At 48.0% G+C, this 282,442-nt stretch overlaps 7 protein-coding genes across 11 annotated transcripts; 5 read left to right on the top strand and 2 right to left on the bottom strand.

The window, feature by feature from the left end:
• Window positions 1-8,257: 8,257 nt before the first annotated feature.
• GATA5 (GATA binding protein 5) lies at window positions 8,258-19,993 on the top strand. The gene is made up of 6 exons (XM_088175214.1): window positions 8,258-8,777; window positions 10,908-11,074; window positions 16,460-16,585; window positions 17,496-17,583; window positions 18,079-18,203; window positions 19,183-19,993. Exons 1-6 carry the CDS (start codon window positions 8,258-8,260, stop codon window positions 19,336-19,338), a joined length of 1,182 nt encoding a protein of 393 aa, XP_088031340.1. The 3' UTR covers window positions 19,339-19,993.
• Window positions 19,994-71,656: 51,663 nt separating this feature from the next.
• Window positions 71,657-84,796, top strand: RBBP8NL (RBBP8 N-terminal like). Its single transcript, XM_088175218.1, has 14 exons — window positions 71,657-71,723; window positions 73,011-73,053; window positions 73,456-73,551; window positions 73,887-73,999; window positions 74,994-75,066; window positions 76,098-76,202; window positions 76,362-76,528; window positions 77,000-77,088; window positions 78,016-78,179; window positions 79,215-79,992; window positions 80,461-80,569; window positions 82,530-82,591; window positions 82,911-83,031; window positions 84,194-84,796. The coding sequence occupies exons 1-14, from the start codon at window positions 71,657-71,659 to the stop codon at window positions 84,310-84,312; spliced, it is 2,106 nt and encodes a 701-aa protein (XP_088031344.1). The 3' UTR covers window positions 84,313-84,796.
• An 8,180-nt stretch (window positions 84,797-92,976) lies between these two features.
• CABLES2 (Cdk5 and Abl enzyme substrate 2) lies at window positions 92,977-115,580 on the top strand. The gene is made up of 10 exons (XM_088174781.1): window positions 92,977-93,608; window positions 105,246-105,317; window positions 105,512-105,604; window positions 106,320-106,397; window positions 107,842-107,950; window positions 108,500-108,665; window positions 109,383-109,486; window positions 109,875-109,981; window positions 111,885-112,089; window positions 112,497-115,580. Exons 1-10 carry the CDS (start codon window positions 92,977-92,979, stop codon window positions 112,635-112,637), a joined length of 1,707 nt encoding a protein of 568 aa, XP_088030907.1. The 3' UTR covers window positions 112,638-115,580.
• A 780-nt stretch (window positions 115,581-116,360) lies between these two features.
• On the top strand, window positions 116,361-119,962 carry RPS21 (ribosomal protein S21). Its single transcript, XM_014873889.2, is given in 7 exon segments — window positions 116,361-116,439; window positions 117,130-117,217; window positions 117,812-117,875; window positions 118,893-118,964; window positions 119,667-119,703; window positions 119,706-119,722; window positions 119,903-119,962. Coding segments are annotated over 6 exon segments (279 nt in total). The 5' UTR covers window positions 116,361-116,439; window positions 117,130-117,167; the 3' UTR covers window positions 119,942-119,962.
• A 31,297-nt stretch (window positions 119,963-151,259) lies between these two features.
• LAMA5 (laminin subunit alpha 5) lies at window positions 151,260-236,736 on the top strand. 2 transcript variants are annotated; one of them, XM_088174763.1, is made up of 80 exons: window positions 151,260-151,595; window positions 157,217-157,369; window positions 187,973-188,090; window positions 191,466-191,584; window positions 191,943-192,113; window positions 192,546-192,643; window positions 197,446-197,561; window positions 198,401-198,519; window positions 199,281-199,371; window positions 199,509-199,643; window positions 200,070-200,132; window positions 201,258-201,398; window positions 201,767-201,904; window positions 202,141-202,275; window positions 202,723-202,857; window positions 204,261-204,398; window positions 204,545-204,597; window positions 204,767-204,866; window positions 205,367-205,419; window positions 205,817-205,922; window positions 206,673-206,772; window positions 206,928-207,084; window positions 208,704-208,842; window positions 211,590-211,732; window positions 211,828-211,934; window positions 212,621-212,774; window positions 213,060-213,220; window positions 213,737-213,845; window positions 214,367-214,464; window positions 214,972-215,170; window positions 215,566-215,692; window positions 215,882-216,021; window positions 216,777-216,892; window positions 217,174-217,385; window positions 217,491-217,695; window positions 217,849-217,993; window positions 218,552-218,692; window positions 219,047-219,208; window positions 219,350-219,451; window positions 219,537-219,620; window positions 219,840-220,070; window positions 220,514-220,627; window positions 220,905-221,032; window positions 221,257-221,337; window positions 221,736-221,950; window positions 222,204-222,304; window positions 222,744-222,924; window positions 223,124-223,267; window positions 223,341-223,492; window positions 223,576-223,686; window positions 224,568-224,679; window positions 225,271-225,441; window positions 226,303-226,499; window positions 226,586-226,702; window positions 226,778-226,932; window positions 227,155-227,296; window positions 227,505-227,607; window positions 227,692-227,805; window positions 227,923-228,102; window positions 228,480-228,622; window positions 228,829-229,005; window positions 229,248-229,384; window positions 229,464-229,617; window positions 229,723-229,856; window positions 229,963-230,125; window positions 230,582-230,710; window positions 230,886-231,037; window positions 231,408-231,540; window positions 231,814-231,954; window positions 232,157-232,287; window positions 232,369-232,536; window positions 232,628-232,760; window positions 232,880-233,037; window positions 233,145-233,331; window positions 233,595-233,747; window positions 233,856-234,015; window positions 234,103-234,233; window positions 234,334-234,424; window positions 235,127-235,246; window positions 235,374-236,736. In XM_088174763.1, exons 1-80 carry the CDS (start codon window positions 151,296-151,298, stop codon window positions 235,550-235,552), a joined length of 11,106 nt encoding a protein of 3,701 aa, XP_088030889.1. In that variant the 5' UTR covers window positions 151,260-151,295; the 3' UTR covers window positions 235,553-236,736. The 2 variants fall into 2 exon arrangements, with proteins under 2 accessions (XP_088030889.1, XP_014729306.2); XM_014873820.2 differs by having other exon boundaries at window positions 214,969-215,170.
• Window positions 236,737-236,824: 88 nt separating this feature from the next.
• ADRM1 (ADRM1 26S proteasome ubiquitin receptor) lies at window positions 236,825-243,647 on the bottom strand. Of its 2 annotated transcripts, none has more exons than XM_014873821.2 (10): window positions 243,568-243,647; window positions 242,638-242,848; window positions 242,274-242,390; window positions 242,071-242,194; window positions 241,554-241,640; window positions 239,371-239,452; window positions 238,913-239,142; window positions 238,433-238,590; window positions 237,653-237,755; window positions 236,825-237,048 (listed from the first exon to the last, which is right to left on the bottom strand). In XM_014873821.2, the coding sequence occupies exons 2-10, from the start codon at window positions 242,845-242,847 to the stop codon at window positions 236,942-236,944; spliced, it is 1,218 nt and encodes a 405-aa protein (XP_014729307.1). In that variant the 5' UTR covers window position 242,848; window positions 243,568-243,647; the 3' UTR covers window positions 236,825-236,941. The 2 variants fall into 2 exon arrangements, with proteins under 2 accessions (XP_014729307.1, XP_088030890.1); XM_088174764.1 differs by lacking the exon at window positions 243,568-243,647 and adding an exon at window positions 243,446-243,547.
• A 1,028-nt stretch (window positions 243,648-244,675) lies between these two features.
• OSBPL2 (oxysterol binding protein like 2) lies at window positions 244,676-280,093 on the bottom strand. 3 transcript variants are annotated; one of them, XM_014873843.2, is made up of 15 exons: window positions 280,002-280,093; window positions 278,951-279,065; window positions 267,178-267,342; window positions 260,096-260,243; window positions 259,774-259,849; window positions 258,408-258,542; window positions 257,289-257,386; window positions 256,436-256,618; window positions 253,818-253,925; window positions 252,812-252,901; window positions 252,068-252,188; window positions 250,150-250,278; window positions 249,295-249,418; window positions 248,547-248,637; window positions 244,676-247,373 (listed from the first exon to the last, which is right to left on the bottom strand). In XM_014873843.2, the coding sequence occupies exons 3-15, from the start codon at window positions 267,212-267,214 to the stop codon at window positions 247,271-247,273; spliced, it is 1,443 nt and encodes a 480-aa protein (XP_014729329.2). In that variant the 5' UTR covers window positions 267,215-267,342; window positions 278,951-279,065; window positions 280,002-280,093; the 3' UTR covers window positions 244,676-247,270. The 3 variants fall into 3 exon arrangements, with proteins under 3 accessions (XP_014729329.2, XP_014729328.2, XP_088030888.1); XM_014873842.2 differs by having other exon boundaries at window positions 278,951-279,039; window positions 280,002-280,077; XM_088174762.1 differs by lacking the exons at window positions 267,178-267,342; window positions 278,951-279,065; window positions 280,002-280,093 and adding an exon at window positions 263,280-263,405.
• Between the last annotated feature and the right edge of the window lie 2,349 nt (window positions 280,094-282,442).

The following is a 282,442-nucleotide window of genomic DNA, read 5'->3' as shown; positions in this document are numbered from 1 at the left end:
GGCTTCCCACTCTGGCCAAGCCAGCTGCCTCTCCACCTCTTCCTATCCATACCACCTCTCCAACTAATTGGAGCCATGTTTTCATGCCAAAGCAGATGAAAAATGCAGCTAGTGAGGGCTGAGAAGGTGAAAAATGAAGCTGGGAGAGGTCAGGGATGCAGCCAAAGAGGCAGAGAGGAGTGGGAAAGGAAGTTCCATGAGGTAGAAGAGATTTGCTGATCCAAACCAAGGCAGTTCAGATGTGGCAGAGAAGCTGTGAAAGGACAGCACAGCCTGCAGTGAGTGAGGGCAGGAAGAATATTGGGCTTGGGGATATTCAAATGAAGCACAGCAAAGCAATGCGGGGAACATTAAATTTAGTTCTAATAGGTAGAAAAGGCTGCACCATTAATTTGTCACATCCTTTCGTTACCTTGTTTATGAGAAGTCACAGCACCATTTCTCCCTCATGAAAACTATTTTTAGACGAATAAAACACAAGAGGAGAGAGAAGTAAAATGAAAAGTAGCCCATAATGCAGATAGTGTCCCAAATTCATCCCTAGGGCACCTGTATCAATGCCAGTGGAAGTCTTCTAACAGAGGCTCATTCAGACCTGTATTTAGAAGTGCACATCTGTGTAATTCTGGGCTTTTTAGTCAGGAACTTCACACCAGCCTGAAATGTGGTGGGGGGGAAGAAAAAAAGAAAAAAAAAACGTGCTTCTAGTTATAAATACCAAATAAAGCAGAAAACAAGCATGAATAGCATAGGTGATTTAGGGAAGAAATTTTATAATATGTGAAATTCTGTCTCTGTTAATGCAGAGTTAAATAAAAGTCCAGTAAGTAAAATGAGGGAATCATGTTTTGGGACCATGCCGTACTCTGGGCCTTCAGAATCAAATCCATGCAGTCTCCTGATTAAAACAACAGACTTCTGCAAACCTTCAGACCTTGGAAGAAGAATCCACCTTCTATGTAGCCAGATTCTAAAGTGGCTGGATTTACTAAGAGCACAACTTCTCACTATTTATATTTTAAATCAAAAAATTCTTTCTTCCTTCTGTTTTGTACACACATGTAAGGATTAAAAAAGTGGAGATCTGGATTCAAAGCACATAAAACACACAATTGATTTATCCCACTCTGATACAAGGACTCTTGTTCTGAACTACATGTAGGAGTGGCCAGGTAGACTCACCTGCAAGTGACACCTTCCAGACCCTCCATAATCCTTCCCTGCATGCAAAAATGCTCAAAGAACCAGGAATTATTCCAGATGGGCAAGGGCTACAGAAGCCATGAGGAAGGTAACACAGGTACAGCCTTGCTGCAGGGACATTTCTGTAGGGCGTGAACACAATCAAAATCTGCACCTCTATTCTTTAGGTAGTTTTGGAAGGCAAATCTCCAAAAGAGACCCATATTCAGGAGCCACAGACCATCTAAAATCTATAAAGCAAATCTTAAGGTGAGTGAGTGCTGCCTCATTTTCAAGATACACAGTTTAATGTTGTATTGACAACTTGAAGTATTTCCACCATGAAGGCTGGTTGGAAGTGTATCCAACCAGAAATCAGGGCCACAGCACCAGTCAGACAACAACATCTCAGTCTCCCACTTTTCTCCAAAATAGATGAAATCAGCAATGCTTCCTCAAAATCATTGCTATTGTAAGGAATAATGAACTGAGAGTCTCCTTATTTGCCAGATAGATTTTTCTTTTTTAATCCTTGAGATGTTCCCATTTCCAGTTTCCTCTCAGCATCCCACATAGAGAGGGGCTCTGTTTATGAGAACACTGCTGTTGATATTAGAGCTCATTACTCCAGAGTCCAAAGCTTGAAGGAAAAACACCCAGTATCACGAGACTTGAGATGAAGCAAATGAGCTCATAACCCAGAGATGTCCAGCTGGGAGATTCCACTTTATGGAAACACTGTACAAATATCTCCAAATGACTCGGGCACCAACTTAGCACCTCCCAATGTTTAATAGTAACATAATGGTCCCAATTTCCTTCCCTGGCATGGGAAGAGGAAGATCCTTCGCACGTTTCTCCCAACCAAGCAACAACCAGGTTACATCATGACTTTGGTGGCCGAAGCTCCTCGCTTTCCTCCCTCCCCCACCCCAGGAACAATGGCTAACTGTTCTTTTTCCATCTATAAATTTGTCTGAGTTAACAGTTCCCAAGATCTGGCAGCAAGCTGGAGCTGGGAGTGAGCTGAGAGATAGGAGAGTGACAGTCTGAAATGAAACACAGAGCTGCTGGGCCTGCAGCCGTCAGACAGGAGCCTGGCTCCCTCCCTTAAAGATTAGCGAGACTCCTTCTCTGGAGCCCTCCGCATTCCCCAAAATCCTAGCAACAAAGTGCTGTCTCTCAGCCGACAATGAATCATGTGAATTTAACCTTTCACCTGGCCACAAGGAGGTTAATATACCAAAATAGCGCTTTTTTTTTTTTTTTCTTTCCCCCATTTATTGCCCATAATGGCAGTGGGGAGCACGGTGAAAACCCTGCATAGCTGGACAGGCTCTGGAAGTGGTTTGATATCAGACTTCTGCCAGAACTGGGCTGGCATGCCCAGCATCAGCCCACCAGGCTGGAGTTTGTACAGGGAAATAGTTTCCATTACACAGTACAGAAGGTTTTTGCCTCTCCTTGCCTGGTGCCTCTCTGTGCCCTCCGGCTCCAAGCCCACAAAGGTTTACCCAAGGCGTCCCCCAGCTGCCCACGTGGCTGGATCCTGAGTCACCCTCTGCTCCTGCCCATGGCAAAGCTCCTGCAGATCTCCCCAGGTGGGTTCAGACCTTCACCCCTTGCAAGATGCTGAGCCCTCCTAGGTCTATGTGTCCTCCTTGGGCTGGAAGTCCTTGTCCTTTGGGCTTGGGGCAAAGTTAGAGCCCTCAGAGCCCCCTGCATTAAACAAACGTGTTTGTTTAACACGTTTAGACCAGTGTGCCCATCTGCACGAAAATGATGTGGTCTATCCCTCACAGGGAATTCCTGTGCTCCCTGGGCCTGCCATGTCAGCCTGAGGATTTCCTGACTACTCTGCAACTTGGAGTTTCTGTCAAATCTGCCTGGAAGGGAAATGAATTTTAAACAATTTGGGTCCAAATCATGCAAGCAAAGGTCACTTTTAGGAGGCACATACTAAATTACCCATCTGAGGGGGGCACACATTGCAGCTGGCATTTTGTACCCTTTAAATATTGAAGGAGAAGGGGTAATTTGTGTAGCCATTTTTGGCTCGTGAGAGGCTGGAGGAATGGCTGAGACTGAAGCATCCCGGTATAAAGGGTCTGTAGGAGACAGCAAGCAACATCATCTCTACAGGACACCTTTTATTTCCCATGATAGTGAAATCCTTGTGGGCTAAGGAAGAAAACAGAGTCTCAGAGAGAGAGGGGGAAAAAAAATCAAATACTTTCCCCCACCTCTATCACAGCCCCTCTTCCTGAGAGCCACAGCCACATGCAGGAGATAAATATTTTTGGCAGACCCTGCTGTTTATTTAACCCTTTTAAGACACAACCTTCTGGCATCTCCTTGTTCTTCCAGGCACAAAACCCGTCGTCCCTGCCAGCCTCTCTCAGGACGGGGCCTCTCCCAGCCCTGGCTGTGTCCATCAGAGCACTGCCTTTGGAATCAGCCTGGCCTCGACTGCAGGAGGTACCTGAGCTTTGTCCCTGGGCAGGACCAGCCCATCCCCTGGAGAGTGGGTAGGAAGGGGCCAGGGGTAGGATGGAGGGATACAGACCCGGGAGTGTGGATTTGGGAATGTGTCGGCAACAGAGACTAGGGGATGCAGGAGATACAGGCCCTGCTGGTCCCCTCCTGTCCATCTCCCTCATTCACAGGCAGGAGAAGCAGTTCCCGGGAGCTTGCTGTGCCCTTGGGCAGTTTGTCCTTCTTTTGGGAGCTGGGAGCAGAGCCAGGAGCAGCCCGATGCCACCCATCGGGGCTGAAGGGCCGAAATGTGCCCTGGGTTTCCCTTTGCAGCGGCTGGCTCGGGACGGGGGGATCGGAGGGGGCCCGGTGCCAGCGGCGCCTGGGCTCGATGCTGAGATCGGAGCTCACCCTGCCCTGCATCCCCCAGGGCACGGGGCTGTGAAACGCCTCTGAGCCCCGGGAGGGGATGCTGCAGCCCGGGAGAGGCAGAGCAAGGAAAGGGGACATCATTAATTGTCACCTCCCAGTGCACAGAGGGGAAAGGTAACCGAAGTTTCCACGCTCGGGGTGAGCCTTGCTGCCCTACCCGGTGCAGCAGGAGCGGGAACATTTCTGCCCTTCTCTCTCCACTTGTCTTTTCTTTTTTTTTTTCCCCCTTGGCTTTTCCGTGAAGGAGGGGGGAGCTAAAAGCCCCCTCCGGGACGGCGCAGGACGCTCCCACGCGTCCGGCCCGCGCAGGACTCACAAATCAGCCGGAGCAGGATTAGGGCCGGGGGGCCGGGGCGCCGGGCAGTCTGTCCCGGCCCGGGGGAGCCTCACCTGGAGGGGTCAGGGCTCCCTCGGGGCCGTGTCGAGCCGCACCGGCCCCTCTGGAACTCAGCCGGAGCCAAGCTGTGCCTGCACGGTGCGGTGAGGGGGCGCGGGCAGTCTTTAGGAAGAGGTCGGTCCTTTTCCAGCCCCTTCAAAATAAGTGGTCGAATCTCGAGGGAAGAGCGGAGCCGGGTCCGACTCAGCCCATCAAATGGACCGTGAGCCCGGCAAGCACCGGGGTCAAAACTCCCGGAGGTACCAGGGTACCTCTCCCGAGAGGCCTCCCCGCCTGTCCCACCTCCAACGGGGATGGAAGAGAGAGATCGGGGATTCCGGGCATCACCCTCACCGGTGCTGTGTCGGGATTTTCATATCTAATCCTCTCCGTGGGCTTGGCAGTGGTGTGCGGCCGCCACGTCGGGGTGCCCTCGGTGAGGCAGCGAGCACCGGGAGAGCCGCGGGGTCCCCGTGTCCCCCACCCCGGTGTGATTCCCCGGCCCCAGTGCGAGGGCTGCGAACGGGGCATCGCCGCTGCCCCCGCCGCCACGCTGGCACCTTCCCTCCCGCTTCATACAAAGCATCGCCCATCGGGGCCTTCCTCACAGAGGAAGACCCCCGGGCCCCCCGCCTGTCCCCTTTACCCATAGCAGCCCAAAATCCTACAAACACCCCAAACCACGGGGCCTCCCACGCAGTCCTCACGCGTGGGTGACACCGAACCGGGCCGGTGCCCAGCGGGGACTGGAGCTGGGGCCGGTCCGGCGGCTGGTGCCGGAATTCTCGGTACGGGAGCACCTGCCCGGAGCTGCTGGCGCGGCTGCGGGAGGAGCCGCTCCTTGGACCCGGCAGCCCCGACACCAGCGGAGGGGAAAATGCGTTGAAAAACTAGTTCAAAACAAAAAATTAAACAGAAAAATCCAACAGCTGGATGGATCTGACCACAGACACGCCACAGATCCGCGGGCAGGTTTTCGCGCACGGTGGTTTCCACCGCCGTGAACATGCTCAGCGGGTACATCACTCCGGATTTAGCAGTGACTCGTTTATTTCTACGTTTTCACATCTATTCGAACGCCAGAAGCGATCGGAGAGGGCAGTTCGTACTTATTTTTTAAAAATTATGTCTAATAAATTACAGTTAGGTAGCATCTTGAAATTGTGAGAACTGGAAACCCACGCGAAACGAATGAAGGGAACTCCAGCGGAGGCTCAGCCACAGCAACGAAGGTTTTGAGGCTGGTTTTCCGTAGGTACGGTTTTATCCGTGCCGTCGCGGGACTGGGGCTACCCGGATTTTAATTTTATTTTTCAATAGCTTTTTCACATTAAAAAAAAAAAATATTGTGCCTTTTTGTCTTTTAATATAATTCCCCCCCCCCCCTCTTATTTTTGTCCCCTATTTGTTGGGGGTTTTTTATTTTGGTTTGGTTTGGTTTTTTCTTTGTTTGCTTGGGAGGAATTAGCTGTTTTGGTTTTGTTTTCTTCTTTTGCTCTGCGGGCACAGGGACACAGGGATACCCTGCGAGCCGTAAACGGCCGCTTTCGCGAGCAAATAAATACATCTCCAGCCAGTTGCGTTGCATTATTCCGAGGGAAATAGCTGGCATTCCTGCACCAGTTTATTTTGGAGCTGAAATTTCCCACCCTTCCCGCAGCGCTGCTCCCTGCGGAGGCGAGGCTGGACGGGCTCCCCCGGGCGCCGGGAGCGTACGGGCGGGCAGAGCCGCGCTGCGTTACCGGAGCGCTCCCGGGGCCGAGCGGGGCCCGATCCAGTCGGTAGACCCCTGAGGGTGACAAAATTCTGTCTGCCTTGGGATGGAGCGAGCAGCGGGCAAGATTCGCCGAGAGTTTTTCCCCGTTTCTCTGGGGAGGAGATAGAGGCGCAGCGACTTTATGTAAAAGCGCAATAATTCCGGGGAATAGATCCCGGTGACGATGGAATTATTTCCTCGCTGGCCGGTACTGGAGGAGAGTTAAATCGGCTGAATTACCCGGGGTAAGCGGGCTGCTGGAATTAAGAGCTCCTTCCCTTCTGAAGTCCCTTCCCGTCTTGCTCCGACGGGGAACAACTGGGAGAGGGGTTTTTTTTTGTCCCCGTCGCCAGGCCAGAGTGACTCGGGCTGCAGGGAGGAGGATCCTCCTCTCGGCTGCTTCCCCCGGCGAAGAGCAGAGCTCCGGGGCGCGGGGCAGCCCCGACGGGACGGTGAGGGGCCGGAGCTGCTCTCCGAGGGCGGCAAAACCGCGCTGAGCTGCGGGCAGGCTGCGAGCATCGCCGCATCCTCGGCGGGCCCGGGGCCGCTTGAGAAAGTCAGGGAGGGCCGGGGCCAGGCTGAAACGCCCCTTCCCCGTAAGGATGGGGTTTATGTCGAAACAGAACCGGAGCGCTCGGTCGGAGCAGAAAACCACCGGCTACCAGATCGCCGCCGGCAAGTTTTCGGTGTGCCCCCCAGCACCTCCGGCGGCCCGGGCCGGGGGGGGCATCACTTCCAGATGGGGGTATGGGAGCGAACCCTAAAAACTCAGCGAGGCCCGCAAAGGAGGGAGCCACCCCCCAGCCCTCCCCGGGGGCGGGCGGACACCTCCAGCCCCGCTGCGGGGGCGGCCGGCGGGCCCGGGCGGTGCGGGGCGCTCCGGGGGCCGCATCCTGCCCCCGCTCCGCCCGGCCCCGCGCCGGGGGCAGGCTGCGGGCGCGTCCCCCCCGCCGGGAGCGGAGCCGGCGGGACTTATCCCGTCCCCCCCCTGCCGGGAGGCGCCCAATCCCGGCCGGGACCGGGGCTGCCCCGCCGGCCGTCACGTGGGCGGCCCGCACCGGGGCCGCCGTAAAGAGCCAGAGCCAGAGCCAGAGCCGCCACTTCCCCGCCGGGCGCAGCCAGGGACGCACCCACGGGAGACGGGGAGGCGACAAGGGGGACACCGGGGGAGGGCAGCCCGTCTCTTCCAGGGCGTCCTGCTGGTTTGATTTTTTTTCCTCCCGCCTCCTCCGTGAACTTCATTGTATTTTTTTTTTAATTATTATTTTTATTTTCCTGGAATTTCCCTGGATGGTCTGAGCACAGCTCCATGCCCCCACGGCCATGCCCGGCTCCGCTCCCGGCAAGCTGCCATGTGAGTACCTGTGCGAGAGGAGCGGGCCAGGGCGGGATGCTCTTGCGGGGTTCGGTGGCTGCAGCCCTCCGTCCGCACGGAGAGGCCTGCCCGAGGGTTATTGAGCTTTTTAACAGGAAAGCGGCAGTGCTAGTGGCTGGGAGACACCCGGGATGCTCCCGATCCTGGATCTCTTCCCAGATCCGTCGGGACCCCACTCCCGCAGGGAACCCGACGGGCCGCAGCCGGCCACGTCCTCGCCAACAAGGCCCCGAGCCGCGCTCCAGGCTCTGGGTTTGGGGGGAAAAAAATAAAAAATAGGACGGGAAGGGAAATACCATTGGGAAAAAAAAAATTAATTGTTGGAGTGTTTTTCCGTCCCTTTGGAGGTGCCCAGGAGGACGGCGGGGAGGGGGAAGGTGCCGGAGCAGTCGCTGCCCGTTCCAAGGAGGTTAATTCCCGCCGCGGCTCAGAGAAAAGGAAAACAAAACAAAGGGGAAAAAAATTACAATTTTCAGCCCTTGCTTGAGGCAGGGAAGAGGCGTTTTCGGCGGGGGAAAGGCCGTCGGGTGCCCGGTGTGTGCGGGGTCTCAGCCCGCTGCTCTCGGTTCTCCCTCCAGGTTCCTCTGAGTGAGCCCCTCGGCACCGCCGGGCCGCAGCCGGCCGGGCCCTGAGCAGCCGCCGCCGCCGCCGAGGACGGAACATGTATCAGGGTCTGGCCCTCACCCCCAACCATGGCCAGTCGGCTTATTCCCACGACTCCAGCAACTTCCTCCACTCGTCGGCCGGCTCGCCCGTCTACGTGCCCACCACCCGGGTGCCCTCCGTCCTCCAGACGCTGCCCTACCTGCAAGGCTGCGAGCCGCACCAGAGCCACCTGGGCAACCCCCCGGGCTGGGGGCAGAGCGGCGGCGAGGCCGCGGCTTTCAACGCGGGCAGCCCCCACCCTCCGTCGGGCTTCTCGTACTCGCACAGCCCGCCGGGCAGCAGCCCCTCGGGCCGCGACGGCGCCTACCAGGGGCCCCTGCTGCTGGGCGGCGGGGGCCGGGAGCAGTACGGCAACGCCTTGGTGCGCTCCGTTAACGGGTCCTACTCCAGCCCCTACCCCGCCTACGTGACCCCCGAGATACCGCCTTCCTGGACGGCCGGACACTTTGAGAGCAGCGTGCTGCACAGCCTGCAGACGAGGCAGGCGGCCTTGCCCGGCCGCAGGTCCACTTTCGGTAGGTCGCCACAGCCCTTCAGCGACGTCTCGGGGCGCGCCGGGTGGGAGCCATCCCCATCCCAATCCCGTGCCCCATCCCAATCCCGTGCCCCATCCCAATCCTGTGCCCCATCCCAATCCCCTATCCCATCTCAATCCCCTATCCCATCCCCTCTGCGTGTCGGTGGCCCGGCCCCGGGATGAGCTGTCCCGCTGGCATCCCCGACGGGAGAGGAGAGGATGATTTTATGCAGGGATGGGGAGACGGTCCACGAACGGGCTATATGCGGCTGACCCTGAGGAGAGGTGGGATAAGGGAGGGGAGTGCGAGTGTGACAAAAAGGGCAACGACTACGTTTCAAAGCAGAGCAATTCCCGCGGAGGACGGAGAAGCAGAGGCCGTTCAACCCCTTCCCTCCCCATCCCACCACCACCACCCCCTCGGTATCTCCTTCCCACAATATCGACTTTGTGCCTGCGCTTCAATACTTACCCTTGTGTTTAAATTAGCGGGGCAGATTTATAGCTCCCTCCCTTTTAAGTAATTTATTGTGGTAAATTAGTTTATATTTGAACAGACTCTCGGTCTCCTCATTTGCCTTCGCCCAAACAGGTCCGCAGCTGCATTGCTCTGCGGCCTTTGGGGAGACACCGAAAGGCGCTCAGGCGTTGAACAATAAACTTCAGTTCCTTTGCACCCACTCCTAGAGTCCCTTTAAACCAAGCTCTGAGCAAATAAAGTTTTGGGCTTGATTTAACAGGACTCTTCGTGCGCGGGGTTTATAGCCCCGGGGGCACTCCACCAGCCTCCTCCGGCTGTGGTTTGCAAAGTCCTTTAAAAGCCACTTCAAGATCTCAGCCGCGTTATCATCTTTACTGCGGTGAACCGAATTATCTTATCTTCACCCCAAGAACAAAGTTGAAGCAGGGAAGCAGCCCCCTCCCCACCGAGCTCCCTCCCCGGCTCGGCTTTTCCTCCCACGCCGGAGATGCCGGGCAGCGTTTTTTTTCCAGGGTTTTCTCTTTGTGAAAATCCTTTGCATTGTGCGGGAAAGGATCGTCCTGCGAAGGGAGTTGATGCCTCAGAAATCTTTTCTGCACTTTGAATTCAGTGCTTTAGGATCCAGGATAGCGGCTGCAGTCCTCTCTGCCGTTTATTTTTGCTCTTGGATAGTGTAAACTCTCTCAAGTAGCCTAAACTATTCTTTTTTATTTTTTTTTCTTTTTCCTTTTTTTTTTTTTTTAATTCAGTAAATTACTACAATATTTTCTTTACCTCTTCTCTTTACATTTTATTTCTATTTCCCATTTCCCCCTTTTAGAGTTTTGCTTTCTTTCCTTCTTCATTCCGTTGCATCATTATTAATCCGATCGAAGAATTTAAAAAAATTAAAATATATTTTTCCTCGTAAGAAAAGAACAAGAAGAATAGGTTCTTTTTTAAAAAGAGGGAAAAAAGCAGTAGGAGGGAAAAGGCCGACTCTCGACTGAGAGGTGCCCCGGTTTGTCTCCAGGCTGCCCGTTTGCCGCTGAACCGCGCTCCGAGCAGGGAACGGACCGCGGACGGTGCTCCGCGGCTCTCGCCTGGAATTTTAATTTCTTTTTTTCGCGGGGAGAGAGAAAGTGAGGACTAGCCTCTCTACCAGGAATTGGGGCCGCGGGCGGCTGGTGATGCTCTCCTGGGGACCCCGGGATCCCCGCGGGTGCCAGCTCGGCATCTCTCGGCGGGCAGCTCAGAGCCTTCCCCGGCCAGAGCCTGGGTGTGTTTCGTAATGGAAATCAGGAAAATCGCCCCATTTTGCCCCTTCCTCATTGATTTTTGCACCGCGGGATAACATCGCGCTCTCCCGCTGATGACCCTGAGCCTCCCCATCCCAGGGAGATCCCAGCTACGTTCATCCCTTTGGCGTCTTTCGGGGATGGGCTGGGGGAATAGGAGGTCTTTGAACAAAATATTAAAAGATTCAGGTGTGGAGGAAATAAAGGGATTTGGGTCACACTTTTAGAGTGGAAGTAAACCCACTCCGGGCAGATATTTCTCCTAGGATTGGGGCACAGAGGATTGGAAACCCTCTCCCGCTGGGTCCCCGGGGACATCCCCGTGTGCTGGGGATGCCTCCTGACCCTCACACCGCGGTGTTTATTCCAGAGTACCTGGAGGAGTTCCCCGGGGACGGCCGGGAATGCGTCAACTGCGGAGCCATGTCCACCCCGCTCTGGAGGAAGGACGGCACCGGGCACTACCTGTGCAACGCCTGCGGGCTCTACCACAAAATGAACGGCATCAATCGGCCGCTCAAGCCGCAGAAGAGGCTGGTAAGAGACGGAAACCCCGCCGGGATGCCCTGCTCCACCCGGGGCTGGCAGGAGGGCACGGGCTGGGGGCTGCCACGGTGGCTGTTGGGGTCTCTGTACTTGTGTTAGGGTCTGTTTGACCTCTGTCCTCCCGCAGATAAAATGCCAGGACAGCCTTGTTGCAGCACAGAACCGGCTGGGGTCAGGGGGAACGGGATGAAGCCAGAGGGGTTTCTGTCCTGGTATCAATGGTGGGCAGTGGAGACAGGGCTGAAGGGACTGGAGGGGTCTCAGGGCCCCAAGCAGGAACAATCACTCTTGCTTGTGGTCGGGATCTGCGGGCTTCTCCTGGCTCTGTTCCCACACTGGGTGTTTTGTATTGTATTCTTCTACTACTACTACTACTACTACTATTATTGTTATTATTATTATTATTATTATTATTATTATTATTATTATTATTATTGCTGTTATTTCCGAGTTCTCCATGCAGACAGACACGGTCTAGGCAGAGCAGTTGAACAGGAGGCAGGGCTGGTCCTGAGCTGGGTTTGTGGCTGCTCACAATGAGAGCAGGATGGGGCCCAGCTCCCCGCTGCCTTCACCCTCCCGCCTAAGGGGAAAATTTGGGGTTTGGCAGTTCCTGCTTTCCCTGCTGGTTAAAGCATTAATTCCCTCTGTCAATGCAATATTGGGCTTCCTCCAATTGGGATCCCATGGTGAGAGAGGAAAGGCACATCTTTTTTCTTTTTGTGGAGTCACTTAGGGATGTTTAAATTTGGTGGTAACAGTTTTGGTTTTCGAGCTTGTCATCAGACGCTGTCATTACAAACAGGATGTTTGTTGGAGCCGTTCTGGGGAACAGCTGGGAGCTCCTTGGGCTTTCACTAGGGGTGTATTCCTGCAGTTAATATTCTGTATTGCAAAACAAATTATTAGCAATAACCCAAAAGTGACAAGTTCCTGTGTATGAAAACCAGTCAGGAAAAGAGAAAAAAAGCTGAGATTGAGCAAGATGTTCCATTCTGATTCTGACCCTTGGAAATGTAGCTCTGGATTTGCAAAATGAAATGAGTGGTAGCTCTGTGGAAAATCCCCCTGTTTTGTTCATCACATTAGAATCAAGGCATTTGTGTGAAACATTCAGCATTATCCAACAGGATTTGCCTGTTTCCAAAATCCTTCTGTCTCCTTATATGTGACGACATTAAATCTGAACCCCCAGTCGCTGCTGTGCCACAAATCTCAGAGTTACGCTGCTGATTTCTTCAGAGCAAACACAACCCGTGCATAGAGAGAGGTGCAAACCAGTTCAAATACAACCCTGCTTTTCAGACTGGCATCCAAATATGTCACTGGATTAATTTCTAGGGGATTTTTGAGTGGCTTTTCCCTGAGGGAATTGGAGACATCTTGCTGATATTCCGTATTTTATTTCAGCACATGGCAAGAGTCACAGGCATGCATAGCCTGCACCCTGCCTGAGCCTCATCTATAGCACCCATCAGGCATTTTTCAATAAACATTTCAACAAAGTTTTCTGAAGGAAAATGCTTGTTTGCAGAATTAAGACCATTTCCCAGGGATAAGCAAATATAGTTGGGAATTATCAAAGTACTTCCAAATATTTTATTATTTTGGCAGTAAATAGAACAATGATGAAGCTTAAATGAAAGAGCTAATTTTTGTCCAGGGGAAGAGTTTTGCTAAGGTTTAAATACTTTAGTGGATTTTCGTTTACGGATTAGAAAGGGGCTGCAATTTTGACTTTCCATTCTGACTTTGGAACGAAACATTTTGAAACCTTGGTTTTTCCCAAGGATGTGAAATGTGTTGTTGCAACAATTTCTGCCCTTTTGGAAGAAGAGGGATCTACTGATGATGGGCAAGAGGATGCCAGGGAGCAGAGCAGTGAATGCAGTGACTCTGTGGCTGTAGGAACAGTGAAATCACTTTTCACAGTGCAGTGAAATACAGACTCAGGAAAGGAAAATGGTTTCTTTCATCCTTTACGTTACGACCTTTGTTCTGTAGGTAGACATTGCGCTGGGAGTTATTCTGACCTCTGCTTTCACAAAGCAAAGTCCCCCAGAAGAGAACACAACACGGCCCAGGTAGCACTGGAGGAATGATGTCCTGCAGCTCAACCTGCTCCTGCACGGCAGAGGGAGAGCAGCAATAGTGTAGTTTCCACTTCAATTTTGGCTTCCCTTTTTTTTTTTTTTTTTTTTTTTTGAGATAAAGGCAATATCCTCAACGCAGCAGGGACAGGCACTCTGCTCCAGCCTGTGTCTGGATTCAAAAGCCTATGGCTCTCATCAGAAAGGGTTTGTGTTAGAGGAGGATAGAGGCAGGACTTTATTTTAGGCAGCACCTTTTCTAGCCAGAATTTCTTGATGTGTTTCACAAGATGATATCTTAGACCTAGTCTGAAAATCCAAATCACTTTTGAAACCAGGAGCAGCTGGTGAAGTTGAACAGCAGATGCAATTCCCCTGTTAGGAGGGGCTCTGCTCTGCCCACTGGAGCATGGGGGGCAGATGCAGTGGCCATTCCGTTCTCAGCAGCTCCCACACCACCCAGACCTGAAGGACTAACCTGGAGCTGAATTCTTCCAGCTTGGCTCAGAGAATATTTTTTCCACCTCAACTCAGGAGGAATTTTTTCAACCTGTCTTTTTTTACAGTTTGCAATGCGCCATGAGTTTGGTGACACTTTTGGGGAATGAATCACAGCCCTGGGATCTCTAATAGGATCCCAGAGCCATCTCATGCTGTGTGCCTTGGTTTTCTTCTGCCCCTCAGTTCTTACTGCTCCCTCATCCTCCAAGGTGCAGGACTGCCCAGAGCCGTAGGAACAAAGGCAAATCTCAGAGGACACTGCTGATCTGAGTTCCCCACTTTCAGGAGTTAAGCCCAGATATCTCAGCACACTTTGCTATAACTTCTTTCCTGTAAAGCACAGGTCCCCTCAAATCTGTTGGAAATGGAGACGTAGAAGCACTGATTAAATCTTGGGGTTCAGTGCCTTTTTTTTTCTGTGAAACCCGGTGGGTTTTTTTCCACATTTGAAAAAGAGTTAAAGCAAAATCTGACAGCTTGGTCTCTGTCAGAAGGATCTTCCCTGCTGGCTTTGAATTTTTTGAGCTCTCCAAGCAGCTCTCACACCCAGTTAATTCAATAGGCACCAACTCACCATTCCTTGAGCTTATCAGCAGCACTTGGCTGTCAAGACAGGTCTGTGAAGAGTTTTTGTTTGAGTGTATGGTGCATTTGTATAAATAAACACTGAGCACAATGTTGAAGTCAACAACTTCCTAGACAAGGTCAGAATGGTACAAAGAGAGTGGGGTGGAGGCAGGCAGAAATGCATTTTCTTTTCAGAGAATTGGTGGGAAACCAGCAATAATGTATTGTACCCTCGTCCTTCAGTGAGCAGTGGTAGCCTTGACTGTCTCTTTCTTGCTAAGCTGGCAGGTTGTGGTGCAGGGGCAGGTTCTCACGGGGTTTCTGAGATATAAATTGTAATATTGGTGATGCAGGATGGTTTCTTCTCTCCCTGGCTGTGTAAGGAGGAGCCAGCCTGCAGAGTGACATTCAGGATGCATAGAAAGCACTTGTCCCTGTCCCAACCAGGAGCAGGTTGTGATGCAGTGCTGGCAGGGTGGGCAGAGCTCTGGCAGGGCTGGCATGGCCCTTGGGCCACCAGAGCCACAGGTCTCATTGTCACCTCATCTGCAAGCTGTGGACAAAGCACCTTGTGAAACAGGGACAGTGTGTCCCTCCCCCACAGGACTCTGTGGTGGCCCAGAAAATTTGAGACTTTCCAAGGGGCTTTGCACTGGTCTTTCCCCATCTGCAGGCGAGGACAGATTGCAGCAGGCACAGTTATCCCAGGGCTGAGTGGCTCCAAATTCACCCACAGGAGAACCTCAGAATCCTTGCATCCTTCAGGTGCTCAGCACCTCCCTCTGCTCCCACCAGAGCCCAGGTCCCTCCTGGCTGCAGGGAAGGGCAGCACAGTCCTGGAAGCTGAAAGGCTCTAAAGGCCACTGTGTTACTGCCCCAGGATCTTGCTGTGACACCATGTCCCTTATCAGGGACAAAGATTGCTGTCTCATCCTCTGTGCCAGGCTTGTCAGCTCACGCTTTGGTGTATTATTATTTTTGCCTGGTTATTTCTTATAAGCTGAATAATTCCCAAAGTGATGCCATTATTCGCAAATAGTTGCTGAGACCTCTTTGCTGAGCAACAGTGAATCAAACATGTCATTTGTGCCTCTTGAAATTCAGATCTGATCTTTATTTGACTGTTAACCTTGTAAAAACATTTATTTTTTATTCCTCCTCTTCCCACCTCATTCGTTATATTGCTCAGTCAGGATATCAAGCAATAATGGAAAAATAAACAAACAGGAAGTTCTTTATTGCTTCCATCACATTTTGTCTGCCTTCGAGTGGATTTAAAGCAATTTTTCTGGTGCTGAAGAACGTATTTAGACACCTGAATGTGGAGAGCCTGAGGTATTACTTATGCCACAGGTATCTTATACGTAGTGAGGTCTTTTATTAAAATAGTTTCAATACCTGGTGTTAAAAAAATTCTCAAATGAAATGCCTGTTGAGCCGACAATTCTGTATAAAGAGAGATGTGAATTTTCCAGCAACTTGGAGGGAAGTTGTCAGAAATTAGGTTGCTGCTTCTGCCAGAATATTTTTCTTCTCCATTTGGAATTATTAATGTTTACGAGCCAGCAATCACTGCACTCACAAAATATGTCATTAATTAATGTCTGCAGGGTGTTTCTAGCCTGTAAGAGAACAGATTATCTGTGAGACTTGAAGAACAACCTCCCTGCTCTCATCATGGACCAGTTCACTTTGGTTCTGCTCAGCTCAGCCAGCTGATTCCAGTTGTCTTAACCCGAAGATTAATTGGGATGTTTCTAACTTTAGTGGTGGTTCTGAATGCAGGAAAACAGAAGAGTTCACTTAAAGCATGAGGTTTCTTCGTGCATTTAAAGCCCAGTTGGCGTTTTCCATCTCTTTCTCCATCTGAGTGGGTGTCCTGGAGGGAAGTTCTCTATGCTCTGAGTTCTGAACACTTCCAGCAGATTTGTTGGAAGTTTGTGAAATGAGTTGCAAGGATATTTTCCAGGTTTATCCATCTCAAAAAAAAACCCTCTCCAAACAAAAACAAACTTAAAAACCCCAAACCAAACAAACACTTGCAAATTAGAGTGATCTCATTTGAATGTCATTTCTTTGATCTGAGTTTGGCTCTTGCGCGCGTTTCCCATTTTCCGGGAATACGGTGTACTGGGGGATTTCGCTTTGATACGAAAGGAAACTTCCCAGATCATCACTGCTGCGTGTGCACTCATGTGTTTGTTTGCTTGTTTTGAAGTCCTCATCGAGACGTGCTGGCCTGTGTTGCACTAACTGCCACACCACCAACACCACCCTGTGGAGAAGGAACGCCGAGGGCGAGCCCGTCTGCAACGCCTGCGGCTTGTACATGAAGCTCCACGGGGTGAGCAGCATGGCCACACCACGAGGGACCCTCGGGGGTTTGGGATCACTGCCCAGCAGGTCTAGGAGAGCAGTTCTAGAAGGGCCAGCCTCTAGACTGGACCCAGAAGAGCTGTACCACAGTCCCATCTCCCTGAGCTCAGTCTACTGGGGTTCTCCAGGGTGAGGCTGGAATGCTGGAATATTCTCAGCTTGCCCAGAGATGTGGATGCTCCATCCCTGGAAGTGTCCCAGGCCAGGCTGGATGGGCCTTGGAGCAGCCTGGGATAGTGGAAGGTGCCCCTGCCCATGGCAGAGGAGCTGGAACTACGTGATCTTTAAGATCCCTTCCAACCCAAACCATCCTAGGATCCCATGAAATGAAAGCTTACCAGGCTCCAGTACTGGAGGCTGAAGCTCCCCAAACCCAGAAGGAGATAAGGAGCATGTTTCCTCTCTATGTCCTAGTTAAGAAAGGGTGAAGGAGGCTGAGGAGCCCACGTGGAAGCTGGCTGATAAACATTTACCCTCAGAGGATGGGAGCTGTTGGTGACACGTCCACCAGGCAAAGAGGAGACTCCATCCCTCCATGAAGGCTGAAGCTTCTTTACCCCATGCCCATTCCCTCTGAGCCCTCTAGGCTCTCAGTCTGTCAGTGTAATTTAATAGGGCCCTGCCACATAGGTCACTAATAAATCAGGAAAAGAAAAATAGGAAATAAAGGAAAAAAACAAAATTTGTGGGAAAGCCTTAGCTGTTAGCCTTATATATCTTCCAGCCAAGGCCTGATATAGAGAAAAATAGCTCTTAGTGAAGGACAAGGACTTTAGGTGCTTTGCATGAGCTACAACACAGAAATAGGAGAGCAACACGTGTGGGAAAGAGCTGAATAAAATACAATATTAATGATTCCAAACTTTATGGATGTCAAGGTACCACGACCTCTGGCCATGAAAAAAGAAAGCATCCAGACGAGGAAAAGGAAGCCTAAAAACATTACCAAAGGCAAAGCCTCAACAGGTACAGTGTTGTTATGGTCCATCCTGGGGTCTTGGAGCACACTTCACAATGTTTCCTCCTCTGCAGGAAATTATGATAGTTAAAAAATAATGAGACTTTTTCCTTGGTGATTGCTTTATATCTGGGGCCTGTATTTATGCATAGACCTTGTGTGATAGGAAAATGCTCAGTGGGAAATCTCAGTGCTGTCATATTCTTGTGAGTTCCTCTGGGCTGTGGGCATCTGGCTCCAGAGCAGCAGTGCTCATGTTTGAGATTTGGTCTAAATTGAGTAATGGGAAAAAAACAGTGTCACAGATTCTGAAAGGATTCCTCCTCCTCCATCAGCATCTTGACAGCCTAATACAAAATAAAGTGTTTTCTGACACAGATGTGGTAGACAGAAAGCAGCACAGTCATGCTGTGAGATGTCAAGGTTGCTGTTAAAATATAAATTTCTTTAAGAGCAGATTTGCACCTACACTGCTTCACTGCCCTCTACCAATTGTCTTCCAGGATCCACGACTTCGGCCACCAACTCCCCTTCTTCCATTACCAACTCAGACAGCACGGTCACTTTAAAGTCAGAGCCCAGCACAACCTCCCAGTACCCCGGACAAACCATCGTGTCAGTGTCCCAGGTAAGGGACAGGGCCAGAGCCATCTCCTGCTGGGCTGGAGGATGCACACACCTCCCCGGGCACATCCTGGGGGCCTTGATGAGGTGAAGCAATTAACTCATTGCACTGGATGGGCCCCCTCAGGCTGAGGAAAGCAGGGAGCATGAGCCAAGGTGCTGTGGAAGAGAAAAGTCTCCAGCCTGCTGGCTTCCCGTGGGATCTTTCATGCTGCAGTGGAGAACTGGGGTGTCCAAGCTCTGCTGTGGTTTCAGTGCAGAGCTGAGTTTAATTCCCCTCTCCTGCCATGAAAGCACAACACTTGAGTTGATGAGATCAGCCCAGGGTGGCTCCCAAGTAAAGGCTCCCCGGGCGTCCCTTTATCCCTGGATAAAGGTGTTATCTGCACCTTACAGCCCTGAGGTGCTCAGTGATCACAGAGCTGTGATGCTGTCACAGGCCACACTTGTGTGCCAAGCTTTTCTTAAGAGATGGTTGCTATTTCACCTTGATATAGGAAGAAAAAGGCTCTAAATCAACCCACACATCAACATTTTGTGGCCCAACACTGTCTTTATGCTGAGTCCAAATCCTCCCTGAGCTGGACGTGTGTGTATGGAGAGGAAGCTCAGCCCCAGCACCCAAGGACCTGGTGCAGTACTGGATACACCACATGGGATAAGGGTTTTTTGTTTGAAACCTAGAAATCTGGTTTGTGCTGTGCTTTGAAAAAATAGACACACACCTAAAGATCTCCAAACTGGACATAGTTAATAAATGAATAAATGCAGATCTTTCTGCATTTCATCAAAGGTGCCTCCTCTTTGTCTGGTCATTGTGCTTGCATGGCATGCAGCACATTTCCTGCCCAGCTCTGGACTGCTCTGAAGGGAACTGTAGCATCAGGGATAACCCACCCTGTTCCCAATCCATCCCAGTCCTACGTCTGCACCATGACAGTTAATGATGCTTCCTAACCCCCCTGTGCTTCCCTCCTGGGCAGGCACAGAGCCAGTCGGACGAGGCGCTGGCCAGCGGCCACGGCGACTTCAAGTTCGAGCCCGAGGATTACAGCTTCTCCCCCAGCAGCATGGCCCCACAGCCTGGGCTGAGCGTGCCCCTCCGGCAGGACTCCTGGTGTGCCCTGGCCCTCGCCTAGGAACCCGCAGCCTGCAGCAGAAAGCCTCGGGACCAATGGTTTTTGGCTGTCCAACAGGCAGCAGGACGAGCTGCCCCAGCGCCCCGGGACTGCGGGCACCGAGCCACAGCCACAGGACAGGTTTCTCTTGGAGGATGCCCATGGATAATGCCAGCTGGATGGGGCTGGGATGGCCCCGCTGTGGCACCAGCTCCCCAAAAAGCTCATCCTTCCCCAGAGCGACACAGGGCTGTCTCCCCAAGGCTGGAACCCCGGGGCCACCTCCGTTTTCTTGTGGAAAGCCTTCCTCTTCTGAGATGAAACCAACAAATAAATGCATCCCAGAATCTATGTTTATTCACAGTGATTTCTCCCTCCTATGACTCCACTGTGTGCAATTTATTCCACTTTCCAATAAAAGACTGTAATAACATGGCACCAAATAACTTAATTTTATTAAAATGTAAGCTACGTGGCGTGCCTTATGTTTTATTGGCCACAACAGGAAGAAAAAAAAAAAAAAAAAGAATGGTTGTTTTAAACATTTACTGTTTTATATTAAAAACGATCATCTCTATAGAGTGTTAGCTTCTGAAGCGTTTTGCATATCAACACTGAGCTGATGAGTCATACATGAAATAAACACGCTGCTCTTCCCTTTCCAGCTCCAAACAAAGAGGTTTTTATTGTTATTTTAGGCAAACGACATGACAAAAATGGTCAAAACCTCCCAATAATAAAAGAATACTAAAATGCTGGGTTTTTCTTTTGTATTTACTGATTGGTTTTGATGTTGCCAAGTGTGAGCATTAGAAAATCAGAAGTTAGTCCTCCAAAACGTAAAAGAAAGGCTTGAAGGACTGAAAAATAAGGGGTATGTTGGAGGTGTAATTGTTTGAATCCAGTTTTGGGGATGTTTTGAGTGGATGATTTCCAGCTTTCAGCCATGCAGAGCAGATTGCTCTTTAATTATTTTAATGAAGGCCAAGTAGAAAACAATTTCTTGGAGCTGAGATGTAACAAAAGATCTTCAGTGATGCAAAACCCGCACCACACTTCCAAAAGCTGGCAACAGCATGTTTCTGCAGCACTTCAGAAGTGGGAAATGGGGGTCCTGTAAGTTCCAAGGAAGCTGGGGATGAGGAGTAGACCCTACTGAAGGGTGGGAAATGAAGGGGGAGCAAGGTCATGAAGTTACTTATGGCCTACTTTATTTGTTATTTCTAAATAAAATCCCCAGCCTCGCTGTACAGCTATTTATGGCCAGGAAACTGTCAAGTAATAGTTCCTTAATATAGAAGTTGACCTGTCCAGGGCTTCCTGGAGCAACTCTTCCTCTTGTCAGAAGAGATGGATCGCTTGATTTTTATTATAAACAACAGGCTAAAGAGGATCAGGGAGAGTGAATCTGACATCAAGTCACAACTCAGCTGAGATGGAGGATGATGCCTACCACCATGCAACCCTTGCTGGAGGAAAGGAGATGCTCCAGGCACTGGGGAGCACAGGTCCCCTGCAGGGGCTGGTCAGTGCAGGCATGGTGGGGGTAAAAGCCACCCTTTTATCAAAGCCCGTGGATGAAAACTGTCTTTGGAGGAGTATTTCTTGTGCCTCCAGAGCTTCATTAGCAGCCTGCACGATGCCAGGCTCCAGTGCCAGGGCAAAGGCTGTCATGGAATGGCATTTTTCCAGTGCCAGGCCCGGCACTGGCACACTATGTTTGCAGGGCCAGGCTCTGACCATGCATCCACATCTCCACAGTTTGTTTTTCCACTCTCTGGCCAGCCAACATCCTCAGCAGACCCAGGCACAGCCAGGCAGCAGATAAGGCAGCAGCACGGGGCTGGTGGGGCACACCACCCCAAATCCAGCCCAAAGTGTCCCTCTGGGACTCAGGGGATGGGTGATGTGGCCAAGGTCAGGAGACTGCTGGCGCCCCAGGTGACGTGTCAAGGCACAGGCTGGCAAGAGGCAGCAGAGCCCTGGGTAATGAGCAGGGCTCCCAGGCTGCTCCTCAAACCCCAAACTTTGCAGGGCAGGAAAAAAAAGGCGGCGCAGCAGAAATCATGGCAAGATGATTCCTGTGGATGATGGCAGGGGGTCCTCGCTTTTTCATCTGCATGACCCCGAGGAGGAGAGTTATTTTAAAGGCAAACAAGGAGACCTAAACAATGCCAAGATGTTGACACCAGTGGCTCCAGAGGTTTTATTTATTGCCTGTTGGTAACCGTCGACCGAGCGTCAGGATGCTCCGGGGGCTGGTGACAGACGAAACGAGGCAGAGGGACAAGAAGTGAAACAACTGGGACATGTGTAATTTTTCCTTCCTGCCCACTCCCTGCCCTCACTGGGTGACATCATCCACAGTGTCATTTTTCACTTCTTGGGGGGTGTCTTCCAATCTTTCACTGCCACTCCCAAGCTCCTGCCATCCCTGCAGACTCGTGTCCTTTGGTCTCCTCATGGCAGAGGCAACGTGCCTGCCCAGCCCTGTGGGCCAGAAGAAACTCCTTCCTTCCAGGTCTTTGCACCCACAGAGGAGCCAGCACGCCCGTGCAGGTCCCAGGCTTGCAGATCCCCATCCAGGGGGATCCATGCAATATTTAGCCATTCCCTCCCCAGATGCCACTTTGGAGTCCTTCCCTAGAGAATCCATGTCCCTTTGTACCCCCTATTACATGGCAAAGAGTAGCATTTGCCCCAACAGGTGTAAACAAAAACCATGGGAAAGTTTGGATCTTCCCAGCTCATGCTGCATCCTCCATCCTGCTCCTACAGCCTCCTGCTTCTCCACACAGTTTGTTACAGGAATTTGAATGTTTGTGGTGGCAGGATTGGAGGACATCAGACACAGAACTGAGGTGTGGGACAGCCAGACCCTGCAGCTGACCAGGACATGGGCTCCCCCCACAGCAGGCACTGTCCCACCCCTCCTAGCTCCAGCCAGGTTGGACTCTGCCTATCTTCTGTGCCAACAGCAGCTCTGTCACCTTCAGAGAACAACCTTTACTTCTCTTTCCCAAACCTTTCCCAGCCCCCTTGGTGCTCCCTCCCCTTCCAAGGCATGGGGTATATTTGCTCTCCTTCAGGTCTGGTGACTTGTGGACAACTATTCTGTTTACTGCTGTTGTACAGCTGCCTCGGAGCTATCAATTGCCTTTGTTCAAAGGTTGCCTGCCCAGATGATTTTACAACATGGCTACAATGATTTGCTCCATTTTGCACTTTAAACTGATGCCACAGTGATTTCTACCAAGTCAGCGAGTGAGTATTGAAGCACTTGAGCCTATAAACACATGTTGTTCTTGTTTATGGTCATATTAATAGCACAATAAAATCATTGCTCACCCAAGCAGCTGCTTAAAAAAAAAAAAAAAAAGTTTGTTTGCTTTAGGTTTCTGCACGGAAAATAGAAAGTTGTGGTTTCATGTCTGCTGGACCCCCAAAGCCCCAGACTCTCTAATGGGGTGTCACTTATGCTGGAGCACAGAACCATCATTTTTCCTGTGCTGCACACAGAAATGTTCAGCACAACTTGTGTGGCAGCTCAGCTGCTGCCTGGGCTCTGCCTAAGCTGCAAATACCACCCAGCTGGCAGAGGGGTTGGAGTGATCCTTGCACAAGCCTTGGGGACACACAGCCCCCAGGAGAAGCTGTGCTCCAGGGCTGGCTGGTTTGTGCCAGCTGGGGAAAATGCCCACTCTGGTTACAAGGGATGGGAGTCCTTTCCTTTCCTTGGTCCTGTGGTTGGAAAATCTGTGAAGTATTGTGTGGATCCAAGAGATTTCTCCTGGAAAGAAGGTGGAAGGTACAGCAGTGCTCTAGGGGATAAAGGGTGTAGGGCTCTGTCGCTGGTTTTTAATCTCTCTGGAAGTGATTGGTGATACACAGAGGTAAATTCCATGCTCCTTCTCAGTCCCTGTCCACTGCTTCACTGCTCCTCTCCAGTGTTTTGGGGTTTTTTTTTGCCAAGTTGGTGTCATATACCAGCCAGGAAAACATTGCTTTCCAGGTCAATGTGCTGCAGTAATTAAATATCCAGGCTATTTACTCATGCAGCAGCTAAAGCAGAGCTGAATATTCAATCTCACCATTGTATGCATAGAAGAAGAAAACAAACTACATCAGTCCTTTCATCACATCAGGTGGTCCTTCCTGGAGAAAGCTTTGTGGCCAGGGTTGGTAGGAGGTGGTGTCTCCAAGAATTTCTTCTGTTCAGTATCAAATTTACATAGAATACACTTAATGAGGAGCAATAACACCTTCTGCAAAGTGATTTTGTTTCAAAGAAGTTCCTCCTCAAAGGGAATCTTGTTGAGCAGCACATTCCAGAAAGGCTCTTGTTAAAGGGAGTTTTTCCTCTCTGGCTGTCTTCTCTGAAAAACCCTGATCTCATATTCCAGTAAAACTTCTAGCCAAGAGCACCACCACAGGTGACATGTCAGGGATACAGCAGGTGTTAAGAAGAAGGATGCAGAAGAGTTTTGGGCAGTTTTTATGGTCAAACTTAGCAAAAAGCATCTTCCCCTAGAGTTTTCTAATGCCCTGGGACTGCTGGGGTTTACCAGCCTTTGCCCTCTTCCTGCAAGCTCTCCTTAACATCATTAGGAAATACATTCATATTGGAATTTCAGGAAAGATTTTACTGCAAGCGTTTCCACAGCAGTGCTAAATGTGGCCAACAGCAGACCTTGACCATTGTGCTGTTTGAAAATGTTGGAGGCTGAGCTGCCTCCAGGGCCAATTTCTCAGCTGGTGCCAGGTAATACTGCTCAGCAACTCTCCTTCAGAAGCAATTAACCTCATAAAGGGGATACTGTTTGCATTTCCTGATGACCTAGAAGAAAACAGGAGGAAGTAGGAAAATTTTATCATTCAAGTAGAAGATTCTCTCTTGGTTTGGGTGCAAAACTAGTTGTTTCATGACTGGGAAAGCTTTGGAAGCCCTGGTATTGGGAATGAGTGCAAACAAGCACACCTAGGGGAAAAGCTGGATAGAAAAGAGCAAAGTAAGATGCTTCTTATGATTTTTTTCCTCCTAACCAAGCAAATGGCTCCAAGGAAAGACTGGTAGAACCTTCCAGCCTTTGTTCCAGTTTCACCTGTGCTCACATTTCCCTTCCCTAAGGAAAGACACAGGACTGATCCTTCTGTGGGAGCATCTGAGAGATTGCTGGGAGAAAAAGAGAAGCTGGCACAGACAGGAGGTGGAGCAGGGCCCTTGTGTCACTGTTATTGCAGGTGTTGGTGTCATTCCTCCCATCTGTTCACTCCTTGCTTGCAATAAAGAGCAGCTCCAGCTCATTAAATGAATGGAAAGGATGGGCATTTAGCCCCAGGAGCCCACTGTGACACCTGACTGGGGGCTGCTAAAACTGCTTTTAGTGCTGTGGCCTCAGCCAGGGGGGTGGGAAACGCTGCTGGAGACCCCACCCGTCCTGCAGGAGCACGACTGAGGTGAGCACCAAGGTGGAATGGGTGTTAATCATTTACCCCTGGAGGCTGTAACAGACACCCTGTGTGTGTCTGTAGGGACCTGCAGCAGGAATGTTCAGTGGGGAAGCTGCTGCTGCTCAAAGGGCACCAGAAAGTGAGTGGCCTTTTGGGGAGGCACTGGATTCAGAGCCACCTTTGTTTGCTTTGTGGGAGCACGTTCCCCATGCTGTGGCTGCTCTGTCACTGGCAAGGCCACCACTGCATGGGGTGATTGCCACTCCTGAGCCTGACCTTGGCATCTTTCCTCCCTGACTAATAATGTCACAGCACCAAACAGGAGCAGGGAACTTACAGGGAAGGGGATACAGCTAACGGTGAGCCAGGAGTGATGGTGGTGTTAGAGCCTCGTTCCATGGCAATGGCTTTGGAAGCATTTTAAGCTGACTTTTCTGCTGTCCCAAAGCATTTTTAACATATTAGGTCATCGTGGATATAATATGTATATATTTCTTATTAAATAATGCAGATATAACAACAAGCCAGGATTTGGGATTGAGTTGGCACCCAGGTGTAGCTGAACATGTGGCCGTCACCTTTTGTCAGGAGGAAAAAGTGATAAATACAGGCTGTCATTCCTCCATCTCTATGTTCATCCCAGTCAACTGCAACCCAGAACTTCCTGTCTTCATCTTGGGTTTCTTCAGTTCATGCCCAAAACCAGGCTTTCCCCCAGAGAAAACCCTTCCTCTGTGCTGAAGGATCGTGGAGTTCCATGGGAGTCTGTGGAAAGCCATGATGAAAAACAAATGGTGGAGGGACATCATTCTTGAGTGTGTTTCTCAGGTAAATCATCCTTGAGTGTGTTTGTCTCTTGGTTCATTGCAGAGCCTTCTCCTAAACCCAACCTTGCATCCACAGGAAAGGGTCTGTGAGCACGAGCCTGCTGTGCCAGCTTTGTCCTGTGCTCTGCATTCAGGGTGAATGCAGTGTCTGTGGGTCACAGGACAGTCCCAACACATGAGAGATCCCTCACCTTCTGTGGAAGGAGGCTGAGGACCCAGCAAAGCTGTTCCAGAAGCTTCTCTCCCCGAAGGAAAGTTGGTCTCATCAGTATTCCTGCAGCAGGCTTTGCTACGTGCCCAGGAGTGATTGACAGTGGCTTGAGCTTTGCTTTTAAATCATGCAGCTTTGCCTCATATTAACACACGGCTAGAAAGGATTTAGCAATTTAAAATATTAATAATGGATAGCTCATTTCTGAGCAGACAGTTTTAACAACCATGCTCCTTCTCGGATGGGCTGTGCTCTGAGGGCATTGACTCTGACCTTGCTGCTTGCCCTCACCTCCTGACAAGGATGCAGAGCTGTGTCCTCGTGTTCCCCCCTTTCCCTGCTGGGTGGGGTGCCCTGGGCACTCCAATTCCAGGGACAATGATACCTGTGTGGTGTTAATGGCACCAAACCTGAGGAGAGAAGAGCCACAGCTGCCCCATCACCTCAAAGTGACAAAGCTGGGAGAGCAGAAGCACCCTGGGGTACCCATGGGGACAGGATGCTGGACCTGCCTTTGTCTCCTACCCCTGGAAATTTTAGACATATCTAAACCAGAGTGCAAACAGGACTTCTGTAAAGCATTGCTTTTACACCATTTTGGGACAGCCAGGGCAGGCTGGAGACACCACGAGGTGCCTTGGGATGTTGGCACCTTCTCCTCAGGAGCTCCAGGTTTCAGAAGGTCGCTGTGCTCACACAAAAAGTTTTCTTAAGCTTTTTGAAGCCTTTTGTTGCTCTGAAATGTAGGTGCCTCTTCACTTTTCTTGGCTTGCTTTGCCTTTGTGGCTTGGTTGGTGCCTCACCAATCGTTTTGGCCACAGTGGTGTCAGCGAGGCTTGGAACATCACCACAAAATCAGACACATCTGGAGAAAGCTGAGCCAGGTCACTGGAGAGGGAGTTGCTTTTGGTTTTTAGAGGCAGCCTGGATAAATGGCAACCAAACCCTCTTCCACTTGCAAGAGGCAAAAGCCAAAAATAAACCACAATAGCATCCACAATTTCTAAAATAGCTGGCTTCCTCTGCTGTAATTAAATTTAGTTTTGATTTTTCAAACAGCAGCTGGCTAAAGATCATTCCCTAATTCATGGCAAATTGGTTTGGATAAAATAGAAATCTACTTACCTCTTAATCAGAAAACAAATCCAAACAAAACCAGAATCTGATCTGAGGTTTATATGCTTTTTTAAACTCAGTATTTCAGTGCTTCTGAATGTCTCACTGAAACCCAAAACTAGGAGCACAAAAAATAATGCCAGGGAGAAATTGCTGTGATTTCTCAATCTTAGTCAGAAGCAGGAAATCTGGGGACTTCCTCAGAAGGTTTCTTGGGACATTGACATGCTTTCATTATCACTGATGCCTTTTATTGAAGTGCACAACTGGTCTGCAGAAAACACAAGGCACAGGTTTAGGTTATTTTTTCTCTTCTGAGTCGGGCTGCCTAAAGGGGGTAATTCATTAAACGTGTTCTGCTCCTGCTAATTGCCAGCTTAGGTCTAGGCTTCAGTGTGGAGTGTATCCTTGGAGTGGAGGCTTATCTCAGGAGCTTCCTGAGTCTGCAGAATTGAATGAAAGTCTCACCAGGAAAAGTGGTTTGTTTTGCTTTGAGTTTGTTTTGTAAGAAAGCTGAGAATTTCCCTTCCCAGCCAAGGCTGAATTGACTATAGGGAAGCTCAAAATTTCAGTGCTTTAGAATTAGGCATTCTGGACTCCAGAAGTGCTAAATTCCTCCTTATTTATAAATTTCTGAATTCTAAAAATGTATAATTGTGCATTTTTGCATTTTCAATCCTCCACTGAAATTACTAATTCTGTTCTAATTTAGAAAGAATATGCTGCCTTGTCAGTTATTTCCTTCCTTTCTCCAGAGAGATTTTTGGTCAAAGAGAAGTAAAATGTTTAAGCTCTGTCTGACTTTCAAGTTTGGCTGCCCCTTTTTAACCCTGTAGTTATGAGGGCACCTTCTGGTGTCATCTTCATGTCAGAAGTCATCTGTCACATCCACATTTCATCAGTGATTGGAGCTGGGATGTCATGAAGCAAAGTGACCTGAAAAAGGTCCAGCAGGGGGGCAGTGGCAGAAATGGCCCTGGTTTCTTGGCTCTGGATTTTGTTGTGGAATTGGGGTAAAACCAACCCATATAATAAAGTCTGGATTGTGTTTGGGAAGTGAAAACACTGCTAGGGGACAGTGGGCTTGTCCTGCTGAGGGACCTGAATCTACAAACCCATCCTAGAGAGGAGCAGAGCTGCTGTTGAGGAGCCCTGGCCACCCCTGCCAGCACCCAGCTAGAGTTTTCCAAAAACTGACAAAATCTTTCTAATAAGGGTCATTTCAGGGTGAAAAGCAACAAAGCTTCTCCATTTCAGTCCAAAAAGGGAATTTTTTGGGGGTGTGGGGGAATAAACTAAATTTGGAAAACACTTAACCAAGTTGCCTGAACTTAACAACAGCTTTTATTAGATTGCACTTGTCCAGTGAGATTAATGGACGTTTTCCTTTGAAACTCTGGGAGTCTTTCCTAGACACTGGGAATAAGTAGGTTCCTTCAAATGTTCTGCTTCCTACAGGATTTACTGGTGAAAGATTTAATACAATTCAGCACAAACATTTTAACCTTTCCATCTAAAATGCTGAATTCAACCGTTTCCTGAATGTGTATAATTTAAAGGCTCGTGTTTTCCTGTGTCATGCTCTCTGAAGCATTTTATGTCGCCTTGCTCCTATTGACTCTTTTAAGAAAACACTGCAGGAGTATACAGTCACTTTCAGATAACTCAGATTGTTTACTTTATGAATGAAGGAGGAAATTGAATACTCAAATAAAGTTATGCATCTAAGTGCCAGGAGCTAACTGCCCTCTTAAATTTGCTTGTCTCCTTGAAAGAGTCTTTAAATACAATTTATGACGTAAAGAGCCTTTCTGTAGTGCTGAGAGGGATCTCCACTGTCTCTGTTCTAAATGGATGTTCTCAGCAGCTGCTGCAGTCTGGGCCAGCCCATGCTGGGCTCTCAGGAGCCCTTGTGCATCCCACTGATTTGTGTGGGGTGCAAATAAGCAGGGGCTGCTGTTTTGATAGAATGATCTGGTATACACTGTGGAAAATAAAGGAAAATAAGGTTTTCTTAGCATCATCTATCCATGGTCACACTAAACTTTAATATTAGGTTTAGATCTCACCATTGGGTGAGTGTGGCTGCCTATGTGAGCAGTGCCATTTGTTGTCCTGTTTCTCCTGCCCCTGGTTTGGAATAACTTTAATCTGGTTTGTATTTAGGGATGTAACTCAGACCAGTCCCAGGTTATCCTTGTCTCCATGGTGTCTCAGTACCTGAGGTAATTGTTTTTTCCTTAAAATAGCTGCCAAACATGATTGAATTTGAACTGCATTAAAAAATAAAGCAATTCTCCAGGGAATTAACCTTGCAGACTCCTCAGTCTGTTTCTCCACCCCTTTTCTTCAAGAGAATTTCTCTCAGGATCTCATTCCTCTGGACTAATGAATCGCTACAGTAATGGGAATATGATTGACATGTTAAATTGTTAAATGTCCTTCCCTGAGCCAGAGTGATTAGAGTAAGATAAATATGAACAGGCACATGTGGCCAGTTTGGCTCTGACAGCTACAGGCAGGGTTTTGGGGAAGGTTTGGGGGATGCCAGGGTGCCAGAAGGACGAAGGTGCAGCCCTCCAAGTAGAGATTTAATGCTCATAAGACATCATTTGGCACAGGGCTTTTCCAGGTTCACATCCAAGTACAATGCTTTAACATATACATCCCTTTATTTCCAAAAAAAGGAAAGATTCAGAGTCCCTTTGGATCCAATTGGGATTTGATGGTAAGATGAGGGGAATTTCATGGATCCCAGTTGGATGTGGGAGTTTGATGGCCTTAAGCTCTGTTCTCCTCAGCAAAGCCTTGACATGCTCAGAGCAGAGGGTGACCATGGAAAGCTGCCTCCTGATGTCCAACATCCTTATCCAGAAACAGAACCAGGGGCCAAACTCTACTTCACACAATAACCTTTGAGCCAAGCATCACCTGCACTGTGGGCACGGAGTGCAGAGATTACCCTTGAATGGATTATTCAGGCGCCAAAAAGGTGAGGTCCTTGAAACCTGGAGTAATTGAGAAATTGTAAGATAAAGGGCAGGAACCCAAATGAGATTGTGGCCTGCAGAGTGGCCACATGTGGCTGCAGAGTGGGGGCAAGGGCCAGATTTGTTGGGTGGATTGATGGAGAGAGGCACTGATTTGCATCCAACCTCCTCTTCAGCCCCTGTGCATCTCCCCAGCATAGAGCTCTCCACATTTCCCACAGTCCTTCCTGATGTAAATTTGGGAAGCTTTTGGAGACTTGGAGAGATCCAATTATTCCCATGGCTTGTCCTTCTTGCAGAGCACTTTGTACAAGGGCAGTGACTGGGAAGGAAGGGTCCTAGACCTCCTTCTCCCCTCCCAAAATCACAAATCCCCTTGTCTGAGGGAAGTGCTGGGGGCTTAAGGCAGGTGAGCCTGCAGAGGTCACTCACAAGGTCCCACCAGCAGCACCTCTATCACACACTAATATTGGATTATGATCGTGAGACTCCACAATGTCACACTGATAAGGGCCAGGGTTTTTCCCTGTGTGAGCCTGTTTCATTTTAACACGTAGGTATGTCAAGTGAAGGGAATATTTTCCCTTCTGCATCAGACTCCAACTTTGCCGAGGTCAGTCATGAGAGAGAGAGTGCAAATGTCAGGGAGACATTTGTCTGGCAAGGAGAGCAGTTGTGGGGTGCAGAGTGCTTCAGAGCTGTGGAAAGGGAAGTGGCTGGGAATGGGATAATGTGGATCAAGACGTGGCGAGGATAAGCCTGATTTTCATGACTCATGCTGGCAGAGCTGCCTGGCTCTGCGTTTCAGAGGTTGCTGCAATGTTACAAAGGCAATTAAATCATTAATAGTTTCCAGTTTTCCCAAGCTTATCTTGTCTGGTAGACACCTTCACTCTTATTTTCTCAGGTTCTACTGAAACAAGCAGGAGCTTGCTACAGCTTGTGAGGGTCTCTCACATCTCCATTTACACCATCCATCAGTGGCTTCAAAATGTGCTTCAAAGGCAGAGAGGGACCAAGAGCTGATGTTGGAAACTGAATGAGAAAGCACTTTTTGCAATCCTAGATAAAAATTTTCACCGGAAAGTGATGATACAACAGAAATACTCTCGGGATTAAAAAACTTGATGCTGCTTCACTTGAACACAGCCTGCTTGCACAGTGCACCCCCAAACCAAGTAATGTTTGAGGAAAGAGAGGTGGGACTCATTTGAAGTGGAAAAATATGGTAGCAAAAAGCAGATATGGTAGCCAAAAGCAGATATTCATTTGTAATTGAGTTGTCTCCATTGTCTAGGGCTGCTCCCACCCAGGCAGTGTGATCACACCTCCTCTCTCCCTCCAAAACCAAGGGTCTCTGAGGGAGAAGATAAAGTGGTGCTTGAGGAAGTGCACCAGTTTCCCTTGGGTTGAGCTCTAATTAATGAATTAAAATGCAGAAATGCATCACAGTTTGTGTTCTCTGGTCACTTCCTACTGAACAATCCCTGCAGAACCTCTGCCAGCTCCATGAGCACCAAGTCAATATGTGCACCAAAATGTCAGAGGGGACAATAGCAACTAAAAATAGGCAAAGACAGGAATTTGCCTATAATATTTTTAACCTTGGAGGATGGCAAAGCTATATATAGCTAATACAGAAAAATGGGTTTTGTTGCTTAAATGAGGAAAACAAGGAGTGTGTCTGTTTAGTTGGGTCTAGTGTCCATTGAATTTCAAACCTAACAACATTTTTTGGCTCTGTACCTGTGTGCACTTCTCCCGGGGCTGCTGTGTGGGCTTCCTGGGGGAGCTGGGGAGAAGCATGGATCACATGAGGGAGTGTTAGTGAGGGGTTTTATCCCTTGCCCTGTTTGCTGCTCAGCCAAGTAGGGGCTGCAGAGACACTTTGGAACTGTGCTCGTGCAGTTGCTGCTGCTGTCTCTGGGCAGGGGACCAAGATGTAAGGTGGCTCCTGATATCATCTTTAGCTCCCAGTCCGTGCTGGAAATCTGCCATCCATGCTGATCCTTGGAGGCACAAGGAGACAGGAGCAAGCCAAGGCTGCTGCTCCATCTGCTGACTCTGGGTGCAGGCAGGAGGCAGGGCTGGAGCTCCAGGGCTGACACCCAGCAGTGCCTGTGCCCAGCCAGGGTGGGAGCCCCCTGCCAGAAGAGCTGCTTGGTAAATACTCTAAAGAGCAGTTTTGCCTCACAGCAGAAAGAGATGAACAAACAGGAAATAAGGGGTTGAGCAACCGTTCTTTTTTTTTATGTATGTCTATGACAAAGTATGACTTTTAGCAAAGAATATCTTGATGATAAAGCATTCAGGATCCAGCACCGAATCAAAGAAAACTTTGCCATTTAATTTAATGGGAACATGTTCAAATCTGTAATCTGCAACTAGAACTCTGCTTTTTTTCCTCTTGCAGATCCCTTTAATCCTTTAGCAATCGTGTATTTTCCAAAAGAGGTTTTCTGTATGTCCCGGGGGTATAAAATCACAGTGGGAAAGAAGTGCTGCTCATAACCTGTGAGCAACTACAATCTGCCTCCCACTCTGCTGGTAACACCCAGTGGATATTTGCTTCTCAGAGATTAGAGGAACAAAGCAAGAAGAGAGCAGCGTTCCATTATGGTGGAGCATATAATATTGTGATTATTACTCATGCCCTCTGTCTAATTAATCATTTTGTGTGTTATTTGAAGGCAAACAGGGCCTTTGGTTCATTATCGCTTATACATACACAGAGCTGGAGTCACTTCAGTGCTGTCAGACTTGGTTAATCCCTGCCTGGGTTTTGTACATGTCTGGGTATCTGAATCATGTACATGGCAAATGATCTACTAATATGTTTGCTCCACCAGTTTGTTCATATGGAGCCAAATATATGAAAGCATTCAAACTCCGGAAAGTGCAGATATGGTCCTAATGGATTTGACAAAGGCACCTAATGTTAAAGGTTATGAAAAAAGGGCTGCTGATGAAATGCTTTTTTTTTCTCCCTTTCTTTCTTTTCTTTTCAAGTATTTTGTTTGTGCTTCTTTTATTATTTATATTTTATCTCGCCTGGTGTGTTAAACTGGGAGGCAGGAAAGGGGATCAAGAAAACTCTGAATTCTTTGAAAACAGATTTAGGAGGTGAAACCATCAATTTAATCTGAAGCAAAGGGTGCTGAAGATGGGTATTTTGTGGTACCCAATACAGGAGCCATCCCCAGTTACCAGAGTTACTGGGATGCTGCAGTGATGGAATAAAGCACAATGGCAAAGGTTATCCAGGTACAGTTATCCTGCCTGCCCACCCCATTGGTGCAGTTGCTTCCATCCTGCATCACTGCATGGCAGCACTCAGAAAAGCTGGGCCATTAATTCTAAAATTTAAAAAAAATCTCTGTATCCTTTTTCCTCACTGCTCATTTGTACAAGAACAGAGACTCCTTTGAAGCTTTGCACTTGGAAGACTTCACATTAAGACTGTAACATTTTGATTACAAGTGATATAAAATGCAGTTCACTTTATTTCCTAATTAATGACAGTACATAAGGCAACAGTAAACTCAATTGCTTCCAACAGCTTTTTATATTCACTTGGAGGCATTTACAGAAATATGACTCGTGTACCCAGCAAAATCTTCCCTTGACCAGATGTAGAAGGAAAGCAGTTTTATTGGCTCCATGATAATATCACTAAAGAGGAAACAAGCTATAAAAATAATAAAAAAACACAAGCCACACTGAATTTGAGAGTTGCTAAACTGAAAGATACAGAAACAAATACAGAGGAGATAATAAGGCCTTTTACTGATAGTGCTGTCCTGTGTAAATAACGCAGACACTGAGTAAGTCCCTCTGCAGTGAGACTCATTAGAAACACGTACATCAGCCCAGAGCAATTACTTTGATGGTTCCCCAGCTGCTTTTCACAATAAATGTCCTCAGACCCACCAAGGTTGGAGTAACTCAGCTCACTGCACGTCCTTGCAGACATACAGCCGTGCTGAAAACAGGGAACTGCCACGGATTCCCCACTCAGGATCTTGGGCTGGCTGCTTTATAGACCAGATTTAGGAGAAGTGCTGGTCCAGGGGAGCTGATTAAACAAGACTGTTCAAACAGACAGAGAATGAAGCGCTCATTTCCATAAGGAATGAGCGTGGCCAATATAATTATATTTATCCATGGCTGTCCAACACATAGATCATGTCTTGGATTTGCACCTGAGGATTGAGATGCTCCTGAACTGCAATGAAATCCATGTGCATCTAGCCTTTCTAAACATCAAACCTGTTCACAGATTACTCTAATTAATACTTTTTTGCTTGAAATTAGAGATAATGGAGTTCTGCACATTGGCACTCCAAGAACTCAACAGTGCATTTTCAGAGACAGGACTGGCCTTGTAGAGGTATGGTACAAATACCCACACTGCCAACCATTTGTCTCCTGGGGGAGCTGCAAGAAGTCTAGAGAACTGTTTGGCTGAAAGTCAGCAATGAAAGCTAAATTTCCTAAGGTAAATTTTCTTTTTTCTCCCTTGGTTTTAAATATTTTGCCTGGGGAAGGTCCAGTGAAAGAACAAAATGCATGAACGTGGGAGACTACAGCCTTTGCAGCACCATAGAAGTGTAATGTAATAAAAAACATAAGCTGAAAGCCAGTCAAAATGAAAATATATACATTGAGGACAATTTTGCTTTTGTATTTGGTAGCTTGAAGATAAGGAGGTGAATAAATTATAAGAAACACCAAAGAAAGCAGAAACACTGAAGCTGACTCAGAGACATAAAATTTCATGGCTGCATGGGAAAAGGTGAATGGCGAGAGTCAACAATGACCAAATAAAATTATATTTATTTACTATCAAATAAATTTGTGTATCACTGTTCCTAAGTGACAATAAGCACTTTCTCTCCTCTTGCTGTCACAAACTATTTTCTTCTCTATACAAGTTTTACAGAGAGATGGGACAAGGCTAGCCCACTCTCTAGCAGGAGTGCAGTGGCTGAATGTCCAGCTTCTGAAGAAAATTCTTGCTCTGTCATGACCATCCTACTGTGACAGCAGAAAAAAGGACACCACCTTCAGCAAGGCAGGAAAATGGGAAAATGGGAAAGCATGAAAATATATATGGAGAAAATTAAAGGGAAAGCAAAGAGACATCTGGGATTTCCTTAAATCCCCTTCCCTGAGGGTGCAATCTTCATGAATCAGAACAGGTATTTGCTGCAAAGAGTTAATCTTTATTAACAGCCCCAGAAAGCCCTTCAGCTGGTGCACAGCCTGGTTCAAAGGTTTTCCAGAAAAACAACATACCATAAACCAAAGGGCAACACTAATTGGAAGCAGTGTAATTCTGAAAACAGCAATACCTTTTTGTGGGTTAATAACCGGAAATTAAATTTCATGTATGTTAGCAAAGCCAATCATAAAGCACCAGGTGAATGAAGGGCACAGGCAATAAGGGCAAGGGTTTGGAGCACAGTCACCATCCAGCAGCAACTCCTATTCCTTGGTCACAGCCAATATTCCCAAAAGATTAGTCCTCAGCCTTGAACCCCAGGCTGTAGGAAATGGTTTGCACAATGTGGCTGCTCCTTGCTGCTTTGGTGGTGCAATAAGGAGTGACATGAATTCAGCTGTTCCCAGAAGCAGAGTGGCTCTGCTCACATCCATGTGGAGTCAGAGCAGCAGCAAAGGGTTACTGTGGCTTTTCTCTCCAATTTGATGTTCCCCCTGTCCAGTGCTCAGGTTACTGGGGCTGTGCAGGACCTTGCCATCTGCACTGGATACACAAATGAAAGACTTGTCTGAACAATGGGGTTTCAATGTTAAAATGTTGTGCAGTGGAGAGCAGGTACAGGCGCATGCTGGGGTTGGGTTTGCTGCTGATGGCATTGCCTGAAATGGAAACTCAGCTAATATTTGGACTGCAGGGTGTGTGTCTCTTATAAGGAAATGGCTTAATCTGGAAAAGGAGGCAGAAACACAAGGTCAGATCCTCTCTCCTCTGCCCTCATTTCCTCTTCTGGCTTCACTGGCTTCCCCAGCTCGGCAGAGGATTCAAGAGATTGATGTCCTCAAGACCAGGCTGTCTCTCTCCAAGGATTCCTGCAGTGCAAGCTGTCACCCCAAGCCAGGGCTGTGAGGGGTGGGCGCTGGGCAGGGATGCCAGATCACCTTGAGTTCAGTGACATCTTGCAGATAGCACAGCTCTGAGGAGATGCACCCCATCCAGAAATTGTCCTGACACTGCCTGACATAATAAAGTCGTCTACTGGTCAAGCCAGGCTGATCACAATTACTTGGAGACACCCACGGACCATCTTCATTCCTGGGAGGCCATTTTTGGATAACCAGAGCTGTGGTCTCAGGCAGATGTTGTGTCTGTGGTGGCAGTTCCTCCACCTGGGCAGTCCCTCCACATCTGTGCTTCTTGGCACACTAGAGAAACATTTGCTGCTATTTGCTTTATTTCCAGCTCTTGGTGGTTAAGATGAAGAGTGGGGAAGCTTGAAAGCCAACATATACCTGGGCAAGAGAAAAAGCTCTCCAGCACACCATGGGCTGCAGAAAAGGATGGTGACTACCAAGTGTCCCTGAGGAGGGACAGCCTTTTGCAGCTCTGGAACACAAACTTTGCTTGTCACAAGCTGCTGCTGCTGCTCAGGGTCTATTTTACTTTTCCCTGTCGCTGTGTTTGTGACACATTTTGTCTGAAGGCCTCTCTCCCACTGAACCCATCCATCACCAGTGCTGACAGAGGTTCCTGCTGCCCGAAATGGCCAGGAAGACTCGGTGGAGCCAGAACCTCAGGGGTCAAGTCCAGGTTGTCATGTCTGAGCAAACGCTGCTCCGGATACACGTGGCCCAACGTCATGTTTGGAAGGCAGTGGAGGACCAAGAGGGAGGAGAAGGAAGGATAGGATGTAATCTTTCATCCTGAGAACAAGCATGTGGGATGGGAATATTTCATTTTGCTGCTGCTGATGGTCTGGCTCCAAGGGGGTGGAGGAAGGGAGTCCCCAGCCCAGGCAGGGAGCAGCCGTCCTGGCACCGCTCTCCTGCTCGCTGTTTTTGGCCGCAGGAAAAATACAAAGGCCGGGAATTCTGAGGACATCAAGTTGAACTCAGTGATGCTTCTTGTGTCATCAAAGAGGAGAGGGTCTAAGGGTATGAATGTCCCTTGGTCAGGGCCCAGATCACATGTGTGAGCAGAGATGGAGGGCTGTAGGCACAGCACTGAAGTGATGGGCACAGAATGACTCAGGGTATCCCAGCTGCCTCCCAGCTCACCTGATGGGTGCACTGGGCTTCCCTTCTCCCCAGGGTACCACCACCATCTTCCTTTCACTCCTGCCAGTACCTCCAGCAGCACCAGTAAATCAATAATTCCTGCAGCTGGTTTTACCCAGAGCTATTGCCCTGCAACACATCCCTCCATGCTCCTGCCAGTGTGACCCACAAAATACCACATCTGCTGTTGAGGCTGAGCTCTTATGGGCTATCTCAGCTCATGGGGACAGTGACATCCACAGCCTGCCTCAGCACCTCACTTTATATCAGACAAACCCCACAAAGTGATCCTTGTCCCACACTGTGGTCCCAGAGATGGGTGCCCACTGAATTTCCCTGGAGCAGGCACTGCAGATACAGGGTCATGACCCACTCCCAAATTGCACTTTTCTTGGTCCCATGTCCCTGGCAGAATGCTCTGCTCCCCACAGGGCAGCCTCCTGCCCTGGGAGCAGCCCCAGCCATGCACAGAGGAGCGAGCACCGAGTCACACTCACATTGTTTCAACACATTTGCTTAATTAGTTTATCAAGAAATGTGTTTGGCCTCGTCTGAGGAAAATGCTGTCTGTCATTCCCAGGCATCCTGCAGGGCCCCGGGGAGCTGACAGGTCCTGGCTCCTTCCTATCTCTCCTTAACTCCATTTGCTGGGCCTATTTCCCATTATTATTTTTTTTTCCATGTAGCACTCCCTCACCATTTTGGGATTAAAGTAATAGATAACAAAATTATGTCTAAAAGAAGATCATGACAGGTAGGGAAACAATGTAAGAACTAGGAAGATTATTTGGAAAAATGTTAAATCAATGGAAGTGTAGGAACTTGAAATTACTTTTTATCACTCCAGACAAATTTGCTGTAGATTGGACTCACTTAATAGAAGTGGCAATGAATGAAAAATTACTAATTATGCATAAAATATTAATTCTGTGCTTCCCTATGGGGAGCAAAGGATGCCCCATCAGTATTGTGTGGCCCAAATGAGAGGTGAGCAAGTGAGCAGGATATCCCCCAGCCCTGGGGAGGTTATTTGGGTGCTTGGGTGTTGCTGGAGCAGGGAGATGAAGGCACTGCTGATCCCAGGTGGGCTCAGGTAAGCAGCAGCCTTCAATGATGTGCTATTTACTCCATGTGAGCACTTGCTGCTCTCCTGGTGTGCAGTGTTTGAGGTTCAGAGTCCAAGCAAGCCCAGGACAAGGGAGAGAGTGAGAACCACAGACCTGCTCCTGCCTGGGGCCCCTGCAGTGTGTCAAATTTTGTGTTGTCTCAGGAATGCAGCTTGAGGTAACCTTGGCTTCTTCCAGAGGTGCTTCATTCATTGTTGGAGAAGCTTTAAATCTTCTCCCTTCCCTCGTGGTGATGGGGTCTGACCTCCCTGTTCCTGTTCCCAAACTGCTGATGAGGACAGGGCACTTCCAGGGTTTCTGGGCAGAGCTTTGGCAGGACAGGCCCAGGGAAGCTCAGCTGCTGAGCTGTACCTGCAGCTATTTATCTGTACCTGGGGTTACTGGGGTGATGCAGGCAGTCCTGGCTGCTTTAGTAGTTTTGTTGATAACAGCTGAGCACTTTTAAGCTATTATTCTTATTCTAATCCTTCCCATGGTTCCTGATGACAGTTTTGGATGTATCTGATCTTGTTTCCTGTTGCTTTATAGCCATCTTCTGTCAAATTAAATTAATAATGTGGGTTTTTCTTCGTGTGTAGAACATAATCCTAGGGCTCTTGCTGGTTCTCCTGTCACAGTTGTGGCAAGCTGAGTGCCTGTGTGACAATGGGGAAGTCAGCTCTGGTGGGTAGTAACCTACTGCAGCTGATCTTCTGGTCTCTGCCAGCCAGTTAATAACATTTGGAAAAGCCCCGTGGTGTCTTAACTAAGGTTTCATGGGCTTAATGCCCTTTTTCCAGCTTCCTTCATGTCTCAGATCAGTGAGCTGCTGCCAGCCCTGTGATCCTGGCACAGCAGCCAGCTCATTACCTGACATTGCCAACATCAGAGCAACACTACTGCTCTGGGCAGGGCTGGGGCAAGAGGGCTCTGAAGAGGGGGAGCTCAAAAACCAGTTCTTGTCTTGGTGAGCTTGATGTAGGTATGTTTGTTCTGAAATGATGAGATTTGTTTTTTGTAAGCTGCAAAAAAAAAAAAAAAACAGTACTATGGTTTTTGACTTCTGGTAGTCATCCTACTCTGTTAAACTAAACCAAAATAGTTCTGGTTAGGGGGAAAAGAAGGTTATTAATTTCAATGCTTGAAAGAGGAATTTAGGATGTGTTTTCAGACTAGTTCTCTCTTCCTGGGTATGCTGGCAGCCCAATGCCAATGTTAAATCCCTGCCCATCAGTAGTGGGGTGTAGAAAAACACTTCTGGTGTAGAAAAACGGCTTCTGTTAGAGTCTTGATTGCACTGATGGGTCTGCTGTGTGATGACTCAAGGTGCACTGGCAGCTCTGCTGCCTTTGTCCAACCACTCCTGCTCGTGTTCAAACCAGGGCCCTGTGGCTGTGCAGGGGACAGGTGGAACTGTGCTCTGAACCAAGTCAGACAGCAGACACTGGAACTCCTCCCTCTGCTCAGAGATGCCTTCCCCTTTGTCCCCGATGGATGCAGTAGCCCCTGTGCTGGTTGGGCCTGGGGGAGCTGCAGGTTCTGTTATCACCTGTGGGATGGAGCCAGAGCAGCAGTGTTGGGTGATCCTCGCCAGCTCCCCAGCTGGCACTGCCAAAGCACCCAGGGCTTCCCTCCAAATGCTTCCACCTCACAGAAACACCACTGCTGCTGCCAAGGGGACAGCAATGTCACCCAGCTCGGGGACAGCAGTGTGACAGCCACTTCAGCACTCAGTCCAGCAACGCTCTGTGAAAACAAAAGGTGTCTCCATGCCAGAAGGACTATCTTCACTCCCAGGGGAATACATCAGATGTCTGGCAATTCCTGGGAGCCTTCCTCAGTAAAAACATGAGGGAATGGGAGTGATGAGTTGCACAGCAGTGTCCTCTAAAGTTCAAGGCATGCTGGCTAAATATATGTCACATTCCTATAGCTCTTGCCAGGGCAAAAGCTGTGCAAGCTACATCCAAAGTCTGCTTTCCTTCTCCATCAAAGGCCCCTCTAGATCCAAAACTAGCTGAGCCACTTACACCCTGGATTTCTTTTGCCTTGATTTTTTTTTTTTAAGCAAATGAGTAACAGTGGATGCTTGCTTTTCAGGCAAATATAATACCACTTCTTTGATCTAATTCTGTGTGCTTCTTTCTCTATCACAATATCACTTAAACACCAAGGCATAAGACAAGGGAATCTTGTCTCCATTTTAGCAGTACAAAGCCTGTGTTTTCCTTGTCCAAAATAGCAGAACAAGCACACGGGGGTGGAGAAGCACTGAAGAAACACCAGTTCTCAGTCACAGATCTTTAGAAAAAAATAAATTATCAGTTGGAGCAAGCTGGCACTTTCACGGTCCAAAAAAGGGACAGAAAGTAACAAAATATCACTAAAATTTCCTGTAGATCTGACACCAATGTGTAGCTCTCTGAGTAACTGAATAGCTCTGAATAGAGCTCCTCTTTATGTACAGGAGCCCAGTTCGCACTAGAAAAAATTCAGTGGGCATAGCCCACAGCAGACTTCCTAGTTTAGTGAAATTTAGACTGGTTTAAGCACTATTTAGGCTCTTGCCTAAATTCAGGACATGGAGTAACTCCATTGCTGGCTCTGCTGTGGACAATGTTTGAAGGGTAAATGCTGGTGCCCTTCAGAAGGTGACCAGAGCTCTCTGCCTTTCTTACCAGTTTCTTACTGACTGGTCATGGTGCCCTGTCCTGGAGGGATGGCCTGCAGATATCTGAGCTCACTTCTCTTCTGGAGTGGTTGGTAACAAGTACAAGAAAGGCAGATAATTAAAACGCTTCAAAGAACCTACTAATCCAGACTGGGATTGAGAAAGGAGCATCAGTCTGCCACCACTGCTCTGCTGGAAGGGCTGTTTGTTTCCTTCTGTATTCCAGATTTCCCAGGGCTGTCATATTGTCAAACACTGCCGTGATCTGTGAGTCTTTATTCCCAGATAAAGATGTGAACTCCCGGCTCTTGTCACAGATAACGGCACAAAGCGTTACAGCGACAACACAAAGACTAAAAACTCAGCTTCAAACACCCAGCCATTTGTTACTGTCCTCAGCCTGGGCCAGCCTGCTGCAGGTTGTTCACAACTGGGAGAGCTGAGCTGGGAGAGCTCGTCTCGGGCTCCTTGGGGATTTTTATCCTTCTGTGTTGTCTGTCCCTGCCATCAGCTGCTGCAGGGCTGCTAAAGGCTGGTTACCAAGTGAGGACGTGCAGCCTTGGGGTCCTTAATGCCAAAATGCCAGAATTCCTCATCTGTGGCCCCACGGGCATCCTTCCTGGCAGCAGGGGTCTCGTCACTGCTGTCTGACTCTCTAAGTGCTGGTGCACATCTGGCCTGTGGCTTTCTCTCCTGTTGTACTGCAGGTCAAGAGCTGAGATCTCATTTTCCTCTTGCAAGTGTCAGACCCTCTCCACTGGCAACCTGTAAGTCTGGTTCATTCATTACATCATTGGAAAGTTCTCAAAAAAAAGAAAAACGAAAGTGACAGCTTTTATAAGAAAATCTGTTTTGAAATTGGTTGTTAGATGAAGACGTATCTGGAATCTTCTACTTAAAATGGCAATGAGTTTAGAGTAAAATTACATTATCTTTGGAGCAGTACACAGCAAGAACTACATCTTCTGAAGGCTGTGTCCTTTCAAGCAGCATTGCAGCAAGTCTGGGCTGATGTAGCTGATTTTGGGGGACTATTTGAATTTCCGATGATGTATTTCATTACCTGTTTAGAGCTAGAAAAGCTCCTTTTATCTGTTCCTGCTAGAAAACACTGTAAAAATAATTCTCTGCTCTACCAGGATGCAAGTAACCTTTTCCATGGAGGTGGAAGCTGGTGATGTCCAACATCCTCCCTTTGCTCAGCCCTCCCCAGTGCTGTGGCCAGGCAGGGCTGGAATTGGGATCCCCAGCTCCCATTGTTCCCGGCCTGCCAGACAAAGGGTTAAGTAAATGTTTGGAGAAGATAAGGTGCCCTGTTGACAAGCAGCAGGCTCCAGCGGTCTCAGCAGGATCTCTCCCAGCAGTGATAAATGGGGAGGTTTTCAAAGTGGGATCAGCAGACGCCACGGAGAGGGCGGGTGCTGATGCCGTGATTGGCAGTGGGGAAGGAATCTGAAGGTGTTTAATGATCCCACACTCTGCCGCAGCTTTTTTAAAGACTCTGTGTCTAGCCAGAGGAAAATCCTCTATCAGCCACAGAGGCTCACGTTCCCGGGTCTTTTTTGTTTTTGTTGCCTTTTTTTTTTTCCCACTAAAACATGGGAACATCCACTGAAAGGGATCCTGATAAGGGACCCTCTGCGATTCCTCATCCTCTCATATCGGTTTGTCTCTTTTAATTTTCTCTTTGAAGTGCCCTGTGTATAGTAGGTGGACTGTTTAGTTTGGCTAACTTTGGTCAGTGACTGTGCTTGGGGGAAATAGTGTCTATTAAACTCAAAATGTGGGTCTTTTCTTCTCTGCATAGATGTGTTATTCCAATTACTGACTTGTCATTCCTTTGCTCTAGTAAGTACATAATGAAATTACATCAAGGATAATACCCTTGGAAGGATTTGAATCTCTGTTGTGACATTATTTGGTATTCATACCATTAAAGGGTTTCCTTCTTTTTAAATAGATTCCAAAAGCCGTTTGAAGGGCTGACCACCAAACTTCTTTTTTACCAGATAGGTGAAATATTTTCTGTCCTCTTCTCTGTCTGAAAGCTGCCCCGGGCAGTAGGAAAAGCTGAAATGTTGGTTGGGAGATGGACTAGAGCAGCAGAGCCTGGGAGGATGAAGCTTTGCCATGGGAAACCAGGGAAACCAGGATTTTGGTCAGCTGTACTCCCTGTGGAGCAAGCAATGGATATAAAACTCTGCCTGATCCAATCTATACCTGATTTATGCCAGGAGAAGTGAGACAAGCAGGAACATTGATGGATAACCGGGACCCAGGCACAGGGAACGAGCTCATCCCTTGGGCCAACCTCATCCTAGAAAGACTGGGGTGGGTGGATAAGTCTTTTTTGGGGGGAGAAAGCAGTCTGGGCAGTGCTGGTGCTGCTGACCTGGCGGGCTGGAGAGAGCCAGGGCTGGGAGGCTGCTCCATGGGTGGAGATGAAAGGAGCTGGGTACCCCCCAGCAAAGGGCCAAATGAGTCGGGACATGAAAAGCAGCGGAAAGTATCTGAAGAATGTAAACACCAAGGTGGAAGAGGAATTATTTAGCATGTTACAGGCTTGGAACTAGGTGCCAGGGGATGGAGCAATGAGGAAACTCCCTCTTGCTAGCAGGGAAGCTTTGCTAGCAGCTGGAGGTGGAAAGGGAAGAAATGGTTTCAGCAGAGCAAGTCAAGCAGTCTTCTTGTCTGGAGGTTGCTGGGGCAGGGGGGCAAATTGGAGCCACTGGCTTGCAGTCATTCCCTCATTGCTGTGCATTCCCTCTTCCCCAGCCTGGGCTGGGAGCCAAGGGGGGTCACACTGAGAACAAATAGGATTTAGTGATCGTAAGAAGGGAATGTGAAATGCCCGGAGGAATTTTGATTGAAATTTTATAACTTTAAGAAAAATCTGTCACAGATAAATCAGGAGGTGGTTTAATAAACAATTTGAGAGATTAGTATTGAAACAAATCCCAGTTAAGTCTCAGCAGAGGAGCGGGTAAGGGAAGACCACTGCAGAGAAAGAACGTCAGGGGTATTACAGGCACTAAACAGAAGGCTTTCCAAATATATAAACAATCTGGGGAGGGGGCAGATTGGGAAACCTGTAAAAATAAGCAGAACCACATTAAAAGGCTAAGCAGTAGAGCACAATCAAATATTGAACATGGGATTGTGAGGGAGCTTTCATCTCTCAGCATTGGCCAGACCTTTCGTACCCGGACAGGAGCCAAGGTCAGGTCCCCAAGGGGGTGTGGGGCTTGAGGAGCACAGCCTGTGCCATGGTGAAACCCTGGTGAGATGTGGCAGAGTACAGCCAAAGTGACCAGCATCCTCCTCCAATGGTCACACATGAGATATCAGGGGAAATATCCCTTTAATGATTATCCTAAATGCTTTCGACACTAAGCAGATGTCTTCCATACAAGATTTCCTAAATAAAAGGGATTTGTATCTAAAAAGTTCATAGCAAAGCCCTGAAGATCTGCAGGACGTGCAGATCCAAGAATAGTTGGAGGTTCTGGCAGAGTGTGTGCAGGTGACTTACACAGAGTGAAAGCTGGGCCAGCAAAGTCTCTCTGTAAGCAACAAGCCCAGGAACAGCTCTGCAGGGGTCTCACCCACTGGGACAAACCCAATCCCATTTCTGCAGGGGTCTCACCCCCTGGGACAAACCCCAATCCCATTTCTGCAGGGATCTCACCCACTGGGACAAACCCAATCCCATTTCTGCAGGGGTCTCACCCCCTGGGACAAACCCCAATCCCATTTCTGCAGGGATCTCACCCACTTGGACAAACCCCAAACCCATTTCCACCACAGAAATCTCTGCCTTGGTCAATAATGTCCCTAAAAAAAGGGAATGGTGTGGAGGCAGGGATCTTTGACTTGGGAAATAATTTGAAGCCAGACCCTAAGATAAGCATGTAATACAACTCCAGCCCCACATCCCACTTTCTCCAGAGCACCTGTGGAAGAGCAGACACACTGCTCCTTGCACAGACTTTGTGTTTCTTGCCTGCCTGCAATGAAGAAACAGAGATTCCCAGGTGGACTCTCTAGGAACTCCAGATCCATCCATCAGGTACATCTGACTCCCTGGATACCTATTCCCAGCATCTCTGAGAGCAGTCCCTGCAATGAGGGTCTGTAAGAGCAGGACCCCTCAGCCAGAGCAGTGCAGGGAGCTGCACACTGATGCTGCAGGCACAGGCAGGTCCCCTTGGGTGGTGTCTGGCAGAGGAGCAAGGTGTCCTGGTGGAGCTGGTGGCACCCTCAGGTATCACTGTTACATCTGCCAGGACCCATCCATGTCCAGATGGATGATGAAGCAGTGTTGCTCCATCCAGCTCATCTTTACACTGTCAGATTTGCAACCTTGTCACCTGGGCTTGAGCAATCAGTGCCTGAAACACTCAGCCCACCCTCGGAAGGGAAGGGTCATGGCCTGTCCTTGGACAGTGTGACTCCTGCTGAGGGAAACACCGTGGGCAGGAGAGGACTGCAGGGTGTGCTGGAGCTGAGCCCAGGAGGAGCTGGTGCCTCCATCCTTGTTCTCTGGCTCCCCAGCAGCAGCACAGTGACAGACCCTGTGGATGTTCATGGAGGGCCTATTTTTAATCACCTTTCCACTGGGTTTTAGCAACGCCCCGTTCACACTTGCTCTGTGAAAAAGGATGTCAGAGCAGATTAACAGCTGGTTCCTGCCTGCTCCGACAGCTCTGACAATGCGTCCCTTCTTCTCAAGGTGACAGGAACATGCAGCTGCCTAATGGCTACAGAAGTGTCTATTCTTTCCCAGTGACATTTATTGTGAAATATCTGAGTGGGACTGAGAGACATGCAAGGCTTTCCCTCCCTTATCAGGCGACCCTGGTCAGTGTCCTGCTGTCAAGGACTAAAGTAATTTATGTCAGAGCTGCAAGTGTTTACTTATCTGCCCCAGCGCCCAGCTCGGCCGAGAGCAGCCAGACTGGCTCCAGTGGGGCTCACCAGCTTTTTCCTGCCGGTGGGAAAAGCTGGGTGCCTGCCCTATCCCAGCCAGCCAGGCCAGGAGGGGAGAAAATGGGCCAGAAAAACCTTCCTGTGGCTCTGATGTAGGGGACAGCGGCACCACAGATGTGAGAGTCACAGATATGTCAGCAAGAAGTGACACCCCAGAGCAGAAGGGACTAAAACAAAGCCTGAGCAACAGCACGAAGCATCTGCTTACAATGGCATGAGCTGAGGTGTGAATTTAGAGAGGGTTTTGTCCAGTGAACCAGAGCAGCATCCAGCCAGTGGAAGCTGCAGCAGCTCCCTGCGTGGTTTTCCTGAGGATCACACCTGGGAGGCCACAGAAAGCACTGGGGAAGGGTGGGAGAGCTGCTTGACAGCTTCATGCCTTCCTGTCTCCTCATCTTATGGACCTCTGGGGTTTTGCTGAGTGGAGGATTTGTGAGGGCAGAGGGGCTCCAGGAGGCAGAGCTGTTCAGGAACAAGGACAGCCCTTTATTGGGGATTGTTGGCTCTGCAGCAGCTTGGCAAGAGCATCCCCAATCCCTGTGAGCCTCACGGGCGGCTTTAAAGGGCTTGTCCAGTGCTTCTGTCTTGTGTCATGGCAGAAACCGGAGATTTCAGTGCATCTGGTCCTTAGACTGTACAACTTTCCCTCAGATTCGGTTCCAAAACTCTCCAGTTTTTGTAAAGCATCACAATTATCCCTCCCCCACGCTGGCCACCATCTGTCATCCCAAACAGGGGAGCAGCTTTCATCTCTCTGGAGCTGCACATCCTTCGTGGCACAGCAGAGATGAGCAGGGCTCTGCTGCCAGGGGTGCCTCCTCCTGATGGATGTGCCCAGAGATAAATATTAGGCTGTGCTGGTTTCCTCTCCGAAGCTCACAGGCTCTTATTGTTGGGCGGGAAACCTTTAGCCAGTAGGGATATTGAGAAAAATAGATTAAAGGAGACAGACTATCTTTTGCTAAATGAGCTGTTATCCGAAATCAGCTTCTTCTTTCCACCCCCCCCCCCCCCCAACCGAGGGCACTCCTCAGAAAAAATACCCCACTGACGTTATATTTCTCTTGACAAATATTTTTCTGCGCTGTCTCCCCTTCCCACCCATCAGGGCATGATCAAAGGGCTGGTCCTGCTCTGGGGAGGAGCTGTGAGTGCTCAGGGTGGCCGCACGGCCCTGCTTCTCTGCTGCCATCCCTGCCTGGTGGCACTGTCCCAAATGCTGAGGGACATGCTGTGGATGCTGCAGGAGTGCAAAATCCTCCAGAGATGCCCTTTGGGAAGTGAGCTTTGTGGCCATCAAAGTGCCATTGGTCATGCTCACCCCAGGAGTGATGCCAGAGGAGTGGCAGGGCCAGTGAGGCTCTGCAAGGTGCCTTTCACCTGTAAAAGAAAGTGTATCTGCACTTTCAGGAGCCTGGTGTCCTCTCAGCTTGTTTTCAAAACACCAGGAGATTTCTGAAGTGCAAGCTGATCCCATGAAGTGCAATCTCTCCTATTTTTTGCTGAAAACCCAAAGCACAGCAGTCAATAACACACAGCCCCAGCCCCTCCACACTCTTGACGAAAGCTCATAAGCAAAAGTACAAAAGCCTCACTTAAAAAAAAAAAAAAATTAGATATTTATTATGCCTTTGATGTTCCATAAGAACAGTTGTGGCTTCTGCTTAGTCTCCAACATCCGATTGACAATTGTTTATTAGTTTTAAAATAGCTGAAATTCATGTCAAACATTCCACATGTTAGAAAAATGTTTATGAAGTGTTATCATAGTTTATTTAACTGTGAATGTTTAGGAAACTGGCATAAAATATAATGGACCACACAAGGCTCTGAGCAGCCCAGCAATGAATGGTAGGCACGTTTTATGGACCATGGGGAAGAGGAGTGCCACCTTATCCTCATGGAGAATCCTCCTGGTCCTTGGCTGTGCTGTTGTGGCATCAGGAGTCCAAGAGAACAGGGCTTGGTTTATTTTAAAGATGTTTCTCCTCAAAGGTTTACAAGAGCAATGCTCACAGTTGTCATTTTTGCAGAACTGTGTTGAGCACAGGTTTTAAATGCCAGGAGGGAGGGATCTCTTCCTGTAGATCCATGAGGGTTTGCTGATGGACACTGAGTGCCCTGAGAAAGGTTTTGGATGCAGGGCACTGATATTCATCCATCATGAGCAGCCACAGTACCCAAGCACAAACTCTCCAAGACATTGCAAATTTGGCTTTATAGTTGACATAAAGATGCCTTTCTAAGATGTTTGGATGGAATTTGAGTCCTTCTTGCTCCATATCTGCCATTCCCAGGCTGGGGGTGTGCTGGCAGCCTGGCCATGCAGCCCAGCTCTCTTCACGTGGTCTTTACATTGTGTTTGGCTGGAGCAGGGCAGGCAGCATCCTCCAAACGTGAGACTCCAAATGCAATCTGAGCAAGCAATGCCCATCCTTTTCAGACCCTTCTGCTCTGCTTTGCAGCAAAATCTCTTCAGGTTTAAGGAATAAGAAGAGCTGCAGAAAAATATCATAGAATCCTCTAATGGCTTGGGTTCAAAGGGATTTAATTTCATTTCATTCCATCCCTCTGCCATGGGCAGGGACACCTTCCACTATCTCAGGCTGCTCCAAACCCCAATGTCCATCCTGGCCTTGGACACTTCCAGGGATCCAGGGGCAACCACAGCTTCTCTGGGCACCCTGTGCCAGGGCATCACCACCCTCACAGGGAAAAATATCTTCCTAATATCTCATCTAAACCTGCCCTCTTCCAGTTTAACTCTCTAAGAACACATATTAAAGCAGAAAATTATTGCAAGCCAGCTCAGGAGCATCCCAGTACCCTGATTCTGTTCAGAATCTTGTCAGTGAAATTCTCTTCAGAACCATCCCAACAAGGCAGTGGCCAACAGCAGCTGCTTGCCACTGATGGTTGCACACGGGACCAAATTTTTAGAAATTCCCCATTTTTGTGAGCTTTCCCTTGAAACCTGTGGATTTAGCTGCAGGACACAGGAAGGAAATGCCAGGTTATTCTTCCCAGAGGCTGACAGTGAAGTGGAACAATAGGAATGGATATTTTAGTCACTGGGTTAAACATGCTTTTTTTCTCCTGATAAAAATGAACTCGTGAGACTCTTTTTTTGTTCCAGAGCCCAGATGAACCCAGGAAGCAAAGATGCTCCAATGCTGTGAGCTTTTCTACGATATTTCTCTGAGCTCAGAATAAAAACAGAACAATCCATACCCAGATTAATTGAATTTTATCTCTAACATTTGAATTTTGCATCAAAACCTCATTTCTTTCATTGATTTTATTTTTGACCACTGGCACAAAAGCGGATCTGGTTTAAGCACCTTTGCTTGCCTGTTACTTTACAATCCAACATTATTTTGTGCCTGTATCTCTGATCTCTGGGGCCTGGCCATGCTCCCATTTAATAAAAAAACCCACTGGTTCCATGGCTGCAGAATGGGTGGAGGGAAGGGTTGGCCCACCAGGCTCAGCACAGCAGGGTCACCCCCCTTGGTCACTGCAGCACCACCAAAGGTGCCAGCGTTTTATTTCTGGGCTCTTGCTGCTCCCATCACCTTCATCTGCACATTTTTTCCCCTCCAATCATAAAATTTCCACTTTTGATATTTAAAAATCTTATTCCTCATAAAACTCCAAAGTATGAAAATTTCTTTTAAAGAAATATACCATTAATGTATCTTTATGATGTGCAGCTGATGTTCACAGCATGGGCTATGACTTTTTTATGTTCTCTACTTGTCCTTGAGACATTTTATTTTGACACCATATCCTTACATTCTAAATTAAAGCATATTTTTATTATCTGTTATATGCCAGCAGACAGCAGTGCCTCAAAGCTGTTGTACAGCTCCTCGTGTCCATCTCAGGCCACATTCCCCTCTTCCCCTCCACTTCCCCCATTGCTTCACCTCTCTAAAAAAGCAAGGATTGAGTTCTCCACGCTGACAGCAATTTACAGTGCCCATTAACAGTCATATAAATTCCAGTGGATCAAGGAAGCTTGGAGTATATGATATTCAGGCACAGCTAATAGCTCTGGGCTAATTGCCATCTCGTGTTTCTGCTCTCCAGCCCCACTGTTTATATCTCCAGCACAAGCAGGCAGTAAAACAAGTTTCCAGAGTCACCCAAGGAGGGCTGGGAGCTGCTGGCTCCAGTAGCAGACAGAGGGCTGGAGGTGGCAGTCACTTCCCATATTTAATGTGAGCTGCTCCTCCTGATCCTGGAGGAAATGAGGTCGCTCTGATGGAAATTCTGCAATAGTTGTATGGGAAACAACGGTGTCAGCTCGGTGTCATCATGGTTCTTATCATGGCTTGAGGGAACTGTGAGGGGTTGGTGGTTTTGGAGAAGTCTCTTAAATAATCTACATAAAATCTACACTTTTTGGGAATCAGGAACTTGAAAGGTTGATTAATAGGGATATTTATTGTGGAATCCTTGTTGGCTTGCAAAGCTGGGTGAATAGGGATATTTACTGTGAAATCTTCCAAGCCAAGGCACCTTTTTTTTTTTTTTTAGGAAATGAAAATTAATCCTCTCCAACATGCACACTTTAAATGAATTATTTGTGGGCTCATGCCTTTCGTGTTGGTGGGGTCTGTCAGTGGTGTTTGCTCTCAGTTGATTCATCCCACCCTGTGCCAGGGTAGGGGGAGGACGATTTGATTATGGCACAATTAAGTCTGACAGGGTTATCAGGCGATCCCTGGAACAATTGTAAAGCACTTTCCATCTTTTGCAAGATAGAGAGAGATAAATCTTGTGAGGCTGCTTAGGAGCAGGAGCTGGAAAATCCACCTGGGGTGGGACTGCTGTGGAAGTGGGGAGGTGTAAGGGGAAGGGCAGCAGTCCCACCTGCACCTGGGGTGGGTCATGTTCCTGTTGTCAGAGCACACGAAGGTGACACCATGCCCTCCACAGACATCCAGGCTGTCCCATGGGTTCCCAGCAAGGATGGAAGCAAACTGTGCTCAGCTTCCAAAAGTGCAGTGCAAAGGCTGGTGGGTGTCACTGGTCACAGCCTGGGGGTGTCACCACAATGGGATTGAAGTAAATTTGCCCATCCCCATGCCAGCACAGCCTGTACAAACCTTCCCTCTTGCACTGTTTCCTTGCCTTTCTGACCACATTTCAGCATGGAGAGTGGGCCAAAACTATTAATATCAGGTGGGAGTTTCACCCTCCCACCCCATCACACTCTCCTGCTCCTTTCCTTCCCAGAACTTGCTGCTATCCCCAGCTATTTGCTGACTCACTCAGTTCGGCAGCTTTCATCCTCCCATCGCTCCCCAAAACATTTGCTTTGACTATTTGTAGAGTCGAACCAGCCCTCCTTCAATATTTGGAGAAAAAAAATGGTTTTTCTGCTGCATTTTTTTCCCCCAGAAATCATCAGCAGGGCTGGAATTCTCTTTATATGAAATACTTGGATTGACTGAGAGCTGGGACTCTGGGAGGTGAATGTGTCAGACTGTGAAGGATTTGCAAAGTTTTGCCATCACAGCAGCACAGCCATGAGTGCCTTCTGGGCCACTGCTGAAGGACAGAAAGCCTGAAGATTTTTATCCAAACTCTGCATTGCTTTCCACTATTTCTGTTAAAACATGCATTGATTTTTTGCCTTAAATCTCTGGAAATTAAAATAGAAGAGTAGCTACATGGGAGCACTGGGCTGCACTGAATGATATCCACAGAAGTGTCACGGTGGGATGACATCTAAGCATCTACTTTTTCCTTTCTTTCTTCTTCTTATTTTATTATTTTGACCACTGCAATGACTAACACAATATCACAGTATTATTTTGCACATGCAGATTTGCACTTTGCAGCAGATAATCCATACATGAAGTCCACAGGAACGTTTTCCCTTCAGCAGCCCCTTTCTTCAGCCATATCCTGCACCCCCATCCCAAACTGCAGCTCCGGAGACAACCAAAACCCCTGCCAGAGGAAATCGGCTGTTTCCTTTTTTTTTTTTTTTCAGACTTTGTTCTTTCAGGTTGGACTCTTGGTCTCCTTGGAGAGGTGCAGTGAGAGGGGCTCAGGTGGGCAGCCAGGCAGGGAGGGAAGTGCTGGTGTCAGGGGAGGAGCCGTGGTGGGCAGGAGGAAGAGCTGGGATGTGCAGGACACATCTCTCCCACACATTGGAAGGGAGAAGCAACAAAACCCTGGACAACAAATGAATTCAGCTTTTCACTTTTGTGATTTTGCAGTAAACCCAAGATCAGTAAATTGATTTTTGTAGTAATAAAAGCTGAACACTCATAACCCCCAAAGCGATAAACATTTTACTGCTGTTTAGAATTTATATTTTTATTTCCAGTCTTTTCCTTGGAAATGCCCTGAGGGGGAGGATTTTATGTGCAGCTCTATAAATGAACTGAGTGCAAATATTTTTATTTTCTGCTAAACATCAAAATTTTGATGCATCCTCATGAGGCCAAATGCACTTCTTAAAAGTACAGTGAGCCAGCAGAGTAACTTGGCTGGAGGAAAAGCATAATCAGTAAAAAAGCTGGGCAGCGGGCACTGGGAAAAAAAGAATGGCCACAATAATTGCCAATTTCTGATTTTGACCCTTTTGTTTCTTGAATTTGAGTTAGAATTAATTATTTTCTATGTTTGTAAGTCCTTGTAATTCCCAGTCTGAGAACAGAGGAGAAGATAGTGAAGTGCCTCAAGAAGAATCATTCCTTTCCCTCAGGTTCTTGGGTCAGTGTTTCCTTGTCTAGATCTCATGGTCAAGTTTTCTGCTGCTGTACAATAGCAAGGCTTGATGGCTTGGGCTGGTGCTGGGCTGATTTACACCCATGAGAAACTGGTCCATCTTAATTGTGGTTAATTTCTAGGGGGGTGTGAAAAAAGTACATGCAATGCTCACTTGAAGCCTTGGGATGTCCCAGGATTTTGAAGCTTAAAATAACAGTGCAGTGATGGATGAGGAGACCATTACATTGCATTAATGCATTACATTACAGGTGCATTTTAGAGATTTCTGAAATGTTTGAGCTGTAACTCTTCTCTCTTCACAGTCCCGGGTGGCCAGAATTCATGGCAAAAATAATACACCTGGCTTTTTATGCAAAGGGATAAAAGAAGCAATACATATAAAGGAAATTAATGTTCTATAAAACACCCTGGAAATACTCCTTCTGTAAAATATATATATAGCACATATTGATGGCATCTCATAAGGTGAGCCAGGTGATTCAGCACTTGGCTGCACATGAGTGATGTGGTCATGGCTCTCCCCACGGCAGTAACCTCTTTGTGCCACGGAATGACATCCAGGAGAAGATGCACAGTGCTTTGTACAGGTACAATTGAAGGCTGGGGGACCCAGATGCCAGATTTTGGTGAGCTCTCTTAACCATGGCCATGTCTCAGATGTGGGCAGGAGCCTTTTTTGTGCATTTCTGCAGCCATTCTCAAGTGCCTCCACTCTTGCTTTGTGCCCCCAAACCTTCCCATTTACACCCTCCTTTTATTTCCACTTAAGTTTAAGATCCACTTCTATCCTTTACCAGCACAAGAAGGGGAGAATGGGAGATGGAGAAACTTCTGCTTGGCACCAGCTCCTAAATTGCCTTCTCATCCATGAATCCCCACCATGAGCCAAGCTTAATGAATCGAAATGTTAATTAACACATACATAAATTCAGCAGCCCTGGATGGATGATGCCTGGCCCCCTCTGCTACTCTGAATTCCTCCCCCTCATCATCATCACATCTTCTGGCTCACTCCTTCATTAGTTTTTATTTGGTGATTTAATACCACTGTTAGTCAAAAATTATCAGCTCTAGCGTGCATGCACAGCAAGCTGCAAGTCAGGGCTGTAAAACATGAGGCAATTTATGCTGCAAAGATGTCACACAACTGAAGAAATCTGTCCTTCATTTCCACTGAGGACTGAATGGACACAGAGATCCAAAATCCTGGGCAGTAGCCATGGATGGCACTTGGCTCTCATAAGAAGAAAAACATATAACCATCAGGTAAAATGAAATAAGAAGTACCTTCTTTGCAATGAAACTGGGTATCCTGGCCTGAAAGAAAAGCAAAAAATAATAGGAGTGGTATTTTAATGTGTTTTCTTCTCATGAGTGGACAGTTGCAGCAAGAAGGATGGGCTGCCCTGGTAGAAACAACTCCCAGCCATGGGCTGAGGAGCTCTGGGCTGGAAATAGAGCCCAGGGTTGATGTGTCCCCTCCAGGTGCCTTCTCCTGCCCATCAGCATTCACTCAACATGCTCCTATCAGTTTGAATTTTGGGGACCCAGCATCAATCACCATGGGGAGAAGTGTTTGACTCCGAAGCCTCTGGGTGGGCTCAGACCAGTTGCTTTTCTTTGGTAATTAAGGAAGATTACACAAATGATTAAGCCTTTATTTACCATGAATGACTGGAGTTTACTGAGCTGTGGCACTGACCTGTCAACCCCACAGGCTGGGGACTCATCCTGAGCACCAGGAGACACAGGAGCCCTTGAGCAAGCACAGAATTAGGGCTCAAAACGGGACTTTTGGAGAAAGATGAGTGCTTACAACGCTGGCTAAAGCCCTTGAGCTGCCAATGGTGCTGCTGCAGCCACTGCCTTTTCTGGGATTGCCTGGGATGCTGAGCAGCAGGGAAAATGTGAAGTGTCCCAGGCACTGACAGTAAACACACACACAGCCTGGATGGCTTGTGCACCAGATAAAGGAGAGAAAACACCTCCCTGAGAGAAAACACAGGATTTCTCCCTCTGCCATCCTTCATCTCTGTTGACTCCCGATTGCAATCTCCCAGCCCCCTGGGTGGGTGGCTCCCAGCTGCCATCCCTTGGTCACAGGGCTTCCAGAGACATTTTCTGCAGGGTAGAGCAGCCCTCCCTGCAAGCCATGTCCTCATCAAGGTTCCCTGTAGACTCTGTGGGTTTTGGGGGGGGAAACAGCTGGGTTTTGTTGAGTCCTAGTGGTGGCTCCAACAGGAGATGGTCCCGGGGATGTGGCATACCCTGGGCCACCCTTCATCCCTCATCCCTGCTCTCTCTAAATATCTCTCTAAACATCTTTCTGCACTATGCAGTGAAAAAAAAATTTGCAAATGCCTTTCCCTTGGCTTTGAGTGAGTGAAGTGTTTCTGGATCAAACCCAAATATTTCAAGTCTTGCTTTCTGATATCCAAAGAAATCCAGGGGGTTTTCTTTTGGGAGAAAGAAGAGAATTGAAAAGTGGTCTGACAGGTTAAAGAAAGATGAATGTGGGGGGTTAAGGAAGAAAACACCTTCAGAATTTAATTAGGTATTTAAGACTAAATGTACTGAATGATGTGCTGGAAAATTTTTGTCCATCAGACAAGGCTTTGAATCAATTTGTTCTGCCTTTGCACCACCATCGATTTCCACTCCTGGACCATTAGTGCTGCCAGGGCCCTGCCTGTGGGTGGGGGCTAGAAGCTCTGCTGGAAAATATCTCATCTGTCCTCTTCATGCAGGAAAAAAAACCTCAGAGCTGTGCAGCCCGTCAGAAACAAGTCCCTTTACCTGGCTCCTACATGTCACTGGCCACTGATGGGGCCCTGGGCAGATCCCCCCATCCTGAGCTGCAGGAAAACTGCTGAGCCTAAGTCAGAGATGGATTGGGTGAATAGGCACAAAATCTTCCATTAATGGCCAAATCCTGCTGCCAGCACAGACAGCTGGAGGGCTGCACATGTGCCAGCGTGGGCAGACTCACTTCCTAAAATAGCTTTGGGATTGATGCTTCCAGGGCTCAACATTTTCTGAGGTGTGGGGGCAATGCTTTGTTCTGACGTGCTGCCTTCCCCAATAACCATTGCAGGGACCAAACAAACTGCAGGGAAATTAATTGGAAAACTTTCTCAGTCCCCCCCAGCCTCTCAGCATACCCACAGTAATGTCACCAGCTGCCCACAGCGACAGCAGTGCAGAGCTCTCATAGAAAAGCAGAGATTTCAGAGATTTCCTTCACTCCTGCCCCAGGCAGGGCCAAGGCTCTCTGGAATTGTGTTAGTGGGAGTCATTTTCATTTGATCACAGTGTATGGAAGGATTTAAATTCAGGCTGCTTCCATCCTGTCTTTCTGATTTTATTTTTTAAATACAAATTTAAAAACCTGAAAAGGAATATTTGTACCCCACAGTCCTTGGATGTCAGGAATCTCTCCTAGAATTTTTATAATGCTGAAATATCATAGAATGAAAGAATGGCTAAGGTTGGAACAGGCCTTAAAGACCATCTCATTCCATTTCCCTGCCATGGCCATGGACACCTTCCACTATTCCAGGTTGCTCCAAGCCCCATCCAACCTGGCCTTGAACACTTCCAGGGATGGGGCAGTTGTGTTTTCTATGGGCAGCCTGTGACTCACCACCCTCACAGGAGAGAATTTCTAGTTAATCCCTAATCTAAACCTATGTAAATATGGCCCCTGCAATCCATCCTTTGGAACAGGGAGACATCACAGTCCTCATCCACTAACAGCAGAGGAAAAAGGGATCAACCACTTCCAAACCACTGGCACCAGCATCACCAATTAAGAGAGAATTACTTTTTGTTGTTTCTCCACAGCCTTGGGGTTTTTGTTAATCTTCAGGAGTGGGGTGAAGCTGCAGGGCAGGGTTTCTGTACCAACCCAGAGACAAAATCCTGCTGGGATTCACACCCATACCCAGGTCCTGTCAGAGCAACAAAGTGGTCAGCACACAGAGATGGGGGAAAAAGATTATGGAGAAAGGAAAGGGCTCCACTGCACCCAGATATAGATTAATAAGTGAACCATTCATCTGATAGGGACACGAGGGAAGTTTGCAGGTATTGAGCCCCACTACAATTCAGTAACACCACTTGGCTTTATCTCTTGCCCGAGTAACACAAACATTTATGGAATTACATTTTAAGGCTTTTAAAGGTGTATTTAGAACGTGTTTCCTTTGAAGTGTTATCTTTGCAAGCTCTCATACTCTGATAAAAGCCATGTTTAGCTGCCTCGCAAGGAGCGCTCGAAAACTGCCGGTGTGGAGATTTTTCCCTCTCTTTGGGCAGGACAGGGCAGCCTTCCCAGGGGCTGTGCTTTGCCTCATGCTGCTGGCATCTGCCACAGCCCTTTCCCAGCAGAGCCAGGGTGTTTGCAGGAAAGCAGCAGTGGGAGGGCTGTTGTGTTGGGAGCGATGGTGTGGGGCGATCTTTGGAGTTGGGTGACGTCCTCGGAGGCTGTGAAGCTTTAACACAACGAAACAAGGGTTTTGTCTGGGGTTTTGTCTGGGGTTTTGCAGACAACGCTGCCTGTGAGCTCCACTTCCCTCCCTGGGAACCTTCAGGAGAAGGGAAACAGCGTGGTGAAACAAATGACTTCATTCCAGGCTGGTTCCAGTTAGCATCCCCATCCCTCCTCCCTGCCCTGCCCAGAGATGAAGACATTGTTCAACAGCTCATCACTCACCGGCAGGCTCGGCGCAGGCAGCCAATGCACAGACCCCAAGCCTCAACCCGCAGGCACAAGGCTTGACCCAAAGCTCCTTGAGACCCATGGAAAGGCTCCAGTGGATTTCTATGGGTTTTGGATCTCAGCGAATGTTGGCAAACTCCGCCAGAGCTAATGGGAACGTTGCTGGCAGCACAGGCTGACGGGTCAAGCAAAGGGAGAAAATTAATTTATCAACCAAGAGGATTTGTCTTCCCTTGAAGTTTCCAAGGAGTTTCTTAACAGGATGCTCATTAACATACCTCTGAGGGAGGAGGGACGCCTCTCTACGTGCCATTTTAAATACCAGCAGCTCCAGATCGGCAGTGGCCACATGGCAAACAGCTCGAGAGGGTGGAAATAGCTCTCCCCGTTCCCCTTGACCCTTTTCTGGTCCTCCCCAGCTCCATGCAGACTGTCTTGCTCCTGACCTCCAGCCTCGACTGGAGCCGAAATCTTGGTGCTGGAGCTGGGCCATGATCACTCCAGCCCTGCTCAACTGGAGTTGCTTTCATTCATTTTTTTCACCCCAAGCACCCCCCCCACCTCCAAAATCACCATGCACAACTTGTCTGAACGTGTGCCGAACCCGATAAGCTTTTGGCAACCGCCAGAATAAATTGCTTTAATAAAAATGAAAACCATTTTGAGGGGGGAGCAGGGAGGGAAGGGAAGCAAAAGCAAATACAAAAATAATGTGCAGGCAAGGGCCCATGTGATCACCTGGCAGGAAGAGGCATTCTCAAATCAAAGCATAAATCATGGGGCTGGGAGCAGCCAGGCCAGCGTGGGGGCAGGCAGCCCTTCACTCCTGGGTTCACATTCATTGCTGCAAAGAGCACGGAGTGAGTGTTGCTTTCACCAGGTGATGGAGAGGAACGTGCCAAAATACTTCCCAAAAGGAGTTGTGTGAGGGGCAGGCTCCAGGAGTGTGTGGCTGCAGTGGTTTTACTGGGGTGGGTGTGCTCAGAGCCCTCCAGGCAGGATGGGCAGATGCAGGGGAGAGGGAAGGTTTGCAGGATCCATCCTCCAGCCACCCCTGCGTGCCAAGCTCCATCCCACCTCAAGGGAGCAAGGCAGGCAAGGGGAGCCTGCAATAACCCATGCCTGGAAAGTTCTGAATTGGACACAGCCCCTGTGGGGGAGAAGTTGGCCCAAATCTAGCACATTCCACAAAGGAGTTTTCACACTTGGAGAAGGATTTTGCAGAGGTTCTTTTAAATACTTGGGATGATGTTTTCTTTATCTGTGCTCAGGAGGAACGGACATAAATCCCAGACACGGCACAGTCGTGTACACCATGCTGACAGTGCCACACTTGGTGGACAGTTACTGCAGATTGCCTAAAAGTTGATCACCCACCCCTGCAAACCAAAGAATTAGGTTTTCTAGGGTTTTTTCTTCAAAAAAATTTTTAGTTAGAGATTGGTGAAAAAACAGTGATGGATTAGATGCTCTACAGCTGATTCAACATTTGCTTTTTCCACTTCAACTGGACTCAGGCAGATTATCTCATTCCTGCTTTTCATTGTGGCAGGAGCACTTTGCTGCTGGTTTTCCATCATGGGAAAGAAGAGATGGAAACAGAGAAAAAAAGCAACTTTGGCACATTCAGGGTTCCTCTGTTGGGTATTCAGGTGCCACTCTGGAGATAACACATCAGGGAGAGCCAAGGAGAGCTATGGAGCACCTTTCTTTCCAAGGATCTGTGCCAGAAATGAAGTTCAAAATAAGTTTGCTTGTCTTTAATACTGATATATTATTGATTAATTAATTACAGAGCGATAAATGACATAGTTGTGTGTTGTGAGTAAACCATTTAAAGCCTAAGAGCTGTCATCCTTCCCCAGCCTTTGAGAGCAGGAGCCTTTCCAGTGAAAAGCTTTGCTAACGAAGCAGTTGAGAAAAATATTTACTGCCAGAGTTTCTTCAATTGACATTTGCATCTTCTGTAATTTGCAAACTCCATGCAATTTGAGCCATTTTCATGGGACTATAATTTATGGGAAGGGTTTTGCCTTCACTTCCCAGTGTCTCTGTAAGAAAAACACAAAAGCATCTTTTGCTCTGAAATTCGCACTTAATTTTTTACTTCTTTTTGGCCAGGAGAGGAGGGAGGGGCAAGGGAAAATGGATATTGCAGGAGACAGAGCAGAGATGGAGGAGTAAGAGACAGGAAGGACTATTAAGTGCAGAGTTTCTCAAACTATGGGTCATGACCACTTAAAAGAGTGCCAGGACGTGTCAGAGGACAACAGGGTCCTCCTTGGTTTAGTCAAGTAGGAGCCAACTGAAAAAAGACCTGGCTCCCCTCTACCCATAGAAAAAAAAGATTAATTTTGGGCAATATTGGCATCCTGGTCCAGCCTGGATGGGAATGCAAGTTGGAAGAGGGGCTGCCTGGCTGTCCTCCATCCCTGGGCAGGGGGAGCCAGCTGTGAACTCCCCCTACATGTTTTCATGTTAGAGAGGAAATGGTTACAAAACCCTAATTGCATTAATCTCCTTCTTGCAAAAGGAGGAGAAGGCAGAGGTGAAGAGAAGAACCCCGACAATTCAACTAATTTGTGTTTCCCCAGCCTGGACTGAGGTGCTGCTGGCTGAGAGCTGGCATGGAGACAGATGAGTCAAAAAAAGAACATTTTTTTAAAGTTTAAAAGTGTTTGTTTCAACTTTTGACACAGCCCACCCAGCCTCCAGCATCCTCAGCAGGGAGCCAGGCACCCTGAGCTCTGCAAGCCACACCATCCACACAGACAGACCTTTTCTTTCAGGGTATAAAATGTTTAAACTTTTGTTTATTGGCAAAATGTGAGCAACAGGAACAGGTGAATTTAGGTGGGATCACAAAAACTTACAACGTGTTTTCTGAGTAGACAAGTTGTGGCAAAGCCTGGCATTGACAGCCACCTTCCCACCACCCCTTTGCACTTCATTGAGAACAGCTGCCCCCCAGTTTGGTGATGTCTTTGTACTCCCCTGCCTGCTCCCAACACCTTGGAAGGCAAGAGCTGCACACCCAGGGCGTTTGCAGCCCAGATGGTGTAGGTTGGAGAAGGTGAAGGTAAACTGAACCCAAGTGGAAAGGACTCATCTGCTTCTCCTTCCAGCTGAGAGAAAACCCTCATACCTGGCTGCCCTTTTCCCGGCTGATCTGGCTTTGTATCTTTTAGTAATGGAAATTCAAGGCAGCTTTTTCTGTGCATGTTTCTGAGAACTGTGCGTGACCTCCAGGGTTAAAGCATCTCTCGTTCACCTGCACCCTGTGTCACCCAGTGCCACCCCATGCAAATCCAGGGAGAAGTGGCACAACCACAACCCACAAAGGCTGCCTTTGTTATTTAGTGTAATTTAAATACTTATAACACCAGAAAACTACTGGTTTAGCTAAGCCTCTCCTTGTCTTACTTTTACAGAGCCTTTCCACCTTTTCAAGGTGAGAAAAGCAGCCAGCAGCCTCCTTGCCCTGGTCCTGCAGGTAATGATGCTCCATCCCTTGTGTCCAGCAGCCAGCGCTGCCCAGGGTGATGGGAGCCCTCCGAGCTTGTGGGCTCCCAAATCCTGTCCCGGGCGATGTCCCGGGGCTGTGTCCTGTGCAGGCAGCTGCAGGCACAGGAGGTGATTCGAAGCCATCGAGCAGCCTCTGGTGGAAGCTGCCTGCTATGTGTGTGCTGCATTCCGTGTGTGTGCTGCAGAACCCGCTCGGTATTCCTGGGAATGGGGCGGCTCATCGAGGGAATATTTCCTTCTCTCATTGCAGCACCCCGTTGGTAACATTGATCCACCTCCCCTTCATATTTTTGCCTTTGTTTCTGTGTCTGTTGGGGAGCAGGGCTACCCAGCGATGCTGTTCCCATGCGCTTGTTCTTGCTGCAGGAACTCTTTTGGGTTTGCTCCCATGGGATTTGATGAAAAGCCCAAGAGGATCAGGATGTGAAGTGCCCTCAGGCTGACATGTGACGAGTGACAGGACCAGGAGGAACGGCTTCAAACTGGCAGAGGACGGGGTTAGATTAAATATCAGGGCGAAATCCTTCGGCTGGCACACGTTGCTCAGAGAAGCTGTTTGCTTGATCCCTCGTTCCTGTGAGTTATTGCTAATAATGTGGGGATGCTTTTGTCAGCATCCTAAAGGGCTTTAACAGCATCATCATCGGGGGCCTCCTCCACATCCATGGCCCAGGAGTGCCCATTTCAGCCCAGCATGAGGCTGTCAGCTCCTGTCCCAAGGATGCTGCAGGATGCTGGTGTCCAGCTCTGGCCACATCACCATGAAATCACCTGGTGACTTGGGCTCTTGGATATACCAGCATTTGATCTCCAGCTCTGCTCTGTGCTCAGGTCCTGTAGCCCAGCCCATAGGGAACATCTCCTCTGGGTGTCCTTAGTGCCCTGTGGTGTCCCCTTCAATGGGAACAAATCGTGTGCTTTCTTTCCTGAAACAGGGGTATTTTCCATTCTGTTGGTCCTGTGGAGTGAAGGATAAGCTGCACCCATAATAGATGTTAATTTTGTTGACCAGCTTTTCCTGAAAGCCCAACTTGCTCTTATCCTTTGCTTTTGGGTGGGGGTCAGTATGCCTCAGCTCTGGGGGATGAGCTCTCTCACCACCAGAACAGTTTCCCCGTTACATATCCAGAAAGGAGTTGGAACCTATGGAAGTTCCTTCTTGTCTTGCTCAGTAAAGGTGCTCTGTCATCTCTCTGGCTTTCCAGTTGCAGCCACCTGTCTCAGTCCGGATCAAATATTTTCACATTGCATCAGTGGATTTGCGTTTCTTTTCTTATTTTATTGTTTTCCTTCTAGAAAATGAGCTTGAATTATTTTCAAGTCCCCTAGATGTAAAGAAATCTATTCCTGCCCAGATCTTTTAGCTCTTCAGCCAGGAAGCAGACAGCCTTTGGTTTCTTGAGCAATCTGTGTGATCATCAGTAGACACCTGCTAGACAAGAGGAGGTTACATGGAGATGATTCCCAGAAATGTCCATTCTGCCTTCTTGTGCACCAGCACAACACTTCCAGACAGCTGCTCTGTCTCAAGCCTCTCAGACCCACCAGCAGCTGCTCCCATTAACCCTTCTTTTGGTGTTTCTCTCCTTGATGCTCCAGACAGAGCTGCCACTGAACTGTTAGAGGCAGGTGTGGGATGGTGTCAGTGCCCCCATGGCTGGGTGCCCCAGGTCCCAGTGTCACTGCTCGGATATCTGGCTGCTGCAGGTGAACTCCCCAAGCCCCACACCTCCCAGTTACCCCACTGCCCCTCCCATGATGTCACCAGGCTGGTCTGAGCAAGGATCTCTCTTCCATGTGGTTGCCATTAATTCCACCACCGCAAGCATCAGCCTGAGGTCCCAGGCCATATCAAGCAGTCGATCTCTAATTGTCATATCCGACAATAAAACAAAGGGCTCAAAAGGAAAGAAGGAATATTAAGGCCAAGAGCTTCCCTCTGCCCATTGCAGGTGGCTCATAAGAAGGCTTGTATGGAAAACGCCCCCTTTATCTTGTGCTGTGTCCCTCTCGCAGAGGAATGAGTCAGGAATTTCATGCACGTAGAGCAATCGCCAAACTGTCCCTACAGGTCTGCCCAGGACCACGGCTTGCCGAGCAGCTGCTTGTTTACCTGCCACCATTTCCATAGCATGGGTGTGCAGCCACATTCCTGGGAGCCCCAGCTGCTCCCACCTGCCCGACCTGTCCGTGAGCGGGAGCGAAGCTCGCAGCCACCGTTTGAGAGATGCGATTGCCACAGGGAAACACTGCCAAGGATGCTCAGCGCTCTGCTGGGATGACTGAGGAGCCAGCTCAGCAGCTGGGGTGTAAGGCAGAGCTGTGGCATCACTGCTGGTGGATGGAGGGGCTTTACAGCAGCTTTACAGAGGGTCTGAGCTGCTGGCAGGGCACCGAGCTCTGGGATGACTCAGAGGAGGAGCAGCTCAGCTTCAGTGCTCCAAATCCCCTTCCACAGAACTCTCCCTGTCCGCTGGCCCTGGAAATGTCACAGGGAAACCACCCTGCTCAGGTTACGTGTCCTATTAAGCAAGAGGGACGCGTCCCTCCCGAGCCTCGGAGGTGGCTGTGCCAGCACAGCGGGGCCCGCTCGCAGGGCAGCTTTTGGCAAGGCAGGATGGGCTGCCTGGCTCCCAGATACGTGGGCAATAACTTCCTATTGCTTTTTACCAGCGCCGGGCTGATGGGGAGCAAGAGCATCTCCTGCTTTTTCCTGGAGCTGCTGCTGTCTGCAGCACTGCGGGGGAAGGCTGTCCCTGCCCAGCCTGGGCAGGGAAATCCGTGCCAGCATTTTCCTCAGGGGATGCTGAAGTAGCTGCACTTCAAAGGCTCCGGAAGTGTCCATTTTGCCTTGGGCTCCACCAGCCCACGGTTTAGGGTGAAAGCTGCTTGTGTCAGCAGCTGGAGCTGGGAGGAAACCCGGGCTAAGCTAGGGCTGCTGGCCAGGATCAGCCTCCGAGTCATCCAACCTTTCCTCACTGGTCCCTAATGCATCCCCAGCCACTGCGAATTGTCCCCAGAAGAAAATCCAGGATGATCATGGGCTTTCATCCTGCACTTGAAGCAGCCGTTTGTGTCAATTTGGGCACATCCCTTTCCCTCTCTCGAGTGTTTGGGCTGCGTGTTGTCGTGTGCCCTGGGCTGTGCCACTCTAGTTTAGTAGGATGCTGCTGCTACTGCTGCTGCTGTCACATTTCTTTTTCCTTTTTTTTCTCTTCTTCTTAAAAAGTGTCAAGTTGTATAAAACAAAAGCTTCCCATCTTAATCCTGGATGAATTATTTAAAAGGGTCTGTTTGCTAATGTGATTGACTTCAACCAACAGCGCAGGTTGAGCTGTAATTATGGGAAAACAATCAAATCTCTATCTGGGTTCACACCATACTGGTCTTGCCACTTTTTGTGTTACAGCAGAACCTGTTGGGCAGCTCTAGCTAAGCTGAGCCTCCTTTCTGCTGCTGGGGCAAAGAAAAGCAAACCAGTAGAACCAGTCAGGCTGCAAGGAAAAATTACGGCTTATTGTCTGTGCAAGTTCACCCACACTGCTCACTCCTGTCTCCAGATGACCGTCTCCTGATCACGACTTAAACTGAGCTCCAGGAGCAGAGGAAGAGACACAGGCGCGGTCCTCCGACGTGAGTATTGTGCTTGCACTGATTTTTATCTGTCCCCCAGCATCCCGGGCAGTGTTGTGTAGCTGGGAAGGGAGCTGGCGTGAGCCACGCATGGAGAGCTGCCCAAAATTCGCTCAGAAGAGTGCCGGGAGAGCTGTCACTTGGTGCTGGCAGACGGAGCCTGGTCCAGCTCCCATCTGATGGGCAGAGGTTGGTGTGTCACAGGTTTTCGTGCTTTTCTGTCCCCTCTCAGAGTTGGAGGAGGGAATCTGGATTTGTGTAGCAGCTGGGGAGCCGATGGTTTGTGGCAAAGGGGCAGCTCTGCGGGGTCGGTGGGGAGTGGACCTGAGCTCAGCCGGTCTGTGCAGAGCTGCCCAGCCACGACCCCGGGGCTCTGCTCTTAACAAAAACTTTTCCTCTGGCGTTTTCCACCTGAGCGAGAAAGGAAATGGGATATCCCCCTGCAATCCGAAATGCTGAGAAATGGCATCCAACTCCACTCAGACGGAGTGAAATAGCTGTGGAGGGTCAGAGCAATTTCTGGGTGTCAGGGTTTTTGTGAGTACCGGGGAGCTTAGTCGTGTTTGCATCCAGCGAGGGGGGGACTGGAGGCAGGAACAGAAAACTTCTCTGAGCAAACATTCAGCAGTGTGACAGCCATGGGTGAGCAGGGCTTTGGCCATGTGGGATGGACTGTGTGGGATCCAGGATGTCCCCATCCTGGGCAGGCAGCACCTGAGTGTTAGTGCTGGGTGCTGGGGGGCATCACCCCCTTGCACACCTGATCCACCTTCCTTGCAGCATCTCAGACAGCCCTGACCTGCACCAAGCCATGCACGTGCTGGGCAGTAAATAACTTTAAATGGAATTATGGGGCTCCCCTCCCACCTCATTTCACGCCTTGAACTCATCTCTGTTGCCAAAGCTAAGAACAAATTTCCTGCTTTTTCCCTCAGTGGCAGCTTGGAGCTGGGTTGTGATGACCCCTGCCAACCATCTGTCCCTGTTGTGTCCCTTGTGGGACATCCTGATAGTGCCCTCCTGGGCTGTCCAGATACGTTCCTTCAGGCAGCATAAATATTCAGAGAGGCTGAAGCCCGCTGGGCTTCCAGCAGCCCCAGGCACGAGGTGTAATGGTACCCAGGACTGGCATCCTCCTTCCCTCTTTTAAATGCAGGAGGAAGGAAGTGATGGTGGGATTGCTGCAGGGGAGAGGCTGTGCCCACACACACTGCTCCCTGCAGGGGAGTTTGTTGCTGTGGGTTGGACTGTCCCCACTGCCTGCTCCTTGTCCTTGGGACAGTGCCACTTGGGGAATGTCCTGAGAGCATTTACAGAGGAGATGATCACAAATCCTCCCCTGGAGGATACAGGACACTGATGCATTGATTCAAAACCCAGCCTAGGTAGCAATGTGTCCCCAACACCAATGTGTCACTAGCATTTGAGACATGCAGAGATGCCTCAGTCTATAAAAATGCACAACTCTGTCTGTCCCAGCTGCTGGACAGCACAACACGGGGGGCTGAGTTGGTAAGACTCATCCTTGGTGCTGCAGCAGGGCTAAACACCAAGGAGGGTTTAGCAGGGCTAAACACCAAGGAGGGTTTAGCAGGGCTAGGTCATCCTGGCACATTTCTCCTTTTTTAAATGGTGCTGAAGAGAAAAGTTGATCCTCTCCACGACTTCATCATCTGGGGATACCCAGGGATATCTCCATACCCAGGGAAGAGAAATTTGTTTTTTCCATTTGCATGGCCATTATCTTGACTCAGGAGCCCATGCACCTCTCACACAGCAGGAGCAAGATGCCAGTTTATGGAAGTGTGGTTGAGAGGAATCTTTTTGCCCATTCTCCCACACAAGACCTGCTTTCCCATGCAGGACCAGGAATGATGAACTCCCCATGTCAGGAGCAGTGTGGGCTCTGAGCTGTGCTGCTGGGGAGGTCTCCTGCCATGGAGGAGAAGACAGTGAGACTAAGATGCTCTCCAGGCGCCACGAGCAGCATAACGGGATCAGCAGCACAGTGTGGGGTGATCACCACCATCTATCAGAGATTCCCAGGGTATTTTCCTGCCAGTTTGCCCAGCCAGGGGCTCTGGAGCTGGGGGTGGCAGTGGAAGTGTTTTGGATGGGCAGTGACCACATGCCTCCAATCCCAACAGGGCCTTGAGCTATTCCTGAACCTCACCACTTCTCAATTAAATCACCCCAAAAACGTGATAATGCCTCATTACCCACTTCCCAGAGCATTTTGAGGTGTTAATTGAGTAATGTTTATAGAATCTGTGGTTACCCCGAGATGCACAGGCAGATAAGTGGATACTTTTCATCTTCTACATTTCAATCATCTTCTGGATCCTCATGTGGGCAGACAGGCTGCCCACAGATCTGCCCAAAGCCCACCACACTGGGGAGCCTCCTGGCCGAGCTGGTGGCTCCAAATGTCATTTGTCCTCAAGTGGGGAACGGAACAAATATTTACTGTTAAACCTCAGCAAACCAGCAGAAGTTGGGGAGGGGGAGGACAAAACGTCCCTGCCAGATGGGGCCAGTGCAAAGAGAAACCCCCAGACTGCTCACCCTGCTGTGTAACAGCCAGTCAGATTCCTGGGTATATTCAGGTATTGCAGAGGAACAACAGCTCTGGTTTTAGTGATCCTGCAAGCCCAGGGCAACCCAGACACTGTTGGGAGGAGGGATGTCCCTATTGCAAGGAGTAACAAGGACTCTTGAGGGGAATAAAGGCTCTTTAGCAGAAATGAGGTAACGGAAGAAAACTCAAATTGGTGATTGCCACAGCAGTTGGAAAAGCAGAAGCTGCCTCCACAGGGTCAGGGTGGTGGGAGAGAAATTGAGCTGCTGAGTTTGTGATCACCAGGGCTGTGCTGTATTATGGCAACAGAGACTTTATGGGGTAGAAGTAAATCAGTGTGCAAGTTGGGACTTGAGGCTGGAGCTGCATCTTGGAGGGTTTGCTCCAGCTCAGCTCTCCCTGCAGTGGGACACGTCTGTGCACACCTGAGCAGGGGCAGCATCTCCCTGCTGCTGCTGATCCTGTTGAGCTGCTTCAGGGGGCTGTGACCAGCACCAGTCCCCACAAAGCCAAAGGGCCACTGGGGCAGGTCACAGCTCCACATCACCCCAGTGGGACCCCCATGTAGCAGGGGCAACCCTGGGGCTTGCTGCAAACCGGCCCCTGGGCTGGTGGAGCAGCACGGAGCAGCTGCTCTGCTCCAGGGAGGATTTTCAGGTTGTGCGAGGTAGAGGAAAGCACCAAATCCTCCTCCCTGGAAAAGCAAGAGCCAAGGCTGCTCCTCCTGTCTCACTTGTTGGGAGGTAATTTTGCAATCTGGCAGCCCATGTACAGCACCCACAGCACAGTGGAGAGCAGGCACTGGGCTCCATTTTAGGGCAGTCTGTGCCATGTTAAGTCATGCAAATAAATAAATACCCAGCAAAAAAAAAATCTCTCAACGTACCAAAAAAGCCCTCTTCAAACTGCCAAGTGAAGTACATCAGCACAGAGCATTAGCTCCACACTGGCCTGTGAAATACTCCTGGCACTGCAGATTTTCTATGAGTGATCAGGCAGTTTTCCTGAGTACAAACTTGTTTTATAATTCTAAAATTAGACCGGGAACATAGGATGGTAGCCAAGGAAAGAAAGTTTGGCTGGTCAAAGCAGCTCTGCCCAGCAATTGCCCAGAGAAAGGTGTGTGACATCAAATCAGCCTGGAGCTGAGCAACTCCAGCACTGTTGATGGGGAAATATCTGGTGGTAAATCCATTAAGCTTCATTGATCTCACAATATCAGAATGTCACAGTCCTGCCTTTTTCTTTTCTGCCTTTTTATTTTTTTTAATGACTTAAGTTCGTTTAGCTAATGAGCTGCTTTATCCTCCTGAAAGGAGACATGGCTCAGGGTGGGGATGTGCTGTGGCTCACTGTGAGTGTGACAGGCAGTGCTGGGATGGTATTGAAGAGTCAGGAATTCCCTGGGTACCAAGGAATGGGGGTTGGCTGTGCTGTTAGATTCAGCTGTCCAAGTCCATCCCTTCCCCAGCCCCCTCAGATGGGGCAGAACATAACCTCCCTGCTGCTTTTCCCAGCCACAACAGGAGCATCCCACCCAAGGAGCGATGCCTTTGGTACCCAGGAGATGCTGGGAGCTGCCCCTGTGTCCCTAACTGGAGCCCTTGTCTCTGATCTGAGCATCGAGGGATGCAGAGAGCAGGTGAGCAAAGCCACAGCAGTTCACAACAGCTCACCCCAGGTCTTGGGCTTTCCAAACCCTCCAGATTTAGGGGCTGGATGAGGAGTTTGCCTTTAGTCCCCGACACTGGGGCTGTGCTTGCAGAGGGCCCCCATCACTTGGAAATACACCCGGCCCTGCCAGAATGCCAAAGGGCTGCTCCAGCCTCATCATGGGGCTGCATCCAGCACCACCGGCTCTGTATCCAGCACCACCGGCTCTGTATCCAGCACCACCGGCTCTGCATCACAGTGACAGCTCTGCAGAGGGCTGGAAATGAAATCCCTGTCTCAGGGCCTGAGCTCCACACTGAGGAGCTCCATGGTCTGGGCTTCAGCAATAAATCTCCCTCAATAAATCCTCCAGAGCAGGATAGAGGATCAGGGAGCTGCAGCTTCACACCTTCACAATCCACACCAGGTGAGAGGGAGCAAAGCTGAGCCCCTCAGGGAAACTGGGCTGTTTTGCTGCAGCAAAAGTCTGAATCCTGGGAAAAGACATATGGGGAGTGATGCTCATGAAGGATCTCTGTTACTGTGTGTGCTCAGACGAGACCCGGTGTCCTCGACATGTTTGCCACAGAGTGGCTGTTCCATCTGCTGGCAGAGATGGGTTCTGGCATCTCAAAAAGCACCAAAACTGGCAGCTTGTCCCTGCTGATTGGATCTGCAGCAGGGCACAGGTCCCCACTCACCTGAGGGCTCCGAGGAAAAGAAAATCAGGAGTAAACCCCAGCCCTGGTGGCACCACAGCCTCAGCTGTGCATGGAAGGCGATGCTGCTGCCCACACCCCAGCCCCAAATCCTGATCTGCCGAGCTCTGCCCGCAGCACTGAGTCACAGCTGCAGGGATCTGCATCCAGCACCGAGCACCTGGGCTGCCCCCACACCTCACACCTCCCATCACATGCCAGCCCAGCCCTGCCTCCCTGAGCAGCGGGCTGGCACCAGTCCCAGCCAGGATGTCACCTTCCCGTGATGGCTGAGCTGAATCCCTGTGTCTGGAAATGGTGGGTTCAGCCCTGGGAGACACCAGCCTTGGGGAAAGGGCTGTATCCTTTAGTTCAAGGTGGGCAGGACCCGATCCAGCAGCAGTGAGCACGGTAGGAGCTCATGGAGCCAGCAACTCCTCTGCTCCCAGCTGCAATCCCTTCCCAGATTACAGCACTGAGAATGCAATGGGAATTAGAGCCTGAGCGCTTCAGAGCCTTCCCAGCTGGCACTTGGGGTGTCAGTGCCGTGATGGCAGTGGTTGATCTCACAACCTCCCTTCAGCCCTGGGGAGGTGATTTGCCCAGGGCAAAGCCTAATTTAGGAATCAGTGATCCTGGGAAGTGCATCCCATTAACATCAGGAGGGGTTTTTTTCTGTGTTGAAGTAGAGCTGCACGTTATTTCCCTTGGCTGCTTTTTCAGCTGTGGCTCCTGGGGCTGAGATCAGTTCCCAACCCCATCCCACAGGGGCAGATCTCCAGCTGGACAAGCCATGCTTTAATTCGCTGGGTTAGATCACCCAGCCCTGGGAGCCCAACCCTGGTGGGTTATGCCCAGGGAAGAGGGAGTAATGAATATTTTTAATTGTTTCCCCAGAGAGTAAGATCTCTACTCTGTTTGCATCAGATTTGCTCAAAAGCCAAACGAAGTGGCTCCAGGATGGTTCATGTTGAGGCAGCTGCTGAGCCGAGCCGAGCGTGCCGAGCTCGCTGCTCGTGCTTGCTGGCGCGTGCCTCATTTCTTTTGAAAATCAGATGCTTTAGGGGAAACTTTCTTCTTCCAGCTCTGCGTGCCCACATCTTGCATATGCAGGCGATCTGGCACATCCCTGCTCCTCATGCAGATAAAGGCACGGGCGGGAGCAGGGCTGGGAGAGCGCTGGAGCCCAGCACAAACCTTGCCCGTGGGGCTACAAAGCCCAGGTCCCAGCCCACCCTTCACTTTCCAGCAACAGAGGGGAGGTTTGCTCCCTGGCCATCTCTTCGTGGTGGAAGGCTGAGTGTCCAGGAGCTTTGTTGGGATTGGAATTACTCACCATGACTCATTAACCCAGAATGATTTTGGGGGGAGAAGTTCCCAGGTAGAGATGCTAAACGTCTTCGTGTGGAAATTCCTCTTTCCCAGTGAGGTTTTGGTGGTGTCAGAGGACCCCAAGGGTGCTCTGCCCATGCCAGCTTCCTGCAACTCTTGGTTCTGGACACCATCTCCTCCTGGTTTCTCTGTAAAATTGGGTGAAAAAGCTCTGTTGGGTGTCTCCCAAGGGTTTAAAGAGGCCTGAGCCAGCGAGGCCATGCTGGAAACCTGGGCAATGACAGTGGGGTGGCCAAGCGCTGTCTGTTGCCTCTGTAAAAGCTGTGCATGGTGGCAGAGGGAGGAGGGGTGCAAGGGAGCATCCCAGAAGGAGATGAGTCCATCAGACTCAAGCAAAACTGAGTCTGTGAATTTTTCCATCATCAGTCCCCATGTGGTCCCAACAGGAGTTCTGCAGTCCCTTCTTTATGTTCAAGAAGATGCCCTGCCCTACCTCATCCCAGAGAAATGCAATTTAAACAGCTCAACAAGTAGAGGAAAAGCCTGCTTTTCCAGCTGGGCTTCACCTGGTATCTAAGACATGCCCTTTGCTCAGCACTGAGGCAGGGTGGACAAAAATGCATCCCATGGTTTAGCAAATTATTTCCCTTCCTAGCTTTGGGCTTTGTCCTTTCCAAAACACCACATGCACCACACACATCTCTTTTGTTGGGCTTTTTCTTTCTATTTTAGGCTGAAACCTGAATAATTTGAAGCAAAAGGACATCCTCACACTAGGCACGGCCTGGTGTGTGGCTCAGCCCTGAACATGACCACAGAGAGTTTTGCAGAGTTCCTGAACAAGCTCAAGGAAATCCATGAGAAAGAGGTCCAAGGTAGGGAAACAAAATTTTCTTATCAAAAGCTGGGCAAGATCCATTTCTTTGTAATACCACAATGATCCATTTGGTGTCAAATAACCTGGAGGGAGGAGGAGCAGGTGTGGATTAGGGAGATTTGGGGATTAGTGCTGAGCAAGCAGCACCCACGGGGATGGATTGGGACACGGGGTCACAGCCTGTCCCTCAGGGGAGAACACCCCTGCTGGCATACTTGTACCTCCTGAGAAAAAAGTCACTTTTTTAATGATGAGAAGGAGCAGAAGAGAGAGGACATTCCTGCACTCCATGCTGCTGGAAAGCAGGCCAGGGAGGTGCTCAGTCCCTGCAGGAATCCCACTTGCTCCAAGCATTAATCACGGGGGATTTGGCTCCTTTCCTGCCCCTGCTGTGGTGGTCTGGGATAAAGGTGAACTGGGAGGTTTGCAGGGGTGACACAGACACCTGCTGGGCATCTGCTCCAAGCAGTGAGGATTGGAGTGTATTTGGATACTGAGGGATCAAAGGGAAAGCAGAAAAATGCAATAATCTATAAGACAGAAGCAGCAGGAGATGAAGCTCCGTTAAAAAAAACGTTTGAGTCAGGTTGGATAGCTTATTCCTCTAGGGAATAAATTATTTCTTAGGCCATACATTATTAAAATAAAACCCATTAGGTTAAGCAACCAAGTGCCAAGTCCAATTGTTTTCCTATTAGAATAATTCCCAGTATCAATATTATGAACAAAACTTCAGCACTTTTGGATGATTCTGGCTTATGAATTCATTCTTCTCTTGTGTAATTGCAAGCTGTGTGAGAGTTAGAGGAAACTGTTGAGCAATTTAAACCACATGTTTACATCTACTTTGCATAAAATGGATTTGACAGGATACAATGTCTGCAGATCCATCAAGGAAAGCCGTTCAGCTGTAAATATTCTCCAAGATGCTTTCCAACCCTGAAAGCTATAAAATACTGCCCACCTGGGAAATGCAGGCTGTAGTGAGAAATAAGTAGAAACAAAACTAAACCAGACTTTTTGGATCTGTGAAGGAAATGTAGGCTCGTTAAATAGTGAGGATACAAAAGGAGTTCACATTTTGTACAACTTTCCCAGTTACACTAAACTGTTATTGAGTTTAACACATGCAATGTGTTATTCCTTATCGGAGATAAGGCTCGTGAATGGATGAGATTTCTGCAAAGCCACGCACCTTCCTGGAGTTCCATCAGTGCTGTTTGCTTCTGAGTGCTGGGGAATTGGCAATAAACACCCACGTGTCTGTGTCTGTTCATTATTCCAGGGCTGCACAGCAAGGTGACAGAGCTGACGACAGAGAAGTGCCGGTGAGCAATGCTGGGCACAGGGGGAGTTACAACGCTGGAATTTCAGACTTCCCGAGTTATTCTCCAATACTGCTGGATTAGACAGCACCATTTGCCTTCCTGGCACTGCCAAATTCAAGCCTTTTGGCTCCAGCCAGGGCTTGGGGTGATCCCAGCCCAACTCTAGTTTGCCTTCCCACTGGCAGGTGATGCTTGTGCCACCCTGTGCTTGCTCCCTTGGAAAACAATAAGTGGGAGGAATTAAGCTGCTAACTCCAGGGACGGTGTCACAGGGCAGCACCTAGGCTCCAATACATTTCTTTCCCCTCCTGACACACAAGAAAAAGGGCACTGTGGATGAAGGCATGGGTTTTGGGGAGAAATCTAATAACTCTCTTTTCTTTGTTCTGTTTCTTCAACTAGCGATGCTCAGAGAATTGAAGAGCTGTTTGCTAAAAATCACCAATTAAGAGAACAACAGAAGGTCCTTAAAGAGAATGTAAAGGTGTTAGAAAATAGGTAGGATTTGTTCTCAAGTAGGGTGCTGCTGAGTGGCAGCAACTGCAGGGTCCTAGGGGGAGGGTTTGGGATTTGCTGTCTTCCCAGGAGTGGGATGTTGCAAATGAACCTCTATTTTTCCTGTACTCAGCTGCTGGGAGAGTCTGGGCACATCCATGGGAGCTTTCCTAGCCTGGTGGTGGTGGGGCTGGATCTGGAGGGGAGCAAGGGCCAATGCTGGGTTGCAGGTTTCTAGATGATAGTCTGGGTGTTCACATTTACCAGTGGGGAGGGCAGGAACTTATTTCTCCCACAGAAATCGTGTGGTAATGAGCTGTGGGGTTTCCTTCCTCCAGGCTGCGAGCTGGTCTGTGTGACAGATGCATGGTCACCCAGGAGCTGGCCAAAAAGAAGCAGAATGAGTATGAGACCTCTCATTTCCAGAGCCTGCAGCACATCTTCATCCTCTGTACGTACTGACACCCACTGTGAGCTTGGCTTTGGCAGGCTGAGTCTTTGCTCAGTTAATCCCTCTCCCAGATATTTGCATGTGAGCCCTTGCAGTGAGCAGGAATCTGGGAAGGGTTTGGGGATGGGGAGAAGGGAGGGAGCAGGACTGTGGATGGCAGTTCACGTCCCCCCAAGCGGACATAACCCTTCACACAAATCATCAGGGCTGAGGGTTGCAGCCCTCCACACCTCCAGAAAAATGAGAGATTCCAGGCTGTGTCAGCTGCCTGGAAAAAGGATGCATTTGGCACAGCAGAAGCAACACTCTGGCAAAGACAGGGAAGTCACAGCAGCAGCTCAGCACGGGTAAATGAAATCAAGCAACACGTGTGATGGATCTTCTCCTGAGCTTTGGCAGAGCTCCCAGCACCGCTGAGGCACAGAGTGTTTTTCCCTGGGGATCTGACCGGCCCAGGGAGGGTCATGGGGGTAAAGGAGATAAGGCATTTAGGAGGGATGGAGAGGTGCCAATAGGCCTTGGTTTATCTCCCCTGCTATGCCACTGCTCCCTGAGTGCTGCACCATGCCTGGGAGCCCATCCATGCTCTCCGTAGCCTCCTTGCTGCAGCACCCAGTGCTGGGTGCTCTCATCTCCCTCTGGCCTCTGTTTGATCCCCCCTGAGACCCCCAGCCCTGCCCCTGACACAGCACCCAGCATCACCCTGCCCTGGTGTTCAGGGGCAGGATGTTCTCTGTGCCCAACCCACCACTGCCTCTCTGGGTTGTGCTCTTCCCCTGAGCCGAGCAACCTGCAAGCAGACTCAGGTGAAATCCAAGTCAGAAAGTTGCTCCCTTTTATCCCTTAGCCCCAGCATGTTTACAAAGAAAGAAGGAAATTCAGTATCCCTCCAAAACTCGTGCCATTCCCTCCTCCTCCTCCCCTGGGTATTCCAGAGAGCTGTGAGCAGTATCCTTGCAGCACTGAACTCACAGCACCACCTCTGTCCCTGCAGCAAACGAGACCAATCGCCTGAGGGAGGAGAATAAAACTCTCAAGGAAGAACTGAAGAGGCTCCGGAGCCTGGAGTAAGCACTTTCCTGGTTTCATTCTTTACAAGGAGCATTGGCAACAACCAGGGCATCCCCAGAGCTGGGCAGGGACACATCCAGACTGTGGCATCCTCAGGGGTATTTTAGCATCTCGTGGGTATTTAGTAAGGGGTATTTAACAAGTCTCGTGGGTTCCTGTATATGTAGGACATGGAAAAATCCCTAATGGTCTCAAAATCCTCGTTGACCTTTCCTCACTCCCCTTTTCACCATCATCCAACGATTCATTTTTGGGGAACAAAGATATTTAACCCCTTGGAAACAAAGCCCTGGGCAACTTGCATGGGCCTCAGCCTGGAATCCTATGGCTTTTCCCTGGCACCAGCTCCTCTCCTGCAGCAGCCAGAGAGTCTGCAGGAAGAAGGTGGTTTAGGTGGTTTTGGGGGAAGGAGAGTGACACACAAGGGACTGTGATGGGGTTAAAGATGAAGAAGTGATCTGCACCAACAGGTTCACAGCCCAGCAGAGCACTGTGCTGGAAGCCAAGTAACCTGCCAGGCTGGCCAATATATACAAATCAGCTCATTCCTCAAGGGTTTAAAGTCCAGAGGAATTAGCACTGAGGGATTAGTTTAGAAATGTGTTTTCTTTGGAACACAGGAGCACCATCCACTTAAAGAGAAACCCTGGCTTTTACTCCCCAGTGCTTCCCAAGAGCTGAGTAGCTCCAGAGCTGTAGGCTGGGCTGGGCTTGCTGAGCACTGAGTGATTCTTTGCTCTGCTCTCCTCTGAGATGCTGGATAGGAAGATTTCCAGCCAAACATCCATGTCTCAGCATCAGAGTCCATCCAGGACTCTGTGTGTGTCTCCAAGGCTCAGGCACTCCCTTGTGTCACTACGAGCATCAGCCTCTCCACATTGATTTGGTGGCAGGGGGCAGACACCACATCCCTGTGCTGAATCCACCCCTCCATCAGGCTGAAAGCCCAGACAGGGACAGGTTCCCACAGAGCTTTTGCAACAGCCACAGCTGGGTCCTGACTTACCCAACATTGTGGCTTCCTGAGACGTTACCCACAACCAAGTGGGGCAATCACACCTCGGGCTGTCGTGCTGGCTCTGTCCATGCCCCAGACTGCAGCTGGGCTACTGATAAGCTGCAATGGAAGGAGGTGAGTCTGAGGATCCAGTATATCCACATACACACACACACAAATATGTACATTTGTGTATCAGGCTTGGAGCTCTCTGTACAGTAGCTCCAAAACCTTCCTTCCCCTTCTCATTCTCCTGCCCCTTCTCATTCATTCATGTCCTTCTCCTTCCAACAGGGACAGGGCAAAGACCCCAGGAGTCTCCTCCAGAGAAAGCTGCTCCACACCAAGCTCCCCTTTGACTTTACTGTCCCCAGTGAGCAGGAATGTCAGCACAGAGAAAGCAGAGCACAAGGAAGCAGAAGAAGCCCACCAGGATGTGCCAGACCTCGAGCTCAGTGAAGGTGGGTGTTGCTGGCTCCTGCCACCCTTGAGGGAGCTGTGGATGTGAGGAGTGACTGAGCCATGGCGCAAAACTGCTCTGGAAAAGGATCTGGAGAGCAAAGACCAAGCTGTTGGCAGCTCAGCTGGACATTGCCATGGGCAGAAAAGCTGATGGGGGGAGAAATGCAGGTCAAGGGAGAAAGAGCCTGCTCTGCATTAGAGCAAAAGAGTGCTTGGGTGCCCTCACTGAAAGAAATTAATGCAGAGACCATGGCATTCCCTTCCTGCCACCCACACATGTAAAGAAGGGCACGTTCAGTCAGGTGCTGGCTTGAGCCAGAAGGTGATTTTGATTCAAAATCTTCACTGAGAGGTGGTTGGTACCAGCCAGTGGCATCCCTGGGAGGCTGCAGGGCTGCAGCCCACTGCAGGGCAGGGCTGCAGCAGCTCTGGGGGACCACTATGGCAGCTGGTTGTGTCTTTTTTTGCAGAAAAGCCTCCAGAGAAGCTCCAGAGAAGCTCTCCAAGCAGCAGGACTTCTCCGGGCACTGTTCTCCAAGAAGTCAGCCTTGCAGAAATTGTGAGTTTTCAGAGGTAGCCTGATGTCCTCAGGCCTTCTCCCCACTGCTGTGGTCATCTGAACCAGATCAAGACAAGCAGATTGGCATAGGGGAAGAGTAGGAAGCACCTGGGGGGTGGAACAATTAGCCATTTTTATTTGTCATTTTCGGAGGGCCTGACATTCAGTGGTTGCAAGGACAAACACAGAGAGGGTGTCTCCGAGGGCTGCTGAGTGATGTGGTGACACTGGGCACTGGGAGATGGGACTGCAGGACCCGGACCTTGTTCCTGGTCATGGGAACTCAAGCCCACGTACACACCCACACAGATTCTCCTGCTTTGGCACAGGTTTTGCTTACTCGACCTCCGCAAAAGACTTGAAAGAGCAGGTGAAAAGGGGTTTTGGTAAGGCTGCAGGCAGGCTGTGGGGATAATTAATAGGGATCTCAGGAAGGGTTGGTGACATCTCCAGGTGGGCAGGGGAAAGTCAAGTCAGAACATGTGGAGAGGCTTTCATGACAGCTGATGGAGACAACAATGTCCTGGCCCAGGCACTCCACCAGAAATACACCCACCGAAGCAGTGTGTGCCAGGAGCTTGCATGAATAAAGTCCTGCATGAGTAGAAAGGCCTGACCATGGGAAAAGGAATTTGCAGGGTTTTATCTTGATTAAGCCACTGAATCATGATTTAAGAGGAGATGCAAAACTTCCTGTGCTACAAATCTGTGCAGCCAGAAAATAGAGAGTACACGAAAGGAAAATTCCCCAGAAAAATGAATAAAAGCTTGATAGAGCTGTTGACCAGAACCATATCAAGCAGCACACTCAGGAGATGTCTGTGTTGTTCTCGCTGGTGAGGAGAGGTGTCCCAGTTCAGCCGGGCTCCCTGGAGGCTGGGGCACACTGCAGAATGGCTCACCTGGACTTTCTGTCCTCTGCCACAGGCGTCCCAGAGGATTTCCAACCAGCTGCATGGAACCATTGCCCTGGTGAGACCTGGCTCCAGACCCTGCCTCCTGGAGAAGAGTCCTTCAGGGGCAGCAGTGTCTCCACCAGCGAGGAAGACTCCTCTCCCTCCAGAGCGTGAGCACAGCCCCAGCCTCGAGGCGTGAGTACCAGCTCGGGAGTCGTGGTGTGGGTCTGACCCACAGCTCATTGCAGCTGTCCCTCAGTGGATGGATGGCCAGTATTCACTGTGCCTGTCCACCTTCCTCTCCAAACTTCTCCCACAGCCTTGGGAAGGGGGAGATATCCCAGTTTACAGCAGTAGAAGATGACTGGAATCCAGCCCAACAAGATCAGGCTCTCGTTATTCCAGCTCCTCAGACAGACCCACAAAGTGAACGGGGTGCCCTCACATCCAGGCAGAAGGACTGTCCCAGGCAGGCAGCAATTCCTGCTCCTCCTTATCTATTCTAATGGGCTTTCCTGCAGGGCTCAGCATTTCCCAGGCTTATCCCACTGATTTCAGGAGCACAGGCCAGCGAGTTCACCTGTAGAGACAGCGAGTTTCCAGGAGTGTGAGTAGCTCTGCTGAGCATTCCTGGGAACAGCTTGCACTCATGGCAGCGGCCAAATAACCAGCAGCAGCAGGGACTGGGTTTGCAAGGCAGGTTCCTGCACTGTACCAACCTTCCTAGGATGGCTGTAAAAGTTTCCCATTGAGTGAGATTAAGGGAAGGTGGGCTGTTCCTCTGTCCCGGGGGTCTTCAGGCACTGAGAAAGCCCAGGAGGGTAGTTAAGATGTTGCTGGCTGTAAAACATTATTTAAAAAGTGACTTCTCAGCAGCAGTGCTGATGTGAGAAGTCACTGCATCCTTACCCTCACTCAAGCTCCTGCCTTGAGCTGCCATGGCCTAGGGACAGGGGATTGCTGCTGGATGGTGGGATGGGAATGGCTTCCACTGTGTGGAGACCCACTGCTGACTGCCTGATACCCCTGGCCACCAGGACCCTCCTCCCCAGCAGAGAACCCAAAGACAAGCAGGATGTACCGGCCAAGAGCTGCAACAGGGCTTGGAAAGAGCAGGAGAGACCACACACATCCCTGCAGAGCTGGGAAACCATGGGGAAAACTCTAATGCGATTTTTTTTTTCCTGACACGATCTACCTAATGTAATTTTTTTTCCACGCTTTTTAAAGCTATTTAACAGCGAGCAAACTGGACTCCCCCAAGGTTGCTCCATCCTATGAAAATCTCAAACTGAGTGCCCGGAGAGAGCAGCTGTGCCTGCTGCACAAGCACCTTTCCCTGCAGCAGCTGGGGCTGGCGGGTCCCTGCGCCCCGGCGGAGCGGGACAGCCTCCCCAGCCCCCTGCTCCGCACCAAGGCTGCCGAGAGCAGGATGCGCTCCCGGGACAGCTGGGAAGAGCACGCAGCCTTGCTGAAGCTTCCTGCCACCATGGTGTACGTGAGGGACCAGCACCTGGAGGAGAAGCTGCAGCTCCTCAAGCACCGGGAGCGGCTGCAGCATCTCCTCCTGCAGCAGTGCCAGCCGGGCCAGCGGGCACACGGCGACACAAAGCCCCCGCCCGGCGAGCGGCCGCTGTCCCCGTGGCTGGGCATCGCGGCGGCGTGCAAGGAGGAGAGGTTCTTCCTGGAGGATGCTGCGGATGGCAAGGGAGAGAAGGAGCTTTGGCTGGGCAGGGAGCGCTGCGAGCTGCGAGCCAAGGTGAAGGAGGCGAGGGACGATGATGCGGACGCGCCCCTGGACCTGTCCGAGCCCGGCCGCGGCAGGGACACGGACCGGCACGGCCGGAGGGACAGCCCCGGGGACAGCCCGGCTGTGGCCGCAGCCCGCGGGGGACACCGGGCACAGCGGGACGACCTGCGCTGCCCCTACCACTGGCCCAGTGCCACCCGGCCACTGCCTGGGGCCGCCAAGGAAGAGGAGGAGGAGGAGGAGGAGGATGCAGCTGTGGTAAGTGCAGCTCTTGCTGGCGTGGACTGCAGCCCCTTCCCCACCCCAGGGTGTCCAGCACTGCTGCTGGGACCATTGTGACCAGCATTAATATCCTGTGGGAGGATGAGTTTGATATGTGTGAAGTCAATTTGCACAGAGCCAATTCCTGCTATGGTGTACTCCCTTTACCCACCGTTATTTCTGTTTAAACGTGATTTTTTGCCGCGAAGGCAGAGCACAGCCACCTCCCCTCCAGTGTCCACAGGGGTTCCATCCATGCCCAAGGGCAGGCAGTGCCTGTGCCCCCTCCCTCAGGCTGCTGCAGGGGCTGCTGGGCTCCCAGCAAGCTCACCACAGTGCACAGGAACATCTCTGTGATGCTTGTCCCTGTGGGTGTCACAGTCACCATATAAGGGCTGGGGACAATCCTCTCCTGCTGGTGACAGCAGCGTTCGTGATCCCTGTTTGTATCCCTGTGTCCCACAGCTCACGCTTTCACGGGCATATCTGACAAACAACTCCACACCCAGCGACCCAGAGGCACTTCCCGAGGCTGGGATCAGACGGGATGTCGGTGCACAGAAGGGAGAAGCAGGTAAGAAGCCCCAGGCAAATGTGACATTTGAGAAGGCAAGAGTGAAAGGTGCCTTTTGGTGAAGGCATTTCCCAGCCCAGAGCTCTCTGCCGGGCTCTGCACACACCTGCAAACCCACGTTCCAGGGACCAAGTGCTCCTGCCTCCCAACTCTTCTGGGCCTTTGGGGCAACTTCAGGTTTCTCAAGGACATTTCTGTCCTTGAGAGTTCGATTTTCTACCCTAGATATGTCCAAAATTCAAGCTCTGCATATATGGGGAGAAAGTAATCCCAGTTCTTCTGGAGAAAAGCCCAATGTGTCTGTCCAGCACAGACAGGAGCCACCCATGGCGTGTCCTTGCACACTCAGCAGATCACCCTGCACTCCATGCTGAGGGCATGGAATTCTCCAGGAGCTGAGGAGTCAGTGTAGCTCCAAACACTTGGGAAAACCCACTCTGCAATGAGCAGCAATGAGACAATATTTGCTGCTCCAGCATTTCCCACACCTCTCAGGGAAGAAGCAGCTCAGAATGTCCCAGCAGAGATGGGGGAAACACAAGAGGTTTGCAAGATTAGCACTGGAAAACCATCCCTGTCTGTCCCCTTGCTCCAAAGTGTGTCCTGTGATGACACAGCACATAGGGGTGCACAGAGCCAGGGATGCTGGTACCTACAGCAGGTAGGTCAGGATGGTTTCCTTCCTTTCCTTACTCCATCCCCCATAAAAGCCCTTCCAAGGCTTTCTCCCTGCCTGACCCCACAAGACACAGGTGCCAGGTTTGTCCAGGCAGGTGGGAGGCAGCAGCCATGGGGATCAGAGTGGGAAGCACGTCTGCTGGGAGCTGCTCAGTACCAGCCTTACTGGCTTGGCCAGAAAGTTGAGCTCGCCTGGATTAGTTGGTCTGGGCGTGTCGGAGTGGTTTGGGAACACTCTCTGGAGCAGGACTTTTCACGGTGGAAAAAAAAAAAAAAAAGGAGTCCTGTGATTTACATGCTAAGAAGATATCATCATGGCAGAAGAATTTCAGCTGATTACATTCTGGGTGTGGGAATACAAGACTTTCTTCAGTTCTCACCTTAAGGTTGACACAAAGCCCGGGAAACAATACACAAATACTTCTGCACTTTCTAGTGAACCTTAACCTGCAGAAGGATAAGGTGAGGATGGGATCAGGCTACAGGGAATCCAGGAGTGCCTGGAAGCAGCATCACCTGCTCTCCCACCTCTGCAGGGGCAGCAAGAGGGGGCTGCCCTGCTGAGCTCCATCCTGGCAAGTATTGAGTTTCTGGGGTGCCCCCGTCCCTCAGAAGAGGGCACAGCCCTGTGCCCAGCCCTTGCTGCCCACCGTGGCCAGTCGAGGTGTGCAGACAGGGTGATGTCACCACCAGCAAGGCTTGGCACCCAGCCCATAGAGACTCAGTGTGTGCAGAGGTCAGGTGTGTGCAGGTACATGTCTGGGGCCGTGTAGCCCCAGGGTCTGTGTACAGTGAAATGCTTTTACTGAGAAGGGAAATATCTGCCTTTCCTTCCTCTGCTCCTCAGCACACATTCCCTGCCAAGAGCCACTGACTGAACCATCAGCCAACGTGGGATTGTCCCTCTCGTCCTCTTCACCCCAACATGCTTCTTCCCACCTGGGGCTCAAACAGGAAGGTGCAGTCTGGGGCTTAAATATCCCCCAGTTTCCCACCTGTATGTAGCCACAGATGTTGGAACAGCTCTCGTGACCTTGGCATAGCAAAGTCCTGTGGATACAGCTTTTCTGGGAGCTGGTTTCCCAATAGAGTCCTGTTGGGTCACTCCAAAACATTCATTCTATGCCACGTAGCTTGTAGTGCCTCTGCTTCACAATAGCTTATTGCTGAAGCTGCTTTCTGCCTCAGTGGCTCTGCGAGCCTGGATCAGTGGCTCTGCATCTGCTCATGAGCCTGTCAAGCCTCCCACCAGCCTAAAACCCTTCTTTTTGTGTTTCTTTAGATGACAATGATGCCGAGTCCGGGAAGCAAGAATCCGATGAGCCAGACACGACGGACAGCGAGGTTTGTTTGTTTGTTCTTCTCAGCCATCAGCTTCGGCTGCTGGGTCCCAGAGGCATCAGACAGGTTGTCCCAGCTCAAGCTCCCTCCAGAAGGTGATGGCTCTTCCTGCTCCAGGTGCCAAACCTCATTCCCACCCTGTTGCACAACTTGCTGCTAAGGGGTAGAAATGCCACTCTTTCCAGACAAGTCAAGAATGTTTATGAACAATAGCATTTGTCATCACTCCATAGCAATGATCACAAAGGTCCCTGGCAATGCCACCAGCTCCCTGGGAAAGCCAGGGTAGTTTGTAAACTAACTGTTCTTCTCGTTGGTGTAGGAGAAGTATGAAGATGAGATCCTGCAAGAAGCTGAGGCTGACGGGAAATACTTTTGCACTAAAGACAAAGTTCATGTGCAGCAGAGGAAGAGAAAAAGAGGACAGGATCCCTGGATTAAAGGTAGGGAGGAGAAGTTCCTTGGGGGATCAGCTCAGGGCTACAACTTCTGCTGCTTCCAGAGAAACTCCTGTGAGAAATGCCCAAAGACAGGGGAGAGGAGAGTTCTCCTCTGTTCTCCTCTAAGCCATATTTTGGCAATACTGGTATCTCCAGCCAGAGGAGCCCCTGCTAATGGTTAGCCAGGACAGCCTGGGCAGGGTGACCAGAAGAGCACCCCAAGCACCTAAGCTAACAGAGTTTAGTCCCTTATGTTTGCTTATCTGGTCAGGGAGGCAGTGCCTGGGGGAGGCCAAATTCCCAGGGGTGAGTTATTGACATTGAGAGAAAGGTTTCTGCCAGTTCTGTTGATCTTTCAGTGTGGTTGTAGAGGTTTCCCTGCTGACAGAGGAATGTGTTGTACCCATGTTTCCTACAGGTGAATAAGCAGAAAACTGCTCCTGATAAGGAGCAAGGATAAGACAGTTTGTCTGTCAGGCCTTAAAAAATGCTCTGTCAGAAAAACACTGCTGCTCACCTGCTCTGTTCTGGTGCTAAAAACACAGAAGTGTTGGCCCAACCATAAATGTAGAGAGGGCTGTTGCTTAAGCTTGAAGGGAGCTTGTTTAAAAGTCCAGCCTTCAGAGGGCCCTGCTCATCCAGGGAACACCACCAGAGCTGGGTGACAAGAGGATTTGCTGTACAAAACCAGCCTCTTGGAGCAATGGGGTGGAAGCTGTCCTGTGTGACCAGGGCAGACACATCTAACCCTCCAGGACTGGATGGGGATGTCCCAAGCGAGGGGTGGGTGCAGCTGTGACAGGAATGGGGTGATGGAGGGGCATAGCATCTCTCTCAGCATGTGGTGTGGGCCATGAGCCACACTGGAATGGGAAGAAATCCATGGAATGCATCTTGCTGGTCTGGGTACCCTCTCATGGATGCTTCTGCATCCAGGTCAGTTCTCTGCCTGTTTCTGTTTCACATGTTGTTTTGTGTCCAGGATCACAACAGTCTCCCCTGGATACCCACACATCTCACATGTGAGGGGTTTCTTTTCATCTTTCCTTTGCAGAGCTTTGCTTCCTCCTGCACTGTCCCTACTTTGGGATGAGGCCATGCTGACTCCAGAAGTGTAAATCCATTTCTCTGTGGTTAACTCCTGCTGTCATCTGGCTGTTTACAGGATCTAAGAAGTCAATGAGAGGAAAAAAGAAAATCAAAGTGGAGCAATGCCCGGTGGGGATCACAAAGGAACTGGAGAATTGCTCTGCTTCCCACAGTGATCCCTCCAAGGAGAGTTAACAGCAGGGCAGGATGGAGCAACTGCAGACCAAAGGAGAGGGCTCAGAGACCTCAGAATCCCACCCATGCTGGGAGAGTGAATCCTCCTGTCATGCTGGGCCAGGCAGTGGGGAATTCATAAGGACTCATTTAGGAGTGAAGCACTCTGAAATTCCTCACTCAGTGCCACAGGAGAGGCTGGGCAAGGACGAGCCATGCAGGTGACACCTGGAGCAGCCAGGTCACTGCTGCTGGAGCCCCACAGTCAGTGACCCCAGCCCTGTGCCAGAGCAGACCCTCAGACTGGAGCTAGGAAGAGGAGATGTCTCTGTGTGACCCTCACCCTGCATCAGAACCATGTTCTTCCCTGGGATTCCACATTTGGAGAATGGACTACCAGACCCCTCTGCTCATGAAGGATGTCCCAGGGGCTGGCTGAGGGGTGGTGACCAAACCAAACACTGCAGAGCCCCATGCACAGACCTGCTTCAATTAAATCCCTACCCAGGTTTCATACACACGTGGATCTTGTCTGACCTGGGGAAAGTCTACAGTTTTCTTTTCTAGTTAAGTGAGAAGCAAGTACGTGGGCAGACAGGTGGGATGTGTCTCTGGGGTGGGCAGGGAGAAGAGCACGGGAAGGGAGAGTTTGGGTGCTCCCGCTCCCCAGAGTGTCCTGCATTGCCTGGAAAAGGTCGGTGTGTGAGACCCAGCTGTAGCTCACAGCAGAGCACCAGCTCAGCAGTTCACACTGACCTTGGCAGGTTTGCTGGGAGCTGTTTTTCCCGTAGATAAACTGTTTTTAGTAATTTTTTTCTAATGGGATGAGATGGGAAGGGCCTCACTGAGCATCCCTGCTCACAACATCGACCCAGGAGCCAGGATGGGTTGTTCCAAATGATGTCTTGGGTTTTAGATTTTTCCAGGCATCACTGGCACATAGGTGGAGAGCGGGGACTAAACAGAGACCAGCAGAGAAGTGCCGGAGCCAATTCCTGCTGTGATGTACTCCCACTTCCTTTACCTGCTGTAATTTCTATTTAAACGTGGTTTTTTTTCCCTGTTCACATGAACGAAGGCAAATCACAGCCAGCCGAGAGCAGCACCCTTTGCTCATAGCACCGCAACCCTAAAGTCCCATTCAGAGAGCCCCGTGGAGCCGGGGCGGGAGGGGCCAGCACTGCCCGGGGCAGCCCCGCACGCACCCAGCCGGGCGGGACCGGGACCGGAACCGGTGCGGGAGCGGGAGTGGTGTGGGCTGTGCGGTACCGGTGTGGAATGGGACGGGGGGTAATGCAGGACCGGGACCGGGAGCCGGAGCGGTGCAGAACCGAGACCAGGACCGGGAGCGGGAGCAGTGCGGAACCGGGACCGGGACCGGGAACGGTGCGGGTGGACTGTGCGGAACCGGGAGCGGTGCGGAACCAGGACCGGGAGCCGGAGCGGTGCAGAACCAGGACCAGGACCGGGAGCGGTGCGGGCGGTGCGGAACCAGGACCGGGACCGGGAGCTGTGCGGGCGGTGCAGAACCAGGACCGGGAGCCGGAGCGGTGCAGAACCAGGACCGGGACCGGGAACGGTGCGGGTGGACTGTGCGGAACCGGGAGCGGTGCGGAACCAGGACCGGAAGCCGGAGCGGTGCAGAACCAGGACCGGGAGCCGGAGCGGTGCGGAACCAGGACCGGGAGCCGGAGCGGTGCAGAACCAGGACCGGGAGCGGGGGCGGTGCGGGCGGTGCGGCGGGCGGGCAGTGCCGCCTGCTGGGCAGAGCCGGGCCGGGCCGGGCCGGGCCGGGCCGGGGCCGCTGCCCGAGCTCGGGGAATACGGGTCAGCCTCCCCAGGACACAGGCGGTGAGCCTCTGATGGCTGCGGGGCCACGGGAAACACCCGGCAGCTCCAGCAGCGGGGATGGAGCGGCAGGAATCCCGCGGGGCTGCTGCTGCTGTCACGGAATTTCACAGGAGCGAAACTTTCCCAGGCTGAAAAATTACTGGGACTGCCCTCATCTTCCTCCTGTCTTCACGGCTTGGATGATGAGGGAGGGTCTGGAGCAGGGATGTGCTGAGGGAAGTGCGGGGGCTCATCCTGGAGAAAAGGAGGCTCAGAGGGGACCTTTTCCCTCTCCCTGGAAGGAGGTTGTAGCCAGGTGAGGATTGTTCTCTTCTCCCAGGTAACAAGTGACAAGACCAGAGGAAAACGGCCTCAAGCTGAACCAAGGGAGGTTCGGATTGGATGTTAAGTAAAAATTTTTCACAGAATGTGTTATCAAGCACTGGAACAAGCTGCCCAGGGCAGTGCTGGGGTCACCAGGGTTGCAGGGCTGATCTATCCCAGCTCGAAGTGTTCATGGGATCATGGCCATGGGAAGTGGATCAGGATCACCACAGATGCTTTCCCTTCTAGTCCTGGGCAGACAGCACAACGTCTGTCCCTTCTTAGACTAGTTTGGAGGAGAGAGCAATAACCCACTGAACACAGCAGTGAATTGGATAAATGTGTCTTAAAAATACCCCAGCAAGGAAAAGGAAAAAAAAAGGAGAGAAGTTGAAATGCAATCCCATAAAGAGGCCCCTCAGACTGTAGGGAGGTTTCTTGGGATCAGGAGAAATGAAGGAGGGAGAGAACTTTTGTGGACTATGAAATAATCACCTCCCTATGACAGTCCCTTGATAAGCAAAATGTGCAGAAGTCCTGCCAAGAATAATTAAGTCCTCAATTCCTTTTCTTCCTGATTTTTTCCTGAAGACTTTTTTCCTTCATATTGCACGACAGCACCACAGAATCCACCTTAAATTATTGGGCTTTTAATACCATTTATGTTGCCTTTTTTGTGTTGTCATTAGACAATTTCACCCGTCTCTCATGCTGGGTGTGTTTGAGGGGCTGACAGGGACACATATTTCACAGTTAGGGCAATCCCATATCTGAAAAAATAAAAAATAGTTTTGTCAGCTCTGAGCAAAGTGTTCCTCTGAGCAAGTTGTTGAAGTAAATTAAATTTTATATGCTGCACTTGATCCAGCCCTGGAATTTCTCTGCTCCTACCATTCCCTTACTCGTACCTCCTCACCATGCTACAGAGAGACGGATAATTGCAGACGTCCATTAATTCTCAAAATTATGTTTGTCAGTCTTTTGTTCAAGTCATTCTTGACAGGTAAATGCATGTATTGATCTGGTGATATGCAGGCAGCCTCAGACTTGAATTATTCTGCTGTAAGGAAGAAATCTGAGCCCTGCAAGCAGCTCTGGATCTCTGCAGAGGTCTCCATGTGGAGGCTCAGCCCTGCCTGAGGTGCCGTGTTTGCAGGAACACACAGGGCAGCATTCAGCACAGCAGCGTTTTAATGATTCCACATGAGCTGGGTTAATGAGTCCAAATGGTATTTGTGTACCAGACCCAGCAGTCTCTGCTTTTTGCAGAATTAATCCCTTTTGTTGCCACAATTCCGTTCAGTACGAGACGGAGGTTTTACACAATAATCTTCAAAAATGCACTGAAATTACCCTTAGAGTGCATGAGTTACATCCCACACAGCAACAGAGCAGAAGGGAAGCTGTCCCAAGAGCAGGTCACTTCTTCTGGGAGGCTGGCAGCTCAGACTTGTTTTGTTCAGACAAATTACAGCTCTGATGTCACCAATGCTGTGATGTAGCTGGGACATCTGGGCCAGTGGTTTCCCAGAGGAAGGGGTTCAGAGCCCAGCTTGGGTTCACCCAGGTCAGGGGCTGGATGTGAAATTGTACAGAAATCTGGGAGAGAGGTGATGTCACCATTTCTTTTCACTTTTAGTCCATCAGAAACAGCAATGAGTGGTTCCCTTATTGCCTGTCAGACCAAACAATTCCCGTAACAGACCACTGCAACTCCTTTGCTTCCTGGTGCTTAAGAATCTGCACATGCTGAATCATCCTCACAGCACAGGGCACTGCTCTCAGCTCTCAGACCCTCCAGGCCTCCCTGAGCATCCACCTCCCACCAAACTCACTAGGAAAATTACATTTTCTGTTTCTCTCTAGGCTTAATTTGTAAAATTTTGTAAGAAGGAAATTTGTGCGAGTTGAGCCATGAGTGTAAATCTCCATCTCGGGGGGAAAATAATCTCCCACTGCACAAAGATTCCTCTGTTGCATGTGTAAGGGAGACAGGCAGGTAGGAAGTCCCACAAGCTCAAAGCAAGAGGGAACTGTGCTGGGAACTCAGCTGGCTGCAATGCAGGATCCAAAAGCTCCAGAAATAGAGATATGCACATCAGATTCTTCCCCCTCACAACCTTCTGCTGTGGCACTGCCTTCATGGCAATAGATAATTTGAAGGTGATTTAATCCATGTCCTTTCCATGAGCCTGAGCACCACCTTCTCTGCAGTGAAATGCTTTTAGCTGCAATCTGGTCTGAAAGCAGTGCCCATTTATAGTGCTGGCTTTGGAAACACAGCTTCACTCCTCAATCCACCACAGGAAAACTCATTCCAAGCATTACTGGAGTCTTGCTCCAATCCTGTTCTGGGGATTTAAGTGGGATGGACATTTTGTGTAGGTCCTTCCCAGAGTCAGATGTGCCCTGAATGGGTGAAAAAGGCAGAAAAAGAACGCTGGCAGTCTCACATCCATCTCTGCAGTTCACAGCCAGGAGCACAGAGGGAACGGGGACAGGGACAGCTTGGGTGTTCAGAACAGAGCATAGGGACAAGCCTTCACACTTTTGAAAGGAGGCTGTGAAGTTGTGGATAGATTTAGCAAATCCAGCAAGCAGTAGCGATTCTTGGAAGTGAGAGGTTTGGGGAGTTCCTTTGCTCCTTTATCTCAAGCAAAATTTACTGTAGGAATTTTTGAGCCAAAGTGCAAGTTCTTCTTGCATCCCTTGGCTATCACAGCTTTCTGCTCTGCCTTGAACATTTTCACCAACACTTCAGGAGTTCCCTAGGCTGTACTACATACCCTGCTCATATCAAACTTGCTGTTGGATGTGCTGAACTCCAGTGGGACCTCTCCAGAAAGCACATTTTCCAAGATTCTTCCATGAAAATTATTGATTTATTAATAACAGCATTTAGTGCGGCACCACATGCTTCAGGGAAGAGAGTTTGATCCATTCATTCACAAATCCTCCTGTAAACAGCATGCAACATTTTCCTGACCCGAGCACAGGGCCCTTCTGAGTGCAGAGATATGATTAAATCAATCAGCTCCATGTCTTTTAAATACTCTGTGCCATGCAGGGGACCCCGAGTCATTCTCCAAGGCACACAGGGCTGCTGGCAATGTCTGCCTCCTGAGGAGCAGCAGCTGATTTGCTGTAACTGTGAACATGCAGCAAGAGCAGAGGATTGTGTCACACACCAGGGCGAGCACATGGCAATCCAGGGAATTCTGCTACTCTGCTCCAGCAGCAGCTAAAAGAAACCAGGACTCCCAACTGGAACCCACTGGAGGCAGATTAAAACCATCGCAGGCTGCAGAGCTGGTGGCACTGACAGATTGAGTCAAACCTGTCTCACGGGTTTGGGATGCAGGAGGAGAGCACGGGGATGGATGTGCCAGCAGGGAGTAGGAGTGGTCCAACATGTGAATGTGGTTAGGAAGGGTTTCATCATTCCCTGCACATGTAACACAAGCAGGGAATGGCACCTGCGGGGGTTTTCTGTGACAGACCCAGGAGGAGGGAGAAGGTGAGCTTAGGAGGATGGGTACTCCCAAAAACTCAGTGGCTGGTCTTTATATGGATGTGGTGAGTATAAAGCTGAACTCCAGGTGTGCTGATTTCAGGAGAGAATTTAAAAGGGGTAATCTATGACAGGAAATTTGGGACAAGGATTAGAGCCTGTTAAGGAGAGAAGGGACAGTAAGTTCTGGATGCATGTTGCATTTCTGTGTCATCCTCCCAGATTTCCAGAGAACATCCTGGTCCCTGTAAGTTTCTTGGATCCCCATTCTCACCCTTCTTAGGCTGGGAAAATATGTACAGCAATTTCTGGTGCCTTATCTTAATACCAGTAGTTCCTCCAACTGGAAGCTGCATTTCTGGTTCCCAGCCTAAATATACTTATGACCTGTTTATCTTTGCTTGATTCGGGGCCATGATTTTGCAAAAAATATAACAGCCAGCCCACATAAGTACTTTAAAATGCTGTCTCATATCGGATGCTTACACCAGATCCTGCAGTTCTTGCACGGAGAAAAATCCTTGTGACCTTGGAGACTCTACTCCCCAGACAGTATTGGAATAAGGATTTGCAGGCTTGTCCTGTTTCACACCAGCTCCTTATTCCAGCAGTCCCTTACTGCTCAGATATATATCCAAACAACCCAGGGCTTCCTTTAAGGTAGAGCAGAAGCTCCAGGAGCAAAATGAGTGTGAGTTGAGTATTGGTGATGCAGAGCAACATGTTACATCTGTGCAATAATGTCGTTGTAAAGGCAAAACTGCCTGCCTTTCTCTTTGTCCAGGGATTTCGTGGTGGTTAAGGCTGGAAAAAGCTTCAGCCAGAACTTGAAGCTGCTGTGCAGCAGCAGGGTGGAGGGTCCAGCCTTTCTCCAAAACAGCATCCCTGTGTATGAATGAGAGAACATACCTGAACTTGGGCTTCCTTCATTCCCTGCTCCAGGGATTCCCTCATTGCAGAAGACAAGAAAAGGTTGTTCAGGGTTGTACCCAGCCGCTGCCTTTTGTGGGAGTGATGCTGATGTGCCACTCGTCTGTTTTAGCATCAGATTCTCTGAAACACAGCACTGTGCTCACTGTTCTCAAACACTCTGAGTTGTCAGACACAGATAAAAGCTCCCCAACATTAACAGCAGCAACATTCCAATCGCTAAATTCAGCTTTGAAGTTAGCAACCCACTAAGCCACGGAGGCTGCTCCTTTCTGCGCTGACTCAGTGGGACGATTTACATCCCACAGCTATTTTTACAGGGAAAGAATGAGAAAAAAGCCACACATTTATTTTTCAAAATCCAATCTTGGGTTCTAGAGAATTGTTTGCAACAAGCCTAGATAGGTTTCCATGCCTATTCATCCCCTGGCTTATTTGATGATCTTGCCAGCAGGAAGGATTTTAATTCCTTTTTATCCCAAACTATTTTTTCCACAGCTGTGATATGAAATGGTTCTGCCAAATAATTTAGGCTCAAAATCTGACCTATATTGAATAGTATAAGATGCTGAGCATGTTCTTGGGATTTGAAGGGCAGAGTTTGTATTTCACTGTAGGGTTTCTAATGGAAGCCTACAAGAAAACATCGTCTTACATCTCCTATCTTAATCCTATTATTATTATTATTATTATTATTATTATTATTATTATATGTTAATAATAGTATAAGACGTGTTGATGGCCCACTTGCAACAGCATATAAAAAAGGTTCTTATGAAACAGCCATATGAAAAGACACAGAACCTGTATGTGTTTTATAGGACAGTTTCAAAACCTATCTTTTACTCAGTGCCCACATTTCAGGCCATATCATCAGACATCAATTTGATTGCAAGCAATGTTAAGAGTTGCCATGTAGCTTCTTTAAGCCTATTTGGCAAAATCTTTCACCACTCTATGGGTCCAGTGTTGCAAATACAATAATTGCAACTTTTAATGGCAAACATCTCAAACGGCAAATTTGGTCTGTACTTTAAAATATGTACTGTGTGGGCAAAATCCTGCTTGGGAGCACAAGCTGCTTCAGGGCATGAGAGGTGGGAAGCAGGGAAAGGCTTCATTTCGGTTTCAGAGGAACACAGAGGCCACCAGCACCCACACACTGCTGTTCTCAGCTCCAAAGGCTTCACCATGCCCAGCACAGCTCCCAAACCTCCCCTTCCAGCCCTGACATTGTCAGTGCACATCAGTGTCCTCTGAAAAAAGAAAGGGCAGAGCTTTCTGCCTTGCCAGGAGGTCAGAGCATCATTCCGGGATGTGACAGACATGGGTTCAAGTGCTTCAGGGAAATGTTTATCCCGTGAAGTATAAACACACCACTCCGGGAAGCAATGTATTGCGCAGAGATGCCTTGAGTCGCTTCGTGGAGATAAATACTGAGTTTATGTCCTCCCAGCCCCGGGTCTGTCTTGCCCATATACGGCCCAGGATCAGCACTGCCTTGGCTTTGCTTCAGGAGGTGGAAGCGTGGGGATCCATCCCTCCGCACGGGCTCCGGGGCTGCTGGTGAGTCTCAGGGCTGTGCACGGGGGTCTGAGCCCTCGGGGCCAGCGGATTGGGGTCCCTGCAAGCCAGAGGCTCCGCTCCGAGGTGCTGGGATGGAGCAAGAGCATCAACGACCTTCATCCGCTTTTACAGGAGCGCTCTGACGTGCATCAGACGCCTGTGATGGGTTTAGCAGATGTGTCCTCCTGCCTCCAGGAAGGCCAGGACCTCTTGGGAACAGGCGGCCACCAGCGCTACTGATGGATTGGGTGGGGAGATGAGGGGAGGAGAAGTTTTTTTAAAAGTAACACAAAGGGACACGGTGGGTGGTCGCGCGGGGAGACGGAGAGGTGTTTGCACGGGGACACGGTGAGCTGGTGGCAGCGGCAGGGAAGCCGCCGAGGGACGACAGGACGAAGCCGGGGAGGGTCCGGGGGTGCCGCGGCCGCCCCGACCCCGCGGAGCTCCCGGAGCTGCCCCCGCCGGCGGCGCCAGGACCCGGCACGGCTCCGCGGCGCGGGGGCGGGGCCTCGCGCGGGCAGCCAATGGGCGCGGGGCCGCCGCGGGGCTCATTTGCATTGGAGCGCGACGCGGCCAATGGGCGCGCGAGCCGCCGGCCGCGCTGCGCTCCTGCCGCCCCGCCCGGGCGGCCGCGGCTCATTCGGAGAATGGCTGCGGCCACGGCGTGCGGCTCCCCGCCTCCCCGCCCGCCCCGCGAGCAGCCGCCGCCGCCGCGCAAGCGGGGCGACTCCCGGCGGCGGCAGGCCGCCCTCTTCTTCCTCAACAACATCTCCCTGGACGGGCGGCCGCCGTGCCCGCCCGCCGAGAAGCCGCCGCTACCCGCCGGCCCGGGCGACGGGGAGGAGGCGACGGCAGAGCCGGCCGGAGCCCCCTCGCGCCTGCTGCCCCCGCCGCCCGTATGCCAACCGCCTCCCGCCCTGCTGCTGCCCGGCGTGCCCGCGCTCGCCGCCGCCGGAGCCAAGGGGGATGTGGACCCCGCCCGCGGGAGCATCTTCCTGCCGCAGCTGCTGCTGGGCGGCCCGCTGTGCCCGCCGCCCCCGGCGCCGCCCGCCCTGCCGGGGATGCTGGCGGCCCCCAAGCCGGGCGCCCCGGGGTTGCTGAGCCCCACGCAGAGCGCGGCGGGCGGCGGCTTCGCTCTGGAGGCGCAGCGGCAGAGGTGAGTGAGGGGACGGGGCTCGCCGGGCCGGGCCAGCCCAGCCCACAACCCCACCCCCGCCGCGCTGACCCCGCGGGGCGTGGGAAGCGCCGGGACCCCCCGCGGGCCTGGGAAGAGCCGGACTTTCCCAGGGCCCTCGGCCGGCCGGCGGCTCCGGGAGGGGGGAGCGGGCCATGGGAAACCGGCGCCCCCGGGGGGAGCGGCCGTGGGAGGCGGCGCCGGCCCCGCGGTGGCCCCGGCAGGGAGCACCTGCCCCGGCGGCCCGGCCAGAGGTGCGCGGGGATCCGGCCGGGGAGCGCTGCTGGCCCCCGCTGCCGCCGCCTCGGCAGCGCCGCTCGGGCCCGCGGACGCGGAGGATGCCCCGGCCGGCGCAGCGGCGGATGAGGGGGATCTGCGGAGGGGATCTCTCGCTGAGGCTGTGTCTGCAGGTCTGCGGTACCCTGAACCCTGCCTTCTGCTTTTCCCTAGCCTGGTTTCTGCATTTTTCTGTTTCCAGATGAAGCTGTCAGGGTCGCTGCTAGGCAGGACGCTTCCTCCGTGCACCGGTGTCCTGTCTTCTGCTCTGTGCTGCTTGTCTCTGCAACTGTGTATTAATGAATGCTTGTGCACGGGGAACTTGGAGTCAGCCTCGGGGGAGGATGCTCTGGCCTTCAGAGCAGGATTACCATTGCATTTCCTAGAGACTTCTGTCTGGCTGAAAGTGTTGGTTTTCTAATCGAGTGGAAGGCAGGCTCTTGCTCAGATCTTGGGGATTTGAGCTCTGAAAGAACTCTTTTCAGGCCGTTTTCTGCATAAACAGCTCTGTAAAGTGAGCTGGCCCTCTGAGCCTGCAGATAGGCAGCGGTATCAAAGGCTTTAAGTCTCCGTGGTCTTTACAGTGGCTTCGAGAGCTTTGTTAGTGAGCTGAAATAGAGATGTTGTCAGTGCTTTAAAGCTGGGGAGTTTGCTAATGCAGTTGATGGGTATCTCCTTTCAATGTGCATCTCACAGTGGAGACGTCCAGTGTATTCCCCAGCTTGGGGGTTCAGGTGAATTTGAAGAGAATTTGTCAGTGATGTGTGTGGTGGGGGGGGTCTTCATATGTTGTCCCTCCTGGGGTGTTTCCCTCTTGAACCATTATTTATCACTCGTTGCTTTTCTTGTCATGGAAGAGACCTTTCCTTCCGTGTTTGTGGAGAAATTGAAGCTGTGGCTGCCAGCGGTGTGCCCTGTATTGTGCAGCTGTGTGCCCCTTGTTGAGCGGGAGAGCCTGGAGTGAGGGTGTTGCCGTGGAACAGTTCCTACCCAGCACTCCTGGTCCACAAAAGCCAGCGCAGGAGGTGCTGTGTGATTTAATTTCATTCCTTTAATATTGTAGCAAAGCTCTTGAGGGCAAGTTTTGCATTAAGGGTTTTAAAGTACAGTTCCCTTTGTGGATGTGGCTTTCGTTGTACCCGTGCGTATGGAGTTCTGGAGCGATGATCCTTCCCCTTCCCATGCCAAGTCAATAGAACACTAAGAAAATATTCCTAGGATCTTCTCATTTAATGTCCTCCCTGCCTCTTTCTTTGGCATCAGGTTTGAGCTGTTCCACTACAGTAATTCTAATCAATCTGGCTGAAAAGAATGATGAATCAGAAAATAAAAGGTAGAGAGAAATGCAAGAGGCGATCAAGGGAATCTAAAGGCTTCTGTCTGAGTAATGACAAAATAAACCATGGTTTTTTTGCTTGGAAGATTTGTCTGGAAGGGCATATTGTATTGATCAGTTTGCATACTATTTTTGAGGATGATTTGGAGTGAGAGTTCATCTTGTCTTCCTCTTGAAAGAAAAAGAGCATCTGCTGAAACCATCAGATAGAAGATCCACATCTTTACGTGGACACACACATCTTCTGACATAAGGACAGTTTTGTGCTGCATTTGGAGATGTGTTAGACCCAATGTACCTCATCCCAGTCAGGCTGGGCACAGGAGTGGGTGAAGTGGACCATCCCTCTGTAATGACAATTTCACTATCAACTTACAGGGTGAGGGACTTAGCATTTTGTGTTTCACTGGACAGTTTCATGCTTTGGTCTGTGACAGAATAGCTCTCCGTCCCCACTGAGTAGAGGCATTTCTTGTTGTTGTAAATACACAAGGAATGATTCAGGGAATCAAAGGAGGAATATCCTTCAGGACAGTGGTGCTTTTACTCCTTCCCCTTCTGTGTTGGGTGAGCTGCTTTGCAAACTAAGATTCCAAAGTCAGCAATCACAAAATGGATCTTCTTTTACTGGGACTTGGGAATCTGAGAATTGTTTTGCCATGCAGCAGTATTGCTGTTCTAGATCATGAACTGCCTGCATCCTGCAGAGGTGCAGGCGAGTGAAGTTGAAGGGAAGGGGGAGGTGGAATCTGCACTGCCATTCTGGACTTTTAATCCTTGGTGCCCACTTTAGGCAGCTGTTATCTTCAGAGTCCTTTTTAAGTCACTGTCAAGAGCTGCTTTGAATTTTCCTCAGATGCACGAGGATCACTGGCTGCAGGCTCTCCAGACTCAACTCTGTTTGTGTTCAGTGACCAGTCTTGTGCCATATCCAGGGATTTCATCCTGCTGGGGCTTGCCCTGATCAGTGGAGATCACTATCTGCTATCAGTATCTCTGTCTACTGACAGTATCGTTGGGCAGAGTTTTATTACAAAACTTGATCTTGTTTGACTTGACTGGGAGGTTGATACCGGCCAGCATGGCTCAGGGCAGGGTGTGACAGCACCTCTGCTGGAGCTGGGGGTTTAGTGGTTGGTAACAGGCAGGATCTGCATTTCAGCCCAGGGAACGAGAGGTCTGCTCACCTGATGTAACCTGGAGTTCCTCCATAGCTGTCAGGTCCTTTAGGATGGAAACTTAGCAGAGGAGGCACCATTCAAATCTGGATGCTCAGTTTCATTGTGCTACTGGTTGAGCGTTATAAACTTAATGACTGTAACCTTCCACTTTCATTTTCCTAAGGAATCTTCTGTTTACAGGATCTTAAATTACAATGCTGTGTTAGACCAGTTTGCCTGATCTGCTTGCCATCCCTCTTCCCTTCTCCTTTTCCATCTTGCTCTGTTCTTTTGTTCTTTCAAAGAACGAGCCTCACAGAAAGCAGTGGAGGGAGGCAGCAAACAGGGAACAAATCGGCATTCACAGATTTGTAATGAATTTCTGCAGCTGGGTCTGAAACTGGCAGAGCTTTCTGGGGAAACACTGATAGCACAGAGCCCTGGAAATAGCCAGGTTATGAAAGCATGAAAAATGGAAACCACAGCCCTGAATGTCACTGCTTGTTGTGCTTCTGAGGTTTCATTATAGTGTAATGCAAAAGCAGCTGGTTTTGCCATAATTTGCTGCGTTTTGCTGAGCCTAAGAATAAACACAGAGACTAAATTATTTGTGACTGATGCTTTAATGTCCTTGGAGTTCAGTGGTCAGGGAGCTGAACTGAGTGTTTGTGATAGCTCAGTCATTTCTGATTTATCAGCAAATTTAGGTCATTTTGAAAGTGGGAGTTTAAACAGTAGTTGATAGCAGCAACACTTTGGACCTACTCGGCTTTTGAGTGTTAATTGGATGCCAGATTGCTGACATAGGTGTGATCAGATTAGTTCCGTAGGTGGAACAGCAGAAATGCTTCGCCAGGATTTTATACTTAGGTGGTTAATGTGTTGTTTTGTCCTGCTGTCAGTTTAGCTGCTGTTGTCACTTCAAGAAATATAAATATTTTTATAAAAACTCCTCTGCTAATAAACAGATATTGTTGAGATGGATGAAATAAAAGTCTTAGTTTAAATTTTGATCCTAATTTAGAATAAACTGGGCACATGGTGCTTTTCAGAAAGCAGCAAGCTCTGTCAAAGATGGCAAGCTTTGACCTTTCAGAGGTGAACAGTAGACTGGGATGTGCTGCTTGAGGCTGAAAATGAGCATATTCTAAACTTGAGCTCCATTTAAAAGTCAGCTGAAGTGTTAAGGCTGCAGTCTCCTTCCCAGGTTGCTTCAGCAGATTTCTCTCATATTCTTGACTGCAGGTGAATTACATGTGTCCAGTATTAAGTGTTTTATAGCTGCCTGTAGACATTCCAAGCCAGGTATATTAAGCAGAAGAAGTAAGTAGTATGCCTGGCAGGAAACTTGGGAGATCAGAACATCCAAGTCCTTGTATCCTGTGCACTCCTGTGAATGGGTCTAGGTCAGGCAATCCGAGACACTTCCAACACCAAGGTTATTTGACCTCTTCAGTTTAGACAGTCCAGAGGCTTTAAAGTATCTTTGCTCTCCAGGCAGGAGTAGTCTGTGCACAATTAACTGTACTTGCAGCTGATTTTACCTGTGGATGGATTCTGCAGCTTTTCAGTGATGATGCAGGAGGCCTGGCAGCGGGTTTTGGGATGCTGCAGGTTTTGGCATTCCAGCTCAAAGCTCCTCTCTGCAGGAAGTGATGAGGGTGGTCAGAATGATGTTGTCTTGTTTCAAATCAAGGGCTCATCAGCCAAGAATGAAAGCACTACTAAATTAAACATGAAATACAGAATAACTTAATTTTGGGAATCCCATTTAGACCTCCAGTGAGCAAGTCCTGTAGGAGTGCTAGAGTATAGTATATTAAAAGTAATTATTTAGTTATATGTAGTATGTTACATATATAGTATATTAAATACTGTGTTCTCTTGTTTTCCATCTGCCAGCCAGTTAAAGCTTTGAGGCTGTCAGGCTGAGCAAGCTTGAAGATATTTTTGAGCCCTCTTTTGAAGGTTGTTCTGAAGGTGTCTGGCTCTGTAGTTGGAGTTTTAAACATGCACAATGAAATTTGGGCTCTTTAATGAGCACAAGGTATTGTTGATAGAGCAGGTGGCTGCAGATGGAGGGTGCTCAGCTAAAGCCACTCAGTCAACCCAGTTCTTCAGACAGAGCTCCAGACTCCTGACCTTTGGTTTACAGCTGTTGTGTATCTAACCTACTGTAATTGGAATTCACCTGGAATTACTGCAACAGGAATTTACCTATTCGCTGAAAAGCTGTTAAAGGAAGAACCTTCAGCTGGCCCTCTGTTTCACAAGACATACCAAGCCCTTAAAACTCAGAGCTTGCTGTCAGCTGACCCTGCTGAGCTGTGGTCCTGGGAGCTCTTCTCCAGGGAATGCTCCTCTTGTGCCAGCTCTTGCTCAGGTGGTGGTACCCGAGCTGCAGACCTGCCTCAGAGCTGGGTAGCTGCTTCATTTTGGAGTCCCTACGGCACGGGCTGAACTGCTGCTGGTCAGGGCTGCTTGCTCAACAGCAAGGACATATTTGTAATTGTTCTGTTGTGGTTGCTGCAGTTTAAGCATAAATTTTGCCCTGGTGAAGCTACAACCTCTTGACTGTGCATTGAAGGGGATGAATGAATGATGAATGGGAAAAAACAGGTGCCCATAAAACCGGTGGGACCTCTCTAAACTTGCTTTGTTTTGGTTTCCTTCAGTCACCAGTTTTAATTTCCTCCTTCTCAGTTAAGAGCTTCTCTCTTTCTTTCTTTTTTTCCTCCTTCCTTTATTTTTCAGCTTGGGAGTTTATTGTGCTGAAGGCTTTTATTTAGCAAGGCACATGATGAAATGACAGCATCATCTCACAGTGAAGTGCATGAATATTTCTAGCATAATGCCCACAGTGTCATCAAGGACACACTTTGCATTTCACGTGCCTGTTTTGGTCAGCAGTTCAGTGCTGAGTCAACAGAGCACAAAGGACAGGGGGCAACCAGGTTGGTGAGCTACAAACACCTCCAGAAACTGGGAGAAATCTGGATAAATGCTGGTGGTGTTCTGGCCAGCACATGCAGTCTGCTTTGTGAGAAGCAGCAGGGATTTTAGGAATAAGCTTTTGGAGAGGGCCGTGGGCACAGCAAACCTTGCATCTGGTTTGGTGGCTCTGTTGCAACAGCTGGGCTTTCACAATACTTACTGGAAGGCATTATTTTCTCCTTGCATTGTCTAAACACTGAGCACCAAAACAATGTGATTTATGAAACTCAATGAATATAAAGCTCATTCTCTATTAGGTCTTAATCATATGTGGTTGTGAATCAGCAATGAAGTAGCAGCTGCTGTGAAGATTATCTAATTTCTTTCCTTGTTAGTATTTAAAACTCTCTAGGCTTAGTGAGCTTCCCACTTACTCAGCCTCCACCTTCATTCAAATTATCCTTCATTTCTGTTCATTCTCATCTGTTCCACAGGCTGTGTGACACATTCTTCCCTTGCATGTGGCTTTACTGGTGTTGGAGGAGTGCAGGATTTTCTCCTGGTTTGGAGAAAGCCCCTGGTGCCCTTTCAGTTTTGCCAACAAGCCTTGAGTAGGAACACAAAGGTGAAGGAATTGGCCTTCATCCTGGGTTCTCACAGAGGGGCCTGCTCTATAGCCTAAAAGTACTTTTCATACTCATATGGCTGATTTCAACTTACCCTTTAAAATGAAGATTACTGGATGAATAAGTTAAACTAGTCCTGCTGTGAGACTTGAGTTTATTTTCTGGCAGGCTGGTACTTAAATGTCAGAAAGAGCTCCTGGGATGGTGGCCTACAATCCAGATGCACTTCTGTGGTGCCATAAAACAGCGAGTAGCTGACTTTGTGAAGAAGGAGCACTGAGCTGTACACTTGCTGTTGGTGATGCAAAGTGTCTTTCTTCTCTGCCACTGCCTCTCAAGGAACATCTGAGCTGAAATCATCCACCCATGAAAATGGCCTGCTCGGTGCTGGGCACTTCATGGCACGGATCCTTTGTGAAGTCATTTGTTTTACCCAAGACATGGTTTTGATGTGATTCAGTGTAAATGCAGTCTCAGGCTTCTTTTGGCTTTAATTACTGAGAACTTGTTGCTACCAGTGAGCTGTACTCAATCTGCTTTTGAGCAGGAAACTCATTAGTGCGAGCACCGAGGGTGGTGAGGCACAGGGCACTGATGGCAGAACAGGGATGCTCCCACTCACACACTCTGAGATGCAAGCCTCAACTCAGTCAGTGTCTCCTGGGCTGCAGAAGAAATGGCAGCTGTCTAAAAGTAACCTTAAATACGAGCACTAGCTTTCTTAATCCCTCCAATGCCTGTATTTTACCTAGTGAAGCCCAAGCACAGTTTGTATCTGTTTGTTGTCTTGCCCGTAAGGAATAAAAACAATACAGCTTAATCTTTGAAATCTGTCTTGGAAAAACAAAGCTGACAGGTATACCTTCCTGTTGTAAACAGGATTTGGGATCTGGATTTCTTGTGCAAATTACCTTTGACAGTTGTTTCTAAGCTAGTGCTTCCAAAAACGAATAAATTATTTTTTTGTCCTTGTTATATTAATAACTCAGCCTCTTGACAGATGGGATCATACTGAGGCCTGTAAAGGACATCACAAAGGGACATCATATTAAAATAAAACTCAAGTGAGAAACAGGAAACCAAATTCTATTAGGCCCTAATTTTACACAGTAATTAAAAATCCTTGGCCTCCCCCCATTTTACTCATCTATTAGCAGTACGGATGGCTAAAGAGCAGCAGAGGATATTGGCCTGCTGCTAATTTTAGCCCAGTGCCTGGGGTGTGTGCCTGTGTGTGCATGCAGCATCAGCAGGGCCACAGATGCAGCTCCATTGGAAACAAATCTGCACTGCTGGACCCCTTGGAGGGGGGCTCGGGTCCTGCCCAGCTTTGGCAGCATCTTTGAACACTCCTGTTGCAGGGCTTGGTGATCTGGAGGTGATGAGAACAGGAGATCACAGCATAAGATGAACTTGGGGTGCTGTGCTGGTTGAACTCTGGCTGTGTGGTGGGCTCAGAGAGCAGCCCTGTGCCTGAGAGGGATGGGGGAGAACCACTGTGAGATTTTAGAAACTTCCAGTTTCACCCTTCAGGAGGCCAGCTGGTCTGTTCACCTGCTGTGGCAGAAATGCAGGAGCCAGAAGGGCAGAGTGGAGAGCAGCTTTGAAGTGGCCAAATGGCAACTGCACACAGGCTTCAGAAAGACCACTGGCCACTGTCAGGCCCAGTATTGGGGGTTAAGGCCCAGCTTTAAGGGGTTAAAATGAGATTTGTGAGGGCTGTTTGTTGCAGAATCTGTGAGTGCAGAGTGGGGCATGGGTGCCCAACGGCACCCATTAGAGTGAGGACTTAGAGGACTGTTAGTGGCCCAGGAGCAGGAGTGGAAGAGGCTTTTCTGTGCCTGAAGCCACATCTGACAGCACAGGGCCAGCATCTCTTGTATTCAGTACCTACTAAAGAATAGTCAGCTTGCACACTTCCAACTGCAGGAACATCCCAAAGCTTTACCCTTGTCCTCCTGGGTGTCTGCAGGTAGCCCAGTGTGGGTGAGAAGAGGGAGAAAACTCCTGGCAAGCCAGCAGAAAGGTCAGTGTTCTCTAATCTGGAGCAGTGACTTAACAAGCTTTTCCTTTCCATTCATAAGACAGGACATGTAGGGATTACCATTGCTATACATAGATTGCTCTTAGCTGTGTCCTGTCCTGCTGGGAACACTTAAGAGCTGTGTCACCCTCGGGGCTGGGGATCCCCCTGCTGCTTATCCAGTGTCCAGCCTCTACAGAGAGTTCCAGTCAGACCCTGGCAGGACCAGAAGAGGACAACTCTGGAGCTGGAATCACTCAGACATTGGATTTCCTCAGTGGGAGATCCATCAGAAAGAATAAATGGTGTGGGCTAGCTACCACTTCTCTGAGCAGGAGTCAGAATGTAGCTCTGAAGATAATTTGTTGGGTGTTTTTCTGAACACGAGTTTTTTGTGGGCTTTTTTAAAGTGTGTGTTTAGCTGGTCAGGGATTTGGCAGCAGTGTTGGATTGTGTGAGCCCGTGTGTGCACATGGAGATAAGAGCCAAGGCGTAATCCAGAATTCCTCTACTTGATAGCCCCTTATCTCTGGGCATGTGCTCTGTGTGTTTTTGCTCTTGATGGGTCCCCTCCAGGTTCTGCCTCTGTAAACACAGTTGCTGTTTTAATTCTGTGGGAGTGTCCTGCTTTGGCCTTACTTGGCTCCTGAAATAAAAGGCTGGGAAGTACCCAAAAATGAGCTTCTGGCCAGGGACATACAAGCACCTAAATCCTCTATAGCTTGTCAGAGCAATGGCTGGTGCAGGCATGTTTGAACTTTCTGTTGGAATTACAGCCTGCTCCATGGAACCCATGAACATTTTAATGTTGGCTATTTCAATTTCTAATTGCCAGGTCACACATGGGTAAGGCTGCATAAAATAACTCAGCATATGTAGAGATGTTGGTATTCTTAGTATTTAGGTTGCTTTCAGCAACAAACTTTTTGTAAACCACTTAAAATCCTTCAAATTCCGTGGACCATAGCAAGAAGTGTTATCCTAGGTGAAGCTGCTTAGCACAGAGTAGGTGACTTGACTTTCTTTGGCATCAAAGTTAGCAGTCCCTGGAGTGACCCAGTGCACCCTGTTGTGCAAGTGTGACTTGGCTGCATGAGAAGAGCACTCAAACTAAAGCAAATATGTGTGTGTGCATATATATAAGTGCAGACTACTCACAAAGTGTCAAATTTTGCTTCATTCTCCAAGTACTGCACTAGTGACTCTCTCAGAACACGTTGAGGATGCTGTGTTGCTGTAAAGGGTTGGATTGGGCCTACAAACTGTTTCAGGTGCTCTGGATTAGTGAGAATTCTTTACATACGCCCCCTTTTGAGATTTGAGGGAGAGTGTCTTGCGCAGCATCAGGGATTCCTCCAAGGTGAGAGCTTCGCTGAGGGCAGAAATTATTTACAAGTGTAGCTAAAAATGAAGTTTCCTGTTGGCAGAGTGGGGATGAGTCATTGTGGTTCTGAGTCAAGGGGTGGGATCTTCCCTTCACTGCAGCAGGGTTTTACTTTCAGATCTGCCCTTGGTTCAGGTGTTTGTCACCCTTGTCCCTGTTTCTGAGAAAACAAGGGGGTATCCAGAAGGTGTAACACCCTGGATGAGTCTCCACCATGGAGTTAGGAGTGAGGATCTAGTCGTGGCTCTCCCAATCCATCTTGTTACTCACACCAAGCATCTTTTACAGAACTATGTGCTTTTTTTGTAGCAGTGCCCACTGGCATTAGCTGTGTTTTTCCTCTGCTTGCCATACACGGTGTCTTTCTGTCTCCAGCCAGCCAGGTCTCCCCTGGGAGCAGAGAAAGAACTGTGGATGTTACCAACTGCATTAGAATCAGGAGGTTTGCAGTTACTTCCTCATTTCACTAAGGGTTTTTTATTGAATTTTAGATGCCAGATTAGACTGGAGAACCACAGAAATGTGAAAGTGGTAAACATTCCTGTGCCATTCTTGCTGAAAAGCAGCAAACCTGTAATAATTTTAAAACCAAAGAGCTGGTGGAAGGTGTTGAAGCTGTGCCAGGAATGTTCTCCAGTTGCACCTTAATGGCTGTGGATTTGTAGGAGGCAGTCTCTAGCAATACTGAAAGTGTTAGTCCTGTGGGAGGGTTTGCCTCCCTTGTGTTTGCAGAAAGGGACACTTAATTTTTCATCCTCCTACCTGTTTGAGTTCTGAGCTTTACTTCCTTTTAAGAGTGCCTGAACAGTGGAGCTGAGAGTCTGCTCTGCTGCAGCTTGAGGTTTGATTTTGATTTTTTATTTTTTTTTTTTGCTAGAAGCTGGTCTTGTCAAACCAGACTCCTGCAACTTTGGTCTCATGTGCTTCTGCATTGGCTTCCATGGCAGCATTGCCCATTAGTTGAGCTTCTGTGTCACTTGGGAAGAAAACCTTGGACTTGAACACACGTGGCTTGTGCTAAAAGTGTGGCACAATGCATTAAACAAAGACAGAAAATATGGACTCTGATAGTTGTAGTGTCAGCATTTTGCTGGTGGAGTGCATTGTTCCTATGGAAATTGCAGTCAGAGTTGCACAATTCATTTGTAAATCTCTACCAACAAAGACTTGACTTGGACAATAGTAATGCATCTTACTTTGGCAAAGTCTATTTTTTTTTGCTTGAACGTAATATCCTATTACTGTTACACCAACTCACGTGAGCCCTACTATTATTATTCTTGCATCTTCCATTCTAGGACTTCACGTGGGTGCCAAGTACTTTTTGCTTCCTTTAATAACCCTCTCTATTGTTTCTCAGAGAGATCTGTCAGTTTTATTGAGCTGCAGTTGCAGACTCTCAGTCTGCAGGCTCCTGCAGCTGGAGACAGCTGTTCTGAATGGAGGATGCATACAGATGTTTGGTCATCATACAGATATACCTGCATCTGAACTGAAATTGATATAAAATGATTTATTCCCCTGCCTTGATGGGGGGGTCTTTTCTGACATTCTTGTCAGATTTTTCTCATTTTTTCTAAATGAGTATTTGGGAGCTTTTTAGATGTTTAACTTATAGGTAGGCATTCTTCTGTGTGGCAGATAATGAATGGTCTTGTTGATAAAGTTGGTATAAATATGTATTTCCAGGGTCCTAGAGGGGGAGACAAGTTCTTGGCCTTTTAAGGAATTTTAAACTCTTAGTTAAGCACTCTTGCAACAAAACAAAACTCCAGAAAGCCTGCCATGCGTCCTAAGAGCTCGTAGATCTGTTGCAGTTCATAAACTCAGAGGCCATGAACTAATCCTGTTCACTCTTCGTGGTGTTGTACATTTTGCAGAAGGCGTTTTATCTCCCAGCGCTGCTCTCTAGACTTTTTAGAAGACATAGTGGAATATGCCAGTGTACGAAGGTACTTTTTTTCAAAAGCAGCATTAACCTCAACTCGTTGCATGCAGTCCTCTCCTCCCTCCACCCTCTTCCACGCCAATATCTGAGGTCCTGCATGCTAGTGCTGCCATCTGATCATACAACTGGCATGAATTTTTCTCAGAACACTTAACAGATTTGGCTTTTTTTTGTTTGTTTTTCTTTTTATCATTGCAGAACCAAGCATATATCTGGGTCTCCAAGACACAAAAGTTTGAAGAAGATGCACTTCATCAAGAACATGAGGCAGTATGACACCAAGAACAGCAGGTAACATCAAGGTTCCCTTCTATTTGTGTACAATAGGAAGCAGCCTCCAGTTCCACACAGTAAGACATTTAATATCAGTGAGAATTAGAAGATGCCCCTAGGGCCTTGTTAGTTTTATCCAGATTTCTATCAAAGGTGGTAGGTGCTCATCTCTGCTACATTTGCAGCAGTACACTGATGATTCTGCCATCCTATTCTGAGGAGGTTAAATCATTCTCTCTTCTCTCACTTTTCTTATTTTTCTCACTTTCCTTATCTCTGGCATACAGAGAGGTCAGAGCTGAGGAGGATTTAAGGAGAATGGCTTGGTTTAGCCAAATTCTTTGCTCATGGTTGCTGAGCAGTAGAGAAAGGGAGGCTGCATTTATGTTTATTATTAATAGAAGTGTGAGGCTTCGTCTAAATGTAGAATGTTATCTACATCTTTTCACAAGGTTTATGTAAAAATTACATAAATATAGATATATATTTAAGGAGGAGCTGCCAAGGTGATGGCAGGTCCTAAACACTGAGGTTTGACAGAGAGCCCCAAGGACCTGCAGGGTCAGCGTGAAACCTCTGCTCTTCTGCTGCTTTCTGAAAACATTAAATCCATAGCAGTATCTATGACTTGCAGGGAAAGATAAGAAGAGCCTAGTGTTAATATCTCATAAAAAGCTGCTTTGTAACTTCAGATCTTAATTCATATCCTGATCTTTCCCCAATGTGCTCACAGGATAGTGTTAATCTGTGCTAAACGAACACTGTGTGTGGCGTTTTCTATCCTACCTTACGGGGAGGGCTTACGGATCAGGTGAGTCTCTTCAACTGCTTTGTGAAATGCCTGCTGTGTGTTGTTTCAAAAGATCTTCTGAAATGAGTGTGCTTGGTGTCAGTCTCCTGTTCTGAAGCAAGTGAACCTATTTAACCTGCCATTCATGTGTAAGGGCAAGAGCTTGCTGTCAAAGCAGTAAAACCAGACACTATCGTAGTGTCAAAGTGTTCATTCAAACTCCAAGAGAAAAAAACTGGAAAAGCTAGACTTTCCTTCCAGTGTTTATTCACATTTTAAAGTACTCCAGTCCTGTGAAATCTCTGAAATCAACTTTGAGCAGATAATGTGATTGGCTGCTGTGTAGGTTTTCTATAAAGTAGTCAGAAATCAACTGATTTTAGAGCTACGAACAATGGTGACAGCAAAAAAGCACAGGGAGTTTTAGGGAAGGGTGCTCTTGCCTTCAGTGGAAATCCTCAAAGTTTTATAGTAAATTTACACCTAATAAGTTAAATATGCTCTTCTGTTTCTCAGCTTTAAGCTGTGAATGTCGATATTTGAAAAGCAGAAACTTTGCAGTTTGGACTGATTCACACTGCTCTTAGTGTTTGGACTACATTTTTGTTTACATCTGTCAGTATGATCATATATGAGAAACAAAACCCACAAACTGGATTTCCCTGCATCTTTCTTCAGTTCCTTATGAAGTTTAAGTCCATTCTGTGAAGGTCTGTTATTTACAGCTCTACCATAGAAAACACTAATTCTGTTCTGGCAAAACAATTGTGTTGTCACTTCTGTCCTGTCTGTAACTTATGGACAAAGGAAACGGATGCTTAGTGGTGGGAATTGTATTGTATGCAAATACATGCCGTAAAAATAGTTGATGGGAAAATACTCTCCCACATAATAGAAAGGCAGCAAGGTCACTGGAGCTATTTCAGAGCAGTTCTGAGCACTGTGCTGTTCTCCTTGCAAGCTGGCAAGGCAGTTCTTCACTTGAAAACTGTTTTTTTGTAGTGGAATATTGGTGACAAAGCCACGTGCTGTCATTGCTGACACAGAGATCTGCAGCTCCATTCTTAACTTGAGCTTGTGTGCACAGGGGTTGCAAATTTGCACTTGAAAGGCAGGTTTCTAATCCTGGAAAACAAGTAATGTAAATTATATTTGCTGTTATGTGTTTGAGCATTAGAGGGTTGGGAATGGTGTGGTCTTGTGCAGAAAGATCATATTAAAAACAGTTTACTTTCAACAAGTAGATCAGTAGATTTGTGTTAAAGTGAAATGAAATCTGGTTCTTTGGTTAATGAACATCTCCACATTTTGAAAAGATTAGTTAAAAACTAATGCTCTCCTGGAGGTGGCATTGAGGGATTGGCTTGTTTCCATGCAGAACTCTGACTTTGTGGTGTTGGTTGGTGTTTAACGTGGGAAGCTGGGCTTGCATTTTGTGATGGTGCTCTTTGTTACCTGCATTTAGTGATCTGAAGATGGAAGGACAGAAACAGCGACATCCTTCTGGGGGAGTTTCAGTATCTACTGAGATGGTGCTTGGACTGGAAGGAGTAGAGCTGGGTGCTGATGGCAAGGTAAGGACATTTATTTTTTCACCCCAGGACCATTTCATGGTGGGACAAATCATTTTATGCAGTGCTTTGCTATCCATTATGGGAGAGCTGTGGCTTTTAGAGCAGTGGAAGTTTTAGACCTATAGTTTGAAATTGTGGCTTGTGATAATGCTTCTTCTGAGGAGTCTACTGAAGCTTGTGATCACTTCTGTCTCTGTTTCTGGAAAATTGAGTTGACTTTGCTATCTGAGGCAACATGTGAGTGAAGTTTTGATAGAAATATGGATGAAATTCATACTGCTTTAGTTAAATTTATAATGCCATATTTTTACTTGTGATTCTCACCTTTTCTTTGCCATCCCACCAAATCTTCTACAGCATTTCATTTTAAAGTTGTGGAAACAAGGCATGCCTCATCCAACTTTTCCCTTCCTCCTGTCTTACAGTTCCAAGGTCCCCACTCCCAAATCCAGACTCTAGGGAACTCTGATTTGGAAAATCCTAGATGTCTGGAAATAAGCTTTTCAGTAAATTTTCTCCCACAACCACTACAACTGTCTCTTCTTCCAGGTTGTGTCCTATGCAAAATTCTTGTACCCGACCAATGCTCTGGTTGTTCGCAAAGCCGACGCCTACGCTGCTCTTCCCCCCTGCCGAGCCAGTGCTCCCCGGAGTCTTCCTGGATCAAGATACAAACCTGTGACAGCAAAAACCATACCAGCAGGGACAGACATTGGTAAGGACAGCAGCCAGCTCTGCCATCACTCGTGCACACAGCAGAAAAGGCAGAGATTTGTCTGAGATATCCACAAGTGGTCAGTGTGTTATTGGGATGGAGGTGCTGCAGCTCATTAGTGCAGTGCAAATGATGAGCCTTAGGACTCAAGCTTCCACAAACTCCTTACATCCTCCATATATCTGGCCTAGTTCTGTTTATGCCTTTCAAGAGGCACGAAGCTTTTCCTTGGGAATGTAAGGTTTTATATTACTCACCAAGAAACATCTGGTGTACGTGGATCCAGGTGGTTCTCCTTGCCTTCTAGCACAGTAACAATGCATAAGCCAGAGTTTGTGCCAAGAATCCCTTCTCTTGTGTAAAAGAGCAAAGCTGACAATTCTGCTGTCTGTTAGACTACAGGAAAAAGAATACAGTCTTGGGCAGTTGTTTTCTGGGTATATTTGTAGATGTAAACTCAGTTTGCACTAAATCCGAAATGGTATGTCAGGCATGGTGTGTGTTTGGTGGAAGGAGAGTTTGTGTGGTTTATTTAATCGTTCTAATTTGTGACTGGTGCGTTTATGAAATGCAAACGTGTGCCTGTAGCTGAAATTTGCCTGAACTGTGAGATCTGCCAACACTTAACGTTTGCTATTTGAAAACTTTTTTGAGAAGGAAACAAGGAATTTAAAGCTCTTTATCTGATGACCTAATGTGCTTTCCTCATTCCCTCAGGAAGTGAAGCTGGAGAAGCCACAGAGTATGATCCAGATCTTCTGGATGATCCTCAGTGGCCCTGTGGAAAACATAAACGTGTTCTCATCTTTGCCTCTTACATGGTGAGTGACTGGCATACCTGAACAGAGGAGAGGCTCCCTAACAGATCCTCCTATAAAGAGGTTTTTTTGAGGAAGAAAAATTCCTCTAGGAAGAAAAAGTGGGTTTTCTCATAATTGATCAGGAAAAATACAAACAGTTGAGTTTGTACAGTGAGCTTGTCAAGGGCAAACCTGACACCTGTCTTCATGTTGTCATTTACTTCTTGTAACCATTTGCTTACTATTTTTTTAAGAATTTGTCTATAGTTGGGATTCAACTTTGGGACATTTCAGAAATGTTAAATTGTGAATAATAAAACTCAAGTTTGCATTAGTGTTTTTGGAAGAGTTGTTTGGCTGTCAGTCCTGTTCACAAGACAAATGATAAATTTTGCTTCTTGCATTTCAGACTACAGTCATAGAGTATGTGAAACCCTCAGACCTTAAAAAGGATATGAATGAAACCTTTAGAGAGAAGTTTCCTCATATCAAGTTGACACTGAGCAAAATTAGGAGGTAAGAAATAAGCCTTGAATAACAAGAACATCATCCACACTGTCTGAGGCTGCACTTGTATGGAGCAAATACTAAATCTATTAATAGCATATATGATTAAACACTAATCTCCTGTTGTCAGTTGAGCTGACTGTAGGATGACAGCCCTGTACTGGAATGTTTAGGATGCTGAGAAAGGGTAACAGTTGGTTTTCAAAGTTCCACTTAAAGGGTTTTGTTTCACCAACTGTGGTGTACTAACACTAGGAGCCAATTAACAGTGGAGTAGCATTAGCCTTGAAACAAACACTTGTAACCTGATTGCTTGGCTGCAGTGCAATCCCACTCCAGCTGGATTGGCTTTCTGAGCCCTCTGGCTATTTTTGCCTTTCAATTACCAGACTCACTGATGACCATAAACTCTAAGAAGATTGTAGGATAAAGAGTGTTAGATCTGGGGAGACTTGGTAAAGAAAAGCTTTTTGTGAAGTCAACACAGAATTTCTCATCCTTGAGTAAATGATCTGGTCACTCCTCACCAAGATGCACTGTTGCACCTTCAGAGAGCTGTAATCTTGCTGGTGTTACAGGGAGATTAATGCAATCAGAGTCTGTTGAAATAGCCATCTTAAATATGATTCTGCTGAGTCACCAGGGCCATGTGTAGCTCAGCTCCAGGGAAGGTTTGCTTGGGCAGTCTGTTCTGCCTGAGTCCTGCATGCTCCTCTTTGCAGCAGTCCAGAGCAGTGTGTTTGTGCAGAGATCATGCAGGTACAGCGTGGATGGCAGCCCTGAGAGGAGCCATCCACCTCCAAGCCTGCTAAATGCTGAGGTGAAGGGAAGTGTGGAAAGCAGGCTGCCTTCCCCTCACACCTGGCTCTTACACAAGGTGTGTTCTAGACAGGTCTCTACGCAGCAACTGCTCTCATCTGCAGGGCTCTGATGTGGTTTTCTGTAGGTCCCAGTGGTTCACTCTTGGGATATGAATCACAAACCAGTTTGGGAGCCCAGAAGGAATCCTACAGCAATAGCCTGTGTGTCAGTGAGGCAGCTAAGCTCTGGTGTTTATGGGCAGATGAGTTGTTCCACCACAGTGAATGTTGTCAGCCAGGTGAAATCAGTTTGTGCATCAGCACCAGCTTGCTGCCAGCTGGGCTTTTCCACTCTAGAATAATACTTGTCATGGTTTTCCAAATAGGAGTCTTGCCCATATGCTCCTCTGAGTTGCTGTGCTGCAGAATTTCTACAGCATTTAATAAAATCTGTCATGTCTGGGGGGGAATGTCTTTTCTCCTGTAAGAGCCTGACAGAGAAATGGAGGCTTCAGACAGCTCTTAAAATGCTATGTATTGCATAGATGAGGTTACAGCAGTTGGGGATGGTGGGTGAACCTATAGCTGCTGCTATAGGCAAGCCATGTGTCCTGAAGCCCCATTCTATTCATGTTACAAAGCATTATAGTTCTTTTTCTGCTGTGCATTTTGTTACATAACAACCAATCAATACTTTTTACATTGACATATAACCTATTAAAACTGCTAAAATTACTATATTATGTTAGTGACTAGCCAATCATCTGAGTTATTAGTTACATGTTAAACTTTGGAACTTGTTTTGCAGTGGAAATTTCTTCTAGCTTTGGTAAAAAACATCTTTCTGTCTGCCTATGCTTTTTTGCTTGGTAAAAAACATGCCTTATTTGAAGAAGATTTATCCTTTTGCTTGAAGGCCACTTAGTCTTTGGACTTTAGTCATAAAACTCTTTCTAACTCGACTAAACCTTTGTTCTCTCAGCTGTTTCAGCAACAACTGGCCCTAAAAGCATCTTTTATATGTCAAAGCTTTTATTTCTATAGAATCCTCTGTATATCTGTAAAACTTTTCTGTTAAATTTTTGTCCTTCCCAACATTCTTCTATTCCCAGTTTAAAGAGAGAGATGAGAAACCTGAGTGAGGAGTGCAGTCTGGAGCCGGTGACTGTCTCCATGGCTTATGTTTACTTTGAGAAGCTCGTCCTCCAAGGCAAACTCAACAAACAGAACCGCAAACTGTGTGCTGGTGCTTGTGTTCTGCTCGCAGCCAAGATCAGCAGTGACCTCAGGAAACACGAAGTTAAACACCTAATAGATGTAAGTGCTGTGAGCCTTGTTCCAGCTATTGTCAGAACCTCCTCCCTAGCTCATAGGCAAAGGTTAAATGCAAGGTTTTCAGTGGATTGTGCTTGCATGGAAGACCAGTTTTATGTCTTATTAGGGCTCTTCCTTGCTTTATTTTTTTAATTCATTAAAACTATCTGCCTGGTGCAGGCTAGTGTCTTACTGATCCTACAGTAAAGTTATTTTTGCACTTGCATGTGTTTGCCAGAGAAGCAGTAACTGTTGTGTGGGTGTCACAGCTGAGCTGATAAGCTGGTTTTAATTCTGAAGCTACAGCTCAGGCCGTGCATCACTGACTTAATCTAACAATGCCTTGAAATCACCTGGATTAACTGATTCTTTCTCCCCTCCTTTGTTTTGTTTTGTTACTACTGTCATAGAAACTAGAGGAGAGATTCAGATTCAACAGAAGAGATCTCATCGGTTTCGAATTCACCGTCCTCGTAGCTTTGGAACTGGCTCTGTATCTCCCTGAAAACCAAGTTTTACCTCATTACAGACGGCTCACACAACAGTCTTAACCAAAGCTCCATCCCAGCCGGCATCCAGCTGTGCTGGGATCCCATCCCAGGATGCTGCTGGTGGAGGTGCCAGCTCCAGCTCGTTGGGAAGGCTGCAGGGTGTTGGGAACTGTCGAGGTCTATGGACACAGATGCCAAATCTGAGGGATGGTACAAGAAGAGTTACTGAACTTTTGTTTTCTTTTGGACATTTAAAGCACAAATATTCACCAATCAGCTGTCATGGCTGCTTATTATTCCTTATTTATCTTCCTGGTTTTACTAAAGCTGTTCTTCCCTATGAAGAATACTATGGTATTGGTTATTTTTCTTCTGTTTTGTTTTAAGCCTTTATTGTATTCCTTGAAACTAAAGGAACATCACTTCCATTCCAGTGCACCATAAAGTTCAGATGTTTCTAAGAACCTTCTTACATTTTTACATTAATGAAATACATATTTTATTTTTTTAAAGATGTGCCTAAACTGGCTGGTCTGGTACCAGTGCTTTTTAAGTTAGTTCTGTTATTTAGTGGGGAATCCTGAATTTGTATAGCCATTTATTCTTTACCTGCATTGGCCTTGCATACAAGGAAAACAATTCCAGTATATCTGCACTAATAATATACAGGGCATCTATTCTATGATTTATAAGTAGCGAGATGGAAATTACTCCATTTTGGTTTATTTACTATAAACAACTTCAAAATATACATTTTACTTTAGAAGGAAAAGTGGTTTGGAACCCTGTTATGAAGTACCACATGTTGAGTGAGGTAGCTGGGAAGTGATTGCCATCCTAATTCACTCTTGAGAGGAAGATGAGCACTTGACTAAGAGCAATTTGCTGTCAAATATTTCATTTAGGGGTTTTATTTGTTTCACTGTTCCATAGCCTGAAACAAGCACCTTTTTTGGGATGACTGTATTATAGATGGTCATATCTGAGCAAATATGAAGCCAGTGGAGTTTCTGCTGCCAACTGAAGCCAATGAAACAAGGCGTGTTCAGTATTTAAAATGCTACTTTTTTAACTCTGTTCTTCCAAGCGTTGCATCACTGTGATGGTCCTCATAAAACTGGCATTTCTTGCACATTTGAGCAGCCACTACTGGCTGGTGCCCAGCAGCTCTCTAGTGCATACACAGAGCTCAAAGAACTTCTCTGCCCATTGGCTGTTCCTTCCTTTATTTTTACAGTATTCAGGTTGGGAATGAATTCTTGATTATACGTGGAACCTTCTGTGGTATTGGTTCTTGGGTTTATTTTCTGAAGCAATATTATGATACAAGTTACTGGGTCCATTTGCAAGGAACAAGAGTGATACTTTGTTATTCCAACTGAGGAAGTTGTAATTTAAGTTTGACTCATAAACTACCAGACCTCATGCTGAGGTCAGGGACTTGCTATCCAATATGTAAAGTAATGTAAATCTGTAAATTCCTGTTCCTTGTATTAAATATTGGTTGTAGCCAAAACCAAAGCTGAATCTTTGCTCTTCAGCTGTGTTTTGTCTGAAGCTAATTTGGCTTCATTAGAATTGCAGCAAACTTTACTGGACCCCCTTCTTCTCTGAGTGGGGCTCAAAGTGTATTTTTCATATATAATAATTACAGTGACTATCAAACCTTTTGTAACTGTGTTCAGCTGTATGTAGCTTCAAATTACTTGTGTAAAATTTAATATGCTTGTGATTTCTCTAACACAGAAGGACTTTCCAGTCTCCAGAAGTGAGATGGTAGCTAATAGCTTAGACAACAAGCTTGCCAGTTATCTTCCAAAGGTTTGAAAAATTGCCTACTAGTTAAACTTTCTACTGAATATAACCGTCCTTGCATGCCAAAATAGTGATGTACTAAACCTCTAGTGTGTAATGAGCCTCCAAATTAACAGACAGTGGTGCAGACAGCTGAGGTGGTCCATCACTTCCCAAGGCATTGTGGAGTGAACAGAGGTACAACAAAGAAATTTCTCACAGAACAGCTTGATTAGTATGAATGAAATCTGAATGTGTCTTTCTCTGGAAACTTCTTCATTTAGTGTACAAAGAGTTTTCTGTAACAACATTAACTTTCCTTTCTCACCATCTAAAGGAACAAAATGCACTTCGGTTTGCAACACTTTGCAGTCTCTGTTCAGTGGAAGTTTGTCTAGTTCAAGTGGCCATTTGGGCTGTAATTACACTCCCAGAATCTCTGAGTTTACGTCATAAAACCGGCAAGCTTTTGTTTTCTTCCAGGACAACAAATTAGGACAAAGGAGCATTAAATTACAGAAAGCTGAATGTTGTCTAATAGTTATTCTAGAACTTGGCTCGGGCACACACTTGGGAAGCTGCGGGGGAGCACGGGCCAAGGATGACACAGGGCACGAGGGCTGTGCCAGCCTTGTCTGGGCAGAGCCTGGCGTTGGGGCGATGCTGCCCAGAGCCTGGGGCTTGTGCAGGGGATGCCTCGTGTGTGTGTATTTGTGTGTGTGTATATTTGTGTGTGTGTGTGTGTGTGTGTGTGCGGGCACGGCCTTTCTCCATGGACCCAGCCCCACCTCCGTGTGCTTCGCCCGCCACTTTTGCCGTTTCCAGAGCGCAGCTCGCAGTCCTGGGTGGGAATCTCTCTCTTTTCACCTAAAAGCTGCCACCGTGTGGCAAAGGACTATCAGTACCTTGTCTGTTCACAAACACAGACCCAGACCTGCCGGTTTACGTTTGCACAGCCAAACTCCTCTTGCTCTGAAGAGAAACAGATTTACACCGAAGGGCCTCTGGTGCTTTGTGAAGGTGCTGCTGGGGTGGCTCACCACGGAGAACTCTCTTGAGAAGAGCCTGTACATTTTCCTGTAAACAAAAACTCTTCTGGTTTTGTCATATTTCATTATTTAAAAGTCTGAGTTGTGGCCTGTTTTGGTTTGTTTGTTTGTTTTTTGTGAAATTAAGATGCTGTGAAATAAAACCTGTTTTGGTACACGATTTGTAACCAAATGTCTCATTTTGGAATAATAGAATGGATGGTGTTGGGAGGGCCTTTTGGAAATCATCGTGTCTGACCTGTGCTAAGGCAGGTCACCTGGAGCAGGTGCCACAGGAATGTGTCCACGTGGGTTTGCAATGTCTCCAGAGATGGAGACTCCCTGATGTCCCTGGGCAGCTGTTCCAGTGCTCTGCCACCCTTAATGGAAAATTATTCCTCAGGTTCAGATGGCGTTTTTTTGTGTTTTAGTTTATGGCCATTTCTCCTTGTCCTGTTGCTGAGCCCCACTAAAAAGAGTCTGGCAACATTTTCTGGCACCCCTTGGAGAGATATTTGTATGCACTGAGGAGATCCCCTCTCAGTCTTCTCCAGACCCCTCATCATCGTGGGGCCTCTACCAGCCCCTCTCCAGCAGCTCGGAATGGTCTTTTGGGCTTCTGCGAGGGTTCCGGGGTGGTGTGGTCACAGAATCACAGAAGAGTTCAGCATGGAAGGGACCTCCGGAGACCATCCCGTCCAAGCCACCTGCCGAGGGAGGCTCACCTGGAGCAGGTGCCACGGGTGTGTTTGGAATGGCACCTGAGAGCCCCGCTCAGGTGCGCAGCCCCTAACGAGGGGCTGGCCCGGGGAGCGGACGATCCCCGCGCCCCGTAAGGGCCAGGCCAGGCCCCATCCATGCCCTGTCCCCAGCTGGGAGCGCTGTGGGGCCCTGCGGGGCGGATCTGCCGGCCAGGGCTCCCCCGGCGCTGCCATGGCCCACGCCGTGACGTCACGCGGTCGTGCAGGAAGTGCTTTTCTGTATGTGACGTAATTCCGTATCCGGCACCGCCCCTTCCTTTCCGCCAGGCCGCGCGCGAGGTGAGAGCGTGGGAGCGGCACTGGGAGCGGTGGGAACGGGACTGGGACTGGGACCGGGACCGGGACTGGGACTGGGATTGGGACTGGTGGGAGCGGGACCGGTGGGAACGACGAGAGTGGTGGCGGGGCTGGTGGGAGCGATGGGAGCTGTGACGGGGCCGGGAACGGTGGCAGGGCCTGTGGGAGCGATGGCAGCGGCGGTGGCGGGGCCGGGAGCGGTGGCGGGGCCGGGAGCGGTGGCGGGAGCGATGGCAGCGGTGGTGGCGGGAGCGATGGCAGCGGTGGTGGCGGGGCCGGGAGCGGTGGCGGGCGCGATGGCGGCGGAGCCCCGGGAGCGATGCTGATGCTGAGGCCGGGGGCGGCGGAGTGTGCTCCGCCCGCCAGGTTCGGCTGCAGGGCACAGCCCGTGGGCCCTGCCGAGCTCCGGCATCACCTCACGACGGCTGGAGCTGTGGCAGGGAGGGTGAGGGGGGATTTTGGGAAAGGTTCTTCCCCCAGAGGGTGCTGGGCAGTGTCCAGGCTCCCCAGGGAACGGACACAGCCCCGAGGCTGCCAGAACTCCAGGAGCGTTCGGACAGCGCTCCAGGGATGCTCAGGGTGGGATTTTGAGATGTTTGTGCAGGGCCAGGATTTAGACTCGATGATCATTGTGGGTCCCTTCCAACTCACGACATTCCATGATTCTTCCAGGTGTTTGTGCTTAGTGCCTCAGCAGGGACCAGGACGAGATGCAGAACGACGCTGGGGAGTTCGTGGACCTTTATGTCCCTCGGAAATGGTGAGTGGTGACTGAGGAGCCGGGCAGGACTGGAGTGGCCCCCAAGGGGCTTTTTGTAGCACTGAATATCTGTATGGAGGAGGAAAAATCAGTTTTCTGTCAGTTTAAAAAATTACTAAAAATAAGTCACTTGTTTGAATCTTATTAGATTAAATCAAATATGTTTTACAGCCTGTGATTCCTGAGCATTTCCAGCCTTAGTGTTTGACAGCTGTAGTGGCTCTCAGCAAAAAAGGCATAGAAATTAATCTTGTTAATTTACTTGATGACTGTGTTTTTGCATTTTAGAAAAGAAAGTAACCTTCTGTTTGTTCTGAAGGCCTGTACTGCCCTGTACACTGTATGAAAATGAACTGGGCACATAGAAATAAAAGTGAAGGGATAATTGGCTAATTAGTGTGTTACCAAGTGAAAATTTCCTTTAAATGTACTTAAAACTGCATTTTAATCTTCTAAGCAATGAAAGCTTAAACTGTTGCAATCTGAATTTCTTGTGCAGTTTTAATTTGCCTGTAGAATTGGCTCTAGTATATTTTTTTGTCATTGTCACTGCCTGTTTCCTTATGTTTGAATCTATCCTGTTATATTCCTTAGCTCTGCTAGCAACCGAATCATTGGTGCTAAGGATCATGCTTCCATTCAGATAAACATCTCTGAGGTAAGTTTATTAACAGGATATGTGATGAGAGCTAAACCCTTAAACTTTTGATAAAAGTTACAGAATTAAACAGCTTGTGATGTATCTTCAGTAATTCAATAAAGAAAGTCACAATAGACTTGACTCCTGCAGGTTCCCAGTTAATACACGTGGATTCCAATTAATTTAAGCTCCTTGTAGCATGGTTTGGGGTATTTTCCCAGTTTTTTATTAAATTCAGCTTTTAGGAATTTTGTGTACACAATATTCCAGTAGCTTATGAGCTACAGAGCTTGATTTGGTTCTTGAATGGGACACCACATTCCCATATCTTTTAAAAATCGGAGTCTCCTGAGTTATCTCACAAAAAAGAAACCTTTAAAAAACCACGCTGATTCTGATGTCCTGTAGTTGTTAAGGCAAATACTTTCCTTGTTCACCATGTTTCATTCCTTCAGTGATCCCTATTCTTTGTTTTCAAAGGATCAGAGATTAGCAGGGCATGGAAGTGAACCCACCTGGTATTACAGGGTTCACTACACTGTTTAATTCCATGATTTATATTGTATAGTCGTTTTCCTGTTAAATTTCTCAGCAGCTTGAGAAAGTTAGACAATTTAGGTCTCTTAGCTTGGACATTTTCCTACCCATGTAACAAGTCTGTGCCCTTCCCCCTTCAGTTCAATTTTCCATGATATTACCTTAGTTAAAAGCCACAAAAAAAGAGTAAAGGCAGGAAAATCTACTTTACACTGAGCTTTTCCATTTGTTTAGAACTAAATTTTTTTTTTTTAGCTACCATTTCTTGTCAGTCTGTGTGATCCACTAAATTTTATGGCTGCACTATGTAGCTACGAATTTGCTGTGCAAAAATCATTGTAGTTGACTTTTGAACTTCAGTATTTGCCGTGAGATTTTGTGGTTTATTTTCTGAACACTTCAAGTATTTTTCTGCAGTTTTTAACTTTGGGTGCTTGACAAGTGTGAGAGTGTAAAACTTGTAAGAATCTGTGGGCAGCAGCTTTGCTGTGATTGCAGGTGGACAAGGTGACAGGCAGAGTGAACGGCCAGTTCAAGACTTACGCCATCTGTGGCCCCATCCGGAGAATGGTGAGTGCCTTCCTGACCTGCACAGTGACTGTGCTGCTTTTTCTCATCATTAGTCATTAATTAGGTGTGTATTTGTATTTGTGTGAAGTGTGTTTTCGAAGTGGCTGTTGGGGATAATGAAGATGTGAACAAATTCACACAATCACAGAAAGGTTTGGTTTGGAGGGACCTTAAAGCTCATCTCATTCCATCCCTTCCATGGGCAGGGACACCTTCCACTATCCCAGGCTGCTCCAAGCCCTGCCCAGCCTGGCTTTGGACACTGCCAGGGGTGGGGCAGTCACAGCTTCAAAGAGCATCCCTTGCCAGGACCTTGGATTAATTTGGAATAATCAATTTCTTCTGGAGATACTTGTTTGGTTCTTTTTTTTAGATAAAGGATGCAAATGATTTTCTTTCTTTTAAGGATGAATTCCTAGGTATTAATCCTGGCTTTTATCTGTTATAATTACTGGAGGTGATACTACCTTGACTTAAAAATAGTGTTAGGAGTTCATCACAAGTCCACTTATCCATAAATATATGTTCATGCAAATGCATATTTTTATGTGGTTAAAGCAATTTCTTACCCTTAAGGATGACAAAGAACTAACAGTTTATTTTGAAAACACTAATCTGCACTAACTGCTGCAGCTGCCTTTCTTCCACACGTGTCAGCAATTATTTGGACACTTGAGAATATTTTCTTTTCTGTTTTTACAGGGTGAATCAGATGACTCCATTTTGCGTCTGGCGAAAAATGATGGAATTGTTTCCAAGTACGTATGTTTATCCTATCCTCTAACTCTTGCAGGGGGAACTTCCATTCCCAAATCCAGCTTTTAGGATGACAGTCTGTATGTTGTATTTATAGCATGATTACACAGTTGGTTAAAGATATTTACTTGAGCTATTGAAGCAAACTCATTTTTACCAATGTTTATTTCATTTTTTTCTAGGAACTTCTAACTGAAGAAACTCCAGTATGGAACATGTGAAATAAACAATTTAAAACTGTATTGTGCCGTGTCTTTTGTTCAAGTCATAAACACGGCTGGGTTTATTATAGTTAGTGTTAAAAGACTTGAAAATGTGTCTTAATACAGATTCTGATTGTGAACTCTTAAAACAAAGCAGCTTGTAAAGCAATGCCAGAGTTGAAAGTCAAGGATTTCCACTTTATTCTTGGCTTCTCTGTCATTGTACTTTTCCAGATTTAATAAGTTTTGCATCTGTAATGGAACACTTGCAATGTAGCAATCTAACTGAGCTTGCTGCTTTTTCACTGGTAAAACTAAGGGGATTCTTGTTAGGGTTCAAAAAAGGGTCTGTCCTTTCTTCCAGGTGCTTTTGTGTTGGTAGATTTTGTTTGCACATAGCGGGCTTATTTGTCACTTTGTGATTATCATTTAAATAAATGTCATATATAGGTTTGGGTTTAAAATAAGGTAATAGGGTATGACTTTTATGGAAAAATGTCCCATCAGCTGCATTTTACCAGTTCCATAATACCCACAACTACACAGGGACTGTCCTGGTGGTGTATCCTGATCTGCACGATCTCAAGCATTACTCAGAGGTTTACATTACACTTCCCTGCTTGTGGTCATCTCTGGGATAACATTTGCAGTTGTCCACCCTCAAATCTCTGCACAGGCCCTCCCAGAACTCTTCCAAGTGACAGAGGCTGTCTGGTGATGCTTTCCTGTTTATGCTGCAAGCTGTCACCAGTGAGAGGAGGTTACCATGTGCTTTATTTCTGATTTGTTTGCAAATCAGAAATTATTTATTTCTGATTTGTGTGCATGTGTGTGTGGGAAACGAGGCTCAGGCCTCTGGGGACAGCCTGGAACAGGGATGCTGTTGCCTCTGCACTAAGGAGAATGGCTGAATACCCAAGTGTGGTATCTTTCTCCTTATCTGTTTCTCAGACATGACAAAGTGCAGCATATTTGTTTGGAAGGTCCTGTTTTGGCACCATGGATACCTACTGAATACTAGCAGATCAAATCAGGCTGTGTTAATGTGTAGTTACAGTGTGGTGTGGGAGTTTTTGTAATTAGTTATTTTTTGCAAATCATAAATTAGGATTTAGAGTGTAAGTTACTGTATAGATACAATGAAGTCCATAACTAAACCTTTATTCCAGGAGCAGTTGCAGCAGAGAAGTCAGAACTCGACAGGCTGAGAGCCCTTTTTAGCAGAGCCATAACCTGAAACATCTTTGGCTGCACAATCTCCCCACTGATAACACTTGAATTTACTACTATGAGCTGATAGAACTTTTAAAAGATGAACTCCTGGGTGTTGCAAATAGGGAGGAACTCAGCTAAAAAGCCCTAAAAAATTGGTTTATGTTGAATTCACGTTGAATTTAATGCACAAAGCACATGAGAGAAACCTTTTAAATATTAAAACAAGGGGGGAAGTTAATCCATACTTTATTTTTGAGCTATTTTCTTCTGACATCTAAATTAATCACGAAAGATGCATTAAGAAAAAGGGGGAGGAGGGATGACAGTGTTGTGATTCTCCTAGAAATAATTCATTTTTTCCAGGAGATAAATCTGTGAAAATATTTTCTGGAAAGAAAAATACAGTCTTCAAACGGGAGAGATTTCAGCTTGGCTTACGTCCAATCCTTATTACTTTCCTTTGTATAGAGTAAGAGGAGATAAGTTTTAATTGGACTTGATATTTTTTTTCTGACATATCTTAAATTAGCTGCTTCTGCCTTGGCATTAGGGTAGAACTTTAAATAAAACCCTTAACTGTTTGCTGCTGATAAATGCCTGGTTTACCAAAGAGTTTAAATATTGTTGACTTGTTCCTAATCCCCTGAGATTCTGTTCATCCATGTGGATTTCAGTGGAATTCCTCCATAAGGCACAGTGAACTGACAGCTTAAAAGTTCAAGATGAACTTGAGGTCTCTCAGATGTCTTTTTAAGCAGTACAACCCCATTAGTACACAGCTGACCCAAATTTACACTTCTGGTTTGAGTATTTAAGGATTATGTTGTAATTTTAAATGTTCTGTGCTTTGTGACACTGATTGTTGCCATTTGGTTTTCAGAGTTTTAAAAAATTGAAACAAATTACTCTCTCATTAATTTCTTGGCAAACTATGAAATGTTAATGGTGCCATATCCTGAAACAGTTCAGTTGGGAATGGATTAGTGCTGTGCTAAAGGCTTCCTGAAGTTCACACCATCATCACCAGCAAGACTGCATGAGTCCTGCCAAAATTTCTGCAAAATCCTATCCAGGGAGGACATGTGTCCCTTTAAAAATCCACTTTCAGTTGCATTTTGTAGTATTGTGATGTAAAATGTTCTTTGTTTTCCTGGAACAGGAATAGTTCAGATGTTCGAGGGCCATGAAAGGGAATGAACTGTACTGGTACTGTACAAGATGGACAGAGTTGCCCTTACATGGTTACATTGCACCAAGTCGTGAAATTCTTTGCTGTTACTTATGAGGACTTGGCAGTGGCATCCTAAAGACATCTGATTTAACTGGGGCTATTTTAGTGTCTTTGGCCAAAATTCTGCTGCTCAGACAAGAGCCTGAAACTCCTGAAAACACCTGGGGGCTTGGTAAGAGCTTGTAGATGCCTCATAATACTGATTTTTCTTTTTAAGCCTTGACATTCTTCTAATGAACTACACGGTGCTGAAAAGCTGCTCCAGTGTGGCTCAGCTGTGTGAGTTGTGATCAGAGCCCTGGGTTAGGAGGTCACTGCTGCTCCTGGATGTGGGCACAGAGTTAACAGCTCTGATAACATCAGCCCTGCTGAGGTGCCAAACAGGCACAGCCCTGCCAGGCTGGGAGGGGACAGGAGGCAAAACCCTGGCACTGCTCGTGGTTCTCTGCATGGAGACTGAGACTCAGGGGAGGAGTAAAAAAGGCCAAGAATGTCCTTTTCCTCCATGTGTGTCCAAGCATCAGAAGAGTTTTTGGAACAGAGCTGTCTCAGCAGTGCTGGCTGCAGAAGGAAACCTGGGACAGCTCTGTGGGATATCGTTTATTTTCCCAAAGCACGTGCTGATGCTGTAGGCTGCTGAAAGCCTACCTAGAGGACTGAGATAATCTAGTTCCACTAGATTTGGCAGCAGTTTTGTTTTCCAGTTGGATGTTATGGAGAGCTGTCTATTCTCAGCTCCTGTTTTGTTCAATTGCTGTCACTCTGAGTAAAACAGAGAGATAAATACACCTCTGCTGCAAATATTCCTTTGAGTAGCTTAAGGGAGGTTTTGATTTTAGTTAATTCATTTATGGCTCTTTGTGTTGAGGCATCCCTAGGGAGGCAGCTTCCCTGTACGTATGTTGGACTAATCAATCATGGGAAAAACCAAAGAAAACTAATTAAGTGGGGTTTTTTGGTTTTTTTTCCGCTTAGGAAACTCACTATTGTTTAATGTGAGACAGGAGTTCTGTTTGGCTAAATCTTCAACAGGAACTGCAGGTACAGAGATTCTAAGAAGTAAGAACATTGATAAGGTCAATGTGGAATTTATTTTTTAATAAATTATGATGAAAGTGGTATTATTTTAACATCTATTTTCAGATAGCTGATAATGAGTAAACTACTGTGACCAGGCTGAACTGAGTGTATTTTGCAATACACACCTGAGCATGTTAACAAATGAGCAAATTTAACAGATTTGTTAACAAATCCTCATCCATGGCTTGTTTCTACAGGACTGGGGCCATGGACAAGAGCAGGTATGTGCCTGTTCTGCTGAGGATTGGGGCCCCTTTGGCTGCTGTTTGCAGTCCTGGGCTGACCATGGCCAGCTGCCAATGCCCACCCAGCTGCTCCCCTCTCTCCCTCCACAACAGGGCAGAAAACAGCGTGGAAAAGCACATGGGTGACAGCAGGGAGGTCACTTACCAATAACCATCATGAGCAAAACAGGAAAATCCATGTATTGCTTATTAAAACAGAACTGATATCACCAGGATTAGGCTGCAGATCGTGGGAGCCCCATATATAAACATACATTATCTGTTAATTCAGGTGCTCTTCCAAGAGGGTGGAGGACAATCCTTGTGCAGGGAGCCAAGGTTTGTGGGGCATTGACTGGGGGTTTCTGCAGGGATGGAAGTGAGAGTCACACTTGCATTTTGGTGAGCCTGTTCTAAGCTGTGTGTTGGGACACAACACATCCAGCAAAATTAAGGTGCTGCTTATCTGGCTCTGAACACAATAATCTGCCCTGATGTGAGGTCACTCGGGCTGGCTCCCTCTCATAACCTGCAGTGCCTGTCAGGTAAGTCAGGTTGAGCAAAAATGCTAAAATACCACGTGTTTTATTTCACAGAACAATTTTCATAAAGTGTTTAGCACAACTCTGTGCGAGTTGCTCATCGAGCTGGGAAATGTGATATTTTGTGCTCCAGGCAAAATGTTTCAAATGTCTGAGGCTGAACAAAAATAGCACTTCAAAATAAATTGGGTAGTGCACAAGGGAGGTGGCAGAGATCATTACTTGCTGCTTGTCCCTGCTCCATTCAGTTCTTTCCCCTACAAGGGCTAGAAAGGCTGGAGATTTAATTCTCCCTTTGACCAGTTTGAGGCTAAAAGAAAGGGATTTACACGCCTGATTTCTGTTGTGGCAAATGGAGCCATGCTCGCAGCAAACTCCCTCTGCATTCCTGGGAAAATGGGGTCATTTGTGCTGGATCACTCAGCCAAGCGTGGATGTGTGACAGTACAGCCCCCAAGCCAGCTGTGCTGAGAAAATAACCTTAAAAAGTTGATGCTGCTTAATAAGTTCAATGTCTGTTGATGGGTCACTTTTGTTCCTGTCTTGTGTCTGCTCTCAAATGCCTGGAACTCTTATCCCAGTCTCCAGCACATGAGCTGGTAATCTCAAATTTGGAATAATTTCCAGCAGGCTGACCAAAATCTGAGGATCTAAAACCACCTGTACCCAAAAAAAAAGTAAATAAAAGGAAACTAATCCCAGATGGTGCTGATTAAAACACAGACTGCAAAGGGAGGTGGAGGAAGCAGCTTTCAGGCTGTGATGTATATTACCTGAGAGGGAGCTTGATCGTTGTGCTCATATATCTGGGACCCCAGCATATTGTGACACAGCACTGCCTTTGGAGAGCCTGCATCCTCCTGCAGAAGAAAACAGAGCCAAACTTTGGGACTTTTGATTGCATAGGGAATTAACACTCCTTGGAGAGTGATACAGGTGATACACAGTAGGGATAAACCCTTTCAGGTTAAAGGGAGGCAGTTTTACACGTTTTTTCTGACCTTTTCCCAAATGCTGAACTTACCTAGGAAACAGGAGGCTTTGCAGGTGTGGGACAGGTGGCAGTGTACCTGCCTGCAGTGACACTGTGGCCAGTGCTCACTTCTGATCTTGGCTGAATGCTTGATAACAGATCTGCTTTGGTCTTAAGGCCCCAGGTGTTGATCTTTTGTTTCCCAAAATTTGTCACCTAGCCCTGTGGTTTTGCTTTTTCAAGCTTGTTTGAGACTGTCCTGACAGGAAGGTTAATCCTTGCCTCAGTTGAAACAGTGCTGACTGCTGCAAGTCATAATTCCCTGAAAACTTTGAATATCCAGGAAAGTCTCAAACACGTATCACAGCTTTCCATATGGTTACATAAAAACCTCAAACTATGTCATTTCATCAGACACCTTGTGGTTCATGCCTGCTCTGTTACTCAGCCTTCACTGCTCTCAGTGCCTTTAAAAAGAATAAAAGTTCTGTTTGTTTCTGCAGAGCAAGGAACTGTTCCTGGTGTGCTTCCCACTAAGTATACATCCCAGGCATTCCATAAAACTACAGCACTGGGATCAAGGCTCAGGAGACTGGTTCCTGCTTCCAGCAGTGACATTTGTTTTGAGCAAGACCTGTCAACTGCTACATCCTGTACCAGAATTTACCCATCTCTCAAATGAATGTGATTTTAAAAAGTAGGAAGCTTTAAATCAATGTAAGGAGTGCTCAGAAAATGTTCTCTAAATAACTTATATAAGGAAAATAAACTTTCAAATATCTGCAGTGAACTCAGTATAGAGTTGAGCCAGAGGTGCTAATTTACTATTTTAACCCCTGGTCTTATCCTCTATCCTGCAGGGGAATTTTACAGAGTTTTCTGGAGATGCAAATCAAATAGTGTCATTTTTGTCTTTTTTAATCCAGTAACATTTATGGGGGTAGGACCCTTAGAGTGTTCTTTCTTCCTTTAGGGAGTGGGTAATGAGAGGGAGGGCTGGAAAGAATTAACTCTGATTTACAATGGTCTGCAGCTTGAGATAATGCCTCTGGTATTTGGAGACTCTGAAATGCAAAATGCAGAGCTCATGGGGAGCCTGCTCTCAGTCACCCCTTGCTGGTATCAGTAGCTGGCACCCAGGAGTGCAAAGCCCACGAAGGACTGGTCACTGTCAGCCCAGCCCAAGGCACAAAGCTGGAGCTGCCAGTCTGCCCCTACTGCTCTGGTTCAGCCTAAAGATTTCCTGCATCTCTAAGGTCACTGCAGCCTCTAATGCAAATTCACAGGATACCATTAGCCTTAGATTCCCATCTTCATGAATTTCAAGAGACAACGGGGACACTCTCCAGAAGTGCTCAGAGTTGGGAACAGAACAAACCAAGAGAAATTCCAGCAAAGGGGGCGGTGTCTGATTCCAGCCCCAGATAACAGTTCTTATCAGAAAAGCTCATAAATCCACCCAATTCAAACAGAGTGTCAGCAGCATCCCGTGCTGCTTTGTGTGTCCCCTCAAGGGATCTACAGCTTCTTGTTCCTATCAGCAATTTCCATTCTATCCTTCAGGTTCCCAGAAGCCACTACTTCCTGGAAAACCTTTGTGGGAATGCTAATTCTGAATATCTGTGTGGCCTCAGATGGAGCAGAACATGCTGCTGTTCTAATAAACAGCCCAAATTACTGCTTGGCTGTCACTTGTAATTAAAGCAATAAATATTGGCAAAAACAACATGCCAGAAGTAGGGAACCTGTTTAAGTGTTGTCTTTTGGGTCTGAGCTTCAAGTGTCAAGTGGTGGAATATGAAGTGTTCATTAAGATACATCAGTGTCTCTCCTGGGACCTGTAAATAGACACCTGATAGCCCTACCTTTTCTGAAGCACAAACACATGGATAACACCCCCTTCTCTGGTCATTGTCACCCTCTGGTGTCATCACTGCCACTGCAGATGAAGATTATTTGAGGAGAAAGACACAGGGCCACACCATGGTCTTGTCTCTTAATTCTAGTTTTACCTCAAGCATTAGCTTGTATTTTTTTTAGGTACTAAGTCCTAATACAAACAAGGCAGAAAATATACATTTACTGTTTGGAAAAAAAATCCCACAGCTTTTTCATGGAAAGGTGTGGATTTGGTGCTAAAGAATGATGAAGATGTGAGAAAATGAGCATCCTGTCAAAGAGTTGGTCCCAAGTAAAGTGTAAGGCTGACATTCATGTGCTCCAAGAGATTTCCCAACAACTCCTTCCTGCTACATGAAAAGAAATATTTGTATTGTGGTCAGTCACCCCTTTTAGGGATGTGCTGCAGCAATTATGAGGAGTGAAGGGGAGTCATGACCTTGTTATTATTCTAGGAACTCTATTAGGGGAAAATCTGTGGATTTGTTTCAGCCACATTTTGTCTCTTCCAGCAAACATTCTGGTAGTTTCCAACACACCAAAATGAGCATAGGAGGATTTTGTCTCCAGTGTTGTGACTTTTGAACAACCTCGTGGAACAAGAACCAGATGATGAAGTGACCTTATAAAATACTCTTTTAGGAAAGCACCATGTCATACACTGCTGGGACTAATTGCCCTGAGCAGGATACTGGGAACAACTCTGATGCTTTAGAGGAACCTATAAAACAAAACTCTGGACTTACCCCACGAGAGAGAGTACAGAATGGGGAAGGTTGTTTCTTCTGCCATGGGAAAAAATTCAGCATCTTGGCCAGCTTCACAAGAGTGTAACAGCCCCTTCCTGACTTGTATGGTGAGGAAACTAGGGTCATAAAAGCTGTATCCTTCTATTTATCAGGTAACTTCTAAATGTGCTGTTTGTGCCCAAGCAGAAGGGTTGTTGTGTGCTAAGACCCAGTGCTGCAACAGCTCTGGCTCCAGATCAAAGTGGGATTCCCAAAGAACAGCCCTAGGGAGCAGCATTTAGGGAAAGAAATTGATAAAATTAGAAAAAAAAGCACCAGAAATATATTTTCTTTCTTTACTCTTGTAAAAAGTCACTGGAATATAAGAACAGATGCAAATGTTTGGTGGTTAGTGGAAGGTGAATACAGCAGCAAGCTTTCCTTGCTGTCCTGAAAGCTCACGTGAATGCAGAGCCCGTGATCCTGTGTGTGTCTTCCTGCAGTTTTGGAATGTGCTGCACAGGGTGCAGGAGATGCTCCACAGCTGTGTGCAGCCCTCTCTCCTGACCAGGCAGAGGGGCCACATGGACCCTAACAGAGCACCAGAGGTGAGATGTGAGCAGAGACAGAGTGGCTTGGTACTTAGATAAAGAGCAGAGAACCACGGAACTGGAGCTGGTGCCTCCAGAGCAGGAGGTACCTGAGCATCTGGAGTGGGTCTGCCCTAAGGAGGGATAAAGCAGAATAACTGCAGGAGCAATGGGAACATTCAGGAGCAGTGGGAGAGGAAGGGATGAACATGTGACAAGACTGAGGTGCTCATGGCTTGGGGAGAATTTCGAGGGAAGCCATAAAAGATCTGGAGGAAGGCACTGCTGCCTGCTGGAAGAGATGAGAAGGGAGAGGTTTTGTGTATTTATGCACTCTGTGGGGCCCAGACATTGCCATCACTGTGCAAGCACTGCACTGCCACGTGTTCTCTGTAAATGCGTGGGCAGCCGATGTGTCCTTTTGAACCAGCAGCACCGTGTTCATCTGCCCTGTCTGGCACTGGTTAATCCTGAAAAGAAGCAGCACTTCCCTGGCTGCTCCTTAGAAGTGACCTGAGCAGCAGCAGCGTAATCACTTGCACTAAACACACGGCTGGAATCCTTTTGATAAAGTCCAAGACACGGGACAGCTTCCTACAAACTGCCTCAGGGCAGACCTGACCGTCTGACTCCCATTGTAGTGACATTTCAGAACAATTTTATTTGTTCCGGTCAGCTTTAATTGAACATCTGGGTTAATAACGGGAGATTCCCAAGGCTGGCATCAGAGTCGGGAAGGAAAAGGAGTAATTTTGAAGACCTTCCTTAATCCCAGCTCCTTTGTTAGAAGTGTTGGTGTTATTTAATTGACTGTTAAATCCCAGTCACATGAGCACCCTCGAGTGTAATCTCCTGTGATAAATTGCCCAGTACTCGTGTCAGAGGCACATTCTGGTCTCCAGCCTGGGCAAGACTCAGTGTCCTGAGATTACAGCTGACTTTTACATAGGGAAGTAGGGAGGAATGGATCTTATTTCAGTTTAAATTGATTTAAGAAGACAGTCGACTCCAGATTTGGATAAAGACACTGCTCTCTAACCTTCTTGAGGTCATTGTAAATGCAGTTGTTTTTTCCAAGCTTTTCAGCAAATGTTTACAGGGTCCAGGTCTTATCAGACAAAGGCAGATACCCCGTGGTGGGGGAAAAAGACAATTGCACAAAATCTCATCTCACAGGTGGGACAGAAGGAAGGGAAAGGGCTCAGTTAGGGTTAGAGGGGGGCTAATTATCTGTTGGAAACAGCCTGCACACAGTCAGATCTCTAGGATCGGGAAAGAGAATGTGAAGGTGGAAATGGAAACTAGATATGAAGAAGGAACCAAGCAGATAAGAGAAGGATGGCAAGGAAAATCTGAAAGATTTCAAGAAAACCTTTTTTTGTCCTACAATTCTCTAATATTTCCTGAGCTGATCCTGTTCATTGTCCCCCATTAAAGATTTCACCCTACATCTTGTGGTCTGAGACCAACCAGAGCCAGAGACAGGCCAGAGGCAGAGCAAGGTGCTGGCATCCCTGAGGGGCACAGATGCTTGCACAGAGTGTGCAGGGGACAGCCAGTGACTTCTGAGACCTCCTGACCTCCCTGGCACTGCTTTCCCCAAACCTTGTGAATCAGCAAGGTGGCAGCATCTGTGAGCTGCCCAGAAAAGTCTCTGCTCTCAAACCTCCATGCTTGGAGTCATTGTCAGAATTCATTGTCTCTCAGATGCAGATTTTCACCCCTTTTTGAAGCCACTTCCATTTACACCCAGCTGAGAGGACAGGTTTAGCTTTGCCCATCCAGTCTTAAGAGATTCCTCACCTGATGATTCCTTAATTCTCAGGGCACCAACAAAACAGCACAGGGCTCCTGCCTGCCCTTGGGAAGGTGTTGGTGTGCAGCAGCAGCCTGGGAGTTCCCTGGTAGCAGAGCCAAGAAAGCAAGGATGTGCAGCAGGAGAGGAGCAGCCCGTGGGGAGGAGCAGCCTGGACATGTGCAGGTAGCACAGGAGCTCTGGCCCGGACTGGCTGCACCTGGCTGCAGATGCAGGATACAGACATCACATCTGGCAGAGGTCTGGAGGGACTGGTCCTGCTGTCAGGCATCAGTCTCCCTCCTGGAATGCGAGGCTTGTGCAGAGAGCAGCCCATTGTGCTGTTTTCCTGCGATGTTGAAGCTGTGGCACGGGGGGGATGGCAGTGTGCTGTGGTGTGCTCAGGGAACATCTGCTGTGACAGGACCCCTGTCCCACCACAAACACACACAGCACATCCTCTGGCACGGCCCTGCTGATAACAGCCTGTTCCCTCAGCCCTCCTCTGTCACATCACAGCCCATCTCATTTCATCCAAATGCCATCTGAATCATCACCAGGCTGATATCAGTGCCCATGTGTCAGTACCAAAGGAATGTCTGATAATATCCTGGTTTTCTCCTCTGCTTTTCCCAGCTCGCTTTCAATTCAGAATAATTTGTGCTTCCTTATGACCCCAAAGGCACCACAAAACAAATGTATCAACATGAATGTAAGCACTTTAATCAGTAAAATGCAAGATTAAAAAAAAATAATAATAATAACAGTACCCTGCAGGGAGAGAGACTGAGAAAAGAAGAGCAAATAAAAAGAAATGCTCTGTATGTTCTGGCTGGGAGCCAAAGGCCCTCTGGGCCAGGTTTGGATAAAATAGGGCTTAATTTCTGGTGTGAGAAACCGCTAGAGTGAATCTGTAGCAAACAAAGGCCGATTCACAAAGGGACATAGGCCAGGGCTGGAGGAGGACAGGGCAGCCTGCCAGCTCTGCCAGCTCCCGTGATTTTATCATGTCTTGCAGTATCAGATGCTTTACTGCTAGCTTCCTTTTCCTCTTGCATTTTTTTAAAAAAAACCTGCATTTCTTCTCATGAAATCTGTAGGAGAAAACTTAGACACACTCCAAAGGCAGTCGAGAAAGCAAATGAAGATAACAAGCACTAAAGTTCATTAACTTCATGGAAATTAAATTGAGATTCTTAAACAAGATTCAGGGAGAGGAGGGTTTTTCTAAAAAAAGTTTGGGCTGGGCAGTGTGAAATGCTTTCTTGGACCATGAACAACTGTTTACATTTGAAAAGAAACGCTGTGTCAGCAGTGCTATGGGCTCATCGCTCAGTGACAGCATTATCTCCCCGGAGAGCCTGCAGTGCCACAGCAGTGTGACATCCCCCAGATCTCCCAGGGCTCAGCTCTGCCCTCTTCCACACCACCAAAACCTCTGCTCTGCACATCCCTGGGATCAGGGACATGACAGAAAGCCAACTATGGTAGCAGGGTAGTACAAACCTAGCAATGGAATTCTCTCCATAATGGGAATCCTGCCCAATTCTTAAACGTCCACTCTTTCCCTTGGGAGCACAGCAAAGAGCTTGTACCCAGAACTGTGGCATTTCCATCTCATCCCAGTAGGGTATAAGATGGAAATGAGTTGTGATCCCGTTATTTCTCAGGTTCTTTCCAACAAACAGAGCAGGGAGAATGGCTTGTCCTGAAAATCCAAAGCTTTGCCATTAGCTGCACGCTGTGCTTAATACCCTCGATAATTAAGCAGTTGGCTGGTAGAATATACTTCTTTTTTCTCTCTAATTGCTCAGATCCAGGCAGTTTGTTTGGGATTCAGCTCTCAAATAATTCAGCATTTACTGCAGCTACAGAAACCCAGAGGCATTAAGTGCAGCTTTAGAGCCACTCTCAAGAAGGCTGCTGGGGACACAGGATTGCTTCCCCAGGGGTCGTCCCTGTATTTTCCCATGGTATGATCTGATTTTTGAGGCCAGTTGTGGATGCAGGAATTCTGCCCACGCACATTTCTTCTGGCTGCTGTAGGTCCTGGGATGACAGTGGCAGCCTGTGGTCAGTCACCACTCCAACATCAGCTCAGTCCTCATTTCTGAGTTTGCAAACACCATTCTGGGAGTGTACACAGCTCTGGTGTCACCATGTCCACTTTGGCTTCATCTCAGGCCACCATGACTTGGGCTTCCCCCTTGAGATCCGTGATTGAGCACTAGCAATGTGGGGAGCATTTGTGGAGTGCTTTGGGCTGTTTTGAGGTTCATTCCCAAAGGAGGCACTTCTGGAAGCTGTTGCTTGAGTTTCTGCACTTCAGCAGGCAAAATAATTAAGATTTCAAGAAGATATTGAGCTAAGGAGCTGTCATGGTGTAGTTGGTTGAGAAGAGGCTGATGGCATTTACATCAAACCCCACTCTATTAATGAGGGATTTATCCCTCATCCCAAAAGAAGGGAGGCCATATATGCAGTGGGAAGGCAAGGGATGAAAGAACATTGCAGTTTTCAAGACAGCAATCCAAAAATTTGGAAAACCCAAATTGCTCCATCCCCTCTGAGCTGGAGGGGTGCTGCCAGGCATGTGTGGATACAGATTTTTGTACACCAGTGACAACCAGTGGCTTCAGTGACAGCCAGTCTCGTTGCACTGGTGACAGGCATTTCCCTCCAAGACAAGAGTGCTGGGAGTGACTGCTGGGCCAGTAGCCCCGTCTCAGTTTTCTGGTGCCATGCACAGGTGTCCCTTGCTGGGGAAGGGGGCCACAATGTGCTTGGCCACTTGCCACCACTGTCCAGGCTGTCCTGTGCAGAGCCCAGCCTGGCATGGAGGGCAGGGTCCCTCTGTGGGCACTGCCCAGAGGCAGCTGCAGGTTTTCCACTGTGCTGCACAGCCTCAATGGGACTAATGGAAGGGAAACAAGGAGTGTTTGACCCTCGTTAGTGTCATAATTTCAAGTGATGCCCACCCCTTCCCTGAAGAGTCTTTTACACCCGCGGGGCTCTGACAAAGAGGGCTGTGTTCTGGCTGTGGATGATTAACCAAATCCTGTGCTGGGTGTACCAGGCTCAATGGGGAGCTGGGGACCCTGCTTGCACAGATAAAGGACACGAAACTGCACTGGCACAGGCAGTGCCTCTGCAGGAGTGGGTTTGGAGAGGAGAGAGAGTCCTGTTTTCATCTTGTTTGTAGCTGTGGCACTTACAGTACATGAAATTTGAAAAATCCCTTTGTTTGGCCGCCCTCAGGCTTCCCACATGGAAAAAGGGTGTGTGGGGCTGGGAGTGCACGGGCTGTGAGCACAGTGTGCTCTCTGATCCAGGCACTGGGGAGGGAAGAACAACTCATTCCCCCAGTTAATGGGAATTGTTTGCTTACCACCATCACACAGGAGAGGCTCTGCAGGCTGCCCATCAGGGAACTCCCCCAGGGATCTAAACCTATTCTCTTCCCTGCCTCCACCCCAGCGTTTCACGCTGTTTAGACACAGACAAGCTCAGACACCACATTTTTCCTGCTGTTTCCACTTGCCTCTCTTCTCCTGAACCAAGCCCACATATATCAAAATACTACAAGGGACAGGTGCTTGCAGGGTGAGGAGGTACAGAGGAGTCCCCAAGACTTCACATGCTAATTCATTTTAGCATCACCTGTCCCCTCTGCTCATCACCTGACACTGTTTTTATTACTCATAAATTTTCAAATGAAGCAAAGAAGTTTGGGCAGCTCAATGTGACTGCAAATGCTTTTGGAGATTGACAGGAACAACAGTTAAATTGTCACATTCCAGCATTTTCACTTCAGATATTGGGATAAAAGTGATATATTATGATGGTTTTCCAGGTTTAGTTTCACCTACAGCATCTTGCATGGCAGCAGCTATCAGAAATGAATGATGCCAGAACCAGACAGAGCCTGTGCTCTTAATTGTGGGGGCCATTTGTGCTGTGCTGATGACAGACAGTGTCTGCCTGTGTGCTCTGACTTCACCTGCTCATGTGTTTCTAGTTTTGCTGCAGTGTTGGGAATGGAGGCAGCTGAGAATATCCTTTCTGCACCATTTGTGGTGTGTTTCTCCCCCCAAGTGCTCTGAAAGATCAACTTGTACTCAGACAAGTGTGATGTCTTTGAGCTGAATGGAGAGGTGCCTGCTTCAGGAACTGGTCCAGGGGACAGAAGTCAGAAATTAATAATAGAGCCACCTCATCCTGGTATGGCTGTGTCATAGCTGAGACTGCACAGCTCCTTCCAGTAAATTCACTCAAGGAGGAGCAGGTGTGGAGGCAAACTTGATACAGCAGCCTGTGCACTTTATTGCCCAATTATTTATGCCCTGTGCATGTAGAAGCAGCTCAGCACGTCCTGGTGTGGTGTTCATTAGCACACAGAGCATCACTTCTAATGGGTTTATATTGAGGTAAATATTCAGCATGGGTTAGGGTAGCCAGTGGGATTGGGACAAGTGGGAGATCTGCACTAGATGCTTTCTGAAAGTGACTTTAGGACAGTCTATTTTGCCTTGTTTGATTTCTGTTTGCAAATATTTTCGTGTCTATGTCTACACAGGGTGAGTTTCTTTTGTAATGAATCTTTACATGTTTGCTAATTGCTGCAAGGCAAAGCCCTGCTGCATTTGGCATCTGGTTTCCTGTGAATACCTTCACTTCTGGATATTACTTTGATAATCCAAACAAAACCAACTTGACAGCTCTGACTGATTGTCCCCATTCATAATAGTGCATCTTAATACTTAATCTTCCCCACCACTGCCAGGCAGGCAGTTCTATTGTTAAAAAGATTAAACTAATATCCCATGCAAACACCAATCTCTAATTTTTAAATGTTAGGCTGGAATCTTCCAATGATGGAAATTGCCAAGATGCATGGGACACTGTATTCCCTGGAGTTTCATGGCCCATATGTTTAAAACTCATTAAATATAAGCCACTGCCTCATTCATTACTTCTGTAGATGAATTAGTGTCCCCTCCCCAGTCCAGTCTCAGCTGCTTTGTAACTCAGAAATGAAAGTGAAGCATCTTTTGTTATGTTTTTAAAATGTTTTTGTGGTGGTTTTGGTTTTTGTTTTTTGGGTTTTTTTTAAATTCTCCTTGAGTCACAGGCTAAAATTATAGTTGATTTTGGACTATTTACAGTACGAGGATTTTAATAGCAGGCACTCACTGAAAACCCAAGAACAGTCCCCAGACTTGGACAAGCTAAACTCTTCACTACTGAGCCTTGTGCTAATACCAACTTTTTCCCATGGATTTGTATCAGACATGATGTAAGTGAGGTGCATTTTGAGTCAGATTCCTGCTCTCTCAGAACAACAGACTGCTTGGCTGGCTCAGGCACCTTCCTGAAAACTCATTTTTACTACATTGGGTCTTGGAGCACTTTGGGTTTTATCAAATCTGCTCTGAAAGCTGTGATAACTCCCCAACATAAGCTTTAAATGAACCTTCTTTGGCTTAGGGGAATCTAATGTAGAACAGATTTAAGTAGCTTGAGCTGCAATCAGAGAGCCCCATGAGGTGTTTGGGCAGAGAAACACTTGCTAAAGAATGACTCATTTAATCTTTGTCATCATGGGAGATGGTGCATGGTAAACCACACAAGAGGATGTATGGAACAGTAAAGCTTTGTCCAGGCAGTGGGGCACTGCTGTGAGCCCTGACCAGGAGCACAGGGTAGATGCAGATGCCTGTTCTTGTGTGTGAGCAAAGGCAGCAGCACCTGGGGGGTGGCTCATGGGGCCATAGGGTGTTCATGGGGTGGTACAAGGGGTCCTGGGGTGATACAAGGGGTCCTGGGGTGGTACATGGGGCCATGGAGTGGTACAAGAGGTCCTGGGGTGTACATGGGGCCATAGGGTGGTTCATGGAGTGGTTCATGGGGCCATGGAGTGGTACAGGGGGTCCTGGGATGGCACATGAGGTTCTGGGGTGGCTCATGGGGCCATGGGTTGGTTCATGGGGTGGTACATGGGGCCATAGGGTGGTACATGGGGCCCTGGAGTGATACACGAGGCCCTGGGGTGGCTCATGGGGTCATCATTCACTCCTGTCACTTGCTGGAACTGCTGAGCTATTGCATGCAAGACCTGGGAAGTCAGCATGGTCTAAAGAGAGTGACTAAACAAAGATACAGGGCCTAAGGAAATGCCCTGCTTAGCTGAGATTTATGAGCCACAGTCAGATAAGTCACTTGAAACTGCCAAAACAGAGGGGGGTGGGCACTGGTCCTGGATGTGGTGGAGAGCTGCAGGCTGGCCTTTCCCATCCAGTTGTGTCCCTGCTACAGCACAGCTGCCTGAGTGATGCCTGCAGCTTCAGGTGCCAGGCTGTTCCTTGCTTTACCTTTTTTCCATTGGTAAAAAGAATTCTGTAGGCTTGCTTATTTCACATCTTCAATTTAAAAAATAGTTTTTTTCTATGTGGACTTGGCTTTTTCTGTACGTTTTTTACTGAGCTGAGGTGAGGAGCTGGAGCTGTGCAGATCCCTGGGATTGATCCATAGCTGCCTGGGGAGTCTCTTGCTGCCAAAATGCCTCTTCTTTACAGGAGGAAAGGACTCTGAAGTGAAACTCTCAAGTTTTCATAAGGCAGCATCTCTCTGCTTTGCCTGAAGTACAAATGGCACTGGAGTTAATGGCTTGTGATTTCTGCTCCCACCTGTTCTGGAAGTAAAAGGTACTCACTACCTCCTTTTCAGAGCTAAAAAGAGTCAGAATCCAATCTGAGAGGACAATAAAGCAGATATGCACAGATCATAGTGCTCTGAATAACCAGGAGTGGCCTGTGGGATGAGGGTCTGTCCTCTCTCTTCTATTGTCCCCAATAAAGGTGCAAGAAGTGCCAGGTCACCAGTGGCCTTGTCGTGCCAGGAGGTGACTGGGAAAACAGCCAGCCACGAAGTATGGAAATCTCTGGAATGCTGACTTGTCTTCATCTCAAGGTGGGGGGACCTTCTGGTACATTTTGTCTTGAAAACCTTTTATTAGGGGGGAAAAAGCCAGAGCTGCAGGGGCTAGAAATGGCAGGCAGGCAGGGGGATGATTTCAGAGGAGAAAAATGCTCCTGAACCTCTGTGCTCCTCCCAGGCAAAGAAGCTGCCAGCCTTCATGTGGCATGTCATTCATCAAGCTGTCACCCCGGGCTCCGCGGTTCAGCCAGGAGGGAGCGTGGGGCACACCTGTAACCTTTGCCTCCGGAGCTGTCTGAGGCTGTCCCCAAGGCTGTTTCTGACGGCAAAGGCAGCACTGGGCTGTGGGGGAGGTGGGGAGGGGCTCTGGGTGTTCACACCTGCAGGGCTGGGAGTGGGGAGTGTGTGCAGGGTGCCCTGGAAAGCCTCAGCTCCCGTTGTAGGGTGTGCTGTAGCCTAGGGACGCTTCTCCCCTTACAGGGAGCAGCAGCACAGCTCCTCTCTGCCCTGGGAGTGCTGACACTGCACCCCAAACCCACAGAAGATCGGTTTTTGGAGGGATCCCTAGTGCTGGATTTGCTCATGCTAGTTAAGAGCTGTTTGAGAAGATTTCTGGTCACCTTTGTGGGATGCAGAGCACCCCCCAGACCTGCAAGCAGGCATCTCCATCCTAAATGCTGCGACTCACGTTCTGTTTTGAAGTAACTCTTCCTCTCCCCATCAACTCAAGATGTTCAGATTTTCTCTTTAATGCTGGTTTCCAGATGTTACAGCAGCTTAGTCTCGTGGTTTATCTTAGAGCAAAGCACTGAGGAAGAGCCTCATGCCCATTCCTGGCTGTGCACAGGCAGGAAAGCTGCAATCCCACCCTCTGGAGTGACTGCAGGTGGGCTTTGTGCCTGCTGAGGGCAGGAGCTGCAAGATGCCCACAGAAACTATAGCTAGGCAGGAGATAAAAACACACCTGGCAGGAGAAATGAGTGGGTGCCAGCTTCCTTTGAAGTAACATTCGAGTATCGGTATAGAGGGAGTGGTCTTTAAATTAGGGTAAAGTACTTACTTAAAGGACTTACTATCAGGCCAGTCAGTCCCACTCTTCATGGTTATTGTATAATTTATATAGCACTTCAAAGGTATCGGGGCTGTCTGCAAGAAAATACTGGGGGGAAATCCACTCCTCAGAAAGTCTGCACTATGACCTTACAACCATTAAATCCCTTTTTGCTGTAACTTGGAACCCCCCTCTCTTCCAAAAAGTCTCCTGAGGACCCTTTTCCTTCCATTCATCAGTTGCTTTATTCTCATTACATGTAAATTTATGGATTAAAGCAGACACAGCTCTCCCTGACATTTAAGAGGATGCTGCTGTGCATCAGGGAACCAATTTCATTTCTTAGCCACTGAACACTTAGAGATATTTTATTTTTCAGAAAATTCTTGCTCCTTTTTTGTTGATGTTTTGTTTTGCTTGTTGGTGTTTGTTTTCTTTTAATTTTTTTTTTTCTTTTAACCTCTCAGCTTCGCCGGGAAGTGGAATCTGGGTGGCTCAAGTATTTCTGGTATCAGGGCTGTAGTGTTTGCTGAAGATCAAAGGAACCTTTTCAAACATCATTGTTACGATTAAGAGGTGGCAGCCGCATTTTAAGTAACCAACCTTTTCATCCGACGCACGGGTGATTGAGACACACCAAACCCAGCTGAGGGGGCTGGATTTCAGCTCCTTTCTGGTCAATTTGGGCAGCCCAGTTCTCTTGTAGCCGAGCTCTGGTTGCAGCGAGCCCCCAAGGGACGATCTGACCTTTAGTATGAATTTAGATCTGCATTGTGACTGCCAGAGGTCCTGGGGTGACAGCTCTCCATCGTCAGAGCACTTCCAGCTCCCAGCACACTCCCAGTGTGGGACAAGGGATGCAATTTAAAAAAGAGATGCTGAGTTAAAAGAAGAAAAGCTGGATGTGAACTGGATGTAAGAATGACAATCTGCTGGGGCATGTCCTTGTTTGGATTGCTGCATATTACAGATGCTTCTGACAAAATACAAATGGCACCACCTAAATTTCTGTTGTAGGACAACAAATTAGCTCTGAACACGTCCCAGTTGGTGTTTCTGCCACCTTATAAATGGTTAAAGTAGAAGAGCTGCTCTCTTTGCTTAGATAAACAGGGTCTCTGTGTGAATAGCTTGCAACCCCCAGTCATAATCCCTCTCTGATCTCTGGTTATAAAAATGATAGATGGAATGTAAACTCCATAAAGATTAGTAATCACCAAAAGAGTAGAAAAAATATTGGGAAGAGTTGTAAGGTTTTTCTGCATTCCTGAGGAATTCTGCAGGGATTCCTTTTCCTTGGTGGGGCTTGTGCTATTCCCCAGCTCATCTCCTTTCAAACTTGCTGTCTGGAGATGTTCATGGAGGATTTTCAAGTATTTCTAAAGAAGTCTGGCATGGATTCACTGTAACCTCGTGTAAACGACTGCTGCTCACCCCGATTTGAAGCAGGGCAACAGGATGTGTGTACTTGTCAAAGAATTTGGGGTTTTACTGCTGGCTCAGGTCGTGCTGTGGTGTTCTCAGGGAAGGAGTTCTGACTCCAAAGCATCATTGCTCTCTGGCAGAACAACAACTCTCTGTTATGCTGTACATTTCAGAGTATTCATGTGGAACCCTTTTTTCTCAATCTTTTGCACACCAGGCAGAACTTCCAAACACAGCTATTGATCTTGTGTCTCGTGCTGCACATCTGGTTTTCAGAAGTTCACGGTTTGCCTTAAAATGTGACCATTTTACAGTGTACAAATGCAGATTGCAAGTCACATCTCTCTCAAAAAACCCCCAAACTCAGTCCTTTAGTACTTTGTAAATACTCGGGTTAAAAAGTGTGGAGGTGGATCTTCCCAAAAATTGAATAGTTGGGAACTGGGTTATGACAGCTGCAGCCTTTGAAAAATCCAGCCCACTGCACATGTGGAATATTTGCTGGATTTGAAATTAAATATCTGCTAGTTGGTGACAATAAGGCAGTTTGGGGAAGGGGAAAATGCACTCAACAAGAGACGGTCCCATCCTTTGAGGTGAGATGGGGTCTTGGGGTGAAGGTCCCAAGTCCAGCTGGTGCAGGTGGGGACAGGGAATATTTACAGGGAACAAACCCATCAGGCCACACTTGTGCTGTGGCTGAACCACCAGGACAGAAGCCATGCCTGGGCTGTGAGCTGAGGGATTTGGGGGAAATGAGGAGGTTGTTTCACCTACACTTCTGCAGGGTTTTCCCATGTACCTCCCACCTCTGCAGGGCCCTTGGACTGTGTTCAGAGCAGCTGTGTCAGGTTGAACAGCTCCAGGGACAAAGTCAGGCTTTCATTTAGTAGGAAGGTGTTTGAGGTGTGCTGCCAAGATGGTGTTTTATTGCAAATTATCAATGTAAGCTGCATCAGAGACCACCCAGAATCTCCCCTGAGAACATGGCTGTGCTTTGAAGCTCCTGTGAGATTCTGTTGCCATCTTGTCCCTGCAGGAGGTACAAGCTGCCTTGGGTCCTCTGCTGATGCCATGTGCTGTGGGTGAGTCTTTTTCCTGTTACCCTAGGAGAGTGTTTTACTTCATTATGTTTACAGTCTGATTGTATCTGATTTCCAGCTGGGAAACTGGGGTGCAGGCAAGCAATCCTTCCAAGACCATGTAGGAAACTCATGGAAATCACGGACTTAATCCAGACTCCAGATAAGCACTTAAAATATTTTGGTTTTTTTCCTCTCTTGCTGCTGATTACTGCAGCTCATTTATCTTTCCTGACAAACTCAGCCATCCCTATTGAAAATCTGGATTTGGCTGGAGACTACTCGAGCAAAACATTTGGGATTTTGTCCTGACAAGATCTGTAAGGCTGGCTGAAACAGCACAGTTTATGCATGCTCTAAGAATTAAAAACTCTGCGTTAAGTGCATTGACCTGTCTCTTTCTCCTGCAAAACGGATGGATCACTTTCAGTTCTGGCCTAATGACACTCCACTTGGCTATACACCATCGCTCCTAATGTTAGGAGATCCTGTCTTAAATCAGCAAGAGCTGGACGTTCCTTTCAGCAGCTTGCAGTGCTTACCTGTGTGAACAGCCTGGCACAGAAACAGTTGTGCTTCCAGATGCCTGACTTGTGCAGCCTCACAGGGAAGGCTATTCCTTAAATGGGTTAGGAGAGCTTAAAAAAACAAACTGTAAAAGAATTGTTTACACCCCTTTTTATAGCTGGGTCAGTTCACAACCTGGTTCCACGAATGGTTCTGTTGGCACAACCAGAAGGGGAAGAAAGGCAAAAACTGATTGTGTCAGTGCTGCTGCCAAAGACAACATGTTGTGAAGCCACAGCCTCGGTCCCTCCTGTGTGGGGAGCAGGTCCCCTGCACTCCCTGCAGCCCCAAACAGCATCAACAAACAGCAAAAGGACTCTGACACTTCCCCTCCCAAAGCCAGCGAGGGCCTGTAATAATAAGGATTTGATAAACACCCCAGAGCACTTACTCTGCTTTCTCAGGGAGCTGCAGGCCAGGGAACAGCCAGAGAGACATTAAAGAGCAGAAGCAGAATAGAGTGTAATTAACTTGAAACCCCTGTGAAACTCCTGCTGCTGTGTGTGGCAGGCTCTCAGTGGAACACAGTTGGGTTTAGTGCGAGTTCTAACCTTGGTATCAAGTCAAGGCTTGTCCAGAGAAAGTGTGCGTGCCTTTATTAGCGTGCAAATCACAGATCCTCCTTATTGCACTGTCTCTGCATCCCTCCCTCTAGAGCTGTTTAGTAGAAGCAGGCAAGAACTAATTAAATGCCTTTATTCATACCTCATCCTTGAAGTGCAGAGCCCAGGGCAGGAATGGCAATGGGCACACGCCCATACCCTCTCTGCTTCCACAACGAGCATGGCATGGCCTTCACCTCATCAGGCAAGGAATAAACCCTTTGCCATAAAGATGAGGATGTCAGGCACTATATGCATAAATCACATAAGGAGTTCCCAAATGGTTTTCATCTTGGGAGTCATTACTAGTTCAGAGCTATGGATCAATCCAGAGTGGGTACCTTTCAGCAGTAAGTCCACATCTGAAGTTCTTTAATGATGTGGCTCCTTTAAATAAGATTCTAAAAGCCCAAGCCAGCTGAAATGGTAGCACACAATCAAGTTAATTACTTTAATTACTATAAAATTATCAGACAGTGTATTTGTAGTTTTAATCTCCTAATCCGCAAAGTACTTTTTTCCCTTTAGTGCTCCTAAAGAAAGTAAAATAGCTTTTGGTTTCCTTGCCAGCTTTTCAAGGATCTTTGAAAACTGAGAAGAAACCTCCCACAAATAGCCTGGCTGTGATTATGAGGTTTCTTTTTTCGTTATTTCAAATATCATCCTTTATATGAATGCAAAGCATTTAAAAGCAGTAATAGGATCTATCCCAGCAAACCAGGCATTTGAGTTTGAGATTTCTTGGGTTACTTGGACTGTACAAAGGTAATGCACAACATAAACCTTCCCTAAAGTGCTGAGGAAATTGGGGCTTATGGCAAGGGAAAACCAGTAGCCAAGGAACGAGCCCAGGGCTACTCTCTGTTCTGTTTCCAGCTGCCTGATTTGAAGTGTTATGGCTACAAAACTGCACTCAAAGTTTTGCACTGAAGGACCCCAAGGTGCTTCCCCCTGGTATGAAAAAGGGTTCCTGACCTCCAGGGCTGCAGCCATTCTGTATTTCAGCTCGTCCTCTGGGATGATCCAAGATTCTCCAGCACAGCAAGGCTGATTGTGGAGAAACATCTCACTGCAACTCCCAGCCTGGAGAGCCCCTCAGGCTGCCCTGAGATGAGAGCTGGTCATGACTTTTCCATTCACCAGCCCTTGGAGATGAGTTTAGGGCTTATTGTGTTTCTGATTTGTGTAACCCCTGACACACCATCAGGTCTTGTGCTCACTGTTTGGTCTCCTGGAAGGTGAAGAGGCTGGGCAGAATGTGTGGGATTTTTACTGAGGTCTGTTGGACCTATGGGTCCAAGCAGGGTTTAGCTGTTAAATCCATTTTTTACAAACTTAAAAATGTGCCTACACTGGGTGATTGATCAGCTCACAGCTTTTTTTCTTATCGTTACCCCTACAACTGCTGCTCCTTTTCATTTTGAGTTGACATAAAGAGGGAAAGAAAATTAAGTGATGTGTCCAGGGTCATGCAGGGAAGCAGTAGTGAAGGGATTTGAGCCTCAGACATAATTCAAGTTCTTGGCTGTGGCACCATCTCTCTCTGTGATGTCTTCAACAGGCTCATAGCTCTTCTGTTGTAGAGAAAGCAACTATTTTCCTATTTGCTACCTCTTCCTATTGGAGTGAATTATTTTTAAGCACAAAACAGCTGGCTGTTCCTATTAAGCTACTGTAGGAATAATCTGCATGGAAAAAAAACTCAGATGCTTTCCCAAATAGGAAGCAATTTAGATTTCAGATTAATGGCTGTGACAATGGAAATATATAAAATGTTTTCCTGATATGGAGCCCAAACCATGGGTTGTTCTTATCAATGGTGGACACAGGTGTGAAATCTGTCTTGTGCTGCACATGGGGAACAAACACTAAAGAAAGGCACAAATATCCTTGTTGTGCAGAGCTCCCAGCCTGTGGTGTGTGAGTCAGTGGTGAATGATGACAACTCTTGCTCTTGCAAGCCTCCTCTCCTTCAGGCACTCTGCCCTCATCCTGCTCCGGGAAATGAATCCTTTTCCCAGAAATAAGAGCAAGAGTGACAATCAGGGCACTCACTGAGTTGCTCTCTCTGGGACCTATAAATCCTCAATCCTGGCTGTGAAAGGAGCTTCACAAAATGAAAATTAAGGCTTGGGGTGGACAGGGGGATGGAGGGAACCAGCACAAGGAGCAAGCCCAAGTCTGGGGCAGTGCTGGTAGTCGGGGCTGTCAGCTGCAGTTTACAAGGGAACTGAAGGTTTTTTTCCTGCTGTGGGTGGGATGGTGCCAGCCTTCCTGGGGACAGCAGGGCTGTAATCCAGGCCTCTCTTCACAGGCACCTGCTCAAACAGAGAATTTCTGTTTAGTGCAAGCCTTAAGCTGTCCACGGCCAGCAGCAGGTACCTGAGCACCTCAGACTGCACAGAGCAGATGGGGAGCAGTGTGCCTGCACTGCCAGGGAGCCTGGGAGGGACGTGAGGGGACAGGCTTGGTCACATCTGGATTTCGTGGCAGAAGGGCTGATGAGATCTGAGCATGGAGTGTTTCTTAGTTTGCATTGCATGAAGGCCCTCAGCATTCCCCACGTGTTCCGCTCTCTGATAAGGTTAGCAGGATAAAGAAAATGTTACCAAATGCATTACAACAGATGACTGCAATTTGCACTCAGCTGTTAAGCTGCTGGCTTTTCTGTCTTAGAAATTGTAGAATGGGAAAGCCTAGCCTGTGCTATCAAGAAGGATGAGATGAAAGAGAGGAGCTGCAGAGTGAAGCTCCACAAATTTCTCTTGCACTTGGTCAAACTACAAATAATCAGATTAAGCCATAACTGTATAAATGGGGCTTGAGTGTGTTTGCTCTGCTGACTTGGTCATGCATTCAGGACGTTCAGACTGGTGTAACTACAGCCCAGGAGGTATTAGTCACGCTGGGAGGACTTCAGTGAATATAAGAGGGCTTCATCTGGGCAGTTACCAAGGCAACTCTTGCTAATATTTCATTACAATGCTTTTGCCCTCTGCAAGTCCCACGGATTAAGACTGGGAATCTCAGAAAGAAGAGTTGATTGTCAATATTGTGCTTGGATTGAATGTATCCCAGAGGGAAAAAAAAAAAAAAAAAAAAAAGGTAAAGCATTTCCCATAGGCAGAGCCCACAATGCGCAGCTGAAGCTAAACTCCGTCTGTCATCCTGCACTGCCTTTGTGCCCTGAGGAGAATCTTGGGTAGCAACTAATCTCCCTCTTTCCAGCTCTGAAATAAATGGAAAATGCAGGTATGAACTCATCCTCTGTGGCAAGATGCAGAGCAGCAGAGCTGTGCCAGGTTCCATTCAGAGTGGAGCAGCACAACCTGCACCAGTACAGGCTGGTGCCCTCAAATGGGGACAGTGCCACCCCCACACCTCAGGGCTGTGGCCGTCACTGGTGTGTTTGCTGGCTCTGTGCACCTTCCTCTGACTCTGCTCCTTGTCACTGATTCCCTTGGGAAGCTGATTTCCTTGGGGAGCCATAGCCACTGTGTGCTGGACCGAGCATCCTCTTCCTTTGGGAAAACACTCGTGAAAATAAAAGGGTATGTGCTAGTGTGGGATATTGCTTGAGATGTTCTTTCCTCTGGGCCAGCTTGCTTATTACTAATTAGGCTTTTCATTAGCTGTGTATTATTTCTCGTTAATGAAACGGGATTTAATAGGAAGATGGCAATATAACTATCCTGTATGACAGAGATTAGAAGTGCTACTGGGTTTTTATCTGCTACCAATAATTTCCACCTCATTTTTTTGAAAAACTGGATATGATGTGATGGAAGGCAACAAGGGTATGTCATGACCCCATGCCTGAAGAGTATTTATGTGCACATAGCCACAGGGCACAGAAACAACCCTGGGTGAAGTAATCTGTGGGAGGATGAACTTCCAGGCATTCAAAGAAGTCACAATGACAGAATAGGAAAAGTCCTATTCTCTGAGTCAGCTTTGAGTCAGTTTCCCATTTGCAGTGCTGGATGTGTCCCACCTTTCAGACACGGAGCAAAAGCATGCTCTGTGTTCTGTCTGTGTGTCTCCCGTTTGCCCCCACTGCCCTGTCACACTCGAGGGGGTGTAACCCCAGCACTGCACTGCTTTTCACCCCGAGCACATTCCCTCATCCCCCTGCTTCCTCCCTGGATTCAACCTGACACGGGGCTCTTGGTCCTCCTGCAGTGCTAAACAACCACCAAAGCTCACCCCAGGAGTAGCTGCACTTTTCTGGTGGGTGAACTGATCTCTGTTGACATGTCAGCTCGTTAAATCTGCAGGGCCCTTCTGGCTCAAGGCAAGGCTGTGTGGCACATTTAAAGCATGATTTAGTTATTAACATAAAAGCAGCTGTGTTCCTGTTTGAGCTGTGCAAAGAAAAACACGTAGCTAATGATGACCGAGCCCGAAGCGTGCCTAGGAGACAGCACTTATGTATGTTTTCCATGTGCCCCAGAATAATACAGAGTTTAGGCTTTAAAAGAAAGTATTTGGGTCCTTGCCAGGTAGACAGACAGTATGAATGAAACACCTGTTCTGGCTTTGGGAGGGTTTTGGAACCATTTGATTACAGGGAAGGTACAGGCTGACCTTAAAGTGAATTGAATTCTCTGGTGTAGAGTAACATGTCCTGCTATATTATGAATCTTCTTGATCTCTTTGTGAAAATGTCCACAGCAGACAAAACACAGATGTCTGCTCCTTTTGGTTTTAACTTAGAGGTGCTGCTTGGGCATGGCAAATTGACCAGCTCTGTCTCAAAACAGTCTTTTTCAATTTTGAATAAATGTTAAGGGAGGAACACTATAAAGGAAACAAAGATAAAACACATTAAAGTAATTCTACTGAGAGAGGAAGAAATAACTGTACATTCCAGATGCGTCCTAATCTAATTCTTGCCAGTGCTCCTTGGTACTTGGCATTTTTAGGGGGTTGCATTTTCACATGGTGTAATTCAATTCCAAGAAAGATATAAAAAATTATGTCTTTCCTAGGGTTGCTTCCTATTGAACCACCTTATCAGTCTGGTCTGGTTTGTCCAGTCTTAACTATTTCTGTTAATATGGCAAAACCAGCACCAGGAATACTTTCATAAAAGCAGGCTACAGCACATGGTGGTGTGATGAGTTTGGTCATCCCCTCTGGCTTTGGCTTTATATTTTCATAAGAACGAACCAGTCTGAGAAGCCAAGGCAGATCCTGGTCAAATTCCTCATGCCTTCACCAAAACTCTCCAGTCCTTTCCCACTGTAGATTCAAGCTGTGCCCTTGCTCCCCCGATGCAGAAGGGTTTAAAAAGCTGTAATTGAGCTGTCAGTTTGAAGAACAAACAGGGGAAATGTACTTTGGGTCTCTGTTTGGGGGCTGTTTGCAGAACTGTCTGTATGTGCATGTGTGGGGGTGTGTGTGAACAGGAGGGGAGCTCCTTTCTGGGCCTCTGTGAACTCAGTCAACCCCACACAAACCTCATATGAGACCTGCTGATGCCTTTTGTGGGTTTGTTTTACAACCTCCTCAGGTAGAGCCTGTGGACACTGTAAAATTATAAAGGTGGAGATGTGCTTGAAGGATATTGATTGCACTTCTGGCTTGTGTTAGTCCAACTCCAGCTCATGCAGAATTAGCTCTTAGCCCTGGGAACTGCTCCTGACACACTTGTGTCCAGACACAACACACTTCCAAATGCTGAGCTTGGCGTGAAGCTCTTGGGTCAGCACAGAGCACAGCTCAGGAAACACTTTCCTTCACACAGCCTGCAGCAGGGTAGCAGGAAAGTGATTAAATCTTCCCTAAGATAACATGTTCCTGACCCTACACCATACAAGAACCATATGCTCACTTATTTCTCTTGGCTCAGGCTCTGCTCTCAGTGATGGCTCTGTGGTGGTGCCTTAGAAGGAAATTCTGCAAGTGAAGGAAATGGGTTTTTCTCCATTGGCCATATGTTGCTTTTCCTGGAGCAAGGAGAACTCCCTACATTTTTCTGTGTAACAGACAAGATAAAACCAGAGAATTTATTCACAGGAAGCAGAATGTGTCTGTGTCACCACTGAATTACTTGCTTCTGGCTATGGGATGCTTCCTTGTGCTCCTGCTGCAGGTTAAAAGGGTCTGTATAGACAGGAAAACTCTCACTTGTAACTTGCAGAATCTTTGTTCAGCTGTAGGAACTGGGTTCCCTCATTGAGATAATTCATTTGGAGCCCATACATTGAATTGGTTCTCAGATTTCTTTTAAGCTTTTCCTGTCCCTCCACGCCCCCAAACCCCTTCTGTCACTCTACAGCTTGCTTGAAGAAAGAGCTTGTGGTTTCTGGTGGCAGCTTTGGCAAGTTTCTCATGGACCTGCAGTTTTTAGGGAGACAAGAGTAAAACCTTCAGTGGAATTTGGATGCCTTTAGTGGATGCAGATGGATAACAGCATGGGCTGAGGTCGTGTTACTACATGTAAGCTCAGAGAAGATTGGAGTAGGAATGCTACAGGCCGGATTTTTTTCTAGTTTTTTTCTGCATTCACTGGTAGTGGATTGGATTTAAAATGAAAGGTCTCTTCTGCTTCAACACCTCTTATTTGAGAGCATGTCACTGTGACCAGCTTTGTGAAGCCAAGCCAAGAAGCATCACTGCAAGGCTGAAGAAACCAGTAACATTCAAAGAGAGATCAGAGCAGTAAAGGAATGGAAAGAGTCCAGGGATGTTGAAATTTATGCTTAGAAAAACCTCTTAAATGGAAGGAAAGCTTCACAACTGAAGCTAAGCTCTAGCTGTTATAAATCAGGCAACATATCTTCTGGGAGCAGAGGATTCCTTGCCCACCCATGGGAGTTTTCAATGGAAATGTTTGCTGATGGTGACTCTCAGATGAGATGTTAGACCAGATGGGACTTGTGTCCAGTTCAATTTAGTAAATGTGTCTTTTTTTTTCTGAGTGTAGCTGAAAAGATATGGCATCAGGGAAAGAGTTTAGTTGTTAACCTCAACTTTTTGGTTAAGCTCTAAATTGAATGTTTAGCAATGTTAGAAACCCTCTGTCTTTTTCTTCCTGTGCTGGAAAAAGACCCTCAGAATGCTTTGTCTTTAAATTATTTCCATTGCTTCTTGGAAAACTTCAGATGCCCTCAGCTACAGGTAGCCTAAGTATGATTTCAGTCTTCAAACTGTCTTTGAAAGAAGCTCTGCATTCGACTGGAGGCCACTTCAGGCTGCAGAAGGGTCATTTTTTCTGCTTGGTGTTCCTGAGTCCGTGCCACAAAACCCACGTGCTAACTGTGATTTCACTTTCCTTAATTGCATTTTGGAAGGGAGATTAATTATATTACCACTAGAGGGATTACAGATATTAGACTGGCCCAAGTGTTTTGCCCTGAAACTCTTGTGGGGGTGGGAGAAAGTTATTTTCTTAATCAGTGCCCTGCTTTCCTTGTTAACTCTTTTTATGTATTTACAGGTGCCATGGGGTGTAAGTAGCTAATTAAATACGGCATTTGATAAAGTTGAAGGAAGTTTTAATTCCTGTCCTGTGGAGTATTGGTCTCCCCCACATAAACATGTTAGTTAACGATTACTGCAGAGTACAAGTATTTTCAAAGGTGGGCTGTTCCCAGAGGAACCTACTCATTTTCAAGCACGGTTTAAAGGGCAAAGACTGTCTGTTCTCTTGATAAGAATTTGTTTTTAAAGGTTCTATTTAGCTTTTAAAGGATACATTCATCCGCAGAGAGATAAGATCTTGCATTAAGTGGGGAAACCAGGGGAAAGGTCTCCAAAGAGGCGGGCAAGCAGGAAGGGGTTAATAAAGCGCTTTAGGAAGTCTTTCTAAGTGAATGGGTTTTGCGGCCGTGCTCCAGTGCTTCCTCACCATGTGGAACCAGGCACCCCTCACTGCCCTGCGTTCACAAGCACTGATGTAATGACAAAGTGATCGCCGGGACACAGCTGGCACTGGATGCTCCTGGATGCTCCTGGATGCTCCCGATGGCACAGGGACTCCATGGACACTCCATGGGCACTCCAAGGACGCTCCATGGACCCTCCATGGGCACTCCTGCCCTCCTCTTCCACCCCTGGGTGCTGGCACCCACCAGCATTCCCCAGCAGCACCTGCCTGCAGGGCTGCGAGTGCCCCACTGCCCGCAGAGCCCTGTGGAAACCTTACAGTAAATCGATATATGCACTTATTTACAGTGCTCCAGGTGCAGCGAGAGGGATCTTTCAAAAGTCCCTGAAAGTGCTGAAATCAATGTCATCGCAGAGCTTGGGTGGTACACGCTATGTGGAAATTCAGTTAGTGGAGCTATAAACAAGCATCACAATGTTTCTTGGGGTTTGGTTTTATCTTTTTAAAGCTTTTCATACTTAAGACAGTAGCTTTTCCAAGAGGACTGAATCCGCAGAAAGTAAGAACCAAAGAGGACGATGTGATGCTAAGAGCAAATGCCCGGCAGCAGCCTGTGAAGACCTGGACACTCTCAAGAGCTTGTTTTGCTTCCTGTGGGGTTCAAACACCGCAGCAATCCAAATGTTTGGAGTCCAGACCTGGTCTCTTGATATGTCCTAGTTTAAAGATGCAGTCTTGTCCAGTTCAGGCACAACATTTCGCGTGTATTAATTAATTCTTGGATTTGAAAAGAGTTTATGTTTGCCAGAAAATCAAAGCAGTGGTTTGATGAGTTAATTTATGTGTTGCTCTATATTTATGTTCGGGTTTCCATCTGTAAAATGTCTTCCCCTCCAGCAGCATAAAGACCTGGCAGTGCATGGGTCCTTGCAGGTCACACCACAGAGGGATTGTCCACGGGCAGCAAAGGGATGGGAGAAAGTTGGGTTATCACAGCTCAGCTGCTTCCTTCCCCCTTAGGTGAGAAGGTAAAGTCATTTCCCCAAAGCCATCCTTTCCGGGGAAAGTGGAAGTAAAATTTTCACTGCCCAAATTAAATGAGAACCCACAGCATACCTCGAGGAGAGCGAACTGGGTTTGTTTAAGCCTTCCCCGGTTTTGTTAATTAGTAATAGCTTTTCCTGTAGATAACTCGATCTATGCGCTAATGGAGTTTAACGCGCTAAAACACCGAGCGAGCCGCCGCGGGCAGCGCAGCCCCGCAGACACAATGGGCACATTGTTCCGGGGGGATCCCTTCCCCGTTTATTTGGGAGGGGGGCGTCATCCCTTGCATCCCTTCACCCCTCTCCGGCGAGGCTTCCCGGCGCGGCAAAGGGTTAATTAATCGTGGCGGCAAAGGGTTAATTAATCGTGGCGGCAAAGGGTTAATTAATCGTGGCGGCGGGGCTGCCGCGGCCCCTCCCCGCAGCCGGGGCTGAAGTAGCGCGGCGGAGCGGGGCAGAGCCGAGAGGGGCAGAGCGGAGCTGGGCAGAGCCGAGCGGAGCCGGGGGGAGCGGAGCCGGTGCCGCAGCGCTGCCCGGCCCCGCCGAGCGAAGATGGCGAAGGCGGCGGAGCGGGGCGGTGCGCGGCGGCGGCGGCCGCTGCTTCTCCTGTCCCTGCTCCTGTCCCTGGTGCCCGCCGCCACAGCCCGGCCGCCCGCCTCCTTCCCCAGCGATGTGAACGGGCACAGCCTCCACCCGCCCTACTTCAACCTGGCCGAAGGCACCCGCATCTCCGCCACCGCCACCTGCGGCGAGGAGGCGGCGGGCGCCGGCGGGCGCCGAGCCGTGGAGGATCTGTACTGCAAGCTGGTGGGGGGCCCGGTGGCCGGGGGGGACCCCAACCAAACCATCCAGGTAGGGCCGGGGCGGGGGAGCGGAGCCTGGCCGGGCTGCGCTGGGTCCGAGCCCCCCCTCTTTGTGCGCCCCCGGCTCTCGGGGCCCCGCTCCGGGCGGGTTTCCCACGCATCCCCGGCTGCCTCGGGCTGAGCTGGTCCAGCCGGGGCCGGGGCAGGGCTGGGGGCTCACGGAGGGGGGCTCTGGTCCCAGGGCATCCCCCGGAGCAGCGGGGCCGGGGGACGCACGTGCTCGGTTTCTCTCCCAGCCTTGCCGGGAGTTGCTCGCTGGGTTCTCGGAGAATTCTTTTTAAAGTTGTGGGTTCTTTGTGTTTATAAAATCCCAGGCAAGCCAGCACCCAAATTCCCGTTGGTAGTCACGGTAGATATGATAGTGATTACCGTGATATGTCCTGAACTGATATATACTTTGATACTGACAATATTTACTTTGATGTGTTTTAACTCCGCCGTTCCCCGTGTCTTCGGTGGGGCACTGGGATGAGCAGAGGGGAGAGTTACGTGAGTGGATTTTACAAGCGAATGCCAGGTGACTTATCTCAGGGGTCCCATTTTGAGCTGCCCGGAGGGAGCTTGCAGCCAGGAATGTGGACGGTAAAGGCTGCAGTGTAACAGCTATGGCTCCCTTGAAGGGAGGAAAGAACAGTTGTAAACGGGCTTGTAAAACACCGGGTTTAGTGGCAGGAACTCCAGACCCTGTGTCCCCTGAGGGGAGGAGCAGCTCTGATTTGAAGTGGTCCTGAAGCCATCCACCAGCTGCTGCTCAGTGTTTTCTGTGTGCTGCTTCTGAGGGTCCTGGTGCCACTCACCTGTTGCGCTGGAGCAGTGGTGTTGTCCCTGTTTACCTAACAACAAGGACGAGCAAAGGAAAACTGTCACTTTCTCGGAGCAAGCCTTTCTTGGCTTGTTGTGGGGTTGGCTTTATTACAAAATCATCTCTGAAGCATTTTTCTCATTCTGGCCATATTCTCCTGAGTTAGTGCTGCACTAGGAATTTTCCAGTTATTGTGTGGTTATGACATGGAATTGTGCTGTCTGTGTAGTATAACTGGTTGAAGATGTCACTGGATGGCAAAAACCTGACGTATCCTCCCTCCGAGTTTTGCCACCTTTTAAAGCGATGTTTCACTTCACTGTGCTGTAAAATATTGTGACTTGGAGAAGCTTTGCCTGAAGTCCCAGTAGCAGGAGGCTTACAGGGACCTCGATGTAGTAATTGTGCCTGCAGTGAGGCAAAGGAGTAAGCAAAGGTGAAGAAGCAACTGCTACTCTGTGCCCTTGCAAACAAATATGTGAATGGTGTGCCAAGCAAAACTGGGAGGCTAAGGCAGCTTGGAAAAGCTGGCAAATGTGGGTGTGCATTTATCACTCCACATGTGTCCATCTGTGCTCTGGCCACCCTGCTACTTCAGCATGACGCTGAGCAGCACTAAGGATGCTGGTGACTGAAATAAACCCTTCAGGCTGTACCAGCTCTGGGGACAGCCCCAGCATCCCCCCACTGCCAAACACGGCTCCTGAGCTGTGGAATTCTGCAACCACCCCCTCCTGTCCCCTGTGCAGCTCTGGCACAGGGGGGCTTTGATCTGAGCACCACTTCCCAGGCCAGCGGGCTTCCCTCAGTCTGAAAGCTTTAGAAAATTCCTTTTGTAGTGGCTCCTTTCTGTGACCACAGGCAGCACCTAAAAGGGAGGGGAGGAAACAGGAGGCATCAGAGCAGAGGTCAGAGTTCCCAATTCATCCCCTTTAGGGGTCTTGGCACCACCCGGTGACTAAAGCAAGGAGGGAGGTGGGAGGGAAATGTTCAATTTGAGCAGACTGAAACAACAATAATGAACTCCACATGCATGTCCTCACTGCCTGCGTGTCCCACCAGCCCAGCGTCCCTTCCCTCCTTCATTCACCTGCTCATGTGTGATGTGGCTGTGGCATAAGGAGTTTTCACCAGGAATACTGGGAAAATGCCACTTGGGACCCTCCAACAGGCATCCACATGCTGTGGTGGTGAGAGGGCGTTTGCTTGGTTAAAGACTTGGGATAATACAACACAATCATCTAATAAATTAATTCAGTCAGTTCTCTGTTTTCTGCTGGTTTAATTTGACATTGTAGAAGAGTGCTGAAAAGAGAGTTCACTGACTTTTAAACATGATGGTCTTAAAATGTCAATAATCATTAAGTTTTCTGAAGTAATGCTGCCTTAAAGACACTTGCAGTGGTTTTGGCACAGCTTGTGGGAAGGCTGTAAACCTTTTCAAGGAGTTTCCTTTGCTTTATTCAGGGCTTTTTGGCAGAAGACTGAATTTCCAACTGTGGGGGTCTTTTCGGCTTGGAAGGATGTGAGGCACAGCAATGCTGAGGTGTGCTGAAAGGGATTTGCCTTGGAGGTTTACATCCCTTGTCCAATTCAATCCTCAGTGTGGGTCATCCCTGCCTTAATGATAACGTCTTGAGGATGAGGCAGAAGAGAGATCAGAGGTTTATTATTTTGTTTAAGCATTACTGGAGGTGCTTATAACTGTCTTCCAAGATAGAAAAGTCTGCAAAAGCACAGCCATGTGCTCATGTTCCCCATCCCACTCCTGTGCCTGGGGGCTGTTCCAAAACCAGCAGGGATGGTGCACTGCTCCTGAGGGTGGGGCAGGGCTGTAGATAATTTTTTCAGATTAGGAGTCTAACAGTGAGGCAGGTTACTGGCATTAATTAAAGCAATTATAGACCTCAGAATTTAAGAATATACAACAAATTTGACTGATTTCAAGGCAGTGCTGCTTGTGCTTTCTCTGCAGCCTGTCTTTACCCCAGCTCTGTGTTCAGAGCACCGCTTTGCATGCTGAATTGCAGCCCTGAGCGGTGGCACTGACCAGAGCTCTGGCCCTCACCCTTCCAGGTGCTGATAACATGAAATCTGAAGCTGTTTTCATCCCTGAATGTCTCAGAATTAAGTGGCATTCTCTTTTGATGCATTGAGTGTTGGTGACCATTTGTCCTGGTGTCTCTTTATCCCGTGTCATGTCTCAGGTGTGTGGCAGGAGGAGTCTGGCTCAGCCCAGGGCTCTCAGTGCTCCAGGTGACAATTGGTGCTGTATCTCTCTGTACCTGTCTCTTCTGTGTTTACATCTATGATAGTGTTGGATTTCAGTGGTTTAACTGTGGCTGGAAACAGTTTTGGAACAAGTGTTGATGCCCACAGAAAAGACACATTGTGAGGCAGCACCTGCTTAACTCTGTGTGAGCAGCTGATCTGCAGCTTGCAAGCAGGCACTCTGTCACAAGCAGTACTTTTTTACACCCCATTTCCTGCCCTTTTTACCTCATCCCCAGCAGCCCCTTGCTCCCTGTGGCTTTCTGATGAATCAGGTGAGGGGAGCTGGTGTTGGGTCATGGCAGGGCCAGATGGACAAAGCCATCTGTGTCCCCTGAGAGGTGCCAGCAGGGTGCCCAGCTTGTCTTAATGCTCAGGGGAAACTTCAAAGTTCCCACTGCCCTGGGCAGGATCAGGCCTTGCAGGTCTCTGGAAGCTGCCTCTCATTCAAACGTTGTTATCTCTCCCTCTCTGCAGTTTGCTCTGATAGTGGCAGTTTTATATTCTGCAGCTCCTTGCATTGCTGAAGTTCTTTCTTTGACCATACCTTTGTAGTGTCCACGCCTCTACTGCTCTGGCAACCTGCAGTCTCTGCTCAGCCCGCAGCTCACAATTGCTTTTTAATTAAAATCCTCTTGCTGATGTCAGAACTTCCCTGTAGAGAGCCTGACACAATGTGCAGGAGCCTGAGTTGCTCTAAAATACAAATAGCTGGAAATGATTCTGGTCAGGTTTAGGTCTGGCTCTAATGAAACAACTAATGAGCAACTGGTGCATCAGAGAGGCTAATCACACTTTGAACAGCAAACCTGCTTCAGCTGTTGACGTGTTCCCAGCCCAGCAGGCTGCCCGGGGAGGGACAACAGCAGCATTATAAATGTGGAGCAGCTGATCCTAATTTTTACTCCCCTCTTACTCAGCTTGACTTGACTGTCTCCCATCAATGTGAACTTTGGGTTCAAAATGGTTTTTGCATCTGTGGCAAGAATTTGAAGTATGAAAGCACTTTATTTTTTTGGTATTTATCCCTGTTTTGTAACCTTGCCTCACTTCCCCCCTCCCACCTCAGTGTTGTGGAGCAGAAATTTCCACACAACCTGTTGCACCGGTTCCATTAAGGGTCTGAGCTGTAGAGTTGGGTCAGTTTTATCTGGTCTGCTCTCCCTCCTGGCTTAAAGCATGTCCAAACCAGCCTTGTGACCTCTCTGTACACTGAGTGCTCCCTGCATGAATGTCAGGGTTACCTGGATGCTTTCAGCTCACCTTTTCTTTGGCCTTGTGCTTGCCCATCTCTATTTTCACATCTCTTAGAGGAATTAATTTAAAAGTGTTCTTGCTCAGGATAATTTGTATTGCATAATTGTCTGCAAGTAACAAAGCATGTGGTAGTGGGGACTAATGCTGTGAAATCTGTTTCCTTTGCACTGAGATTGCTCCAGAGTTTGGAGCATCTGGAAAATCCCATGTTCTGCGGTGGCTCTGTCTTGCCTCAGCCCTCGTAGGGGCAGGAAGGGGACGTGAGATCTTGTACCTGGTGTAATATTAATGCTGGCTGCAGCTGGGGCAGGCAAGGGCAGCATTCCTGCCTGGGGATAACTGCGCCTTTAAAAGGAAAACTGCCCGTGACACAGCTCCCTTCCAGGCTGTTTGTAGCAGCAATTCAAGTGACACAACAGTGGCTCCACATAACAATTTGCCAGTTTTCAGGGTGCTTTGCAGGTTTCTTTGAGCGTGGGTCAGATTCATTTGTCCATTATTGAGAGAGAAAGAATTGCCCCTAACAGCTCAGGTCTTTGTCTGATCCTGCTCAGGAGGTGCTGTTAAAGTTGTGGGGTTGTTTTTTCTGGCAGTGTGTCCATGGAGCTGACAAAACCCCCTGGCCACAAAAGCAAAGCAGAGAAGTGATGGCAAGTCCTTGGCCAGCTGACAGCTGGGGCTGTCCCTTTCTGGCCTTGCATTGCAGCATCATCAGCAAAAGGAGCTTGGCTGCAAGACTAAGCTTGAAAATGCAGCTGAAAGAAGTATATTGTGAAATGAATAGGTGGACAAGAAACGGATTGCAGGGAGCTGGGCAGAGGAGCTGCCAGTCTGAGTGCATAGAAATGTCTGAATGGTTCAGGTCAGGCTCTCTGGGCTCACAGGGGTGGGTGTGAGTGGCAGCCTCAGCACAGGAGCTGCTGACCGTGGAGTTTGAGCCACTGCTCTCCACTGCAGTGCAGCTTCTCCCTCAGATACTCCTTCCTCTGCTAACCACTCCTTTGAGTCTGGGATCCTTTGTCAATGTTCACTGCATAGCTGAAATCCAGAAGGGATGCTGAGCAGTCCAAATTATACATTGGGTGGTTGTGGGGGTTTTGAGCTTTTTTTCATGTACCTTTTTGCATCCACACTTTAAATTGGTGCAAACAAAACTTTCTGTATCTTGATATACATTAGCAGGCTCACACCCTGTATTCTCTGAATTGCTGTGATACCTGACTGCTTTGTACCACATTTTTCTGGCCGGAGTTAAATGTTGTTTTTGTACTTTCTGCCAGGGCCAGTACTGTGACATCTGCTCCTCTGCAAACAGCAACAAGGCCCACCCCATCACCAATGCCATTGACGGGACAGAGCGCTGGTGGCAGAGCCCCCCCCTTTCCCGGGGGCTGGAGTTCAACCAGGTCAACGTCACCCTGGACCTTGGACAGGTAACACAAATCCTTTCTTTGTTATGTTGTACACCATGCTGGTGAGGAACTGCTCTTCTGCTTCTCAAATCCATCATTTAATGACAGGGCAGGAGGCTTTGGTTAAAATAGGGAAGAGAAACCTCTCACCTGTTTGTAATATTCACTGCGTTGTGCTCCTTGTTGTTACTATTTAGATCTTCCCTAAAAATTGAGTCACTTGTGGACACATTATGTAAGTGCTGTTGCCCTTAGAGGGTACCTGCCTCTCAAAGGGGGGACACTTAGCAAGGCCTCACCCCAAAATGGGAAAATACAGCCCTGAGAAATTCAAGGTTGGGCTCTAAAACTTTTAACTGGTGTATTTAAAACTCTTGAAAAAACAGCAGGTCCGTGCTGAAGGTCTTCCTGTAAAAGACAAAGGGTGACAATGGATATTTGGTCTCCACTGGTGGCAAGTCAGAGGGAATTGCCACTGTAACAGTGGAGCTGCCAGACCCTCTCTGTCACCTCCTGTGCTGCTCCTGTTCCCCTGCAGAATGTCCCTCTGGTAATGGAGTGTTCCCTCTGCATGTAGAGGGGACAGCAGCCAAGGTGTCCTGGCTGGAGCTGTGCTGGCAGGAAGGCACTGGGAGCCTGAGGAGCTGTGGGTCTGCTCTGGGTCTGCTGCTCCAGCTGCTGCATGGGAGAATTCCTTGGGACAGGGGATATGTGGGGCTCCTGCTCCCTGGCAGCCTTAGACCTTGTCACTCAGGGTTTGGGACATTGGCTCTGTTAGTCTTCAGCACTTTAACAGGTATCTATTCAAGTGCCCCCATGAGCAGGTAGGGATGGGCTCTCCTCTCCCAAGAGATGCTTCCCCAGACTCTGCTATGAGTCCTGCAGCCCCAAAGTCCCAAGTTTGGGACCTCCTTGGCTGGGAAGCCTGTGGGATGGGGCAGTTTTGGAGCTATGGACATCTCACCTCTCCCCCAGGAAACTTATTTGTTGTTATTGCTCTGAGCCTTTTGGGGGCTGAGTCACAGCTTTGGGAGTTTGCTTTGCTTTGCAGGGATTTTGAGATTTTTCAGATACCAAAACTTCACAGTGACTTCACGGGTGGATCTTTACTCTCTCTGCTAAAGGCTCATTTGTCACTGCAGTTTGCAAGGTGCCTGACTCCAGATTTGCATCCATAGATAGCCAGGCTGTACTGATGATGATACCCTTCAGTTAGATGCCTCCAACACACACTTCAGTCCCCAGGATTGGCTCTGATCCTCTGCCTGCCTTGCTGTAGCACTCGTTTGGAGCCTGCCAAACACCCTTCATAAATTTATTTACTCCATGAGTGCCAGCTGTCTAAAGCTGTGCTGTAGCAGCAGCAGTGAAATATCTGCTGCTGCCCAGGGCACCAGGGCTGTGTGGGCAAACCCTCCTGGGGCTGCACATGGAGAGCTGAGCCCTCAGCAGTGTAGGTGGCATCTGCTGTGTCTCAAACATCCCAGCTGGCAGGGATGTGCTGGTGGGTGGATTGCTTTGCACTCACTCCCCCTGTGACCAAGGGCCAGTCTGCAATGTGGCTTTTCTGTCACTCACAGCCTCTCTGGAGAGGGATTTTCAACGAGCAGCTTTCCTCAGGAGCTTCTCCTCCTCTTTGTCATTCTCTGTGACAACTTTCTGGCTTTAGGTCAGAGCTAACCCAGCTGACTGTGTGCCTGCAAGCTGCTGAGTTTGGCTCACCTGGGGATTTGCAGCCTTCAGAGCTGCTGTGCTGGGAGCCAGAGCCTGGAATAATTTGGAGGACTTCAGTACTGTTAAAACTGAATTGGTCTATGTGACCTTCCCTGTTCTGGGTCTGTTTGCCCCGGACACCCAGAGAGGTGGGATTGCACCATCATTTCTGCAGGATTGGTACCAGAATTTGCATGTGTGGTGATGGTGGAAGATGCTTCACCTGGTGTGGATTTTTTCTGGGCTCACAGACCCTCTGCTTCCCTTCCTTTGCAATACATCATAAACCCAGCTGGTCCCAAGAGCAGCACAAGCCTAAAGCTTCAGCTGGTTTTAGTGGCTTCCCCTTCATACATGGCCTTATTGCATGTAATTGCTATAATAACCTGTTTATCCTCCTGGTGAGAGTCAGTTCTTTGCTTTTAACTCCTTTGTTTTGGTAGGTCAGGCAATAGAAACAGATTAATTGTTAGAGAATCGCTGATTTCCTCCTTTTGAAGTCAACTCTGGTTGAAAGGATAGAAGAGAGGAATTCTTGGGACCCAGTGTGTTCAGCAGGGCAAGTGCAGGATCAGGCAGTGTACCTGGCAGCCAGGCTTCCCAAATTCCTTGGATACCAGTGAAAACTGCACAGGTAGCAACACCCTCATGAGCATGTCTGACAGCAGGGCTTTTCTTTGGCTGGCAAACAAGGCCTCTCCTTGGCTCTGTGTATCAATCTAGAGAGCTTTTGGACCAATTAAGGCTTAATTTAAGGGACTCAGAGCCACTAAAAGCTTTTGTGCCTCTGGGGTCTCATGAGTGCCTGGAGTGCTGATGGCACTGGGGGCACACAGGGGCTGGCACAGGGCATTGTGGTGTCAGCCCCTTCCTTTGCTGCTGTGCTTCCCTGCTGGCTCTGTCCCTCTCCAGCCACAAGTGCTTAATTACCAGCTGGAATTGGGTTTCTCCAGCCTTTGGCGAGGCTGTGGCAACTGGGAGAGGGTCAGTTAATTAAGCAGCCTCTTGGTCTTTGCTTTTTGCTGGCTGGGAGCTTGCTCTCCTCACAGGGGTGTTAAAATCCAGTGGGAAGGAGAGAAGGAGGATTATTCACAGCCAGAAAATACGTTGCAGAATGGCTTGGGCTGGCCACCCAGCTGGTGTGAGGATATTAAGCATTCTCCTCATGTCATAGTGCCAGCAGCAGCCTGATCCTAATGGCTTCATCAGCAAGGCTGGTCAGGGCTCCCACCCTGCCCAGGGAAGGGGCTGTGTCCCATTATCTGCTGGGGGCTTGGATGGGAATTGCTCCTGCTGGGACCTTGTCTGTTCCTGCCTCCTTGGGGAGGAGTGATTTTTTTTCATTTCAGAATTGGTGGCAGAGAAAAGCTGCAAGAGGAAGAAAAGTCACTTGAAGGTTTCCATGTCAGACCCAGGTCTGAGCACCAGAAATATGACAAACAGCTCCAGGGAGGGAAGTTAAATGGATTTTAGGGTGCTGAGGAGTATAGAGAAGGAAACTTTTTAAATTGCTTTTAATCATGACCCTTTGCTTAGTATATTTGGGATGAATGGCTGGGCCACTGCATGAATTTGGTATAAAATACATCATGCACCATATGAAGCACGGGTCGGGTTTTGGAGAGTAGAAGAGCTGAGGGTGCTGTGTACTGGGAGGACACTGCTGGATAATCTGGAATTGCCAAAATCCCAAAAAGTGTCTGTCCTACCTGGCTTGGAGGGCAAAGGTCCATGTTGTGGAGGCTCTTAAACCTGCTGTGCTGCTGCTCCAGGCTGTTTGCTCTCCTGCCTGGAGCCTCCAGGCCAGCTGGAAATGGGAACGTGCCTGTGCTGCAGAGGGACAGGGACAGGACACCATGACTCACAGCCACCATGGGAATTGTCCCCTGTGATCCTGCTGTGATTTAAGTGCCACAGTGGGTGGAGGGGGAGGAAGGGATGTGATGGAAGATGCTTTTTTTTTTTTTTTTCCCCAAAAAAGGTCGTTTGAGTCAGAGCTGACAAGGTTTAAAGAAACATGAATGGCTGGCTCCCTGCCAGAGCCTGACATGTTCCTTGCATGAAGGTGAACCCAGGCCAGCCCTTCCTTGAGATGTTTATGGATAGTTGGTGCTTTATGATAAGCTGTGGGGGAGGAATGCTTGCAGTCATGCAAGAGCAGGAGCTTCGTGCCAGTGCTTGCTCGAGGTTAATTCCTGCAGTGAGAAGGTGGCTGGGTAACAGCCCCATCTCCCCTGTGCTGTCTGCTGGCCCTGGTGACACGAGAGCAGCAGGATTTCACACGGAAGCTTTGCAGAGAGTTCTCATTGATTCCCCACAGGTATTTAGCTGGGCAGTGCCTGACAGAAACACCAACATCCATTCACTTCTACTGAGGAGAGCAGTGAAGCCTCCTCCTTTGGACACCTCCAGAGCTCCTTAAAACGCAGCTCCCTTTGGGGTTAGAAGGAGGAAAAGAAGTTGTTGCATTCATTGGTAATTCACAGAGATGGGAAGGAAAGGAAGGGAATTGTGAGCCACACTCCAGGGCCAGTGCAAAGGTGTGTTCTGTACTCGCTGTGGGATGTCTCAGCAAGGGAGGAGACTGATAACTTTCTGCATGCTTTGAGAGGCACCTCTTTGAGTTTCCTACTCATTACAATGGGATCTGCCAAAGCTGCCCTTTTTCTGGCCTCTGCAATGATTAACTGGTGCTTGCCAGGCTCTTCCAGCTTCAGAGTAAAGGTGTTGATACCCAAAGCACACGAGGTGGTTCAGCCCTTGGCCATCAAGCTGCTGCTCCTTCAGTGTGAAACTTGGCCCAGAAGGAGCTAGGTGTTTTTTCTGATGGATTTTTCAGGACATAGATCTGCTTTCTTTCCCTTTTGCACTGCAAATGTGGCCCCTCAAGACCAATGAGGCACAATAGTTTGATGTGCAGGATGCCTACAAATGTGCAGATGTAGCTAAATGTCTTGTATGAATAGCTCAGTCCTTGTTGTGTGAAATGTATTCTTGTTAATGAGCATTAATATAATATTGAGTATTACATTTTTACTCATCTTTGGCAGGGTTAGACTGAGTTAGACCTGGCCTAATGCTAAAGGAACATCACTGATCCTGAGCATAGTATCTTGTGTGTAACAACGCTGAAATTTTGTTTCACCTCAGCTTCTTACCTTACATTTATTTTCATTTAGTTGAAATAGTAATGGGAGCTGCTGGTGGAGGTGTTCAGGAGCCCTCTTTGAAAGGCAGCTGGAAGGAAATCCCTGCAAACTGATGGGCTGAGGCTCACCTCCCTGTTCCCAGCTAAAGCCTTCAATGGGAAGATGAATCTGATGTTTATTCCCTGGCTTAATTAATTGAAAAATCACTCCTGGGGGAGTTAACTCATGAAATCCCAAGACAACACTCGGGGTTCTTTGTGAATAAAGATCTCCTAGAGTCTGCTTTCCCTAGGCTTGATGTGGGATGGGGGGGTGATGGTCATGCAAGCATTTTCAGCTGAAAACCATTTAAATTTCTCCCTTTTTACTTGTTCCTTTTGTAACTTCATTTCTTTTCCTGTGGGAGCCCTCACAGCCTCTGGGTGATGAAGCTGCTGCTCACATTTCCCTCGAGGGCACTCTTATTCCTTCTTGCTGTACACAGGGGGAAAGTTGAACGAGTCTCTTTTCTTTCCTCTCACTGGGGGTGTCTCCTGCAGCATTTTCCCCAGCACACATCCCTGGAAAATGCACAGTGTCCATTTCTCTTGGGGCTGCCTTACCTGCCTGGTGTGGTTGTTTTTTTTTTTTTGTGGACCATTGCAAGAATGGGTGAGGATTTAAGATTTTTTTTTTCCACATGTTTTTAACTTTTCTTAGCGTCTCTTACTGCAGAGGAGTAAGTATTTGGTAATTACTCCTACTTGGTCCTCACTGTGCTGAGGCACCACTGTGGGAAAGGGGTAGGAGAGCTTAGTGACATTTATTGTGAGCTTTTGCACCTTAAATAAAGGGCTGGGGCGTAAAATCTCTAACAAAGACGTTCTTTCTCCAAATTGTTCTCTGGCTCTTGGAGCAAAAGCAGCATTAAAAATAAAGCACATTAAGTAGGCTGAGCAGAAATCTTTTCCTTTCAACAGCTGAGCCTGAGTCTCGTCTCCTGTGTGGAGTCCTCTCCAATTGCCATAAAATCCTTCAAAAGTGGATCAGGATCTTTGTTTATAGGCTTCAGAACTGCAGTTCCCTGATCTGCCTGTGGCTCCTCTGCCGTGGATGTGGAGTGGAAGCAGGGTGTATATTTGTAGTGCTTCTTCTGGGAAAGGCAGAAAAGGTGTGACTGGGAGAGCATGCAGCACTGGGAGCTGGCACCAAGCCCCAGTGGATGGATCTTCTCTCTCAATTTATTTAACACTTTATTGTTTAAATTAACTTAGCTGTGAAGTCTCCTCTGTTTTCTTCAAAGCTGCAGTTCCCCTGACCTGGACCAGCAGCTATTTAATTTTTTGGTTTTTATTTTTTTTTTGTGCTGATAAAGTGAGATTTTTGCTTTCACTTAGCACGGAAAGGTCGAGAAGGGCCATCTGCCAACTCCCACCAGATTCCTGGCTCCAAGGGCTGTGTGGGAGCCGCTCAGGTGAGCGGGAAGGGAGTGTCTGGTTGTTAATCAAGTGGGGATCTGTCTCCTCTGGCAGCAAGAGCAGACCCATCCTCTCCTTTTCAAACAGCCTTGCCAAATTGGATGCCAAGCTCCAGGATCCAGAGCAGCCAAGGCTGAAACTTTTCCTCTTTGTTGCTGCTGCTGTTGGTTGCTGTTAAGGGGAAAGATGTGCAGAATACTGGTGTAGGTAAATCATGGGTGACACGTGAATTTTAATTGCATGCTGTGTTTACTCAAGTCATGAACCAGTACTGCTTAAAATCAGTCGTCCAGGGCTGCAGTGAGTAGAAAGGATTTCATTTGTAACATCAGATTCCCAAAAGAGCTGCCATGGCTCACATCTGCCAGGCTGTGAGCACAGGGAGGAGCAGGAGGCTCTGGGCACATCACTCAGCACTGTGGCACCTTCTGTGGCCTCAGGGAGGTTGTTTCTGCCTGGCCTTTGCATCTCCTACAAATGACCCATGTGCTTCAACAGCTTAATCTTCCCAGAGGCTGTGCTTGCTCTGCCTAGACCTGAGCCAGGTGTTAAAATAAGGCTCAGCCTTTCCCCCAAGAGCAGCTCCAGGTAATGACTGATGAAAGGATAATTGCTGGTTCTGAGAAATGCATGCAAGATTTCCACTCTGGTTTCTCCCTAGGTGTTGTTGCCTATTTATAACGCTGGTGTGATGAGAAACAAAGAGGCTGATAGTGAGGTCTCCTGCCGTGGAGCTTATTTCCTCCAGGCTGTCCCTTCCTTCTCAACTCCTTGGGATTCTTCAAAGATTAGGAGAGAGCCTGGGGGTGAGCATGGAATAGGGGAGGCTTTAGTTTGTAATGAACAGCTGGAAGGCAAGCCTGGGAATTCCTTGCTGTTCTCCTGGAAAGTGCCTGCTTGGCTGGGCTGGAGAGCAGGAGTGTGCCTTGGCTGGGCTGTGTGGGTACCCTGCTCTGGGTCAGCTCTGGCCAGGCTGTACCTGGCTGTACCAGGTGAGTTAGAACAGAGCTGGACTGCCTGGGTCAGGCCCCTGTGTGTGCTGTGTTCTCCTTCAGGGAGATGTTACAGGGAGCTTTTTGGGCAGGTCACTGTACCCAGTGGAAGCAGAGAGGTTCACAGCTCTGACACAGAGCCTCCTATGAGTGGTTCAGCATTTTCAGTCCCACCCCCAGAATGGGAACACTGCATTTTATCTCCATTTTCTGTACATGACACAGCCTGTGCAGCTCTAGACCAGTGACTACAAAATCGGTTGCAGAAGAGAATGATTTCTTGAGTCAAGCTCTTGGCTTGGCTCTGTGCAGCCCTTCTCCTCTGTCTGTCACTTCTTCAGCAAGTGAGAGCATCCCTCAGCCCTGTGGGTCCATTAAATCATGTCCTGCACACAGCCCTGAGTGCTGAAGCTGCTGAAACCGAGGGCTTTGAGCCTGGAGTCACTGCCAGCCCTGCTCTCTGTGTGGGACAGAGACAGGCTCATCCTGTGGCATTGCACAGCCAGTTTAGTTCTTGACACTTGTCCTGGTCAGGATGAGAAGCCCCTCAAGTGAGCCCTTCCTGCTTCCTGGGGCACGGTTCCCGGAGCTGTCCTTGCTCTGCAGCTCCAGCACAGCCATGTCCTGGCTCAGATCCACGGGGCTGGCAGGGAGGATGCTAAATACACTTTTGATCATCTGCCTAGTCAACTTCTCTGCTCTTTCAAGCCTGTTCTAGCCCCCTGCACCTTTCTTTTGATGCTTTACCAAGCCTGGCTCAGCCCTGCATTCATCTCTGCCTTATCCTTTTATTATAGTCATAAACACGGGCCTTCAGGCTGTGCCCAGCCTTGATCCTCAGTCGTTTCCTGTTTTCTGGGTTCAGTGCTCTTCAAATTCCAGACCTCCCCTCCTATGTGTAATGCCAAGCAGTGCAATAAATAGTACACTGCTTCCCGTTTGATAGAAATACAAGCAGAGATCAGTAGGAACACACGAGGGGAAGGCACATGCCTGGTGTGCTGGGGTGGAAGAGTTTTCCTAAATGGTTTAAGACAGGACTCCAGATCAGTGGCAGTTGAATAGGGAAATGTGGCTTATTCACACAGACGTGGCAACTGAGGTTTTGTTTCTGGAGGCATCCTGGAGGTTGGGGAGGAGAGATGGGAGCAGGGATGGGTCACACTGGGAGGTCCAGGGAGGAAGAGGACAAAGCCTTGAGAGTGACACATGGATGACTGCACAAGGACTGAGCCCTGGTTTGGGACTCCTTTGGTCACCAGAGACTCTGACAAGAATGAGAGGAGTGACATTTTCTTCCCCACAGAAGGGCTTGCCAAGCATAACTATAAAAACGCCTTTGTTAACATGAGGTCACTGCTAATGGAAGGTGAGTGTGGATGGTGCCAGCTCCTGTTTGTGCAGTGTAGGAAACCATGTTGCCTGTTTCCTCCAGGCACCCCAGCCTGGCCCCAGGGCTTTGGCAAGGCAGCCAGACAGAGGCAGGGAGAGGATGAGCAGGTAATGGGGCTGGCAATTGCTGCTGCACCGAGTCTTGTCAGTCAGAGCTCCTGGAGAGCAGTGTTAGGATGGTAGGTTGGCATTCTTGTCCTTCCCTCTGTCAAACAGCAAAACATTCCTGGGAGATGATGTGGCAGCAAGCACCATGCCTCTTGTTCCCAGCCACATCTACCTGGAGAAGCTGGGGCTCAGCCAGCAGGGTTAAACCAGCTGAGCTCCTCTGTTGCACAGTGTACATGGTTATCTGGAAGTTAGAACAGTTTCCCTCAGAAGTTGCCTTTATCTGCATATCACTGGCTTTTTCCACGAGGCTGTGTGCTGTAAACTGTCTTTGATGGAGCAGATTTCCTGGCAGAGCTGGTGTTTGTAACTTGCTCTAGTTGGTGTGCCCTGCCTGAGAATCACTTTGCATCTTCTGCTTGGCATCCTGAGTCTTGCCAGTGGTTGTTTGTGTAACCCATGCAGGGACAAGCAAACAGCCGAGCTGAGAATTGCCACAATTTATTTTTTTAGTTTCTCTTTCCCACTTCTTTTTCTGCCTCCTTTGATACAGAGCTCTCCCTCACGCACACTCAGCTGAGCTCTATTTATGGGTTCCTGCAAGTTCCCATCACTGTGGATTGGAGCATGCCCTGTGCCCAAAATCCAGCTGGCATGTGCTGTAGGCATCTCTTGGATCTAGTTAAATGTGCATAATGCCAAGTCCTGATGGGAAGAGGAAAAGAATGGCTTTCTGGTATTTGCACATAGCTGCAAACTGTAAACACAGACTCATGACTGCAAACAGCAATCTGTATCGCTGGCTTCATCATGACTTCACTGTTGTTGTCCTGGCTGTTTGCTAAAGCTGTTCCTTAATCCTATTCCAGGCTTTTGCAAAGTCTGCATCCACCCAAACTTAGTGGGCACAAAGATTTTGGCTGGGCTCCAGGAAGGGGTTTGATTATTTCTTTCTCTGCCAGCTGTTGTTTTCTGCCTTGGAGCGGGCTTGCTTCAAGTTTCTGTAAACGGGGCTGGAAATATAAGGGGGTCTTGGAGGGATTGTGAGGACAAACCCCGTGTTCTTGTGAGCCTTGTAGGTCTGAACAGCAGCAAGAGCTCCACACCAACAGTGTAGCTGCAGATCTGTGCTGGTGTTAGCAGTGCTGTAGGGAATGTTAATCCTGCTGTGACCCTGCTATGTGCTGCTGTTGGGTCAGCTCACCCGGCTGTGAGTGGCAGTGTCATGCTGGGGAAACCTGCTGACAAATGCTAACGTGGTGCACGGCTGGGATGCAGATTTTTAGAAGAATAAACCTGCTTGCATGTGTCGGGTTTGGCTTTGTTGAAATCTGCTAACGACCAGGCTTTAAGGCCAGCGCTGTCAAGGCTTGCAGGAACCACACAGGGGAATTACAGAAACAGGGAAATTACAGAAATGAGTGCTGCCTAGAAGCTGGGTGCAGTTGGGTTTGGTGCAGGGACCTAATAGAAGATGCAGGGAAAACTTTTCCTGTTGGAGCTGAGTCATCTTGGTACATGTGAGATCTGAAGCCTGACAATGATCCAGAGAGGGGCTTTCCAAAACCACTTGGCCCTGGAAATGGTGAAGAAATACAAGGAAAGACAGGCATTTGCCACCTCCAAGAACTGGGTTAAGAACCAGACAGAAATAAGGTGTCAGCGCTTGGGCATCCATATGCCCTTCCAAATCCAACAGAGAGAGGATTTAAGTACACTTCTCTTGGGTGCTGGAGAGCTTGGGGTTCCTGAGGCTTGTGTGAGTCATTCATCACTGGCACTTGGCCATTTAAAATGAAAATCCTTTCAGGGACTTTGGTGGCAAGCTGAGATCTCTCACGTTGTGCCAATTTTGAGCTAATTCGTCCTCTTCCGTTTCCTTCCCCTCCTCACCCTTCCCATGTGCGCAGGTTTGTGACAGGATATCCACTTCATCCCAGGCAATTGGGGGAAATACTTTCTTGTAGCATGGCCTGCTGCCAAGGCTGCTTTGTTCTCCTTGTTGCTGAGAGAACAGCCCAAGGAAATCCTTGGAGCTGAAGCTGGCATGCGACTTGGAGTGGATTTCCTGCAGCTCTGGAAGTGAAGTGTATGACATGTGGTTTTGGTTTTTTTGGTGTTTGTTTTTTTTTTTAAATGCCATAAATACAAGGAAAAAGAGGACTTGGGTAGGTTACAGACAGGCTGGATCTGAAATCCTGTCTTTGATGGGAAATTGCTGTGTCACAGACATACAAGTTGTGCCTTGTCAAGGTTAAAGTCAGTCTTGGGGTTTTTTAGTTGAATTAAGAGCTGAGATGCAACAGGCCAGGGGTTTTTAGTAGAATTCAGTTTGTGACCATGAGCCATTCAGTGTGCTGTGGCTGGAGGCTCTGATTATTCCCAAGTGCTCCATGAAGGGATAAGTAATTTTTGTCACTAATTCAGAGCTGTACTGATAATGGCAAGAAAAGTAGTGAATTGAAGTGTCTGGGACTTAACTCCTTGCTGTGGCCAAAGCAATGATGTCCAGGGCCCTGGGATGTTGTACAGAGAAGGTGCCACAGCTCTTCCTCACTCCTGTTTGTCATAGCAGATCAGGTGACATTTATCTGTGTACATACTGTGTTCTGGTGAGATCCTGGCATCCCTGCCCAGGACCTCCAGAAAATTGGGACTGTTACAGAGGTTTAATTCACTGTTGAGCACAGAAGCAGCAGATGCTGTTTCAAGTCTCATGCAAAGCACAAAATCCTGTTTGTATCCTATGGAAGGGTATTGAGTGTTTCTTTATTCAGCCTGTGATTTAGCCAAGGGCTTCCTGAACAAACTTAGCAAATCAGCAAGGCTTTGGCAGTACTGAAAAGGGTCTTACTATAGCTCTTTTATAGTATTTTTTTTTTAATTTTTATTTTTAGTACTGCAGAGCCTAGGATGTCTGGATGGAGCAGGTCCCAAATCTGTACAGCTCCTAGCACGCTCTGGAGAGCCCGTCCCAACAAGCTTGTGGTCCTGACTGATGGAGCTGTGCTTGTGAAACTCTGGGTGTAAAAACCAGCCTGCAAGCTGTCTAAAGCACAGACAAGAATTCTTTTGTCTGGCTTCTCCCTTTTAATTCTAAACTGGCCCAGGAACCCCTCTAAGAATATTTAAATACCTTGTGCAGTGAACCTGTATTGATCTTACTTGCTACAGCTCAAACAACCCATAGAACATACACTTGGGAACATTTGTTTGTTCTGGATGGTAGGAATGTCCTCTTGAAAATGTGCTATGCTTTGGAAAGAATGAATAGAGGGTTTTTCCACCCCCTCTCCAGGTTTCTGAAGGCCAAAGTCTTGAAAGAGCTTAGGCTGCTGAAGCTGCTGATAAGATAGGCAGCAAATGTGCTTGAGAGGCTAATGTAGGAACAGAAATGTCTGAGCTGTTTGCTTTCCCCTTAACAGTGTGAAAAATTAGTGTGTCTTATTAAGGAGCCTGGGGAATTGTATGCTCAGAGTAAGGGCTGTGCTGGGCTATTACTCCTGGCTTGTGTTATCCCAGGGGCTGGCAGCTGAAATGCTTGATTGGGAGTTCCTGGGTAGGAGAGTGGAGCTCATTTGGACCCTGCAGAGCCCCAGTTGTTGCAGTTTTGTTTTTAGCAGGCTCCCTCTGGCTCTGAGCTTGCTGCAGAGATGGGATTACCTCTCAATACAGAAAGCCTTGTGTTTTGAGATGTGATTTTTCTATCCAGTTTATCCTTTATTTTCTTCCCCCACCACCATGTTGTTCATGTGTCTCATTGCTAAAGGAAGCTCTCCTGTAGTTCTGATAGCAGGTCTGTGCACCTGCTAGAAGAGTGTGCTGGGAGCTTTTGATGAGGCTGGGCTCACACACAGTCAGCCAGGTCAGGGGGAGGATGCTGCTCTACACTTCTTATTTTTTAATTTTTTTATTTTATATCAGTGCTGCTTTTTGCCTGAAATGTGAGTGCCCACTCTGGGCTGCTCTTTCATCCACAAGGCATCTGCAGAGAGCCACTTCCCTGAAGGCCAGTTGGACACTTTTCATCAGGATGTGGTGCCATGAGAGTGACTATTGCTTAAAAATTTGTTTTTTAACCTCTGAAGTCAGACACACCTGTGCTGTGCCCCCCACCTTGGACACGTGCCATCCCATGTGCCTGCCCTTCTTTCAGCAGTGGTCTTTATTTCAGTGTGTGCTTACTCACCCAGACCTCTTATCTCCACTAAATCAGAGCTTTCTTAAGCCCTTGTGTTTTCTGTAGCACTCCCCTTATCTCTGTTCCTTCCCAGGGCTGGGCAGTGGGAGCAGGGAACCAGGAGGGGCTGAGCAAGCTGTAAATGCCTGTTTGCCCTGCAGTGATGCTGTGTGGCTTCACAGCAGCAGGCAAGGCTGAGAGCACCTGTAGGACAGCTGGGTTTGCTCAAGTTGTTGGGCAACTGGGGGTTCTGCAAGGTGATTCTATTTTTTTAGGGTGTGAGGCAGTGAGATTTGTGGTGTGTTAATGCAGTCCAAAATTGCAGTTTCTTTTGTGGTTTGCAAGTAGCAAAGACTGAAAATTGTCTTGCAGGTTGCTGTCAGGTGTATCTGTGGTCTTGTCACTGCTCTCTGTCCCCTTGTCCTTCTTCACAGCCATCAGGATAAGGATATTGTGAAATCCTGTGGGAATTGGCCATCCCCAGGGAAGGGCAGCAGCTCCACAGCTCATCCCAGCTTTACCTCGGTCTGTAGCCAGAGGTGCAGGTTTGGGCCATGACCCCAGGCTGCATCTGCAGGTGCTGTTTTGGGGGAGATCTGTGCAGTGTGAGCACACCTGGATGAGGTATGAATGCCTGCTATGGTGCAGGCAGCTGTGTGGATGTGCATATCCTTGGAATAACATCTGGATAGTTGTACAGCACTGTCAGCTTTGTGTTTGTAAGGCATCTGACCTTTCTTTTGCTAAGGCTTTCAACAAGTCAATTTACAGCCTTGGAAGGGACCACCCAGAGCATGGTTTTGTGGCCGGGGAGAAGGAAGGGAGGGAGCTCTTCAAAGAGCAGAGGAGACAAAATGACTCCCGTGGCCTGTATATTGATTTCATGAACCCTGAGGCGCTGAGGCAGATGCCAGTGTGCTGTGATCCTGGCAGAATGTGACCCGTGTCCCTCAGCAGCAGAGGGATGGAGGCGATCACGTTTCCCCAGGCAGATCCAATTTCTGGAGACTGTGAGGGTGCTGTGCCCTGTGCCTGGGAACGGAGGCATTGCAGGGGAGGCTTGGCTGTGCCTGGCAGACACACATCTAGTGCAAACACCCACCTCAGCAGCTCTGGGGAGGAGTGCCAAGCTGCATTGCTTGTAGCTATGCTGTTTGCATGAACGGCTCTGCCTCCCTGCCTTTGAAGATGATTCTCTTTTGAAAACAGGAGATCAAGAATATGTTCTCAAGACAAGTGTTGAAAGACATCATTTACAAATGTTTATCCTGGAAAATATTTATAAAGCTCCCCTTGGGAGCAGAGCCTTACAGTACAGTGGCCTCCTATGGCCCGAAGTACATCTTGTCTGCTCATGAGCCAGACCTGCTCAGGTTGGTGTCCTGCTGAGATCCCACTTCTTCCCAATTGCCACTTACTGCAGACCCCGTGGTGTTTATGTCACTCTTACATACATTCAATGCTAAATTGCACTCTAGAAGAGCTGCAAGTGTTTAGCAAAGGGTAGGAGTTATTTAGCTGCTCTAAAGGTATTTTGGGACACTCATTTCAATAAAAGCTTCTTGTTAATCTCCTACTGGTGTGATGTACTTACAACAATGCTCCTGCCATCTCCCAAGTACCAGCCTCCAGTCCTTGGTTCTTGCTCCAAGGTGCAGCACAGATTCCAGATTTCAGCAGCAGTGTGGGGTGATGTGCACTGTCCCTGCCTGAATCAGAGCAAATCCTGGAGCCTCATCGAGATGAGCTCCCTGTGCCTGTGCTGATGGTTGAACATATGTCCAGTGGGGACATGCACCGGGTGTCCCAGGCATGCTGAGTTTGTAATCCTATGTTTATGCTGTATCTGTAACTAGTATGTGAGTTTCCTCCTTTTTTTTTTTTTTTTTTTTTTTTTCTTTGTGTTAGAGGATGGTGAATCACCCCTGGTGCTGTTATTTTCTGGGCAGGGAGTGGGGATAAGGACTTGTATTTGTGCAGTGGGGGGGGCCCTGATCAGTTACCCTGTCCCTGCACGACCAGGAAGGAGGAAATGTGAGATGGCTGGGCTGTTGTCTTTGGTGCCAGCATTGGGAAGGCTTTGGGGTTTATTTTCCCTGCATCCCAAAGGCAGCAGTGAGTCTGGGTGTAGCTCAGCATTCCTGCCCTGCGTGCCTCAGTGTCCCCAGGGCTGGGACAGGATGTGAGCGTGTTCATGCAGTGGTGGCCCTGGGTCAGGTTGCTGAAAGGGAGAGGGGTGACAGGTGCATGGCCAGGGGCACAGCTCCCTGTGCTCTGCAAATAAAAACTGCCCGGATTTGGAAGTGGGTCAGGAGCCTGACCTGGAACACACGGATGGATGGGCTCGAGGAGTTCCGGGCTGTGCCTCTTCCTCCCAGCCCTGGCTGCTGCCTCAGCCAGAAATTCGGTGTGAGAAATAGAAATGTGAGCAGGGGCGTTAGTGCTGCTGCTGGCTCGGTGCTGACTGAGCAGCAGCACTTCCAGAGAGGTGCTTTGCAGCTGGCCCCTTTCCTTTTTGAGTGCCAAACCCTTTCTGGCCAGGGTGGCTGGAGGTGTGCTGAAAGCATCAGTGCTCAGCAGAGCGATGATGCAGTTGGGCTGGGCTTCCCTGTCAGCAGCAAAACCTGCTTTGGGCAGCCCTGGGGCAGCTCAGAGGAACATGGGGCTTAACAGGGAGCAGAGTAGAGCTGCTGTGATGTCTGAGCCATGGGGCTGCTGGGCTGGAGAGCAGAGTGACCACACGTGTCTGCAGCGTGTGCTGTCTTAATGTGTTGTTTATTTGCTGTGCTGTTTGTTCTGGCACAGCCCGGGCGCATGCTGGGGGGGATAATGCTGGAGAACAGCGTGAGCTAACCCTGCTACTCAAAGAGAAGTCTTGAATTTGCCAGAAGCATCTTTTCTCCAGCGGCTGATATGTGGCAGCCAGGGATTCAGGAAGGGAGTCTCTTTGCCTGTCCCCAAGGCAAGGTATGTGGCACACTTCATTTTTGGAAGTGCCTTCGGTGTTCAGCATAGCTGCAACAAACCTGGGCAAAGGCTTCAGTTGCCCCACAGCACCCAGAGTGCAGGGGATGGGGCATCTGGAGAGACTTAGGCTCTGGATTCTGCCTTCCCTCTTATCTTCTGCTGGTCCTTGGAAGGGTGTTGGTGCTTTCCCCAGGCAGCAGTGGCAGCCAGCACACAGCATATGGCCATGGTGGGGACAGTCGGCAGCCTGCCCCAGGGGACTGCCTTGTGTCCCACCACATAGCAAACCATCAAATTCCTGTTATTGGTTACAGTGACACAGCACTTATTTAAAAACAACCCGCAATAGCCCTCCCTCTGAAAGAATTCGAACCTGTCATGAAAGTTAAGAGGAAAAACATTTTCCCAGACCTCTCATCCCGAGTGAAGCGTTTCTGTTCTGGTTCTGTTCTGTTTTGTGCTTCTGGGCAGAGCTCTCAGTGCATCCAGAGCAGGGATCTGCTGAGGTGTGGGGGCAAGGAGCACTGACCTGGGAGTGCCCATCCAGCAGGACCTTCTGGAGCCTGGAGCAGAGGCAGATTTGGGCAGCCTGGCATTGGCTGTAGGTGCTGGTTCAGCTATGGCACAGGGCTTCCTTAGCAGATGATGTGTAGCCCTGCAGCATCATCAATGATTGCCTCCAGACCTTGAGGTGCACTCGGATATGGAGATTAATGGTGTTAACAGTGCAAGGAGAGGAATAGGGATCCTGTCATCCTTTGGAAAGGTTATTGTGAGGCTCTGGCCTGGGTATAACAGTGTTTTGCTTGCGAGCATGTGTGCCGGTTGTTATTCCCTGTATGATGCTGACACAGGCTGGAGGAGTTGGTCCCAGTTTGAAGCTGAGGGAGTGGAGGGACCTCACTTGTCATCCCAGGGGTTGGGGACATGTCAGCATCACCCAGAGTGTATCAGCTCAAGGGATGTGGGATGGAGATTAAAAACTCCCTGATATTTCAGTGGCTGATGGAAACCATACTGAAAATCTCTGCCAGCATGAGTTGCTGCATTTCATTAAATAAAAACAGCCTCTCTTCATTCTCTTGGAGTCGAGCTGACAGGGGCAGACAGAAACCATGTTGTTGATATCACACTCACAATATGATCTTATCAACCCCTGCCTGTAAATTGTGAGCAAGTTTGACTCTTCCCTTAGATTGATTTAGGAAAGTTCCTCTTCCCCAGAAATTTGTTTTCCAGATGCTTACTTTAAAGGGAAAAAATATTAGTTAGGGATTTTCTTTGGCCACCTTTCCAGCTTCCAGCTGTTAAGTGCTGGAAACGTGTTCTTCATTATGTCCAAGAGAGAAATGTTTCTTTCTTCCGATCAGGGAGGCAATAAATATTTCACAACATAATGTGCTGTGGACAAGTGAGTTCGTGTGGTTTGTTCTCTGGGCAGCAGCCCTGGTGGCTGGAGTGATGGACAGGGCAGGGGCTCAGCTGTCCCCAGGGTGTGCACACTTTATGTGTGTCACTTTATTGGTTATCGATTCCATAACCCAGTGTCTGGTTCTGCCTTCAGAACCAAGCCCCACAGCAGGAATCAGCAGCAATCCTTAGCAGCCCCTTTGCATTAATTTTCCAGCGCTGTCACTTAAAGCCAATACTTAAAGCTGCCTCCTAGGATTCCTTTCTCCTCATCTGACCCCAAAGCAGTCGAGTTCTGGGTTGAGCCTGATGAGCTGGCAATGGGGCTATTTTGGATTAAGAGGAGGAGGGGTGAATTCCAGTCTTGTGGATTACTCCATCCTGTGCCAGCACTGGCTTTGGTCCTAGCAAAGATGCTCCAACTTGCTTCCAGTGGTCTCAGCCAGCATGGCACTTCCACAAATTCGAGAATTGCAGGGCGTCATCCAGCATTCATTCCAGCTACTGTTAGGTAGTTAAGTTGCCAAAGATTGGCACATGCTTCCCACTTTGGTCAAGGAGAGGTGCATGGGGTTAGAACAGGTACATTTGGGCATCTGCAAGAATTTGTCTGTAGTCACTGCATCCAGCTTGGAGATGGTGATGCCAGGGCCAGCTATGAGTGTCCAGATCTGTGGGGATTTTCTTGGGAAGGATGGAGGTGGGAGCTGTCATTGATGGTAACAGCAACCCGTGACCTAAATCATGGAAATGGTGTTGTAATCGGGGTGCATCCATGAAGGAGTCCTGGGAGCAGAACAGCAGCAGTCGATGCTGTAGGTGATAATTCATAGTGTGAAAGGAAAAAATATCAAAAATGCTGTGGGCTGATGAAAATTTGAAGAAGTATGAGCCAGCATGAACCCCAGCAGGGAGATGAGGTGACTGAAAGAGCCGAGCTGGAAAATAGAACTGAAATATTTCTCAGACAGGAAATGAAGGAGCAGCCCAGTGGGTGGGGGAAGGTGGGTGATTCATAGGGTTGGGAATTCTCCCGGGTCTCTGCTGTGATCCTTGTTCTGCACCTGGGATGGGCAGCTGGCATGCAGCCCCTGGCTCCTCTGGGGAATGGCACAGGTATCCACATGGGAATGTTGTAACACAACTGTTGGTGTTGTAGTTGCCATCTCTACAAAGCCTAACCTGGAGCCTAAATCACCTGTTCACCTCTTCCTGCCTATGTGCCTTTAAAAATTATTCCATTCTTTTTCTTCTCACATTTTTTGTGGCAACAGCCCAAAACTAATGGGAAAGGCAGGATGGGACTTTTCAGATGTTCTAGACCCTTATTCCTGGTATGGGAAATGCTTTAAAATATCTGCTTTGACTACAAAAACTGCAGCATATTTTCACTTTAAAATAATGTTTAATAAGTTTTTTTTAAAAAAACTAATTAAAATACCAGTAGAAGCAGGAGGGTATAAGCCAAGCATTAAGAAAAAACCCATGAGGATAAAATGAGTTTGTGAGGAATTTGGTCTTGAACTCTGTGGGAATGGGACTAAATCTGTGAAGTCTTCCCGGATATCCCAACATAATTTGGAGCCCTAAAAATAGCCCAAAACGTGAACAGCCTGCATGACCTCGAAGCTGCTTTTTCAAGAGACTTTTAGTGTAGTCAGGGTAGGTGAACACCCTGCAGCACATCCAGGATTCAGGAGCCCCTGATGAGTCAGCTGGGGGATTGCTAATTGGGTACTGCTCTTGGTTAGCATCAGTCTTTGATGGATGGGGCTCCCGGGTTTGCTCCTTCAATGAGCAAATAGTGCTGGGGCACAGTGGCTCTTTTGGAAACTAAAGGGCCCAATTAAAAGGGTCCCAGGGAGGGCTGTTCCACAGCAGACCCCAGCCCTGCCTGCTGTGCTGGCCCAGAGCCCACCCCAGTGATTTATTGCTGGGAGCAGATGAGATGCAGGCTCTACAGAAAGGTGCTTACAAGGGAGCTGCTTTGGAACAGAGCAGCCAATTTCCTCTCACCACAGACAGCCCTTATCTTGGGAGATTATGCTGGTCTCCAGTGGAGCCTCTGGTGTCACAACCGTGCTCTTCCTGGGCTGATAGGTCTGTGCAAAAATCCCATAGCAGCAGCCTGGGATCTGGTGTGGCTGTGACTCACAAACCCTGGCCTGTGTGGGAGGTGCTGAGAAGAGGCAGTTTGGGGCTTTTTGGTTTGTTTTTTGTCTTTTTGGGGTTTTTTTTTAAACGGCAGATGAGAATAGCTGCTGGACCTGTTGTCTTGGGCGTTGTAGAGAGGCTCAGCTCAGGTGTGTTTTGAGGCATCTCATGGATACCTGACTGATGTTGTGGTCTGTGCAGAGGTGTGGATCCTGCTGTGCTGTCGGGGGGGGGGCTGCTCACCACCTGGGATCTGTCCTGCTGGGCTGACATGCGTGGGGATGTCCCCCAGCAGTCATGCATGGATGTTGTCCAAGGAAAAGGTCTTCTTTGGGACACGTTCTCCTCAGCCAGACAGAAAAGGTTGTTTTCTCCAGCTCCTGGGAAATACTTCTGAGTGCACTCTCACAAATACAACTGCAGGAATCAACTGCTTACAGTGTTGTTGTCCAAAAAGTTTGCAGTGTGAGTTGTAGATAAGCTGCTTAGTCCATCATAGCAAAGAATGGACCACAGTTTTGTGTTCCAGGCACAAACATAACTGAGATGTGTTTGCCTTTTTCCCTGCTCCTGAGATCCCAGTGAATGTTGCCTAGCTTGATATTACTGATGGGCTGCAAACAGGTTGGTCTGGAGGAATTTCATAGTTACCCTGTCCTCATCAGCCAGGAGATTATTTCTCCTCATCTCTTCATGCAAAACCCCCTCCTGCCTCTCCAAGTGTGCTGGGTAGCCAGGTTGACAAAGATTTTGGGCTGGTGTTTATATATTAGTTATGTATGTATATGTATATGACATTTTTACATATATATCTGTAATTTTTTTTAGCTCATTCATATTGTTCTGTGATGCTCTATGTTCTTTTTGAAGCTGGGGCAGGAAGAGGCTGGAGATAAGACAACAATGAAAGGCTGAAGTAAACCCTGCAAGCAGAGATAATGTACTTCAGAGAATATGGGTGGACTGGCAGACTAGAAAGTTCAAGGAAATTTGAACTTTTTGCCACTCAGGATAACTTTTCCCACCAACTGCTCTGCACAGCCTTGGCTTGTGAGGTACCTGAGACAGCTTTTAGTGTAACTGGGACCACCTGTTAGATGCAAGTTCATTATGTTCAGAGTTGCATGACATCATATCTATTACTTCGCTATATATTTTTTTTTATATTGGCCCATTTAAAGGATTTTGCTCTTAATACTTGGCCTAAATCAAAAGGTTTCTCATGTACCCTCCTCAGCTTTTCCTCCCCTGCATTCTTGTTCCACGAATCAGTCTTGTGATATCTGACACTTCTACAACGAGGAGAAATTAATCACTGTGTATTTTGTCTTGATTTTGCAGCCTCCCACCCCAGCTTGTTGGGAAGTTGATGTTATATCATCTAACCCTGTGGAGAGAGGTCTCCTTCCTGCATGGCAGGTTTCTCTCTCGAAATGCCTGGGTTTGGGAGGTGTTGAAGGCAGAGTGAGATACAGTGAGCTGCAGGAACTGGCTGCAGGGTCACACTGGCTCCAGGGGGTTTAAGACACATTCAAATAAAAATCCTTTCTTGAAGGATGCTTTTGAAAATTGCTGAGTATTGCATCTCTCGGGACCTCTGTGCTGAGGTTAAACCCAAACTGAGAACCAGGCACTCCTTTCTGACTCTGCCAATGTCTTTGCTTGGCTTGAAATGCCCTCGGGGGTTCCATATTTGTAGGCTCCCCATCTATAGGGGTGTAATTTACCCACAGACAGGGTTTGATAAGTTTAGACATCAGCAGTACAGTGTAGGTGCCACATAATCTGCCACACAAATTTGCCTCAGTACTCCCAAATCTTCAGCAGCCCACGCTGCTTCCATACAGAAATGGTGCAAAAATCGATGTCTCAGCTGTGCCACTTTCTAATTGCAGAGCAGAAGAAATGAAGTGGTATGAAAGGTCAGACCAGATTTTTTAGTGAGAAGCTGTTTGGAGGAAATTGAGGAATTTTGGCCCGTGCAGGCTGAAATTCCTGCTTGATTGTGTGGGAGCTTCAGCTTGGAGGAGGCAGCTCTGCTCACAAATCCATCGAGGCTTCCCTGGATTTTTATTTGGAAGGGCACAAATGGCTTGCACCTTGCAGGCTGTGTTAGGGTGGCTTGTTAGAATGGGAATTGGAGGAGTGAGAAGAGTCTCTCTGCCTCATCCAGGCAGGCTCAGGGAGAAGAAGAGCAGAGCAGAGGCTCTGAGCTCTGCTGTTGGGGCGTGGGCACTTTGTCCCAGCTGTGCCATACATCTGGCTCTGGAATGTGCCCTGGTTTCATGGCTTGGTTTCATCACATTCGCTGCCAAAGTCACGGATTCCTCCTATATGTTTTAAAAGCAAACAATCCGTGACTGCAGACACTGTTCCCTGTGTGTCAGCACGCAGGCAGCTGGGGGAACACTTAAACCAAATTAACCCAAAGCTGTTAAATTATTCTCCAGGGAAATGAGGAAGATGAGTAGCAGCGACTGATGAGCTCTGGGTGAAATCCTCTCACGGTGGTGATGTCATTGGCAGGTAGAGGAATGAACATGGACTTTTAATGGAATTCTTTTCCTTGTGCTCAAGGTCATATTTCTACCCTGTTAGACTGCACATTGATAAACAGGAGGTACCAGGCAGGGCTGTCGTTACTGAAAGTATCACAGCTCTGAATTGGAGCCCATTCTTCCCTGTCCCAGCAGCAGATGCCCAGGGATGCCTTACAGACAATATCCACAGCTGCTGGGACAGTTTTGCAGTAAGGAAGGGCTCTCCTCCCAGCTGTGCTTGCTGGCAGTCACTGGGGAAGAGAAGAAGGACAGGTTTGTCTCTAAATTTGTACTTTCTCCCCAAGAAGATCTGTCCCCAATGGATTGATCAGGTTTTTCTAGCCACCTGGGGAGAAGGCTCTGTCAGTGCCATCCTCTCCTCATGTCTCCTGTCTGTTCAAGTCTTCACAAAGCACCTGGCTGATATTGAAATACAGGTGTGAGATTGTTCCCTGAGCCAAGGCAGCACTGGGATCAGCTCTTGAGGAGTGCTGTCCATGTGAACAGGGGCACTGGAGGAGGACCCAGATGGATTTAAAAGGTTCATTTCCAGATCAGTGCCATGCTGGAGCTCAGTGTGAGGTGCTGAGCCCTTTATCCTGGGCACAGGGACTGGTCATCTCCTTCCAGGGCAGAGATGTGCTCCTTGTGCAGAATTTGCTATGGCAGAGTGGGGCACTCCAAGGAGGTTGGTTTATTTCCTTTCCAAGTCTATCTAGCATTAAAAGCTGAGTCAGTTCTTTCCCGTGAGTTACAAAAAACCCAACTCTACCTGTGTGTGGAGTGACGGCTCCCTGAAGAGGCTCTGCTTCTCACAGGCTCAAATCTGCAGTCAGATGACATCCCCCAAGTCAGGCTTTTTCTTAGCAATTTCAGATTTAGGCTGCAAGCACACCAGTTAGTATCAGCAAGTTGGAATTCCCTGCTTTTTTCTATTTATAGGAAGGCACTTTTTGCTGTATGTCCTGGGATTACAAGAGTCTCTGCTATGGTGTAGTTTTCATTTTGCTAAAGTTAGTCTCAGATTCCTATTAGTTTAAGGGAGGATAATTAAGGACCCACGGCCCTTTGAAAATCAGCCTTGAGAACTATGTGGGGTTTTTTTCTCTCTCATGAAGTAGATGGCTGCATTTATTTAGCTGGCTGTATTTGAGTGACTTCCAGTTAAATTCCTCTAGAATACCAAGTCTTCCTGTTTATTGCTCACCTGTCTGCATGGAGCTGCTTGCAGGAACTTCAGCTTTTTCACTTTGCACATTGGACAGCACAGCACAGGCACATCGTTCTTCATCAGGGCACTTTGTAAAAGAGGTTTTTTTCCGTTTGAGTCACTTTTTTCCTTATCTCTCTTCTCATGTAGTACTGTGTTTTATTGGGAGGAAGACCCTGGTATAAACTGGCACTAATCCTGCCAGCTAATTATTAATTCACGTATTTCCCCAGAACACACCACTCCTAAAAAAAAAAAAAACAAAAACCCCACACATTCCCAGAAGCTTCCTAGAAGCATTTAACCATCAAGGACAATTGACACCTCAAGGTAAATAGTCTGAGAACCTGAAATCCTGAATGCAGTTATAGTGTCTTATCTCTGCAGTAGGGGAAGTTTTAAGGGCCCCTTTACAGCCACCTCTGTGCTGGGTTTCTGATGGTGTTTGCAGGAGGATTAAAACAATTTCAGAGGGTGGGAGTCCTTGTGGTGGGGGCACCTGACCTCTCCACATTCCCTGGCCTCAGTCTGTCCTGGGCTGAGCTGGCCTTGCAGACCAGTGCTTGTACCCCTCTACAGGGTGCCCAGGGACAGGGGAGTCCACCTAGCCATTCCCTGAGGGTGTGGTAGCTCAAATTTGGGCTAAAAGACAAATATTTAAATCTTTAATGGGTTACTTACCACTTTGGCCAGCAAGCTAGGAAGTTGCAAAGGCCATCTCAGTCAAGTGCAGGGAATCTCCTACTGCACAGTGAGAGGCTGGTGTGGGCAAAGTCCTTCCCTGTGAGTGACTGCAGCCTCATCCCAAGGAATTCCAGCCATGCCCTCTGTCCTGACCAGTTTGGCTCTGCTGTGATGCCTCTGGTTGCCCAAGTGTGGCTGCAGTGCCCCTTGGGTGGCTGTTGGGCACACACAGAGGGCTGATGTGATTTCAGGAGGGATGTCCATGCTGGGGTTTCAGCACAGGCTTGTGTTTGACCACGTGCAGGTTGGTGTGTCAGCATCCCTGAACGCTGCACCTGTGGCTGTGTGGCATTTGCTGTTTGCAGCTCCAGGTAGGCAGGGATTTTACAGGATGTTCCTCTGTGCCTCTCCTTAGTGCCAGCTGGCTGGACCTGCAGTGAATCAGGCTCCTGCTGCTGCCCTGCTGGAGGTCACTTCTGAAACTTGGCTGGCCAGATCTTCAGCACTGTGCAGGCCACAGGCAATGGCACTGCCCTGCCATGTGCCAAGTGCTGCAGATTTAGTCCCACAAGGATTTTTGGCAGGAGGTGTGTGTGGCACTGGCAGGGGAAGGACAGCTTGTGCAGGAGGATGCTGTGAAGATAAAGCAGTGCTGTGTGTGAAATTGGTGGACGAGCCAAATCCTTCTCAGAAGTGGTGTTTAAAGAAAAAATCCTTTGTGGAAAATGCTCCATCAGCTGTTCACCTAAGCCAAGCTGCTTAGGCAGGGAACAGGCACTGTTTAGAAAATAACATCATAAAGTACTGGGTTGCTGCTGCTTATTATGACACTGAGCAGGTTTCATGCTGGCTGGTAGCTCTGAGTCTGTGGTTTCATGGAGAGTGTTTTCTTTGATCCCCTCTCAATAAAACCCCAGAATTTTGAGAGAAAAATGCGAAAACTGGTTGGTGCAAAATTGAGTCTCAGTGCTCACCTCTCTCCCCAGCCCTACTGAGGTGTTTAATATCTGCCACTTTGCACCTCTGTCCTTCCCCCGTGGTGAAAGGGATGGGTGGCTGTTTCTAAAGTCTAGCTGTGAAAATCTTGAGATTCGAGCATAGGGAACCTTCTCATTCAGAAGCTTGAAATCCTCCATGAACAACGTGGAAAAACAGAATTTTTAGGAGTGGTGATTTGAGACAGATATACAAGAAGAACAAGCCAGGAGTTGCTGTGAGGAAAAGAGCAAAATGGGGGCAAAGCATATTTCTGTGCACACCCCTCTTTCAAACACTGACTTTTGTGCTTTTATATGTGGGGTTTGTTTGCTCTCAGGCACTTGAGTATTTTATAAAAAAAAAGACTGGATAAAAAGCTGTACCCACTTGGAGGGGAAGCACCTTTGTTTGCTGCCTGGAAGGGTTGAAGTAGTTCTTGTGTGATTGAAAATAAAAAGTAGGCACACACTAAATGTGAGAGATTTTATTAAAGGCTTTTGATGGATGGGCTGAGGAGAAATAAATCTGCTGTAGGGCTGCAGAAGCTCAGCAGGGGGACAGTCAGTTGTTAATGAGTAAATTCTCTGCTTCCATGAGAATAAATGATTACAGGCAAAGGATGCAAAAGGGGCAGATCACTGACCTAGAGAAATTCAAAGTGAGCCAGAAGCTCTCTGCCTTTCCAGGGCTTTTCCACCTCCTGCATATTTGTTTGTGGGGCTAAAAGGTGCACAAAAAGGCACCTTATTAGCTTTAGCTGCTGGCAGTGCTGTGGTGCCAGCACTGCCCAGTGTTTCCAGGGCTGATTCCTGGCAGCTGAGCAGCCACTCGCCCGGGCCATGGACAGAGGTGACCTGTGCTCCCAGAGAGCTGCTTTTCCCTGGCACTGTGGATTGATGACCCCATCCAGGCTCTGACATCTCCACGTTTTCCAGGTGGGCTTGTGGCTGCAGTGATGGACCAGGCAGTGCCTGAGGAATGGATGGGCTTGGGAGGGAGTAAAATCATTTGATTTTTGAAAATGGGGAAAAATAAATTAACACTTCCCCACACTTTCCATAGCAGTTCTTTTTCTGCTTTCCCTGCTTCTGTGTTTTGCAGGTGTCTGGAGCTGCTGTGCAGTGACCCAGACTGGGGTGCTGAAAGCCCCAAAACGCTGCAGGTGCCTGCTGAGGGTGTCCTGAAGCCCTTTGCTGTGTGTATCCAGGATGCCTCCTGTGCCCCTAAACAGTGGGAATTATTGCTGAGCACCTGCTCAGCAGGTCCATCCCAGGAGATCCCAGGTGGGGATGAGCAGTGCTGGTACTGCTATCCACACACGGGTATGGAGCAGTGGGTAGGGAGACGTGAACTGCTTTGGTTTTACACGGTGCTGTTTTCATAATTCAATGCCAAAGGTAATAAGTCTCTCCTGTGGAAAATCAGTGAGTGGTTCACTGTATAAACTCTTCCAGCAGTGGCCAGGGCTGGGAGCAGAGCTGGGTTTAGCTCCCAGCCAGCACAGCCTGCTCAGACCCTTTTAATCCCAGAACCAAAAAGAGCCCCTCTTGCTGCTGGTGAAAATACAGCTGTCAATATTACAGCAATGTGAAGATTTATTTTGGTTATTGAATGTTTCTGTGTGGCTTTGAGATGCCTTGGATTATCAGTGAGACTTCCCCAGAACTCCCTCACCAAAGCCACACAGGATACAAACCTGGTCCAGCTTGTTGTCTTCCTCCCTCATGTACCTCCCAGAGCTGGAAGAGTGAAATCAGTGCCTTGAGGAAAGGAATAGAGAAGAAATGTGTGAGTTTGCCATCATGTGCTGCTTACACTGAAGGATGGATGAACAAATGGACAGAGAATGTGCAGCTCCAAAAGCAGCTGAGTTTCTCCTGACTCTCTGGAATCTGTTTTTACTCTTTAAGTCCTTGCACTGTCACACTGGGCAGTAATCAGGATTATATTTTAATGGTATTCTGGTGCTGGATAAAGCTGCCCACTATCTAAAGACACAAATGGGTGGAGTGTGGGACACGGAGGAAATGCCCTCATCTCCATCTTCCCCTCCTGGCTCCATCCTTCCAGGCACTGGGGCAGCTGCAAGTGATTGTTACTAAGGAAACTTGATTCAAAACCACCAACAGCAACATCAACTACATGTGGAGATGTTACTATTTTCAAAGAAATCTGGTTACTAATTAAAGTAGTGTCAGAATTTCCTGGCTGGAAGGTTGTTTTATGAAATTCCAGAGGGTGGTCAAAGGTTGAGCTGTACCTGGCATGTTTTCAGAGGTAGGGAAAATAAGGGATCTGCCTGCCTGGAGACAAGTGTGAGCATCAAATCTGGTGTTTCACCTCTTTTCTCCATGAAGAAGGGAAAAAAGTGTCCGAAATGGCTGGGGAGCATAGAGGTTTTTATTCATCTGACTGATAATAGGAGCTAAATAAAGGCTTTGGAAAAAACCCCAACCATTTCCCTTGCAATATTGATTGGGCAGAACTGTACTGGAATTAAACATGGAATGAAAAGTCTGGCTTTTCTGCCAGCTCTATTTTTAGAGCTACTGCTCCGTCTTTGCATCTGAGTTTTCTCAGCAGATGCACTGGAAACAGGCAATTTTCTGTTATTTTTCCTGGCCAGGCTGTGATACTCTGCAAGATAAGGATGTTGGATGGAGGGGCAGGGGACTCCAGACTGAACAAAAATCCCCCTCAATACCAGGACATGGGTCTTGTTCCAGATTTGGGGTCACTGTGGTTACAGACTCCTGAAAATTTTGTGCTCAGTTAAGAAAGATCCTTCCATGCTGGAAGGGGAGTGGTTGTGCAGTGTTGTTGGCTTATTTGTGTCCCAGGATTGTGGTCACAACTGGAATAAAATTCAGCAGCAGTAACAGCACACAGCAGTGCTACAGATGGATTTGGGTATGGAGAGAGGAATTGTCTTTGAGAGCAAATATCTGCCCTGTCGGTACTGCAGATGCTGCAGACATACCCAGCAAGAACACAGAGGTTCTTGTGCTTTCCTGTGAAAAGCAGGAATAGAAGATAAAAGGTGTGCTAGCCCTGGTTTTGGACATCTAACCCTGGCAGTGGGGCTGGGACTGGCCTTTCAGAGAGCTGCCAGCAAGCACGGACACAGTTTTATCACACAGTCTGTGTCCCGTGACTCCAAATGCACTGAAACCATCTCGGCATCCTTCCTTCAGCAGGAGAGGGGTCAGGAGCCCTGACCTGAGCCCTGAGGCTGCCCAGCCCTGCCCAGGGCCATTCACACAGAGCTTACAACCAGCAGCACTGAGGTGTTTTTCTGGCTGTTTTTTCACCCTGTGAATCACTGAGCCCAAGACTTGGTTTTGTGGCAAATTTATTTCACTGTTTGGGCAAAAGCTGCACCAGTTTGCATGGTAATCCATGCTCTCCAGAGGGAGGGGACTTCTGAGCACCAGAAGCGTGTGAGGAGTTGGACTCCAGCACATTTAATTAAGAACACTTTGTTCCAGTGTAAACAAAGAGGAGGACCCCCTAGAAATTCCTGGCAATAAATTCATTACTGGCTGTGCAAAAAGAAAGGCAGAAGAGAGGGATGCACCTCACATTTCTAAATTTGTGTTTGTGGTTTCTGTTCATTCAGAGCAGAGAATCCCCTGTGCTAGAACATGCACAGGTATTTTTGAGCCACAGGGAATTTTGTCCAGCTGTAGGCAGTGCTAGATTCCAGCAGGAGCATTAATTTATTCCCTGAAGGATAAAGCTGGAGGAGGGATTTGAGTGGAGGGAAGGTGTAACTTCACAGGCTGGTGTTCAGCCCTGTTCCCATGCCAGGAGGCAGATGTTGAGCTGTGAGAACTGGTCCTGCAGATGCCTGAGCTGAAGCCTCTTGGGCTTCAGTATCCAATAACAGCTCTGCTGGGAGGGTCAGCAGGCAGAAAAAAACTGTTCCTTGAAAAAAGCTTGGTCTTGTATGCCTTGACAACACGTATGCTGCAGAGGGGAACTAGGGCAGCATTGATGTCTGTTTTCCCTCAGTGTTGAAAAGGATGCCTGTTTCCCCCTTGGCTGGGCTTGAAAGTCTTTTGGCAGCAGAGAACTGAGTTGGGTGACCACTTTGGTTTCTTTGTTCTGGATGGCACCAGTCCTTAGCAGTGCAAATCCTGGGAGTGGTGACAGATCCCACCCTCCTGCCCATTCCCAGCTGGAGAGCAGCCTCTGTCCTGCTGGGCTTGATCTTCATGTGGATTTCCCAGCTGGATCTGGTTCCCTCCTCCCTGAGCATCTCTCTCAAACTCCCTTAGTGTACACCCAGGTGTGTTTTCAGGTGTCACCACCTGCAGTGGGAACCAGACTAATCCCCTGGTAAGTGGAGGAGAGGCTGCCCCAGAGCCAGAGGAGCATTTGGGAGTATCCTGAGGAGGATTTTGCCTGAATGTCCTGCTGAGAAGGACACTGAGCTGCTGCCAGTCCCCAGGGCTGCCCACATCCCCTTGCTCCATATCTGCACACCAGCACTCAGACCCCTTGTCTGACTGACCCCAGTGAGATCTATGCTTTACAGATGGCTTGGTAGATTAAATATCTCTTTCTTCTGCCTTTTGCTTACCCAGCCTGTGGATTGTCAGGGCTGTTTTGGAGGCTTGTTATTATTAATGGATGTCCTCTGGCTCAATGTGTGTGGCCAGGGCAGGACTGAGGTGCTGGCTGCTGTTCTGGCTCTCCTGCATGGCTGAGATGGGCACGGATCTGTCCTTGTCCTCCTCTTGCAGAAATGTCCCTCTGGATGCTTGTCAGGCTTTAGGGGTTGTATGCTCATACATCCTCTGCATGAGGAGGGGCTCCTGGGCTATAAATCTCTGCCTTTCAAGCACTAAACTCCCTTTTGGATTTTTTTGACATTAGGAATTTCCTCTGATAAGAGAACTTTATTTGCCTTTAAATATCACTTTGTGACAGGATGATGGAGTGGGGATTCTTGGAGCGAGCCTGTGCCAGCCAGGGAAGGGAAATTCTGCTGGGGCTTTTGTTTCTCTCTAGCACTGACATTGTAGCTCTTTTAAGACTAGGTTTATTTTATACTTGGCAGGAGTGTGTGTGCACATGTCAGTGTCCAGACAAATGGGAGCAGCCCAATGTTGGAGCTGTGCTGGAGCCAAGTGGGTCTCCTGCTCTCCCCTCCCTGTGGCACCTGGGGAAGAGAAGCTGTGCTGGGGTTTTTCTGGAACAAGCTAAAAAACACAGGTTGTGTTGGTGGAGCAGGGCTGCTATGTGGAATGCCTTCAAAGAACAGAAGGATTTTGTGGTACTGTCTGCAAGGTGCAGTTGGATGTTCCCTGGTGGGCAGGCCAGTGTGTCACCTGTTAGCCTGAAAGCCAAGTCCCCAGGGCAGCACTGTGGCTGGTTTGTAATGCAGCCTGCTCAGGCTAAGCCTGAGGTGTCTGCCAGCACAACCTGAGTACAGGCTGTAGCCACAAAGTCTGAGCTGTGTTTGCATTCAGTGGGAGCTGAGCTCCCTAATCTGGCTCTCTGCAGCAGCCGTGTTGTATCACCATCCCTTTAGATACGGAGGATTTCACTCCACAGGCTGCTTGTGAGCAGCAGGAGCTGCTTAGTGCCAGCTCATTTATTCCACTTGGATCCCATGAAGTTCTCTCTGCTTTTCAGGATGCCTCAAGCAGCCAACTAACTAACTCTCTGTTCCTTTCTTTCAGCTCTTCCATGTAGCATATGTCCTGATCAAGTTTGCCAATTCCCCTCGTCCTGACCTCTGGGTGTTGGAGCGATCAACTGATTTTGGCCTCACCTACGAGCCCTGGCAGTATTTTGCCTGTGAGTATGACAGGGGGCTGCAGCTCAGTGCCAGCTAGTGAGGCTGTGGTGAAGATAACTCTGTGCAAATACAGGGTTGGGTTTGAAGCTGTTCCTGTGTCGTTGATGTGATGCAGCACATGTCTTCTGTTTCATCTGCCCAATAAGGCTGCAAGAGTTAAAGATTAAGTGCTTCTCAGGACAGGAGAACTATTTTGCTCTCTGGTACTAAAAGCGTTTTCTTAAACACTGTTGTGATGTGTATGGGGGTGCTGAAGTTGGCACCAGTGTCTGGAGTTGGGTGTTGTTGATCTACATCTGAAGGTGAGATTCCTTATCATCTCCTCCCTGCCCGCCTCCTTCTGTCTCTTCCCTGTACCATCCCAGACTGAATTTCAGCTCTTCCCGAAGCCAAGCAGCAGCTCATTTCCAAGTGGCTGCTATCACAGAAGAGTCTGGATGCAGAAAACATTCCCTTGTGCTTATCAGTACCGGAGATTGGATCCAGCCTGTGCAGGGCAGGAACCGCTGTCCTGCTGCTGTGCAAGGTGGGATCAGAGACAGCTGGCTGGAAAGGAGATCCAGTCTGTGCATTTGGCTTCCCAGTTCTCTGATTAAAACCTTAAGAAACAGCTGGTTCTACAAAACTCTTCTCCCAGAGGGTCTGTGGGGTAGCCGGATGCAGAGGAACTTGTTAACCACCAGCTCCTCCCAGAAGCAGCACAGTAATTGAGAAAAGATGTGAGTTAAGATCTACAGCCAGAGCTTAAAACCTGGCAAGAAAGGACTTGGGAGCACTCAGAGGCCTTGCCCTGGGCTGTCCCTAAAGGGTTGTATTTCTGGTTTACCTGTCAGGCTGTGCTTTGGATTTCTGGTCTCCTGTTGTGCTGCAAGAAAGAGCTGCAGACACATTACCACTGTGTTGCCTTAGCGTGGCAGCTCCTCTCTGGGCGGATGTTTTTCTCTCTGCTGTGTGCTAGTACGGAATTACTGCTGTCAAATTCCTGCTTTGCTTTTTTTCTATCTTCTCTGAGAATTTCTCTGCCAGCTTTGAAGCCTCTCTTGGGGCCCATTACAGTCATGTTCCTGCATGGTCTGGGGCTGCATAGGGAGCTCTTGCCCCACTAGCATGTTCCTGTGTGGAGTGGCACTGCTGCAACATCTGGAGTCCCCTTCCCTCACAAAACATCAGGCCTTGTTACCACTGCCTTGGAGAAGTGACGTGCAGTGACACAGCCCAATGGAAAATTCCCATGGAAATAAAGAGATGGCTGCTCCAAAACCTGCCAGCTTTGCAAGCACAAGAAGTCCTCTGCAGAGGTTTATTTTTATCGCAGGGAGTTCTGTAGGTGGTCTAATAAAAACACTCTCAGGTCAGTACCAGGGTTAAAAGCAGCTGGCAGAAATGCAGGGTTTCTTCAGAGCAGCCAGTGAGCCTTGCCAGGGGTGACTCTGTGGCACTGTCCACCCTGGCTCAGTGCTGTCCCTCCCTGCTCATCACAGGAGGTGCCAAGGTGATTTTGGGCTTAGCTCTACGAGAGGAGGGAGAAGTGACTGCTGGGTGAGCCTCTGTCCTTGTGTGTTTCCTTAAAGCACTGCTGTAGTTTAAGGCCAATGGGTTACTCTGTTTTAGCTCAGAATGCCCAGCTTCTGGCTCACGTGGTTATGCAGATTTTGCAATAACTGGAGGAGTTTTTTGGTTTTTCTGAGTAGCTCCTTGGGCTGAGCATCGTGTCTCCATGCAGCCGTGGCAGTGCTCTGGAAATCAATTATCTTGAGCCAGTGGTGACAGGTTCCTTGCCTGGGGCTTTTAAAATAAATTGCCTTTAAAAAAAGCACCTGGTGAAGCAAACCTTGTCGACCAGAGACCTGATGTTAAATATTTCCACATCTTCCTGTGGATGCAACTGAGCTCTTGCTGTTGCCAAAACAGTGCTTCCTGCAGCAAGGCCACATTCTGGAGACAAGGTATGGATGGCTGCAAGCCAGAGGAGAAGACAGGGAGGCAGAAATTCGCTGTTCCCCCTTTGCTCTTCCTTCTGCCTGGCTCAGCCTACCCATGCAGCACATGGAGTGGGGGACCTGCCTTCTACAGGCACATTGAGACAGATTTTGGAGGATTATTCCCATGAATTGGGTTAACATTTCCCCTTCAGTTTCGTGTGTGATCTGAGCAGCACTTGCAGGAACAGGAGATTGTGTTGTCTGCCTTTTCTTCCTTTTTCTCCCCGTGAAAACACCCTCAGGAGCACTGCAGTGACATTCACATCAGCGTGCTCTGCTGAGAGCTCCTGGCACAGGTGAAAAGGGAGTGGGAAGGAGCAGCAGCCTTTGTCCAGGCTCTTGCTGAGGGAACAGTCCCTGAGAGTGGCACTGTACAGGTTTTTGCATGGCTAGATGTAGGTACTCATCACCCTGCACGATCCAGCCCTGAGCTGCCCCAGCAGTGGTTTGGTTGGCTCTGCCAGCACAGGGATGTCACACATCCTGGGGACAAGGGTGCTGGACTTGCAGGAGCAGTCATACTGGGAAGCCAGGCCATTCCTGTAGCTGCATTGTCTTGGCCTTCAGTGTCCCCAAAGCAGGTCACCAAGCCAGCAGAGTGGCTGCCTGCTGATGCCTCTTCCCTGCCTTTATCCAGCCTTGCATTGCCACTTAGTTGCAGGAGCCCTCGTTTGCTGTCCCCAAGGAGTGGTTCTTGGTGGCTTTGGCATTTCTGGTTTGTGGCATTGGTTTAAGAGCAGAGTTCAGAGTAAGGTGTGAGGAGGGGACCTGCAGTATTTATTTGGGAGAGGCAGAGCAGGGGCTTGCAGGATGTCCACTTGTCCCCCCTGCCTGGTGGAAGATGTCCCAGCAGTGACTGTGGCTTGTGGCTGCTCCTGTTGTGGGTTCTGTGCTGGCTTTGGGACTGACCCAGGAAGTTTAGGAGCCACATGAAAGGATGGTGCAGCTCCTGCATCAAGAGCAGAGCCCTGGCAGCAAAGAGCTCTTTTGCAGTTTGGTGGAAGCAGTGTAGCAAATCCCCAGTCAGCAAGGCAACAGGTTGAGAGCAGAGGTAGATCTCAGGCTGGTTAAACTGTGAGTTTAATGCCAAAATTGTGGGGTGGGTTTCTCTGCAGGTGGTGGCAGCAGGTACAGTGGCTATTCTGACCTTCCTCATTTGTTACAGGGAGGTGATCTAGGGGTTTTCTGTTTATTAGTGTTAGAGTGACACCTCTCTCAGTGGAGGACATGTATTTAGCCATGACAGAGTTAATGGCACAAAGCAATCTCTGTGTGGCAAATGCTTAACAAAGACTGTACACCCATCTCTCCTGTGGTCAGCGTGGGAAAATCCATAGAGGGCTGGGAATTGTTCCTTTTCTCTCACTGCTCTCATCTCTGGTTGATGAACAGCTTCCAAGAGGGACTGCATTGAGAAGTTTGGCCAGCACACCGTGGACCGAATCACCAGGGATGACCATGCCATCTGCACCACTGAATACTCCCGGATCGTGCCCTTGGAGAATGGGGAGGTGAGCAACTGCCTGTTTTCAAAAACCCGTTTGGAGTTTGCAGGGTTCCTCAGTGGCTGTTGGTACTCCTGTTAATTGGCTCCCTCTCGATTTTCAGATACCACTAAAAGCATTCAGTTAAACCAAATGAGATTGACAGAGAGCTGATCCAGTCATCTGGAAGACTGGGTTCAGCTGAGGGAGAGATTCATTTCCTCCCACCCCACAGGATTGCACAGATTTGTTCTCACAGATTCACAGAGTGGTTTGGGTTGGAACCACCCGGTTCCAGCTCTCTGCCATGAGCACATAGACCTTCCACTAGCCCAGGTTGCTCAATGCCCAGTCCAACCTGCCTTTTCCCTCCTCCCATTCACAGATTGTTGTCTCTCTGGTAAATGGGCGCCCCGGAGCCATGAACTTCTCCTACTCTCCTCTCCTGCGGAATTTCACCAAAGCCACCAACATCCGACTGCGCTTCCTGCAGACCAACACTCTGCTGGGACACCTGATGGGCAAAGCTCTGAGGGACCCCACGGTCACACGGAGGGTAAGGCAGGCCTTGGTACCTCCTGCTGCTGAGGTGGAACTGTTGGAGGGCTGTGCAAGCCACCTCTGGGGAGAGGACAGCCTGTGGGGATTTTCTCTCTGTCTAGCACTCCCTAAAGCTGAAGGCATCTGCAGCAGATGCTGCTGTGGCTGGAGCTGGAGGCTGCTTGGGAAGACACCACCAGTGTGAAAGTGGGAAACACCTCTTGGTGTCACATGTGGCTTTTCTGGCTGTGCTGGGAGCCCCCCACTTACATCTAATGGCTCTGTTAGAGGTGGTGGATCTTGCAGATACTGCAGCCTATAATGTTGCTGTAAGGGAAATATCCCAGCACATCGTTTTACTGGATAAAGTCCTGCTGAATCTTGAATAGAATGGTTATGAATCTGACTTGTGAAAGTAGTAATGGCCAACTTTCCCTGTGCTCTCCAGTATTACTACAGCATCAAGGATATCAGCATTGGAGGGCGCTGTGTCTGCCACGGCCATGCAGATGTCTGTGATGCCAAAGACCCCAACGACCCTTACAGGTACCTTTTACAAAATCCCCGTGTGAAAGCAGTTGAATTACTGTTCTAGGAATGAAAGATGACACCAGTGTTAGTTGTGTCCTGTCCTGAGCTTGCAATGGTGCCATCAGTGCCGTTCGTGTCTCTGCCTTGAGAAAGAAGCAGAAGCTGCTCCAGACAAAGTGGCAAAAATCACATGTTTTGTCAGACTGTTTTTCAGCCAGATCAGCTCCCTGGTCAAGTTTCCCTGTCCACAACTTTGCCATCCCACTGGGGCAGAGTGTGAGAATGAGGAGGGATACTGATGTAGAACAGGGAGGTTTCCCATCAAAGTCCTGGGATCATTTCTGAATTTGTGTACAGAAGTCTCTTGTTTCCCATGTGGCTTCTTAAGCATTGGGACAATGCATAAATAGGTGATCTTCCATGAAACCAGAGACTGCTTCCCATTTCTCCTCTTAAGAGCCATAAATTGGTTATGTACATATCTGAGCAACTCTTTGCAAAAGAACAGCAGCGTGTAAAGAAGTTACATTTTGGCTAATGGAACTTCCCATCTGCCTTGGCAACTTGGAATGCCAAAGAGCTGCTTCAGACCATGGAAGTGTTGCATTTAGCCATCTGTTTGCAGCTTGAATTTTGCCTTTATGAAAGGGATGGGTAGATTCAGCTGGACGAGGGGAGCTTGTATTTCTTTCTCATCAGGATCATGTAGAACTTTTGGATAATCTAAAATAAAATTCCAGGGAGTCCCAGCCAAGGTTAAAGCTGTTAAGTATTAAAACAAAGATGTATTGGTAAGCAAGCCTGCCTGAGTGTGCCAAACTCTCTGACAAAAGGAAGTTCATAAATACTTGAATATACAGTTCCTTGGTTTTTAGATATTGGTGTTTCTGGATGCAAAGCGCACCTGTGTGCTGGGGCAAAAGTGAGAATGTGATTCTCTAACATGGAAATTCCAGGACCCTTCTTGGGTGTATCAGTGGCTTGGGGCTCTCCAAGAAGGGAGGGAAAGGTGAGCAAGGAGAGGTGTGTTGGATATCCTTGTTCAATGCCACTTCTGTTTGCAACCATCTCTGTCTCTTGAAATTCCTCTCCTCCACTCTCATTTGGATGCATTTGGCATGTTCTCTCTTGGCCCAGCCTGTTCTCTGATGTTGCAGCACATGTTGGTAAGCAGCTGTTGCATTTCACCCAGAGCAGATCACGCTGGCCTGAGGGAGAAAACATTTCCTACTTGTGTACTTTGTACAGTCAGAACATAACAGCTGTAAGTCCTTTGGGATGCAGCAGGAAAAGGTACTGGATAAATAGATCTTCTCATGGCATTGCTGTACCCTTTAGCAAGCCCAGGAGCACAGGCAAGTCAGCAGAAATCTGATCCTTTCCTTGGAGAAAATGAGTAATTGATGAAATGCTGCCTTTTTCCAGGCTCTGGGAGCAGCTGTGTCCAGCCTTCCCATTGAAGTGGGCGCTGCTGGGCAGGATCCCAGCCCTCCTGCCCTGACACAGCACAGAGCCAGCTTGGGGATATCTGTAATGCCACATCAGCTGGGGCTCAGACACACTGTCCCCTTGAGACACAGCCCCAGCTACCAGAAACTTGCCATGTCTTCAGCAATCTGTGCCCTCTGCACATGTCCTGCCTCTTCAGAATCTGGTGTGTGACAGCAACTGGGCAAGGAAATGCAAATAAAGGGATGTGGATTGTCCTGGCCCTGTTTAAAATCCCAGCCTCAGCCTGTTGAGAGGGTCTCTGCTGTTCATGTTAACTTCTCTCTTCTGCACATCCCCATGTTTCTTGTGCCTGTTCCTCAAAAAGGCAGGATGAGCACTCTGATAGAGGTGAGGTGAGCTAGAAATCTTAGCAGAGACTTCAGGGCATGATGAAGCATGTCCATGAGCTGACTTCCTGGCCATAAATGATAATATTCGTGCAGCTTTGGAAAGTTTGAAGTGCCAAGCTACAGAGGCTGCACATCCAGCTGTGTTGAGCTGGCAGCACATCTGGGCAGCCTGTGAGAGTGTTTGCAGGGACCTGTGGGCAGGTACAGCCTCCTCAAGGCTCCCTGCACTTCTCACAGCTTTCTCTCTTGGCCCTAAGTTGGAATGAGCTGAATGAAGCAGAGAGAAGGAATGTTCTCCTGGTTAAAGGTGAATACCAGCAGGATGAGGCACAGCCCTTTCTCCTGGCAAACTCTTGGAGCAGTGAGATAAGAATCATCAGGAACCTGGCTTGGAGAGCCCAGACAGGAGTTGTGTGTCGAGAGGAGAATCCTGCAAGGGTTCTGCATCTGTCTGATAAAGGCAGCTCTTGCTGTGGCTTCTCTGCCCTGTCACAGATACCACAAGCAAGAGGGGAGACAACCAGAAAGTCCAGCTGTTTCTTCTGTGCCTGATGCTGAAGATAACCACCAAGACAGCAGCCTGGCTGGTCAGAAGCACATCCACAGATGAAAGATGCTTTCCCACTGCTGGATCCTGAGCTCCAGCTTCCCCTTTCCCATTTGGAAGGGAAAGCACCATGTGTGCCAGTAGATTTGTGCCATCTGTCAGTCTCTTTTTGCAGGTGTTTTTTTCTCCATACAGTCAGAAACAGAGGAAGGGGCTTTTTTTTTTTTTTTTTTTTTCCTTGATTGTGCTCCTCAGATGTCCCAGCCAAATCCAGTTGCTGTAGTGTTTGTGTGCTGCTCTCAGTCCTGCCACAGCTGCTCACTGGAAACTGTTTAGTCTCTGCTATTGAGCATCAATTCCAGCGGGAAGACTGTGGTTTTATTTCTTACAGCAGGATGACCAGGAACTATGTGCTATGTGAACACAGCCGCTCCCTCTTCTTCCTTGTGTATACTCAATCAATGAAACATGTAAATATTGTGGTTTATGCACATTTGTCTGTAATTCATTAGCAGCACAGACTCAGCACAAGGTGCAGTAAAGCTGTGATAGATGAGCTCTCTGAGAGGTCATTGCTAACTCTCAACAGCAGAGACTAAATAAATACCTCCTTCTCCATCTGAAATGAGCATCTCTACTCATGCAGTGCCATCTTCTTGCATTCTGGGAACTGAACCAGTACTTTTCAAACCTCTTGAGCGTTAAGGAGCCTGGGATGTGTGGCTGGAGCCACGTCCTCCATTCAGGGAGACTAACACAGCTCAGCAGGTTTATAAGTTCCCTGAGTCAGTGACCATCTTTCTCCACGCGTATTTATATGGATCTTAATCTTGATCTCCAGCTGCTGCCGTGGAAAGAAACGATAAAATTTTTTTTCCTCTCAAGTGCTGAGTGGTAGCAGCCAGGTGAGAGATCGGTGGGGGGTTGCATTCCAGAGACACAGCCAAGGTTTGCCTCTCACTGAGACTCCCCCTTGGGTCTACAAAACGCTTGAAGAACAAAGTTCCTAGTGAGTATTTCAGGGCTGTTTTCTGCCACTTAAGCTCCAGCCAGGGCTTCAGTTTCATGCCTGGACTCTGCCAGCTACAGCCCAGCCTGTGAATGTGGGCAGGGATGGGGCATGAGGAGTGCTGAGAGAACTGACTGCAGCCAAGTGTCCCGTGGCCTCTGCTAAGGGAAGGGCTGGGAGCAGCACTGGGACCTTCTGCCTCTCAACCCCTCTGCCTGAAGCAAACATGCTGAGTGTGGATCTTGCTTGCACTCCCCCAATCTTTCAGGTTATTCCATATTTCATTAAAATGAGGTCACTTGTCCAGTGCTGCTGCCTCTGTCTGGCAATTCACTATACATAGACTTGCAGGTCCCACATCTTAAAATTACATGTAGGTGGAAACTGTGGCACTCAGCTCACTGCAGAGTGTCTGCACTCCTACACTTCACCCTGAATGACTGCTCCTTTTGTTTCTAACGTTTTTAAAAAAATACATTTATTTTTAAACACACTGCTTTTGAATGGAAAAGCATTGGAGGAGGGAGAGATGGGAGTGGCAGACTGGCCCTGAGGGGAAATGAGTAATTGCACAGATAAAAGCTGGAACATGCTGTATTATCCATAAGTCTAATACAACAGAAAGCGTTTGTGTTGGATGGGAATTGCCTTGTGCTAAGTGGAGGCTTTGGGGCTGATGTCACTGACGTTAATGAATCACCCTTGTGGTCGGGCAGGGACGAGATGCACCGGGTGCCTGTCGAGATTCCTCACCCGGCGCCTCCGGAGCCGCCTGTTTACCCAGCACAGCCCTGCCTGGAGAGCAGGAGCTGCAGTGCACAGGGAGCCTGGCGCCAGCGTCCGCTGAAACTCTTAATTCAGTCTTCATGCCCTCGTCCCTGCAGCACAGGTGTACCTGGAGGAACACATAGCACCTGTGTGGCCCCATCCCTCTCCAGCTCTGGGCTATCATTTTTTCCTCTCATGCTGCTCCTGTGCAGTGGTGGGGACATCTTTGTGTCCCTGCACCACGCTACACTCTCTCAAATAATCAGCTTCAGCTTGATTTCTACCACTGCCACCTCCAACCACTTCATATTTTATTCTCTGCAGAGCTGGCTAGGCAGTGGCACACTGATTTTTCTCTTGTTCTTGTCTCCCTATGAAGAAAAAAAGGAATGACGTTGGAGGAGAAGAAAGAGAGAAAATGCAGCTGAAATAGCAAAGTTTGGTGTTTAGCTCAGAAAAAATTAAATCAAAAAGTTGAGAAAAAGAAAGCATTAGAAGCCTCTTTTCCAGAATATTTGGATTTGCAAATACCACTCATTTCACGTACCACATCAGCAACAGTGATGCACAGCAGGGTCACACAGCAGCCCCCCATCCCACACATCCCTGTCATCAGCCCTTCCTTGTCAGTGTCCTGTTGCTGTCCCTGCAGGCTGCAGTGTGACTGCCAGCACAACACCTGTGGTGGCTCCTGCGATCGCTGCTGCCCTGGCTACAACCAGTTTCCCTGGAAGCCTGCCACCGCCGACAGCGCCAACGAGTGCCAGCGTAAGTGGGAGCTGGGCTTGCCTTCCTTGCCGGCACAGATCGGTGCCCTGGTGCACAGGAGCTGCTCACTGGGCTCCTGGGGCTGGGTGAGCTGGGGGGCAGTGACACGGCACAGAGGGCTCTGCCCTGCACGTGTGTGTGGATGCTCAGGTGAGGCTCGCACAGGGAGGGCTGCAAGGTGCGTGCGGGACTTTGGCTGTGCTTGCATTCCAGCTCCTCCTGGGTGTCCAAGGGTTCGTGCTGGCGAGTCTCGTTGCTCAGTTCTGTCTGCAAGATGAATTAGGTTTGGACGTGTTTACATACAGGACATCTTTATTTGTCTGGAGAAACCTTTGGTCAGTGCCGACAGTGGAATTTCTGCTGTGCTGGGAGTGCGGAGCACAGAGCTGCACCACACGGTGTCTTAGAAACACAGGGTGGCAAAGGATCTTAAATCCTGGGAGTTTCTAAAGCCCCCTCACCTGGATTTTACAGCTCACCTCTATCCAGGGTGGGATAAAAGAGGCAAGAATGTTGCTCTCTAAACCAAACTACTCGAGGCCCCACAGTGTGGTAATTTTTCTTTCTCGTCCATACACGCCTGCTCATATTTTATTCGTGATTTTGTGCCCACTGTGCTCTCCTGGTTGCAGACCAGACTTTGTGAAGGAGTTTCTGCTTCTGTGCTTTTGAACTGAAAGACTTTAGAGAGCTTGGGAGATCATGTAATCCCCCAGATCTTTCCTCCTGGAAAAGCAGCCCATCAAACCCAGGAGGGAGAGTTGACATGTTGAGATTCAGCTGCTGACTGAAGGACCTCTGAGGACGGGTGGTTTAGTTCCCCTCTCTTTGTATTCCAGCCTGCAATTGCAATGGCCATGCCTATGACTGCTACTATGACCCGGAGGTGGATCGACACAAAGCCAGCAGGAGTCGTGAGGACAAGTTTGAAGGGGGAGGTGTTTGTATTGACTGCCAGGTAGGCCTGAAGAACTTCTCTGGAAGAGGCTCTTGCAAATGTTTGTGTTTGTTTCTGCTGTCAGTCTGGAGTTCAGCCTCCTGGGACCTCCACCAAGCCCCTCTGTTATCTAAATTAGGTCTCTCTCTGGAAATTTAGTCTCTTTGCTGTGGATTAAAGGAGTGTGCACCAGTAATGAGAACAGCACTTGGGTTTCTAGCTGTTCCCTGGTATTACCACTACCTCCTAAAGCTTTAGTTTGCTGAGATACCAGAATTGGGAGGGACAGGTTGCTGCCCAGCACATTGTGTAATCCCTACCTAGTTCACAGTGCTCTGGCATCTCCCTGGATGTCTCTCTGCTCACCAAAATTCCATTCTTCAGTATCTGTGAAAGTAGGGAAGTAGCTGATGGTGACTGACCTGGTTAATTCATGCACTGCCATGAAATGTCTGGCTGTGCTTGCTTGCTGGGAGGAAACAGGTTGCTCCCATTCTCCAGGCACAAAGTAGTCAGGACGTTTTACTATCTGAAGGAAGTAAAATGGGCTCAAGGTCAGATATGAACCTGAAACTCACACTGTGTTTATGGGAGGTTACAGTTGGCAGGAAATGCTTTGTTCCAGGTTGGCATATGTGGAATTTTGAGCAGATTCAGGTCTTCAGTGTGCTGACGCTCCTGAACTGCTTCCTCTGTAACCTGGAGCTGTTAGTAAATCTGGCAGATGAATGTGAATCCTGCAGGCAGAGGATCTGATGCCTCTCTAACCCCCTGTTTTTCAGCATCACACCACTGGCATTAATTGTGAGAGGTGCATCCCTGGGTACTATCGATCCCCTGACCACCCCATCGACTCTCCATACATTTGCTACCGTGAGTGTGAACTCCTCTGCACTGACATCCTGCTGGCCTTGGTGGCACTGGGCAGGGTTGGGCTGAGAGATTTTCCTGCTGCAGGGAGTCTGAGGCCTCAGCCAGTGACCCTGCTGCTGGCTTGTCCCTCTCTGCAGGCTGTAACTGTGAGTCTGACTTCACTGATGGCACCTGCGAGGACCTCACCGGGCGCTGCTACTGCAAACCCAACTACACTGGGGAGCACTGTGACACCTGTGCCGAGGGCTACCTCAACTTCCCCCACTGCTACCGTAAGTGGGGTTCACTCCTGGGAGCCCAGCAGCTGTGGGAAGGGTCAGCAGCTCCAGTTGTGGCACTTGGGATGTCCTTTCCCCATGCCACCTGGCACTTCTGTCCCAGGAGTTCTTTCAGGTGGGCAGAAGCCCACATTTGGCTTGGGTGGAAACTGCACCAGAGCTGAGCTGCTCTGAACAGAGAGTCAACAGGAGCTTCCAGGAGCTTCCCATTTGACTGGATTTTCATCTCTCACTTTCTTATGAAAGACAGGCTAAAAAAGGGCTGTAATTGATTGTTGTGTAGTGGGACATCTGTGCTTTGTTCCATGTTCCACATTCTTATTCAGCCTCTTCAGCTTTGGGACTGTCAAGTCCCTGATATTCCATCAGGATTTCTCTAGTGTGTGTGATGACCTGTGCAATGTGTCTTTCTCTGCACAGCCATTCCAGCTTTCTCTCACAACGATACTGGAGAACAAGTGCTTCCTGCAGGACAGATAATAAGTAAGCAGTGCAATTTTCCTTGATGTTTTGGCAATGCTGTCCTTTCTGTTACACCTCCCATCCAATGCAAGAGCAGGTCTTCAGCTTACTGAGCATGTATGTTGTATGAGGCAGCCCTGAGTTGTTTTAAGAGTGTACAACCAGCAGCTGAGTAGGGGGAAAGGAAGTTTTATGATCCCCTTTTTATAAAAGTGGAAACTAGCCTAAAGTGACAGTGTGATTTTTTTTCTGGGGTCCCTGTGGGGATGTCCCTTTTGCCCTCCCTGTGAGGAGTCTCCCCCAGAGGCCATGGAGGGGCTGTGGCTGAGCTGGGATCTCTGCTGTGGGTGCCTCTGAAGGGTCATGCACAGGCAGCCACTCTCTCTGTGTCGCTTCCTCTGTTGTTTAGAAAGCTCATCCTTGCTCTCATCTCTGCTCCCCTCCACCTCCCTCCTCTCTCATGCTCACTCCTCAGTTCATCTACTCCCTTGTGCTTTATTCTCTTTTCCCACCGAATTTTCCCCTGTCTCATGCTCCCCAGGACACTCCAGATAACCTTTTCCTTCCTTCTGATATTTTGAAACCTGTATCGTCCAGGCAGGTTTTTTCTTTCCTGAGCTGGAATTTCTCACTTCCCTTCTCATTTCCCCACCTCCCCCTCCCTCTAGTTTTTGGATGATGTTTGTCCTTCCCTCTCCCAGTCCAGCACCCCACACTGCTGTTGGTGACAGCAGGGCTGGCTCAGAGGCTCAGCACTGCCTGCCTGGAAGTGGGGAGGTCTGGGGTGCAGCTGAGCATGGAGTGACCAGAGAGAAAGCCCAAAGTTCACCCTGGTTAGCCAAAGGCTGTGATTATTCCCACACTACACTGAATCAGCAGTGCCTGGACTTGTGGAAGCAGCATTTGCCTGCCCTGTGCCCTTGTGCCTTGCCCTGCTGCCCACCCTGCACCTTCACACCAGCTGAGACCTCCCAGCCACCCCCCGAGCCAGGCATGGCTTGGTTAAAACATTTTCATCTGATAGAATGGAAGGTTATGGAAGCAAATGCTTGAGTATTTGAGTTGCCTCATGGCAGCTCCTGGCCTTGTGGGACGTCAGAGCTGGACTGACAGCCGTGTTTGGTGTCACCTGTTGTGTGTCCCCAGACTGTGATTGCTACGCGGGTGGGACAGAAGGCAACGCCTGTCGGAAGGACCCTCGGGTGGGGATGTGTGTGTGCAAACCCAACTTCCAGGGTACACACTGTGACCAGTGTGCCCCAGGCCACTACGGACCCAGCTGCCAGCGTGAGTACCCGGCGGGCAGCGTGCCCAGGCTCGTCCTGCTGCTCTTCTCCTTGCTCTCCACCCATGCTGGGGAGGAGGAATTCCACAGCTCCGCTTCCAAGTGACAAATTCCCATGACTTTTGCACTTCTGCTGCTGTTTTCCACCCAGCCCTGACCCTCCAGCATCCTCCCAGGCTCTGGGGGGCCTCTTGAGGAATCCCCTATGGACATGAGCTATGGGCCAGGCATGCTTGCTGTCAGCTCTGTTCTCCGTGCTTTCTCCAGCAACTGCTCTTCTACCTCAGAGGAACACATGCTCTGGTTCCTTTCTTGGGAAGGGCTAAAGACAAAAACCTGTGTATTTACTAATGCCCTTGTTGCCTTGCAGCCTGCCAGTGCTCTGGCCCTGGTCAGTACGATGGCACCTGTGACAGTGAGACAGGGCAGTGTCTGTGCCGGACAGGATTTGAAGGGCACTCCTGTGACCAGTGTGCTCCAGGCTATTTCAACTACCCTCTGTGCCAGTGTGAGTATCTGTCCTTCACAGGGCGGGGACACGCAGACAGAGTCCTCTGGTAGGCGACTGAAAGGCTGGAAAGTGCTTTTGTTGGTGTTCTGGAGAATATGTGCCATACGCAGAGACTGATGCTTTGAAGGCTTAGAGCAGTGCCTGATGCCTATGTGGGCACCCTAGGAAAAGGCCATTTTGCCATGAGCTGTGCCCCGTGCTCCCAGCTCAGGGTGGGTGTTTGTGTGTTGCAGTGTGTGGCTGCAGTGCTGTCGGGACGCTGCCGGGTGGCTGCGACTCCGCCGGGAATTGTTTCTGCAGAGCCGAGTTTGCTGGGCCACGCTGTGAGCAGTGCAGCCCTGGGTACCACTCCTACCCCCACTGCTATGGTAAGCACCTCAACCTTCAGCTCCTGCTGCTCTAAAAAACTCACCTGTTCTTGCAAGACTCGGTGTTTCTCAATATCAAATCCATGTGCACTGTGAATTTGGCAGCCTTGCTTTGGAGGTTGTGGATCATAGCAAAGCCTGGAAGACAAGGCGGTTTTTATCAGTCACACTTTCTCATCACAGCCCTGCTGTGACCTGGTGTCTCAGTTTATGCCTTCTTTGTGTCATTTTAGTGCACTAACTTACTAAACTGCTGAGGGAACATTGAATGGGCTGTAAAGACCCCTCAGTGGCATTTCCCGAGTGTGGCTATGAAAGTACTGCATGATTTGCCAAGGGATTAAGAAATTAATTTTTTCTAATGGAAATGGCTAATTCCTGGGGGGACTGAATGATGGTTCAGACCAGCCACAGATCACAGGGATCATCAGAGTCCTGCTCTTACAGCTTGCTCCTGCGATTCCCGGGGTGCAGTGGACAACAACTGCAGCCCGGCGGGGCAGTGCCGATGCCACGGGAATTTTGCGGGACACACCTGCAACCAGTGTGCCCTGGGCTTCTATGGATACCCCAGCTGCACACGTGAGTAGCACCTTACTGCTCTCTACAGCCACCTGGGAGGAGGGCAGAGAGACCGAGGTCGGTCTCTTCTACCAAGTAACAAGACAAGAGGAGATGGCCCCTAGTTGCACCCTGGGAGGTTTAGGTTGGGTATTAAGAAAAATTTCTTCACCAAAACAGTTGCCAAGCATTGGCACAGGCTTCCCAGGGCAGTGGTGGAGTCACCGTCATTGGGAGGATTTAAAAACTCTGTAGATGTGGCACTTGAGGGCTTGGTTTAGTCGTGGGCTTGGACGTGCTGGGGAAACAGTTGGATGATGATCTTAGATCCTGTCCCTTTCCCTGGGCACTGCATCACTCCTGGATTATTGCTGCTGCTGCCAGGACTGAGCAATGCCTGTGGCAGGTGCCTGCAGCCCCAAATCCTCTGACCAGCCTTCCCCAGCTCTGGGCAGAGTGTCCTCATCTCCCTCCCTGTCAGCAGTCCCGACTGGAAGCCAGATGTACTCTCATGTCTCCCAGCAAGAATTTACTGCTCATTAAAAAGTAATCCGTGATACAATTTCCCTGAAGCAACAAAAGAGCATCATCACCCTCTTGCACAGTACTAAATGTGGACTCCTGAGCCATGCCAGCTGGCAGAACACTCCTCCCAAATGCTGATGTCGGCAATATGCCTTTGAAGAGGCTGGAGGCAGAGATGAAATGGTCTCACAGGAGTTTAGTAGTCACTTTTTTTTGTCTCATAAAGCCACAGCCACATTGCAGAGCTGTAGAAGACCCACAGCAAGGAAAGAAAAGAACCACCTGATTTTTATATTTTTTAGAAATCTCTTGTTTCCTGAGCAGTCTTTCGCTGTTAGCCAGTGTGGGGGTGTCAGCCTGGAATGTCTGCTTTGGCAGGGGTTTGAGGTGTGCTGGCTGGGCAGGGAAGGCACGGGCAGCTCCCTGGCAGCTTGCTGACCTTTCCTGTGATAGGGCACTGGGATCTCTGTGCACTCATGGGCAGCAGGTTGTGCAGAAGCTGTGGAATCATTGCCCTGCCCTCACCCTGCTGCCCACACCCACCGTCCACAGGGCAGACCCTGATGGCCAAATGCTGCTCTTGAGTGTTTGGGATTTTGTAGGGTAAGGTATGGCACTGGTGACTGACTTTTGGGGGATGAGATTACATCCCTTCTCCTCAACCAAAATTCTTCCCTGCCTCTGAAATACACATAAATGTATGTGAGTGGGTGTGATAAGCATTGAGACTTCTATTGTTTTTCTTAAAAGACAGGGTGGTTTTAACCAAAAGCAAAGAATGAGAATTTTATTTATAATCCACATGTCTGGCTGCTTTTGGCGAAGGTCAGGCAGACAAAAGAGGTTGTTGCTGGGAATTCCTGAATGCCACTGTAGCATTTCTCTCCCCTGTCTTGCAGCTTGCCAGTGCTCCCGGGAGGGGTCCCTGCATGGCAGCTGTGACCAGGACACGGGGCAGTGCAGCTGCCGGCCCAAGGTGACAGGACTGCGCTGTGACAGCTGCGTGCCTGGCGCCTACGGCTTCCCCCACTGCCAAGGTACCCCCTTTTCCCTGACCTCTTGGGACACTGCTGTCTCTTGGGTGCTGGTAAATGCATTTATCATCCCTCAAAAGCTTTGCTGAGGGAGAAATAGCCCCAGTTAGCTAGTGTTATAAATCCATTCTTTCACCCCTCTTTTCTAGCGGGCTCCTGTAACCCAGCAGGGTTGGAGACTGCAGATCCCTCATTGTCCTCGGTGAGTATCAAATAAACCTACCACAACTCCTGTAGGTCATTTTGTATGATCCACCTTATCTCTTCTTGGACCAAGTCCTTCCTTAAGCTCAGCCAGAGCAGCAGACCCCATGTTCAACCACTGTGCTGCAAATTCTCACCTGCTCCTTTCTCCCCCTGCCTTTCCCCAGGGCTCCTGTGCATGTCGGGCATATGTTGAAGGCCCAGCCTGTGACAGATGCAAGCCTGGATACTGGAACTTGACTCCAGAGAACCCCTATGGCTGCCTGAGTAAGGAAATGGCATTTTCACAGCCCACAAAAGTCCCCTCTGTGGTGCAAGAGCCAAACCCAAGCCAGTGAGCACCATCAATGGAGAGCTGGAAGTGATGACTTTCCTTCCATCTTCACCCAGAGTGATGTGTCAAAGCTGGAGTCCTCTGGGTGACCCTCACATGGAAAGGGGAAAGGCCAGACCGTGGAGCTTTTTGTTTGGGATGAAACATAGGCTTCATGCCATGAGTTATGCCATTCTCAGCCCACCCTGAAGACACTTAATCTTTTCATGGCCAAATATGTAGAAAAGGCAAATGTCTTTGGTAGCTGTGTCCTCAACAGTAGCTGTCCAAAATGAAATCTGAGCCCTTGTGCAGGGCTACCTTCTGCTTGACGAGCTCCTGGCTCCTCTTACCCCAGCCAGTGTCCTCTGGTGTGGTGGGTGCTGACTCCATCAGGCTTCTTCTCAGGGGCTGATTGACTTTCTGGCTTTCTTGTTCATCTCCCTCTCCTCAGGTTGCAAGTGTGACACCAGGGGCACCATCAGTGGAATCACGGAGTGCCAGCAGGTGGGTTTGTTCCTCTGCTTCCAGGCTCCTCTGAGTCTGTGCTGTGTTGGGAGTGTTCATCTCTGTCCTTCTCAGCAGCTGCTGGAGAGGCCCCAACACTGAGCTCTCACAATCTGGGCTTGCGTGAGAATGTGGGATTAAGACCTGTCATAAATTAGGCACCTAAATATTTCTGGGTCTGCCCCAGGATGCCTGGATTTTTGTTTGCCTGCATTGTTGGGTAATTTAAGTTATCTGGCCCTTATCTGGCCCACCCACGCTCAGGAAGCCGTGTGGAGCATGAATCTCAAACTGCTGCTTCTGCAGTGTCTCAGACCAGAACCCAAATAACTGAGGAACAGCTTAACCATGACAAGCAACAGGAGGGAATGAATTTCCATGCCTGCTTCTCTCCCAGGGCGATGGGCAGTGTTTCTGCAAAGCCAGTGTGTGTGGGAAGTTCTGCTCAGCCTGCAGGGACGGCTACTTCAACATGGAGAATGCAAATTACTTCGGCTGCCAAGGTGAGCCCCTTCTGTGATGTGTTTGGTGAGCGAGGGAGGACCACAAGAACTGACCCCACTGCACAGACCTTGGAGAAGAGGGGCAAGAGATGTCCCACCTTCTGTTTTGGGTCATTGTTTTTGGGTTGATTAAGTGCTTTAAGGGTTATGGTGGTAGTGTGGGGTTGCTGGTTGGAATTTGATGATCTTAGAACTCTCTTCCAACTTTAGTTCTATGATTCTATACCATGGGCTGGGAATTAGGTCATGCTTTTCCACTATTGGACACAGGTCAGTCAGGCTGGGGAGTGAACAGCCAGGTAAGGTACCCTAAGGTGTGTTTGACCCACTGGTCACATCCTTGCAGCAATTCCTCTTCCCTCTGCTGGGACAGGGTGGGCATGGGTACATGGGGTTGGCCACTCTCCACTGTGTCCTTGGGAAGAGGTAAAGGAGGAGACCCGGCTGCTCTGAGCCATCCCAGGCAGTGCTGGCATGGCTGGGAAGGGACAGCAGGCTGTGGCTGGTGGCAGGGCTGCAGTGCCTGGCCGTGAGGGTTCGCAGACCTTGCTCCATCAGCCGCCTGGAAATAGCTCGGCGCTGAGGTGGAAGAAGAGCCCATCCAAGTGGGGCCGGCGCCAAATATGAAAACGGATACAATGGAATAAAAATAGTGGCCGCAGGCTCCCTGCCCGCTGGGATGTGCCTTTGATTGGGGACCAGGAGCTCGTTAGCACGGCGGGAATGTAAACAGGCGCTTCCTGCCCGCAGGCTGCCGCTGCGATGTCGGCGGAGCGCTGGGACCGTCCTGCGAGGAGAGGAGCGGAGCCTGTCGCTGCCGGCAGAGCACTCGGGGTCCCACCTGCACACAGTAAGCTGCTCTGGCGTGCTCTGCCTCCCTCGGTGTCCTCTGCCACCCCGGGATGGGGACCTCCTCCTCCGGGCTGCTGTCACATCAGCCGTGTGCCTGGCGGAGGTGTTCCTGTGGGTAGCCCAGCAGGTGATGGTGCTCTCTCTTTTCCCCAGACCAGCACGGGACCATTATTTCCCTGATCTTCACCACTTGAAATTCGAGCTGGAGGAAGGCACCACGCCCGCCGGCCGGGCCGTGCGCTTTGGCTACAACCCCTTGGAGTTCGAGGGCTTCAGCTGGAGAGGATATGCACAGATGTCCTCCATCCAGGTATGCTGCTGGCTGCAGCCCAGCCCAGCTTCCCCTGGGGAGGATGTGGCCAATGGAGCACTGATGTGCTTTTGGCACACATCTTTCACCCCAAGTGTTCCTGAAACCCCCAAAGTCACAGGATGGCCAACATAAACAGCACAGTGTATATATAGCGTGTTTGTGCAGATATTTCCTGTAGTGATAGGGATGGCATAGACTGATGAGGGGAAAGATCCTAAACTGGGAATCCCATGACATCCTAATCCATTTAGACAAAGGTGGTAGCATGGTGATTACTTACAGGGATGTCTATAAACACTGTCTCTCAGCTTCCTTGTTCCTCTTTCAACTGACTCCGCTCTTTCCTATAACTGCATAACCTTTCCTCCCTTTTCCAAAAATAAGTATCTCCTTGTCAGCTGCCATGTTAAGCTTGGACCTCTTGTTACCCTTCAGCCTTTGCCCTTGCTGTTAGCTGGTTTGCTGTAACAGTGGTTTATGCTAACCTGGAGTTGTGTAAGTCCTAGAAGTGAAGCTGTTTCTTCTGTTGACTCTTTTTCTCTCCTTGGTGTTTTCTTCTGCATGGCCTCTGCAGAAGTGTGTGTGTGTTTGGGGATGGAGTACAGGGCAGAGATTCTCTGACAGTCTTGTCCCATGTAAGATGCTCCTTACCCTGGTGCATGTACTTTCAGTTTTCTTCAATTTTTGTGCTTAGGTGAAATAACAGAGGGGCTATTTTCCGCTGAGTTGTAGGTAGGAGCTAAGCAGTGAACTCCTGTGGGCTCCCTTGAGAAAAGCTTTAAGGATGGAGGTCATGCTTAAGCTCATAGCTCTAGTATTGCATACAGCACTGGTGTTTGGACTAGAAATAGACCTTGATAGGAGGGCTGACATGTGGCTTTCAGCTGGCAGGTCTTAACTGTAGTTCGTTATCATCAAAACCCTTCCAGTTTGCTCTCCAGCAGGAAGATGGTGTGTAACTGGGCCTGTGGACAGCATAGCCTTCATTAGAACACTCCATAGGCAGACCCCAGCTTTGTCTTGTAGGCAAGAGGTTATTTAAGCCTAGATCTCTTTGAAGATCATCTCCTTATCCAGAGTCTTGCCAAGCAGTGTCCAGGCAGGTGGAGGGCAAGTGTGCCATCAGTTGTATAGTCCATTAGTCCTGCTGGTCCTTAGCACTGCACATTCCTGAGGACAAGGCACCAGCTCAATTCCCAGCCTCTTTTGTAGGCAGTTGGGCAGAGCCCCATAAATGCAAGGGCAGGAGTTTGGTACCTGGTGGCTGGTTGTGGCACACTAAACCCCAAAATCAGCACACTGATAACAAAGACAACAACTTCCTATAACCTTTCCTGTGTAATGGACAGCTGAGCCACTCTGCTGTGCCACAGCATCTTCCAGATGTGATCACAGGCAGGTTGCTCTCTCAGTGGCTGGCCCCAGGTGTCCCCCCAAGGTGGGGGACAGTGTCACGAGGTGCCATGAGCAGTAGGGTCCGTGTGCTTGTCTCCTCCTCGCACTGTGGCATGTTGCTTTGGGAGCAGTGAGCCGAGCAGCTGCGCTTGGGCTGGCAGTGGGTGGTGGAGGTAACTGAAGGTGTGCTCTGCCTCTCTCCCCTTTCTCTCTCCCACCAGCCCAAGGTAGTGGTGACTCTCAATGTGACCTCCCCCGACCTCTTCCGCCTCGTCTTCCGCTACGTCAGCCGGGGGCCCGCCAGTGTGGAAGGGAGGGTCTCGGTCGTTGAGGAAGGAAAGTTTAATGTTTGTGGCAACTGTAAGTGCATTTTTCACTTCTAGACTAACTCAGAGCATCCACGCTGCGACACTGCTCCTCTGCCCCTTCTCCTGCCCCAAGGTGTGTCTGTCCCAGGTGTGCCCAGGTGTGTCAGGTGGCCGGCCAGAGCCGTGCGTGGGCTGGCGAGGGAGGGGGAAGAGAGGCAGGCAGGCAGGCAGGCAGGGCAGGCGGGTCAGGCCCTCCCCAGAGTGGGTGGGCACTCAGGAGCTGCCCCCACAGTGATGTGTGCCCCGTGTGCTCTTTTGCTTTTTGCAGAATAAAATCAGAGTCACTGTAGACGTGAAGGAGGCAGAGCTCTATCTGTTCCATGTCATCCTGAGGTATATTAATTCAGGAGGGGCCACTGTGTATGGCAAAATTACAGCTTATCAGCCACGAAGGAGAGGTAAGGATCCCAGACTGCTCTGCTTCCCTGTGCCATCGCCACCTCCTCCCCATCCCAGGCAACCTTCTGCATCATCCTTTCCAGAAGACGCTTCCATATGGCTTTACCCATTAGTCCTGCTCTCCCAGTTGAAAGGCTGATCTGAGTTTGCAGCCCCCTTTATTTACCAAAGCAGCAGCAAGGTGGGCCCAGCTCTGGGGCTGCACACTGAGGACTGATACCAGCCAGGCTGGTGGGAGATAAAACTCTTGTACAATTCCATACAACCTTGCCAGCACAGGACGAGATCACCCCAGTGCCCCAGGCAAAACTGAGCTGACTTTCCACAAAACCAGAATGGGGCCAGGAGCTGGGAAGTGGATCCAAACTTTGGCAGCTGGATGTGGTTTTATTTACCAGATGCCCTGACGTGGCAGTCCTGCCTTTCCCATGTGCTTCTCTCAAACCAGGCTGCTGGCTTCACACATGGTGTGGGGCTTTGAGGTGCTGTGGAATTACACATCTTACACAGGCATTGCACTGTGGTGCAGTGTCCTCTCATCACGCCACGAGCTGCTGGAGAAGAGCCACCAAAAGATCTCTGAGCCCACCTAGAAATCTGGACAGCAAATATTCTGGGAAACAATCTGAGCAAGACTGCATGGGAACACACCTGAGGCCATGGTGGGTGGCTGGCTGGTTGATTTTACCCCTTGGGATGCCACAGCCACACTGTCCTGCTGATGCTCCTCCTCCAGACCACACGTGCACAGCACAAGGCTGTCAACACTACCTACCCGCCTAATTTATCAGTGTGTGAAGTTCTCTCCTCTGTCTTGAGTTGGCATAGGTTCTGCCTTTGATGTGATATGCAAGGTTTGAAATGCCAAAATATTATTTTTCTGCCTTTTTTTTCTTTTTGAGAGGCAAAATGGCTTATTTTTATGTCCAGTAAAATAACACAGCAAGAAAAAGACTTACACAGCAGAAGAACAAAAAGAGCAGGAGCCGTGGTCATGCTTTAGGATCCCACCAAAGGTCAGGAAGTATTTAATCTATCCTATCCAAGCAGCAGAGCTCATTTGCCTTAAAAAAGTGCTTCACTTCTTGTGCAGAAGTAACGTGATTTTTCTAGTGCTTGCAAAGGCAAGCAGCCAAGCTGGTGCACCAACAGGATCCAGGAGGGCAGCATCCTTGGGAGGCTTCAGGAGTGCTGAGCCACCTCGTGTCTGGATGGAAAAGGTTTCACATGGCAAAGGACAAGCAGCCTGGAAAGAAGTTGGAAGATGTGGCTTGCAAAAGGGGAAGAAGTCTTTTCCAAGTATGGGATTTTCAGCCTGGTTTCTTCCACTCAGTTGTCTCAGTTGGATTGCCAGTTGCCTCAAAGGGATGTGAAACTTCAACCTGTCAATAAACCTACCCTGGTGCCAGTTCAGGGAAATCTCTTCACTCCTTGCATCCTCACCTCTGCTTTCCATCTGGAGAAGTGAGGTGCCAGCCTCAGCTGATGCCAGGCGTGTCACAGAGCTACCACACATGGGAAGGAGTTGTTAACCATCCCAGCAATAGCACAAGCCCTTGCCTTAGCTTCTGGTGCTGTGTGTTGTGCCTTGATGTCCATGTAGCACACCAGGACAGTCAGTGTGCCACATTCTCCACTTCTTTCTTCATCTCATCTGCTCACTGTGCAGCCATTCCCAGTGAATCCCTCTCACCTGTGCTCTTCAAAAGCTCCTGAGACTACTGGGCAGGCACACAGTGCTTCTAGATGCTGTATTGTGATTGCATCCATTAATGAAGAGTCTGTGGGACTGTCACATGAGCCAAGGAGCTGTTCAGCAGCAGCAGGATCAAGCCTTGCATTCTGTCCTGTCAGTTTAAAATCATGTCTAAAGCTCCAGTGCAGAGTCTGTGGTTGGCAGGAAGAAAGGCAGGAGCACACCTTGGGGGCCTGAATGTTTGCCAGAAGGCAAGCATCTTGCCTGTGGAGCTGGGGTCAGAATTTCCCTGAGGAAAAAATTACATCTGGGCAATTCTTTTTGTCTGTCTCACGATTAACTCTTCACAGATGAGTTCTTTCCTTTTCTAGCTGGCAAAACGCTCCTTGGCTTGCAACACTCTGTGCTTTGGGGATTCAGAGCACACCGTGAGAGGTCTGGATTTGCGTTAAGGATTGCAGTGATTTATATTTATTTCTCCCATTAGGCTATTGTGCAGATTGAGAGTGGATGCTTCTGTTCCAGGACAGTGTGGGATTGTGGTGCACTGGGAGAGTGCACTGCACCACAGAGCTGCTTCCCTCAGCAAAGCCCCAGGTGTTTCATTCCAGTCCCTTCACAGCTTCTCATCCCTCCCATTCCAGGTACAGAGCAGACCAAGCAGATTGTGTTTGCTCCCAGCACGGAGCCAGCCTTTGTCACTGTCCCCCAGAACAGCTTTGGGGAGCCCTTCGTGCTCAACCCCAACACCTGGTCTCTGGTTGTGGAAGCAGAGGGTGTGCTGCTGGTAAGGCCCTGTGCTCCACCCACCTTCTGGGGGCTCCAGCAGCTCCCTGGGGACCAGTGTCCCAAGCATAACCCCTCTCCCATCTCTCCTCCTAGGACTATCTGGTTTTGCTGCCCAGCTCATACTACGAAGCACCAATCCTGCAGCTGAAGGTCACAGAGCCTTGTGTCTACCAGCCAGCCCCTGAACAAGCCACCCAGAAGTAAGGATCTGCAGATGTTTGTGCTGAGCAGGGCTTGCTCAGCTCCTCTTGGCTTGGGGTTAAGGAATACACACAGTCCATACTCTGTGATGCAGGAAAACTGCTTTGTAGAGCACTCGGCTGAGGCTGATAAAGCTCGTGGAACCTGCACTGGCCCAGAAAGCCAATCCATGGATCCCTTATCCATGACACAGCCAGTCTGTGTTTTCTCCTGGACCCTGGAGGGCCAGCTCACCTAGCCCATCTCTCTGCTAGGCTGGGTTCCCAGTGCCAGGCTGTGTGTGTCCTCGACAATGGGTGCCATGAATGGGTTTTGCTGGACTATTTAAAATTAACAGAGTCTCTTAGTGTTTGGAGCATCTCAGTACATCTGCCTGCCCAGAACCTCTCTGTCCATGTCGGCAGGAAGGCTGACTGGGCTCTGCACACTGGTTGTTCCATCCACCATAGCAGTAGTCCCCAGGATAAAACCCAGTGCAAGGGAAGAAGCTTTTTGTTGTTACTGCTCTCCCTGGTCCTGTAATGCCCATTCTCTTACTCCCCAGTGACCAGAGCTGCTCCTTGACCTTCCTGATAGACCAAAGCCTTTTGCAAGCTTGGCTGGGCCCAGACTGTGTGGGTGCTCTCAACTTTTATAATCATGATGTAACTTCTGTACTTCACGATATTTTTCTGTGTGTTTCCAGCTGCCTCTTGTACAAGTACCTGTCTGTGGAGGGCTTCCCTGCCGTGCCAGGGGTGGATGCAGTGTGCAGGCTGGACAACAGACTCCCCAGGCTGTGTCCCACAGAGCAGCTCACCCCCTCCCACCCCCGGATGGCCACCTGCAGTGGCAGTGATGTGAGTGCCACTTCTGTTTGGACACTGCAGCACTCACCCTCCTGCCTGGGGCTTTATCTACACCTGGGCAGGTGACCAGAAGGGCTTCACACCCATGCAGCTGTGTGCCTGTGTGCCCCATTCAAGGCACCCAAACCCGGAGTCTCATGGGTTTTTACAAGCCTTTACAAACGTGTGAAGGTTTGCAAAGATTTGATGAGATTTGTCACATTGAGCTGCAGAGGAGGCTGGTTTGGAGCACAGGTATCCTGCACACCCTCCCTCAGTCATCCCTCTGTCCTCCAGGTGGAAGTGCAGCTGTCCCTGCCCGTGGCCCAGCCTGGGCAGTACGTGCTGCTGGTGGAATATGCCAACACCAACGCCCTGCAGACCGTGGGCATCACCGTGAGCTCACCACACTCGGCCACGCAGCAGGGCACCTTCACCTTCTACCCCTGTGTCTACAGGTATGGGCACCTCAAGGGACAAAGGGTCCGCTTCTCTGCCATGGCAAGGACAGCCTCCCTTCCAGCTGAACTTTTTTGGGTTTATCACGTAAACAAAGCAAGCTTCAGTGTTGTCCTTCTAAGCTCTGTGTGGCCAGACTCACTGTAGCTGAACACAGATTTTAGTGGCTGGCCATCCCATCTCAGGGAAGTATGTACCTGCCTCTGCCACGAGATAATTTTTTGCATCTGTTTAAAGCTGGATGTGTTGGTAGGGACCTTGACTTAGGGAATGACCTGCAGGCAGGTTTATTGGAGACAGGTCAAACCCTGTCTGACTTCAGATTGCAACCTTTGCAGTAGGAAACAAATGTTTGGGGTGTCCTTGGAAAACTTTGCTCTTGTGAGCAGCCAGAAAAAACATCAAAAGATTTCCAGGGATTTGTGTAAATCCCCTCAGGACATAGAGCTGGCAGGACAAGAAATGGGTCATGACCCTGTGCAAGGCTGGCTTCAAAATGTATGTTTCTCTTACAGTTTCCTTTGTCGAGGGATTGCTGTGGATTCCCAGAGTCGAATGGCAACTTTTGAACTCACCTCAGAGGCCACTGTTCGTTTCACCTCTGATCTGGCTGATTTCTTCCTGGTAAGGCTCCCTCTGAGGGCAGCTCTGTCAACAGGTCACAGGAAGGAAAGGTTGGGCTGGGACCCAGCCTGTAGAAGGGTTATCCAACCCTGTTTGGATTGGATACTGGATTCTAGTCTAGGTTTTCTAGTCCTGTTTGGACTGGATACTGGATGTTAGTCTGTGTCATGACCAGTCCAAGTGGGGAATGTGGTCAGTGGGGTGTTTTGAAGTAGATCATGGGACTGGGAGTGGGGAGGAGATGGGGAGAAGCAGCTGCTCTTGCAGAGGGAGCTCTGTAGCAGTGGGACAGTTCCTTTTTTATCTTGAAGACATTCCTTGTTTAGCCAAGGATAGAAGAATTCCACCAATACGGAGCTTCTAAATGCCATAAGGCTTGTGCCAGGGAATGAGGGGCAGTAAGCAGATGTGTGGCTGCCATGCATTAGCTGAAGTGCCTGCTGGCTGCTGGGCACAGGGACTGCTGTGGCTCCAGTGGCAGAGGCTGTCACATAACCAAGTGTCTCTCTCTTGTGTGGCAGCACAAAGTGTACCTGATCCCTGCTGCACAGTTCACCATGGAGTTCATTGAGCCAAAGGTGCACTGCATCAGTGTCCATGGCACCTTCTCATCCAACAGGTGAGAGTCTCAGGTCCCCCTTAGCTTTAGCAGGAATGGGACTGTTTCCAGAAACATTTGCTTGTCCCGCTTCCCTCAGACTCAGAGACTTTTTAAGTTCTTGATGAAGAAATCTCTGGGGTGAAGCTCTTTGCTTGTGTCTCTGAGCACAGAGTGGGAGTCAGACTGATGGTTCTGTACCTGAGCCCCACTCTGCCCCCTGGGGCAGACACTCAAGTGTCATCCCACATAGGCATTCCTGTGCTTGCTCACATACAGCAAGATACTTGCTGAATCCAGATTTTTGGATAATAAATTATTAGCAGAGGAATTAGCCTGTGCCAAGCTCCTGTTCTTCCTGCAGAGCCCATGTCCCAGAGCCCCAGGAGTGCTGGTCCTGAGCCCTCACTCAGCATGCACATGTTGTAATCCACCCGGGAGCACAGGGTGGGCTTCCCTGCCAGGACCTCAGAGCCTCTCTTTCTTTCTGGAGGTACTCACATCCTTTCACTCCTTGTTTTTCAGCAGCTCCTGTGTCCCCTCAAGGTTCCTGAAGCTTTCTCAGTCGATCGTTTTGGAGGGTGCCCAGGTTCTGCCCATTGCCCCAGAGGTGCCCCTGGCTCAGGCTGTCCATGTGGCTCCAGCTGGGGTGCCAGTGGAGCCTGCTCCTCGTCCTCCCACAGCCATGGACCCCACTGCAGAGCTCATCCTCCTGCAGTCCCCACAGGTAGGGGCACAGGCGTGGGTTGGGCTGCTTTGCTGGTGCTGTGACACTGGGGCAGGGAGAAATTTTCCTTTACCTGTTGTTAAATGCTTTATGAATTAGCATTTTTAGAATTTAATCTGAGCTTTAAACTTCTCCCTGAACCTGTAATTCCTGTGGACTCACCTGTCTTGGCTTTATCCAGCCTTGTTTGGTTCTCTGGGATCCCAGGATTTTCAAGTGGCAGCATTAGAGGGGACTGAGAGCGTGGAGGCATGGGAGACTTAATTCACTGAATTCTCAAGACCTGGCAGTTGTGCAATAAGAGCACAAATCTGTGCAATAATTAAAAACCATCCCGGCTGTGGGTGCAGGTGTCAGCCACGGATCTTTGTCTGTGTTCTCCTGTTTTGGGGCAGGCTGCAGTGGTGTTTAACAGCAGGATCCAGACCCTGGGACGCTATGCCTTCATCCTGCACTTCTACCAGCCCAACCACCCCACCTTCCCCGTGGAAGTGCTCATCAATGGTGGGCGCATCTGGCAAGGTGAGAGGAGCAGGGACCTGGGGAAGGTCTGGTTGCCAGAAGCCCTGGGAGTTTTCCATGCCAGAGGATGACTGTGGCTTCTTCAGGGATTGCAAAAACGAAGCAAGACTGACTTATCCCTTCCAAACCGGGAGGATGTGATGGGGACTCAAGGGACATGTGAGACCAACACATTTGTTGTCTTTTCAGGTCAGACCAGTGCGAATTTCTGCCCACATGGCTACGGCTGCCGGAGCCTGGTGGTTTCTGAGGACCAGATCATCCTGGATGTTACTGATAATGACCTGACTGTGGTTGTTCGAGTGCCAGAGGGCAAGCAGCTGTGGCTGGTGAGCTTCTCTCCAGGAAGCTCCCAGAGCATGCTGGGCAGGCTTCAGCAGAGGGCTTTTCATTGGATTCTTGTCACTGTGTGACCACAGGAATATTTCTCACCATCGCTCAGTCTCTGAACTACCCTAGAAAGTTGGAGTCTCTAACCTTAGTGGTGTGGAATTGAGGGCACCATTTACAGGGGCAGCTTCTGTATATGATAGTGTCCTTTTTTGTCGGGTTTTGATACCTAACCAGGCAGAAATTGAAGCTGTTACTTTGCATACATAGTTTGTGATAATCCAGAATAAGCCTTATTCCTGCTCTAGCGATATTTTAAACCTGCATAATATTGTTTGTTCAGGCAGGCCTTATCAAGAGAGTAGGTATCCCTTGTTATTCTCAAGCAACAGGACTAGAAGATTGACCAAAATTTGGATAAATGGCTGCAAGAAAGAATTGGAACCTTCATGTGTAGAAATTTCAGATGATAAAGACTGCCTCCCTGCTGAGGCACAGCCAGTGCTGTGCTCTGGAGGTATTCTGCCTGGTTTTAGTCCAGTGAATTTGTGCTGTTGCTCATGTGGAGCTTTATGTTAGATGGGTCCTGATGGACAGACCTTAATAGAGAGGTGACTCCTGGTCTTTGCAGGACTTGGTGTTTTTTGTTCTGTCCCAGCAAGACATGAAAGGTTAAAGGTGCATTTGGACTTGGGAGTCATTTTGGGTGGTGTTTGTCTGTCTGAGAGCCTGACTCACCCCCCTTGATTTGCAGGATTACATCCTTGTGGTACCTGAGGACAGCTACACCTCCCAGTACCTGCAGGAGGAACCCCTGGACAAGTCCTATGATTTCATCAGCAGCTGTGGCATCAATAGCTTCTACATCAAGTGAGATGCTTGGTTTGGATGATCTGGGTGCCTGCTCTGCTGTCTGCAAGCTGCACACTCTTCAGGGAGCAGCACCCCTTCCCTTCATGTGTGCTAGGGAGGGAGCTGGTTGAAGTTTTCCTTCTGTTGACCAAACAGTATTGTTTGGGTATTTGGGAGCTCTCAGTGTCACAGTGCTCTCCCTCCCGCTAGCCACCCATCAGTGCAGGAGATGCTGGATTTGGGGTGCTGGGGAGGCTGTGGGGCTGTGCAGCACTGACTCCTCCCTCCTTCCCCTGCAGCCCCAGCACATCCTCCAGGTTCTGCCGTGACTCTGCCATCTCTCTGTCCCTCTTCTACAACAACGGGGCGCAGCCGTGCCGCTGCCACGAGGCGGGGGCACGGAGCAGCCAGTGCCAGCCCTTCGGGGGACAGTGTCCCTGCAAGTCCAACGTCATCGGCCGCGAGTGCTCCCGCTGTGCCACCGGCTACTGGGGCTTCCCCAACTGCAGGCGTGAGTTCTCCTCTCCCATCTGCCTTCCCAGTGCTTGCTCTGTATCCGTTGCCTTGGGTTCCTGGGTCTGGCTGCCCAAACCCAGCTTTTTTCTGCCCCTTGCAGCCTGTAACTGTGGGACACGTCTGTGTGATGAAGTGACAGGGCAGTGCATCTGCCCTCCCCACACCCTGAAGCCAGAGTGTGTTGTCTGTGAGCCCCAAACCTTCGGCTGCCACCCCCTGATCGGCTGTGAGGACTGCAACTGCTCCCGGCCCGGCGTGCAGGAGCTGACAGAGCCAGGCTGTGACGTGGACAGTGGGCAGTGCAGGTGAGGGAGCCTTGTCCTGGCACTGGGGACACCGGGCAGCATCTCTGGTCCCTGCTGGAGTGATGGGACACCTCGACAAGCCGAAGGGAGGAAATGTGCAGAATGGGGGTGAGGAAAGCTCTGAAAGCTCTTCTGGCTCTTGTGTCCACCCAGGTGTAAGCCCAACATCATCGGGCGGCAGTGTGACCTCTGTGCCCCTGGCTACTACCATTACCCCGACTGCCGGCGCTGTGACTGCCACCAGGCTGGCACCGAGGCCAGCGTGTGTGACCCGGTCACGGGGCAGTGTCACTGCAAGGTCAGTCCCTCCGTGCCTCCAAGGGGTGCCTTTCTCCTTGGCTCCACTCTCCTGCTGTGGCAGGGGCTGTGTGTGCCCAGCGTGCCACAGGGAGCAGGGCTGGACCAGGAGAGTGCCTGAGCTGCAGCCAGGCTGCCCCATGGGGTGGTGGGTTCAGAGCACCCTGAAAAGCTCCAATCTCCTCATCCTTCCTGGCCATGAAGGTTCACTCCTTGGGCTGTCACAGGGGGAGATGGCCAGTGTAAGTCCAGCCATGTGTCAGAGCTTGTTGCAGGTGGAGCTGTCAGCCCTCCTGGCTCCATGGCAGCAGAGTAACTCAAACAGCTGCTGAGCTGCCTGCTCCAGCCTCTTTGTAGGGGTTACAAGTGCTCTCTCTAGATGAGTTTAATGTTTGGTGGGTGCTGTACAAGCAAACCTGTCTGGTGGACAGCTTTAATATCTGCCAGCGCCACAGCATTGTTCCTTGATCACTCAGTTAGCCTTTCCTGTCCTCCACTGAACCCTTGTGAGAAGCTGTTGAGAACTCTTGAGGACTGTTGAGCTTTGCTTGTCTTTCAGGAAAATGTGGAGGGCCTGAGGTGTGACCAGTGCCGCCTGGGGACATTTTCTTTGGATGCCACTAACCCCAAGGGCTGCACCAAGTGTTTCTGCTTTGGTGCGACCGATCGCTGCCGCAGCGCCGAGAAGAACCGAGCTGAGGTGAGAGGGGCTGGGGGCCACCAGAGCCTGCAGGTCAGGTGTGCTCCCATCCACCTGGCTCCCTGCTGCCCTCGGGTCTCTGTCCTGAATTAGTCCTACTGAAGATACAGGAGGAGGGTTATCTTTGACTCCCTGTGCCCATCTCCTGCTTTCAGCCCCTTTTCCTGATCTCTGGGTTCTCATGTGCTGGGCGGGGGTGATGATCAGCTTTCCTGTGGCTTCATCAGGATGCATGTGAGGTGTGAGCCTGTTATTCCCCTTTCTGCTGCTCTGGGACCTGCTCTTCTGGAGCATCAACACCCAAATACTTCCTGTAACTCCACTAGGAGACCCACAGTTGCTCTTCCCCTCCAGTTTGTCGACATGAACGGGTGGCTCTTGCTGAGCAGCGACCGCCACGAAGTGCCAACATCTCTGAGCCCACGGGAGCAGCTCGTCACTGCTGACCTCAAAAACCTCCCAGATGCCTACCAGGAGCTCTACTGGGTTGCACCCAGCTCCTACCTTGGGGACCAGGTAAGAGAATGGGGAACCACCCTGACCTCACCAGCAGCCTGGCATGCAGGCACTGCTCACACTCCAGTTGAACACGGCCACCTCTGTCTTGTCTCAGTGGTGTGGACTTGCAGCCACAGATGGGATTTGTCTCTCCCTCAGGTTTCCTCCTATGGAGGGCACCTTCGCTATGAGCTGCACTCCAACCCTCGCAGGGGTGATGTGTTCATTCCCATGGAGTCCCGGCCCGACGTCATCTTGAAGGTGCAGCCCAAGAAATCCCCTGGTGCCCTCTGCTGATCCAGGAGCAGGATGAGGTGATGACTGACGCCTTCCTTGCTTTTCCCAGGGAAATCAGATGAGCATCATGTTTCTGGAAGGAGCCTACCCATCCCCAGGGGAGGCACATGAAGGCCGGCTGCAGCTGGTGGAGGTGAGTTTGCACACACAAGTGAAGTGCTCAGATAATGCAGGAAAGGACAAGACCTCATGCAGGCAGAGAGGTGGTTGCTTTGAGCTCAGCATTTTAGGTGCTGCAGGACTTTTTCACCCATGCAAAGGGGAAAAAATGCAGCAGCATGGATGTGGAGGCTGGGCTGGATATTCAGGTACCTGTGCTTCCTCCCAGTAATGTCAGGTTTTCTCTCACCAGGGTAACTTCAGGCACACAGAGACTCACAACCCTGTGTCCAGAGAGGAGCTCATGATGGTGCTGGCAAACCTGGAGCAGCTGCAGATCAGGGCACTCTTCTCCCAGCTCTCCTCCTCCGTGTCCCTGCGCCGCGTGGTGCTGGAGATGGCAACAGACACAGCCACGGGCATCCGTGCCAGCAACGTGGAACTGTGCTTCTGCCCAGCCAACTACGAGGGAGACTCCTGCCAGGTAAGGGGCAAGTGGACCTGCTGTTGCAGTCAGAGGGGTCAGATACTCATGTTTTGGGTACCAGCTGCCTCCAAGCTGGCTCTTGAGGGCTTCGGTTGAAATGACAGTTCAGCTTGTTCCAAAGGAAGGAGCAGTTCCCCACCACAACACTGTGTATTGGGAGAGGTGCAAAAATTTCATCTCCCTTCTTGGAGGGGACATGATGGGGAAATCATTCAAGTGTTGCAGTACGTTGGAATGGGTCCTTCTCTCTGGCCAATTCTCTCCTGGTTAAAAGGAGCAGGAGAGGGAACTGCACTGAAAAATCTTCATCGTTGCTTATAATCTTTTCTCCATCAGTACAACCCACGGGGAATTCTGTCATGGGAACTAATTAAGTTTCTTTGCTTTTCCCAAAAGTATCAGGCTGTTTTTCAGATCTCTGCCTTTTTCTGTCTCCTCAGGAATGTGCTCCAGGTTACTACAGGGACACCAAGGGTCTCTTTCTGGGAAAATGCATCCCCTGCCATTGCAATGGCCACTCAGATCAGTGCCTGCCAGGCTCTGGGATATGCCTTGTAAGTAAACAGTGGAGCAGTGTGATATTTTGGAGTTAAGAGGTCTGTAGCATGTGATTCAAAAGCTCTTTACATACTAACTGGGCTGGCAGAACCATGCCTGAGTTGGAGCATTGGCTTCACTGTTTCAGTGGTGACCCTGCTCAGGGTTAGCTGAGGAGGATGCAAAGCAGTTCTGGGAGAGAGGAAGGACTGAGGCATCCTGATGGGGAGTTTTTAGTGCATCTACCATTTCTTGTTGTCAGTGCTGAGCCCAGGGCTTGCCTTTTCCTTGCAGAACTGCCAGCACAACACAGAAGGAGACCACTGTGAGCGATGCAAGGACGGCTACATGGGCAGCCCCTCTGGCCAAGAGCCCCTGCAGTGTGTTGGGTGCCCGTGCCCTCTTTCAGTTGCCTCCAACAAGTAAGCACCCCAGGATAGGATTGCCTGTTTGGCCTCACTGTTTAACCACTGGAACCATTCTGTTCCCCACCAGGTCAGGTGTCCCAATGCCAGCCTTGTCCTTGTTCCCAAACCGTGGTCATAGCTTCTTATCCAAGGCCCCAGCAGCCCACTATGAGTGATCAGCTGCCCTGGCACCACGTCAGGAATAACTGCTCCTCACTGTGTCCTCATTCTCATTTCAGTTTTGCTGTTGGCTGTGTCCACAAGGGTTCCAACATGCAGTGCCTCTGCAAGCCAGGCTACGCTGGACCAAACTGTGAGCGGTAAGGGGGGTGGCACCCGTGTTTGGGGTCAGACACTGGTCCTGTGCAGCCACTGCTGTGGCAGAGAAGTTGTCCCCTTAAGGACTGCAGCAGAAACAGTTGGCTCTGCCCCTGTGTGATTTGTTCTGGCAGTATTTCCTTCAGTCCTTTCCAGCCTGCAAATGCCCAACTGCTGAAATTCTGTTACTGTGGGTGTATGACTTAGATGTGCTTTGCCTTGACTTGCAGCCTGTGATAAAGGCACCTTTCTGAGGTATCACGAAGCAAAACACAAAGTGCTTTGAGATCCCTGAGGGCTGCAGCAGTTACAAGTGTTGGATGCTCACGCTGTTCCAGTTGTGCAACTGCAGTGCACGCTGCAGGATCCTCACCCTGTTGTAACTTGAGTGTTTCTCCAGGTGTGCCCCGGGGTACTTCGGCAACCCCTTGGTGATCGGCAGCTCGTGCCAGCCCTGTGACTGCAGCGGGAACACGGATCCCAACATGCTGTTCAGCAGCTGTGACTCCCTGACAGGCGCCTGCTCGGGCTGCATGCACCACACGGCGGGCACGCACTGCGAGCTCTGCGCGCCCGGCTACTACGGGGACGCCGTGGTAGCCAAGAACTGCACACGTGAGTGGGGCAGGGCAGGCAACCCAGGGGCAAGGGGAGGGTGCCCGTTCCCAGCACTGCTCGTCTCCCTCTGAGGAACAGCAGCCCAACTGCAGCTTGCAGAAGAGGTTATGGGAATAAGTTGTTGTGAGAAACAAATCCAAGAGGAGAGAATCTGTCTTAACTTCGATAGATAAGGGGGAAATAGGCTTCCCTGTTAGCAGTAAGTGTGAAGGATCTTCAGTGTAATACTGGGTATATTTTTCCCTGGCAGAGTGCAACTGTTCACCTTGTGGGACTGACTCCTGCCATCCACAAACTGGCCAGTGTTTCTGCAAGACTGGAGTGACAGGCCAGCACTGTGACCGCTGCGAGGTGAGGGTCCTCTGGGCCCTGGGATGGTGCCTGTCCTTGTCATGGGGGTGAGGGGCAGCCCTGGTGTCTCATCCCCCAGGCCTGTGAGCAGAGCAGGGCTGGTTGCCAGTTGGTGAAGGCTGCATTTACATTATACATGGCAAAAGCCTATTATAAAGATCTGGCAGCAAGCCGTGGAGGCAGCATTGCAGTAAAGTGGCATCATTTGGGAAACTGCAGTAAACCCTGTTTTCCTGAGCGCATCCAGCTTGGGCAAGGGCAGATACACAGGGCAGTGCCATGGTGTTCATGTTCTCACTACAGCTCCACATCTTTACCGTGTTGCTCTGAGTTTTGTGGCGCTCAAAACACACCTAGAAAGGAAAGATGGGGTCTTGTATCACTGACCCAGGAGAGAGGCACATTTGCTGACCAGGGATCCATGTCCTGTTTTCCCTAGGAGGGGTACTACGGCTTTGAGGGATGCTCGGGCTGCCGGAGGTGTGACTGCGACGTGGGCGCCGTGGGGAGCAGCTGCCACGTGCAGAGTGGCCAGTGCAGCTGCCTGCCCGGGGTCAGCGGCCCACGCTGCCACCAGTGTGCCCCAGGCTACTGGGGCTTCAGCCAGGGCGGCTGCACAAGTGAGTGTGGGGTCCCAGCTGGGAGCACTGGGACAGGGCTGTGCTGCTGGTCCAGGTGTTGAAGGTGGAAAAGGGCCTGTGCACTCCGCTGCGTTGCACAGGGAACCGCTGGATGAGCACAGCTGGAATAAAACCACTCCTTCCCCTGTCTCCAGAGTGCTGAAAGCACAAAATGATTCTGTGTTACTCGACCCTGCAGAGTGTGAGTGCAGAGGGGGCTCCTGTGACCCTCGCACTGGGGAGTGCACGTGCCCCAGCGGGCTCACGGGGAAGCAGTGTGACGTGTGCCTGCGCGAGCACGAGATCCTGGTGGCGAACGGCCCCGACAGCATGAAGTGTGAAGGTCTGTATCCCATGGGAAAGAGGGGAGGGAAGCCTGGGAGAGGGGCTGTGCTGACTGCTCTGTTCCCCTGCAGTGTGTGACAGCTGTGTCCTGCTCCTGCTGGAGGACCTGCAGAGCATCGAGATGTCCTTCCCGTCCATCCGTGGCCAGCTGGTCACCCTCAACGCCAGCTCCATCGCCTGGGCTCGCCTGCACGGCCTCAACGGCACCATAATGGCCATTGCTGTACGTGGCAGGTTTCACATCACCTTCTGCCCATGGTTACTGGCCTGTTGGCCTGATTTAGCCTCTTTTTTTTTTTCCCCTAGAGCCAGCTCCGTGAGTACCACAGAGCCATGAGCAGAGTCAGGCAAAGGACTGATGAGCTGGAGGATGAGAGCATGGATCTCACACAGGACCTGAATGCGCTGCAGCACAAAGTAGGGTATTTCTCCATCTTTCTTTGCTAGAGCACAAGTCCCCCTTCTATCAAAATGAGGGCTTTGAAGGCTGTGAGGAGCCTAGTTGATGCAGGTTGGATCTTCTGCTTGACCAGAGCTAAATTGCAGTGTCACACGCTCAAGCTGGATTACCTGCTTTTCTCCCTTGGAGAACTGTTAAACATCTCATGATATTTGGTAGTTTTTTTATTTGCTGCTTGCTTTTGAGGTGGCTCCAACTTAAAGCAGTAAAAATAAATTCAATCAAGTAGCACTCAAAGAAGAGGCATACAAGTAAGGAACATAAAATATCTGGGTCCATCATAGATGGAATCTGTATCCAGGCTAAAACCCAGAAGTTGTGTCTTCAGAGAACTTACAAACTGAGCGGGATTTGATTTTATTTGATTTGATTTATAAACTGCCTAAATTCTCCTAATCTGAGGGAGAGGGAAAAACCTCTACTTGATGACATGCTTCCCTAGACAGCTGGAAAGACAAACTGCCCCTGTGTGTAACAAACAGCCAGACTGCAGCCCCCTGTCTCTTGATCAGGACTCAGGTGTGCCTGGCTCCAGGCTTTGGGGCTTTTCCTGTGTTAAGAGCACAGAGCAGTGCTGAACTCTGTGGTGCTGGGATTGTTCCAGCATCCAGAGCCTGTTGCATTGGAGCTGTATTTACTGCTTGTGCTTCTCTGAAGGTGCTAAATAAGATCATCCTTCAGTGTCCATTGTAGGACAGCAGCAGAGGACAGGCTCGTTCAGGGACCTCACAAGCTACACATTGCCACACCTTGTGTGCCTTTTGGGAGCAACAGTCCCACTGACAAATAACATAAAATGTCATCTCATACTTGAGCTAAGGCAGTGTTTTTGTGGTAGATGACCATGACTCACAGAGAAGCAATCCGTGTTGAGCAGCACACGAGGGACATGTACCAGAGGGGGGAGCAGCTCCTGCTGCACATCCAGAGCATCCAGAGGGGCATTGCAGGTATGTCAAGAAGGGTCTTCACTTCGGGGTTTTTTCCCTGTGATATGCCATGCTCTTGATTTCAACCACTGCCAAATACTGCAGTGCTTAGAAAAAGCCTTGGAGAGAACAAGGGAAAATACAGATGAAGATTCCTGCAGAATTCCTGCAGCTTTTACTCTGACCACGTTTATTGTGAGTCTCAGCTGCTTGGCTAAACACAAGAAAAAAACCACATTAAACTTAGACAAATGTAACTAAATGCATAAAACAGGCAGTCTGCACTGCAGCTTCAGGAGAGATTGAGCAAAACAGAGTGGCTGGATTTGGGAGAGGAGGTAAAGCCACACAAAGATGCTCAGGATGCAGCATGTGTTACTGGTGGTGGCCAAGGAGGCAGAAACAAGCAATGGGGCAGTGCCTCTGGGTGATCTCAAGCAATTTGTTTTCTGAGTGTTGCCTGAATGCTGTCAGTGGTTTGTGAGAAGAGCCTCAGGGAATTATGAAGGGCCAGGTTTGGTCAGTCTAACAGGAGTTTGGGTTTCTCTGCAGACCTGGTGTGGCAGATGGCCAGGTTTGGTCAGTCTAACAGGAATTTGGGTTTCTCTGCAGACCTGGTGTGGCAGATGGCCAGGTTTGGGGCAGCAAACACCAGCACCACGTCCAGCGAGGAGTTCCGGCAGAAGGTGGCCGAGGTGGAAAGGATGCTGAGGGAGATGAAGGAGAGGAGCCTGGCAGCCCAGGAGGAGATGGCAAGGCGTGAGCACGAGGAGGCTCAGAAGTGTGAGTCCAGCTCGGTGGCACAGGGCTGCCCAGATCCTGCTGGGTCTGGCTGGGAGGCCGCGCAGACACTGCACATCATGATCATGTTTAGAGAGTGCTGTTAAGAACCAGGCACTCCCAGAAATTTTTATAGGAGTTTCAGAGTCCCCTGTGACACACCAATGGGATAATTTGTGGTTCCTTTTCCTGTAAGGCAAATTTCAGAGCAGAACTAACTGGGTAGTTGTGTTTGATGAACAAAAATGACAACTTAGAACCAGGAATAACTATTATTATGTGATGTATTCATATCACATATGGATGTGAATAAGTCACGCCATATTTCTTCCTGTTTGCTGTCCCCATAGAGTAACAACCAGCAGCCAGCACCCACGGCACAGCACCCACAGTAGCTGTGCTGTGCTGTCCTGAGGGCATCCTTGCAGGAGTGAGAGCAGTGAGCCCAACCAGGGATGCTGGCACTGCAGGAAGATAAACTTCTGATTAACAGGCCCTGGCAAAACATAATTCAGTAGCTGAAAGCTGGAATTATATACTGGCTCTTGTTGTAAACAAACCATTTTTCACAGTGGAAGTAATCAAGGCCTCAGGTGGGGTTTCTCCATCATCTGGAGCTTTTCAGGCATGGCTGTGTGTCTTTGAAAGAGATCCCATCTCTCACCAGCACTGAGGGTTTGGAGGCAGTTGTGGATAAGATCCTGTGCTACCTAGGCTGAAAAGAGAGAGGAGTGGCAGATGGTCACTTCTGAGCTTGATACCTGCCTAGTGAGAGCAGAGCCAGGCTTTAAGGCAGCCAGGCACAGAAGGAGTCTGTTTAACACAGGAAGAGGAGTTAAGAGCAGTTCTCATCCCCCTCCCCAGTGCTGCACCGGGTGAGGAGCGAGCTGCACACCCGCTGGCAGTCTAACCAGGAGCTGCTGAGCAGCATCCAGGAGCGGCTGGCCCAGCACAGCTCCCAGCTCATGGATCTGCGTGATGCCCTCAACGAGGCCGTCAACAAAACCCGGCAGACAGAGGATTTGAACAGCCTGAACCGAAACAACCTGGAGGAGAGCCAGGTACACCTTCACCACAGTCCTGGCCATGCAGTGAGGGGGGGCAGTCCCAGCCCTGCTGGTCCCTAACCCTGGCTCTTTGTGTGCAGCAAAAGAGCCAGGAGCTCCAAAAGCAGCATGCACTGGTGCAGGAGACCCTGCAGATGGCCAAGGATGCCCTTGGCCAGGTCTCTGACTTCCTGCAGATGATGGAGCGTGCAAAGGAGGTGAGTGGCAGGGACACTTTGGAAGGGCAGAGGGAGAGGTGTGGCAGCCCTCAGCAGTGACAGGTGTCCTTGCAGGCATATGAGAAGCTGGCAGCACTACTGGATGGGGCAAAGCTGCCCCTGACTGAGAGGGTCAAGAAGTTCTCCCCAGCCAGCAGCAAGATCCCCATCGTGGAGCAGGCAGAGGATCATGCCCGGCTCCTGGATGAGCTCGCCAGGAACCTGTCTGGGTGAGGCACCTGTCCTGACCCTCACTAGTCAGGCTGTTTCCTTCCAGAGCTGGGGATGAGAAACTGCAGCCCCAGCATGGCAGGAGAACAGCGGGTATCAACTCCAAAATTTTATACTGGAGCACACATTGTGTTGAGGAGCCCAAAGGGGTTTGTCTCTGAGGGCATGGGAAAGAGCCTGAGTGTTCTCCGTGGACTTGATGGCTTCATCTTCCAACACAGCATTATCCAGGACACAAACCAGGATGGCTTTATCCAGCGGGCTGTCGATGCCTCCAATGCCTATGCCAGCATCATTGAAGCTGTGAGGAAAGCAGAGCAAGCAGCCCACGATGCTGACAAGGCAGCGAGCCAGGCCCTGATGGTATGTGCTGTGGGGAAAACAAACTCCCTTCCTTCTGACACGTGGGCACTGTGTTCTGTGCCTGAGAGCAGAGTCTGCCACAGCTGGGCCTGGAGTCAGTGTTTGGGTCTCCCTGTCACACCCCACTGCACTTGTCTGAACAATCATTTTTGTGTGCAGTCAGAGCCAGATACTTGAATTCCTCTTCAGAGTCCTGTTTGTTTCACAGAATGTCATATCAGAAAACCTCGGGGCTGCCTCTAGAACACTGAAGAGGAACAGCAGCAGCCTGGAGGAGGCTGCAAGGAGACAGCAGAGCAAACTGAATGGGGGTGAGACAGGCTCCTCTCAGAATTTGATGTCCTTTGGGCTGGACTGAGCTCCAGCAAACAGCACGTGCATTTCTTTAATTGCAGCTATTAAAGGCACTCTGCAGACAGCAAAGGACAAGCTGGCTGACCTCCGTGCAAAGAAGGAACAGCTCCTGACCCAGCTCCAGTCTGCGCAGGACATGCTGGGCAGGGAGCAAGGTTTGTTCTGGGGTGGCTGGACTGGTCCTCTCTGCTCCCTTCTTTGTGCACTTACTGTGACCCAAGGGTGCTTCCTGCCTGCTTCTGGACACCTCAGAGATATTTCTTTCTTTGCAGAGGACACAAAGGACACGATCCAGAATGCCAAAGCAGCTGCTGCTGAGGCCAATGAAACAGCTGCGAGAGTGGAGGATGCCCTGAGCACCATGAAGAAGAACCTGGATGAGTGGAAAGACCAGTATGGAGGCCTCCGAAATGAAGACCTGAACCAGGCAGTCCAGGATGCCAGGAAATCTGGTGAGTGCTGAGCCTGGTATGCTGCCAGGGGGAGTCTGATATGAGCCACTGCATGCACAGATGACCCCAGATTAATTTTGAAAGCTGTGCTTTGCAGCTGCAGGTCAAGAGCAGAGGGAGGTAGCCAATACTGGATGCTTTAAGTCCTGGCCCTTTTTTTTCCTCACCTGCAGTGTCTATATCACCTGTAGCTTTACTGCAGGAGATTGCATGCACTGGAGCATTCTCAGAGCCCCATCAGGGCTGATGGATTTAAGGGGATCTCTCTGTGACTGCTCCCACCTACCACTGCTTTGATTTGCATTTCTCAAACTGCCTGAACTTTGCATTTCCCTTCCTTATAACCTCTAAAACTCCTGGCTCCTCCTCATCCCCAGTGTCCAGCCTGGAGAGCACCATTCCCCTGCTGCTGGAGAAGCTGAGCAGCCTGGAGAACAGGAGGAACAAAAATGCCACCGTGTCAGAGAACATTGTGAGGATCCGGCAGCTCATCACCCAGGCGAGGAATGCTGCCAGCAAGGTGAGCTCAGGGGAGGGTGAGGGCTGGGCACGGTGTGCTGGGGACCTGGGGTGGAGGAGGGTTTACCTGAGGGTTTACCATGCAAAGGAAGGGGTGTTTGGGGCCACCAGGCAGGGTCTCTTTCTTGGGGGATTTGGTAGAACTGGCAGTGACCAGACAGGTGGCAGTGAGTTCAGTGCCACAGGGCTGGATTTCTCTCCCTACAGGTGAAAGTGCCCATGAAATTCAATGGCAGCTCAGGGGTGCAGGTCCGGATGCCCAGCAATCTGCAGGATTTAGCAGCCTACACGTCCCTCAAATTCTACATCCAAAACCCTGAGCCCAGGAGCCAGCAGGACGAGGCACAGGATGGGCGGTTTGTGTTGTACCTGGGCAGCCAAGAGGTGAGATGGGGCCAGAGGGTAGAGCGAGCCCTTGTTGCACCAATCATGTCCATGCCTGGGCATCAGCCCCTCACCTGGTCCCTGAATACCTTTGTGGGGAACACAAAGCCCCTGGATGCAGCCATCAGCCTGGGTGGGGAGTGGAGTAGGGGTTGTTTGTCCAGTGCAGCCCTGGGAGTAGCAGGGAGAGCTCCTGCCTGTCCCAAATGCCAACATGTGGCCTTGCCTCTCCCTGAGTTCAGGCCACTGGAGACTACATGGGCATTGTGCTCAAGGACCACAGAGTGCATTGGATCTACAAACTGGGAGATGAGGAACCAACCTCCCTGAGTGTCGACGAGGATATTGGAGAGCAGTTTGTCACCATCAGCATCAACAGGTAGGGCCTTTGCTCAGGCAGGGCAGGGTTTGTTCCTGTGGGGGTCTCCCCTGGTCTTGACCATCCCTCCCTGCTGCAGGATCCTGCAGTACGGGCACATGTCGGTGATCGTGGAGAGGCAGAGGGTGCACGAGATCAAGGGAGACAGCGTGGCCAAGGGCGAGCAGGGGCTGCTCAACCTGGACCCACACAACGTGATCTTCTACGTGGGGGGCTACCCCTCCAGCTTCACGGTGAGGCAGGCAGCAGGCAGGGGGGAGTTTTAGGAGGTGTCAGCGATGCCTTTGGAGGTTCTTACAGGCGGGAGAGCCTGTCCAACTGTTGGGTTTCATTGCCAGCCTCCTCCTGCTCTGCGCTACCCCAACTACCGCGGGTGCCTGGAGCTGGACACGCTGAACGAGGAGGTGGTGAGCCTGTACAACTTCCAGCACACCTTCGAGCTGGACACGGCTGCCGAGAAACCCTGCGCCAGGTGGGCACCACACCTGGGCTGGGAGCAGCCCTGCTCCGAGCACTTCCCTCAGACTTGCTCCAGCCATGGCAGGTGGCTTGGGATTGATGGGTCCTGTGTGCCTCAGGTCCAAGTCCACGGGAGACCCCTGGCTGACTGATGGCTCCTATTTCGATGGCACTGGTTATGCAGAGATCAAGTTCGAGAGCCAGTTCGGCACAACCAAGCGCTTCGAGCAGGAGATCCGGGTGGTCTCCTACAACGGCATCATCTTCTTCCTGGAGAACCAGGCAGGTGCTTGCTCCCCTGGGGAGCCTTCATCCCTCAGTGGACAATCCCAGGCCTGTTTGCAGGCATTCCCAGTTCAGGATCCTTGGGAGAGGAGGGCTTTGGAGATCTCAGAGCTGCTTGGAGCAGAATTTCAGCATTATTGTTAAATGCCATGAGAGGACCGGGCCCAAACCTCGCAGCAGTCACTTGGCTGGTGCTGGAGGGGCTCCCCAGAACTTGGGAGCTCCAAGCTGGGCCAGGGTTCACTGGGGCAGGCAGTGCTGCAAGGAGCATTTCTAGCTTGCAGTGTTACCCCTGTGCCCAAGCACAGGGCTACTGTTTGAAGATAAATCCCAAATAACTGTGACCAGGGCATTGGCAGTGGGACCTGCTCCCACCAGTGCTAAAGGTCAGGTGGGCTCAGTGCCACAGCTGCATCCTGGGCACCTGCTGAGTGTCCATCCTGCCTCCTCCAGGGTCAGTTCCTGTGTCTGGCCATCCGGGATGGGAAGCTGGCACTCTACTATGATTTCAGCTCTGGCCTGGAGATGGCAAAACCGAGCAACTCCTCCTCCCTCACCATCAGCAGCACCACAAACAAAGCGGTAAGAGGGGACAGGGCTCCTCATCCAGAGTGGGGAGGCACGTGGACCTTTGTTTTTGAGGAGGGAAGAGCTGCAAGAAGTTTTTTTACTTGAGCAGTTAATTGGACGCTTTGTTCTCTCTGTGATGCACCGAACTGGCCCAGACTGACAGATCATTTCCGTGTTCTGTCTCCAGATCCAGATTTTCCTCCTCAAAATGAATAACAAGAAGCGCATCCTGGTGCGGGTGGAGCGCCTCACCATCTTTGTGGTGGAGCAGGAGAACTCCCTGGAGAACGCAGTCTCCTACTTCCTGGGGGGTGTTCCCCCAGCTGTGCTGCCCCCCAGGTGGGTCCAGCCTGCAATGGGGTGGGACAGTCAGCATGTTCCCCTGGAGTCCCTGGTGGTGGCCCTGGCCCTTTCTCAGCCACATCCAGGGCTGTTGGAACCCTGCTGCAGCTGCGGGGGAAGTTTTCCTCTCCTTGTCCATCATCCTGAGCTTTTAAGGATGGTAACTTTTCCCTCTCTGGTGAGGGATAAGGTGCTGGTGGGTGTCACCAAGTCCTCCTTTGCTGTGCTGTGTGCTTTGGAGCAGCCTTGACACTGGAGATACCCATGACCATCACGATTCATTTGCCTGAAGAGCTGCAGGGCCAGATCCTGCCTGGGGCCGTGTCCTGGGGGCTGTCCTTGCTAACACTGTCTGTTTTTCCTTCAGTTTGAAAGCTCTCTTCCCCACGGGTGGGCCCATCCGGGGCTGCATGAAGGGCTTGAAGGCTCTTGGCAAATACGTCGACCTGAAACGCATGAGCACTGTGGGCGTCAGCTACGGCTGCACCTCGGACCTGCTGGTGAGCACAACGCCCTGGCAGGCTGGCCAGCGTGCTGGGGCAAGGGTCTGTCAGGGAAAAGGAGTGCAGGACCCCCAGGACAGGCCCCATCTCCCCTCATTCACACACAAGCATAAACCTCCCAAGTCCTCAGTGCAGAGGGGTCATGGCGAGGTGCTTGCTCCACATGGTTGGTCATAGCAACAGCCAGACCCAGCAAGGAGCCAGAGCTCCTCACTCATACCCCAGCAAGGCCAGGGCCAGGCTCCCACCTTGCCTCTGTCTCTCTCACAGGTTGCCCGCTCAGTCAGTGTCCATGGCCATGGCTACCTGACCCTGGCTCTGACAGATGTGCCAGGGCTGCAGGACTTCTACAGCGGCTTCAGCTTCCAGACAAGCCAGCATGAGGGGCTGCTCTACCACCACTCCAGCCAGGTGGGCACCTGCAGGCCCCCAAATCTCCCAGCAGTGGGGCTGATGGGGAAGGTGTTGCTTCCCTTGGGAAAGAGGGGAATTTTGGTGGGGCCAGGATGTGAATCTGCAGTGAGATCTGCACCCTGAGCTCCTGGAGGGCAGAGGGGAAGTGGGCTCTTCCTTGGGGTTTAGCTGCTGAGCTGCTGGATGATGCTTTCTGCAGGAGGGGACGTGCCAGGTGTCCCTCCAGAGGGGCCAGCTGGCCTTGAGCCTGCCAGGAAGCAAAGTCACCACTGACAATGCCTATGCGGATGGCAGGGCCCACTATGTGGCCTTCTACAGCGATGCCCGTGGGTACGTGTCCTGCTGTGGGTGTGCTGGGGGCCGGCTGCCCACAGCCACAGGGTCCTGCTGAGCCCCTGCTGCCACCCCCAGGGTCCGGCTGTACGTGGATGATGAGCTGCAGGACACCACGACAGGCCCCGAGCCCGACCACCTCCATCGGCGCCAGGACGGGCGTCAGCTCTTGCAGCTCGGGGGCTCAGCAGAGCCAGGAGCCCCCAGCAACCTCAGCGGCTGCATCAGCAATGTCTTCGTCAGGCGGTGAGAGACTCCCTGCCACTTCACACGGCAGGGCTCAGCCTCTTCCCACCTCCCTGCTGGTGTGACAAGGACCTTTTCTCCCCGTGTGTAGCACGTCAGAGCCACAGATGGTGGTGGACCTGCAGCAGAATGTGGAGAGCATCAATGTCACCATGAGCTGTCCCTTGGGCGAGCAGTCGCAGCAGCTCAGAGTCACTCCGAAGAAGGACAGGCGGAAACCCAAGGTACCAGCTGCTGCCAGAACTCCCCACATCCTCCTCCTCATCCTGCTCAGCTGCCACTGCTCAGCTCTGCTGGCACAGGGATGCTCCCCTCACTCCATTCCCTGGTGCACACTGTGTAGGTGTCGGGCAAGCCTGCGCCGAAGGGCCGGCGCCACGACCAGGACGGGCTGTGCCAGCTGCAGCCCCAGCCCCGTGCTGCCAGGGGCACCTTCCGCTTCGGGGGGACCCCGAGCAGCCGCTGGGAGTTCGATGAGATCCCAGCCTCCTTTGGATGGAGGTGAGCCTCGCCCCGTGCCCACCCTGTGCAAACCTGGCCCGGGGGTCATGGCCTGGAAGCACAATGTCCCGAGAGCCAAGTGCTCCCATCACTCCCTGTCCCCGCAGGTCCCATTTCTCGCTGGAGGTGAAACTGAACTCCTCCAGTGGGCTGCTGTTCTATGTGGCGGGCCAGCGGGGCTCCTCCATGGCTCTGTTTGTCTCCAATGGACGCTTTGTTTTCCTGGTGTATGTTGGCAGGCGCCGGCTGCGCATCCGCAGCAAGGACAAGTACCGAGACCGGCGGTGGCACACGGTGAGCAGGGCACAGGGCTCAGCAGCACCTCCCTGAACCACATCAGTGCCCCTGCAGGGCTTGGCTCAGTGCAGCCCCGCTCTGGACATTGCTTCTCAATTGCACATGGGACACTGCAGTCCCAGGGGAGCAAAGAGGACAGAGGAATCACAGCCAGGACTGGCTGAACCTCTTGAGTTCAGCTTCCCTTCCTAAGCACAGCCCTGGGGCTCCTCCCAACCCAGGACACCTCCAGTCTTGGCACTGACCTTTGCTCCTTGCAGGTCTTCTTCAGCAGAGACCAGAGCCGGGCCCAGCTGGTCATCGATGGGCTGCGAGCCCAGGGTGCTGCGGTGGCCACCCCAGGGGTCTTCGTGGCCCAGAGCCCCTTGTATGTTGGGGGGCTTCCATCTGGAAAAGCCAAGGCTCACATACCGGTAAGGGCTTGGCAGCCCCATGGCATCACCCTCTCTCAGCCTGTTCCCAGTGCCATGGCATCACCTCGTGCCTTTGCCCCCTCTGTGCTCAGTGGCCTCTCTCCACAGGCTGCATCGGCCTCCAGCTTTGATGGCTGCCTGAGGAACCCACAGCTGGATGGGAGGCCCCTGGGTCCCCCCTCACGCACTTTTGGGGTGACCCCGTGCTACGAGGGCGCACTGGAGAGCGGCGTCTTCTTTGCCACGGATGGCGGCTCCATCACCTTAGGTACCCCACTGCAGCCTGGGACTAGGAGGATCACACTCCATGGGAATCCCCTCGGTCCTCTTCTCATCAGTGGCATTTCTCTTCCAGCTGATGCAGTGATGACTGAGCAGGACTTGGAGGTGACGCTGGAGGTCCGTCCCCGCAGTACCTCTGGCCTCATCTTCCACATTGGCACGAGGAGAAGCCACCATCTCCTGCTCTACATGGAAGACACCAAGGTACTGTGAGGGTGGCTTCCCCACAGGTTTTCAGAGGGAATGGGTGTCTCCTGCCTGTCCCTCCCAGCTCTCCAGCTCTGATGGATTTGTCTCACTCCAGGTCACTGTGAAAGCAAGCGCTGGGGCTGATGAGTTCTCAGCGTCGGTGACATGCCCAGCTCTCTGCGATGGGCAGTGGCACACCATTGCAGGTGAGGTGACAGCTCCCCTGGTTCTGTGCCTCTGCTTCAGCCCTGCTCAGCCTGCATCTCCTAGGGGAGCTCAGGACAAGCCCAGACTCTGCAATTTAAACCCTATCCCCCTGCTGTATGCACTTAATTTGGGAGTTCGTAGGTGCCATGAGGTCTGTTTCCTAATTAACAAGAATTCTTGCCTGATCTTAGCACTGTCAGCTTTGGTAGCCAGGAGACATAGGTTGTTTTTCCAGTTCATGGAGCTGCTGGCAAGGCCAAGGATGTTCCACAGGACTTGATCCATCCTGGACTGTGTCCAACTTTAAAGTGAAAGTCCAACTTGCTTTGGTATTGAGTGTATCCAAAGGGCTCCAAGCCCAAAGCTGGCAGCAGGGATTGCAGGATTCCTATCTGTACAGGAAAACTCAGCCTTTAATGCAGCTGCCATTCAGCAGGTGCTGTTTTGCATCAAGCCCATTTTGGGATTGAGGGCACAGCTGCAGCTCCATCTCAGCACAGCTCTGTTTTAAACCTTCATCTTGTTCAGCCAGCACTGGACGAGGTTTTGGGGCAGATTGTCCAGACTCTGGGCATTTCCCAAGAGCCAGGCCCTTTGACCCTCCCAGTAGTTCTGCTCTTCCTCTTTGTCTAGGCTGGAGAGCAGAGGTGGGCTTGCTCCATGGGTAAGGAAAAAGCACTGACTGTTGTTTTCTTTTGAAGTTACCAAATGGAAAAACATAATCCAGGTGGATGTGGACACAGAAGGCAACCACACAGTGGGACCCAACCAGCCTCCTGCACCCAGCACAAGGGCAACCTTCTCCCTGGGAGGGCTGCTAGGTGAGCTAGGAAAGATGTGCTCCAGGATGAAATACCCCAAGGACAAGGCAGATGCTATTCCTGGTGCTAGGAAGAGGTATTTAAGCCTTTGCCAGACTAATGCCTGCTTTTCTTTTTTCTTGTGCAGAGACAGACAAGGCCAGCACAGGGCTGCTGTTACCTCCCCTCCCTCACTACGTGGGCTGTGTCAGGAACCTGCTGATTAACCAGAGGCACGTGGACCTGCCTCGAGCTGGGACTGCCCGGGGCTCTGTCAGCCTGAAGGGCTGCCCCGTGCTCTCAGTGCCACATCCACGGACAGCCTGAGGGACAGAACACTGCTCTGGCCCCGGTGTCATCGCTCCAGAGCACTGACTGTGCTCAGACACACTTGTCTCCAGTGACTGCAGGCACAGGCCTGGGCCAAAACAGAGGGGCCACGAATCCCAGGGGAAGGAGGGCAGGGGAGGACGGTTGGGGAGAAGAGGGCACTTCGGGGATGTTTAACGAATAGAACCAAAACGTTGGAGCGGGATGTGGTGACAGGTGAGTCCTTCCTGGGTGGTCAGGGATCTGCAACAGGGCTCATGCTGCCCCATGGCTCGTGGCAGGAGACAGAGCAGCCCTGCAGCACGTCCTGAATCCTCTTCCCTTCACCCCACACGTACAACGCACACAGATTTAGTTCACCAAACACTTGAGGCTGTTAATAAATGTCACAGACTGTCTGCTGATAAAGGCTGCAGGCAGTTTCTGTTTTAAATGCAATTAGGACAAACTGGATTAATTCCATCGGTTTGGGGGTTTTTTAAGCAAGGGCACATTTAACCTTCCTCCAAGGGCAGTCTCAGCTCACCTGCTCCTGCTACACAAAAAGCTCTGCAAGGGGGAACTTGGACAAAATTCTGTTTGCAGAATTAGCATCTTATCAGAGTAATTTATAAGAATCAAAAAAAAAGAACAGATTGGGCTAGAACTGCTGAGGTAAAGCAGAAAGGCACAACCACCACTGGCTCTGCACTTGAATTCAGCACTGGTAGTACACTGACAAAAGTCCTGTTGTGTGAAGCAAGAAACCATTGCTTGAAAGGGAAGATATAGAAAGGTTACCTCCATATCTGGCCAGGTGTGTGGGGTGGCACCTGGCCCTCGCCCACCCTGGCTCCTGTTCAGCCCTGGTGTAGTGCAGTCTCCACTTAAAGCAGCTTTTTTCTCCCAGGACACCCAGTTCACTCGTGCACTTACACGTCATATATATATTTGTGTGTGTATATATATATCTCTGGCCACTTGGGGACAAAATCTTGCTTCTGAAATGGACTTGTAACTTATATCATTATATTGTGGGTTTTTTTATGAGGGGTAAATATTGTAAAATGGGTTTTTAACATGTCCATCTTAAATGTAATTATGACCTGTTTTTAAAGTTGTAGTATTAAAGATGGTCTTTGTAAATCACTGGTACATACTTTGGAGTCAAATAAAGTTTTATGTTACTCTCTTTCACTTTACCTGGGGAGAGTAAGCATCAGGCTGATGAACTGGAAGAGGGATAATCAGCAGTGTAGGGATACTGTACAGACTGGAAGGAACAGTATGGCAGATAAAGAAAATTCCTTTATTTGTAGATTTATATAAGCATAATATGAAGTTAGTAATCCTACTGCAGTTGCTTAAGTTAGTATCTAGGAATATCTGTAAGGAAGAGCAAATAACTTAATCTAAACTCATATCTTCCTCTTCATCTTTCTTGTCCTTGGAGTCTCCTTCCTTTTGGTCTGACTTGACACTGTTCTGCATGGCTTTGGCAAAGGCTTCTACATCTAGAAGTCAAACACACGAGTTAATTTCACTTCCTGGCCGGGAGCTCATTGTCCACACAAGGTTAAAGCTTCATTACTTAGAAAGCAAACAGTTGCTTTAGTATGAATTAGCAGGGAGGAAAATTTTAAACAACACTAACACACATCCAGATTTCTCTGACACAGCATTTTATGCACTTGAATTGTGCATGGGCATCCCAAGACCAGAATCTTTACAGTAATGGAAAGGGATGCTAAAAGCTCATTAGGGAAAAGGGATGCCAGAGCTCGCCCTGATTGTGTTCACTGATGAATCATTAAAGACTCCCACAAGAAAGGCATTCCTGAACAAGGTGACACCTCCAAAGTCTTTTGCATCTCTATAAGAAACCAAAGCCAACATCTCTCTGCAGAACCCCAACTTCTCTCACTGCACATCACACCTCACTGTCTGCTGGGAACACCTGTCCCACCTTCCTTTTCCTTCAGGAGTCAGCTTGCAGACTCAAGCCTCTCAGAGAGGGAGAGTTGGAGAGAAGCTGATCCTTACACCCCACATTCAATGGCTCTGTGCAGTGCCAACACCCCCACCAACCCCCTCTCTCCTGCTCCCACCAGCACTCACCGCCTTTATTTGCTGCATCTACTGCCTCTGCAGGTAGCCCAAACTGGCTCATGAGTGGGCCCAGCTGTCCTGAAGCTAAGGCAGCACTGAACATGCTCAAAGCCTGTGGATTGGAGTTAACAACATCAAAATAAAGTTTGCATCAGATTCCCGCAGCAGTAACCCCAGGAGGAGAGCAGTTCTGTCAGGGCAGGGCTTGGGAACAGATATGCAATAAAATAATTACCAATTACATGTCCCTCACTTCCTTTTGTCTGCGTGGACGTTGCTGCAGTTTAATCTAAAACAGTCATTTAAGCTACTGAAATTTTGCAAATGGACAAATTTCAATCAATTGGTGTAAATTACTAGTTCAGATTGGTCTGTAAGCTTTTATCACACACAGTATCCTGCACTTAAGGACTGGTGTTTCAAGGAATGTAGAGTAGTAACCATGAGTATCTCATCCCTTCAGTCACCTGAAATTACCTTTAAGGACCCTTTGCTGAAAGGCAACAATGAATTTGCTACTACTCCTGTCATTTGCCAGAGAGCATATAAAAGTAAAGTGAAAGGTAAAGCCCAACTCCAATAGAAAAAGTAAAAGCCATTCCTGTCTGCCCTTGAGTGACTGCAGGAAGAACTAGTGCTCCATTAAACCATGTCCCTCCTCCTTTCCACTTCTACTGAGCAACTTCCCACTCTGAACAGTGCCAGGAACCTGGAAAAGCAGGGCAAGGTGAATCAGAAGGATAGAAAGGGGGAAGGATGAGTGCACTTCCCCCTAGAGCCAGCATCTACCTGCTGGAACTGAGGAGACGTCAGGGTGTTCTGGATCTCTTCCGCAGTCTGCGGCAGGGATTCCCCTGAGGGAAGGTAAGGCATCAATCGCTCCTGAACTTCAGCGTTGGCCAGGATGGGAGCCATGATCTCAGGAGTCAGAACAGCTGCCAGGTCCACTAGGAGGAAAAAAAGGGTTGGCCATTAGACGACACGCAAACCCCCATGTTTTTGTCATGCAAATCAAATGATCTAGTCAGGGTCTGAGTATTAAGCACACTGCCACCATCTTTTCTTCCTCTCAGTTTTGGAGTGAGAATAAGTTATCCCGAAGCAGTCAAAAACAGCACTAAAATTTAAAAAGAAACAAACCACCACCACCAAAAAACAGGAACAAAAAAATTAAAGAGACCTTTCAAACCAATGTGGAACAGGACAGGACAGTAAAACAGCTCCAAAGGACTCCTGGATCCAGCAGCTGCCTGGTCAGAGCACTGTTACCTTGCTGTCCTCCTGCTCCAGATGGCACATTCATAGTAGCTAAAATGTTCTGAAGGTCACTCAATTGAATGGGCTGGGTTGGGCTTGTGGCTGAGCTGGTTCCATTACCCGAACTGGGAACGGGGCTGGGGCTGGTCACAGAGGCAGCCGCAGGGACGGACGGGGCAGGCGTTACACGGGTGGAAGAAGTCGTGGAAGATGGAGTCACTGCAGCCGACTGGCTGCGAGAGCTGCCCAAGATAATTAGGACAATTAATTCCCTGCATAAACCTTTTGTATTCTGAAAAGCTTCTTTTCAAACCTTTACAGTATGAAAAACTCCTACCTCATTTGAGAGAGGTAATAAGCAGCCTCGATTCCCACCATATTCCCCATTGAATAAGCCACGATTCCTCCCATAACAGTGCAAGTTCACATTACAACAGCCCTGCAGGCCCAGGGCAGGCAAGGCCTCCTACCTTGATGATGAGCTGCTGGTTGGGGGTCCCCCACTCCCGAGCAGACTGGCCAGCCCAGGCCCCGTCAGTGCGCCCAGCCCACCTTCCGTAAACATGAAAGAAGAACAGGTTTAGACATTCATTTCTTTAGGTTTCCTGCACCTCTCTTCACTGGAGAGGATGCTCTTGTACCTGAAAGGTTTTATTTGCTAAAATAGAGGAGGGGGTGAAAGAGCTCAACCCACCCTCCCATCCCCTTCTGTAAATTAAAAGAATCTTCTTTTCTGATCTTGCATCCCCATTAGAGAGCTGAACATCTCAGAAATGACTCAATTTCTAGGTGTACACAAGGATGAAGTTACTCCGGTTTGTGCCATACGTACATCATTGTAACACAGCCCTCTCCTCTTATCTGCTATACCAAAAATACAACTTTTCTATCAACTTTAAAATTAAGGCCCTCAGCAGAAGATCCCAGAGGTGTCTGAGTTGCCACCACTCTCTCCTCACAGACCAGGGGTTTGCAGCTTCAAACCTAATGCAAAGATACAGCAACAGAATCAGCCAAGCTCTCAAACGCTTCACGGGCAAAGGAAGGACAGCTCCACAGCCCAAGTGCTCTCAGGAGAGCAGCCAGCAGGAAACCAACACCCCTATGCCAAAGAAACCAGAATCAGCCTCCTCCATCACACATCCCAACTACCAAGGACTTACTGCAGGGTCAAGAACCTAAGCTGGGAAAAGGCTTGGCTGTTGGCACCCCTGGAATTTTCAGGGACTCCACTGTTCCCCTACAACTCCTTTGAGCCACATCAGCCAAACAACCAATTTCCCATCAGCAGTTCCTTGCACCACACCTCATTATACACACAAAGCACCTGCATTTCTCACCCACCTTTGGGAGCACCTGGGAACAGAGGACAGAATAACCTTCACTGAGCAAACCTGTGGCCAACTGCAGCTGCAGACCCTGTGCAGAGTGAGCCCCTGCCAGTCCCTCCTTGTACAGGAACAATCCCATGGAACCAACACTTCCTGTCACTCATCCCAGAGCTTCCCCAGCAGCAGGCATGGCAGGTGAAGTTCACCTGGCTGCACCACACACTGCTCTGCTCCATTTCACGGTAAAAGTGACCCAGGAGCAGGAGAGCTCCTTTGGAGCTCTGCAGAACCCCAAGAGATGTAAACCAGATGTGAAGGAGATGACACTCTCAGGGGAAATGATCCCCAGTGATTCACAACCACTGTTTGCAGAAGCAAGCAGATGGTTCTCTTTCTGCTACATGTCAATCTAGCTTATGGCTGGATGTTAAGGCAAGGAAAGAAGAATTGCTGAGGAAAAGTGTTGAGAAAAGGAGGACAGTCTCAGAATTATGTGAAGCTTCAAGAGGAAGATCTTTTCCAAACACATCCTAAAAGGCCAGATTTTTCCAACACTAACATGAGATTTACATCTGAACATGCCACCAATATGAGACATGCATCTGAAGCTAAAAAAAACCCAGCCAGATCCACAAAAATGGACTTCTGAGCTTAAGCACAGAACCTTTGTCACTGCCATCTGTGTTCCTTTGTCAATTTGCACTCGAGGGTCTGATCTGTCAGAAAATGCTCCTGGAGCATGAATAGCATTGAGAACAGACCACAGCAGGGACTCCAACACAGCCCTCAGCCCCTTCAGAAACAGTGATTCCAGCTCTCCCCAGAGCCACCCAGGAGAGAAAGCCCTGCCCTGAGCCTTGCCCCTCTGACTGGGGAGGGCTGTGGGGTGGGACCACTCCAACCTTCCTCTTGAACTCTTCCTAATTTGCACACAAATATTCACTGAATCAGAGACAACACAAGCAATTCCAGTTTGGCAATGAGCATATCCACCAGGAACAAATCACTGGTTTTCAGCCCCTGCTCCAGTGAATATTTAGGAAAAAGAAGAGGAGAAAAAAAACTACGGGAAAAAAAGCAGAAGATTCAGTGCAGCAAGGAGCAGAACCATGGTTCCTTGCAGATCAAGCCCTGAGATGAGTGCTGTGTAGAATCTGATACCCTTTTTCTGTCCCTGAGCTCATCTCTGAGGCAAGGCCTTGCCTTCTCACATGAAAGAAGCGCTATTGAGATCAATAGCACTACTTGAAAATATTGTCAGGTAAGATTTAACCTGGCAGGACAAAATACCATTTTGGCATAAAGATATTAAAGCATTTTACCAAGTCCTCCTAAGCCCGTTGGTCCGATCAGCTGCATGAGCTGGTTATGGCTCATGTTTCCAAGAAGGCTTTGCAAGCCACCCTCACCTAAAAACAAAAACATTCTGAAACACAACATATTCACATAGTTTTTTTCACAGCACTCCGGCTCAAACAGCAGGAGATTAATTGGCATCACATTCTGTATGGAAAAACAGTTTCAAGTGTTTACTGATTCATGATCTTCATAAAAGATAAATGTAACTTGGCTTCATAAAGAGGTAAGACTCCAGAGAATTTACTGGAAAGAAAGAGCTTTCTCCTGGCAGTCTTAACTTTCAGCCTACACCTATTTTAACAGCACAGTTTATTCTGCTAAAAGCATGTTTATGCTTCTGGTATTAACACTGTCCCCAGCTCACCCTCCACAGCCATGAGGATTTCTTCCTAGGGAACTCTAGGGGCTTAGTCTAGACATAAATTAAAAAAAAAAAAAAAAAAAAGCCTCTGACATGAAGGAGCAGAGAATGGACTGTACCTCCTAGTGCTGAGAGCTCGTGGCCTCCGCTGGCATTCCCACCCAGTGCCCCTGGCATGGGGGGATTGTTGAGATACTCATTCACCTTACGGCAGTGCTCCTCATCCTTGTCTGTCTTCGGCTCCTGCAAGACAATTGCTCTTGGTATGAGTCATACTGGGGGCATTTTGATCCAAGACCTTTGTCATTGGCTTCCCACAAACCTGCATCCAGAAGAAGAGTCGTTTTGATCCTGCCTTGAACTTCAATACATACACACGGCCTGTGGTGCATTGTGGGACTCTCTTGAACTCACAGTCATCGGGAAAAATAATCAAATCCTGGAAAGTGTGTCAGGAGAAACAAATGTTTGAGAAAATACATCAATATTCCTTTCCACCTCCCAAATCCCTTTGCCCTACTCCACAAACTTTCTTCCATCTGCTCCTCAGAGCACAGAGGATGTGGAAGTGCAGGTCTGTCAGTGACATTCTCGCCCTAATTTGTCCTGAAGGAGCTCTTTCCGCAGTGCCAGCAGATCAGAACATGACATAACACCTCAGCACTGAAACACAAGCTCATACTCACATCCTCCACATTGCCCGAAGTCCTGTCCTTCCAGCAGAAGTGAATGAGGGAATCATCAGTTTGCTGGATGTAAACAAGGCCTTTTCTCTTGTCTGGAGTTACAGTGCTGCCTTTCAGGGACATCTTCCCTGCCCGAAATTCCACCAGGTATTTGCTCGAGGAGCCACGAGAGCCTGGCACCAGGCTTGGAAATAACGCACCTGAAGACATCCTGGAAAGAGAGAGAGCAGCAGGTGTGATGAGAAACCTTCCCATATCCTCTTTCCCAATATGGAATTTCAACCTCTGCTAGGTAGCTTCACAAAACCAATCTGGTCCTGCTGCCTGCAGAATTCCAGAGTGATTCAACTGAGCTAAAGCAGAACCCTGGATGAAGACAGGAGGCTCTACAGCCCCCCACTAATAAAGGGCAGCCTGTGTGCTGAGGCACTTGAAAATGAAGCCACCGTCCCCGGGAGCTTCCTTCTTCAGTTCGAACCATGTTTCAAAGCAGGAAGCGCTGCTATATCTTCAGATTGCGGCTTCAGCATCCCCCCAGAGCCCCACAGGCTGCCCCGTGCTCCACTGACCCTCACGGTGACCCCTCACGGCGGCACCCCGGCCCCCGCTCCCGCACTGCCCGACCCCGGGCCTGGCGATGCCGGGCCCGGCCGGCCCTGCGGGACCGCGCGGCTGTTCCCGGGGTCGCGCTGCGCTCACAGCCCGGCCAGGCCCGGCCCCGCCGCTGAGCAGCAGTCGGAGCCGAGCCGGGACAGGGGGGCTACGCGGCCCGGCCCGGGCACCCCCCCGCCCGCCCAGAGGCCGCGACCTTCTGCCGGGCCCCCGAGGCCGCCGTGCTGCCTTCCCCTCGGCTTCTCCCGGCAGGAGACCCCCACCCGGCCGCCGTGAGGCGCGCAGTCCCGGGGGTACCGCGGCAATCCCGACCGGTACCTTCAGCCTCCTCCTCCTCCTCCTCCGCCGCCGCCTCAGCTCTTCCTGCCCCGCGCGCCGGAACCCCGCCCCACGCAGGGCGCGCGCCGCCACGGCCCCGCGCTATTGGCTGGCACGGCTGTCAATCACGGCGGGCGGGGCCAGGCGCCCCTGCTGTGTCACGGAACATGGCGGCGCTCCCCCTTCACCCCCCCTCAACCCCTCATGACCCCCTCGCCCCCATCCCATCCTTCAGCCAAACACAGCTCAGGGCCAGCGCGTCTCCAACAACACCTTTATTCCCAGCACAGGCAGGGAATGGTTACACGAAATAAATCCTTCCACGGGAGGCACGCCGAGCCCATGGCCAAAGCCCGGGTTGCCTCAGTATTTCAGCATTGCTTCCCCGACCCAGCTCGCAGGCGTTTTGAAAAAGAGCCGGGAGCGTGCGGTGTGGGGCCTGTGCTCCCAACAGCAGCACTGCGTGAAGAGTCTCGGGTTTGTTTTTTAAACAAAAAATTACTGGGAAATTGTTTTTAATTATTAAACAAGAATAAATAGTTTTCATTAGTTCTCTTCTAGGGTAGATGGTTCCTGTCCTCGTTAATCGGGGTGACAAGAGTTCTGTAAATGCTGGATGTGTGAAAAGCTGCTCCCCATTCACAGCAGGACATCACCTCCAAGATACAAGTGCTGTACAGACACTACCAAGCTAACTTTCACATTTATAATATTTTTACCACAAGTCCACTCTCTCTCCCAGCTCCAGCTCACACCTGGACTCTCCATCATCACACCAAGGTGAGGTCTCAGTGCTGGGAGCACTCCTGAGGCTCTTCCCACTGCCAATTCCGGGCCCCTGCAGGTTTCGGGTCTGGCAGCACCAGCCCCGCACAGCCCTCGCTGTCCTGCACCCCCATCACCCCACAGGGCAAAGGTGCTGAGGAACAGAGTCCACCACGGCTGGACACCTCCACCCACGGCTGGAGGTGTCCAAAGCTCCAATTTAAATCATCTCTGTCCAGTGAACATCACAATGAAATCAAGGTACTGCCCCAGAGCAAAGTCAGAGTGCCCCCCACCCCCCACCAGCTGCTCTGTACAGGTCTTACAAAAATCTCTGTCACCATCCAGAGGCCCAAAGGGTATTTATTAAGTATTTATTATAATTTCTTTCTAGCTGGTTTCTCTATGTAGCTGTATTAACATATACTAACACAGTTATCTTATATACAGTGTTTAATCAAGTTATAAAAGTGACATTCTTTCAAAAGGTGCAAAGTTATTAATGTTTTGACACGTAAACTACTGAGGCGAGATCTGCATCGAAAATAAAAACTTTTGGACTTTGAGAGCATTAGGAATGCCAGGGCTGGCCAAGCAGAGCCATGTTGGCAGCACAGGGAAAGGGTTCTGACAGTGTTGCCAATGAAGAACAATAAATTAGAAGAATGGGTTTGGAACTAATCTGAAATTTTACTGAAAACTTCTGACTAAAGGGAGGAGAGACGGGGGTGAAGATGTAACTAATGAAGTGTTCTTATACTGGAAATGTTCCCAGTTTCTTTTTATATCCCATGAAGATTCTATACTGAAGTTTGGATTAAACATGTTGGTACAATTGTTTCATGCTTTCACATAATGAAAAGGCTTTAGGTCTTTGAATTTAAATCCTGGCTTAGACAAAAGGGATGCTAACCTGTACACCTCCTCTTGGAAACAGAACATCTGCATAGATTTTTTCCATTCAGGCAATTTCTATTTATATGCATTGTTTTAAAAACATCACTCCAGCATTGAACATACTATGTAGTTAAAGCAAGTTTTAAACTCCCACTGGTCTAATATGTGATTCATTTCAATCCTCACCTAACAAAAAATTTCCTATGGCACGTGCAATGAGTTTGGAGAGGGGTTAACAGTGCCTGACACTGTCGTTAAAGCTCAGGTTTTTATCAAAACTGTTTTTGTGCTGTTGTGTGTGGATCAGCAGCGTCCTTTCAGAAGTCTCTGTGCCCATGCTAGGAACAAACACAGCCCCACTGTGCTACTAAGTCCAGCTCAAGTTCAGAGGACTTCTATCAACACAAGGTACGAATTGTGGCAACAGAATCAAATAGCCATGAACGATATACAGACTGTGCCCTTCCTTACTGCCTTGAAGTTTTACAGCTTCTCTTATTTTTCCAATGAAGACAACTATATTTCCCCCGAATTTAACCTAACTGCTGTACACAATTTGATAGAAGAATTTCTCTACGTATATGTTAATTTTCTTTTGTTTTTTAATCCTGTGGCTGAGAGAGAAACACTTCAAAAAAATCTACTTTCTGGATGAAATCACAGATGTTTTGGACACAAATCAGACCAGTTCTTTCTAGAACTCTTCATGTTGCTGGCACTTAACACCAACAATTTCTAAATTACTGTAAACTTCACAGCAGCACAGCCACTCTCCATTTTTGCCTGGTTACTCAATTAAAAACTTTCATAAATCAAGCAGCAACATTAGGATTAGTTTTAATTACTGGACCTAATTTTTCAAGCCTCTCTCCCCACCCTGGCCTCTGAAGTGTACCACTTGAAAGAAAATGAATGCATCAGTTCAGTAATTGATTATTTCCAGTATTATATGGCTTCGATGGTGTGATATGGAACAAAAAAAAAAAAAAATCCCACTTTTTGACATCACGTGCTCACAGGAAACTTGTAATAGGTATAACTCTGCCAAAGCTTTAAATTGATTCTGCTTTTTCACAACATACAAAACAGACATGACCTAATAATGAGAAACATGCAAACCAAAACTTCCTCAAAACATGAACCTGTGTGGATACACACACGGAAGTGCTTCCAAAGGAAAGTTTAGTCTAGAAGCATACACAGTGCCAAAGCTGCCAAAGGTAGTGCAGAAGAGTTAAGCCTCCAAGTGGTAGCAAGCAATATATTTTACATTGGAACCACCTCGACACTCCTGCTATTGCTTCCAAAGCTTCTCCTATGCTAAGGACAGCATTTGACCTCAGGAAAAGCACATTGTGGCTGTGCCCTTCCCTTCTCCTAACGTATGCTCTATGGATTTATCACAGGTATACAGTTTAATGCTCACAGTGTCCCAAAGTTGTGAAGACTCTGTAACAGACAACTACAGTGTGAGAGGGCTCAGGCTGAGTTTTGTGTCCTGAGTCTCTCAGCTATGGAATTGTTGAGAGCGGGGCCGGGAGCTCCCGTCCCTGGGAGTGCTACATACAGTACAGGGAGTGGGACAGGACTGGGCTTGATCCTGTTGGTACCACGTTGGCTTTTCATCCCTGCTCCGAGTGCCAAAAACTTCAGCTTCTTCACTATTGTACTAAGTAACAAGGAGATTATCTCTATTTTATTTATGTAGTTTTCAAGGCTGTTAAGTGCTCTATGGATACAGTGTATCCTCCTGCCAGAGTGTAAACTAGGGGAGGAAATGGAGAACCAAAGGTCCCTCTGAAAATTAGTGAAAACTTGATGATTTCAGATGCAGCTTTATGGAATGAGCGCAACAGTATTTAAATATTTGGCAATCCAACACGTTAGTGATAATTAAATTACTGATTGTTGACTGACAGAATTTCTGTTAAAATTTACTTAGAAAAGCTGGTTTTTGCTATCAACAAAACCAGAGTAACTGGCTTGGAATGAAATCTAGTAACTAGATGTCCGGATGAGATGAGCAATTTGTTCTGGAATTTCAGTATATGTCTGGACAGTCTGAGAAATCTCTATCAAAATAGCCACCTGAGTACAGCCAATCTGGAGTCCCAGTGTATGGGTTAGTGCCTTGATGAAACCATCTGTAACACAAAAAAGAAAAAGGAGAGAAACAATAAAAGAAAGAAGTAAACAGAATGAAGAGTTATTAATAGGGAAAAAAAAACTGTGTTGCTTCTTTCACAAAATATTCTAAAAATACACTGGTATTTCTTGTAAAAAGAATTCTCAGGAAATATTCTGAACATGAAAATTATTCAACTTCCTACACAATTATCACCACCTTGTAGAGCACCTTTTATTTTAGCATAAAGTCAAGCAGTATGAAACGGATTTTAAAATTGCTGTCCTATTCCAAGTAAAAATAACATCGAACTCTAGATTATATATATTAATTTTTACTTTAAAAGAATGCCAAATCAGTTACGCAATCTTTTCTTTGAAATTTGTCCCAAGAGGAAACAGTCACTGTTCTATGGAGCAGAACACCAACAGCTGCTCACTTTTTAACCACGTTATCCAAAAACAATTTTATATTCTCTGGAAGAAATTGTTCAAGGCATTAACTGGAATTAATCTGTAGCTACTCCTCCAGGCTTTGGGAAAAGAATGCCTTCTCTTCTGAACTTCATAAAATCATGGAGCCTCCCAAAGTTCTTGCCTTTGAAGGAAGCAGCTTTGAAGGAAGCAGTGAGTGGCCATGAGCACACACTTGACTGCACAGTACTGGCAGCTGTGAAAGGCACCCTGTGGGAGCAGCAGCCAAATCACACATCACTCCCTGATGCACTCTGTGACTCATAAATCACTTGAATTGCAATTAAAAAAGCAATTTCTGAAGTATCCAAGCTAAGAAATCCTGAGAGTGTGAAACTAAAAGGCCCTAGAGGGCCACAATGCCTTGCTCAACTACCAAAAGCTGGACAGGAACTGGTTAAAGGAGAGATGACACATTTTAACATTCATTTTAACAAAAACATGACCTCTGTAGGTTTAAAAAAAAAATCCAGCATTACCACAGCAGTTAATTATGACAGGTTTCAGCATTTATTATTAGATAATTTGTCCAGGACAGACTTATCAGCAATTCTGGCTTCCAGCTACATACTTAATTGTTAACCCAGCAATGCTTTAAGTGACCCTACAAATTGTGCTGTCATGGAAGCAATCAGACGTGCTGTCCTGAATAAAAACAATTCAAGCAGTGCACCCAACGATTCCAAGCTTAAACTGATTCCTCCCTCCTTGTCCCTTACCGTGTGTGCCACTCCACCTCATCCTTTGCACGCTCCTTGCGAGCAGCTCTTTGTTTCTCTTCTAGTCTCTCCTTCTCTTTGCTTGCCACATCTAGCCAATGTTTCAAGAGAAATTGGGAATTTAGCAAAAAAGAAACAAAAATGCAGAAAACACAGGAAAGACCAGAGAAATTAAACAGAATTCATTTAAGCACGAGAAAGCATTTGCTGTACACAGTCTTTAGTAACAAAAACCTAAAACTCATTTCAGCAAAGTTGCTGCTACAAACACAGAGCTGAAACTGAAACGTTGGTGTTTTATCTCTCAGAAAGACTGCACTGAGACAGCAGGGAAGAACTCAGATTAGCCGTAACATAGAGAGTGATTTTTTTCACTATCTGGCCGTGTGTTTCCTCTGACAAACACCAGAGCAGCAGAGCATGTCTGCTCACGTCTCTCCAGACAAACTCCAGAGCAAGGGGAGCACGTCTGCAGCTCCTGCCAAGCTAACAAACATGCAAACACATCATCACACACAGGATAACAGGACAGCAGCCCTGGGATCCAGGGATGCATCTGCCCTCCCAGGATTTTCTGGCAGAAAACACACGTACACTGTTCAAAAGCATGTTCAGTGCACAGGATAAAAAAGAGTGAAGGCTTCTCTGGGAACGAGAAACTGAAGACTGTTTTCTTGCATCGACCTCCCTTCAGCCATCCTTCCTAAAACTTACTCAAGTGCAAGCATTTCCTGCAGCAAACACATACCCATGTTGCCATTCTCCATGTTCCTGATATCCGGGCGCAGCCGGCAGTCCGTGGGAGCCAGGATCGCTTCCATGCCCGCCTCCAGCTCGTTGAGGCTCACAGCAAAACTGGTGAAATTGTACATCTGAAAAGCAAATTCAAGAGAACACACAAGTTATTCCAGCAAAGCAGTGCTGGCATCTCCACAATGAATGGATACAAGAAAACTTCCAAGAGAAATTGCTGAGTCAAACCCCTACTGGCTGCCCTGAAGGCAAGGTTAAGCTCATGCAACACTAGCTGGATTTTTTGTTGGAGTGGAAGAACAAGAAATGGCAGATGGGGATAGAAATCACAGTTTCATTTTTTAGCAGTCTTGGCTTGTGAGGATTAAGGCAGATTTTCTACAATATTGATATTTAACATCATGATGTTTAAGAAAAAGCAAAACTAAACAAAACCACCCACACCTAAAAGACCAAAAAGTCTTGTTGAAACTATGGAAATTAATATCCAGCTGCCCAGTTACTGCACCCTGTGGCAGCCTGTCTTGGAGAAGCAGGGCCAGCAGAAGGGAATGTGTATCCATATTTTAGCCACTCTGAGTGCAAAGATCTCCCAGACACATTAACCTAAGTCCCCAGATTCCCAGCTGCACTAGGAGCATGCATTCCTTGAGCTCAGCCACAGCAGGGCTGCTGTCAGCACAGGACCGAAGCAGAGCTTGCTGGAGTGAAATTTCAGTGCAGCAAGAACTGCCAGAGCCTGGTGCTGTGCCAAGGAGTGACACTGCAGCAAGGTGCCCTGGGCCATGACTCATGTTCCCCTGGATAAGTCACCAGCAAGAGCACGGAACAGGCTAATTGGAACAGTTACCTGTGATGAGTTTGGTGGCCTACAGTTTATTCTCCAAAGCAATTTACTGCCTGGTATGAACTGCACCGTGTCTTGAACCTCTGGCATCTCATCAGCCTCATCATTTTCAGATTTAATATCTTCTTCATTCTGAAACAGAGATAACATTTGGCAGAGGAACAAAGGAACACTGGATGGTTTCATCTAGGATTCTGAAGAATCTGTTCACATTTGAGATACTGAACACTCCTGTACTTCTGTCTCATCCCTCCTGTTTGTTTCTCCTCACTCTGTATACAGTCCCTCTCATTTTTATCACATCGTGTTCCTGATACCCTTGAACAGTTTCCCAACACTTAAATAAAACTTGAACAACTGTTTAAAAAAATCAGTAATAGTAATAATAGTAAATTAATGTCTTTCAGAAGTGGTTTTTCCAGATTCCCTTCTATCTTACGCCATAGCTTAATTTCACCTCACATGACCATTGTTTCTTTAGGTGCAAATGAGCCAAGACTGAAATTTAAACCAGCTCCCAAGTTAGTTCTTAAGTCATAAATAGGGCACACCTGTTTTTGGATATTGCTTCATCATTTACAAAACATTTGGATGTGTGGTTAAAAAAAGGCCCTGGTTTCAGTCTGATCCAGACTCCAATGACAATTATCACTGCCAGTTTTCTCACTGTGAAGACTGTGTCCTCAAATTTATGAATACAGTGACTTTCCTTCAAAGTTCCTTTGTTACCAGCTGCACTGCTGTGCTGCACATATAAAACTCCAATGGTTCACGAGGCTGCTCTCAGAATCTGAGAGAATCTGACTGCTGCAAGACACAGACAGCAGCATTGTGGAATTTTAGAGGATTTCACCATGAGAACCTACTTAAAACCACAACAACCAGAAGGGAAGTTTGAGGCAATAACATCCTGGAGTGACAGCAACTGTATTCCTCACTCTCATTCCCATTCTACTTTTTTTTCTGCCCTCTCTGACATGGCTCATTTGTTTCAATCAAAAATACCCTATTAAGTTAAACAGGGCCTGTTTTATACACTAGAAAACAGCTCCATATGGTTAAGAGCCTAATTTCAATCATTTGGTTTGAGTATTCATTATTTTAAAAGACACTTCTAGGCTACTTTCCATGTCAACATCTGGTTTACTGTTAGACATTTCCCCATCTAAATATAGTCTCAACAGGAAGGAAGGAAGGAAATAAAGAGTTGATTTTCTTAAGATGAACAGAACCTTTTTTTTTTTTTTTAAGAGTCAAAATATAAGCCTGAACCATGATGGAATCCAGAGACAAAAGCAAGGCCTGCTGCTGTTCTAGATTCTTCTGATGTGAATACTTTTAACATCAAGAGTGATTAGCTTCTGTTTAACTTTTCATTTTCAGTGAGTAACTGTTGATATAAGGAAACCCAAAGTCCTCTGCTGCACCATACACTATTTCCCATTTTCCATGTGACACTGAGGTTTTAGCAGCAACTTCCCTGACACTGCTTGCATGTGAAGTAAAAACCCTGCATATTTCAAGACCTGTTTGTTTTAAAGATTTTCTACATCATAAGTTCTGAAAATCTGCATCACCAAAAAGCATATCTGACTTTAAATTATTACTGTTTTTACTGCCCAAATACTAGTATTTTTACTGCTGGAGTTGGCAGTAGAGCCACTTTCCTCATTCAAGGACTGGACAACACCAGCTTGGGGGTTGGTATCTGATGATTTCTCTTTGACCAATCTCCAGCAGACACCATTCCCACGAGCTCCCTTTCCTGCCAGCAGCTCACGCTACAGCCTGCAAGGCTCAGAGTGCCAAGTGCCTTCTCACTGCCCTGTCAGATTTAACCCTTCATTCACCTAAATAAGATGTTCTGATTTCATTTCGGACATTTCAGAATCTTTTCTCCCTAAAGAATCCTTCACCTTACCGACTTCTTCTTCTGCTCACTGCCTCTCTTCTCACTCTTTTTGTAGGTCTCGTAGGTGGTGGGATCAGTGCACCACAGACATTCTGTCCACTTGCCATAGATCACACACAGCTTCTTCTTGCTGCAGAGAAAGCAAAGGACACTGAGCTCTTCCTTCTGACTGAGCCTGCTAAGCTAAGCCCAGCAGATTCTGATCTATATTAAATACTCAGCTTCCTACTTCACTGCATTTTATGTTTCTATTTGCAGATTTCACAGAATCACAGAATGGGTGATTCTTAGAAAACACAGATGTTTGATAGGCAAAGTAAAGGTTTCAGCTCCTTCCAGCCCTCCAGAACAGATCCTCATGACAGTCATATGCTTTTGCCACTGTTAAATGAATGTGGGTACATCAAAACCAATTTTAACACAGAGACTCAGAGTCACAAAACAGGTTTGGGTTAATTAAAAACTCCTAACAACCACATTCTCATTATTTTAAGCTGAAGACTGGAATTATGACTGTACAGTAGTACAGCATTTGCACCTACTCTGCATTTTCCCTTTATTTCCAAAACCTGGAGTGTTTTTCTAATAATGCTTAAAAATTATCATCCTGGAATCTGAGGGGTTTAATACTGACACAAAGAACAAAACTATATTGCTACCAACTTTAAAGTCACATCAGTGTGGTCACTATGCCAGCGAAAGAAATGCCACAGTGTTCAAAAAAAGGGAGACCAAGAGGCTTTTATCACTTACTGCTTGTCCTGGATGTATCCCTCTACTCTGTGAAGCTCCTTCCCAAACAGTCCACACGGTTTAAAATTAAGGACACATTTATCTCCAGTACTGTGGAGGAAATAAGTACATGCTTAGAGAAGCAAGCCCCTAAATACATCAGAAAATTTATTTTACCTTATTTAGCTTTTTTAATATCATTACAGTTAGCTGGTGGTTAGTTATATACATATATAATTATTTTTATTTAACTATGGCTTATTATCTGACCAGGGCATTAAAATGGCACACAAATTTCAAAATTCCACAGAACTGACAAATTCTGTGCATGTACAGGAGACAGGATTACAGATTTGGTGCTATGAGAAGTATCAAACAGCAGCTTGTTGGATTGAAGCTCTCATTTATTGACAGAGCAATGTGTGCAGGAGTAATACTTCTCACAAAATTCCTTCCCTCATCTTTTAGAAGGTAATTTATTTTATATAAGTCAAAAGCTTTGATACAGGCAGTTGGCAGAGCAGTTGATGCCAAGTTCACATTTTCCAACTCTGCAGTCATTTTTCTGTGCTATTATCCCTTATTCTGTGCTATCCCTTAATTTAAGACTTTCTCCATAATCTAAACTAAAAAAAGTGACAAATCACAATCAATACCATGGAGGTCCAATCAGCCTCTGGCAATTATTCCATTTAATGGTTCTGGAGTTAAATTTAATTTCTGTTCTCTGGCAATGGGGCTGAATTTGGATGGGTAACTTACAAATGTAAAACTTTTGCTCTCCATAGGCCATCTGGCTTTGTGCCTTTTCATTAATAACATTATGATAGTAAGCCCAGGCCTAGGGAGAGTTTGCATTTGTCAGGAAAAGAAAAAAAAAAGCAACCCTGCAAAAGGACAGAAAAACCACACAAGACTTTGGAGCTAAAAAACAAAGCTTCCTATGTCTGACAAAAATCAAAATCTGCTCTGTAACACAAATGACCACAACAATCCCTACAGCCCCTGGGTTCATGATCAGCATTACCTGTGATTTACAATTTCTACCACTCCATACTGTTCTAACCACAGTTTACCAATAATTACATTATGTACACAGCAGGTTGGATTTGTCCATGTGTAAGCTTCATTGTGCCTGTCAAGGAAATAAGAGAAAGAAATCATTTGCTTGAGCTTGAGATGGAAGCCTGTTTTCAATTCTGCTCATGCAGGCAAAATATTTAGCACTCCTCTGAACCGAGCCAGCACTCAGCTTCAAAAGAGAAGAGAAACAGACTTTTCTTTACAAGCCAACAATGTGTTGTATCCAAACATTAGTGCAACTTAATAAAGTGATATTGCCCTTATTCTTCTCCTTTCTCACATGAGTTTTAAAGTTGCTGAGCTTTGGATTACAAATTTCAGCCCAACATAAAGAGCAGAATTAATCTTTTTTATTTGCATTTTTCAAGTTTTAAGTGATAAACATGGTATTTGCAGGAGAACCAGACAAACAAACTAATGCCTAACAGTGTCATCTATTCAATTGCTGCAGCAGCAGTAAATTGCATATGTGGTTCCCACAAACATGCCACAACTTCTCATCAGTATTTGAGACCTGTTCCATTGCCAATTAAGGTAATTTTGGGGGTGTGAGTGGTTTTTGCATTTTTTTAGTTGGTTGTTTAACACCAGTGGGACACAACAGCACTACAGCAAGCTCCACAAACATGACATTTTAAAATTCAGTTCACTACTCAACTCCATCCTTTCCCCAAAGATTTATTGAGAAGAAGGAAAAATCCTAGAACTGATTTTCCACTTGGTTTTATTTTTGGTTTATTTTTTGTGCAAAGTTTTTAAGGTGAGTTAACAGATTCTAAATCCTTAAAAAGGCATTATTCCATAAATTATCAAAAAGTTAAACAACAGGGCTCCTGTTGTCACTAGCAGAGTCAAAGCCATCTATTCACACTCATCTTTCCATGCTGGTAAGGGAAATACTGAAGTTACCTGGTGGCAATTAATCCTTCTTAGAAAAGCTTGTAAATTCTGTTTTAACAGAAAATACAAGAAAAAGCAGTGTCCTCTGTAAAAAGTGTTTTCTACTTGCAGTGAGTATGGAGAGAACACTCCAATGTAATGTTTCTAAGTCATCTGTCATTTTCCAGCACAGAGAAATAACAGATCATTGAAGTCTCACTATTTCCCACAGCTCCTTTTCTTCAAGGGGTGTTTAGAACAATGACTACTCTTCAACTGGGGGGAAAAATACCAGAATCCCTCAAATTCATCCCCCAGACTTTAAACATAGTTTTATTCCTGAGCTATTCTGACACCAGGAGCTTTACAGCATAAAGCAAAACACAACACAAGGCATTTATGGTCAGGGCTGATGAACTGAAGCACTTTTTGTGCTGGAGAAGTGAGGGAAAAGTGTCTTCTAATGCTCTGAAAAGTAGTCATGGTTAACATAAAGGCACGATTTAATACTGACTCATAGCTTTGCTTCCCAAACAGCTCTGTGTTCACTCAAGCCTTGAGCAGTTCTCAGACTCCTCAAAGCAACAGAATGGTCTGAATCACAACATTGAGAGGCTCAAAATTTGACTTCAACTCCTGCTGCTAACTTGAAGTAATTATTTAAAATAAATGCTTTAACTGTTTATATTCCAATTTAAATCTCAGCCTTGATTAGGCTCAGCAAGAATTTTAATAGTCTTCTAAAGAAAGGCTCTTGAGGAACAAACGTTATTCTGGTAACACCTCCATTCTGCACTAACATTCTCAGCTCCTTCTACATTCAGAACAAATTTCCTTTATTTCCATCACCATTTATTTCCAAGACCAGTTCATACTTTTATGAACTTTGGAATATTAGATGCCAACAGCTGAAAAATTAAACTACTTCCAAAGAAAGTACAGGGAGAGTCAATGCTTGCTATGGGAGAAAAGTTGGTTTTTTACTGAAACCAAATGTCTAGAATTTTCTTAAGTCAACATTTCAAAACCACCTCAGAGTTAGACCTCAGAAAGGCTTTATAAAAGCACTAAATGCAGAATACTTTATCTGCAACTCTTCTAGTGCATCCTCATGTCCCACTTGGGAAAGCTCCAGAGTCTTTGTGCCACCAGGACACAAAACAACTCATGGGACATCACGTAATTTATGAGAGACAAGCCTGGGAGCAATCTGGAGAGGCATTCTTGATTTTAGTAGGAAGCTGATCCTTCTCTGGAAGTGGCAAAATCCTCACAAGTTTCTGCTGTTCCCTTACCACACAGAACAGTTATTGTGAGATGCAGCTCTTTCCATACAAACCACCAAAACCAACAGCAATACTGAAAATTGAGATGAGTGTGAACAGCCCAGTAAGAGAATTTTATCTCTGTATTTAAATTTTATATGCCTTCACAGACCTAGCTCTCAGTAGCAACCAATTTGTAAGAAATGCTAATTTTCATGGTAGAAAAACTGGGTCAAATTGCTACAGCTATGGAAGCATAACAAATTTTAAAAAATCAGGTCTGAAATTAAGCAGTGAAAATTAACTTGTAAATCAATTCTTACAACCTCTTCAGCAAGGGGTTTTTAGGTAATCACCTCTGAAAAGCCAACAGGGTTATTACAATAAGTGAAAAAAGTTATTTACTTCTCATACTCACTTCAGAAGCTCCAAAGTAATTGTTCCCCGAGGCTCTGCCTCTATACTCTTTCCCCAGAACTTTAGTTTGGGATAGATTGATCCATGAAATATAAAGTCCTTATTGAGGCCTTCAGAATAAAATGCACTAATAGGTGGATGGTGGCTGACTTGTTCAGATATAAACCTAAATCCTAAGTCCTCCCTGGCAACAACAAAAAAAAGCATTAAACAGTAAGTATATTTTTAATATTCCAAGAGAAAAGATTTGATACTTTTAAAAAAGTGAAGTATTTTTAGATTAAACTGAAGGTGAGACTTTTCCTTTTCCAGTTCTGTGACACATTTACAATTAATGAAATGAAAGGATTTCTAAGCTGAACACTTTCTTTTTATACCCCAAACCAGATTTCGACCCAGAAAGGCATCTGAAGAAGTTTCACTGAAATAACTCATGAAATTACAGAAACCCTTTGGGCAACATGGAAAGGTATGACAGAAAATTCTTTACTGCAGACATATCGCCCATTTATTTGAGGGAGCTCAAAGTCCTTCTGACTAACTTCTCCATCTGACATGCTCAACAAAACAATATTTAAATTAATTAATAGTGTCTGCTCAGGAAGTGTCTTTGGTGGAAGAAGAGGAACCAATTTTTCTCTAAATAATTCAAAGAGTACTCTGCCTAAACTTAGAAATACAATTATTAGCTTTTGTAAGAACTTCTCAGAAATTCTGAGATAGTTTGAGGAAAAGAATTTTAGCTCTATTCAGAAATATACTTTAGTGGTATTTTACTACAACCCAACCAGTGTAAGAGTCTGCTAACTCAAGAACACAAACAGCCCCAGCTCGCAATTTAAAGTAACTACTACCTGGTTAATTCATAGGTTTCTCCTAACAGTGGGTTAAATGGCTTCCCAGTTCTCTCCCACTGAGAAGCTACAGCAGAAACTGCAAAAGCAGCTACAGCCTGTAAGGAAATTAAGAACACATTGTTATGAGAATAGTGCATTAAAAATCTAAGTTTAACATACTTTATTTGTTGCACATTACAGTATTTATTGTTCCAAAAAGGAATTGCTTTATATTGCTTAAGGCAAAAACATTTGTAGGCCATAGAATAAATGATATAGAAGTGAGTAAATATAAGCACTTATTAAGAATCTCATTTCCAAGAGGAATTATTGTCTGTAGTAAATTCTGCCAGATTACACTCTGCCTCATCTACCTCCAGAAGATCAGCCTGGTTTTTCAATCTGCTTTCCCCATGGCTCTGACTGCCCCCCACCCTCAGCTCTTTGGGAGCAGAGCCTCACTTTCCTAGAGCCAGGTAAGAGCTATTTCTAGCACAGATGAGAATTCTTGAACCAGCAGGTTCAGGTGACACTGAGGAGCTCCTGCAGGCTGGGAAACAGAGGCATGGAACAAACACAGCGTCCAAGATAAACACTCCACTTCCACTTCAGCAAAACCAGAGCTGTGAGCAACACCAGCATAACCTGATGCACACAGGTGTGACCATATTCACTTCCTATGAGACCAGCCAGGTGCTGTATCCTGCTCCCAAATAACAACCAGTCTTGGAGAAGAAAAGAGTGGTAAATTTGTCTCTGTCACAACAATTTTTCATCCAGGAACTTCAAAATCATAAGGCCACTCAACAAAGCAATTTAGAGTGAGATAAAGCCAAGGTTTCATCCTCACAACACATAAAACCACAAAAAGAGTCATAGTTAAAGAAATTAGTTGAGATCCTTGGGCATGGCCAGTTGTGGCACTTTCAAACTCTGTGCACAGCACAGAAAGTCAAAGTGTCACAAATATTTGACACAGCCACTATAAAAGAAGAAACTCATCTAGCCAGACAAACTGAGCATTTTTACAGTAGCCCCTGAGAAAGAAATACACTCAAGTGAGAAATTGTCTAAAAATCAAAGACTGGGAGAAAAAAACTTCTTGTGAATTACCCAGAAGGTAGTGGGAGTTCTTACCTGCATTCTTTCCAGAGGATCTGCATGACTACAAGCCTTATTGATGAGGTATATGTGCTCCATATATTCTGTTATCCTTTGAAGGAAACTCAAGGGCTCGTTGAAGACAATGGGCATCGTAATCTTGGACAGCTCCTACATAACCAAAGGGCAGGTTGAATTCTTAGACACAAAACTAAATTAACAACTGGCAATAACAAGAATTTGGAAAATAAGTTGTGGGTGAGTTTATTTATAGTATTCCTCGAAGGATATTTAGCAAGTCTGAAGCAGACCTCCAAGTGCTACAGCTGAAAAGGGCTGGAAGCACTGCAGACCCCTACTTATTATCTGAAATAACACCTTAAAACATTGATGCAGCTAACCTAATAAATTCACAGAGAATGTTACCTCCTCTGCTGTGGTCTGTGTAAAGAGAGGAGGTTAAAATTTCCCTAGGTAGCAGCAATAATGTGCCAACCAGCTCCATGCTGATACTGAAGTGCCACACACTCCTTGGAAAACCTCACATGCTTATTTGCATAAAATCTATCCACTGTACTGCAGCAACCACAAATTATTTTTTGAAAGGAACGGTTACAATAAAGAATAATACTTGAATTGCTCTAACAGATTTTAGTGGCTTTATTTAACCAACCTGTTATTTGTGTCAGACTGTTTCTGGTTTCCCATGTGGATACAAGACAGACATGAAGTTCACACACATTTCCAACTCCCAAGTTGGACTCTTTTACTACACCCAAGGAAATTTGGCTGTTTAATTACAAAGTTGCACTCATGACTGAGCACTAAAAGATTTATACAAGTGCTTGAAACTTAGCAGAAAGCAGAATGCCTCCACATGAAGTTAATGCAACATTTTCCTCACCTTGACACAGGCAAGGGAAGAAAAATGTTAACCTTAACTAACTTAAACTGATTTGATCCAAGTAAGAGGTTGAGTAGAGAGGTCACTCATCCCATCAAAAGGAGTCTTGAGAGAACAACTGTACCTCCTAGATGACATGAATTAATAAAATAAAATCATAAATCACATTTTGCTAAGTAAAGAATTAAAAAAAGCAGGTAAGAGAGCATTGTGTCAATTAAACATATTTGACTATATTTTAATGGCTTTAGTCTAGTTCTTAAAGGACAGCTTCAGAAATGCCAATCCACATGCTCTAACAGCTAAAGAAGATGTGGAAATACTACTGTTAATAAATAAATGTTGAGATTTTGGGAGTTGCAGTTTAAAATTGTTTCCTAGTGAAAAAAAAAAGGAAAATGCACCAGGTATTATTCTGTGTCTTGATGTTTAAGCAATAAAAGTAAATCAGCTGACATTAGGAGACCTAACCCAGATGTTTCATCTGAGCTAACTTACCAGTCCAATGCATTTTTTTAATATGCTCCACACACTAAAATCACTTCTAGAAAACATTGGGGCAGGTAATGATGTCCTGTAACGGGGAAAAAAAAATCCAACTGTCATTTTCAGCCCATTAAACAACAAGCCATTTTCTTTTCTATTGAAGTAACTTATAAAGGAAGCAAAGCATCAGCCCAGACTTGGCACAGGAAGCAGACACGTGAAATGACTTTCTAATCCCAGAGAATTACCCTCTCCCAGGGGAACAGCAATGCCCCAAAAGGTATGAGCCAGCACATGCCCACCTCTCATCTGCTGTGCAGCTCTATGTGTTTACCTGTGTCTCTTAATGCCATTTTCTTGTATCTCTGACTCTCCATTATGCTTCCCAGTCCTATTGCTTTGGTGTGGATCTAGATCAAGCATTTCTGGAACTTTATGATTTGCTTCTGAAAAGTCTCCTGAAGAATTGTCAGAATCAAAGCCTGTATAAAAACCAAAAGGTAACAATTTTCTTAGGAACCTTACCATGCCACAGAGTGCCACTCACATTTTTCAAGTCTCACACCTGAAGTACACTTTGACTAGGTTAGTTTATTTCAAAGAATATCAGAATGAAAACCTTTATTAAGTGACCTAATTTCCAGGAGTATTATGAGCCAACTATTGCATTAGAATCAAGAATTATCATTTTTCACACTGCTGAATATAAAACTAATTTAGAATCTTAAAAGCTCTCGAGTAGCTCCTGATCAGATTAGCTGCATTGTCTCTTTTTCAGCTGCAGTGTAATTACAATAATTTGTTTCAATTATGTAGTTTTCCTCAAAGACCTCAAATAAATTAAACTTACATTGCTAGCAGGCAAGGAAAAAAAAGAAAAAAAGAAAAGAGAAAACGGCCATTTCACAGTGCAGGGGCACACACCCAGACAACTGGAATAGAAATGCAGGATATTGAACTTCTTTTTGCCACCCATATGTACAAACCCTCTAACACTTCCCTAATGGTTGTAACAGGAACGTGTGGACACCAGGATGAATCATTCCCTGAGATCTACAAGTGACCTGCAGGAAGTGGCTGCATTTCCTATGTCCCAAATCCATCCACCTGTATTGGAAACACCACTGTAACCAAACCCCCAGCTTGCAGCAACGTGCTTGGAACAGCTTTGATCCCAAAAATGTTAAACCAGCAGGAATCTGCAGAAGACAAATATGTGTTATCAAGCAGCCCTAAGTAAAAGTTGGACTAAACCAACAATCCAAGATTCCAGTCTAATGATTTTTTAGTCACATAAATGACACACACAGTAATATCAGTAATGACAATTTTTGCATGTGGCTTTGAATAAGAAGATTTTAAAAGCATTCTGTGCACCTCTACACATGCCCTTGGTCTCAATCAACAGCAAGAGGCCTCCCCTCAGTGCTGCTACCCAGACTGACTGCAGAAACAAACCACCTGTAAACCACAACAGCATCACCACAGAGCACCCTAAAATATCCATTAATACAATCCTTCACCTCTGCCACAGCACTACAACAGAAAACACTGCTATCAAACAGTGTAAAAAAGGAACATTTTTGCTGAAATTAATTCTAAGATCATTAAGTCCTTTCTGAGTGCCAAAGGGGTCAATTCTTCCTCAAGAAAGATTTTAGTTTCCAGCTTCCAATTTAAGAGTCAGAATCAAAAAGCAAAATTAAACGTGGGAATTTGCTGGCAGACAATTTTTGCCATGGTTTTAAGGAATACATAATTTTTGCATTCCTTTCATTCCAGCTGTCACAACCTGGCCAGTCCCTTGTGTTTGTACTGAGTTCCCATCACACTCAGCTATGGCCTGTCCCAGAGTCCAGCTGTGGGTACAGAAAGATTCTGAAATATTACAAACCCTGTAAACACTCTAATGGAGCAAAGAAATCAGCTATGACAAAGATTATTTCAATTTTAAATAGACTAAAATGCTGTGACACTCTGCCATTAACTTTTTTACAAAGCAGTACTCCAACTTTATTTTATTCTCTCCGGGGCTGCTTTTGCTGTATTAAAGCAGTTCATGCAAGGCACACATTCCAGAAACAAAAAGCTGCACTTTTTTCAGGGATCAAGACATGGCAATAACATTCAGAACTGCACCAGGAAGTCCCAGGGATACAATCTTATTTGGTAAACAGCAGGTGTACTGGGTGATGTCATGTCTTGCCCTGTCTCCTAGGTTTTGATGTCACAAGAATGGAATTAGCAGCAATAACCACACCTTGGCACTCTTACTACTCAACTGGAAAGCATGACAGTCACATATAGATTCAGATCATTAAAATGAAGACTACCCTGAAACACCTGTCTTAAAAAATCCTTCAGTAAACTCACAACACAATATTTATGATTTTAAAACAGTATTTTTAACCATATATTAGCTTTTTTGGAACCTGTTACAGTACAAGCAGCAGAATAACTTATTAGCTTAAATATAAGTTGGGGGGAAAAAAGAGCATTTTGGTACAATACCCTCACCCATAAAACTGATCAAGCTCACATGACAAAGGAACAGCATAACTTCAAAGAGATAAACACACCTAAATGTAAAATAAAAGCTTCATAACAGGAATAGTCCACTGGCTTATAGGGGAATGGTTCTCAAAAATGTTACTGTAACTTCAGTCTTTACATTGTACCTGAAACCCTGCACATCCTATCAAATGGTCACTGTGTTATCCACATTAGTGTTTCTGTTTCCTAGGATTCAGAATTGTATTGCCCTGTTCCTGTAAAGCACAACAGAAATTGAGATTCAAGAATATTTACTATTTATGGACAACAATATGGTAACAATTGGTAAGTAAATAAATGCCAATTCAAATGAGTGTCTTGCAGACAAACAACAAAAATTAAATCTCTGCTCCAGATAAGGAAGTACATCAGAAGGGTAAGTTTGCTTTTATTAGACTGCACTTCCACCTAATTACTTAAAACCAAAACAAAACCACAGTGGAACATAGCCAGATAATCACAGACTTTCAACTACACTTTCCACCTCAGCATCACATGACTTATCCACTATAAGCCCATTGAAAAAGTTTCAGAAGATGCTTCTCAATGAAGTTCTAGGTATTAGAGTTCTATTAAGAGCTATCCAGACACTATTTTATACAGAGGAAGTAGACTAGAAGAAAAACAGCTTACAGAAATGATTTGTTGTAGTTTCCCTAAGTTCCATAAACACCAGCTGCCAATAAAGCTTTGAACTTGAGAAAATGAGTAGGAAAGAGTTATTTACAGGACAGTTTTCATACTGCAAAGCCACTGGGAGTGAGGATAAGAATGGAGATTTAAAAGGAGGGTAAGGGACCAGAGACAGAAATACAGTATCAACAATCAGCTTAATCAGAAGTTCCACTTAACATGTGTTAAGAGTGAAACAAAAGCTTTTAAGAAGTCTTAAACTTTCAAAGTAAAAGACTTCAGTTGGATGCCAACATAAATATATTTCAAGAGTTTAAAGAAAAGTGACTTGCCAGTAACTTTAGTTCTCTTAGCCTTCCTCTTCCACATCCTGCAAATGAAACAAGTTCACTCAGAGTGTGCTGCACATGAGCCAAGGCAGCAGAGCCCTGCTTCTGAGTCATGGACAGAGACACGAGACCTCCCCTTCAACACACAGCAATGCCCTGAGTACTAATTAAGCCTTGTCAGCCAAGGCAGAAAGGGAATCAAAACACCTTGGTACAGAGAGCCTTCAGACCTAAAAAAGGCATAAGGAATAGGATAAACATGCTGGAAGTGCAACAGCAAGTAAAGCAAGAAGTATTGTTTTTCTTTGCCAGAAATGAACCACTCTCAACTTTCCAAAATAAGTTCATTGTCACAAACTGTAGCTGATGGAGGCAGGTTGGCCTTTCAAAATATCTGCAATACTTACACAGCCATTGATTCAATCTGATCCAGACAGAATGAAAATATATGTTTGTTAGACAACCTCACTTCCTCCTCCTCATGTGAAAACAACAGAAAACAACATCCTCACAAATACACCTGGCTGGATGAATCAGCTGAGCCTCATGGGCACAGAACACATTTCCATGGAACTGCAGGCTAATATTTAAAAATGCAAAATTAAAATGTTCTCAAAAATAAATTACCCTAGTTAACAGTCAGGCATTTTCCTGCTTTGTGGCCACACTTTCACAAAACACTTTGGCAAAGACACCTGACAATATCAATGAAGGATACAGCTCTAAAAGAGATCCCTGAAGGCACACAGTCTTTACAAGGTCTGTGATGACATTAACACACCCAAAGTGGCATAGATCAAAGCTATATGCTCCTTGTCTCACAGAAAAATTCAAAGAATCTGAAATTCATCTAAAGATTGACCACCTTTACCCTGATCCAGCCTCACAGAAGGCAGGCACTGGAATCTGAGAAAAAGCAGATTCTTGACAGCTGTGATGCCTGGAATTAAGTAAGATCACAGGTAACATTCCCAAGGGATTCCCTAGGGAAGTACTCATCAGGTAAGGCTGTCAAGTGTCAGCAGTGCTAATAACCTCTGACTGCAAAGAAACTTCTCCCTATGGAAACTCTGTCACCAACTCGATTCATGCCCTTGATTCATCAATACCCAGTTCATGCTGCACTTCCACAAGTGCCATCATCATCCAGTCAGGGAAGAATCATGTGCCAGGAGGATGATTCCCAACCACACAGCACACAATTCCCTCCCATGAGCATGTCTTTTGGATGAGATGGGAACAGTGGCAGAAGCAGGAAACTTCTCAGCCAAGGAGTTAAATCCAGCACTACAAAAATCAGGGGTCTCCTTAGGAGAGATTCGTATTCTACAAGCAGATGTCTTTAATTAATAACTATGGAAAAGCTGCGACTTCCTCAAGGAGTGAGTCCCTACTACCCTAAAGGAAGCAGGAAACTACCTGGGCTGCTGCTGAGTGTGCTGCAGAATTCTGGACTAACTCCCCAGAGTCCAAGTGCTCTAACTGCTTTACTGCCCACAGGACACAAACTCCAGTACCCAATTCCTAAAATCAGTGAATTTAGGGAACACGCTGCAGCTCCTTCTGGGGAAACCAAGGCTCAGGACTCAACCAGAGTAAGAGAAATGTATGGTGCACACACTGTTTTCATCTCCACACTAAAACACAGCTGGAAAACGTGCTCGTTCCTGGCAGCCACATCCCAATCCTAGACTTTTGAGTAGGTTAAGCACATCTGAAGGCAGCTTCTACCCTTCTACTGATCTGACCTAAAAATAAGGAGAGCATCCTTGGAAAGAGCAGACAGAGGTGCCTGCCAAGGGACTTTAATTTTTTTTAATCAAAATTTAGAACCTCAGATCCTGAAGTTTTCACTGTAAAACCTGGAAGCACATCTTGGCTCAGAAAGGACTGGGATTGTGGACTTGATCTCTTAAGGAGTACTGCATCTACACCTACCATGTCCATACCTTTAGAAAAACTAAGAGACAGGCAGGCACTACCAGGACCCATTAACACCTAAAAAAATTTCATTTGAAAGATCCACAGTGTTAACAGGAGCAGAGTGTTACTACAGACATCAGCAGCCAGGGACATGAATGCAGAGAGGCCCATTTACAGTTGTTCTTTGCACCACATTTCTGAATGACCTGGACAAGAGACACAGCTACAAAGAATTAGGTCTGACTTCACTAGGTCTGTGCAAATAACTCATCAAACTGTCAGCATCTCCTAAAGCACCCAGCTGGAAAAAAGGTTTGAGCACCTGTCCTTAAAGACAGACAGTCCTGAAGGAGAACAAATTTGATGCAAAGTATTCCAAACTTAGCACTCCTCTTAAACCATGCACCAGACTCCAAGAAACACATATAACATATATATATATATATACATACACACATATATATATGTAAGTTTATCTCCTGCCAGCACATTCCTCCCTTTGGAAGAATAAGATGTGGATGGAACAAGGAGTGCTCACAGAATGATACACAACATCCCAGTTCTGAGCAGAGTCAGCCACAACTGCAGGTACAAGAACAGCCCATGCACAACAGCTCAGTCACCACCACCTGGAGATGGCAGAGGGAATCAACCTTCTGAGGTAGAGGGGAAAAAGAAGAGGAAAGAGGACAAAAGCAGAGTGTCTAAATGCAGATGAGTCAAACACCAAGGGCTGTGCAGTTCTGCAGCAAGGGACAAAGGAATGCATCCCCATCAAAGCTGTACAACACAGACCTCACGTTTACAGGCACCTTTCTTTTCACACCTTTTTCAGTGGGAAAAAAGTTCAGTTCATTTATGGCAGTGACCCTGAGCTCTTGGAACTGAAAGATTACTAATGACATACAGAAACAATCCATTGTGTTTAAGATTTTGATGGTACAACGGTTTGATTTTACAGATGAATTTGGAGTACTAGTCCCCATCACTCCCAGCTGGCATGAATGCAAACCAAATTTCCTTCTCTCCTCTGTGACATAGTTGTGACAAGTCCTGTACAGTCTTCTGTCAGTCACACTGCTTCACCCAGCCCCCTCTGTTTACTCCTCACATGAATTTCCAACCAACCATGTCTAAGTCTACCTTACCCAATTCTATCTGCCATGCTACTTCCATTCCTTCAGCTTTCACACTAACAATTATTCTCTTTTCATTTCTGTGATTTTATTTTAAGCACTGTATTCTCAGTATTTATCATTTCACCTCTGCTACAGGATTTCTCAAGAGACATTTCAGTGAAAATCTTTAAAACTGTTTGACATCTTTAAGAGGATTTCCTTTTTCTTTATTAAAATACTTCAAGCATTTTATTTCACCACTAAAGCCATCTAAAGCTCTTATAAATAACTATTCATCCTTATTAGTTGAGAGCAAAGTACTATTTGATACACTGCTCAAGTGTGAAGTGATTCATGTTTACTTTTTTAGAAAAAATAGCATTGCAAAGACTTTTGGCTCCCTATCTTGAAAACCTATTTTTACAGCAATTTGTTTCTGACTAGAAAAACATATTCTACTTCAATTCTTTAGAATAAGTTTTCCATTAAAGTAAAAAAATGAATACAATAACAATAAAAACAACCCACAGGAAATATTTCACCTTTTAAAGGGTCTGCTTCTCAAGCTGCTATTAAATTCATTTTCACAGAAAATGAAAGCAAGACCTGGCCACTAAAGGACTATTATAGTGATGAAATAATAACTGGCATTAAGCTTTAACAAAAAACCCCTCATTTCCAAGCCTGAACACGAGCTACAATTTTCCTTTTCTACTTTTCAGAAGACAGCACTACAAGTTTTACCAACATAAGTTTACTTTTGATTTATTATTAACAGCCATATATCACCAGCTCCTTAGCACACACACAATACAATTTATAGGGGTTTTCTCCCCCTTGGCACTGTGCCCATCACTCACCCGTAACGGCATCATAAAACTCTTCTTCACTGTTCATCCTTCAGGGTGAAATCTCTGTGCAGCCACTGCAGCTCTCTCTAATGCATCGTTGAACTTGATTTAGAGATTTAGTATCTGTGTGCTGTCAGGGTCTTCTTTTGCAAACACCCAGCTGCTTTAGATGATCTATTTGACAAGAGAAGAAAACAGAATTAGCAGCTCCCACATTTCTCCTGTGTACAAACACTCACACTTGACAAACACTAATTTTCCTGTTTCTTCCCACGGCAAAAGATGGATTTTTGCATTTATAAGTAAACAGCTTTCTTTGACACTGCAGTAATTTTGCAGACAACTACTACCTGCCACAAGAACAGCTGATTTGCTGTGCCACACTTCTCTCCCTACAAATACTTCATATACTGTAAAATGTAACTTATTTACAGCAAGTTACATTTCAGGCAAGTACAGCTAGAAGGAGCAGAGAACTGACAGAAGAAAAAGCCAGCTAGTAAACCAAAAATTCTCCTTAGCAAGAGGATAAGCCTTATGCCATCCTTAACCAAGAAAGATGGGAACAAGAAAGAACCCTGGTATCTCAAAGTCTGGTAACTGCATGAAAACTTTGGGTCTGACTCTACATCATGTAATCCACATGTAGTGACCCTGAGAGAAGTTTTGTCAGGCTACTGCTATGCACTCTGGAAGAGACAACTGGAGATTTTTCCCTCTAGAAGGAATGTAAAGAACCAACAAACTTTTCCTCAGTAGAACCACGCACTCTGCAAATAACTTACAGATTTATGTAGCATTCCAGCCCTATTTTATGGATAGACTAAATTAGATTTTTTCCAGATGGTTGACAATGCTGTAACACAAATATTTTTACCTCGCTCAATTTTAGTTTAAGGAGAAGAATGAGAAAATTTCATTTTCACTCTTACAAATGTTCACCAGGTTCCAATAACGAGCCAAGTACACAGCAATAAATGACAGCAAGGCAATGCTATCAATATCTCCTCCAAAACAACCTCAATCTGTCAGTCTCAATTTTTTCTGATCCTCAAGATTCCACTGGTTTTGTGACAGTAATTTCTCCAGAGTAATTAAAACTTGCACAATTCCATTCCAATTAAGAGAAACAAAGCCAGAATTGCACTCTGCTCCTAGGAGAAGAGTTTACCATGTTTGAAGCCAATTCCTTCTTTTCCTCTGCAAGAAACCAGACCGTGTTTCAAGCCTTTTTCCCCCCACTGCCCAGAACAAAAGCTGTTTAAATGTTCTTGTAACTGTCCATTCAGAGGGAGGAGCTAAACCAGCCCATTATGGGACTCATCTAAGTTAATGAATTTAGACTTTGCCTTGAAGTGTTTGATGTCTTTCAAGAATAGGTATTTCAGTTTGTTACTTTTCCCTTAGAAACCCCCCATTTCTTTGCTACTGTAATATTTTATATCAATCTCTGCACCAGCAATATCATATTTACCAGTCCTCACCCTCCAAGTATCTCTGAAGATGATTTATGTTTTCAATTATCTGCAAGCATTGCATCCTTCTAGCAAAGCAGCTGCCAGTATTTCCAGAAGAAAACTTATCTATGTACAAGACACAGCCCTCTCATCATCAGGACTACAACTACATTGTTTTCTCCATGTTTTCTTGCATCTTCCCTTCTTCTGTTTAGTCTTGCATAAAAGGCACTAAGAAATAAAAATTATGACTTACAAAACCATCAAATATCATTAAGAGCCTTGGAATAAATAAGGTCATACAGATGAATGCCAGTTTCTCCTCTCCCCTCTCCTGCACAATAATAATTGCATTACAGAAAGCCTTGTGAAGTGGAACTACATCCCATAGTGTGCACTTTCACTGCAAAGACAATGAAGTTTTCCTATAAAAACACCCACCAAATACAAATGAAGTGACCAGAATCAGACACAAATGAAAAGCAGAGTTATGTTGTACTCTCCTGACATCCACCTCACACCTCACTGTTATTTGAAAGTTCAATCATATGCCTTTAAGTTATATATCAAATATTCACTGAAATCACTTTAAATAATTACAGTCACGAATTGTCCTAAGGTGTGAGGAACATTTTAAAAAGGAAAAAAACAATATCTTTTGCTGAGTTACACTAGGAATAACTTCCCACTTGTATCACTTCTTTTACATTCAGTTCTTTTATACAGCAGAGATTAACATGAATTTGCATGCAGCTGAACACACAGTGATAACAACATTCAGCTTCCATGAGCCAAAAAGCTGGGATTAAATCCTGTTCTCTTACTAAGGGCAACAGCAGAAGTTCCTTTCAACTGGGCCGAAATACCAGAAGACAAAAACATCCTGGTGGCTTCATATTCAGTATCTGTAATCTGAATTTCCTTCTCCAATCCCTGATGTTCCCAGAAGAATTCACCTGCACACCAGCAAGCGTGGTTAACAGCTTTTATCAAAATTGCCATTGAAAAAAAGGTGCAACACTCCTGTGTCAGACAGACTTTGAGGAGCTCAGGACCAGCTGCTGCCCTGGAAAATCTTTCACAAAGCATAAACATCCTGTCACGGCCTCACCTTTCAGTGTAGAAGAAACACAAAGTCTATTTGTGTTTACATTTTCCTGCATACACAGTAATGAGCAGGAATGTAACAAACAGGTTTCCATACAGACTTCACCTGATGAGAGAATCGTGTTTCAGCAGCTGAGGTTTGCTGCTTTCTAGGCCAGAATTATCTGAGTGGGCTTCACTTTCCAGGCAGGGCCAAGGGGCTGAGCCTGGGTGCCCACTCAGAAAAACCCAGAAATGTGCTTTTCCTGGGGATCTCAGCCCAGCTGCACTCACCAAACCATCTTATCAATAACAGGGAAAAGCTGCAAGTAGAGGCACCATAAGAGAACTGGAAATTCCTCATTTAATGATGACAACACACCCCTGACCACAACCAGTATGGATTTTGTAGTTCACAAGATAAGCAGCAAAGCTTATCTACTTCCTCATTTTAAGGCTATGGATTGGTGCAAACTAATTTGATTTATTATGGGATTTGTGTGCATGAGTACAAAAGGCTACATTTATTTTTTGTTACAAAATAATTTCCCTGCAGGAGAGATGCTATTTTTGAAGCCTACACTGAAAAACAGATAAAAACATCCAAAAAAAGCATAATACCCCTCCCAACAGTACAACTTTGATTGGTAAATCTGTACTGCAGCTGTATTATCTTATATTTCACTCTGATAAATTCTCTGATACGTTGTCCAGAATATTTACAGTAAGATTTTACTCTTGAAATTATCTTTAAAGTTGAAAGTTAAAGCAATTTATAGAAAACAACTAAGCCTAACATAACTCACTGAAGCAAGTCTTGAACAAGTTATTTGGGCAGAATCTAGATTTTCTAGTCATTTATTTGCAGCCCAACGCCTAAAATATGCAAACTCAAACTAGCTAAGCATAGGATGTGAAGCCAAAAACTTGGTGATGCTGTAAAGCCATTCACAAACACGTTAAACAAGATATTATGTTGTCCAATAACAAAATTAAAAATGCAGGTACCAATGCTGAAATAAAAAAGCCACTTTTATCCCAAGGAAGAAGCCCCAAAATCTGAAGAGGTAAGGGACAGAAATATGATTAACTACAAATCACACAGGCAGAGAGCCTGATTTGTGTTTTTTCTGTTAAAAAGTGTCATTGGTACTGCACAACAACTAAAAGCAGGTTACCTGAAGGGAGTCTACAGGAAAGGTGGAGAGGGACTTTTTACAAGAACATGTAGTGACAGAACATGGAGGAATGGCTTCAAACTGACAGGAAGCAAGTTTAGATTAAATAACGGAAAAAATTTCTTCCCTGTGAGGGTGGGCAGGCCCTGGCACAGGTGCTCAGAGAAGCTGAGGCTGCCCCTGGATCCCTGGAAGTGTCCAAGGCCAGGTTGGACAGGGCTTGGAGCAGCCTGGGCCAGTGGAAGGTGTCCCTGCCATGGCAGGGGTGGAATGAGATGAGTTTTAAGGTCCCTTCCAACCCAAACCATCCTGTGATTCTGTGATAATCACTAAAACTCCTTTAAATTCTCACAGTTTATCAGAGAGGATCACACATTCCTGACTGATAACCATGGCCAGCCCCTTTCTTAAAGGACCTGAGGATTTTGCAAAGGCAAAGGACAAAACAAAGCATGCAGCTGAAGTAAAAACTGCAGAAACACATCCACAGCATACCTTGAAACAGGTTCTGCAGAGGGGAGGGAATTGCTCAGAATTCCAGAATTCCTGCCTTCCAGAACTATGTCTGTCACAGGAGAGGGAACAAACAGGAAGGGCTGATCCTAAACATGAAACAGGTCCCAAGAGGAGCTCAGGAGCAAAGTCCCTTCTCCCAGTGACCCCACAGCCTCGATGCAGAGTGTAACAAACTATTCACACCTCCCACCGTCCCTGCCAGGGCCCATGACCAAGGAAGAACAGAGTGGTAGTGATCTGTCAATCAGCTGGTGGGGAATAATGTCACACAGAGTGGTCTGTCAGGCACAGAGCTGAGCCTGTCACCCTGCAGTGACATTCCCCAGGTGATGTGGCTGCCAGTAACACTCTGCTTCCCAAAGCCCTGTGCAGGTCACAGCGTCCCCTACAAGGTCACAGTCTCCAGCAGTGGAAAGTACACAAATTCTCTTCCAGAAATACACCAATCCCAGACTCTGCACAATTCCTATTTTAAACTATTTCCTCCCACTTGAACTTATTTTTAAAACCAGGACAACAAAAGCGCAAGACTTTGCAAATCACTTTATAAAGTGCCTGATTTGCTCCACGCGTTCGTGACGTGCATGTGAGCATCTCCCTGAGAGGAGATGCACATTCCACCTCCAGGGCTGCTCTCCAAAACCAGTGTGTGGGAATCCACTGCCTTTATCTTGGTAAATTAGTAATCCCTTAAATTTGTCACCTTGTAGGCTTGTTCCTTCTCAAATTTCATTTTTCAGGAGAAAAATAACAAAAACAACCAACTTATTTCAACCATGATCCTAGATGCTAGGAACTTATACACCAATTAAAGAACCCGAAAAGATTGTACCCCTGTAAGAGTTTAAACCTGTAACTACCCTAAGTTAATTCGACTAGCTCCTCCATCCTAACTCGTTCTTCCAGGTTAATCCTCAACAAAGACCCAGCTGGATAACCAAAAGTTACTCCTCCTTAAAGAAACATTTACATTTCTATGGAAAGACCAGCATTTACAATGAGTGGCTCACTGGGCTGGAATGTGGATCAGCAAGCTCAGGTTTGAAGCTGGCTGGGGACAGCTGAAGTGCCTTTTTCCTCCAGACCTCAAGTGAAATTTCTCATCATGCAGCAATTCTGGAAAGCTTTGCTGACATCACCCTGCTAAATTAAAAATCCTATTTTTTTGCTTTAAAATCACATGTTCTAGCTCTACATGACGTATAAAACACTTGGTCCTATTCATTACACAGATATTGAATCTACTTGTGAAATCCAAGAGCATTTAAGTAAAACTAAGTACAGAATCAATGAACAGTCATTAAAATAACCACAGAGGTTCACCAGCACGAGCAGGTAGGGTGTTAGGAGTTCAATACCCTGGAATTAAGAGTGCCACCAAAGAATTCATGAACTAGCACATGCATCAGCTTTTTTCACATGCCTAACAAGGTTTTGTTGGGTGTGCACTTCCACAGCAAATTTTAAAATCATTTAAGTTAAACGTAAAAAGAGAAAAATTGCAAGCAGTTAAGAAAAAGGAAGAAGGAAAAAAAAGTCACTTGGGATCTTCCTTACTTTTCATTACTTTGATATGACAAGGACAAGGGGGAATATGAATTTTCAAACTGACAGAGGGCAGATTTACATTAGTATTAGAATTAAATTCTTCCCTGTGAGGATGGTGATGCCCTGGCACAGGTGCTCAGAGAAGCTTTGGCTGCCCTTGGATCCCTGGAAGTGTCCAAGGCCAGGTTGGACAGGGCTTGGAGCAGCCTGGGCCAGTGGAAGGTGTCCCTGCCCATGGCAGGAGATGGAATGAGATGAGTTTTAAGGTCCCTTCCAACTCAAACCATTCTGGGTTCAGGATGCACCTTCTGTCCAGAAAGAGATTCCCAAAGAGCCAACAGAAGATGAAACATCCACATCCTTCATAATAACGCCAAAAAAAAAGAAACAGGGGAAAAAAGAGCACAAAATTTCCTGGTCTACAACATGGCTGGTGGAATAAGAGCCAACCTCGTCGTTTCTTGAGTTGCCAGCTGAAATAAAACATAGCTGTAGTACTTCAAGGGATAGAAATAAATAACTTGAACTAGAAGATAAATATTCATGTGTGTTTAATTCATGCACATCTCCTGAAAACATCAAACTGCAGTGTTTCATCTCTGAATGAAAGCTTCAGCAAAGATGAATCTTAATTGACTCATGAAATTAGGTTACCAGCAACACTGGATCTAAAACATCTACAAAAATTAGTCAAGAATCAAATTTTAATTGGCAATTTAGATAACTGTTATGCACTCAAAATCTCTTCAGCCAGAGAACAGCCACACACACTGCAGAATCCAGGAGAGGATTTTCTTTACCAAGTGAGATTTGTTTCTTACTCCAAAGTTTGAATGTAATACCATGGGCCAGATGTCTTGGCAAGATAAATCTCTCTCTGCAACCACAGCAAACGAAGGGAAACTTCCTTCTCAAATCTGTTAAATAAAAGTGCAGAGAGTCTGAGTGAAGAGGACCAGCTGAACATTCAGCCCACTGTCACTTTTCCATTTCTTTGGACATTGCAGCTGTTCCTGCCACAGGCTTTTATGGAGTTGGGAGTCATTAAATGGCCTGGGGACAGCTCAGTGCCAGCACTTGAAACAGTGATGACAACAAACTGAACATCTGAAAGGCTAGTTTGGAACAAATGAGCTGAGATATTTATGGCAGGCAGAACCATGTTCTGTGCTCTCCAAAATACCAATTTTTGGTGATGCTTCACAGGAATTAAGAGACAACTGAAACACTACAAGTCTGGCTTTCAAAGGAGTAAAGGCCACAAAACTTGTTTCTGCATCAGAACAAATGACACTAATTTTCCCACACACTAATCATTGCCCCAGCCCAAAGCTCCAGTGCTGCTACCAGAAGCATTATTTATTTAACATAAGAACTGTAAAGATGAATCTGGACAGAAAATATCCTCCCAGAATAGTGCTCAATTACCTATGGAATCAATGGCTATTCCCCTCTTCAGCCAAAAATTCTGTTCTACAGCCAAGGATACTGGCCTGCAGAACCTCCTTCAAATCTAACACAAACAGACCAAGGAAACTTGAGTCCAGCAGATTAATATTTTTTTATGCAAAATACTTAATTGAGATTCATACAGAATTCTGTAAATGTTCTCCTTTCTTAACACCACCTCAGTGTCTGACACATTTTTCCACCTGAGAGCATCTGCTACAGCATTTTTCAGACTCTGTAACCTTCCCTTGGAAACAATTTCATGTCCCCTGACTGTAAAAAAAGACAAAATTCTGTTCTGCAAACCTCTCCACATATGATGCATAATGCCAGGTTTGATCAGGAGTGATAAATCAGCTCATTTCTAGCCACACTGTTAAAAAAATAAATCATTCAATACTGTATTGCAAAACTAGTTATTTCCTAGTTGTTTCCTGGGGATCTGTTTTATCTTACTTGTAAGAGAAGTGGGAAGTAATCAATAACTCCAAGCACAGTGGCTTTGAACCCAAGTGTCAGTAGATACATAATTAATCATTTAGGAACACTGAAGATAAAATTAAAGATGCTTGGGTATTTCTCATCATAATGCAACCACCCCTGCAAATGGATCATTAAAGCTTATGAACATGAAGATAGCTACAGCATAAAACATCACTAGAGGAAATCCCTAGAACCACAAAAATAGTTACATGTTTAAGTTCATAGGTCTTCCTCCTCAAAGGCAGCTTTGTCTCTGTGGACTCATTCTCTCCAGACAGATGCAGGTTTACATTTACTCTGCACAAGCTATTTTTGCCAATAATTTTCACAGAGACTCTTAAACAATTATGGTAGCAATTATATTGCAAATAAAGCAGGAGGACAACAGTAATTAATCCACTGCAAAGCCCCAAAGTATAAGAAATTGTATTTTTATGCCTACCACCAACTTCTCACACACAAAGATTCCACAACATGAGCTCCTGCACACAGCTAACAGACTATTTGTGAGGGGGGTTTTAAAATGATATCACAAATTTGCAAAAGCTTTAGGAAGTCAAGAGTTTGTGCTATGACTGAATTTCCTTTAAAGCTGCATTTATAGTATCTACTGGATTCCAGTATAAGGTTGCTACTCTGTTTGCTGTTGTCAATATAAAACAATAAAACAAAATTAACTTTGAGTCCTCAAGACAGGACAAATATCTCCATTTAGAGCTCAGTGTTAATAAAGAATCCACCCAGCTATCTGCTCAGTAACATTAACCCACCTGGGTAACAAAACATGCACAGCACTTTGTTTAAAACAAAACCAGAGCATGTAAACAAAGTTATATACACCTCTGAAGATGAGGCAGCATTTTAGTTCCGCTATTAAACAACCACTCAAGAGTTTCATTGTTCTAGTGCAAAATCTAGAAAGAACACATGCATGGGGCAGTTGTGCTCTCCTGAAAAAGTTCTCCTTTCAGCCAGCACACTCTGCTGAAGGGCCCCTTATGAACAGGCTGGTGAGAGAATTTCTCTGCAGCCTTAACACACACAAGTTTCATCACTGAGAGCTATTAAAGAGATTCTCATCCTCACTTGATTGCCCTGACATGTTGTAGGGAGCAGGAGCTGGTTAGTGAGCTGAACAAGAGTGATGTGAACCACAGACACCTCAGAATTCACACATTTTACCACCTTCAACCTCCACAGCCTGTAACTATTACTAGAATCAAAATACAGTGAGATTTGCTAACAAATTCTTTTGGAAGCCCTAAAAAAAATTTACTCCGAAGTGTAAAAATAGCGCTAGTAAAAATATAACGAAGTTTTTTATCGAGTCATGAAAACATATTTTGTTGACAAACACCCTAAGCATGCAAGCTTTGCAATACCCAAGAGGTTCACAGCACCCCAGGAGCCTTTATCTCATCCAAAACTGAGCAGCACAGCAAAGGAACGGGACTGGAGCAGGAACAGCACACACCAGTTTGGTTTAACATCAGGCACAGCCATTACATGTCCAACAGAGCAAAGACAGCTCAAGTTTGGGACTACAAAACCAAGAGGGCCAAGACTAAAAAAGGTCCAGCTCTGTTTCTGCAGCTGCAGGGACAATTCACCTTTTGTGCACTCTCCTTCCCACCACATGGATAAACAAGCCCAGGAAGACAACACTCTTCAGCCTCTGCATTTTCTGAATGGAGAGCTACTGCAATCTACTACAAACCTGTCTCATTAAATTATGTGCATAATAAAATACACTGAATTAATCTAAATGATCTGTCTAGACCAGCAAATGAATTTCCAATTGTAACTGTATTTAAGGAAAGGGGAAAAAATCCAGTTTAAGTAAGCTTAGTCTATTCTTGTAACTTATTGATCCTGAAAATTAAGACATTATCTTTGTGCACTGAATCAACAATACATTTTTAAAGAATATAACTGAAAGTTATGGTAAGCCACATTTGACAAATTCTAATTGCTTGTTGCTCTCCTGCAACATGCTTTTACAAGCCTTCAAGGATACAAAGTAAATAATTACATCATCATACATTTGTCTGCACAGTAATTATTAAGATGCAAGGATTGAGATAATGAATTCTTGAATTCCGGGTTCTGTGGTGGTCTATTCCATAAAATAATAAAACCCATTAAACATCTGCTATAAAGCACAACCTCTATTTTTTTGCAACAGGAAAAACAAAGTCTCCTATCTCCAAAGTGGCAGACACAGGGTGAACAACTGGTTCCTTGCTCTCACTTTCCAATTTATTCAGCTTGGAGAAGATACCCATGTGATCAGCTACGTATCTGCAAGCTCAGCTACAACATTCAGATTCTTGAGTACTCCATATTTAACACTTTAGACTCTGCACACCTCATTTTGTGCATTTCTTCCAAGAACTGTAAGAACCAAACATTTTAGTTACTTCACAAAGAAGAGTGTAAACACTAAGCACTTTACAACATCATACCAGTGTCAAATACAGACATTTCCTGTATCTCCATGAGGCAAATGACAAAACTGATGCTGAGTGAAGGATTAGAAAAATGGCACCTTGTAAACAGAAGGCCTAGATATGAACAGCATGATATAACATTGCATTTGTTCAAGGACAAGTTACTTCAAATACCAAAGCTAATATATTAGCTGCTTAAAAATTCAGTGTACTTGCAGGCTAATCTTGCTTTCAAACAACAGCAAAAAAAAAATCATCTGACTGGCACTACAAACAGTGATTTAAAAATATAGCCTTATCAAAGCAAAAAAAGCCTCATTGGGATGTTTTCCAGCCAACACTAAGATAACAGAAAGCAAAGCTCTCCACCTTTGTTCTAGGTCAGCATATGTGAAGTTCACACAGCAGAATTCACAAGAAGAAAGACTGAAAGAAATACCAGTTTCAGTCATAAGACCTGCCAGCAAATACGTATCATGAGAAGCAGTAACAGTACTAAAAGTTATTTAAAGAAACCATCCAAGAGTGGAAACGATCTTCTGTGATCAGTTACCAAAAGATGTCAGCAATCAAATAACTAATAACCACACTGCTTTTCAATACTGCATCAACTGAAAACTTTATCCCATCTAGCCTTTAACTACCTATAGGCACAGGGTTTGCTGTCTAACCACCATTTTTTATCTTATACTTTTGCCTTCTGTTGCTAAGATTATTTTGGCATGGCTGAAGAGCCAGTTCTGGAAGGAAAATGCTGTATTTTTTCCTGGACAGCAGACATCTCAGCGCTTCCTTTTAAGAACTTCCTGAAGTTACAAGTTCATCACGAGGTGCTGTTGGTTCAGGAAAGCAACAATAAGAATCATTCCTGATTCTATCCCAGGCTGCCCTCAGCTTTCTGTCACGTGCTCAAACATGTGTATGGCTCCACAACTATTTTAAGCAAAAGCTGTGTTTACTGTAACTGAAAACCCAAGGGGTTACTTAGAGGGAAGATCAGCACTCGGAATTTCTTGCTTCCATGCAAGTTTAGCCAGTTCTTCTACTCCCATCCCACAGCACAGCACTGCATGTTTGGAAGTGACCCAAGTCCCTGCTGCCAAAAATTGCCCTGAGGTTTTAGAAGGCCATGAGCACGCTGGTGTAAAGTTTGTTAACATGCTAACACATGTGGTTGCCCCCAGATGGTAACATGAACGTGGATTTATACAACTTCGGAAGGCTAAATTGGAATGATCAAATTTATTTTCTCTTGCATGCGAAGCTTTAGAAAAGGAAACACTATAGGAAGAGTGGTGCAAATCAACACTGCAGACCCACGTTTCCTTTTTACTTTTCCTGGATTCTCAAATGAAGATTATGAAATTTAGCTGAGAAAATTCACAGTAAATGGAAGTATCTGCTTGCACTCAACATGCTTTGGCAGATACTTCTGAGAGAAAACACAAGGCTATGGCACACATAAAAGCCAGGAGGTGATTTTGAAACTACATTTGAAATCCTGGCCTGCAAGTGCTGCACAGTAACAAACTGCTTCCAAAAGGAGTCCTGAATCCAAACATACAGAGAGCACAAACATGATCAATAACCAAATTAAATAAATGTCATCTTATACCTTTATTACCATGCAGAAGTTCTGGTGGCATGTTATTTAAAAAAAAGCCTTTTTTCCTGCTATTTTTCCCATCTTGCTTGTCTCCTTCCCTGTAAGGGAAACGTCGAGTAGGTAACTGAAAAACAAAATAACAAAAAAGCCAACCCCAAATAAACCCCAACTGCTCGCTGTGACCTAAAAGGCCCCTTGAGGCTCCTGTACTGTGCTGAAACTGAGCCCAGCACATTCCTCTGGGGAGCTGGGTGTCGTAGACTTCTGTGCCTAACTACCCAGCTGCAAAAGCAATCGGAAAAATATGGTAAAATTAGAAAAAGCCCAATATGGGGCTGACGGAGCCGCACTGACCCGCACCCTCTGCACAGCAATGTCCTTCAGCCCCAAAGCCCAGGGGATGGGCTGGGATGGGGCAGGGCTCAGCCCTGGAGGGGATCACGGCACCGGGCACGGCTCTGCACCGAGGGGAATCACAGGACGGGGTTCACAGCACCGGGAACGATTCAGAACCGGGCACGACTCACAGCACCGGGCAGGATCGCAGCACCGGGCAGGATCGCAGCACCGGGCAGCATTGTCAGCACCGGGCAGCATTGTCAGCACCGGGCAGGACTCACAGCACCGGTAGGATCACGGCACCAGGCAGGATTGTCAGCACCGGGCAGGATTGTCAGCACCGGGCAGGATTGTCAGCACCGGGCAGGATTGTCAGCACCGGGCACGGGTCAGAACCGGGCAGGATTGTCAGCATCGGGCACGGGCTCAGCACCTCACCCCGATGCTGCAGCACGGGCCTGCGGCCTGCAGCGCCCCGAGACACCCGGGCGGGCCAAGGCCCCCTCGGCCGTCGGGACGGGAGTGAAGCGTTGGGGCAGCCGCTCCCCCGCCCGCCCCCGTCGTACTGACAGCGCAGACCGGGGCCCGATGAGAACGGGACCTCCGAGCCGGGCCCGAACGGGGTTGTGGGGGCGCCGGGGCCGGTGAGGAGAGCGGAGACCCGAGGGTAGCGGAGCGGGGAGCACAGCGCGGCGGCCCCGGGCCCGGCCCGCGGCGTTACCTGCACCGGCTCCAGCGACGGCACCGCGGACACCGAGGCGGAAGTGCGGCCCTGGCCGCGGTGGATTGACAGGCAGCTCCACCAATCGCAGAGCACGGCCGCGCCCCGCCGTTGCCAAGATGACGAATCAGCTCTCCCGTTCCCCTCTGGGAGGCGGGGCGAATGCTAATGAGGCGCCGAGACTGACCACCCCGGGCCGCGCCACCGCTGGGGAGACCGCTGGCCAATGGCGCAGCGGATATGCAGATGAAGGCGTGGCTATGCAGATGAGGCGGTACCGGCAGCCCCTTGGGTGTGGAGATGCCTCACTGAGCGCATTTACAGAGGTTTTTGGGGTCCCCCTGGCACGAATGACCGCCTTATAGCTGCTCTTGTCTGTGTGATTCGTGTAACACTTGAGCTAGCCGCTGAATTCAGCGTGCAAGATTAGCTCGCTATAAGCTAGTAGGGGTATATGTTATTCTCATTGACAGGTGGAAATAGTTTTGACTTCTTGTTTCATCGGTCTCCTGATGGTTTGGAGACCTGGGGGTCACCAACGGCAGCTGCTTTATTGGAGATGCTGTAATAGGTGAGGGTTGGTATGAAATCAAGCAGATTTGTGGGATTGTATAATCTGCAGGCCAGCATCCTTGTGATTCTGAATTCCTTCATCCCATTGACATCCTCCATATCCTGTCACTCTGAGCAGTTCTATGGACACCTCAAAACCCCAGAGACATGCTCCACAAAGCCATGTATGAGTATGAAATGGTAGGAAGTGAAGGAGGGAGATGAGATACAAATATCCTCAAAATTATCTTCTCTTACCATTGATTCAGCTCTTAGTGCAGAGCAAATACAGGGATAAGCAGATTCATTCTGCAGCACAAACTCATTCATCAGAGGTGGATACAGATGTTCTTTGACAAGGGAATGGCTGCAAGGGCAGTGGGGAGAAGCATCACAAAATCTGAGCTGCTCCTTTGCTGCAGAGTCCCCTCCTGCCATCCCCAAATACTTTTGCTGGCACGCTGTTGATTTGGGAGTATTACTCAGCCCTAAACGGGCTGACAGCTCCTGGCCAGCAGCCACATGCTGACAATGTACGAGACACGAATTAACAGTGATAATGCTCCTTGCTCTGGCACAAGTGTAAGCATTTAATGAAATCTGCAGGGGTATTTCTCACACTCGTGGGGATTGAGGAGTATTTTAGGGTGGGCACAGCTGCCTCCAAGGATTGTCTGTTGGTCCATCTCAATCCAGTCTTGCTGTACCCACATGCTGTTTCACCCCTTCATTTACCCTAAGTTGTTGGACTTATCTTTAGGGAGTACAAATCTTTGGGACTAAAGGATAATTTATATCACTCTGAATATGTTTATAAGGTTTTCCTGATTTGCCCAGAAATTCTTTTTTTTTCCCCTATAAGCTCCAATTCAGCCACTCCTCTTGGACTGCTCAACATTACAAGTCTCAACATGAAGCACAGAAATATTTCTGCTGCAGCTTTTTTTAAACAAAGCCCCACAGAAAGTAATCAGGAATTTAAATTATTATTTTCTGATGGTGCAGGCCTTTGTCATGACTAAGCAGCTGATCTGGAAGAGTTCTCCAAAAAGACCATGGCAAGACAAATCCACTGATTAGACAAGCAAGATATATTGAATTTTTGTAGCTTTTTCTGGTCTGAATTGAAGGCATGGGCATCCTTCTCCAGGCCAGTTTGTTTCAGCTAGATTTCCATGCTTAGCAAAAATGAGGATAATTGACAATTTCTTCCTTTGTTAAATATCATGGGGCTATTCTCTAGCAATCTAACACCATAAAACCCCAACTGGACAGGGAGAAGAATTTATCTCTGTATTTGTCTCCCTTCTGCATTGGCAATGAGGGAAGGGAGCAGTTACCTTCTAAAGGAGATGACATGGAAATTTTGCCTTGTTGGCGAAGTTTTGCAATGTTAAAGTAATTAAACAAGGGGTTTACAGTGGAAAGTATTGGGCAACTATCTCAGGCAGAGGTGTAACCATCAGCTCCACCTATAATAAACCCAGCTGCTTCCCTCCTGTGGAGAAACACAATCCACTCGGAAAACTGTTCCCAGCAAACCTGGTCACTGCAGGAGATTTGGGAAGCCTAAATGGTGATACAGGGGCAGAATGGAAAACCAGAAAATCTAGAGATGTTGATGTAGAGATATTGCAAGAAAATGTGGCACATTGCAGCAGAAATACAGATTGCCAGCAGTCAATCCATCACCCATTGTATGTAGGCAGAGACCAAGGTCTCTTCCCTCCTCCTCCAAACCACACAGCAGCCACAGCAGTCACTCAGTCCCAACATGTTCAGGCAAGTTGTCCAGCCCTGCCATGGGAAGCTCTTTTTAGTCCGTGACTCCTTGCCAGGGAGTTTCAAAACCAAGCCCATTTATTTAGTGAAGGCTCAGCATCCCCAGC

The sequence above is a fragment of the Sturnus vulgaris genome, chromosome 17 (genome assembly GCF_052056855.1).
Source record: "Sturnus vulgaris isolate bStuVul1 chromosome 17, bStuVul1.hap1, whole genome shotgun sequence".
In the NCBI taxonomy this organism is placed as follows: domain Eukaryota; kingdom Metazoa; phylum Chordata; class Aves; order Passeriformes; family Sturnidae; genus Sturnus; species Sturnus vulgaris.
The sequence above is the reverse complement of the archived record's forward strand: the minus strand, read 5'-3'. Positions and strand labels throughout refer to the sequence as shown.

Bases quoted from the DNA above. Each gene is read 5' to 3' on its own strand.
- GATA5 (XM_088175214.1), top strand. From the start codon at position 8,258: ATGTATCAGGGTCTGGCCCTCACCCCCAACCATGGCCAGTCGGCTTAT. The intron at 8,778-10,907 runs GTAGGTCGCCAC...TGTTTATTCCAG, and splicing joins CGGCCGCAGGTCCACTTTCG to AGTACCTGGAGGAGTTCCCC. The intron at 18,204-19,182 runs GTAAGGGACAGG...CCTCCTGGGCAG, and splicing joins CCATCGTGTCAGTGTCCCAG to GCACAGAGCCAGTCGGACGA.
- RBBP8NL (XM_088175218.1), top strand. From the start codon at position 71,657: ATGACCACAGAGAGTTTTGCAGAGTTCCTGAACAAGCTCAAGGAAATC. The intron at 80,570-82,529 runs GTAAGAAGCCCC...GTGTTTCTTTAG, and splicing joins TGCACAGAAGGGAGAAGCAG to ATGACAATGATGCCGAGTCC. The intron at 82,592-82,910 runs GTTTGTTTGTTT...TCGTTGGTGTAG, and splicing joins CAGACACGACGGACAGCGAG to GAGAAGTATGAAGATGAGAT.
- CABLES2 (XM_088174781.1), top strand. From the start codon at position 92,977: ATGGGCGCGGGGCCGCCGCGGGGCTCATTTGCATTGGAGCGCGACGCG. The intron at 105,318-105,511 runs GTACTTTTTTTC...TTATCATTGCAG, and splicing joins GAATATGCCAGTGTACGAAG to AACCAAGCATATATCTGGGT. The intron at 108,666-109,382 runs GTAAGGACAGCA...TCATTCCCTCAG, and splicing joins ACCAGCAGGGACAGACATTG to GAAGTGAAGCTGGAGAAGCC.
- LAMA5 (XM_014873820.2), top strand. From the start codon at position 151,296: ATGGCGAAGGCGGCGGAGCGGGGCGGTGCGCGGCGGCGGCGGCCGCTG. The intron at 192,114-192,545 runs GTAAGGCAGGCC...TGTGCTCTCCAG, and splicing joins ACCCCACGGTCACACGGAGG to TATTACTACAGCATCAAGGA. The intron at 223,268-223,340 runs GTCTGTATCCCA...GTTCCCCTGCAG, and splicing joins CGACAGCATGAAGTGTGAAG to TGTGTGACAGCTGTGTCCTG.
- ADRM1 (XM_014873821.2), bottom strand. From the start codon at position 242,847: ATGTCTTCAGGTGCGTTATTTCCAAGCCTGGTGCCAGGCTCTCGTGGC. The intron at 242,195-242,273 runs GTTTGTGGGAAG...ATTGTCTTGCAG, and splicing joins GACTCTTCTTCTGGATGCAG to GAGCCGAAGACAGACAAGGA. The intron at 239,453-241,553 runs GTAAAATGCTTT...TGTTTACGGAAG, and splicing joins AACGGGCTTAGGAGGACTTG to GTGGGCTGGGCGCACTGACG.
- OSBPL2 (XM_014873843.2), bottom strand. From the start codon at position 267,214: ATGAACAGTGAAGAAGAGTTTTATGATGCCGTTACGG. The intron at 258,543-259,773 runs GTAAGTTAGCTC...TTGGTTATGTAG, and splicing joins TAAAAAAATGCATTGGACTG to GAGCTGTCCAAGATTACGAT. The intron at 247,374-248,546 runs GTAAGGGACAAG...TTTGTGTTACAG, and splicing joins GAGGTGGAGTGGCACACACG to ATGGTTTCATCAAGGCACTA.